Below are 288358 nucleotides of genomic sequence, written 5' to 3'. Positions count from 1 at the left end.
GACATCTGGTTACTTTTGTCACTTCAGGCTAGAGGCAAGCCACTGGTTCTTTTTACACAGGAGGACAGATTACGTAAGGTTGTGACCCACTCAAGGTCGTCTCAAGCTGGCACACGTCAGTTCTGTCAGCCTTGGGAAATGAGCTATGGGACTGACTAACACAGGCTCATGCTGTTCTCCTTGAGAGTCTGAACGATTGTCTCAGAATGTTTGTGTAGTAAGAACCACTCTTATACCCTGTCCATAGCACCTGTCCACAGGGATACCATCTTATGTCCTCTCCATTACAAAGGCACCCAGCTCCCTGAAGGGCCCTAGAATACTCTTGTCCACCCTCTCTGCTCTTGAAGTACTACACCAGCTCCATGACCCAGAGGCCTTATTCCTGTTTGTCCTTTCTGTTCTTCGAAGAGCTAGGAGGGCTCTTGGGCTGGATTACTAGAAACATTTGTATTTGGACAAGAGTTGGTAGCAGATTCAGAAGAAAGTGTGAGCGTGTAGCATATATACATACGCACACGTGGACGGCATGAACACAGAGAGAACTGCTTGTGAGGAAGGAGGGGAGCAGCAAGAAGAGTGGGGGAAGGGAGTGTTACAAGGAGCGGGGCCACATGTTTATCCCTGCCGCCCAGCTAGCTTAGCCCCCGAAATAACCACACAGAAACTGTATTAATTTAAACACTGCCTAGCCCATTAGCTCTAACTTCTTATTGGCTAATTTTTACATCTTAATTTAACCCATCTCCATTAATCTGTGCATCACCACGTGACTGTGGCTTACTGGCAAGATTCTAACCAGTGTCCATCTCAGGCAGAAAATCCATGGTGTCTCTCACTCTGCCCTTCTTCCCAGCATCCAGTTCTGTCTTCTCTGCCTACCTAAGTTCTGCCCTATCAGGCCCAAAGCAGTTTCTTTATTCATTAACCAATGACAACAACACATGAACAGAAGAACCTCCTACACCAAGGGAGGACGGGGAGGGTAGTGGGGGATGAACATGAGCGAACATGACCGAACAATGATATATATGTTAAAAAGTCATAATGAAACCCTGTATTCCTTTTTACCTTAACAAAAAATATTAATTTAAAGAAGAAGGGAAAGATAGCCAGGGCCTCTCAGTCCCAACTTGGGGCTACTGGAAGATTAGGAACGGAGTTGCTTTTTAATTTGAATAGTGTGTGTGTGTGTGTGTGTGTGTGTGTGTGTGTGTGTGTGTGAGAGAGAGAGAGAGAGAGAGAGAGAGAGAGAGAGAGAGAGAGTTGTATAAGTGTGTGTGAGTGTCAGAGAGTATGTGTGTATGAGTGTGTGTGAGAGAGTATGAGTGTGTGTTTGAGTGTGTGATACTAATGCTTTTCCAACCTCTGTAGCAGGTGAGAAAGTACAAGAAAGTTTTCCTTGCCCTCCTGGTGCACGGGCTGTATGACCCCGTGAGTTCTGACGTTATCCACGAGAGCATGAAGACTCTGACCATCATGCTGGGCAAGATCCAGGGCCAACGCCTGGGCTCCTTCTTCGTAGATATCACTCTTCAGACGAGGGCTCTATTGGATGATGTAAGTGAGAAGGGTAAGCATAAAATCCTGGGCTATAAAATTGCCCTGGGTTAGAAATGAGGATCCCAAGTCGTGGGTCTGCCTCTGCTGGGCCTTTAACCCCAGCAGAGGCAGAGGCAAGCCGAGCAGAGGCCGATCTCTGTGAGTTTGAGCTTTGCCTGGTCTACATAGTGAGTTTCAGGACAGCCAGGACTACATAAACAACAACAACAACAAAAATAAACAAACAAAAAAACCCTGTCTCAAAAAACAAAAACAAAAGGAAATGAGAACCTCAGGTAGTATGTTTCTTAAGAACAATGTCTGCATCACTCACAATTTATGAATCAATTTTATTGAGAGGAGTTATGGGTGGGGTTATGGAGAACATAAGACGTGCAGAACCCAGTCACTCCCTTTTGAAGGAAGTGAACATGTGCAGTCGTGATGACAACAGTGTTGATGGTGATGCCAGCCGGTGCTCAGTACTCCCTTCTCTGCAACAAGTTAGCATTTAGTGCGCCCTTCCTGTGTGTCAGTCACAGTGCCAGGCAGTTGCCATGGATACTTATGCAGTCCTTACAACAATCCTCTTAAGTGGGTGTGACAGTGATCTTTATTATAAAATGAGAAAATTGAGGCACAGAAAGATCAGGATCTGCACACAGTTCACTGAGGCAGCACACTCCCTGAATGCAGCCGACTGACTGCAGCTGCTGCCCTATTAGCCCCCAGATAAAATGCACCAACCAGGAAGGGCTCAGGTGCAACCTGTGGTCTCAAGTGAAGACTCTTGCATGGCCAACTTGCAGGCTGACAAACAGCCTGCTACTGTCTCTCTATCAAAGACAGCACCTGTCAGACATCCCTCAGACCTTTACTTAGCACAACCCAAAGCAACTTCCACCTGTCCCTGTCGCCTAAGTCCCAAGCTAAACAAGAGAAAAGGAGAGTCATGGAGCTCACAGAGCTCAGAACCTATATCAGAGTTACTGGCATGCTTGTCAACGTTCATCTTTCCTCCAAAAGAAGAGATGTTAGGATATTAGTGGAGATGGCCCATGCTGGCCCAGAACCCAATATATCGCACAGGCTGGCCTTGATCTCATGGCAGTCCTCCTGCCTCAGGTCCTGAGTGCTGAGGTTAGAGGCATGAGCCCTGTCTAGATGTTTGCTATTGAATGTAAACCTGTCTTGTCTGAGAAGGGGGTAGGAAGATGTGTACATTACCACCCTAGAATGTCAGCACAAGTCTTGAGAATGTGGCCTTAAATCCTTCTGGTGCTGTCTAAACTTCAGTTGATTTTTATTCAACTACTTTGTCTTTTCCTTTCTTTTCTTTTAAGATTTACTTATTTATTATGTATAGTGTTCTGCCTGTATGTATACCTGCATGCCAGAAGAGGGTGCCAGATCTCATAGTGTGAGTCACCACATAGTTGCTGGGACTTGAACTTACGACCTCTGGAAGAGCAGCCAGTGTTCTTAACCTCCGAGCCATCTCTTCAGCTCATCACCTACTTTTTAAACCCAGTTTACATGCCATTTTTTGGAGCAGAAACCTTGGTCATGTAGAAAAGGAAGGAAAAATCTTCTCATAGCACTGCCTATGGGCAGAATCTAGGCGAGAGTACACTGTCAATATGGCCTGCTTCATGCTGTGTTTGTTGGGACACATACCCCCACTAGACGATTGTCACACTCTTGGGAGACAGGTACCTGGCTTATACATTCCTGTACATAGTACCAGGGGATCATGGTACTCAATGAGTCACATATGCTAAAATATATTTTTGGATAGTTCACAAAATGATCAGTGCTGTCTCAGTCTTTGTGACCCAGTTCTAGATGTTTCTTTCCCTTTGGAGAGGGCCACTCTCTGTTCTCTCTGGTTTCCCTAGAACTTGGACAGGACTGTGAACTGCTGATACAAAAATCCATGTACCAGCAGGGTGGTGATGGCACACACCTTTGTTCCCAGCACTTGAGAGGCAGAGGCAGGTGAGACTCTGTGAATTCGAGGCCAGCCTGGTCTACAGAGCAAGTTCCATAACAGCTAGGACTGTTACACAGAGAAGCTTTGTCTTGATCAACCAAAACAAAACAAAAATCTGTGTACCAAGAAAGGAGGAGACTGGGCGCCTTCACTGGCTGCCTATCTCATGGTATGATGATGAACACATCCTGACAGTCTCTGAGCCTTGACATTCTTGCCTGAGAAGGCAGATGTGTGGAGCAAACAGTTTATGTGGGAGAGAAGAAGCGGATGGGCTCCCAAGGAAGAGCTAACTGTTGAGAGTAGAGGCAGGGAGAGCTGTGAGGGTGTGGGGGAAGAAACAAGATCTTTATTCCCTTGATCGGCAGGAGAGACTCAGACAGTAGGGAGAGGAGATATGGCTGAAATGATGGGAGGGAGGAAGGGGGAGACAGGAAGAGAAAAAAAGGAAGGGAAAGGAGGGAGACATGGGAAAGGGAGGAAAGGGGAAAGGAGAAAAAGAAATGAGAAATGAAAGGAGGAAATTTTTAGCTAACGGCATGGAAGCAGCTCCTAGACAGACTGAAAGGAAACCCAAGGTGCCTACCACCGCTGGCGTTTGTTCCCTGATGTCAGAAGGCACAGGGTCTTGAGTATGATGCCCCCATGTCTGTGCAACTCAGAGCAATGGTCGTGGTCTGTTCTGATGGAGGCCTGTTGACGGTGATCGGCTTTTTGTTGTTGATGGAAATTACAGGAGAACGACGGTGTGCGGTACTTGGCCTTTGTTCTGTTTGGGCAATTGGCTGCGTTTGCTGGGCGGAAATGGAAGAAATTTTTCACTGACCAGGTTAACCAGACACAAGATTCCCTCCTGACCCATTTACAGGACAAAAGTCCTCAGGTGGCCAAGGTGAGACAACCATTCTTTGCTCATTTTGTGAAATCTTTGCTGTCCATGGAGGGGGTAATGGCAGCTCTGCTAAGTGGAGAAGCCAGGCCCTGGAGTTCCTGCCGGTTAGAATGACCTGTATGGTATCTATGTAAAGCAAAGGGGCCTCCAGGGTGCAATCTCCCCTACTTCCGCTTTGACCTGTCTCTGCCCAATCCAACACCTGCTGGTGCTAGCAAGATAGGGAAGGCCAAGCCCCCAGGGATGACGTGCAGAGAGTTCTACAAATTCATCTTGGGGGAGGGGAGGAAGAGAGTGTGGATGAGTGTAATTGTGAGCAAGGCTGTCTGTGCACATGGCAGAGCGGTGTCCTCTCTGTGTGCCACAGAACGAGCCATGGCCATTCTATGAACAGAAATCCTTCAAGTTTCAAGCTCACAAATGACCTGAAAATTACGTTCCCAGCCTTGGTGGCTCTGACCTGAGATTGGCTACAGTTCTTTGGGATCACCTTCCCTGCCCAGAATGCTAGAATTCCCTAATAGTTTAGGCAATTGGATGACAATGTTATTTCCCTCAGGCTTGCAAAACGACTGTGCGAGCCTGTGTTCCGTATCTGAAACCCAGGAAAGAGCAGCTTTTCCAGAGTGAAGAAGATCAGCGGAACCCCAGACTTTCTCGGCAGCTGGTGAGTGGGTCAGGGAGGAGAGAGTTCTCCTGGGAGTCCCGCCCCTTCAGACACCGGAAGTGGCCCAGTGCAACAGGAAGTTGCCGCCTCCTACCTCCTAAAACAGCTCAGGCTGGTATGGCAGTTGCGAAGGATCCATAACGCGATGCAAAGGGCAGGATTCCTGGAAGATGACACAGTGTTACCGTTCACTCAGTTCTAGTCCTTGGCTGCTTCCACTCCTGCGGCTTCTCTGTTGTCCTGCCCGCAACCTCCCTCACATGTACCTTTTCTAATTTCTTCCAGAGCCATTATCATCCTGAGGTCCTGCTGTTCTTCTACGCCAATAAAATCCTCTAAGTCCAGAGCGGCAGAGAAAATGGCCCCATGTGAGTGCCTTGCTCCGGGCATCCCGTTCCCTCTGCTCTGTCTCACTGGGTACCTCTTTGACTCTGCTCATATGATAGTAACAAGAGAGGACATCAGAAAGCTACTGAGGGCAAAAACGATCTCCTGAAGTGTATCTCTGCACTCAAAGTAAAATTCTCCATTACTTTCACGGATCTCATTTCTTCCCTAAACAAACAAATTTGTTTAGAGGTATATGCTTCCTTTTCTAAATTGCGCGCTCGCGTGTGTGTGTGTGTATGTGTGTGTGTGTGTGTGTGTGTGTGTGTGTGTGTGTGTATGTATGTGTATGTGCCTGCACATAAATGTGCGTGATTGTAGAGGTGAGAACAACCTCAAATACTGTTCCTCAGGTATAGTCCACCTTTCCACTGAAACAGGGTCCTCAAACAGCCTGGAGCTTGCAGATTAGGCTAGCCTTGATGGCTGGTAAGCCCCCATTATAACTACACTCTGGTGAACCCAGCTTTTTTTTTTAATTCTCTCATATATTATGTCGCTCATATATTATATCTCAACCACAGTTTCCCCTTCATCCATTCTTCTCAGTCCCTTCCTCCACCTCCTCTCTTCCCAAGATCCACTACTCCTCTGTTGAGAGAGAGAGAGAGAGAGAGAGAAAGAGAGAATATGAATGAATGCAGGCCTCCCAGGAATTTCAACCAAACATAGCTTAACAAGTTACAATAAGCCCAGACACAAACTCTCATATCAAGACTGGATGAGGCAACGCAGTTGTAGGAAAAGGGTCCCAAAAGCCACAGGGGTTGAGAACACAGCCCACAGAACCAACCAAGCAGGGCTCATAGGGCCTCACAGACACTGAAGCTGCAAACACGGACCCTATGGGTCTGATAGGTCCTCTGCATATATGTTATGGTCGTGTAGCTTGGTGTTCTTGTGGGACTCTCAATAGTGGGAATGGGGGGTGGAGTGGGGGCATCTCTGACTCTTTTCCCAACTCTTATTTTATTTTTATTTATTTATTTTTTTAATAAGGGTTCTGGGGTCAAATTTAGGCACTTGTAACAACTGGGCCATCTCCCTGGCCCAAGAGACGCACACTTCCTTAAAGACATTTAATATGCCAGGTGTTCCAAAGCATCTTTCTCAGCTCCTCTCTGTCAGGTGTAACATGCATTGCTAATATGTAACTTCTGAGATTTTGGAGAGTAACTGCTATTATAAACATTCTTAAAATTGTTTTTGATGGTTTGTTCTTTGCTGTTGACATCTTTTCTTGTCCAGATACAGAAAGGTAGTTTGCAAAGTTTCTTCACTTTCTCATGATCTTAAAATGTCATTATCTTCAAGATTATCTTTAAAAAAACCAACAATAAAAAGAAATATTGCCAAAAATCCACAGGATGATGAAAACTTACAGAATAAAAAGAGTAACACTTATTGAGAGTGCTTACAACATATTGGGTACTGTGGTGTTTGAATGAGAATGGCCCCATAGGCTTATAGATTTGAATGCTTGGTTCCCAGTTAGTGGAACTGTTTGGGAAGGAAGGACTGGAGGATATGTCTTTGTTGGAGGAGGTATACCACTGAAGGTGAACTTTGGATTTCAAAAGCCCACGCCAGGTCCAGTGTCTCTTTTTCTGCCTATTGCTTGTGGGTGACGATGCGACATTCTCTACTGCTGCTCCAGCACCATGCCTATCTACTTCCTGCCAGGATGATCATGGACTAACCCTCTGAAACTGTAAGCAAGCCCCAAGCTAAATGCTTCTTTTCATAACAGCTGCCTTGGTTATGGTGTCTCTTCAGAGCAACAGAATAGTCTCTAATAAGACAGGCACTAATAACTTTTTGAAAGTATCATATACAACAACTGCATACAGCAGGTGCTAATATTTATTTATTGGAATGGGCACATGTCACGGTGTCTACGGGGAAATAGGAGGACAGCTTGAGGAGTCAATGCTCTCTTTCCACCATGGAGTTTCCAGGAGTCAAACTTAGGTGGTCAAACTTGGCAGCAAGCACCTTTGTGTGCTGAACCATCTCACTGGCCCCGAGAGAGGTGATATTATAGTTTTCATCACCTGGATGAGGAAACAGAGGAAATTAAGTAACTTGTACAAGATAAATAGTAGGACTAGGCCTTAGAGCCATGTGATCAGATTTCTGGAATAAGAACTCGATTCTCCATCGCATCATTAGCGGGTGGCTAGAAATCCAATGGTCACTTCCACCCTCTTCTGCTCAGGTCAGGGTCATTTCTGAAGTTTGCCTGCTGCTGAAAGCCTAGTTTTCAGCATGTGTGAGAGACTGGAGAGAAGGTGTGGACCAGACAAGCTACGGGAACAGACACCCAGCCACAGGAGAACTTTATCAGCGGGCCGAAGTTTAATTCTTCATTTTAGTTTTCTCTCTGGGGTTGTTCGTTTTACTCTGGTTTTTTTCTCTGTTCTGTTTTTTTTTAAATCTTGTTTTAATTTTATTTTTTTCTTCCCAGTTGTTATCCTTGTATATATTTTTTCAATATCTTTTTTCTTTTCGGATATCTTTTTTTTTCTATTTCTCTCTTGCTGGTTCCCTTCTATTTTTTCCAGATGTTTTTCTTCTACATCTTTCCTTCTCATTCTATCTCTTATGTTTTCCTTTATACCTCCTAAGACAAAGATTTCTATGCAAGAAAATGTTACCTCACAGCCACAAGTTACATAATCTCCAGAGACAAAGTGATTTCTTTTTTTTTTTTTTTTTGGTTTTTCGAGATAGGGTTTCTCTGTGGCTTTGGAGCCTGTCCTGGAACTAGCTCTGTAGACCAGGCTGGTCTCGAACTCACAGAGATCCGCCTGTCTCTGCCTCCCGAGTGCTGGGATTAAAGGCGTGCGCCACCACCGCCCGGCCAAAGTGATTTCTTTACACAGGAAGAAGAGACATTAAGATTGCAAGCCCCAAGTTTTTCTTAGAAGTTCACAAGTAGTCAAACATTTTTATTTATCCCAAAGCCATGATTCTTTTATAATTGATTAACAAAGTTTTAAGCAAGTTAAGTGTATTTCAGTCAGTTTTCTTCCTTTCTTTTTCTTTTTTCTTTTTTTCTTTTTTTGGTACTGGCAGGCAGCGGTGACGGTTTCAGTGTAATCAATTTCTATTCTTAATTTTACTCTAGAGAAACTATAGACAAGTGGTCAATTTGCCATCTATTTTCCTTTACACACAAAAGGGCCATTTAATTTCCTTTTACAACTTTGCTTTTTCAAGATGAAAACTGGGGTCTGTGATTAATTCTGTAAGTTATATGACCAAGGAACCAGCCCCAACCTTGTGTGTAGAGACATAATTGTTCTCTTCAGTTATCAGCCTGTTTTCCTACAGGCAGAATTCCTGTGGGTCTATAATGTGTGAAAATTCCTTGTTCTTATTTTTAATCCTCTTCAAATCTTATATCTAACAAATAATAAGGTGGATTTTTAGCTTATATTTGCCTCTTTTTTGTATCTCTTATTGGAGCAATTGTTAGAACAACAAAAATCATGTCCTTAGTCATCTTTATTAACTCTCCTAACCACCTGTGTCTTTTGGACTAACTCAGAAAGTCCAATAAAATCATAGCTATAATTAATCATCATTGCTCTTATAAAAATCATCTTCACTATAATTTGCAAGTAAATTACCCAGTGAGGTGTGGGATTAAAAAAAAAACCAATCACACTCTACTAGATACAGTAGGGTCCTTCCAAGTAGCAATCACACCATGCCAAACAGCAGGAACACGACAGCAGCAAACAGGAGGGAACTCAGCAGAAGCAAGGGGCATTCTGGGACAATCCACCCAGGGCTTCACCTCTCCACGATGCACCCAGAGTAGCTGTGCTAATCTCTGAGCTGTAAGCTCCATTGCTGACGTGGCCACCAGCACTCGCCTATCATTCCAAATCTATACTTACTTATTTGAACTAAATAATAGAATAATAAATAATAATTAGCAAAATATGCTTTTATTAATCATTATTGATTAATGTGCTGATGTTTTAGTGACCTATCCTTACTATCTGAAGGGTCTAATCACTCTTATAAGAATTATGTCCAGGTGCAGTGATGTGCATACTTCTAGTCCCGGCTGTTTGGAAGAATGAAGTGGAAAGATCACTTAATGGCATGAGTTCAAGACTAGCCTGGGCAGCATACTGTCTCCATCTCAAAACAAGTGTCTTTCAAGAATGCATTGCTTTGCTGCTTCTTCCTACCAATCAGGGTCACTCCTGGAATATCGTGTTCAGTTTGAGAACTGGAAAGATCAACAAGGATAGAGAACACAAGAGGTTATCAAAACACTGAGGGGTCTGAAGAGTCATTCTCAGAACTGGGAGATCAGTTTCTATATAGAGATGAGAGTGTTTAGGAGTGTCCTGGGAGAGAAAGAATGCGGGCAGAGATGGCAAAAGTCATAGTAGGTGCCAAGAAACAGTAGTATAGACAGAGGCTGCTCGCTCGTTTCCCCAGCTGCCCTGATCAGAAATAATCACACAGAAACTGTATTAATTACAATACTGTCTGACCAATAGCTTAAGCATATTTCTAGCTAGTTCTTACGTCTTAAATTAACCCCTTCCTATTATTTTATATTTACTTCAAAGCTTGTGGTTTACTGGTAAGGTTCTCAGGTATCTGTCTTCTTTAGCGGCTACATGGTGTCTCCCAGACTCCACCTACTCTCTCTGTATATCTCTGTTTAAATTTTCTGCCTAGTTTTACTCAGTTAAGCCATTGGCTGAAAGCAGCTTTTTTATTAACCAATGGTAATAAAACATATTAACAGCATATAGAGGGGAATTCCACATCATCTCCTCTTTTCTGTCTAATTACAAAGAAAGGTTTTAACTTTAACATAGTAAAATTACATATAACAAAACAATTATCAAGCAACAATTATAGTTACAATATTTATATCTACTTTATATTTTATCATAACTAAGGAAAACTGTAATTATAACATCTACTCTTCAACCCCATCAAAGACTCCAGAAGGATATAATATTACTTAAGTAAACAAGAAGTATATTGTAAAAAACTTCCAAAACTCTAGAATTGGCAGAGACATCTTGCTGCCTGGACAGTCTCCCAAAGTTCTTCTGTAACATTGGGGCATCCATATTCAGCCTACAGGCCCATAGTATCTGGCAGATTTTTTCATGAGGCAGGCAAAGACCATTCTGCCAATGGTGGCAGTTTGTCAGTCACTTTCTTCTGTGTACTGCAGAATGTCTGGCAGACTCTTTAATGAAGCAGGAACTTCTGAAGAACTGTCTTACCTTCTTTAGGCAATTTTAGCAATCATTTTTCTGTGGGTCCTGCATGTCCAGTTCATATAGCATACTATCAAGCAGTCCAGGCAAGAGTAGTTTCTTACTCAAATGACTAAGAGACTCCATAAGGAGCCTCTTCGATGCCCATCTTCCTCTTGAAGTAGATTGGTGCTGCCAGGAGCAGATGTGTCTCATTGCCATGATAAATCCTAAGTTCTTAATACATTTTAAGCACCATATTCCGAAGGTCTCTGAAAGATTTGAAGAATACCTATTTAACTGAAACATATATCTATATATCTAGAAAAACCTAACTAACAAGCTTGACTATTATAGATTAGACTATCTATTAACCTGTATTAGTTAATTATATGTTACATTTTTACTTTTTTAAAATTTTTCAATTTTGTTTTTTATTTTTTGAGACAAGGTTTCTCTGTAGCTTTGGAGACTGTCCCAGAACTAGCTCTTATAGACCAGGCTGGCCTCCAACTCACAAAGATCCACCTGCCTCTGCCTCCCAAGTGCTAGGATTAAAGGCATGTGCCACCACTGCCTGGCTATGCATTGCATTTTTAAATGAGCTGCACAAACACAATTCCTTAATCAAGAGCAGAAATATACATATAACAAAATTGGCCTTAAATTTGTGTCAAAAAACCAAGATCCATATTAATTTAAAGTATTCATCTCTAGCATATTCTTTTTTAATAGAATTTAACTGTGACCCTTACTCACGTACAATCAACCCCCTTTAAATGAAAACAATCATTTATAACCAATATTTGGGAATTTGGGCATAGTTCTCTCCAAACTGCTTTCTTTTTTTTGTTGGGTGAAGTATTTTTAGGGTTCATGAAGACCTTTCAGGGGTTTTGTTGCATCAAACCACAATAGCCTGGAAAGAATCCATAGGTTTCATCTTTTATGGAAACAAAACAAACCTCTTTTCCAAAGACCCAAATTTTGAAGTCAAGATACCTTTAAAGTATATATGTTGGTTTAGCTTAGCAGCCCCCAGAATAAAATATCTCTCTGTACTTTGCTCATTTACAGTCAAAAAATTCAAAGAAATCACAATAATGTACATAATCTCTGTGTGTATTCCATCTTCACATGACTTAGTTTTCTTACTCTTCTTTTACATGTTTAATATTTATTTTATTATCTTTACTCCTTTAATCGATGACTGTACTCTTTTATATTATAACTACCTATAATCTTTTTCCTTCCTCTCTCAATGCTATGTACATTTATCCAACACTGTGACCCATTTAGAGGTTTAGTTTTGTCTGAATCTGTCTCTATTGCATATCTGTAATTCTTTTCTGACAAGTAGCATTTTAAAATGGTAAACAGTGTGGTTGCAGCAGCCCTAAATGCTTGCTCAGCCTCTCTTGGCCTTTTAATATAGTGGAGATAGGTTCCTCGCCTCTTTGAGCCATTCTCACTGCCCCAACTCCAGGGATGCAGCAGATGCAGCAACTTGTAGCACGCTGTTGACAGACCTCATTTAAATGCTGGGCCTTGGGCCTCCAGAAAGAGCCAGAGGTCATTCTGCCAGCATGAACCAGGCAGCCTTTTTTTTTTTTTTTTAAGAATCCATGCAGAGTGGGGGGAGTGGGAGGGAAATGGGAGGTGGGGAGGCATGCAGCTTTTGCCACTAAAGCTGAGTCAGGAAACCCCTTAAAGGAGTCAAGATGCCTCTGCTTATTGTCTACAGAGTCCATCTGAAAAAAAAAATGTGGCTACCAAGAAGCTGCACTAAACTCTATTCTTTTCTGTCTAGAATTTCTTTTCAAGCACTTTCATGTTTTATGTGGATGTACTCTGCCCATGTTGGCATGCCAATTTGTAGACAAAGGCTGCTCATTTGTTTCCTGGCTGCCATGACCCGAAATAGTCACACAGAAACTGTATTAATTATATTAATTACAATACTGTTTGGCCAATAGCTTAAGTATATTTCTAGCTAGCTCTTACATCTTAAATTAACTCATTCCTATTATTTTATATTTTACCACGAGGTTCGTGGTTTACTGGTAAGATTCCCCGAGCATCTGTCTCCTTCAGCAGCTACATGGCCTCTTCATGACTCTGCCTACTCTCTGTGTACATCTCTGTTTGGATTTGCTGCCTGGTTTCACTCTGTTAAGCCACTGGCTGAAAGCAGCTTCTTTATTAACCAATGCAATAAAACATATTAACAGCACACAGAGGGGAGTCCCACATCACAGCAGGGCTTCCTCCTTCTAATCCTGTAGCTGGAAACAGTGACTTACATTGAACAGCATCTGAATGGTGAACTGTCCTCTTCCCCAGATACTGGATTGCTAAGCTAGACTTCCAGAGAGGGTTCGAATATGGTGCAGATCTGTTTAATGCTCTGCAAGTGGCATGAGAAACACCTGAGTTTTGGTGACGTTCAGAAACGGTGGCAGTAGGGCATGGCCCTAGCCTATGGAGCTGCATGCTCTGCGGTAGGAAAGACAATGAGACTAACGTCCCTCAGCTCATATTGGATGTTAAGTTTCTGTGACAGCCCATTGTTAGTATACCCACTGAATTCCCTTCCTCGTAGTCATGTACACTATGCCCATTCTAGAGGTCCCAGCAGCTTCCTTTTTTCCATTCTAGGGGGAGGCCAACCTCTGCATCCATCACATTACCACGAGTCCCCAAGATCACCTTAGGAGAGATGGGAACCCAACCTACAGCAATGTCTGAGACCCAGAACCAGGACCCAAGCTGGTTGGTCCATTCAGACTCCTGTTCTTTGAGCTCTCTTGAGTGACACCACAGGGAGACAAGGAGCCATCTCAATCAGGCTTGTGCCTGTCAGAGCTAAGAATGAGGAATCGAATGATTGACAGTTCCAGTCTTTCATGGTGGGGAATTTGCCATTCATTTTGCCAGTTCTGTGACTTTCACGTCAGAGATGCTCAGAAAATAAATGATGATCAGGGAGGGGAAAAAAAAATCATGGCTCATTCTAGAGAGAGCCCATTTCAACAAAGGAGGGTCATCACTCCCTTTATTACAGGGGTTCTCCAGGTTATCCCAAATGTCCCCTAGCTCACAAGAAGCCTATGACAGTTCCTTTTCACTGCCCACCTGACTGGGTTAGTGATCACCTAGAAAGCATACCCATGTGGAAGTATTTCCAGACAAGGCTAACTGAGAAAATTCAGTCAGTGTCGGGGATCCCATCCCCTGGACCGAGATCCCAGATGGAATAAAAATGGGGGAGGGGAGGAAGCCAGCTGGGCATCAGCTTTTGTCTTTTTGTTTCCTGGCTCCCGTGAGGTAAGCAGCCTCCCTGACAGGGCACGGATACCACCATGGTGTCGGCCTCACTCAGGCCCAAAATGGAAGCGTCCTATCTGAGAAGCCCCTGAAACTGTTCCTCCTTTGTTTGTCTCTGGTATTTTGTCACAGCTGAGGGAGGCACAACTAATGCAATGCCTATTGATTTGAGTGACAGCCTAAGGTTGTGTTTTGACGTTTCTTCCTTCTCTGCATTAGATACAGAGCAGCTAGAAAAATGAAGGGATATAGAATGCCAAGTTGCTATCACACTAAGTGCTACATAAACAGAGAGTTACGAGGAAATGGCGGTCCCTGCTTCAGGCTGGAAAGAAAGGACACTTTTGTGAGTTGGGTCATCTTTTTTCCCCTACAGTCCAGGCCATGAATTTTTTGTACATCAGGCCATGAATTCATATGGAATGAACTCCGGCAGCTCAGGCTCCTTCCCATTGGTCCTTACAAAGTGCACTCCTCTGGATGGAGTAGGCTGGAGCTTCAGCTGAACCCAGGTGCCCTTCTCTTTGGTTTACTTTGTCTTTTGGTCATTCTCCTTCACCCACTTCAGGAAGCTTAGAGTGCTTGATGTGCGCAAGCTGTACCTTAGTTCTCTTGGCAAGAGTCTTGTCTTTAACTTGCTTGTTTACAGGGATGCTGGGTGGCATTATAAACTCTTCCAGTTTTGCTGTGGTAACTTTTATGGGACATTCCTTTTTGAACAGTCCCTATGCCTTGATGTCCACAATATCACCCTTCTTGTAGATTTACATACGTGTGGCCAAAGGAACAACTCCATGTTCTTAAAAGGCCTACAGAGCATATAGCAAGTACCCCTCATCTTTCCCTTTGTGTGGTGAGTTATTGGAAGATGGCTGCCTTGGTTGTCCTAGAACTCGCCCTGTAGATCAGGCTGGCTTTGCACTCACAGAGATCTGCCTGCTCCTGCCTTCCAAGTGCTGGGATTAAAGGTGTGCACCACTGCCCGGCTGATATGGGTATTCTTAAAGAGAGTATGAGAGATTGCAAAGGAAGATGAGGACCTGATGGATGGATTTGTATGAATAGAAGCCTGTGGGACTCCAGGCAACAGAGTCACTAAAAAGAAGCCTCACACTTTATTAAAACCAGTGTAGTGTGTGTCAAAAGGCAGCATGGGCTGTGCCTTAGTTGGGGTTTCCTATTGCTGTGAAGAGGTTGGCTGCTTGGCTACGTTGGTTAAAGTGTGGATGCTATTACTGTGAAGAGACACTATGACCACAGCAACTCTTATAAAGAAACATTTAATTTGGGTGACTCACTTATAGTTTCAGAGGTTCAATCCATTATCATCGTGTCAAGGAGCATGGCTGTGTGAAGACAGATGTGCAAGCTTGGCTTTCAGGCAACAGGAAGTCAACTGAAACACTGGGTGGTATCTTGAGCATAGGATACCTCAAAGCCTGCCCCCAGAGGGACACATTTCCTCCAACAAGGCCATGCCCATTCCAACAAAGCCATACCTCCTAGTAGTGCCAGGAGATTATAAGATTATGGGTGTCAATTATATTCAAACCACCACAGGCTGTCGGGAATGACTAGGAACTAGTGATGTAAGATACATATCTGAGCTTTTATTCAGTGTCCAGATTTTCTAAAGTAAATATGTATTGCTTTTATAATCATAAAATTCTTGCAAAGATTTTACAATGAAAAGACAATGGCTGTCCATGGAAGTCATGCTGTGGATGCCTGGGATGGCCCTGGATGCCTAGCTCCTTCTATAACAGCTTGTTTTAACAAGTTGGTGACAAGAACCAATCAACGGCACACTTGGTCATGACAGAAAACTTGCAATCTATTCTCACTTTGTTGCTGACTCTGGAGCATTTCAGTTTAGTCATCGTTGAGCCTTTTCTTCCTGAATTTATGTGTCAGATGTTCTTAGAAAAACCTTGCATTCTAAAGCATGGTGTGGTAGTTTACACCTGAAATCTTAGTACTTGGGCAATAGAGGCTGGAGGACCAGGAGTTCAGGTCACCGTTGGACACACAGTGCCTTTGAGGCCTGTCTTGTCTACAAGAGACCTTGCCAGAGGAACAACAAAAAGCCCCAAACAAACCCTTGGGTTCTAGATGAAGCCATCACATCTCAATTCTCTGTGGAAAGATGATCTGATATGCAAAGTGAAGCACAAATCCCAAGGCAGACATTTAATATTCTCTGTAGTGTGTGCCAACCTGTGAGATCTCCCTTTGCTCTTCCTAAATCCCCTGTGTGGACGGCTTTGCTGTCTAGTTCCTGTTCCATCCATCACTCTTCAGACAGAGTGGATCTGGTGGGGTTGGGGACCTGGCTCTGTCACTTGCCCGCATGGCTATGGGGAAGTCAGCCATCTGTCACACCTCAGTTTTCTTGCCTGTTAAACACAGACAGTAACCGTCTCCTAGAGCAGCTGGGCATCAAAGATTTCATCAAGTAACACTGAGTGCTTGTTATATTTTCTAGTACGTGTGAAGAATTCCAAAATGGCCATTTTTGTCCCTAACTCTCATCCAGTTAGTCAGGCATTGTCTATTCCTGTCCTCAGAGAAGTCCATCGTATGCTTTTGGGACTGTGGACCCTGAAGCAAGAATATGGATTGGAACTGGCCGTCGAGGGTGCTTCACAAAGACAAGTGGAATTGGTTAAATCAAAAAATGTTGGCACCTTAACCATGCATGTACCAGCCACCTGATGGGTTTTACAATGTGTGTGTGTGTGTGTGTGTGTGCGCGCGCGCATATGCGTGTATGTGTTGTGTGTGCGTGTGTTTTGGGGGTATGTGTATTCACAGGTATGTGGTTGCACATGTGTCTGTGGTGGGTGGAGGAGGACAGAGGATAGCCTGGAGTGGTGACAACCTAGAAGCATCCACCCTGCTTATTGAGATGGATTCTCTCACTGGCCTGGAGCCCACCCAGAAGGCCAGGTACCACAGCCCAGTAGAGCCAGCTCCTGGGGTATGAGCAAGATCCACAGGGGAAAAAAACTCCACGGAACCATGAAATTCTGAGGGATTTCTGGGGGAAAGGAGCAGAAACATACGCTTTCTTGATGGTAACACTCTTTGTTCTCTCGTGGTGGATTCAGCCTTTCTGCCATTCTGCCGGTTTCTTCTGCTCTCTCTGCCCTACACAGCTTATAAAGACCCTCAAAATCTTGCAGGCATTCATCTGAAGGTCACATTCCATTTCTTAAGTAAATGATAAGAAACAGAGTCCTCTCGACAGTTCAAAGCAATAAATCCAGATTGTCATATAGCAAAAGGAACACTTTTTTTCAGTTAACTCCCTAGTTGGTGGATTGCAAACCACAGCTACAAAAGGAGAAGTCTTTTGGTTATCTCATCTATAGAGGGAGTCTTATAAAATAAACTATTAAGGAGACTAAGAGAAATAAAGAAATTGTGTGCTATATTCTATGCTTCTATGTGTAAAAACATTTTATATTAATTTTTTAAAATTTTATTTTACATACCAACCACAGTTTCCCCCTTCTCCTTTCCTCTCATTCCCTACTCCCACCCCCTTCCTACCCACCCCATCCACTTCTCAGAAAGGTTAAGGCCTCCCATGGGAATCAACAAAGCATGGCATATCAAGTTGAGGCAAGACCAAGCTTCAAGTCACCCCCTGCATCAAGGGTGAGCAAGGCGTCCCACCATAGGGAATAGGTTCCAAAGAGTCAGCTCATGTGCCTGGGACAGATCCTGGTCACCCTGCTAGGGGTCCCACAAACAGTCTGAGCTACACAACTGTACCCCCACATGCAGGGGGCCTAGTTCGGTCCCATGCAGGCTCCCTGGCTTTCAGTCTAGAGTCCTGTGCTTGGGTCATCTGATTTTTTTAAAAAACAATTTGTGGTTAGTGGTCAAAGGGCCAGCCTTTCTTGGACTGGAGACTGTTTATAAAGAGGAATGTTCCTCAGATAGTGCTGAGCCAGCTGAGAGGCCCTTTGTAGCAGAAACTGCTAAGCAGGGGCAGGGGGCAGGGGGCAGGGGGCAGGGGGCAGGGGGTAGGGGGCAGGGGGCAGGGGGCAGGGGCACTAGCGCAGTTGAGTTTGTAGGACACCCTCCAAAGCACAGTGACATTAAAAGCGTTTTAAGTCTTAAGATACATTTCTCTGTCCTGAGTGTAACCCTTGACCACAGAAAGGGGAGCTTGTTACTCTTTCTTGGGGCTGTGAAGTTGGTTTAGTTTTTGTGGTGCTGGTCAGTTAGAGAAATTTTACCCATGATCGATCTTGAACGAAGGCCAATGAGACTGAGGCTAAGAAGCAGTGCAAGGAGTTAACTACCTTTCCTGGCACTGCAATTAAGTTACTTCCTATTATTTACCTTGGCTCAACAAACCACACTGCTAGCTACATGTCCTTGTAAATAAGATTATGTTTTTCCGTGAGTAGTTTAATCTTAAGATGCATTAGCAGGAGACCTGGTCTGATCTTAAGCTACCTTAAAGTTTCATGCCAGTTGATAGTATACTGTTATCTTGGCAGCTGAGGAAATACAGCTGTTTTCTTTAGCTGCGCTCTAAGGCTCTTCTTCTTCTTCTTCTTCTTCTTCTTCTTCTTCTTCTTCTTCTTCTTCTTCTTCTTCTTCTTCTTCTTCTTCTTTTCTTATTTTTGAGACAGGGTTTCTCTGTAGCTTTGGTGCCTGTCCTGAAACTAGATCTTGTAGTAATATGAGTGGCGGGGCTCATATTACTACAAGATCTTGTAGACTAGGCTGGCCTCGAACTCACAAAGATCCATCTGCCTATGCCTCCCAAGTGCTGGGATTAAAGGCGTGTACCACCACTGCCTGGCCTTTTATTTTCTAATGCAATTATTTATTTATTTATTCATTCATTCATTTATTATGTATGCAGTGCTCTGTCGATATGTATCTCTGCAGGCCAGAATTGGGCAGCAGATATCATTACAGATGGTTGTGAGCCACCATGTGGTTGCTGGGAATTGAACTCAGGACCTCTGGAAGAGCAGCCAGTGCTCTTAACCTCTGAGCCATCTCTCCAGCCCTCTAATGCAATTCTTAATGGAAACTTATAACACCTGACTTGGGCAGCATCTCTCTGTATTTATTTATTTTTCATCAAAACTCAGTATAGGCTAACAATATTAATATTAATTGGACAATGCAACTAAAAAAGAGCTACCTTCTTGACAATCCACAGATAAAAATGCCTGGTAGATCAGGAATAGTGTTTATGAAAAGCATACACACATTGTATACAGGCTGTGGTGAATTCCCCATAGCTGACAGGGAAAGCACATATATAAAACAGTCAAAAGCAACAGATATTCTGCAGTCTGTAATATCTAGCAAGCTTTGCAAATACGACTTTCTCTCCATCAGAATTGAATATCAATTGTTATGTTCTGTTTTTATTTTCATGACTCCCAAAGCCAGGCTGACTGGCAGCTAAGCCTCAGGGGTCTACCTGTGTTTCCTCAGAATTAGGTCTACAATCATGTGTTGATGGAACCACCCTTTCTCTGGGGTTCTGAGGACTGGACTCAGGTCCTCACGCTTGTGTGACAGGCACTTACCCTCACCTCTGGTTCTGCCATTTTAGCAAACATCATAATCATGGCCGAATGATACTAACAAGTTGTTTATTCTCCCTGAGCCCTTGTTGCAGATCTGTGAATGCCTGCAGGAGGTGCAATGCCTTTCTGTGCTCCGGGGCTCTGTTCATTTTAACTTAGTATTTACAACGGCTCTGTCAATAATCCTATATTGTATCTTTGGGCGACGTCTTGTCAATCATTAACACCCCACCTTCCTTTGCACAGTGGTGGCTGCAGCCATGTTCCTTTCCTGCTAATGAGTTTCCTATAGCCGTGTGTAAATGTCAACCAGTTAATGGTTCGGTGTCTCCCTGCAAGAACAACATTCTTTTCAGGAATGTAGATCTGAGAGTTGGGATGTCATTTCCTACACCACACTCCTAGAGGCCACAGCAAAAATGGGGTGAGAGAAACCTAAGCTTTCCAGCCTGGCTGCTGGAACAGTAGAGACACAGCCACGTTCTCAGATGGGTGTCATTCATGCTAAAGGGCGCTATGGCCACAGGCATGGCTGTATGTTCTCACTCTCCACTCCCCATCCCCCATCCCCCACCCCCGACATGTGAGGCCCGATGTCAATTCTAGGTGTCTTCCTCTGTCAAGAGTTACCTTATATTCTGAGGGTCTCTCATTGAACCTCACTGTTTAGGCTAGTCTCAGCAGCCAGTGTGTCCTGCTCTCTGCTTCCCTAGTCCTGGGGTGACACAGACACACACGACACCCAGCAGCATGTGTGGTATCCGAGGACTGAACTCAGGTCCCCCTGCTTGTGCAGCAGACGCACTAACTGAGCCATCTTCCTAGCCACATCTAGGACAATTACTCTTCCAGAGCCTCATGCTTCCCCTCTGAAACACGAGGCGAGCCCCCACATAAGATTCGTCTGCTTAGATGAGAAAGTCTGTGCAAACTGTGCTCTCTCCTAGGTAGCTACTCATCACTGGAGTCTCTTTATCCAAGAAACCGAAAGGAAAGCACGAGAAACAGCCTTAGTGCAGATCCAAACTGAAAAGCCATAAATCTAACAGGAAGAAAAAAGCCAGGCATGGCGGCACACACCTTTAACTCCAGCAGGCTAGAGGCAGAAGCAAGTGTGGTCTACAGAGCGAGTTCTAGGACCACAGAGCTACACAGGGAGACCCTGCTTCACATCCTAAACCCACACAGATCTTACACGTACACATTGGGAGTGACAGGTTGTTTTACACAAAGTCGCTCTTCTGGCTGACAAATACCCTTTGCTCCTCAGGAATGGGATTGATGGGTAACTACCTACTTTGTGTAGTTTGGTTATATGCAGAGATGTTAGCACGAGAGGAAGAATAACACCAGGCTTCCCTGGGATAACTCCGACACCAGGGTCAAGTTTAACTCATAAATGATGATTAACGCCATTTGGAGACAAGAAAATGTGTAATATGCTTGGGTTAAAGTTTGACAGAGAGGCCTTTTGTTTACTATCCCTAAAAAAACCTAAGAGGAGACCGGTGGTGGTGGCGCATACCTTTGATCCCAGCACTTGGGAGGCAGAGGCAGGCGGATCTCTGTGAGTTCAAAGCCAGCCTGGTCTCCAAGAGCTAGTTCCAGGACAGGCTCCAAAGCTTCAGAGAAATCCTATCTTGAAAAACCAAAATCAAACAAACAAAAACTAAAACAAAACAAGAAACCTAAGAGGAATAAACCCACGGATCTTTGATTTTTCTGACCGGCATGAAAACCTACGCAATGGGCAGAGTGGTGGACTGAACTGATCAAAAGCCAGAGAGTTTATTTACAGCTCAAGCGAACAAACCTGATTTCCTAATAAAAAATACTACTTCTTACAGGAACAAACAGTGTCTTGTATTATACACATTTTGCATGTTTAGTTTAACTATTGTTTTTATGCATTGATTCCTCCTGTGATCTCTGAGTAAACACATTGGGACGAATCTATTATCACTGTGGCGATGCATACTCAGGTAAGGCTGTTTCATCTTGAAAGGCCTGTATGTTTATACCCGGACCCAGTGTTGACTAACTCAAGGAAGTAATGGCTGTTTTAGCCTTTGGGTTTTACAAGGCTTTTTAAAATTAAATCCAGTTTAGACTTGTTTATCAAAAACTTACATTCTGTCTGAGAAATCAAAGCCTGTAACATCTGGTTTTCCCAGCATGGACGTAAGACTGTTTCCAACAGGCTACGCAATTTCACTTCTTGGGCTGTAGAATGGGAGCTGGAAGGCTCAAGATGGGTCGCTGTTCTAAGGAGCATCTCCTCATGTCTTGTGTTTCTGAGTGTGAGGTTCTGAGCGTGAGGTTCTGAGCGTGAGGTTCTGAGCGTGAGGTGAGTGTGGCCAGTATCTAACAGCCCCTACAACGGCTGAATGGGGAGCCTGCTTCTTCCACTTGCAAAGCTCAAGGAGTTCATACTAATCTTTTAGCAAGTAGTGGCCGTCTGCATCTTCTGTGGGTAGACACAAAACAGTCTTTCAAAATAACCAGCCAATACCCTGGGGATATTGCTCAGTAATGGAGTCTTTACCTAGTATATGCTAGGCCCCGGGTTCAGTCCCCTACACCACAGTAATAGACAATAAGCGAACAACAAACCAATGAAAAGCCCCATGTCTTCTCTCTGGTTTGTTCTCTTTTCCCTTCCCCAGCTCTGCTGGTAGAACAACGGCACAGGGCACGAGAAGTGTGAGGTCCTGTAACAACGCTACAAGGGAAGGTCTGTCTGGGATGGAATGTCTCTGGCATCTGATGAGGGGGTGCAGGTAAATTCTTCCTATGAAAGCATGACTGAGTTCCTGGTACTCAAGGAAAAAAAAAGCTTGGTGTACCTGTACTCCAGTGCTGGGCAGGCTAAGAGAGAAGGATCGCTGGGGTGGTTGGCCAGTCCGTCTGGCTGCATCAGGGAGTTCTGGGTTCAGGGAGTGAGTGACCCTGTCTCAAAAATTAAAGGGGAAGCCAGGTGGTGGTGGCGCACGCCTGTAATTCCAGCACTCGGGAGGCAGAGGCAGGCGGATCTCTGTGAGTTCGAGACCAGCCTGGTCTACAAGAGCTAGTTCCAGGACAGGCTCCAAAAACCACAGAGAAACCCTGTCTCGAAAAACCAAAAAAAAAAAAAAAAAAAAAAATTAAAGGGGAGAGTATTAAAAGGAGACATCCAGTATTTATCTGTTTCTGGTTTTTCCATACACACAGAAACACATGCCACATGCCTACATGTTTGTGCACATGCTTATGCTCTGTGTGTGTGTGTGTGTGTGTGTGTGTGTGTGTGTGAGAGAGAGAGAGAGAGAGAGAGAGAGAGAGAGAGAGAGAGAGAGAGAAATGTTCACATATATGCACACATATTCTTTCTGTGAACAATTTAGCCAGGGATCTTCTCAGTCTTCTCTCTCTTCCCTTCTCTCTCCTACTTTCTGAGGTGCTTGCTTACAACTTGATAACTTAGTTCTAAAACCAAAAACCAAATACAAACGGCTAACAAGCAGATGCTGTTGGCCGACCTCTGTCAGCATCTCCAGTACCTGATACGGGAGGCATCCTGGTTGTCACACCCAACCTCCTACCCTCATCACTCCAGCCCTGACACTGGGCCAGGCCCCTTCCCCCAGCTTCTCTTTTCTGTATAACCCAGCTATTTTGGTTATGCTAGTCTCTTGATCTTCTGGCTCACCCCTGGCCTCTTAGCTCCTGGTTCCTGTCTCTCATCCCACCTACTTAGTGGCCTGGTTTACTTTGGACCGATGCCTCGGTGTGCTTGCCCTCACATCTACAGCAAACCTTTCTCTCAACCCATATCTAGGAGCAGTTTCGTTCTATAACTAACTTTTAGACTCTAGGGGTTTGGCCTCCTCTAATCCTTAAGTACATCTTGAGAATTTGGGGGCTTAGATCAAGCCCTTGGCATTCTTTCTTTCCATTTGAGAAGGTTCTCTATGTTAGGAATGCCTGCTTTTCTTAAAGGATCCCTGTTTGGAAACGCTGCCTGAAAGATCCGCTGACACAGCTGCGACTTCCCTACTGCTTTTCTTCGTCGGAAATTCCTTACAGCACAGGAGAGGGCTTCAGCCTGGCTGGCACTCTCTGCAGCCCCTTTGATCCTTTGAACAATAGACCAGGTGAAATAGCTCCTTGTGCAGGGAGCCCCGGGCCAGAGTTAGGGTGGAAGAAGCCCCACGTGACCCTGGTCTTCTTAGCTTTGATTCAACCAAGCTGGAACCAAAAATCAATTCCTCTGTATCCTATTTTGAGTGGACCCTGTTCTCTACGGCATCCCAAGAGAGAGAGTTGTTGGATCATTACCTGTGAGCAGTGACTGCAGCAGTTTGAATGTAATTAGCCCTCGTAAGCCCATAAGAAGTGGCACTAAATTGGTAGATGTGGCCTTGCTGAAGTAGGTGTGGCCTTGTTGACGGAAGTGTGCCGCGATGGCGGCAGGCTGGAGGTCTCTTGCTTAAGCTTCGCTCAGTGTCACGGTCCTTCCTGTTGCCTTCCAATCAGGATGAAGCCAGCACCATGTCTACCCGCACGCCACCATGTTCCCTGCCTTGATGATAATAGACTGAACCTCTGAGACAGTAAGCAAGCCAGCCTGATTAGATGTTTTCCTTTCTAAGAGTCGCCGTGGTCATGGTGTCTTTTCACCACCATAGAATCCCTAACTAAGACAGTGGGATATTGCAACCTGGGCTTCTAGTGTGTGCTTCTCATGCAGAAGCTACCAGACACATGTATCTGACTATTCATTTCTTTACATATGGCTGGTCAAAATGGACATGTCATGGCCAGAGGATGTTGCTTAACGGTAGGGAGCCTGCTCAGTAAGTGTGAAGGCCTTGGCTGAACCTTCAGCGTGGGGATGGGAGACAGGATCATAGGATACACCATGTATTTTAGTATCTGCTCTAAGAAATAAATCAAGATGGCAAAGAGGGAGGGAGTAAGGGGGAAAGAGGGCAGCGTTTGGTTATGTGTGGTAGCCCACCTACAACTCCAGCCCCTGAGAGGCAGAAGTAAGAGGACTCTGAGTTCCAGGTCAACCTGGCTTACATAGTGGGGCTGTTTGAACAGAGCAGAACAAAAATCAAAAGAATATCACTGAGAATATCCATGAGAATATGACTCAGTGACTAAATGCTTGCCGCACAGTTGGGATCCTCAGGACCCACATAAAAGTACCCATAAAGCCAGTCCTGGGGTGGGGGTGGGGGGTTGATGCAGAGATAGGCAGATCCTGAGGGTTCTCTGACCAGGCAGTCTAGCTGAAATGGCCAGTTCCAGGTTCAGTGAGAATCTCCAAACTAAAAACAAAAAAGTGTGGAACGGTAGAAGATGCCTGATACTGATCTCAGGTCTTCACGTGTCCACGCACAGGTGAACACACTCACAGACCCACACACGATAGGCACAGGTGTACACATATATCCTTAGTCCCAAAACCAAAGAGAACGCGAAGAGAAAAGGGAAAGATTTTTTCCTAAGTCGTGGGACACAAGGGAAAGGTTTTTCCTAAGTCATGGGATGTTCAGCATTCAACTGGGACAGTTGGTCAGCAGAGGGCAGCTGTAACAAGGAAGCAAGCAGGGACTGCATGGCACGGAGAGGGAAAAGGGGCAAGAAGGCTGGCAGGGGAGGCCATTGAAGAAGCGAGGAAGAACCCAAGTCCTTTCTTCTTCCAGGCCCTGGGGCAGCAGGCGCTCCTGGCATGGCTGGGGTACAGGAAGGGCAGGGAGTACTCATTCACAGTCTCTCAGCGTCCTGCTGCTGTGTGGAGCCCACTAGGTGTGCTCCGTCAAAGACAGGCTCCTCCCAGGGTCCCGGAGTCCTCCTCACGCTCCAGAGTGAGACCACAAGACAAAGTCTGTCCTTTCTCATAACCCTGTTCATAAACGGAATCATTCCAGAATCCAGATGATCACGGGGAATTGGACATCTCTACTGAAAATTAGAGCGTCCCCTCCAAGCCCCGTCCGTCTGCTGAAATCACAACAGAAACTCTACTGTTTCTACCAGGTGCAGAGGGCCCTCCAGGCCTCTGGGCCCCTGCAGCTGGGTTGGCGACAGTGTCACTGGCTGGAACCCTGTCAGGGAGAGAGCGTCCCATGGGCTTCCCGGCAGCCCCAGCCTGACTCGGTTACTTAGAAACCTCTCGGCGGTGGTGAAAAGGGCTTATTCTTCAACATTCTGGATGAAGCATCAGAGGCAGGGCATAGGAACCTGTGAATCTGGGCTGTGCAAAGTCCCCATCGTGTCTGAAGCCCAGCTCGGGTTGAAAGCAGTCCTTGACGCTCCCGGGGGAGGGGGTCTTGACAATTTACATGTCCAGCATGCACCACGGGCCTCCAAATTCAGACCGTTTTGGGTGAGTTTTAGGTGTCTTACAGTACTCCTCAAGGGCGGAAGATGCAAGTGAGAGAAGAGGAAGTGAGAGAGAGCAAAGAGCCCCTGTCTTCACAGCCAGGGCACCAGCCTCAGAAAGCCTCCAGACCTGCCCAGCATACACAGCCAGGAGGGTTGCCTGTCTAGCTTTGGTGGTCACAGACCAGCAAGTAGAATCAACGGTCGGCCTAGGTCAGAGGGATAAAGTCACAACCGTTTAGTGAGTGACCAGAGGAGGGCAGCAGCATTCCTGCCTTCTATCTTTGGATTCTCTCAATCCCAAAAGGTTTAGAATTCTCAGATAACCTTGGACTTCTCACAGCAAGAAAGGCAGGGGGCTGGTGTGTGTACGCACATGTGGTGACCAGAGGTCAACGCTGGATATCTTTTATTACTTGCCGTCATATTTTCTGGCTTAGGTCTCTCCCTGAACCTGGACAATTAAACCCAGGGGTCCTGTTGCCTCTGCCTCCCCAGCTCTGGAACTACGGGGTCCCACCACCGCACCTGGCCTTTCATGGGGGTGCTCGGGATCTGATTACAGACCCTCACACTTGCGTGTCAAGCACTTCACTGACTGTGATTTTGATTTGCATTCCCATTTAATGGTTTTGAGCATCTTTTGACTTGTTTCTTGGTCACTTGGTCATCTGTATATCTTCGTTAGAGATGTCTTTGCTCAAGTTATTTTATAGTCTTAAGTTGATGATAGCAAGTGGTTTTTGTTATTTAATTAGAAAAGTTATTTACATATTGTCACTCTAGACCCTTATCAGACATATGAATTGCATATTTTCTTCCATTCTGTGGGTTACTTTTTTCATTTTCATGAAATGCCTTTGAATGTGCAAAAGTTTTAAGTGTTGGCTAAATTCAGTTTATATATATATATTTTTTTACTTGAGTTTTTCTTATTTTTACTGCTAAAATGAAGGCTGTGAAACACGGATTTTTGGCTTTTCTTCCAAGACTTTCAGTTTTATTTCTTAAATTTTGACCTGTGAGGCACTTAAAGTTAACTTTTTTATAAATAGTTTTTATTACATTTGTTTGCTTGTGTGTGGGTGCACACAATGAGGTCAGAGGACAGCCTGGGGGCGTGGGGGCGGGGCCAGTCCTTCCCTTCCTCTGTGTGGGTTCTCCAAGGTGCCAGGCTTGGAGACAGGTACTTTCACCCACTGACCATCTGGCCAACCCCAGGTTAATGTTCGTATGTGGCGTGAGATGGGGGCTTTATGCTTTGTGTCATCCTCACATCACTTGCTGCAGACAATGTTTTCCTCAATGAGCTGTCTCAGTGCTTAATGGAAATCACCCACTCAGTGTACAACTTCGGGATTTTCAGTTGTCTCCAGGTCTTTTTGTCTTTTAATGTCATCTGAGCCACTTGAGGCAAAAGTGACTTCTTTGTCTCTTCTTTCTCTCCCTCTATGTGTGTCTGTGCATGTGGACATATGTGGACTCGTATGTAGAGACCAGAGGCCAGTCAAATATCATTCTTTGCTTTTTGAGACTAGCTCTCTTAGTAGCCTAGACTAGCTGAGTCTGATCTGAAGCCTCAGGATCTGTCTTTACCTCCCCAGCACTGGGTTACACACTCTTGGCACCATCCCTTGTGGACCTTGCCTGCTGGGGCGATAAGACTCTAAAGTTTTCTTTCTCACCACCGCACTGTGATTTAATTGAATCACCATGATAAAAAGTGTGTGTGTGTGTGTGTACACGCACATGCGGGCTTGTGTTGCAGTTTTCAGGCGATTGCTTGTCTTTATATGTGGAGGTCAGCAGTTGACGTCAGGTTATCTTCCTCAATGGCTTCTCCACTCTATGTCTTTGAGACAGGGTTTTACACTGACTTTGGAACTCACCACTTAAGACTTCTGGGCAGTGAGTCCTGGGAATCCTGTCTCTGTCCCCCAGGACCGGAAGTACAGATGTAACCACTGTAGGCACTGAGATCCAAACTCAGGGCTTCATGCTTGCATATCTAAGCACTTAACCCATGGAGAGGATTCTCCTACTCCTGCTCTACCTAGTGATGGAGGATTGCATAGACTTAATGCGTTAGAGATTCCTCACATGAGGAAGCCGGTTACTGAGCCTGACAGCGCTTGGTTGTTTGGTGTCACAAGTCCCTCTGGAAGAGGGCAGTAGAGAATGGAAACTGTTTACAACCCAGGAAGACAAATGGAAAACAAATTGCTTGCTAATCTGATTGACGCAAGGTCTCCAGAACGGCTGACCCTGTTCTGCGTGGAAGACATATTTCTTGGCATCATGCTCCAACTCAAAGCCAAAGGAAAAGAACTGTTCACAGATGTTTGCCCCCCTCCCCCAGAAGCATTGTTTACATATCTGAAACACAAAACTTCATAGCTTACATGTGTTTCGGGGTTTGTAAACTAGAACTTAAGACGATTGTAGAAAGTGAAAACCTGGCTCCTGCAAGGGACAGTGGGGTCATTTTCTATTGCTGTGTGACAAATTAGCACACATTTAGTAGCTTAAAGACATACTCATTTATCACTTCAGTCTTCCTGTAGGTCAGGAGCTCAGGCACAATGTAGCAAGGTCTGTGGCTCAGGGCCACAGGCAGTCCTGTGCAACCTGCGTCACCTCATCATCCAGAGACTAAGTGGGGAAGAATCCATTCCAAGCTCACCCAAGACATTTGCATGAACGGCATTACGCAAGCCTCAGGGTTTTGATTGCCAGAGGCCAACAGTATTATTGGTCCCCTTGAAATTCCTGGAAATTGCCTGCCATCCTCAGTTTCTTGACGTGGCTAGCACCTCTCTGTCACCATTACCTCTGCCATGACCACTTCTTTTGCCCAAACTCTAGGGGACTGAAAACCTGAGGAATGTTGGAGGAAAAGGATGGAGCTTGCATCCCAGCATGTTCTTGAGTTGTGTGTTCTCAGACAAATAACTGGAGGTCTCCTGCCTGCAATTTACTTATGTATAAAATGGGCCAATTGTCTTCACGTATTAATCAGGGTGTTTTCAACTGCAGATCAACGAGAAACAATGAAGAATCAAACCTTATTTTCATAGAGTACATCTGGAGATGGTACTTCAGGGACGGAAGCTATCAACGACTTTAAAGTCAGACATTTGTAGCGATGGTTTTATTTTGCTTCGTTCTCCCCACCCCAAGGTGTCGAATTTTTCTCTAGCTTCATGCCTTCCTGGTTGCAGTTTGGATCCAGCAACTCTTAGTGTTCTGCCCTTGCAGCAAACAGCATTGTAAGCAGTCAAAGATGACTAGGCTTGGTGCCTGCCTATTTCCTTCCCTTCCCAGCCTTTTTTATTTAATAAGGTTTAATGTTTTATAAATGATAAGCTGTGACCTGCTCTCTCTTTGTGTGTGTATGTGTGTGGCTTATACTGATTGCCTGTTTGTTTGCACTTTGCATGGGTGTGTACACGCGTGTGCTCATTCATGAGGAGGCCGACCAGTGATGTTGAGTGGCTTCTTTCATCATTCACTACTTTGTGTGTTAAGCTAAGGTCTCTGGTTCGAATCCAAAGCATGCCAGTTCTGCAAGTCTCGCCTTGCTGTCTCTGCCACCTACCTAAACACCGGGATTGCAAAGGCTGCCAGGCTTGCCTAGCATCGTATAGGCTTCTGCACCATGCCTTCCCTGCCATGGTAAATGTGGAGTCAAAAAATCCTCCCTTTTCTCTGCCAGGTAAATTTTGATCACAGTGATGTGAAAGCAGCTAATACACGTTGGTGTGATGAGCTTTGACCAGGTGAACTTTGATTCCCCCTGGCTCCACTACTCCATTCTGTTCCCCTCGTCCCGTCCACATTCCTAATAAAATCAGCCTTCTTGGTTTGCTAGTTTTCATCTGGAAATTTCTTATGGCAGCAGTGAAAGTGAACACTGAATGACCGCCTTAAGAAAGCCACATGTGATAGTACGTGCTTCTAATCCCACTGCAGGGGAGGCAAAGACAGGTGGAAATCCCTGAAGCATACTGGCCATCCTGCCTGGTCTACTTGATGACTTCCAAGCTGGTGTGTTGTGGAATATTATTTTAACTAGGCAAAGATGTGTTACTTTTGTTTATGCTGCAGAATCTGACTTTAACTGTGTAAAGGTGTGTTACTTTTGTTTATGCTGTGAGAGTTACTTTAACTGTGTAAAGGTGTGTTACCTTTGTTTATGCTGCATTTGTTTAATTATGTAAAGATGTGTTGCTTTCGGTTCACCTTGCCTGCCTAAGGCACCTGAGTGGTCTCATAAACAGCCTAACAGCCAATAGCTAGCCAGGAGAAAGGATAGGTGGGGCTGGGGGGGGGGGCAGAAAGTATAAATAGGAGTAGAACTGCAGGCTTGAGAAAGAGAAGAACAAGAGAAAGAGGAGGAGGAGGAGAACAAGGGAACGAGGGAACGAGGGAGACACCAGACACCGGGCCAGAAGTCAGGCAGTTGCCAGCTGGCAGACACCCCTGGAAGCAGTGAAAGAGAGAAGGTAAACACCCCCAAGGCAAGCCATAGATAAAGAGCAACAGGTTAATTATTTAAGTTAAAAGAACTAGCCAGGCCACAAGTCCATAACTAATATTAAGTCTCTGTGTCATGATTTGGGAGTGGGTTGGTGGCCCAAAAGAAAAAGCCTGGCACACTAGTGAGAGGCTTTGACTCAAAAAACAGAAAGGTGGATAGTTACTGAAGAATAACATTGAAGCTTGTCCTCTGGTCTCCCTGTGCACGTGAACACACACACACACACACACACACACACACACACTTTGTAGTATAATAAAAAATTAATCAGAACCCATGAGGTGACTCCCAGCCTGGTTATGGATGAGGTATGAGGTCATTCCACTTAAGAATGAGGTGATCCACATCAACTCAATCTAATCATGGAGCACTGTGTAAACTTGCTGATTGAAAGCAGCAGAACCTGGCTGATGACTGTAGACCGCAAGGAGAAATACCACCCTGATCCAGGTCCCTGATGTTAATAAACTGTACTCAGCCCTTGTGGAAAGGTGGGGTTAATCTGGGCCAGATGAGTGATGTCACTAAGTTAATTTTCCACTGGGATTTCTGGGAAAAATCAGCTCCCCATGTCAAATGGGACTCGGAGTTTTGATTTGAATAAACATTTTCTACTGTGAGCCTTCTCTCCCCAGGGCGAGCATTCTCCCCAGGAAACACTGCATTCACAGATAGTCAAGTTAAAATGAGGTCATCCGGGTGGGACGTAGTCTGTTATGAGCAGGAGGGGACGCATTTGGACACAAACATAGGTGAAGACCTGGAGACACATGGAGAGGCAACCGTGTGAAGCTGTAGGCCCAGGAAGGCTAAGGGTTGCCAGCTGCCCCAGAAGCCAGAGACTAGGAAGGATTCTCCTCAGGGTCCTACAGGGAGCAGGGCTGCTTTGACATCTTGATCTCAGACTTCTGACTGCTTGGAACTGCTTGAGAACTTGTTTCAGTTGTTTGAAGCCCCCCAGTTTAGAAGCTTTGTTATAGCAGCTCTTGTGCCCCCCCCCTTAAATCTGTGAACGGTTTGAATTGGGACTAGATTAAGAAGCAAATCAAATCTATATAGCATTATTACAGTGTAAAATCTTGGGGGAAGGGATTTGTGTGGATTAGCACGTGTCTCAGCCAAATACTTTGTACATGTTAGAACATCTGCATTCTCCTCAGAAAGCAGGGCCGGCCCACACTGTGTGGGCAGGTGGCTTGTTGTAATAAGGGTTCCCAAGCAGTGGAAGCAAGCAATAAAACAGGGTGCATAGTTGAGTTGGTTGCTGTGGTGAACATCTGAGGTTCCAGCTGATTTTGTGTCTTTGAAGAGTTGTGTGGAATGGGCCTCAGATTTTCGTTCATGAGAAACAGAAGAGGAGAGCCTATCTCCTGTGTCTCACCTGACTTCTCTTTCAGGATATCAAATCATTTTAACTTCTGGGCATGGATGAGTGTCGAGCACTTCCCAGAAGCCCTTTGCCTTGGTGCTGGGAAGCAAGCTGGGTCAAAAAGCAAATTGTTAAGGATGAGAGTCACTTTCAGCTGTCCAAAACTGGTCGCTGCAACTGTGGGTCAAATCCATAGCAAATCTCTCGTTCAGGGGACGGGAACACAGAGCCAAACCCTCTTCATCACAGAAGTGACAGACATTGCCGTCCTGGTATTGTTTGTTCAGGGTTTTAACTTTTGCTTGTTTCCAGCCATAGTTTAAAGCATCCCTGTTCTTATTCCTCAAGGTCTTGTACTTACTCAGAGGTTTTGATGCCCTGGCCATCTTAATCTCGGGGACTTCTTAAATTGAAATCAGCTCAGAACCCTGTAACTGGGCTTTGCTAGCCAGTGCTGCTGCGAATGGCTTTCTCTACTATAAACCAGTCTCTCTCTCTCTCTCTCTCTCTCTCTCTCTCTCTCTCTCTCTCTCTCTCTCTCTCTCTCTCTCTCTCTGTATATGAGAGTGTGAGAGAGAGAGAGAGAGCGAGAGAGAGAGCGCTTGGGCTCACAGTTAGAGATACTCATTAGTATACAATCTCATGGGATGAACATGCACAAAACAAGCGGAATACCGTGCATCACTTGTACAAGGAGAGCCCTAGGAAGCCAAGTATGGAGTAGCTGGCTACATGAGGCTGTGGGATTCTGGATGTCACTGTACCAGACATAAATCTTAGCTCTCTGTGCCTCTTCCCCTGCTCTTCCCATCTTCTTTTTCAATCAACCTTCTGGCTGTCCTTCCTCATGTCTCCTGAGGACATCTTCCCCCTTCCCCTAGGCCTAGCAAACTGGGCACAATCTTGGATCCTGATTGTGAAAAGCAGCTCTCTGCAGAGAATGACGGACAGCCTTCCAGCACTGTGGAGAGGGTGGACTGTCACGGGTTCGAGAGGCTAGTAACCTGGCCTCCAGAACAGTCGCTCCTTGCCCATCTCTGCCTAACTAGTCTGGTAGATAGAAACCTTCTAGAACCTATTAACCCAGCGGCCCACTGACTTCCACCAATCCCAAAGCTAAGAATGTCACCAGATCGTGTTTTGGGCTTAAACAAAAAACAAAAACCTTCCCCTCTCTTGCTGTACCTGTCTCTGTGCTGTCCCCGCCAATGTATTTTAAAGTTGCCTTGAGTTATAACATCCTTTGTACTGTAAAAATTTCCTGAAATTGCTTCCATGTTCCAACATGGAATTCAGGGTGATCCTAAATCTCTGTCCTCAGGCCTCTGTGGCCACTCAAAATAGCTCACAAACAAACTCTTATTTCCTTTAAGATGAGAGCTGTGCTTTTTTGAGCAGATAGCACATGCAAAGGTACTGATAACCCTACAGAGTGCTTTATTTTGTTAGTAGCTTAACGATACATCAGAGGGGAAAGGGCTGTTTCTTGGGTAAGCAGGCTGCACCTGGAGGTCAGTATCTGTGGGTGCAGCTGAGACCCACCTGACAGAAATGGATGGCGCTTGATGCTGATGTTAGCCCAGCCCCCACACACTCCTAGCCAAAAGTCAATTCCTGGGTTGCAGGCCCTGAATACAAATACTAGATCTACAGTCCTGATGGTCTGTGCATGTGAAAAGTTGTCATCTCCCTCCTCCCCCCCCAGCCCTGCCACTCCAGGCAAGGCAGAAGCAGGTGAAGCAAGGCTCAAGCAGGTGAAGCAAGGCTCTGTTGGGAAGGCAGAGAGGTGATTGATTTTGGCCTGCAGCCAGCACAAAAGGGTGTGAAAAGAGAAGGGAAAACAGAAATTACACCAAGCAGCTTGGAAGTTTCCCAGCAAGCGGCCCGAGGTGTTAACAGCCAGCGGCTCTCTGTTTTCTCTGTCGGGCTCTGCTCTGCCACGAGGCTGGAGTCCTGCCTTGAGATTTCAAAGCTGAGTAGTGTGCAGGTGCCCAGAGCAGGCTGAGCAGCTGGGGGGCTGCAGGACAATCACCCTCACAGCCAGGCTCCGTCCACAGAACTTCAGCTGCAGGGAGCCTAATCCTCCAGCCCTAGCAAGCCTCCCGCTTAAGTCAATAGACTTTCTTTCTAAAAAGCCAAGAACCCACCTCCTTCCCAGCAGGCACTCTGGCGAGGCCTGAGCTTGCTTGGATACCTGGTAGGGAGCATCCAGATGGGAGTTCATCTGCTTGAAGAGACAGAGCCCCTGACTCACTCTCTAAGGGAAGAAAGTCTTGATGCAGGAGGAGGAAGAGGGAGAGGCGGTGTGGCTAGGTTATGTCTGAGTGACCCTGCGAGGCACAGGAAAGGTTCTTCATTAAATCCCTTCAGCCATAACATTAGGTTCTTATGGCCTTTGAACCTCTCAGAGCATGAGCTGAAGAAAGGGGACAGGGTAGTTAGATGCCTCCCCTGGGGGCACAGTGAGGCTCCCTAGATAACTTCAGGAATCATTGGAGAAGAAATTGGCTATGGCTGAAAGTTAGGTAATATGTCAGCCAGCTGGCTGATACTGTAACAAGTATCTGAGATAATTAACTTACAGTTCTGGGGATTTCAGTCCATGATTAATTGACCTGATTCCTTTGGGGCCTGTGGCAAGGCAAGGGCTCCTGGCAGAGCACACGAATGGAGCAGAGCTTTTACTTCATGGAAAGGAAGGAAGGGGGAGGGAGCTGGGCTCCCAGAATCCCTTTAAAGGGTTAATTTCCCGTTGCCCTAAAACCCTCCCATGAAGGTCCTTCCCTTTCAGCGACCCTACCTCGCCTCCTAGAAGCACCTTTCTGGGGAGCAAGCCTTTACCATATGGATCTCTGAGGGACACAGGAAAGAGCCTGACTGTAGCAGCAAAGAGGAGGTGTTAGAGGAAATGCCACAGATAAACCTAGTAGGGTTTGTTTATACCAAAACCAATTCATGAACCAAAAAAGACTGAGAAGTAGGCTCTACACAGGAATAAATGGAAAGAGTGTGGAAGTACAGACATTTCTTCCTTGCCTACACTTTTGTCAAATGTCAGTCTGTATCGATGTTCGATGTTCGGAAGATCATTTAAGATCATGTATTGTTTCATTGTTACCCTCAGTTTGCTTACATAGGACCCTAAGGTGCTTGATGTTCCGCTTAGCAGCTTCCCAACTAAAAACTAACCAACCAAACAGCAACAGTTGCAGGATATTTGATTGTGCTGTGACATCCTGAGACTGTGTTAATAACATTAACTTTGACTTGGGAGACAGAGCCAGTGACTAGCTGACTGGAATGAGCCATAGAGAAGTCAGGAATACAGATAAGAGGATGTACAGGAAGGAGTAGGGAGGGACTTAGAGATTTCACGGTCTCTTTTTCCGTCTGGGAAATGTGGCGAAGACAGCTGGTCATTCCACTACTTCTTTGACCTATCAAACTTTTACCCCAATATCTGACTCCTGAGTCTTTATTGGTATTAGAACAATAAGATAAAAACAACAAAGTGAGGACCAAAGACACACTATCTGCTTTGCTCTTAATTCCTGGGCTATTCTAAGCCTGGGAACTAAAAGACCGACTTAAGACCGACTTAGATGAAGGTGCCAGACAGCTCCAGGGATTGCACTAGCTGAGGCAGGGAGGGAATGAAGAAAGGCCATAAACAAGGACTCACAGGCCGGGTTCAGGTGGACCAGGCTCTGTCCTGGAGAAGACACAGCACTTCAGAAGCTCAGGGTGTTTGTTAGATACAGTTGTTTATTATATAGACTTGATCAGGAGCAGAGCTGGTTATTGCACACAGCTGAGCAAGGAGATGGGGTTTATGGGACAGATGAATATGGAGGGGCAGTTTCAGCACAGAGGCAGTCTTCAGATGTAAACATCCAGGACAGAGAAAGCTAGGGTGGAGGTTGTTCTGCACAATCCATCAGAGTTCACACTCATACTAGAGGAAGGCTCTGCCCCTCCCATGAGTCCGAGGTGTTGGTGTCCTTGACATGGCTGTGCTCCTGTCAATGATAAACATTCACTCAGGACTTTATGCACATCTTACAGAAAAGCTTTTGTGGTTTTTGCTTTGCTTTTTGTCAGGCCAACCGAGAGCGGCGGTATCTGCAGAATGACTATCCTCTGAGCTGTAGTCCAGATGAGGAGCCGCTCTCAGGCATGGATTGGTCCCATCACCCATCCGTCTGTAGAATTAGTTTCCTGGCCAGAACTAGATTATCCTCTTTGGGAAGAGATGTGTGATTCTCTGTCCCAGAAAAAACAAAAACAAACAACACAGCGACAGCAAAAGAAAACAGCTTTTCTCCCGAAGGCCATCCTCTGGAAATTCACTTCTTCATTCTCAATCCAACTCAGCTCCTTGTTCTGAGATCTGTCATTGGTCCTTCCATGTTGTCACCATCTCTGTGCCCTAGAGGACTGTTATAGGTTCCCACATTTACTGCCCATGTCACCAAAACTTGTGTGGAGGTCATCACTTTCTGAGAAGGCTCTCAAGTTGAAGTGTGTTGTCCTTTTGAGGTGACCTAGTTGCATGGGATCTCCATGGAATTAACATGGTAGACAGAGGTTGAACATCCAGGGACAGACTGGACTTGGGGCGAGGCAGGAAAGAAGAGCTGATCTGTGCAGAGCTCAGATTGCTGCATTGGGAGGGACGTTGGCCACCCTTGGCAGAGTTGCAGCCTTGGCTGTCTGAGCCTGCTAGGTCTTTAAGGGATGCAATTTTATTCAGACAGTCCTGCAGACGTGAGCCAATATGCAGCCCTTCATGACTGTGAATTCCTCTTGACCTCATTTAGCAAACTAAGGGACAAGTTGCCTGAGTGCGGCCATGAATGCGGCCATGCATGCCCCTCCCCACCCCACATTAAATCAGGGACCGGACTTGACAGCAGCTCCTTCTACTTTTAGCGCCAGGCTGAAATTTCCTCTGCACGCCCAGGGTAGACAGCTCTCTTTATCAAGCCTAATAAATAAATCACAGACCCATGAGACTCGAACATAAAATATAATGTCTGGTACCACTGGCTAAAATAAATCACCAATACTCTGGTAAGTGGGTCATCTTGATGCTGTGCCTAGACTTAGGGACCTCCATGGTGGATTTCATTAAACTCGGATGAAGCAGAAGGATGTTGTTCAGGTTCAGAGCTTTGAGTGGAATCAAAGCAGCTGGGACAAAACATTAGCCAACAGGCCCCTTTGCACAGGGACATGGAGACATGAGCCTTGGCTGTCTGCTCTCCAGAGGTTTCAGGACAGCTCTGAAGATCAGCCCCTCCCACTACTTCTTACCCTCTGCCTTTGACAGACACTGTTGTATCTGTCTGATAAACACTATTTTTTGGTGGGGGGGGGGGATTTAGTGGTGTTTCAGGGAGCCCAGGTTTGACTAGCTGCACCCATATAGTGGTTTTGAACCCATCAATAACTCTAGTTCCAGGGGCATCAAACACAGACAAGGTACACAGTGAAGGCAGGTGGGTAGAGAAAGGCCTTAGTTTCTTCCTATTGTATGATCCAGCTTTAAGCCATGATGCCACGAATGGATTCATGGCATATAGCGGGGGGAGGGGAAGGGCGGGGCAAGGGTGATTTTAGAACCCTCCAGCAGGACCTGCCTAGTGTCCCTACTTTCTTCCCCTTCACTGAGCTACTCAGCCTTTGTTAAGTAGAAATAACAACAGGAAGTCAGGAGCGCAGGGCCTGACAGGGGCAGTTTTCCCTGGTAGTTCTCTTTTCTCTCCCAGAAAAGGATTTGGTTGAGGACTCAGCAGACATAGAGAATGAGCAAGACTTGGAGTTCAAGCAGAGGTTGGTTTTTGTTTTAATTCTGTTGGGATAATTTATTTTATGTGTACGAGCATCTGTGTGCATGCATATATGTGCATCACATGTGTGTCTAGTGCCTGCAGAGCTCAGAAGAGGGAGGGCATCAAATCTTTTGCAACTGGAGTTACAGTTATGAGTCACTATGTGGGTGCTGCAAACAGAACCTGGGTTCCCTGAAGTAGCAACACGTGCTATCAACTGGTAAACTATCTCTTCAAACCCTGACCTTGTTCTCGTGTGGGCTAATCAAGTAGTCATCTCACGAAATAACCTAGAGAGATGGGATATCTAGAAAGCCCCATGTTAAGGACAGCATGGTTGGAAGAGCATAATTGGTTGCAGAAAGGTGAGGTATAGCATGTGGCTGTCAACAGCTTTAACAAGAGCGCAGACATTCACTGTATACAGTGGTTGGAATAAGAAATGTCCTCTGTTCGCTCATATATTTGAACGCTTGGTCCCTAGTTGGTAGTGCTGTTGGGAAAGGTCAGGAAACCTTTGGTCTGCACTTGTTGGAGGAAGTATGTCACTAGGGGGTGGGCTTTGAAGTCATTGCTTCACTCCACTTCTGGCTTAATTCATTCTGCCATTAGCATGTGGTGGAGATGTGATCTCTCAGCTTCCTGCCCCAGCCACCTGCGACCATGACCTCCCTACCATTATGGACCCATCCCCCTGGACCCAAAAGCCAAAATAAACTCTCTTCTATGAGTTGTTTCTGGTCATGGGATTCTATTGCAGCAACAGAAAAGTGTCTAATATATCGTGTTTCAAAATTTTGCTCTTGGAATAAAAGGAATTTTTGCAAGTAACCTAGGCTTCAGTGGTGCAGAGGATGCAGAAGATAGGGAAGGAATCGGGAACTTGCAAATTATTAGCCCTGAGTTCACTGGGATGCCTTCAGATGCCAGTGAGAGAAACTGATGAAGGCTGGCTTTTATCATAAGGATATTTATTGTCGTCTTGACAAAAACGTGTATATGGGTGCTTCAAGGGCTGTCTCAGCAACATTTATGATGTCATGATTGACTTGGGCTCTTTCCATCTCTTCTCCATTCCCTTGGTCTCTTTTGTTTATCATCCTTTGGGTTTATGCCTCATGATCTCAAGAAGGTTGCTGCCAGTCAGGCACATCACATGTATTTAAACAAGAAAAGCGATGGTAAAAGCTTTTCTTCTGGTGAGGCCCTTTTAGTTTGAGTGTTGAAAAGTTTCTCAGGAAGCATCTTTATATCTAGCTAAGCTGGGTCACATGCTGTGAATTGCTCCCAAGAAAGCTGAGAAAACCACTTTTTGGCTTCTAAGAAGGGGAGAGAGGCAAGAGAGGGGTAAAAAACTTGGCTTTTGGACAGCCAACCACAGTTAATGTCCCTAGTCCCAAGGGCAAGCATCATGCTGTAGAAAACAGAACACACAAAGGCCTTGACTTCCTATGGGACCTTGCTTCTGTCTCTACCTCTGTAAACCTGGGTGAGGGGATCTTTACCTTCAACACCCCTAATTTTATTTTAAAGTTCTTTCAGGTGGTAAATGAGCTGTTCAGTGGTGTTTATTATTATTATTATTAATTATTTTGTTTTTTGAGACAAGGTCTCTTGTAGCTGTCTGTCTTGGAACTCACTGTGTAGACCAGGCTGGACTTGAACTCACAGAGGTCCACCTGACTTTGCCTCTTGAGTGCTAGGATTAAGGGCATAAGTCACCACTCCTGGCTCTGTGATAGCATTTTTAATTTAAAGAAACTTAGTTGGTAAAGGCAATTGCGGCTCTTCTTTATTGAGGGATAAACCCTGTCCACAGACTGATGGAAAGTGACTTGTAAGGGCTGCCTCCTGGCTCTAGTTTGAGTTCTTTCCCTGCGAGAACAATAGGCTCAAAAAAATTGAGGAAAAAGACCATTTGTCTGAGCTAGGCTGACAGCACTCCTCTTAAAATGGAGGCATCTCTGGCCCAGAAGGAGCTGTGGAGGAGGCTGTGCGTCTATCTTCTTTTGCCTGGCATTCATTGCCTCCCCAGGCAGCTTCCCCTGGTTCTTCCTTCCAGATGTAGGCCTCATAAAAATTTCTTAGAGCCCTGTCTAAAGTTTAGTTCATGTAACAACAAAGACTAACAAAGACTGGTCCTGCCCTTCCCGTACCCCAGAACACACATCTGAATCTATATCCCCAAACACAGAACTTAATTCATCAGTTTGGTCAGAAGTGAACCTAATCTGGCTACTTTATTGTGTGGCAGGGATGAACAATGCTAGTTAACACAACACAGTCCTGAATGCAGGACTCTTCCCTGTGTGGGTATGAGGGTGGTATACTCCAGGCAAAGGGTGTTTTAGACTGGGTAAAAACTCCAAAGGCTAGTGTCTTTGGGGTCAGTTTTTGTTTTTAGATGGGAAAATGATGCTCAGGTATTTGGTCTAATGTTCTAGTTATTGTGAGAATATTTTTGCAATGGGTTTGTATTTTGATTAGTGGACTTTAGGTCAACACTGGTTAGTTCCCTCTATCAAAGCTTACACAGAACACAGTAATGACTTCCTCCTGCCAGCAGAGGGCCTTCCTACACAATCCTCAACATTAGTGCTTCTGTGCTTCTAGCCTGCAGCACACCCTGGAGATGTAAGCTGTGCTAGCCTCCCAATTCCTTCAATTAAATAAGTCGAGATGTCCCAGCAGGGAGAGGCACAGGCGGGGCACAGGCCAGCCTGATGACCTGAATTCAGTCCGAAAAGAGAGAACCAACCCTGCAAGGCTGTCCTCTGACTTCCAGCCCCCATACCCAGGCTTCCCACACATATCCTATACATACAAACAAAACACACACTCTTATTAATTTTGTGTTCTTTCTCTGAGGAATTCTTGACCAATACAGCAGGGCAGGGTTTTACATTCTGTAACCCATCGTAGTCTCCACATCATTCAGGCCCAGACAAACTGACACATCAAATGAGCCAGTCACACCTGTGGGAGCCTGTTGGTGAGAGGTCACACTTTTCTGCCTTTTCCCCTTCCAGTCTTGGGCTATTGGCACTGTATGCACCTCTCTCCAGATCATCTGAGGGTTGGAGCTGGGATACCACTGTTGATGTGTCTGGGATACGTCATTGTCATTCAGAGATGAATGGCTGTTGACAGTCATCTCCTACCTTGCCTTGTCTTCAGGTGGCCGAAATGCAGAGTGTCACAGCTAGGAATCCCATTGGCCTAAAACCTTGAAGCCTTTCAGCTCTGGGATAGTTGGAGGCAATTGCTTCCCAAAGCATCCCATTATGCCCCAGGGGTAATAACCACGTTAACAGAATGAGCATAGGGTAGCTTGTAACCCATCAGCAGGTTGAGCTTTCATAAACAGGGCATGAGTTAATAAGAAAAGGAATCCCAGAATTGCTTTGCCTCAGCATGTGGGCTTTGTATTATTATATTTTAATAATGTAATATATGCTTAAAAGTATGTAGGCACATGGGACCAGACGGGATCACTAATAATTTAATGACATATTGCCTCTGCTTAGCTGTGTTTTCCATGTAAGGTAGAAGCCACATATAACTAAGGAATTGCAGGCCATGTCACTTTGCAGTAAAGGGTAACTCGGCAGGCATTGGTTGCTTGAAGCCTGCACTTTCCTAACCAAGTCTAGGATCTAGGAGGGCTGGTCTTGGGCTGAGTCCTGAGATAGCATCTGTGCCCTTGATTAGTTCTGTAATCTCCCAGGCCTGGGTATCAGGCTTGATCTTGGGAGGAAGCACCTGGAGATGAAGCAGCTAGGGCACTACGCGATCACATGACTGACCATGCCCCAAGAAGACTTAGATCCCAAGGCTCAGGTGGGGAACCTGGTAAATAATACACTATCACGGGGTAATTCTACATCGTTGCTGGGACTATTAACAAGTCTACAGGTGACTGTCCTAGGAGGGGACACCTAGAAGCTTGTTGCTAACTTCTCTATGTCATTGATGTGCCTTCTCCCTTGTGACTTCAGATCTGTATCTGCCCGCTATAACAAACCATAACCGCCAATGTTCCAACCTTTCTGAGCTCGTTAAGTCCTTAGAGTAAATCATTAAACCTAAGGGAGGTCTTGGGAGCTCCTAACACAGTCACTCAGCTAAGGGAGAGATAGCAAGAGAGGAACTATGTCATCAATAAGAAATCAATAATGTGGAGCCTCTGAGGGCTCACCATGGGGGAACTTTGCAGGTCTTCCATTTGAACCTCTGTTGCAGAATATTTGATCACACTGTGGGCCCGGAATTTATGTTAAATAAAACCTTGGGTCAGAAGGTGGAGTCAGCAACTATTGGCAGGAAGTAGCCTTAGAGAGTTAGAGGGAGCCCAGAAAACCGTTAGAGAAACACAGGAAGTAGTGAGGAGGGACTTGGAATTTGGCAATCGTTTTTGGCTTGGGATGGCGAAAGAGTTGCTCTCTTGCTAGGTTTCCAGCTAAGGAGGGTCAGCTGGTGACTTCTTTGCCTCTCTGATCTAGCAGGTTTTCATTCCGGTATCTGATTCTTGAGTCCTTATTGGTAGAATAGAACGAGAGAGACTGTTAGGAACTCATTTGGCTGCAGAGACAGGCAGGGTCAGTGGGATGCAGAAGTTTCTCGGCCTGAGCAGCGGGGGCAGTGATTGCGGCACCACAGTCTGAACCAGTAGATTGAGGTGCTGGACCAACAATAACACAGACCTCAGAGAGCTCATTTCCCATATCTACCTAGGCAAACTGTAGAATGGTTGGTGGCAGATCTTCTTCTCCGCTCTGACTCCCAAAGTGCCCAGTGTGGTACTCTGCAGCGCCGATGGTGCCGACCGCCCTGCACTTAGGAGTTTGGGCCTTGGTTGAATGGAGCCGGCACAGAGGCCCCAAAGGCTGCCATCCACTTTACCTGAAGGAGCCCATTCTGCAGTGTAGAGTTCTCCACAGCACAGGCTGAGGCTGGCTGCTGCTTCAGGTCACACGCTTGCGCATTCTTTCCCAGCTCCTTCTGCTTCTTGTATTTGCTGTCCTTAGACCATTTCCCATTATAACTCACTCGTCTCGGAACCGCATCTCTAGGACTGATTCGAAGGGCCAGCCTCGGCCAACGATAGCCACGTTCTCACTGGCCATTGAAATCTCCACCACCATGTCAACGGAGAGCAAAAACAGACCGCAACATCCTTCTCTCTAAATTTCTCAAAGCTCTGTCTCAGTTCTGTGTTCACGAGCTAAAGGGGGAGAACACAGACCAATTGTATCTACGTAGCAGCTCTGGGATGCGGGGGTGAAACACACTCTCATCTTCCGTACAGTCCTCTTTGCTATAGTCCGTGGCTACCTGTCTACAGCTGTCACAGAGCCTGAGCCAGGCTACTGTGGTGGTAAGGCCAACATGGTCCCGTGACAGGGACCTTAAAGCTGGTACCATTCCAATGCTGAGATGGCTTTTTGATTCAGAGTGGGAACAGCCAAGTCCTCCTAATGAACTGGAATTCAGTCCATAGTTTAGCTGAGTTGCTTGGCTAAGCCCGATGCCAAGGAAACCCATACCACAGGTGAGGTCTCTTGGCTGTATTCGGTTTTCTGACCTCAGATTGTACCTGGAGCCCTGCCATATTGTATTGCTATTTTTCCTGTACCATTGGATGCTAAGAGGCATCAAGATAGAGGGACATTCACCCACCACCCCGAAGCCTAAATGTCCAGCAAGAACACCCAGCTGTTTCATGTAAGCCGAGACCTCTGATATATAGACTCCATTGGCTTGACCCTAACACTTACCAACAGTGGCTTGGATTGCTGATCCCAGATTACTGAGACTATATTGATACTGATGATAGACTGGGTATGTTTAGGAAACCAGCAAAGAAAAGTCAGGATGCCATGGTGATTTTCACCTTTAGCACTCCGGATGTAGAGGCTTGTGTATCTCTCTGAGTTCCAGTCCACCAACAAAGCAAAAAGAAAAAAAAAAGCGAACTTCCTGGGGTAGCTCAGAGAGGCATACCATCATCAGCTTTCATCTCTATACTTTGTGTGTGTGATCTATGTTTTCATGTGGGTGAGTGCGGAATTCTATGTCTGTACATGGATGCCAAAGGTCAGTGTGGGGTGTCTTCCTCCATTTCTCCCCACTTAATTCTTTAGGACAGGATCTCTCACTAACTCCGGAGCTCATCTGTTCTGCTAGGCTGGCCGGCCAAAGATCTCTGGTCTCTGGGGCTCTGCCTATTTCTGTCTCCCATCCCAGTGGAGGGATTGTAGATGTATATGGTGTGCTTTGCCTTTTAGCTGGATGCTGAGGCTGGAACAAGGGTCCTCATGCTAACACAACAGGCTGAACCATCTCCCCAGCTCCTTCTGTTTCTGAAGTTCAGTTACAACTGCTTGTCTTGAGTTCAGTTTTTATTCTCGTAGGAAGGAAAGGAGAGATTTCAGACTCCCAGCCAGGGCAAGGAGTGCATCGCCAGCACAAGATGCTCTCTGCCTGTGTCCTGGACCTGCTGTGTGCTGACTCCCATTGTTGATCCCGTCGGCATTTGGCCCTCACCTTCCTGTGCATGCTCTGTTAGCTCCCACCTACCGGCACCTGTGGCCATTTGGGACCTGTTTAGATGCTCCACGGAGGCCAGAGTGACTGGGGTGGTGCTCTATCAAAGGTGAAGAGTCAGCAGTAAGTATCCTGAGATTGTCCTCTATTAAAAGGATGCGTGCGGACTCAGGTCACCCTAAGACCAATTTTTCAGCACCAAGGATATTTATTTGTCCCAGAGGGACAGAGGGCAGGGAATAAGGGACAAATACAGGAGATAGGGGACAGGGGAGAAAAGGAAGGAGGCAAGGGAGAGGGGACAGAGATATTTGTCCCAGAGAGACAAAGGACTGTCTCTGGAGAGAGAGGAGATAGATATGGCCCATATGCCTACCCATGGCAGTTTACAAAGGTAAAAAGAGCACACCCTGTGTTAGGAATGAGGTGCTTAATTTTAGTTGGGCATATTAATTAGGGCAGCTGCAAGGGGGATATTTGTTGCTGGACTGCAATACTCTGGTAGCTGGACCTTGGTAGTCAGCGTCAGGAGGAAGTAATCAAACAAGGGAATAGACCTCAGTGGCTACCTTTAGTAATGTAATCTAATTTTTTTTTTTTAACAAGATGGAGGGAATGGAAAGAAAGGCAAGGCCTACCAGAGCCATGTTTGCCATGCTCAGGCTGGCTAGAGTCCCTTCGGCTATTGAGCCAGGACTCTGTCTCCCAGAATTCCCCACACCTCTGAAAGACACAATGGCAGCTGCTTGGGGTAGGGACTTGAGCCCTCTGTTGGCTGCTTTCTCCTTTCTGTTGCTTTCCCATTACCCAGTCAGTGTTTACTGAGACCCCCCTCCCCCAATATCTGAAGGAAATCAGTCTATGCTTGTGCCCTAGTGTCTCTGTTCCCCGCCCGTCCCCACTTCCTCCCAGCTATACAGGCTCCAAGTTGGGCAGAAATTATCTGTAGAAGCAGCTAACAGCTTCTAAGATCAGTTGTCCTGGGACTCCAGGCAGCTAGAGGTGATGAGGTAAAGAGAGAGTGGCCTCTCACCGTGACCCTGGCCCTCAGCATTGTGTCCCATCTGCCGTTCCAATTATAATCCCATTACGTGTACCCAGATGGGCTGCTGGGACTACGTGGGTCCTTAAAAGAGTACGTGGACTCTAGTTCCAGCTCCGCCACTTCCTAACATGGGGCTTCGTCTCTAGGTTTCAATGTACTCTGCAAACTGAGGGGGTTGGAGTGGAGAACCTGTAAATCCCCATCTACGGCTACATCCGTATTTGTTAAAGAGTGATGGGGGCAGGTGGCGTGTCTTGAGCGGAGATGTTTGATACATACTCACAACCATAGTTATGAGGGGCTGTGTGACTCTCCCCACCTCTCCACCTGGAGCTTGGTGGCTCAAAAGAACCCCAACTTTCACACAAGCTTCCCAATTGCCTGTTTTAACCATTCCAGCTGAAAGTCTGACTTTGGTGCAGGAGAAACTTGGAAGCAATAACATTGATGCTAGAAAGGATTTCCTAACCAACTTGCTTAGAAAATACTAAGTTACATGAAGTAGAATTTAGCCCAAGGAGCGTGGCCTCCAATATAACTGGAAGATAGGTAATGTACTGGCCAGGGTGGGAGTGTGCGGCTAGTAAGCCACGACTGGAAGGTTGAGCAGCCCCCCAAGGCATCTTGTTCTAGGGCTCAGCGAACTTCTGCACAGGGTCAGATAAAGAATATCCGAGGCTTTCTGGCCATGCAGTTTCTATTGCAACTTCTCAGCTCTGCTGCTGAGGCATGGCAGGACAAGCTGTAGCTTTGATGAGGATGGAAGAGAGGGGGACACTTACTTGGGCACAGAACTTAAGCCAAAAAAAAAAAACCCCAAACCAACCAAATAATAAAACCCAAAACCTCAGTAACTAAGATAAATATTTTAATGTGGTTATTTCCCAAATGGAAAATTTTATTTAAAAAGCCTCCCCAAGATAAAATATCAAGAGTTCAAATATAAACTCAGAATATATCTGAATGCATGTGTGTAGCTATGTTTCAATAAAACCCTTTGGCGTGTAGGCAAGTTTGCTGTCTCATGTTATACAGTCCCCTAAGGACCTGTCAGGAAGTGTTAATCTTAGCATTGTGTGACTAGGTTTAATGTGAAATTTTCCTTTTGGGATCCTTTCCCCCCTTCTCTTTGGTGCTACTTGGGCTGTTCATCCCCCTCTGTTTTATATCCTGAAGCATTTTAGCTCAGGCTTCAAATTGGGCATAGAAGTTTCTCTACAAGAAAACTTTGACAAGGTTTCTGTCCTGACTGTGGGCTCTCTCTTCACTCCCACCATCTAGGGAGGGAGGGAGGGAGGGAGGGAGGGAGACATCCCTCATGCTGGCCTGAAGCTGTGCAGAACACCCAATCCCATACACAAACACTAAGGTGACAGTGGCTTCCATGACCAAGATAGTTACAAAAGTGACCAAGAGGGTCGGTGAAGTGAATGTACTCGACAGAGTGGATGATTTGAGTTCCAGTAGGGACACATAGAACTAGGCGAGCCTTCGGTGTGCTTCGTAATCGTGTGGAATGTAAGACTAATGAGTCGTTTATTTCTGGACTCTTCCAGTAACTACCTTCAGACGGCAGACTGTGAGCACTAAAGTAAAACAGCAGGGAAGAGGCACTGCTGAACAGTGGGCAGATGGTTTGGGAGAATCTGATGGCTGGGTCATAAGCCCGCTCATCTTGGCACAGGTGGGTTTCAATAGCAGTGTATGCTAACCCAAGAGCCTTCCTGAGAAGTCAAATTGGAACAAAAATTTAAAACCCAATGGTCTATTATTTATTGAGTAATGAATGAAGCTAGGGCTCAGACTTTGATACAGGTATTACAAAACAGTCAGCTTTAGAAGGATGCAACCTCAGGTACCTGTGAGGGGTGCGGCTCAGGTGGCTGTTGGAGACAGATTCTCTGCAGTTTCATGATGTTGAGACCTATGACAATCAGCCCCTATCAGAGGTTTGGAGTCGACACCAAGACAGCAGAAATCCACAGTATGGACACTAGGCCCCAGCGGTGAATTCTGGACTGTGTGTAGATTCTCTCCTTCCAGACCCTCACCCCCACCGCATCTCCATCCCTCGGAAACACTGGCCTTCACAGCACAGGGAGAAACCAAATGAGGTGCTCATGACTCAACCACAGTAAAGGACAGGCTCAGATAAGATGTCAATTAATGTGACAATTCATGGTGAATCTATGTTCATAAAAGTTTATTTGGCTCATCCTGATCAAGTTTAATAATATGTAACAGATTATTTTAAGAACATGAATAATTATAACAATTCTCCTGTCATGACAGTTCTCTGCGAACTCATGGTCAATCAGCAGCATGTCCCTTTACTCAAAAAGTAAAGCTTCCCTCTGAGGACAAATGGCACGTGAGGAGTGATATGCATTGCATTTTCTTAAAGGAAAAAAAAAAGCAAAACCTAAACACTTTATATTTACAAATTTTCCACTTAAAACTGGTCAGTGCGATTAACTCTGTTTTAAAATATAAGTTTCTAATGCCGTGTAGGGTTCAATATACAAATCATAGCTGGATTTAAGGTGCTGGGATATGAGGACGAATACATTCCAAAGAGATTGCTCGACAGACCAGCTAGACTTCCTGCGGGTATCTTTGGGATGCCGGCACGGGTAGGGGAGGATAGATACCAGCGGCAGAGTATTCAGGAACAGACTGGGAACTGTTGGTGTCCCCACCCCACGCTTCTGCAGAGGGCTTTGGACTCCAAGTGCATCTTACTCAAGCTGTGAGGACATGGTTACTTTGAATTCTTTGTCATGGGTTCTCCAGGTTGATAGCTGCCTCCTCAGGACATTGGGGTTGGTAAACCCCTTTAAACACCTAGTTTCTCTCTCTGTGTTTCTTGCCCCCAAGGTGACTAGCCCTCCAGTAACTCCCTTAGGAGTGCTCCTGGTTAGCCCTAAATGAATGCTCAGGTTCAAGGGCAACATTAATCAAGGCTGACGGGCCCTCTGTGGAACCTTCCCTCCTTACTCGTTTGTTTCTGTGGAAAACACCTTATTGCGCCTCCTACAAATGAGCAATCTGTGCGGAGAATATTTGGTTATGAAGCAGGTTTGGAGAGGAGCTGTGTACGTGGGTGTTGTGGGATGCTGGGAATTGGACAAGAGGGATTCTTGAAATCGCCATCTTCAAACTCATCCGTGTATGACATCCATTGGGGAGTGGGGGCTGGGCTGTGTCAGTGCATAGGGCATGCTGGAGGAGGTGGCACACACAGGTCTGGGAGGGGACAATTCACCCAGAGACCCTGACCCTCTCTGATCTGAAGCAACAACTTCAGCCGGTCTTGAGTTTGGGCAAATACAGGGATGTGGCGGGTGAGGGAGGACATTTAAGCACTTGGGGGAGTCATAAAAATGTCTGGCAGCTGGGAGAAAGAAAGTGGTTCTGATTCTAGTTTTCAAATACAGGAACATTGTTCTAACTTAAAAGAATGGATGGGACAGATGGAAAGGGACAGCTAGAAGCACTTGGGACCAAGTTTGCTGACCAAGCTAGAGTGACCCCAGTAGAGGAAGACATTATTCTGTGGTCAAATCCTGGTCCAGGGGGCAGGAGCCTGGGATTCAGACTTCACCCTGACAGTCAGTAGGCCTGTGGTCCTAACTCAGACACGGCTTCTCTGGGCCACGTGTCCATTTTGAGACTATGTGGGTCGCATGGCTTGGAATCTATGTCTGCAAGCTGCTTCTGCCCCCTTGACCTTGGTCGGGCTGTGGGCTGCTGTCCGACATCCCTTTCATCCCTGCATTCTGTCACTTATACAACACAGGCCTCCCACTTCGACCGGAAAGTGATAGCTCCCAGTCGGGCTCCATTCCAACCCGTTCCCAGAGGTTAAAGGCTAGTTATTAAGGCAGTTTAAGAAATGGACATTCTTCTCGCTCCCCGGATCCTCGGGTGTTCTGCTAACCCCAATGCAGCAGAGAGGGGCTGAAGGAAGGGCGAGGGGAGCAAGGAAGTAGTCCAGCTTTCTGGGAGGCATCTTGCTCTGGAAGTTCTCCCGCACCCCTGTGTGCTCACCACCTTTCTTTGGAGAAGGCTTCTGTCTGGACAAGGTCGCCAGGGTGCTCAGGGATGCACGCACCGTTGAGGTCTCCCAGTTTGTTTTCCGGTAGGTCCTCGGGTTTTGTGCAGAGCTTTAGGGCACGCGAGATGAACACATCTAAGTCGAACTGGGGACTAGCACCCCCATCGATGGGTGTTGGGTGTCCTGGGGGCGAGACAGAGAGGCGATGCTCCGGAGCATCAGGGGGAGGACTTGCACGCTCAGGGCCGCTTTGCGTGCTCTTGACCCACTGAGCAATCTCTAGGAAGAGGCTAGCCGGCTCATCCTCACGTGACACCGGGTCTGCTGCTACCGCAGCCATGGTGGGCGTGCTGGCTGCCTGCTTCCAGTGTGAGAGGTCCAGGATGAGCTTGGGCTCTGAGTAGTGGTGGGGCTTGTTGTCGCGCCACAGCAGCTTATCTAGGTAGGATGGGGACCCCACCTTGTAGTCGCAGGAGCGCCCATAGTCGGCCTCAAAGGCGCGCTCCATCGACGAGTGCGACTGTTCCAGGAAACGCTCGGAGCTGCTTTGCGAGTCTTTACGTGGGTCTACCTGAACATCCTCAGTCAGCGGCGCAGAGCCAGCGCGTGGGTCACGCTGCACCTCACTGGTATCCTGGCACCGGTCAGGCCTCCACTCCAGATCTGACGACAGGCTCACAGGGTACCTGCAAGGGTGCAATTGGAGATGCGTTGGTAGGCCCAGGCGGGACGGGGAGCCAAATTGCTTTATCCCTGACTGCCAGTGCATGGGGCCTGTGAGACTGCATTTCTAGCAGGCGCCCTGTTGCTGCTGATCCTTAGACCGCACTTTGAGGGGCAAGCCCTAACGGGTGCTTCCTAACCATGGATCAGATTTGAGTCGTAGAGGAAGATTGAAATAAGTACCAGGTATCCCTTGCTGCCCACTACTGAGGTTCTGGTTCAATAGGTCTAGATGGCCCTGCTTGGGCATATTTGTGAGACTCCCCCAGGGATTCTAAGATGTAGCCAGGGCTGATAACCTCTGCCATGATGGATCTGGACAGGTGCCCTGTAGCACCTTGTGTCCAAGCAGAGCAGATGGCGCCTGCAGAAAGATCACAGACACCATCAGGGGAGGCCAAAGATCCTTGGAATTCTGCCCTCCTATGGCTGCCCTGCAGCCAAGGAAGGTGCAATCAGATAGCCAAGAGCAAATGAAGGGCAGATGGGCGGGCAGGCGGCTGGCTGTCAGCTCTAGCTGGAACCTTTTCTTATGACAGGTGCTCGGGAAGGGAACACAGACAAGGTGGCAGCTCCTGGACAGCCATGCCCTGAGCCAGAGGCCTGGTGCTCACACAGCACAATTAGACCAGCCAAGGCCAGGCAGCTGCAGCCCGGAGACTATGGGGTACTCTGGCTGTAGCGGGAGAGGCAGGGGAAAGGCTTGAGTTGCCCACCTCCCAGGCATGGCTCTCAACTCAGCACTGCCCTCTCCCTGAACGGCCTTGAGATTTCAGGGTCCTTTAGGAGAAGAGCTGGGAATGCCAGCATTTTAACGGTACATTCTCTATTGCCATTGCAGCAATAGAGGACTTAGTGTTACTGCCACAGCCTTAAAGGGGAACAGTTAGCACACCACAAAGGTGAAGGCCACCGTAGCCGTGTCGTGGACTTGATCATCCTGGTTCCTTGTGCAGGTGTGACGGGGAAGGCTGGGAGCAAGAGTGTCCGGGTTGATACTATCCTGAATTGACAAGCAGTGACCTTAGTGGCCCTGCTATAGTCTTCCCTGGTGCCAATCCAACATTGTGTGCCCTGAATTCTGTGGCATAGACAGTGTGTGTGTGGGGACACGAGTCTAAGAACACAGTCTAGAGCAACCCCAGCATGAGGCTGGCAGAGGAGTCTATAAATTGCTATCTGCTGACAAGAAGAAGCTGGCAAACCTGCCCCAAATAACAGTGCCCTGCCCCCTCTTGGCGCCCCCTCAATTTGAAACCTATCATCTGTCAAATGACTAAAAAAGAGAAATTGCCTCTCTGTCACTTATGTAACAAGCTGTCACATTCCCATGGCAGCGAGGCACCCGGTTAGTCCCCTTGGAACTGATGCAGCTAAGCAAGCACCCTCTCCTCTGCCTTTCCTAAACTGAGCAGACATCAAGAGGGTGGTGTCCCAGTGCCTGATGGGAGAAATCCAGGCCAGGCCAGGAACTGCACTCGTACTACTCCCGCAAGGACGGTTTAAAAATCTGCTCTCTAATACTGACACCTGTCAAGGGTCCGTAAGCCAAGTGAAGCTTAGCAACAAAGCTCTTAGTAGTTTGGGGCACTGGTACAGTTTGGAGATGGCCCTGCATGGGTTTTCTGGGTAACAGGATGCCAGTGCCTTAACCTCTCGAAGCTGTGGCTTTCTCACGGGCAATAACCGTGGCACTGCCTCCTTCAGGGACACTTGCAGGTGTGAATGATGTGCAAAACGAGAAATGCTTTGTGACAGCGAATTCTGCACTCTTTTCTCTTGCTTTGCATGCTTTTTGTGGCCTTTCCAAGGGCAAAATCCTGCCTGACAATGGAGGTCAGGGGCAGAGTGGCTACCTCGCGTACTCTAGGAGAAAAACTCCAGTCTGTTGTTCAGGAAACACTACAGTAGACACACACCGACACCTGCCCAGTGTGCATGCACTGAGTCGTATGTTCAGTGGTCTTAGGGTATCAAGGAAAGCTGGGGGCTTTGGTCTGCAGACTGGAAGTCCCTGACTCATGGACAGCACCAAGCTGGCTACTCGCTGGGACTGTCTGGGGACAGGAGGTAGGCAGGGAGCTGAGCTGGGGAAAGGAAATGGAGGTCACGGAGGCAAAAGGGATGTGAGAGGAGATGGGGCATGGCCCTGGACACCAGCCCTGGACACACACCTGTCCCAGTTGGAGAGCTGGCTCTGGCTGGCAGCCATCAACACGATGTCATCAATCTCGTCTTCAATGCGGAAGGGGTGTTGTGAGGTGGGCTCATCCTCGGGGCATGAATAAGGGCTCATGTAGGGGTGCTGCAACCCCATCTCCGCTGTCAGGCGGTCCATGGGGTTAAAGGTTAGGATCTTCTCCAGAAAGTCAATGGCTGTAGGGAGCAAAGCCAGGCAGAAAGGTCATGTACCGCTCCTGTGTTAGCATGGTGGCAGGCCCTGGTACTTTTCAACTTTGTGTTTGCAGAAAGTAGTTCTTGGTTTTTGCAGCAGTACTAAAGGGAGGTGCGGCCGGGTAAGGTGACATGCTGAAGGTCTCACTGCTGGGGAGCAAGTTGAGGCCACAGTCTCAACACTGGACCACTCTAAACATAGGGGGCTATTCTTGAGACACACGTGCTCACTTCCACTGGGATCCCCCTGGAGACAGCTGGGGCAGCTCGGAGGAGTGGGAATCTAGAGTATTCAAACACTACTTGTTGACTGGGTTTGAGGACTTCTGGAGGAGGGGCAAGAGTCCATGGGAGAACATGCTGAATGTGGAGATGTACAGAGAGGGAGGGGCAGGAGCTCATGGGAGAAAGCCCTGATGGGAAATGGAGGTGTGTATGGCAGTTGTGTGTTTGTGTGTGTGCACGTGCCACGGCTCCTGTCTGAGGCCAGAGTTCTTTCCACAATATGTCACCCTTGGAATTCTCACCAAGACAGATGAATTAATATTCAAAATTACTCAGCACTCAGCCGTACCCTCCTGTGCCTGGCAGCCACCAGCCAGTGACTAGATGCAGGGGACTCTGAGGCGGGGGGCACAGATACCTAGGAAAGGAAGGTTATCTGCCAACCGGTATGGCCGTACTCTCAGCAGTTGACAGCTGTCTGGGATGTGCTGGCTGTTCAGCATCCTGCACCGTGGCTACTGTGCATCCCCCCTGAGTGGGACTGTGTCCCGTTTCATCTCAAGGCCTGGTTTAGGGACGTGTAGTGCTTCTCACCCCTGTCATTTCACTGGCTCCATTTGGGTCGTGTTCCAGCCCACACAGTGAAAAAGAGACAGAGCCGAGCCTGCGATACTCTTAAGGTTCCTCAGGCGGAACTCAAACCTGCCCCTCACTACTGTCCTGGACTTCTTTGCAGGAAACACCAGCAATGTAAACTCAATGACTTCAGAAGGTTACCAGCTTCCCAAGAGGATGCAGTGGTCTTGTATGACCCTGGCTGGAAGACCATTTAAGTACCAGAGACCCTCTGAACATTCCCTGACTGTAGACCTGGAAGAAATTCCACCTCAGATTGCTCAGGACTGTACAAATCCAGGCATGGGACAGCTCCAGACTGGCAAGTCTTTCCTCTCTGGGCTTCCCCTTAGTCCCATGTGTTGCCCATGGCCTTTAGGAAGGTGACAACGGTCCGCTGCCATCTGCCATCCTTCTAAAGAAAGGCAGGGAAGCTGGGAGGAGAGATCCCTAGCTCCAGGCTGCTCCCCTGATGGGCGAGATTGTCCTTGTTCCTCTCCATCCAGTGCCCGACATATCTGCCCCCTCTAACTTTACCCCTGGACTTAGCTCTGCTGTCTCTGATCCCTAAACCGGAGTTACCCCTCTGTTTTATTGGCCTTTGTTTTAAGATGATGGTTGTGCTCTCTCTACAAATCCCTTCTCGTGGCACCCCATTGGCCTGGATCAAGACTCTCCTGAGTGAGAATGGCTTGTGACTGGGGCCATTCTGGACTAATATGTCTCCCACTTTCAGCCCAACCCCCAGTCTCCACACCTACAGGAGTTTGTGCAGACTGCTGGCCTCTGTTGGATATGATTGCCCAGGGCAGCCTTGCACACTTTCTTTACCAAACTAGAGGCAACACTTGGCATCAGGTCCCAGCTCCCTGGCCTTTCACCTGTCATGCGATGGTCACTCAAGCTGCTGAGCAATGCTGTCATTTAGTTGGAATCTCTTTCCCTCTGGGGGTACAGCCAGGCAGATCCTTTGGCAGAGGGAACAAAGTTGAGGGCCACCATGGTTCCACTGGGCTTTTTCTCCCTCTGCCAGTTCAAGTCCATGATGCCCCATTATCTCAAGGCCAGAGGTCACTGGGGTTATCTTTGAAGACAAGAGGCAGACTGGGAAACACAGTGGACGGTGAAGTCATTAAGGCTTGAAGGGGCACTTGGTCAGCTCCAGGATCAAGTACGGACATAGAGAAGGTGGCCTGTGGAAGCCCATAGCATCTGGGCCCTTCTTCTCCTGATTGACCATGACATTCATCCATTGACTCCTCCACCTCCTCCAGTTCAGCTCCTTGATCTTTTCCAGCACCTGGTGGCTCTCTTTTGTCCCTCCAAACCCCTGGACTCAGCGGTCCCTAGGATGTGTTCCTTGACATTCATACTCAACTAGGAAGGGCTTCCTTGTCTTCTGAGGTTAGACTGCCTATGTCCCTTTGGATTCTCGTGCCTAATCCAATTTCCCAGCTTCAGGGGACTCTCATACATTGACTGGTTATGACAAGGAGCTTTGTCTTCTGTCAGGTGTTGACTTTGTCTGGAGGCAGCGTCCACCCCTCTCAAAGCCACATTGGTGAGGGGCTGCTGGGGGTGGCTGCTTGCAGACAGGAACGGACTGAGCAATGAAGTCAGATCTAGGATTCCTGGAGCTCAGGCACTGGCTCCATTTCCCACCTTTCTCAGGGGGATGAGGGTCACATGGTAAGTGGCAGCACTCGAAGAGGTGTCCGAGTACCTGAGTGACCTCGTAGAGCAAACCCATCATATCGGCCCAGACCACTTGCCATCACTTCACTCTGTTAACAGAACAATAAACTTCAAAACATTTCTTTTTCTCAATAAGAAATACATCTTACTCAAGCTGTTGGGATCTGGGATCCTTCATAAAATCGGCTGAGGTTGTATCCCACCTATATGTGAGACCCACTGATAATGTAGCACCCATGACCTACTGAGCAACTCTTGCACCATGGGCTTTGCTGAGCTCATGTTACCGCTCCTGTTAACTGCTACAACCACCCCACTGTGGTTTGGATTGGAACTGTCCCCCAAAGATGGGTGTTGAAGGCTTGGTCCCCAGAGCAGCGATAGTCAGAGGGAGGCCTTTGGGAAAGGAGGGCTCTGACCTTACCCGTGGATCCATCCATAAGTGCACTCATAACTATAGACTATTAGGAGAGCAAGCGAGGTCTGATTGGAGGAAGTGGGTTCCTGGGGTACACTCTTCAGGGGTGTGCCCTGTTGGTGGCACTTGCTCATCTGTGTGTGTGTACCACCTTCCCTTGATCCTGGTTCAAGATGATGACACCGTCAGTCACTGGGAACTGAGCATCCGTGTAGCCCTGAAGCTGAGAATGCACACATTCTCTGTACTCTGTCTAGCCTCAGGGGAGAGAAAACAGGGAAGCAGACACGAGAGGAGCATGGAAGCTGCCATGTGGCCAGAAAGCACAGGTTGATTGTGTTCTTTATCCAAGCGTTGCCACCTTATTCTTTTGAATTTCAGATATTTTCTGTTTTTCTTTTTAATATTTATATATTTCTTACTGGTTGTGAACCCATAATCCCCAAACCTAAACACCTAAGTGTTCTAAAATGGGAAACTTGTTGAGCTTGTAGCTAGGAAAAACACCAGTTGCCAAGGGGTGCTTGGTGTCTGAATCTCATGTTCTGCTCTTTGGATGGAGGCCCACACGTCATTGCCCCTGCCTCAAACGGTGAAGCCAGAGCTCAGCCTCTTGGCATGGTGCCCCGGTGCAGGCTTGGGTACCTACCTTCACTGTTGACATCGGGGAGCAGCTTGCGCAGTGGCCTCTTCACCTCCCAGGTGCTATTGACGAAGGACGGCATCACCTTGAGTAGCTCTTCCTTGTCTTCCTCCCGGACCACAGGGATGGTCTCTAGGATGAGCTGCATCTGTTCCAGCTCATGAGCCCCTGGGGAGGCAAACACCACATGGGTAAGTTGTTTCCCTGGACAGCTGTGTATGTGGACATTCCAGAGCAGCTCCAGTTGGCTAGAGAGGTAACACCGTGGGGCAGCAGGCAGCTCTTGGCTCAGAGCTGAGGGACTTGGGTTCTAATATGCCCTCTACCACTAAATTAGCTGTGTGGCCATTGCAGAATGCTTGCTGTCTTTGGTGGCTCTGATAAATATAAAAAGCAGGGATTTCTTCTGGTTGAACATGACACATCCCTCCAGGGCTCCTGTATTTGAATGCTCAGACCCCAGTGGGCAGTGTTGTGTTGGGAGATTGTGGGCTTTTGTGATCTAGGGCTTATTTCGTTGACACAGGCCACTAGGGGAAGACTTTGTGGTTTAGAGCCCTGCTTCTGACCTGAGCTCTCTGCTTCTTGTCCACCCCTGAGACACGATCAGCTGTGCAATAAGCTCCCACTGCCAGTGACTAGGCCACTTCAGCCACCAAGCCTTCCCTGTCGTGACACTAAGTCAGGACAGACCGCTGCTTCCTTGAGGTGTTTCTGCCAAGTGTTTTGTCATTCAGTCATCAGGGAAGTAAGGGGTACAGGCTTGTATTGTATCTACTTCTGTCTGAGGCTTGTCTCTTCCGCTAGCATCTGGCGTCTCATGTGATCTGAGTCAGCTGATGCTGAGGAGATGGGGAGCAGCCAGGCTACAGCTTTGCACACTCTCTCCTAGGCTGAGGAAGAAACAATGATAAGGCTAGAGAGAGCCTTAAGTTTCCACAGGAGGAGCCCATCCAGGAAAGTCTCAGGGAATAACTGTTGGCTCCAGAAGGCCCTCTGAGCACACTCCTTGTGTGGGCACAGGGCGGAAGGTGGCTTCTGCCAGGTCAGAAGGAGACATGGTTGGGTGGATAGAGACAGGCAGTGACTCACCCATTTGCTCATTCATTCAATAGTTATATACTGAGTGCTGTGGTGGTTTGAATGGGAATGGCCTCCGTAGTCCATCCTCTCAAGTTTGAATACTTAGTCACCAGGGAGTGGAACTGTTTTGGAAATGACTAGGAGGTGTGGCCTTGTTGGAGGTGTGTCACTGAGGGGTGGGCTTTGAGGTTCAAAAGCCCACACCAGGCCCAGTGTCTCTCTCCCTGCTGCCTGCAGATCAGGATGTTGGTCATGGACTCACCCTCTGACGCTGTAAGCAAGCCACAATTATTTGTTTTCTTTTGTTACATTGCCTTGGTCATGGTGTCTCTTCACAGCAATAGGATGCTAACTAGGCCAGGAGCCTGCTCTATGCCAGGCACCACGCTGAATGTGCAAGTTCTCCCTGCTGTAAGGCGGTTTTTCCTTCCTCTCAGCCTCAAGGCTCTTCTGATTCCTCTCTGCCAGGCTGGACCCTCATACTCATCCCTCCTGGAAAGGCCTCCCCGGCCACTCACTTGCACAGGAGCCCCCCTTTGTCCACTGGCTTCTGCAGAGTCCCAGTCTTCCACAGCTGATGGCTTGGGGAGTATCATACCTTAGTACTTCATCCAGCACTATGCCTATTCAAGGGCCCACAGCTTTGGGAAGTCCCTTAAAGAGAGGTCTTTTCTCCCTGTCCTGAGCTCAAAGAGAGTCAGCTAAGGGACTTTAGGAGGCTCTTGTGGGCTATTCTCTCTAGACGAGCACTTTAATCATTTTCTAGGGGACTAAAAGGTCAGCAATGATCAAGTCAAAGACAGATGCTGGTACTCTCTAACCCACTCCTCTCCCCTGTGACACAGAGACCAGTAACACACAGCCCTGAGCTGGGAGTCCTTTTTCTCCTTTGTGAGCCCCTGCTAGGAAGCTACTGTGTCCTACCTGAGGCAGCAAGTGGGGTCTCATGAACTATGCCGTGGAGAAAGGGCAGGAACCTGGGAGTCAGGCAGCCCTGGGGGCCCATCAACTCTTCCATCAACACCTTGGAGAAGTCGGATGACTTCTGACACTTACAATGTCTGGGAAAGAAACCCATCCTGTTGGCACACCAGGAGGTGCCAGCTCAGGCTAATGTATGGTAAGCCCTGGCTTTCACTGCTTCCTGGAGCTGGGGAACATGAATTTCTCAGAGAAGCCAAGGACATAAATCCACGTGGGAAACTGATGCTGTCATCATCCCTGGTGAGCTTTGGGGATAGATGTTACTTGAGGGAGGGACATTGACATTCTGAGTTTATTAAGGAGCCACTGGAAACCGGGAGCCGGGTGCTGCCACTGTGACCTCTCTCCCTTCTCTTCTGACGTGTCCTTGGGGTTAGAGACACTCTTACTAGCTGTTGGCTTTCCTACCTCCCTGGTAACGAAGCTCTGGATGTCACTGTCTGCTTGAGCATAGCCTTGGTTCTCCAACACTGTAGCCTGAGGGACCGGGGCTGGTTTAAAATTTCGAGAGCCAGCGAGAGCATCATTTTGTGCCAATAGGTGGGAAACGGGGGAGGTTGGAGGGATCTAAGATTGAGGAAACAACCTGAGAAGCAGGTCTTGAGACCTGGTCCAGAGAGGGAGGTAGAAGCTGGCAACCCAGGGACGAGTTAGAAGGAGCAGCGGACAGTTGGCTGCTAACCAGCACGACAGGATGAGGGTAAAATGGGTTCTCCTGAATTAAGAGCAGTCAGGCCTACGGTCTGGGTGTACAGAGCATCTATGCCCAATTTCTTCATGTACTCCACTGAGGTGGTGGTATCAGAACACAGCAAAATGGCTAGTTAATTGCAGAAGTCCTGTGCTCATAAGGCTAATTTGAGCTTTTATAATATTTTTGTATGAAATCATAATACTATGTCTACAAGAAGTATCATAAAAACCACGGAAGTATTTCAGCAAATGATTAGCATTTTGGGGGCTCAGGGAGTGTTTTGTACACGGTTTGAACAACACTGGGAAGGAAGCACGGGGCCTTGGTTAGTAACTTACCAGCGAAGAGCATTTTCCCTGTGAGCATCTCAGCTAGGATGCAGCCAGCTGCCCACATGTCGATGGCTTTTGTGTAGTTGTTGGGAGACAGGAGCAGTCGTGGAGAACGGTACCACTTTGTCACCAACCCTTCCGACAGATAACCCTAAAAAGATAAAGTCCTCTATGTTATCAGCCAGAGATCTGCCATCCCTCCCACCCTCTTGGTTTTCCTCACAGGGAGGATTGGAGCTCCTTCCAGAATCCCTCCTGCCCTTGTTCCTTTTCTCTTGACCATAGCTGTGGAACCTTATGAGAGGATTCTTCATCATAGAAGGGAGGGATCCAGGGTATCATTATTTTGGAATGAATGGCTTTCCACACCCCCTGATATAACCAAGTCTGTTCACACTGGTGCAGAGAAAAGTGAAGAGGAGCCATGCTCAAGTTCATTGCTGCCATCAACTAATGTTATAAAACATTGGAATTATATTTATCTGGTAGCTGAATCTGAGAAGTAGCCATAGATTTGAAATTGAGCCAGTGAAATTGGTACTGATGATGGGAATTAACACTGTCCCAACAGGTACCAGGCAGGTCCCTGATGAGAACAGGAAAGACCTTAAAGATACAGGCAAATGATAACACCCACCAAAACTGCCCTGAGTCACAGGGCAGCCAGGGCTTCTGTAGGACCAGGAGAGCCTGGGGATTCTACAGAGCTTAAGCAATGATTCTCAACCTTCCTAATGCTGTGGCCCTTTAATACAGTTCCTCATGTTGTGGTGACCTCCAACCATAAGATTATTTTCATTGCCACTTCATAACCATCATTGTGCTACTGTTATGAATCGCAATATAAATATTTTTGAGATACAGGTTTGCCCAAGGGTGTTATGACCCACACACATTGAGGATTAGATATTTTGGCTGATTTGGGTCACTGTTTATGATTTGTAGTCTGGGTTCAGTCCCAGTTGCACATGGTGACAACATTTGATGCACAGACAGGGAAATACATTTAGGCAACATAGAACTAGTCTTCTCTGTAATTCAGAAACTGGGCTGGACAGTGTAGCCAGATTGTCGGTGTGGATTTCCTGGAATGGTTTATCACTGAATGAAAATCCAAAGACTCATTTGTAGGTAAACGTTAGGACTAAGAGGACCATAGGAAATTCTGGGATTGGTCTTGCTATTTGCTGTGGCTCCCAGTTTGGCATCCAAATTTTTCTTTGTTCAGATATAAAGAGTATCACAGACTCAGGTTAAACCAGATGAAAAAATGAGGAAGCCCAGGTACCCAGGAGCTTTTGATGCATGAGTCTGACGCCTCTTCACTGGCAGAGCAAAGATGAAGAGTAGGCTCAAGACTGGAAAAATAAAGGGAGGGCTGAGGGGAGATGCTTGTGATATTGTCATGTGTAGATTTGGGGGTTTGCTCCTGGCTCCTACTTCCCTCCCCAAGTCAGGCCCTGGCAACTAGAATCCTTCACACCCAGGGCAGCTGATGGCAGCTCTAATTTTCTTGCATCTTTCTGTCTTGGAGTTGGTTATAAAGACATTCTCGGATCTATCCTTGTCCAATACCGACCATAAAGGCACCTCTCATTTTTGGGGGTTCTTGTTCTACAAACCAGAAATAAACAGGCTGCAAAGGGATCAGGAAGAACCTAGGTGCCCTGCTCACTCTGAGAGTTTTGTCTGACCTATTTCAATATTTTAATTTTTTTGGTCCAGTCACCTTTCTATACAATTGCATACATTTCAGTCGGGCTTGGTTAGGGAAGTCTCCATGAAGACAGACGGGGCAGGCTTTCCTTGAAGGTGGTGTGTCCAGAGAAAGCCTGGATGTCCCACACCTTTGCACCATATTTCACCTTATTGCAGCCCCTCATCTGTGTTCTTTGAACTTCAACCTGTGGACGTGTGTCCTTGCGTTCTGAACCAAATGAGCTGAATCCAGGGAGAGGTCATGGAAGCCTAGCTGCTGGGTCAAAACTTCCAGAGACAGGGACTTGGTACTGCTGTCTAAAGTTGGGACTTCCCAGTAGGATCTGATGCTATCGCCAGCTAGACAGCATCCAGGTTCAACTGACTTTAAGGACATTGTGGTTTTTTTTTTTTTTTTTTTTTGAGACAGGGTTTCTCTGTAGCTTTGGAGCCTGTCCTGGAACTAGCTCTTGTAGACCAGGCTGGTCTTGAACTCATAGATTTGCCTGCCTCTGCCTCCCGAGTGCTGGGATTAAAGGCATGCACTACTTCCTGGCTGACTTTGAGGACATTGTACTGGCTAGTTTATGTCAGCCTGATAGGCTAGAATCAGGAAAGATAGGAACCCCAACTGAGAAAATGCCTCCATAAGATTGGACTGCGGGGCAAGCCTGTAGAGAATTTTCCTAATTAGTGATTGATGTGGGAGGGCATTGTGGGCGGTGCTATCCCTGGGCTGGAGGTCCCGGGTTCTAAAAGAAAAGCAGGCTGAGCAAGCCACGGAAGCAAGTCGGTAAGCAGCACCCTCCATGGCCTCTGCGTCAGCTCCTGCCTCCAGGTTCCTGCTGTTTGAGTTCTTTTCCTGACATGAACTGTGATGTGGAAGGTATAAACCCTTTCCTCCCCACGTTGCTTTTGGTCATGGCGTTTCATCACAGCAATGGAAACCCTGAGTAGGATAGACATCTAGGCTGGTGGTCCTTGGAGAACTAGTTACTCGCTGGCTCCCTAATCACATGTCTTGGAGTCACAGAGGTGATCTCTTGGGGGTAGATAGGGAAAGGAAATGAGTGAGACTTCATTTCCCCTTCTGTCCTCAGGATGTCCTTTAGATGGCTAAAATATGCCCATCTTTGACCTCCATGCCTGACTTGCAGTGCCAGAAGCTGCTTCTCACTTTCCTCATATCCGCTGGCTGGATGGTCCTACCTGGATAAAACACCTGAGACAGAGTCATCTCTGAGCTCCTCGGTCTGTCACCCCACCCATCCCCAAGACCATCAGGTGACCCTCATGGGGAACATCTCTCATTTGTTTCACAAATGCTCCTTCCTTGCCCAGTCTCTGTGTATCTCCCTGGCAGCAACACTAAAGACTCTGAAGAACTGGCAAAAGGGATGAGCACCACCCTTGGGCGGTCTGAACCCTGTCTAATGAGAAGGTTCTGTGGGACTCATTGGCTCTTCTTTCCAAACACACTCAACCTCATGCTCGCTTCCACTTCCTACTTTCCAAGATGGGAGGGGAGGCTCTCTAGGGGTGATAGCGCTCATGGTTTGCCTCATTTTAAAAAGGAAGAGTGAGTATAATTATAGTAGTTTCACTTTTAAAAAGTCAGGTTGATTGAGATGTAATTTTTATAGAGGATAATTTGCCCTTTCCGTGTGTGGTTCTATGAGGTTCCCTTTCCCCTAACTTTTATTTTATAGGTTTATAGGTATGGGTGTTTTGCCTACATGTATGTAGGAGCTCACATTTGTGCAGTGTCCTGAGGGACCAGAAGAGGACATAGGATCTCCTGGACTTTTACAAAGAGTTAGAAAGGGTTGCAAGCCACCATGTAGGTACTGGGAATTGAACCTGGATCCTCTGGAAGGATAGCCAGTGATCTGAACCACTGAGCCGTCTCTTTAGCCCCCTTCTGTGAGTTGTGTCAAGGGAGCCTCTACTGTCCTGGTCTTGGTATTTCATAGCTCAGTTATCCCCAACAATTCCATCACATCTCCTTTTGGTCATTTCTAGCCCCAAGCATTGGCAACCATTGTTTTCTGTTCCCCTGAATTTTTGTATTTTTCAACTTTGTTTGTTGACAAAGTCTTACCATTGAAGCCTTCTATGAAGGCTGGCCTTGAACCCCTGTTCTTATTTTTTATTTATATGTGCACAACTTTTTGCCTGCATGTGTATTTATGTGCACTGAGTAAAAGCCTATTGCTCTTGAAAATTAGAAGAAGGCATAGACTCCCCAAGAACTGGAGTTTCAGTTGTGAGCCACCTGTTGGGAACCGAATCCACATTCTCTTAACCTACTCAACCGCCCCAGCCTCCAACTCTTGAATCTGCGGCCTCTGCTTTCCGAGTGCTGATATTACAAGCATGCTTCATGCACCAGCCGTCTCCTGGACTTACTTCAAACACGATACCATAGAAGTGAAACCAGTTTGTGGCCTTTTGAGTCTGACTCTCTGCACTTAGAACAGGACACCTTGCCGTGTGTACAATAGCTTCCTGTAATTCTATAAATCACAGGGACAAGCCAAAGCGTTTGGAGCTCTTCACTTCCGGGTGGCTCGGTTACAGAGCAAGAATGGCTTGGTTCTCTTTCCTAGCCAGAGGGTGGGACTGACAGAGGTGGCTTGAGAGTTGTCACCAAGAAGTCGATAGGCAGGCTCAGATCGAATGTTCTGGAAGTAATCCACCTTACTGTAGAGCCTAAGGCTGGAGAAAACGGAGGACATAGAACTTCCTTCAGAAACACCTCCTCATTTACACGGCAAGACTGCTCACAGGCCACAGTTTTGAACTAGATTGTGATACAAGCTAAGACAGTTCTTTACTTTTCAAGGAAAACAACAACCCACTGGATTAGTGATAACCTCACTACAGTTATTTCCTTATGGATGCTGGCCCTCCAAGGTCTTTACAAAAAAAGATAAATAGGGGTGTACTGAGAAGCTAGAGGACACAGAGGACTTGGGAAGTCTGTGTGTATCCTAAGCTCTGTACCAAGAGAAGGCCTGGGACAAATAGGGGCTGAACACTGGGGCCAGGGAATCCTGGCTGGACAAACCCTAGTGACGTGATTGGAGGAAGCCTAGGGTGGAGTAGTTCATGACATCATACTGATGCTTTGAATCCAAAAGAGGAGTGATGGTTGAGTAGGCTGGAGTGACATTCAGAATTTCCTAGGAAAAGAAAACCTACAACTATCTAGGCACGGGGCTTGATTTGTCAGCAGGAGGGCTCATACATCAGTGAGAGGGAGGCCCTCCACTGGCCTCTCTGTGCTGCCTGCGGCTCCATCAGTATGAAGCCTGTCATCAGGGCTCAGAGTTGTCATCTTGGGTGCAGGGGATGCGCCCTGAGAGGCAGCGCATGCATAGAGCACAATTCTGCAGGCAGGGGTCACAGGCAGGGATCTCCATAAGACTGTGAAGCATCGCTGCTCCGAGAAGATTAGCAGCCCCCAGGCTCAGGCAGTTCTCCCTGACCCCCTCGCGGTATACAGAGGGCAGGGCTGGTGATGCTTCAGATGGTCTCACCTGCTGCTCTCCCTTCCTTTGGTGGCCAAGAAGGACTCCAGAGGCACAATGGGGGAGCAGGGATGGTAGCTGGATACAGTCTGTCCCGCTGCAGCTGTTCCCACCAGGCTATTTTGCTGCCTTTTTGTATAGAATCCATAGAAGGTTTTGCTTTCAATGGCTTCAAAGTGTTTGGGAAGTGATCTAGCAGCAGCTGCCCTGCACAGAGTGTAACTGTGGCCCCGGTTGATCTAGACAGAAGGTATAATTAAAGCTCTGAGTGTTCCCTTCCCAGGGGGAGCAGGGGCAGCCCTCCCTGCTGCCTGTGTAGGGACTCAGAATAGTTTAGATCCATATTACTCTAGCAGCAGGGGCTGTCACTACCCCAGCAAGCTACACTGGGCAGGTGGGTACCAGGTCTGCCTGCCCGCCCACCCCTCCATGTCTCCCCTGCTCTAGCCTACCAAACCCTTTAATGGCTAGGTGGCCACTAATCCCTTCCAGGTGTGAGTGAGTAGGACTACCTTCTCCATGAATCAAACCTCAGTCCCCTCCACTGTGCGTGCGTGCCTGTGTGCATATGCACACGCACGTGCATGTTGGCAGGAAGGGTTGTTTCTCCTCCTGAGTGGATGTTTAATGTGGCCACCACTCCCAGGCCAGGATGTAAGGGGTTCAAATGGCTTCTCTTCCTGAGAAGTTTCCAGAATGCAATCTGGGAACCCAACATGGGCCATTTCCCAGGGGAAATATATAGAGTATCATGTGGTGAGAATGATGAAATATTAATATGAAAAGGATGACCAGGAAATCACCATGGTTACTATGGATATGGGACATATGCTGTGTCCAGCCTCAAGTCAGTGTTTTATAGAATCCTTCCCCAGCCTGTGTGTGTGTGTGTGTGTGTATAGGCAACGGTTGATGTCAGGTGTCTTCCTCTCTTGATTTTCATTTTGTTTTGTGAGACAGGTTTCTCAGTGAACCCAAAACTCACCAAGTGTGCTAGGCCAGCTGGCCACGAGACCCTTAAAGCACAGGACTGACTTAGAGATGCATGCTGCTATACCGGGCTCTTGACATGAGTGCTGGGCATCCGAACTCAGGTCTTCATACATGTCTAGCAGGCACTTTATCCACAGAGTCATCTCCCCAGCCACTCCCACCCCAGCCTTGGTTGTAACTCTTCTTGGAAGTGGAATAGCCTACCCAGGTCCTACCTGGTTGGTATCTATACACAGGGACTGCCCTGGAGACACGTGCCATCCAGGGGAGAGGCACAGGCAACAGTTAAACTGTACTTCAGGAGTGAAGGAGGCCAGAGAGTGCCCTGAACACACTTCCTTGAGAAGGGGGGGGTGGGCATACACATGTTCCCAGGAGATCTGGGAGGAGAAACTAGGTCAAACCCCAAGAGAAGTGTCACTTTCAGCCTCAGGGTTGAGGGTGGTGGCAATGGACTGTGGCGGATATGGATGTGGAGGAAATGTGATCCTTGCAGGGCTTGGGTTCACAGGAGCCATCCTTGTGGGCAGGCTGGGGAAATCAAAAGCCTGGCACAAAGGCAGAACAAGATGGGCACGTGTAGTCTACAGGACGCAGAGGGGTGACGTGAGAGCCACACTCAGACACTTAAGGCTGCCATCTGAGGAGCTGCTTGTCTCTGAGGTGCACAGGGGGGCTGGAGCTGAGTGTGACATCTGTGCTCTGGTAACACTCGCTAATGGCGATCCAGTTCCGTCAACTCGTGTTCTAACTGCTCTATATGGATCAACTCTCTCTGTGCTCACAATGCCATTTGAGGGTCAGGGCTCTCCTAACAGTCATCTCAGGAAGGACACAGGACCAGAAAGGACAAGTCACGTGGGTTGCACGTGGCAGAGCTAGGATTTAACACTGGCTTGTAATCTGCAGAGGAGCTCCATTGCCCCTTACATAAAAGACTGCAATGACAGTTCATGTGGGCACTGGGCTCTCAGGACAGGCACAGAATCCAAACACAGAACAGACAGCTTCAAGAAGGCGTGCACCAATACTGTGCCTTTAGTGAATGTCCTGAAGCAAGGCTCCTCAGACTCTGGGGTACACCCAAATCACCTGGAGGCCTTGATTGATTAAATGCAGATTCTATTTCTCAACTCTACAAGCTGATCCTGACGTCACCTGCCTCTGGGGTGGGGGGAGCCCTCTCTTGGGCTAGCAACTCTCTTAATACTTTGTCTTTAAAACAACAAAGTGTAACTTTGGGGTATCAGTTCTCTCCGACCATGTAGGTTCCAGAGATTGAATTCGGGTAACTAGACTAGACAGCGAGCAGCTAGACTCACTGATCGATCTTGCTTCTGCCTCTCCTCACCTCTGCTTCCTTTAAATGTATTTTTTAAATTTGTAGACAATTTCATATATATAAATATATATATTATTTTGTTCATTTTACTCCCTATTTCCCTCTCTCACCCCCTCTTCCTCTTCTTCCAAGTCTCCTCCCTTCATGTCTTCTTTTTAATGGCCCGCTGAGTTATAATCAGGGATGCTTGCATGAGCAAGTGTTGAGTTATTTATTGGAGCATAGACAATTTATTAACAGCCATATCACTGAAGAAAATGTCTCCCCTCTCAGCACCTTAACCAAAAGCGCGAGCCCCGCCCCCATATTTGTGAAAGGATGTTGATAGGCCCTATCTTGTGCAGATCTTGTTGTCTAGGTAACCCTGGCTGCAGTGAGTGAGTTTACGTGTGCCATGGTCAGGCCATATGCAGAAGACAGCATTTCACAGCACCCCTCCCCGCCCTCTGGTTCTTACATTCTCTGTGCCCCTTCTTTCGAAGTGCCCTTTGGCACTGGAAGAAGTGGAACAGAAGCATCATTTAGGCTGAGCACTCTCGTTGATCTCTAACCCTGAGCTGACTAGGAACCGATGACTAGCTTTGCTAACAGGCTAGGGGCACTTCCTCAACGCAGCAGCAGACGGACCCATTTCAGAGGTTAAGCCTTTGCTGTGGGGTCCTCATCGAAAGATCACTTAGAAGAGCAGCAGTCTCCCAGCACCCCTGCTTAGGCAGAAATCTGTGGCCTCCTTGTCCACAGCCTTCTCGTTCTGAAGGTGCGATTCGTGTTTGTGCTGGCAGTCATCTGAAGCATGCTAGAACCCTTCTGAACTAACAACACACGCACATTCCTGGGCAGGAATATATCTGCACAGATCTGAGCCAGTGTGCTAGAGAGACACTCACATCGGGTTTACTTGCTGCACTACTCACAATAGCCAGGACGCCAGCCTAGATGGAACCAGCCTAGATGGCCATCAGCAGGCAAACTAATAAAGACAACGTGATAGCCTCAGCCATAAAGAAGAATAAAATTAGGGCTGGAGAGACGGATCGGATAGTGAAGTGCTTGACGCGTGAGCATGAGGACATAACACCAGGACACGAGTTTAATTCCCAGAACCCACATGAAAACTGCAGCCACACAGCTGTATCCCCAGCACTGGGGAGGCTGGAGACAGGTGGATCCTCGGGGCTCAGGCCAGACAACCCAGCCTGCATGGTGACCTCCAGGCCAGTGAGAGACCCTGTCTCAAAAGCAAAAAACCAGAAAGCAGAGTGGGTGGTGCTTACGGAACAACATTGTTCTCTGGTTTCTGCTGGTGCAGCTCTCTTTATCTCGTGTACACACACACACACACACACACACACACACACACACTCACTCACTCACACGTATAGCACAAAAGCAACCATTTGAGGAGAGGTGGAAGCCCAACGAGGCAGAGGAGAGAGATGGGGGGCAGTGGGGGCTACCGTCTTGACAAGGAAAGCATCGTAGCTAGAGCGGGTTGGTCTGCGCTGGTGGGGGATGCACTGTGGTGGCATCTCATGTGGCAGCCATTGGAGATCAGAGCTGGACTGGATGCAGTGTCCTTTGCTGGCATTCTTTGCCTCTTGAGACAGGATCTCTTCCAGAACCTGGAGCTGGGTTAGTAGCCAGCTGGCCCCTGAGACCCTCCTCTCTGCCCCCACAGGGAGTGGAGGATGTCCTGAGTGAATGCGTGGTGCTGAGATGGGCCTGGCTGTGGCAAGGGCCCTAGCCTCCGTCCGTGGGAAATGGCAAAGCCTGCCACCATACTTTGGGTGAGGCCCAGAGGGGTCATGAAGCCTTCTGGTTCATGTGAATGTTAACAATGTATACAGAAAATGTGTCTGCCATAGCCCCCCTGCAGAGATTGCTCCCACTGTGGTTAGCTAAACCTGTATCCTTGGTCTAGCTGCTGGAACCTCCCAGGTTCTCTCTGCTAGCATCCTTTGAACTCTGCATTAGTCAACAGCTCCCCTGCCCTTTCTCTTCCTTTCTCGAGGGAGGGTCTTGCCATGTAGCCCAGGCTGGCCTGAGAGTGGATATTGTACTTACACACTCTCCAGCTGAGCCTGCTTCAATAGCAGTCTCTTAGGAGAGGGCGCCTGCTAGACCACAGCAATGAGTTTTTAATGAGCCAGGCTTCCAGAAAATGTCTCTCTTTAGGAAGAGCCAGGAACTGCCAGGCCATAAATAAATAATGTTTGTCTCACTGACTTTTAAGCGGAAATCTGTAGAGCAGGGACTCTCAAACCTACTGCAGGTTAAAAGTACCTGGGGAATTAAGAAAGTCCTGTTCTCCAGGCCACCAGCCACATCAACGACATCAGAGTCTCTGGGGTGAGATCCAGGCATCAATAATTGTTAAGCGTCCCCTGTGGACTCCAGCGTGCAGTCATATTTGAGAAGCGGGGTCTCTCTGAGAGATCTTGAGTTCACTGGCTTTGGGAAGGTAAGCAGCAATTTCATAGTCCCTAATTAGCGCCGTTTGCTATTTCTAGCTCCGCTCAGGATGAACCAAGTCCCTGACAGCGACACAGCTTTTCCACACAGCTGATCCTGGGGAAACCACAATCTAGAAAATAACTCATCAAACGGCAGCGAGGATTGAGAACTTCGGGTGCGCCAGGCACGGTGCCCAGCGTTGCTTTCTTATTGGTGTATTTCATTATCAAAGTGGCCCAAGGGAGTCTAGGGAGCTGAATGGTGTGGCCAAGGTCAAACTCAGCAATGATTTGCAGAGTGGAGACATGATGCCGGCAGGGAACAAAACAGAGTCCGTGTAATAGGAGTGTGCATTTTAGTAGGAAAGGCAGCTGAGCGGTCACACGTATAACATGTTCGTGGAGAGAAGTATGGGAAGGAAAACCAAAACCAAACATGGGAAGGACATGGGGCGAGTGGTCCGGGGCAGCAGCTAGCACAAGGGTACATCTGAGTACAGATCGGGTTATCATGAGCGGAAGTCTCACCTTTCTGCCGTCTTCTCCTAACTTAAAGGAGGCAGCAAGCTTGCTTTGCCCCCTCCCACCTGCCAGTCTTCGGCTCAGGCCCCTCACTGACACACAGTACTTAGGTTCTGGGAACATCTGGGGGGAGGAGGGAAGTCACGCTGACTGAGCATTTGCTCGGCACCGAAAGGATTTGACAGCAGCAGTTGACAGCTCATTTCCTGAGGATCCGCAGCACTCAAGAGGCTGAGGCAGGAGGATGATGAGTTTGAGGCTTGTTTAGGCTACATAAGTGCAATTTATAGCAGCCTGATCCCTCAGCTGTCAGTTTTACGGTAGGGGGAAAGCAGGTAGCGAGCCCTAAGGGTAGATTTTAGCTGTTTTAGCTCAGCTTCCCCAGTACGCCATCTACAGGGTGGTTGCTCACTTCGCCTTCGAGTGATGAAGCACAGACGTTAAGCTAAAGGAACGGTGGCTATGCCCCGATTGCCTGTTTGAAATTCTTGCTAAATGATAGTCCCAAACCAAAGTTAATGCCAGGAATTGACCACCAGTTAAAAGGGAGCTGTTCAGAAGCCAAAAACCCACAGGACACAGGCAGTGCTTCTGTTCAAGTGAGGGCCCTGCAATCTCGGCACTGCAGAGTGCTGTAGACTCCCATGTCGCTGGTCTGCGGCACTACAATGTTCCAGTTGAGTCCTCTAGGCTGCTGACCTGTCTTCAGTCAGCCCTGCTGCCAGACTCTGAATTTTACCAAACACCATCACCCCCAACTCAGAAAGACAGAAACTATCATTCCCAAAGCACTTTTGAGCAGCTAGAGCAATAAAGAGGACACATTGGCGGGTGCTGACCGTGGGCTGGCCACCGCTCTCAGCTCTCCCTGCTCTCTCTCGTCTCTCCATCTCTGCTGCCCTTGCTCTGCAGAGGAGGCAGCTGAGGTCACAGTAGCAACATCACAAGTCTCTCATTAACCGTAGTGCTGGAGGCTAGGGCAGAAACAGAAGGATTCCCAGAGCTCCCTGACCAGCTAGTGTAGCCAATCCGTGAGCCCCAGATTCAGAGTCCCTGTCTCAAAAAAATAAGGTGGAGCGAGATAGAAGACACTTGGTGTTAATGTACATGTATGCATGCTTGCATGCTCGCACACACACATGCATGCCCTAATCATCACCATCGTAAACAAACATGCCTCCCCAAACCCAGCCTTGTTTCGGGATATTTGTTTATACTGTGTGAAGAGGTGTCACTATGATTGGTTTAATAAAAAGGTGAACAGCCAATAGCTAGGCAGGAGAGGTTAGCTGGGACTTCCGGAAAGAGAGGAACCCGGGAATAAATCCAGCTGCAAAAGAGATGCCAGCGAGACACAGAGGGAAGTATATATGGAATGGAGGAGAGGCAGAGGGTCACGTGGCAGAACATAGATTAGGAGAAGCAGGTTAATTAAAGTTATAAAGGCTAGGTGGCAACAAGCCAAAGCTAAAAGTCATAACTCATAATTAATAATAGGTCTATGTGTCATTATTTGGGAGCTGGCTGTCCAAAGAAAGTCTAAGAGAAAGGGCCAGGTGGGACCAGGTTTGGGAATCTTTTAAAAATACCAAATTGTGAATATAAAATTAGGTATGAAAATGAATGTTTATTTTGAATCAAAGAAGAAATGGCAACAAATTACAGAAAAGTTGGCAGATACTGCAAATATCACAGAATTCATGAAAATCACATTTCCACTAATTAGCCGCTTGGCAAATGACAGGTAGCAAATGTGTGCACATAATTTTTAATTGTCTTTTCTATGGGAATTTTGTAATATAGTTTCCCACAGAATTTAAAGCAGCGCTTGGAAGATAATTGAAAAGATAATATGGTCTCTTCCTCCAGTATGGATGAGACTACAGTATGGTTGCGATTGAAGACACCTCTCAGGTTCAAAACTAGATACTGGTAGATCTTAGACATGTGCAGGACGATTATCAAATATGCGGTAAATATGAAATATCCTTTTGCCTATGAATTGTAAGATTTGGGGGCATTTTGGAGACTACTGACACCCACTTGTAGTCCCATGCTCTGAGTCACTGGGTTGGCCTTGTTCCTTTGTTCAATGACCTCAGCGAGTTGATTCAGTGTGTCACAGAGTATTGGAGGAGGAACTTAATTGGTTAAGTGTTGGCAGTAACTGTAGAGAGAGAGGTAACAGAAATCCGTGTAAACACATCCCACTAACTCAGCTAAATGGATTCCTAACTCTGCCTTGCCTTGGGCTCCAGCAAATGCCTGGCTTCGGGAATTCCTTCCAGTGTGGAAGGTAACTGTGTGTGGGTGTGTGGCCACAAGGTTAGCTTTCACAAACTCCATGGTGAGGAAAAGAGCGAGAGGAGTGGGCAGAGAGGACAGGGACGCTCTTGTGAGAATTTCTAAGCTAGGAAGGAATGTGAAGATGTATTCTAGAACTTTGAAGTCAGCCACAGGTTCCAGGGGCTTACATGTGGAGACAAATTATCTAGAGGTCTGATCACCTTGGAGAGTTTCCTCAGAGACTGAGGGGTGGGGGTGACTTCAGAGAAGCTGCCATAATTTTGAAAGGGAATTCCTCCCTCCTCACACCAGAAGGTTGGAGAGATTTTGGACACCAGAACATTCTCCCTGGTTATCCCCCACTTCCTCCTTGGTCCCTCTAGATTCCTTTATCAAGGGCCTAAACCCTGGCATCACTTTCAGAGAACAATGAGAATCACATTCTGCTCCCCCCCCCCCCCCCGAACAGGCAGAGTTCACTCTGCACCTTGCTCCTCCACCAGATGCAATGCGTCTGCAAGGACTTGGCTCCTCAAAAGAAGCCAGAACCAGGGAGCCAAAGACATGGAGCTGTGCTGGTCATTTGGGGGAGGGGATGGGACTAAGCGGGGGTGGGGGTGGTTGCAGGAGAGGATTCGTGTTTATGAGGCTCCTGCACTCTGGTCCTGACTCCTGGCACTGTGACGGTTCCAAAGGAGAATGGCAATCCGGGTTTCATGGTTAACCAACAGCACGGTCAAAGAGGTGGGCAGCCCATCCGTAATAGACACAGCTGGCGAGGAGGGCTGTCACTTACTCATTTTTACCCTCCACCTTTCTTTTCCTTTGGAGCCAAGGTCTGTCCCTGAACTGACTCAGTCAGGCTAGCTAGTCGGATGCCCCAGCATTTTTGTCTCTGCCTCTCTGGTGCCAAGACGGTAATAGTGTGCCACCATGCTTGGCTTTTTTGCACGGGTGCCAGACATCCAAACTCAGGACTTTATGCATGTGGGCTCATCAGGAACTTCATTAAACCAATTTCTCAACGCCCTGATTGAAAAAAAGTCAAAATTCCTTGCAAATCTTCGTAAATGCCCCTGCTTTGCTGGAGGCCTGACTCTCGGTTTACTGTGTAAAAGTTTTCGGCATGATTACTTTTCCCCCCTGGCAGGACTTGGCTCCCATCTCAATAGCGCATTGGCTATTCCCCTGCCAGATAGAAGGGTCCTCAGATGCTGCAAATCTGTGTTGAGAACACCTGCTTTGGCTCTGGGTTCAAATCCTGTGCCAGCAACTCGTTTTCTGGTGACTGACAGCAATGCTCTTAGTCTCTGGCCTGGGTCCCTCATGGGCACAGCAGACTGTAGTTCCTGTGTTGCTGGCTGCCATCAGGACTAGCGGGAAACAGATAGAAGCCCCCAGCCACTTCGGACTCCTTTCTCAGGTCTATTTTGATGGGTTCCTCTATTTTGCTTGTTATGTTGTATTCAAGCTTTTTGACCAGTCTCAACTACTGACCCTCTCTTCCCCTCTCCTCTCCCCAGGGACCCTTATCTCCATAGAGGTCATCCACCACCTTTGCTCTTTGCACATTGTAATTGCCCCTGCCTGGAAGGCAGCTTCCTCTCTGTGCTTACCTAAATCTTTAGAACCCATAAAGGTCACTTCAAGGGCCAGGTCCTCAGGGAGCTCACCACATAGGGGAAAATGGAATATCTACTGTATATGTGTGATGTTGACATTCCCACGAGCTCTCTGCCCACTTTGTCTGCTAGGACTGTAGTCTAGACTCTGTTTTAGGAGCTCACCTGCCCTGCATCGGACGGAGCAACAGACAATGGAAAGCGTGGCTGCTTGTCCTCAGTCTAAGCCCACTATGAAGTGTTTAACGTAGGCCTGTGTTGGGTGGAGAAGGCACAGGCTGAAAGAGCTGGCTCTGTTAGGAGAATGCCATCTAGAGGTGCACTAGAGGGCTCTCGGTGGGACACTGAGGGCCCAGAATCCCAGTGAAGGGGGGGTGCTTGTGATGTGAGGGAGGGGGACACGTTTGGCTCATGAAAGGGGTCACCAAGGACGCCAAGGACCCTGGGTAGTCTGAGTACCTGGGGTGGATGGTGAAGAAGTGAAAGTTTAACACTTGCCTGATGAGGGGTTCCTCGGAAAATGTGAGTCCTGAACACCAAACACACACTGCTCAGAGGTGGGAAGCCGTGTCCCTGCCACAACCAGGTGGCCTCACACAGACCCAGCATGCCAAGTACTATGCTTGAAAATGTCTGGAGGGAAGAGGATTGTACTTCAGGACAGAAGCTCCGGAGTCAATTTCAGATCACCATTCTCGAGGTCTCTAAGACTGGGAAAGTCTCAGCCATTTGAGGCCTCATTTTTCTCCTCTGTAAAATGGGCCTAATAACATGGGCCCTTCCTGTACTATTGGGAACCAGATGGAAAAAAAGGGTAAGGGACATTTGCATGTACGGGGGGCCATGACCATCACATCACAGCACAAATTCTCAACTGGCTTTTTTAAATGCACTGAACATAACTCATTACCTTCTGAAGGGGCAAGATTTGGAACATTGGCTAAAATCTAGATCTTAGTGCAGCTCTGGGAAACACTGTGGAGGAGCACGGGAGAAGGGCCCATAGTCTCTCTCTCCTGGGCCTGGCAACTCATCTGCTCCTCTGCTCTCTGTCTCCTTACCTGTCAGACAATCTGCTGCCATTTTTCTCTGCTCAGAGTGTCTCTGCTGGTCCCCATTGCTAGATGTGACAAGTGGATAATAAATGTATGTGTAAGCAGGGAACACTGGATGTAGACTGAAGAAACGTGCGAGAGAGAGAGAGAGAGAGAGAAAGGAAACATGATCTTTTTTTTTCTTGCATTCTATGTAATGGTTTACAGGTGTAGGAAGGCCAGAGGACAGCTTTGAAAAGTCAATTCTTCCTACTATGTGGGACCCTAACAAACTCGGTTTGTTAAGTCTGACAACAAACCACCTCTATGTTGTCACCCTGTGTAGAGTATTTTAACCTTTTCCTGCCTGGAGCTCCTGTCTCTACTCAGGAATATAAAACTTGGACTCCAGCCACCCCTTCAAAGAGTTCCTCTCCCGAGGAACCCCATAGGAGGATACTTGGTCAAGCTGGGATGGGCAGAAGCAGGTATTTTTGTCCCAAGTTCCCGAGGCCCAGCTTCTAGCTTATTTTCCTCCTTCAGTCTTCTTTCATGTGTCCCTTGGTCTTTCCCATCCAAAGTAAGATCTTGGAGGAGCTCTGGCTTACTGCCTACCCCCTCCAGGCATGGTACAGAGCACTCTGTTTAGCGCTGTAATCCTATATGGTTGATGCTGTTTGCCTTTGATAGGTTAGGAGAGGCAAGCCAGAGAAGGTTCACAGTCCATCCAACTGCATGGAGTTCCTAAGGAATGGAACTGGGGCATATATCCTCTCAGCTGCTTCGGCATTAAACTTCCAGGATCCTCCCCAGCAAAACCCAAGGAAATCCTCTCTTGTGTACAGTGGGCTGACCTGAAGGTCTTATATACATCACCAGGCCAAGGGCAGAGGGGGTCACAAGGGATGAGTGCGGCCCTGCGGGGATGTTCAGGTGAAATACTCACGATCTAGATTATAAAAGACAAGGGCTGTGGTTCCTACAGCAAGGACAAAAAGGTTTCTTGAAAAATACAGCCCCGCCTACTGGTAAATACCCAAGGGATCTTTCCCTTTCATAGCAAAAGTAAAAGTTACATTGTAAGTCCAAAATGTCAATGGCTGGCACTAGCCCCTCCCCTTTCTTGAAGTCTAGAGTAGGTTTTGGGAGTAGGTGTGTGTGGGGGTGGTGGAAATGAGAGAGGGGAGAGCAAGGTATGTTTGCAGGCACTAAGGTGGAGTGTTGGAAGATATGTCCCATCTGGAGAATGCATGTTTCAGGGAAGTTTGTCTCCATCTGCATGCTATCTGGGCACATGTAGACCTGACCTCATTGGGCCTTGTTCTATGGTCCCACAGCCCAGAATCTACAATCTCCACTGAACCTTGCTCCCGACTCTTCCAGACATCCAAGGTTCCTAAGGACCTATACATGCACACTGGGACTTCAGGGAAGTCTCACTTCCCAGAGCAGGTGAATCAAGAGGGCCCAAGCTGGATGGAGGGACACCTTGCAGTACAGGGGTATAGAGGGCACTGGTGGTCTGTTTGCAAAACCAGCTGTGGGTCTGTAACAAGAACAGGTGCCCCACATTTGGCAATGTGATTAAGTATAAACCATGTAGATCTAATCTGTTTAAGCCAGAGCCACATCTGAGAACAGCTATTGTTCAAAAGCATAATTTCGCAAAGAACAGATGGTAGGCAAAGCTTTGGTAGCCGTTCAGGGAGTGGGGCAAAGTTCTGGCCACACGAGGGTTAAGAAAAAAAGCCTTTGTCTCAAACCCCGTCACTCGAAATATCTTTCAAATGTCCTCATTCAATTTCCGGCCTTGGTACATAACACCCCAGGAACAGAATTTAATTTGCTATGACTGAACGGCTTCCTTCACTTGCCGGACTTTCTGAATTTTAGTTTATCATGGCGCAAGCCCACAGGTAGGAACAGGGAACCTTAAATTACATTTGGCAGCTTGGACTATGAAGGTTCAGACTAGAAACCAATTTGAAGTTAAAAGAGAAAATCCAACAATTCCTAAAGAGACTTGTTTTTGTTTTGCTGTTCCTTGCCGCCCTCCACAAAGCTGACTCTGCCATTACCTCAGGCAAGTTACATTTTGGAGTGTTAGGAGCTATGCAAGATGGCCACCATGTTGGCATCTCTCCATCTCCTTTTCTCCTCTTTCTCGTCCCCTCCCCTCATTTCCTTTTCTAGAAGTCTCTCTGGGTACATAGCTGAGTTCAGAGTTTTTACCTGGCTGTGACAGCCATGTATCTATGAAACAAGAGTTGATCAAGAGTCACTAGCATTATTTGTGGATGCTCTTGTTAGGGTTCTGACCTGCTGGGTCTCTGGCAGGACTCACTGGAGGCATCAGACACCTGTCACAGAGACAATGTTCTCTACAGAGCTTGGAGCCGAGGGTCACTGTCTGGAGCCGTGCTTAAGACGTGCTTTAGCCACACTTTTAAACCAGGCATCCTCCCTAAACATAGTCTGGGAGCGGGAAGCACACAGGACTGGCAGTGGCTTCCTGGTTAAGTGATGGGAGACTTTAGCCAATCACCATCTGTTTAGTGTGTGTCCCTCTGGGGCCACAGAAAAACAGATAAAATACCCATGTGCGCTTGTTTCTTCCTCTTTGTGTTCCTGCTCTTCTGAATGGCTGGAACCCTGGTTTTGTAAGTTTCCTTTCTTCTGTTTATTAAAGCTAAATATTATTTTAAGTTGGTTTGGTTAATTACAACTTCCGATCGGCCACGCCCCTTCAGTTAAGACACCATAAACTAAAGTAACAACAACAACAACAACAAAAAAAAAAAAAACCTGGGCTGGAGAGATGGCTCAGCGGTTAAGAGCGTTGCCTGCTCTTCCAAAGGTCCTGAGTTCAAATCCCAGCAACCACATGGTGGCTCACAACCATCTGTAATGAGGTCTGGTGCCCTCTTCTGACCTGCATAGAATATTGCATTAAAAATAAATAAATAAATGAATAAATAAATAAATAAATATTTTTAAAAAAACCAAGATGGATATTGCTGAAATGGAAACCTGTTTTCTTTTTCTGTTGCGATACTGAAGGTAAAATCCAGGACCTGAGCCTGCCAGGCCAGAGAGCTTTCCCACCAAGCTAGACACCCAGCCTAAAAACATTTACACTTTTGAGGACGGTATAAAGAAAGCGAAGCAACAAGCCCCAGAACTTGGACTTAGAATAAATGAAGCCTCTCCAAGTTCTAAATTAATATTAATAATATAACCCAATTAAAATAGGCAAAGATCTCTAGATACACAGAGACATGTAAAAGGCTTTTATGCACACCAAGGAGGCTCAGCACCGTCAACCATGGATGGATTCAAACCACAGTGAAATCCTACTCACACTTGCTGGAGGACTAGGGAAAAAATGAAGTTTGAGGTCATGGAGAGAACAAACCCCCTCACACCTTGTCTATGGGCTACAATGTTGCAATGGAGTCTGATAGGACAGTTCCTTAGCAGAAACACATGATTCAATGATGTCTCTCTATAAAACATGTCCATAGGAGAACGTGCACATGAGCGTCCACGCCGGTATTACTTATAATAGCCCCAAAAGAAAGAACCCAGATGTCTATCAATAGAGTTACGAGACAGCTCTGATATAGATTATTATTAGATAATAAAGACAAATGAAGCTCTCATATCTGCTTTACCACTGAATAAATCTGATGGCATTCTGCTGAATGCAAGAAGTTTGACCCAAAAGGTGAAAGGGTCATATATTATATGGCTAAGTGAAATATCCAGCAAGGTCGACTCTATGCATACAGAAACATGTGTGGCTACTTAGAGTAGGTGATGGGAACTTGGGGAAGGAGGTGGCAACCGGGGAACACAGTTATTTTGGGGGGCAATGAAATGTTCTAAAATAAATTCTAGCAATAGATACATGAGTAATTCTAAAAGTCATTCAATCATATGGGGAATAGTATACCATGTTTTAAAAAGTTTACAGACAAATCTGAAGCACAGTCCGACTGCAAGGAAGACCAGAACAGGTGGCTTTCTACCAACCTGCTATGTGCTGGAGCAGGGAGTGCTGGTTCCTCTGTGGGAAATCTATGTTTCCAGGGTCTGGGTCTCAGTAGGTTTCCAGTGGGGACAATGAAGCAGAGAAAGCAGTGTGACAGAACCTGAAGCCACTGCCCGCTCTGACCGGTCACAGCCGGTGTCCACTGCCCGCTCTGACTGGTCACTGCCAGTGTCCACTGCCTGCTCTCACTGGTTATTGCCGGTGTCTATTCTCATGATTTGGCCCAAAGCCTACTCATTATTAAAGACTTTGGCTACAATCCCACATGTAACCTTCAAACTAGAACCAGCCTTTAGCCAAACTGCAAAAGTGTTAACATTTAGGGCCTCCTGTTGTGGCCTCCTTTTGAGGGCCTCCCTATTCATAAACCTAGTACTTCATCAACCCGCTGCAACAAGTTCACCCCAAGGTGTTCTCGCTCATTCCCACCCTTCCGCATGCCTTTGTACCCTAGAAGAGAAACAAGGGCGACACCTCACCCCACTCCCAATTCACCACGAGTGGTAGAAAGTCCGGTGTCCAAGACTCAAGAGTCACAGCTAAGCAGCAGCCACTATCTGTCGGGTACTTTCCTGATGCCTGACAAGACTGAAGATTTCACACATCATCTGGTGTCTCCCTCAGTCCAGTAAGCGGACGGAGTCTGGGGATGGAGCCAGCCACAGGCAGGCTCATGGAGGTACCCACTAACACCTGCTTACTCTACCTGAGAGAGCTGCCCTGCTTCCTGCTTCCTGGCAGGGGTTGTGGGGGTGGGGAACCGGGAAACAGATGCTGAAGCAGAACGGCCACTCTGGGTGGGCGGGGAGGTAAGGCTTATACCAGTGAACATGGCTGAGGGTCAGTTTTCCCAGGCTCCTCTATTCTCTCTGGGTAACTGAAGGATTTGGATTAAACAGGTTTCCCCCCCCCCCCCCCCATAATGAATACAGTTTCAGTGAACTTACTTTTGTGTCAAATTTCCTGAACGCTCACTGGGAAAACTCATTCTCACGAAGCCATGCATAGTCTCACCCCTACGATTTGGGGAATTTTGAAACTATAACAAAAATACAAACATCAATTGCCACTAACATCTTGGAGTCTCTATTTGTAGTCTATTTTAAAAATTATTTTAAATTTTTGGGTTTTTAAAAATTATTTTAAATTTTTGGGTATGTGTCCGAGTGTACGTCATGTGCATACAGGGGCTGGGGTCCCCTGGAAAGTCAGCCAGTGCTCTTTAACTACCAACCCCTCTCTTCAGCTCCTGTAGCCTGTTTTTAATGTATATTTCTTATTTTTTCTCAGGTGCTATGATCATATCCCCTATACAGTTCTGTGTATTTGTATTTTGTTTTTGGTTTTTTCCAAGACAGGGTCTCCCTGTGTAGCCCTGGCTGTGCTGGAACTCACTCTGTAGACCAGGCTGGCTGCAAACTCACTGAGATCCACCTGCCTCTGTCTCCCAAGTGCTGAGATTTAAGGCATGTGCCTCCACTGCCTGGCCTGTGCACTGCTTTTTAAATTATGTGTGTGCACGTGGTGCCCACACCATGGGGCTCCTGTGGGAGATGTGTTCTCATCTCCCTTCACCTGGGCTTCAGGGAGCCAGCCCTGCTCCAACCGGGCAAGAAGTTTCCCGCTCTGGGCCACCTGGCTAGTCACTGTCTTACCTTTTAAGCTCATCACTATGTAAGGCTTTTCTCTGTGATTCTAAACACCTTTAACACCATTGAAAACAGTTGCATGACACACCATTGTGGGGATAAACATGATTTCTTGAAGTTTAGAGTTTTCACGTATCCATTTTTCTTAAAACAGTAATGTCGGCCAACACCCGTACTGTGCGTGTCTAGGGGCTAAAGTGTTGCAGACGGCCATGCAGCTTTATTCTGCTTCAGAGGGAGCTTAAATTGAACTGAGGTAGAACACAAGAGATCTGAGAACAGTGCCCCTGAGCCTCAATAAAGAGACTGTTCCTCCTCTAGCTACATCCTCTACATCTTTGTGGACAAGTTTTAAAAATGTGGGTTAAATGGCTAAATAATTATGTAAATGGGTACCTGGTTGTGTGGTTCACAGGCCAGAGGGGCCTGGTGGCCATGAGGCTGGGCCTTTGGCCTAATCTCTTTATGCACATTTTAATTAGCGGTGTAGGGGAAGTCCTAGGAGGCAGGTGAAGTCCTTAAATATATTATGAAGCTGTGAAGGACAGAGTTGGATGATAGAATAAAGATTCACAAAGATCTTTATGAGCCAAGAAGATAGAGCTCTATCAGGAGCAAACACAACCTGTGCTTGAGCTTAAAAGCAAACAAAAACCCAACCACATAAATTTAAAATAGAGAATATGGAACTAACAAATTAATTGGCCAACAGCCCACTGTGAGCCCTTAGGATGACACACTGGCAAAGAACCCACAGGAACAGGGGTGGGGTGTCATTTACAGAGCAGAGACTTCACCCTCACTCTGGGTGGATGAAATCACTTAGGGTCTATTCTTCATGGAACTTCAGAAAGGTTCTGACAGGAAGATGGGGGTCAACGAGAGGACAGGTAAGATGGTGTGGGCCCTGGGCAGAACAGTCAGCTGAAAATGACAGACAGTGGGCCAGGGACTGAACGTGTGTCCTCTGCTGGGCTTGGTAGTCAGACTGCCTGGGTGACTGTTGTGCCTCAGTGTCCCCATCTGCCGATAGTGCCTATTACAGACAATCTGAGGATGAGTCATTTAACACCAGCAAGCATCCAGTAACAAGAGACAGAGGGGCCCCAGACTGCAGGGCTGTGGAAGCGACAGGGCAGGGGAGGTTAAATAGTTAAAAAGCTGTCCTGAGGAATAGTTAAGCGTCATCCGGAGATGCTGGTACATGAGTCGACCAGCATTTCCTGAGCACGTTTTATGGGTCAGATACTATGCTAAATGCCAGAAAAATGGGCGTGAATGAGATGTGTCCTTAATCCAAGGGTCCCCTGGGGGATCTGGAAGAGGCAAACAGGCCACTCAAGAGTGTGGATAAGAGGAGGGGGCAAGGAGGGCGATTGACTGACTCTCCTGGAGAACTCGATGACTGGGGACATCTGAGACTCTGTAGGGGTGAATGGTAGTTTATGTGGGCGTGAGGGAACAGTGTGTGGGACCGGAGCTGTCATTGCTTATGGCATTTCCAGGGGGGCACAATGACAAGTTGGTGTTGTCACTCTGGGTGAGGTGGGGGACTGCAAATTGTGCTCGAGAAAAGCGCTGGTCTCCAACTCAGCTGTACGATCCTGATTTAGATGGGAGCCATTAAAGTCAGAGAAGGCACAGTTCCCACCCTCAGAACCTTCTGTTTTAGACCGCTGTCCCCAAAAGTCCAACACAGCAAAGGCTGAATAAAAAAGAGCATGTTTCAGCTGCTGACAGTTAGACAGCGGAGGAAAATCTTGAAAGTGGCCAGAGGGAAAAAAAGCACATGACATACAGGGGACTAGCAGCAGGAAGGAAAAACATCTCATCTTTTTGTAAAAACAGTGACAGAAAGCAGAGAGAGAGGGCGTTCTTAACGACGGACAAAAACATGTGAATCTTGAATCCAGAGAACATAAACTTTTAAAATGAGAGGAAAATAAAGACACTTTGTTCCAGTAATAAAGAACTTGCCACCCGCCAGCCTTGTACTCTATGGGATGCTTCTCAGCATCATTGGCAGGCTGAGTGTTCCCGGACTCTGAACCTTTTGAGCTTGTCATAGCAGCGGGGAGCCCAGATTGACAGGTGAGTGCCAGGTGGGTGTTCACAGAAGGGAGGTCAGAGGAGAGGAGCCATAGATTCCCCTGAACCATTTAGTCAGCTGTTTGCTCCCAAGGGACAATCCACCCCCAGGCATACTTGAGAAGCTGAACTTGGGTTTGAGGAGGCAGTAGCAATGTATAGACGCTGTGTACCATTTGAGCATGACCAAACAGCAGACTGGTTGGTAAGTAGCCGGTACCGAAAGCCTCTTTCTCTCTGGCTCAGCCAAAGGTGAATCCTGGCAAGCAAGGCAACCTCAGGACCTTACCTCAGGACTCTGAAGAGCTTAGTCCTGACTGATCACTGCTTGTGGTGGAGTAATTGTGAAATACCCCCTGGAGATCGGTGGGGTTGCTTTTGGAAGAGCCTGGGGGTAGTGGGCAGAGAAGGACACCACGAGGCTGAGGTACCTGTTCCCAGGACTTCTACAGTGAAGGGGAGCAAGGTGGCCCTGAGAGCCCAGAAAATTAGTTTTCCAAGTTTACCTGAGCGTCCAGACACTTACTCTTCAGGACAGCCTCGGTTCTAATCTCTTCAGTCATATTTTTCCTCTTTAAAAAGGAAATCCCATAGTCTTTTAAATACATCTTTTCAGCTCCACTGATTTGGAATAACATGTTTAATAGCTTAAGAAGAAAGTAACCTTCTCCACTGGCTGGTCCCTTAGCAAGATGTCTTTTTACATGTCCATTTTCCCATGGCCTCTGTGGGTGTCTCGGTCCCCCATGGTACCAGTATGATGGGCCCTAGTCCTTTGTGGGGTCCTGGGCGGGTCTTCCCCATCCTCTGCACTGTTTTCCCAGCAGAGACCATCTGGGATATAAGCAAGCACTGAGACCCCAAAGGGTGCTCTCCTAATTGCAACGATGCTCTTAAAGCCACAGATGAGACCATTCTTCCTCTGGGTCAGTTTCCAGAGTTTATGATGTAGGAAGGAAGACACTTTCTGGGTATCTTTTTGGGAAGATGGCAGAGGTCATCAAAGGCAGGTAGAACAGATAGGGGAGGAGGCAAAGTGACACTAAACCAGCACCATGAAGGCAGCCTTGGCTTCCAGTTCTCCCTGGCAGGGTTCCCAGGCTGCAGACTGTGCTTAGTCTCATGGGCTCCTCCGGGGCCACAAATGAACCACGGCCTTAAACAAACTACAGCAATCTGCCAAGCCTTCAAACACTCGTTCCTATCCAACTGTGAAACCAGCGTTTTGTTTTTCAAATAACATCTTTGAAGTAGTTTACACCAGAAGGAGAAGTGCGTGTTTTCCAAAAATCACCGTTCATATCTCCCAACTGTTAAAATCAAGCAGAAACATGCAGGGATCCTTTTGTTTAGGATTCCAGTTTGTGTAACTTTTGGTCAAATGGTACCATGGGGGAACAAGTGGTTTCCGAAGAAATGCAATTGAGGATCTCCAGAGCTGTGCTGTGTGTGCCTGCATCCTTCATCTGCTACAGGACCTTCCTAGGGCCGGTACCCACTCTGCTGGTCTATAGGAGATTCCAAAAGAAACACAATGTAGACAGTCCCACAGGCCAATCCAATGTAGACACCCCTGTGGGTCAACCCCACTGGTCAGCTCGATGTAGACAACCCCGCATGCTCAAAGCACCAGCCTAGCAGGAAGGGCACAGTTGCTTCAGAACCTGCCAAAATGGAAGACCTTTTGCTACCCAAATTCTCATGAGCCTGTTTCCTCCTCCTTTCTCACCTGGGCATTTCCCTCTGTACCCTATGGAAGCTGGGTCTGCAGGCGATCTTCAGAGGTCCCTGTGCAGGTTTGGAAGGCTCCAGGTGACCCCGTTCACTCTGACAATGAGGCTCTCAGTGAGTGGATAGATCATGCCTGCTTTCCAGGGAGTTGATAACATTTCCTAGAGTTTACCTAGGGTTCAATGAAGTCTTAAGCATTTTTTTTACCCCTTTGAGATCATTCATCTCCTTATCTGATAAATTCAAAGGAAAATACACTAAGATCACTCAGCTACTTCTTAACACAAATAACACAGAACTAATAATAAGGTCTGTAGGGGAAGTGAGCAGAAAGGGACTCAAAAATCAGGGATGGATATGCTCTCAGGAAGTGTCACAACTCTCTCAGAGCCACACTGACAAGAATGAGTCCATGCTTCAGCAGAAGTAAACTAGGTCTGGCTTCATCATGACATCTACCTGGGCAAGTAGCTCCGTGAGTGGCTTAGTCCCTAGAGCGTCTGAAAGAATGTTGACCCCCCCCCCCCGTCTTCAGCTGACAAATAAGAATCCTAGGAGAGAAGCAGATGGAAGCAGGGTATGGGGTGCACACCTGTAACATAGCACGTAGGAGGCTAAGCCAGGAGGATATGGAGTTTGAGGCCAGGGCAGGATACATCAGGAGTTTCAGGCCAAACCCAGCTGCTTACAGAGTAGCCCACAGCGAAAATGGAAGCTGCAGCGGAATGGAAATATATGAGAAGCGGGCTTATAAAACAAAACAGAATAACGCACAGTCACAAGCTATGCACAGAGGCTTGGAGTCACAAGGCTCTTCCCCTTTCATCGGTCTACCTGTAAAATGATAGGGACGGGCAGGATAGCCATGAAGCCTGCAGATGGATCTCTTATTCCAGGCATCGTCTAGGGAAGGAAAAGGAACTCTCAACCATGCAGTAAGCTGAATAATGACTGTCACGGTTTGAACCTGAAATGTCCCCTTAGAAGGTCATGTTCTGGGGGCTTTGGGTGGGTCTGTGTCATCTTTTAGGAGGTGGGGAAGGTGGGGCATGGCTGGCAGCAAGTCACTAGTTCTGATGGTTAGTTTGAATTGTCATTTTTGACCCAAACAAGGATCATCTAAGAAGAGAATCTCAATGCGGGGTTGTCTACATTGAGCTGACCAGTGGGGTTGACCCGCAGGGTTGTCTACATTGGATTGGCCTGTGGGACTGTCTACATTGTGTTTCTTTTGGAATCTCCTATAGACCAGCAGAGTGGGTACCTGCCCTAGGAAGGTCCTATAGCAGATGAAGGATGCAGGCGTGGAAGAGACACTGTCTACCCAGGATAAAGATGGAAGGGTGAAGACCAGACTGCTACACACTGCTAGGTGGATCATGCATAGCCACGAAGTCTCTAGCTGGACCACTCTGGTCCTGGACTGGATCAGTATATGGAAAAGGTAAGTCCAGGTAAGTAATGATCCTCTTCAAGAGACACAGTGTTCACAGAGCAGATGGCCTGGTGACACCCTTCTCCAAGGACACTGGCAAGCACAGGTGCACATGACAGGAACACACACATCTCAAGAGTGTGGAGTTCCTTTTCTGGGTTAGACTTTCCAACCATGGAGTCTATAAACACATTAGCTTCCTATCCATAAGGTCCTTCCCTCTGACCAGTAAAACAGGCAAAATCAACTGAGGCCCAGATCTCAGGAACCAGTAAGACTCCATTCTGAACAAGAAACATCCCCCCAATAGCATGGGACTCTGCCAGGGAGGGAACAGACCCAGACAAAAATGCCCACCAGGTAGAGTGGAAAGTGGTCAGTGCTAGAAGAGAAGAAGGACCTCAAAGGAAGTTCCCACCTAGAATCCAGTGTGCTTCAGGAAGAAGAACCCTCACTGTGTGTGAGAAGGCCCCAGTTCCTTGGGCTCCTCCCCTCCCAGGCCCTGGGAGCCTCATGCTGTGTTATAAAGTCACTTGTCTGGGTTGTCAAATGGCCCATTCGCCCTAAGTGCCTCACAGTATTATGAGGATTAAGTGAGAACTGATTTCAGTGCACAGTGGATAAATAAAAGCAGCAAGTACAAAGCCTTCCTCATCTTTGGAGGGAGAGGAGGGCAGCAAGCTAAGAACAGAAAATGAATAAGGGCAAATGGCTACAGTAGGTGGCGCCCGACTGACCCTGGGATACCAGCCAGGTCAATGTGAACACACACCAGGTTAGTGACTGGCTCCAGTTACTGTCTCTAGCCTCATATAGGCCACCCCCTCTCATTTAAGGAGATGAAATGAGAACACGTGAATTCCTCTGCATGGGGAGAATGAAAAGTCCCACCAGGAAGTGGCAGGAACATGGCAAGCAGAGTCATGTGACCCCCGTCCTTCTGCAGCCCCAGGCCCCTGCACTGTGCTTCATCTCAGTGTAGTTTTTACCAATTTTCAAGCAATTCTACATTGATGGGTATTTCTGATCCTTATCTACAAGTCAGAGACGCAGAGAGGACACTGCTCTGTCAAAAGTGAGGGAAACTGAGGTTCCAGGGGTGAGAGATTCTTGTCCAAAACAGTGCCATCAATAGGGAGCCCATCTCCTGAACTCCTCGCACCGTGGGGTGGTTCATACCATGCCGCATGCCAAGACTTGTTTCAACAATTGAGATTGATGGGAAATGCCTGCAATCCCAACACCAAGGAGGCCAAGACTGATTTGTAATTCAGGCTAGCCTGGGCTACAGAGCTGGACCCTGTTTCCAATAAAACAAAGCTGCCACTATGGCAAACCCTGACCCAAGGAGCCATCTTCCTGACAATCCGACCTCCTCTACTGACCTCCTCAGGCACCAGGCACACACATGGTACACAGACATATATGTAGGCAAACACCCATACACATGTATCCAAGATAGAAATGTAGATTCTCTGGATCCATTTCTGTGAGAAAACAACTATTCAGGGTTAAACCATTGGTTCAATGGCATGACATCATAGCCCCTGACAAGAAGGGAAGGGAACAAACGGCCTGTCGTATTGGGAAGACAGAGAAGGAAGTTACCTTTTGTTTCTTTGCCATGGGCTTCTCGCCTACAGACTTGGCTGTCAATCTCAACAGATGACAGGGCTGCGGGGATGAACGCAGAGGGCACGCACATGGTTAAGGTAGCAAAGGAACGTGTGGCATTGATAAGCCAGAGGGCAGTGAGATTTCTGTGGGGTCTGAAATTGGGGCAGGAGTCAAGTTCCAGCAGGTGCCGGTAAACAGGGAGTCGTGGCTCCTTTGCCTGCTACTCTTTCCTATTGCACAGAGAAGAGGAACAAGGAAGATCCTAGAGATAGAGCAAAACCATATCCAAGGTCAGAGTCACCCTCATCTTCCATGGCTACTCTCACCCTTGGCTATTAACATTTCACGGGGTACTTTACTTCCTGTGAGATGTTCTATTCTAATAAAAAAAAAATAAGTATAAAGATTTTGCTGGAAGACTGGATCTGTTTCAGGGTGACTGGTGACATGTTCAGGAGAAACTCCCAGGCATCTTACAGGGGCAACATGTCTGGCAGAGGAGAACAGGCCATTCCCGAAGATGCAGCGGGTCAGGAAGGAGGCCTGGGCTTTTGGAAACAAATGGTGGTGACGTGTGTCACTATCGGTGCGGCTGGGATGGTTCTGGGGTGCACCATGGGGGACTCTAACAGAATCATCCTCAAGCATGACTTGACTCCACAGAGGGAAGGACCCAAGAGGGCAGACATCAGCTCATCTGTAGTGAGCGCTAGTTTATCAGATTAGTGTCCCCCCCTCCACCCCTGCCACCCATTGCTCACTCTTCACTGACTGAGGAGACCGAGAATGGGCCAGCCCTGCTGAGAGGAGTAGGTAAGACAGACCAGAGCATAATGTTTTTAGCATGGAGAGTCTCCTGGGGTGTCCTGAGCAGCCAGTAATGGAAACGACACAATCATGCAAACGTTTCGGATCAGTGGATGCGATAGATAGAAAACAGTCACCAACCACACAGTATTAAAGCCACAGAGCTCCGGGCTAAAAGAAAGTTTAGACACTGTTGAGTCTGACCTTTCACACACACAGTCCAGAGTCACGTGGTGAAACCAAGGAGCTAGATCCCTCATACCCATCAACTTTTCAAGCCATGGATCTTTTCTTGCACCTTCCGTCTCCCTCCAGGCTAACATCAGTCTCCTGATTCTAAGGTAGAAAGGACAAATCCTCTAGAACACTGCGTGCATCCCTGAGGATCCCACAGGTCGCTGGGGGCAGCCTTTCCAGGCAGTCTTACCTTGTGCGAGTAATGCTGATCCACAATCCTTGCCAGCCCGAAATCCCCAATCTTGAGCACAAGGTCCTCTGTGCTGATGAAAATGTTGGCGGGCTTCAGGTCCCTGTGCAGCACATTAGCAGAGTGGATGTACTTGAGCCCACGCAGCAGCTGGTACATGAACAGCTTGGCATGCTCCTCGGTCAGCGTGCCCTGCTCCAGCAGCCGGGCCAGGTCAGTCTCCATGTACTCTTGGACAATGTAGGCCACGCTGTACTTGAAAAGCTCGCCCTGCAGATCGCTGCCCTTGGGTCCTAGTACCTCATACACCTTGACAATGTTGTCATGGTCCAGGCGCCGGATAATCTTGATCTCTCGGAGCGCATGCTTCATGCTTCGGGCATCGCTCAGAGCAATCTTCTTCACGGCTACCTTCCGGCAAGACCTGCTGTCCACAGCCGACAGCACCAGTCCGTTGACCCCAAAGCCTAGGGGTTGGAAGTCAACGAAGCGCCCTCCAAGGTCATACCCGTAGACACTGGCAATGCAGTCACCTTTCTCGGCCATCGTTGACTCAGTGCTCTGGGGCCTCTTGGGGGATGCGGGGACAGGCAGGACAGGCCAAGTTCCAGCGAGTTGTTTCCCCAGCACACCTCATTCTGTCAAACCTCACAACTGAGGGACGCTTTTGCTCCTGGTGAGGTCACTGCTGCCAGGGGACAGGAACAGCCGCAAGTCCTTGCTCACTGACGTGCTCAGCTGGATGCTGCAACTGTTCTTACCTGCACTGGGAGGGTTTGCCACCAACTCCTATGCTTCAAGAACCCTCTCAGATGCTTAAAATGGTTCATGCTTCTTCCGGATCTGGCATTATTAGAAGGGAAAGCCAGTGTCCTTATCTTCTATCTCCTTGGATCTCAGAGTAAAATATGCAGCAACTCTCTCCCTTTGAGTCCTCCTGTCTGGCTCAAATGCAGGAGCTGCTTGCTGAGCTGTGTTGCTTTCCTTAAGTGGGTCCAAAGCTTAATCGGATCACAGCCTCCCTCTGTGTTCTGAGCAGTAAGAGGGGATCCAGTTAATAGGTTCTAGAAGGTTCTGGGGGTTCCTTTCCATCGCTGCCAGGTTATCTTTCCCTGAGTTCCCTTTAGCGTCCCCAAACCCCAACCAGTTTGGTGAGTAAGAGCTGGGGAAAGCCGCTTTCTCACGAGCTCTGCAGCTACACCTGCTGCCCCAAGTCCAAAAAGAACTCAGCTGCCAGGCCAGGACCCTCTAAGAGGCTTCAGATGGGGGCGCATCTTCTTTCACCCACTCATCCATGCCACCTTGACTGAGACTGCTCCACCGGATGCAGTAGGACCGCAGGAATGCAGCAGCATCTCTCAGAGAGTGTCCCCTTCCCTGTCAAAGAAACAATGTTGGGTAAATTTCCACACTCTGGCTTCCAACACCTTCCCGCTTGCGTCTTTTGTTAACTAGCCCAAGTGTTATTTGATCTGTCCAGCCAGCTGAAACGCTGCTTGCTCAGGGGATTCCAGCTTTGCACTGCCCGGGCACCCCCATGCTGCTTGCAGCAGCGCCCTGGCAGAGGAGAAAGACGGGGTTGATTTGATAAGCCCATCAGGTGGAGGGCTTTTATGTCAGCGCCTGCTTCCCTCGGGCTAACATGTGCAGACTGGGGGTGGGAATCATCCCTTTTGACCTTTGCAAGATTCGTCTGTTATGCTTTCCAGACACATCAGCCCTAGCTGGGAAGGTTGAGAGTCAACAGGAACGAGTTACAGATGAAAATGAGGGCTCAATCTTGTTTTCCCACGAGGGTCCCTTCCTTATTTTGCAAATGCCTTTGAATACTTTAAGAGAAAAATTTGTCTCGGACTGAGATTTAATAGCCTTTGTATGCCTTCCTTCCCATGTAGGTGGTAGAAACACAGACAGAACTAAAAAACTAAAACCCTTCTGTCCCTCACAGAAAAGGGGCTGTTTGCCCAAAAGCCAATGCTATCTCAGGGCTGGCTTGCCATGCCAGCCCTGATCTTTTTATGACAGAAACACTAGGGACCGAAGCATCTGAGTGCTTAAAGCAGTTGGTCCCCTCTGACCTGACGATTCCCCTCTCATGGCTTTTAACTCAAATTGCAGGTATAGGAGATGAGGTGGTAGGTGAAAACTACCAATCCTAGCCAGGTCAACTCAGAACTCTGAAGTAAGGAACATAGTGGCTTCAAGAGTGTGACTTGAAGTTTCCCAACTGTACAAAGCTCATGGGTACACAAAGATAGGACTTTGTATGTGGCACAGAGGAAATCTAGCCAGTCTCAATTCTTAATTCCCGCCTCCTCTATGGAAGTCTCACACAGGGCAGAGTCCCACGTGAGGACACGTTCCCGTCCGAGCTCTGTACGACTCTACACATAACAATTGAAGTAAAACAGCTACGAGCATAATGCTCTGAAATTCTAGCGTGTGCACACTCACGCATGCATGTGTGTGCAGGTGTGTGTTTGGAGGTGTGGCATACAGACGAGCAGTCTAGTGGATAATCAGATCCCCACTGAGGAGCGTGCATGCGGGCACACGTCTGTGTTTGTGGATGCCAGAAGTTGAGCCCAGGCGCCTTCTTCAGTAACTACCCCACCTTCTTCTCCCAGGCACGGTCTTTGGCTAGAGTGTCCAGCCAGCAAGTCACAGTCACCCTCCTCTCTCTGGTCCCCCAGCTCTGGGGTTGCATACAGGCTTTTACATGGGTGCTGGGGAGCTGACAGTAGGCTCTCCTGCTCATGCCATCTCCCGAGTCGTGCCATTACCCCCTGCCCTGTGCGTCTGAGGATTTCTGAACAAGGACATTTGCCAAGGCTCTGGAACATAGTAAGGTGCTTAGTTCCACAGATGGCAGCAGCTATGGCTGCCTTCCGTTAGTTCTTCACACTTGGACGAGATGGAAGTCTTCTGACAGCCTGTCAAATTTACAGCGGTTCCCCTCTGAAGGTTTTATTGGGCCCAGAGGCAAAACAGTTATAGACTTAACAAAACTTCTGACTTGGGAACAGTCCGAGTGGACAAAGTCTCATCGTCCTGAGCTGCAGACAATACAGTCCTCCTTGGCTCATGTGACTAGGAGTCACCTTTATTGGGAAGGGCCAGGCTTCTAAGTATTCTACTGAGCAACTCCATTAGTGACTGACACCTGCCCCGCTGTTTCCCTAAATGCCAACAGTAAGGCCTCTGAGGCTGCTTCTGACCCAAATTCTCACTTCTCAGGTGACGGACTGGGCCTTGTGAGAGCTGGCTTAGTGGTGCCAGCAGAGACTGACACCTGGCTAAAGGAATACCCTCCATTGGTATTCAAATGCCTGAGCCACCTAGCCACACACAATGCCACGGTCTGGTCTGTGTGTAGTAAGTCTTCCTGGAGACCTAACTCAGGGAACCCCCCTCCATCCCAGAGAGAGAGAGAGAGAGAGAGAGAGAGAGAGAGAGAGAGAGAGAGAGAGAGAGAGAGATGGTTCTATTCCAATTCCAGCAGCCAGATGACGCCACCTGAGCTGGAACTTCTTGCAGATCCACATTTGGGCCTCATTCGGTCCCCAAGGGTACTGCAGAAAGAGCTAATTACGCCCCCCCCCAGGATAGATGCCCACACCTCCTCCTCTTTCCGTCTCCTGCTGGGTGGTGAACAGAGATTGGAATGGCCCCTCCGACTTCACAAACAACTCAAAGGAGGACTTGCTGGCAACTGGGGATGCAATGCAGATAATTCATGAATAATTAAGAAGGGCTTTGTTTCTCTTTAAATCCGTTCCTCTTCCTGCCCCGCTGTGTGTGTGTGGGGGGGGGAGGACTGTCTTCCTGTGTGTCCTGTTTCTTTTCCTGTGCTCTTCCCAACATGCTGTCAGCCACAGCACATAGGAGACATGTCACTGTGGGAACATCGTTTTCCTCCTGGATGTCTCAACAGACCCTTTTCATCCTCGCCTGGCTTCTCTGATTGTGCCTTTCAGATTTTTGTCCAGCACACTTCCTGGAGGGTAGGCTGCGTCTCCCTATGTGCTACGAGAGTACACAGCATGCTTACCACGAGTCTCCTTACCATGAGCCCGAACTGTGCAGACAAGTCCATGCCTGCACTTGACTCTACAAATACCTTCTCCGTATCATCTGCCACCCCAATATTGCCTCTCAGAATGTCAGCAGCCTATGCAGGAGGCCTTCATCCAAGCATTCCCACCCGAGTTTCCTGTCCCTCACCTCTTCTGAAACTGCTTCATTCTCCAGTTCCTCTGTAATATCTACTGCAAACCCACGGTCTGTCTCCAAGGCAGTTTGCTAGGAAACATCCTCTGTCCTCTTCTGGCATGATATGCCAAGAAGCAGGGCTAGTCACCCCCAGAGAGGGGCAGGCGGTACTTAAATGTGTCCCTGGAGAGGGGAGTAGGTTCAGCAGCAAAGACTGGTCATCTCTGTGAGTGGCAGCTCAGAGCTACTCAGAACCCCAGATATGATTTCAGACCAAAGGACTTGGCATTCACTGTACGAGACAGAAAGGTCAACCTATTCACCTGTGCTCAGATGACAGGCAGCAAGACGAAAGCATGTAGCTTCCCCAAGGGCAGCACAGGCTCCCACAGCTCCACAGCAAACACAGAGCAATAAACACAAATAAAAACCTCTAAGCCTAGGCCTCCTCACAGTAGAACCCCAGCTCTTGCCTGGTTTCTTGAGGGCAGATTCCCAGAAATCCAGTGAATTATTATTCTCTCCCTGTGCAGCCTTCTAACAGATGGAGGCAAACCAGAGATGAGGTGCTATGTGCCACCTGTCCCTCTCTGGGATTCCTGGGGCTCTGGTTTACAGACTGGCTTCGGAAGATCTAAATTTAGACTCACCCCTCTGCCCGCTCAGCGCCTCCCAAACCTTCTGCTGTTGGCTTCAGCAGGAAGCAGACACCTGGGAGGTGCTGACATTTCCCAGCTACTGATTCGTTCCTTCTCCCCAACACCCCCAAAACCTGTAGCCAATTCTCAGATGGGACTGAAGTTTCAGACAGGTAAAACCATTTATGCGACACTTAGACCTGACTGACCTCATGGTTCTTGAGTGGAGATCAGTAAGCCATTTCTACAAAGGACCAACATATCTTTGTGGCCAGACTACTGACTACTCACAGGGGTCCTGCCTGGCATCACCTCTAGCTAGCACCGGCCACCTACCAGGTCCCTAGTGCTTCCTCCATAGGAATAGAAGCCACATCTGGTTCAGCCATGGAGAAGCTGTCTCTACTCCAAGTTTGTAAGTCTCAATACTGTGGACATTTGGGTCCAGGTCATTGTCGGCAGGGTCCTCCTGGCACTGGCCTCTACCCACTACATGCCAGTGATACTCTGCAGGGCCTCCAAATACTGGCCATGGCATCGAGTCAGCTCCATTGAGCTGCTGGTCTGCTGGGAAGTTTCAGCAGAAGCAGGTTGGCATTAAGGGGTCATCCGGTACCCGACTCAGTGTCTCTCATAGGGCACCAGTCATACTTTCTGACTGGAGTCTCGTGAAGACTTGCTGCGTTAAAGTCGCTACCAGGCTCACCAATATGGTCTACATGGGTTCTCAAGGTCAGAACTCCCTCTTCGTTTTGTGGGGCAATTATTATTATTGTGTATGTGTGCATGCTATCACGTGACTGCTGGCACAATTGTACCACGGCACACGTGTGAAGGTCTGATGACTTTGTGGAGTCAGTTATTTCCTTCCACCTTCGTGTGAGGCCTGGAGATTGAACTCAGGATGTCAGATTTATAGAGCAAGTGCCTTTACCCACGGAGCCATCTCACCAGCCCTGCCCCTAAGGTTTAACCCGGGTCTGACCCACCACGTGCAAATGGCACTCCCTAGAGACAACCTCATACAGCCCCTAAAATCCTAGACCCAAAAAAATCTCAAACCCAAACCCAGTGAAAACCCTGAATCCAGAACTGTTGTGGCCTGATTCTCTGTGTGGGCAGAAATTGACACTGGGTGACCACAGGATCAACTCCTCAACAAAAAAGCTTTAAAGGAAAACTTTCCAGGGAGGGACCTGGGAAAAACCTTCCCCTGCAAGGAACAAGTGACCCCACCTCCTTTAGGGGGGTGCAGTTGTAGAGGAATCGATGCTGATGTAACTGACAGGGCAGCCCTCTGAGACAGTAAGGCTGGAGGACCAAGCCCAGCACACAGAAGCGGCAGGTGAGCAGCGGAGCTTGGTGACAGCCATGAGTAGCTGAGCCTCATCTATGGGTACCCAACTCCCACTTTCTTGTCAAGAGAGATGGTCAAGTCTATGAATCCACTCTAACTGCAGACCCTTAGTGTCCTTGGGGCTTGGCCACCACACCATTCGCCACGGGTTGCGGTCCCTTATCAAGTTTCCTAAGAAGATGCTCATGGGAATCCCAAAAAAGGAGATGATGCCCATTGTCCTCCTCTCTGAGTTAAGAATTAAGCAAGAGAGGGCTTAATAAAAGAGTCTGACAATGTGGACAGGCTTACTGGTAAGACTCCTTCCTAAGATGCCACCCCAGCGGGGTCCCTCAGCATGTGCTGGGATAGAGGTGCAGGGAACATAACCTGAGATAGCTTCAGGTGCCTCTCTCCAGCCCCCTCCCAAAAGAGGCCCAACGCAGGCTCAGTAGTGGGCGCATGGGCTGCCATTCACTTTTGCCATGTAAAGGGTCCTGCGATCAGAGGGTGCTGGGATGTGTTCTAGTCCTGAGAAAGGGTAACACTGACCCTAGATCTCCACGGGTACCACGGAAGGCTTGAGGTTTGGTACACTGAGCTGTGCTACTGATTGGTACATTTTTCTTGGGGAAATGAACCAACGGCCTTTATTCTTCTTCTGAATAGGTGAGGTGAATGGTTGTTTCCCTTCCCCCGAGATAAGACCTTTGCTGGGGAGAACTCACAGGTAGACTAGGATCCAGGAATCCTGGTTTCCAGCCCCCAAATTGACTCAATGGTGACATCCCAGAGTGGCCTAGGGATTGTTGCCTTCTTACCCAAACTGTCACGGGTAGATGCAATTGCTGGGAAGAGGAACCCTTCCCTCTGCTCTAGAAATGGCTGTCTGGCCTCTGAGTGGACCCCGGTGAGCGATTAGGCCGCCCAGGAAGAGCAGGGGCAGCCATGTGCATGCATTAGCTGGGTAGCTAGTGTCGATGGCGGGGAGTCAGCATCTCTGAAACTTAGTCCAGGGTGTCAATCAGGCAAGGCCCAAAAGAGTCTCATGTGTGTTTGCATCTCCTGTGGGAAAGGAAGGAAGTTTGATTAACCATGGGGGCTGGGTGGGGAAACTGAGGCTCAGAGAAGAGAAAGGACTCTCCCTAGATACTGTGTGAGTTTCTCTGAAGAGACACAGACACTTGGACATCTCTTCACTTCAGATAGGACATGGATGGCAGATCAAAATCTAACTGGTGAGCCAGAGGACAATTGCTGATTCAAGACAGGTTCATCACTAAAAAGACCACCCTAGCCTGGTGAGGGCACACAAAAGCTGTATCCCTAGAGCACCCTGCCAGGCGGCCCTCCACTTCCCCACCCCTCATCGGGTGCCACCCCTCATCGGGTGCTTGCTATTTATGTAACCCTGGAGAAGGCCCTCAAGACATTCAGGGCTTCCAAGTCTTAAGAGGGAATGCTTCAATTCGGAGGAAATAGCCCGAGGACACAAGGTCACTAGTGTGGCAGGACCCAGCTCCGCACAGCTGCCTGTCTGGACAGCAGTCCCCTTCAGTCACCCCTTAGCCTTTGGATGCCCATAACTGCCAGGATACTGGCCCCGACCCCACAGAGGATGTGTGGAGCTGGTGCCCAGCACTGCACCTGGCACCTGGCCAGGATCTGAGAGTCAGTTATCGTCCTATCATTTCAATCTGAGGAGAGCCAGGTAGATAAAGACTCTCTCCTCCCATTGGGTGTAACCAACACAGCAAATGACTCAGAGGTACGGACGGACGGACTTATGCTACACACATCCGCAGGATTCCACCCACTTACGAGTCCGGGTGATACGAGCCAGCGTGTGCGCCTAGTGTTAAAGGGGAACAACCAGGCAGAGAGAACAGAGACAGGAAGGGAGGGCTGGGATTGGGGGGAAAGACTATGGAACTATATACCTCCATACCCAGGGTAGCTGTCTCCCTTCCTGAATCACCCAACTGTCACTAGCACTTGGTGTATACCACAATCCCCCCTCTGCCGCACCCCGATACAGCCCTCATTACAGAAGATGCAGGAACCTTGACATAGTTAGCAGCGGCAGAATCCATGTGCTATAGCACTTAGATCGCACAGCCCTCCCTGGATCAGGACCTGGTCTCCCCCCACACGATGGAGTTAGTTAGCTGGGAAAATAGGATAGGACTGGCACCCAGGGAGAGCCTGCTGTTCCAGCTAGTACAGGGCAAAGTTTGGCCAACAGTGGGCAAGAAGACAACACATGGAACATTCTCTTCAGCTCTTCCTATCTACCTGTTCCAGGTGAAGAACTTGGGGAGTTGATGAGCCTGGAAAACCAGCCCAAGCCAGGTTCTGCTGTTTTGGTATAACCTGGAGCCCCCAAGCCAGGAAGGTTAGGTGAGTCAGGTAGGGCGAGGGGTAGCCTGGGAAAGGTCGTAGCCACCCCAGACTGTATAGCCTCTACTTCCAAGTCACCAGTACGATGGGATCGGGCAACCTGGAGCCTGAAGGAGAAGGCATAGAGGAGTGGGCTTCTGCACTGTGGCCAGAGCTGCCCCCAGAACATGAAGGCAGCAGGGTAACATGGTGGTATGCAGTCATAGAATAGTGAGAAGTCTCCTCCCCAGAACTGGGCATGTTCCACCTCCGGCAAGCTGAGTACAGTCTGCTCACTGGGGCATGCAGAGGAGACAGAGACTCGAGTGAGCTTCCAGCTGAGAGAGTTGCTTTCAGAGCCAGGGTTTATTTGACCCCTAAGAAAATAATTTTCTTTTTCCTAGCGACACGAATTGTTTCTGGTTCCGAAGCTGAAACGGTAAACTAGGATTTCAATGTGCGCAGACATAGAGGCTCCCATTCCCTTGGCTCCAGGGGAAAACCTCCCCTGCTCCTTTGAGTGGGCAGTGAAGGTGCCTGCGCCTAGACCAGTGGTTTTCAACGGTGCTAATGCTGCGGCCCTTTAATACAGTTCCGCCTGTGGCGGGGACCCTCAACCAGAAAATTACTTTTGTTACTATTTCATAACTGCAATTTTGCTACTGTTTTGAATCTTAATGTAAATACCTTTGGAGATGGAGGTTTGTCAAATTGGGTCGCGGCCCAGAAACACTAGCCTACGGTCTCTTCAGCTTAAAATTCTACCTCTTTCCACCTCTGCCCAAGGCCTGGCTGTGTGGCCCTTCATAGGGCTGTGACCCAGGGAGCCACAGGGCTGGGGTATCTTTCAATGTCGGGTCTGCTTATGCCACCTCTCGTCACCATGGCTGCCGTGAGGTAGAGAACCACTCGGCTCTGCTTCCTTGTAACAGAACACTAGGACCAACGGGGGCCTTCAATGAGCAGCTCTCTGTCATCTCCTGCTGCCCCTGTACCCTCTTCCTTTCTGCTTCATTTCCGAAGGAAGGGGAGAGTTCTTCTCACTCTCCAGCTGTGACTTTTTTTGCATATCTCTCTGTGACAGAGGTTCAAGCCTGAGCTCCCCAGGGGTCACAGCACCCACACCCCATCTCAGACGTGTATCTGTGCTCCCCTCAACCCTAACCTCTCTGAACTGCACGGCATGGCCTCACAAGTTAGAGCAATTGTCCTTAGTTACCACATTCCTAGAACATGAGCCACCACCCGTGTGTGACTCCGTGCTTGGGGTTGGTGTGCTTTGGGATTAGGGCTTCCTTCTTGTTCACAGTGCACACGCCTGTGACAGCTAGTCCACAGGTTTCTACTCCTCAGCAGGGTTTTCCTCCAATAGACTGAGAAGCTCAAGAAAACTGTAGTGGCTACTTGCCCCTAAGGTCCCCAGCTGAGTACGTCACCTGGCACACTAAAAGATGAACTCCATGAAAACGCAGGCAGGACTGGGGTTAGGTCCCGAGAATGGAAGGTGCTTGGAAGAAGGGCTCAGAGCAGTGACTTCTGGAGGAGCAGCTCTCAGAAGCTGTGATTTGCCAGGGGAGCCATGGACAAGCATAGGACAAGAGCAGGAAGCCTGAGTGGAGCAGGGTGAGGGAGCAGCTAGTGGCTGAGCAGAGATGCAGGGGCGGACTTAGAGATCACAAGAGGACAAGGCCTAGGAGCTGAGGTGGAAGAGTGGCCAATGGTGGGGTCCTGGGGAGCCTGGGGGAGGGGTCGCGGGGTATACAGGACTGTGGGTCCAGAGCACAGAACACGAGTGTCATGATCAGAAGAGATCGTTAGCGGTAGAATCCTGGAAACTGTGACCTAGAGAGCGGAGCCACCCTGTGAAGCTCCCTCTTTATCTTTTCTTCTCTGGCTATCGGGTCACATAGCGACCAAGTCGGGATGCTGAAGCCAGGTTGGTTCTAAGACTGAAGACAAACTCTCCCCTCAGACTCACTTTTTCTCCCTTCCTTCTTCAGGCGCAGCCCCAGCGCGAGACACCACACAGTTCACGAACCATTCTGAGGCAGCCCTCCTTACGGACTGTTCTGCTCAATTCTTCTGGAAGTCTCAGCTGCTGTAGACAGCTCTTTTATTGTTTGGTAACCCCACAGACAGCAATAAAAGTAAAATGAAAACACATTTGCAAAGCAACTTTCCACTGTCCAAAGCGCTTGCCCATAGTTCTACTTAATATTTAATATTTCCATGCAATATTCATGCAACATCCCCATGCTTCAGGCAGCGGGGATGCAGGTGCAAATAAAGCAGGCGCGATCCTTAGCCCCTAAGAAACCTCCAGTTCAGAGGTGGAGAGGCCGATGTGATACAAAGATCGGCGAGAGCGCAACCGTGACACACTTCTGATTGGAAGCCACACAATGCTGAGAGCGGAGGTGGCAAGAAGACCAATTACTTTGGCAAATAGTGGCAGACTGCCTGGAGAAGTGACATTTAAGTCAAGACTTGCAAAGTGAATCAGGGCTGAGCAGTGGAGGCATTGGGGGCAGGGTGTCAGTATCATGACCTCGAGAAGTGAAGACTGACATCGGAGGGAGAGAGAAGGCTGGTGGGACGGATTCTGAGAGCCATAGGTGGATAAATAAGGCCGGGGGAAGGCCAGCCTGGGTCAAGAAGCTGGTGGATCTGATTGAATCAATACTATTTGATTCTGCTTTAAGAGAACCTGAAGAAGAGGCATCAACCCCTTCTGCCATTTGAGCAGGAGGAGAGCTGAGAGCATCGGGAAGTCCGGGGAAAGAGGCCGCTGGAGGACCTGGGGATCCTCCTTGCACAAGCCTGCTCTCTGTGGTTTTGTCTCCATCTTACAGAGAACTGAGGCAGGCTGGTTGAGCGAGTTGCTCAAGTCTTTACCCTGCATAGGGGCAGAGCAGCTGCTGGTACTTAACTACAGGAACCTAACTTAGCTACTAAGTGAGTTGACGGCCCCAGCTTTGTAGGAGCACAAAGGTCCTTTGCTCCCACAGGTCACTAGGGAAACCAGGAATGTTAAACACACAGGGGCCTCTTCTCCATGGAGGAGATAAAAGACCTGCTGGTCTGCCCAGAAGACTGGGAGTGGATTTTGTTAATGACCTGGAGACCTTTTGGCTACCTGCGGAGGCAGACCTCACCCCAGAATGATCATCCCAGACTCTCTCTCCCTAGACAGTTACCCATCCTAAAGGGAGGATGTCACATGACCTGCTCACCTCTATGCTTTTGGTCAGACATAGATTAGATAGACAGACACTAGATTCTAGGCCTTTTAGCTATAGACCCTACCCTCATGGTCACGTGTACTTTGCAAAGGAGTTTCTACGTAGTCACACCTTTACTATACACCTGGAACTGGACTGATGGTTGCCTGGAAACCCTTTCCCAAATTGCCTTAAACATGTTGACAACGAACTGCCTGTCCTTAGAATCCCCAAAGTCTGATCCAGGTTGAGGACGCCAGTCTGCACCAGATTTTCACTCTTATCTCCTGAGGTTTGCTTCCCTGCATGTCACAAGAGTTTGGAACTCTTCTGATCCCTAGACAAGTATGACTTTGTTCCCAGATAGCTGTGCCATCAGTGTTTCCAATTTGGCAACCACCTTCCCTCCTCCCACCTTCATGCCCCTCCTACAAGATCAACTGACAGTAGTTCCCCTGTCTCTGGCAACATCCCCAGGTGTTGCTGTTACCAAGGCAACCATGTTAACCAGCCCACCATGGCCATTACTCAACACTATCTGATTCTGCCGCCTGCTTCTTCCCTCTTCACAACACATGGAAAGTTATCTAAAGTAAGGTCTCCCGTTCAATAAGCAGAAATTCCAAATCTTGGCATCAGTCCTTCTGGGCAGAAGCTCCAAAGGTGGAGATGTGGCACGGATGTGCAGGGCTGTGGCTGGCCGGGCATTGGTCCCCCTCCACACAGGGGTCTGACCAATATTAACTCTCAGCCGTGGAAGCCACTGGGGGGAAAATGATCACACAGCAAGAGATTTCCAGGCTTCAGAAAGGGAAGAGTCCAGAGTGCAGTGTGGTCAGTTGAAGCAGGGAATGATATCAGCTAGAATGAGGTTGTCAGCCCCTATCATTGCTTCCCTCCGACAAAGAGGCTCAGACTAGGGCCAACAAGACAGAGATGCTAAGATGCTATTTCCGTCCCCAGTACCGGCCTCTCTGGAGAAAAGCAGCATTGCCTTCCTCCTCACACTCATCTTCTATGAAGCCCAAGTGGAAGGCAGGAGACGTCCCTCAGAGTTGCCATGAGCAATATGGGATGGGAGGAGATTGAGGAAAAAAATTCAGCAGCTAGGGAGATGGTTCAGTCAGCAAGGTGCTTGCTGGGCAAGCCAGAGGAGCTAGGCTTGGGTTTCCTTGTAAGAAGCAGGGCGTAGTAGCACATACACGGAACTCTAGTGTGCAGAGGCAGAGATCCCTGCCTGTGGGAGGAGGATCCTGACTGTGTGTCTGTGGTAAGGCCAGCCAGCAGAAGACAGGACAGCAGTCATTCTGCAGGACCATCCATGCCATGTCTCGTAAGCCAGGAGAGACTGTTAGGAACCAAAACTAAACGTGTCTGAACCCAAGCTTCCCCCAGGTCAGCAGCTGTGACTTAAGCCAGGACCCAGGTAGGGTCCTTGGTTGTGCACCCTGCACCCAAAAGTCATTTCCTGGCTGGGCCTGCTGGGGCTCCTGGTTCAGTGGACCTGAGAATCTGCATCCCTAAGTTCTGCTGATCCAGGGACAGACTTTTAAAAACTGCTCATTGAGGGGGCTTAAAGCAGGAAGTGTGAGGGGATATGAGTGGGTTCAGACTCACTCCCCTTTTCCCAAGACATAAGTAACATTAAAGCAGGATTTGGTGGTACGGCTTCTGCTCAGTATGAATGAAGCCCTGGGCTCCATACCAGATATACAGATACACACACACACACACACACACACACACACACACACACACACACACAGAGAGAGAGAGAGAGAGAGAGAGAGAGAGAGAGAGAGAGAGAGAGAGAGATGCACATGCAAACACAATTCTTCCTTGTCTCAAAAATGAAAAGGCAGTTAGTGAGGTGACTAGGTACTGTGAACCTTTAGCTCTCCATGAAGGTTCAAGCTTGAGGCTGGTTACCAATGACCCCCATGGTCTCCTGGATGGTATTAACCACAGAGACCATCCAGGCTTGGACCACTATAGAGCCTGAGCTCAACTACCATATTCCCAGCTCAGCCAGATCCCACAGGCCAGATCTATGGCTCAGTGTTGATGAACTCCTGCTAAATAAAGATAATTACATGATAGGCATATGCTGTTTAGGGTGCTGCCCTGCGTTTATATCTGGGGGAGAAGCTACTCCCTGAAGAAACTTGGTTGCCTAGGTAGATTTCAACAGTTTCTCAGCATTTTATTTTACTTAGTATATCTGTGTGGTCATTATATAAAATAAGACACAGGAAGCCAGCAGAGCCCATACACCAGCCAAGTTTTTCTAAGCCAGTACTTTGTAGTTTAATTTAGAATGATCAATTGAGCAGTCACCCAAACCCTATTTCTTAAAATTCCCCGGGGTGGAATTCTTCGGCTTGGTGCTAAGTGCGTAGGCTGGCTCTCAGAGGCTTCAAGTAAATTTCCTCTTCTCGAATACAATAATATGTTGCTGCTGACAAGCAGAAGTCGCCATACAGTGAAGGAAACAATTAGCAAATTCATTAATTAGGATTCTACTTGCACTTCTTCCACAATGGTTACCATTTGTTTATTATAATTACAAATCTCCTGTCTTTTACTAAAACCACTAATGGTCTTCAGGACGTACTGTTATGTTTGCAGAGCCAAATATATTTTGTTTTGCACGAAGAAAAAGAATGTCTGTATAGTGTTACATCTGAAGGGGCCTCAGATGCTACAGTTGAACAGTTTAAAGTAACAGAATCTTATAGCAAGCCAACACACACACACACACACACACACACACACACACTACAACCGATACAATGGACGATGCCACTTAGTGTACTCACCTTTAGCCATTCAATTACACAATCAGCCAATGAGAACACTGAACCTTATTCTTAGGCAATAATTACCTAGATTATTTCTACACACTACTGAGAAACTCCTTAGGTTTCTAATAGCAGATTAGGTTATGACAGGTGTCATACCAATTTTCATTTTTCAAGAAAAAAGCAGTTCACATCAAAAATCTCTAGTTATTTTTAAGCTAAAAGAAACAGCAGCACAAACAACTGAGGACAGTTAAAAAAATCAAACAAGCGCATGATTGAAACTGAGAAGCTTGAGTGCTGTGTTTAAAGGCATACCATATAGTTTGCAAAGGTCAACTCTACTCTGTGTAACAGCATGGCACCTTTACATACGAGCTGCAGAGCACAGATCTTTATGAACCTCTTCACAGATGAGAAGTGGGTTCAGGGCAGGCAGAGAGGCCAGTCCAGATCCCAGTGGGGGTGGGTGACAGCGTGAAGAAAGCCCGTGTCTCCCGGTGAGAAGCCAGCCTGCACTGACTGCTCAAGGATTCAGAGCTACAGGGAGAAAACAAGAGGGGGAGAGGGCATGAGAAAGGAAGGGAGAAGAGAAAAAGGTAAAAAAGAGAGAGAATAGAGGGGGCATTCTGTTTGGAAAGAGATGCCATTGGGTCTTCGTGGGTCAGGAATGGGGGTGATGTGTGATTTTGAGTCATAAACAGGACTTCTCATTAAAAACCTCTCCAGGCCACACACAGACACGACAGACAGAGAGACACACACACAGAGTCAGATAAGAAATTTAGTAAATGCTGTGTATGGTGGCGAATGCCCCAGTGCTTTTAAGGGAGGAGCATCATGGACCCGAAGCTAGCCTGGGTTACATGGTGAGAGCCTTCCTCAAAAAAGTAATAGACGGAGCATTTGAACACGAGGTGTTCAGCCCTTCTCACTTTCCCCCACTCCCCACTTGACAAAACACCATGCCCCCAAAGCCACCGCAGGGACAGCCACAGAAAGGAGTCTTCTTAGAGCACAGACTGTGTATGAAAAGGGGAGACGACAGATTCCTGCCTTGGAACACAAGTAGGCTGGCTCAGGTTTAAAGGTTTCTGTTTCTCTGGTTCATTCCCATTGGCAGTCATGGAGCTTGGCAGAAGCCCTCAGGGAATTACTGCTTCCTTTCCGTCAAGGCTGCTCACTTTTACCCACAGGCTGGCCTGAGCTGCCTTCTCCATTCCTCAGGTTTCTGGAACAACCGGGTCATTTCAGGTCTGGGTGCCCAGATGGAGGAGGTAGCTCTGCCCTCCCTGCCTACCCGGAGACTTCACAGCATCCCCAGATTGTGCCCCGAGCAACAACCTCCCTTGTGTGGTCCATGGATGAGCAGAGGGTCTTGAGTCCTGGTTCCGCCTTCAGCCATAGCATCTGGGTAGACTGTTTGGCACCTCTAAGCCTCAGCTTCCATTTGGGAGAAAGGGAACCATGAAGCCAACTTCCAGGGTAGTGTAGAAAGTGAAGGTCATGTAGTAAGGGCTGTGTGTGGTGCGGGCATGTACAGGCACCCTGGCAATGGTAGCAGCTTATACTCCACGGAGCCAATATGCCACTCGTTTCTTGGTTCTTCCTTCCAGGACTGGCCTTCTCTGAAAAGGCCCCCCAGTGTGTCTCCACTGCTGCGGCTCTATGGTTATTGTGCTAAAGCAAACCAGGTCAGCAATGATCCCTTCTCCTGGTCTCTGGACTCCTGCATGGTTTCCATCTAACTGCTGAGACTTTGGGAAGGTGTCCCAGGAGGGAAAGTGAAGCCTAGCAGGGAACACAGAAACCTATGGGGTAGGGGCACAGCAGCATTTGGTGTCCCCAAGACACCTGCTTGTTGCTTTTTTTTTTTAAAGTGTTGATGTCTCCCTTAGCCAGCTAAGAAGGGAAAATCCATTTTTGAAAATCAAGCTAACATCCTTAGGTAAATATGTCATGCAAGTTTGAAGGGCTGCAATGTATCATAATATTTTTCTAAGACTTCAAGGCATCCAGTGTTAACTTGAGGACTGTAAACCATGCCATGAGCAATCTAAAATAAGGGCCTTTTTTTTTTCCACTCTAGAAATAGCTGCCAAACAGACAGATTCCATCCTATATCAGCCACACATTGCCCGCAGAGCCTCAAACTTCACCATTGCCCAAGAACAGAAGAATGGGGATGAAGTTAGAACTGGCAGCAGGACAGGACCCAAGATGCTCTTAAAACCGTGTAACATCCACTCGTCAGGGACTGAACTGAGTCTTTCAAGTCTCAGTCTAAACCCGTAGATTGTCTAAGTACCTAGATTGTGACTATATTTGAAAATAAGACCTTTAAAGAAATAATTAAGGTAAAGTGGGGTCATCAGTGAGATCCTGACCCAGCAGGATAACTGTCCTTACAAGAATAGACAATGCTACCAACAATGGGCAGAGTAAAGGGGTGGCCACAGGGGACCCAGAAAGACAAAAACCTATAAGTCAAGGTTAGGGCTGTGGAAGAAACTACCATTCATGGCTTGGAGCTGTGAGGAAATAAATATATTGCTCAGTTGCCCAGGCTGTGACATTCTGCTATTGTGGTCCTAGCTGACTCTACGCCTCAACGCAGGGCTTTCTCATTCTGCCTGTAGAGAACAGGTACTTAAAAGTAGCCACAAAGATAACTAGCAGAGTTAGACTTCTAACCTTTGACTTGGAATCCTAGTCTCTGAGTCATGAGTTACCTCGGTGAGGGTTTGCTTCTTCTAGCCCATCTCTGATATGAATATATTTTATTACCATTGTTTAATAAAGAAGCTGCTTTGGGCCTATAGCAGCACAGAATAGAGCAAGGCAGGAATTCCAAGCAGAGAGGCAGAGAGAGAGAGAGAGAGAGAGAGAGAGAGAGAGAGAGAGAGAGAGAGAGAGAGAGATGGGAGGAAGAAGGCAGAGCCAAGGAGACAGCATGTAGCTGCCCAAGGAGATAGATGCACTGGAACCTTACCAGTAAACCACAAGCCTCGTGGAAAAATACAAAATAATAGGAATGAATTAATTTAAGATGTAAGAGTTAGTTAGTAAGAATCCCGAGCTAATAGGCTGGGCAGCATTTTAATCAATACAGTTTCTGTTTGAGTATTTTGGGTCAGGGCAGCCGGGAAACGAACAATCAGCCAATGCCGACACATCTCCATTCCTTTCTGTCAATCACCGACTCTCTACCTGGGGGTCTATTGGCCATGGAGACTCAGGTAGGTAATTTCTTGCTCTCTTCCCTGTCTTCTATGTGATCTTTACAGCCTGCTTGCAGGAGCCCCTCTGTTTTCTCCACCTCCAGTGTCTGGGGATTCCACATATTGGTGTGGATCCCAGGCACCCTATTTCTTTCTGGAGGGCTCAAATCACCCTCCCCTTCTATCTCATCTCCATTTCTTTCTGCTACCCATGGACCCACAGAAGCCCTCTCTATCAATGACCCCAGAGCCATCTGATCCATAGAGGGCAACAGCAACCAAAGAATGGAATACCCACCCAACAAAGGCAAGACTAGATATCAACACCAAGAAACACCTCGAACGTCATAACTCCAGACACCTAGATCCCAATACAAAAGCACAGACATGACAGCCAAGACAAAATGCTTCTACAAAACCTTACCACTGTAGGCCCTGAGCAATGCAACATAGCAGAAGAACAACACAAGATATTGAAATAGCAATTATGAATATGTTTAAGGGCCCTAAAGAGACTATGAATGAAGTTAATGAAGCCTGTGAAAACACAGTTTCATGAAATAATGAAAATCAGTAAAGATACGAAAGTGCAGTTTAACAAAGAAGTAAAATCACTAAAGAAAACCCAAACTGAAATAAAAGTGGAAATATAATATTTAGGGTGCCAAATAAAAAGCTCAGAGGTAAGCCTCACCAACAGATTACAGGGCATGAAAGAGAGACTCTCAGGTGTTGAAGACAAGGTGGCCCAGTCAAGGAAAATGTTAAATCTAAAAAGATCTGGGCACAAAATATCCAGGAAAACTGGAACACCATGAAAAGACCAAATTTACGAACAGGCACAAAAAGCAACACATATTTCTTCAGCTGATAAACAGTTTCAACAAAGTGGCAGGATACAAAACTAACACACAAAGAAAATGGCAGACAGACTGAGAAAGAAAGCAAGAGAAAAATACCTTTCACAATAGTCTCAACACACACACACACACACACACACACACACACACACACACACACCCCTTGGGTTAACTCTAAGCAAGCAAGTGAAAGACTTAGATAAGAAAAACTAAGATTTTAAAGAAAGAAAGTGAAGAAGATATCAGAAGATGGAAAGATCTCTTATGCTCACAGATTAATAGGATTAAAACACTGAAAGTGATCATCCTAGCAAAAGTAATCTACAGATTCAATGCAATCCTGATCAAAATCCCAAAACAATTATTTATAGAAATTAAAAACCCAATTTCAACTTCATATGGAAACATGCAAAAATTCAAGATAGATTAAAAAATACTGACTAATAAAAGAACTGCTGGAGGTATCACCATCCCCAATTTCTAGATGTATTACAGAGCTATAAAAATAAACACATTGTGGTACTGGCATAAACAAACATATATACTGATAAATGGAATCAAACGGAGGACCCATGCATAAGTACTCATGCCTATGAACACCTGATTTTTGACAACAACGTAAAAAATACACATTGGAGGAAAGATAGTACCTTCAACAAGTAGTCCAACTGGATGTCTGCAAATAGAAAACTGAGAATGAATTTAGATCACATTTATCACCCTGCCCAAAACTCAACTCCAAATGGATCAAATATTATCAGCTTAAGACCAGGTATCCTGAACTTCATAGAAAGAAAGGGGGAATAGCCTTGAACTCACTGGCATAGACAAAGGCTTTCTAAACAGGCCATCAATAGCACAGGCACTAAAAACAGCTAATAAATGGGACTTCATGAAACTGAAAAGCTTCTATATCTCAGAGGACACCATTATTCTGATAAAGCAGCAGTCTACAGAATGGAAAGATATCTTTACCAATTAACAATCTGCTGGAAGAAACCCTAACCCTAACCTTCCAGCAGATGTTTCTAGATTATATAAAGGACTAAAAAACCTGAACATCAAGAAAACAAATAACTGAATTAAAAAGTGCAATACAGAATGAAGCAAAGAGATCTCAAAAGATAAATCAACAAATAGCTGAGAAACATTTAAAGAAATGTTCCACATCCCTAGATATCAAGGAAATGCAGGTTAAAATTACTCTGAGATTTCATCTTAGGCCAGTCAGAATGCCCACCATCAGTAACATAAATGATAGCGCATGCTGGTGAGGACACAGAGAAAGAGCAACACTTAGTCATTACTGGTAGTCATACAAACTTGTACAGTCACTATGGAAACCAGTGGGGTCGTTTCTCAGGAAACAACCTGGGAATTATCTATCTCAAGTTCCAGCTAGAAAAAAAAATTTATGCTGAGTGGCATAATCTCAGAGCAAAACAACAACAAAAAATCCCCACAAATACTGAATGTTTTCTCTTATATGTGAATGTTAGCTTTTAATTTGTCAATATGTGTGCTATAACCCAAGGAACCACAAAGGTTAGGGAATCTAGTAAGGGCCTGGGGAGAGGAGAAACTCCCAAGGAAGGGGAAATAGAACATATTGTTATGGAGACACAACAGGGAACTATTTAGATGGATTAAAAAGCAAGGGATACCGAAGAGACTGGTAAAGGAGGGAGTGGGGGACAGCTAACACTAAAGACCATTTGAAAAACCATATGAAAACTTACTTCTGTAGAAGCTTTCTAAAATCTATACATCTACGAAAGGAATCTAAATGGAGCCATCAAAGTAACAGGGGAGACAATGCCCCAACCAGACATCTTATGCCACCAAATAAAACCTCCAGTGCCTTGTTTTCTTTAAAAAATAATAATAATAACAACAACAATAATAAATTAAAAAAGAAAAAACCCTCCAGGGCCAGGAATGGGTTACATTTTATTGAGTGAGAGTGATTGGCCAAAAGGGCCTGATGGGGGAGAGTCTTCTGTTTTGTGTTAATTTCATTGGTTAAATAAAGAGACTGCCTTGGCCCTTTAATAGGACATAAAATTAGGTAGGCAGAGTAAACAGAACAGAATGCTGGGAGAAAGAAGCTGAATCAAGGAGTCACCATGATTCTCCTACCGGACACAGATGCAGGTTAAGATCTTCCCTGGTAAGACACCTCGTGGTGTTACAGGGATAATAAAAATGGGTTAGATTGATATGTAAGAGCTAGCCAATAAGAGGCTGGAACTAATGGGCCAGGCAGTGTTTAAAAGAATACAGTTTCCGTGTAATTATTTCAGGTATAAAGCTAGCTGTGCGGGCAGCTGGGTGGCGGGACACAGCCCCTCCGCTCCTAATTACAACAAGGGCCCTCTGGAAACTCGGAAGCATCAAAGGTTGTTGCCAAGGATACTGGTTGCTCTCCACAAACTGATGGTAAGACCCTATTGAAAACAACACTTGGAAATGTTGCAAAACTAGGAGTCATCAAGCTGGTTGCCCAACTAGAGGCTTCACCCCTACTCACTAACATTCATGGTACTGGAAGGTAGTTTGCACTTTACCAAAGGATAAACGTCACCCAGCTATCAACCCTACAACCTAAAACAGTGCAAGATAAACTTATACAATAGTGGCACAGATGTTATGGGGGCAACCCACCACTTTCTGATTGGACTTAAGGTTCACTCCGTAAGATGGAACCTATACCTGACACTGTTAAAGTAACTAAGAATAGACTAGGTTGGTCGTGGATTCTAGTAGAAAACTATTATTCTGCTAAGTGAGCATAGCAAAAAAATAACTCCTCATGACGTACTGCTTGCTATACCCACAGCTCAGCCATCATCTGAAAAGCTGCTTGTGGTAGTCGGGAATTAACACAGAGACCTACAACTGGACAGTGTGCAGAGTGAGACTTTAGAGCACTCTGTCCTAAATGGGATGTCTCCATCAGACCCCTTCTCCCCACGCATGAGGGATCTATGTGGAAGAGGAGGTGGAAAGTTGTAAGAACAAAGAAGAGGGATTGACTCCATGGACACAGTGTCTTCAAGGCACAGCAGGACGGACACACAGACACACTCACAGAGACTGCACAGGTTCTAGCCTGATGGGGTCCCGGCACTGAGAGGACAACGTGGATACAGCTCCCACCCTAAACAAGAAGCTGTGTGCAAGTGGTACCTACTGTCAAGGAAAATCTGTTCTGTCCACTGGAGTCCTACCGGGCATATGAGACACACTTCTGGGCAGGCACCATACCCAGGAGTGGTTGACCAACACAAAGCAAACTCAGTGGGAATTTTGTAGACTTTTTGTATCATTTTGCTTTGTTTGAACATTTTTTTTTGTCTTGGTCTTTTACATGTTTATTGTGAGTTTTGTGTGTGCGCAGGTGTGTTTATTGGGTTTTTGCTTTGTTTTGGTGTTTGCTTTTTGAGATATAGGAAAAACATAAAATTGGGTGGGTAGGAAAGTGGGAGGATCTTGGAGGAATTGGAAAAGGGATAAAACATGATCAAAATATATATCATATAGTGTAAAAAATATTAAAGAAGAGTGAGGGCTTAGAGACAGTGTACCTGGGTTTAAATCCTGGCACAGTTGCTTCTCCAGCTCTGAGGTTTAACTTCACTATGCTTGAGTTTCAACATCTAGTTTAAAAAGGCCAGAAATCTCTGCTTTGTTTGCTTAATGGGGGAATGAATAATTTTAAAGTGAACTGATAAAATATACATGAAATACTTGGTGCTTGGCTAAGTGATGTTTGAGAAATGTCAGCCAATCTGATCATTGCCATTATTATCCCTATTATCATTAATATTACTGAGGAATTCTCAACAACCTAGCCCAAGCATTTTATTCTACATATGATCAGGAAAGCAAGGCTCGGAGACAGAAGAAGGCTATAGAAGGTCATGAAAGCAAGAAATTGAGGTCTAGTCCAATTAATTTCTATGGTTTTAGGAAGATTCAGAGAAACAATGTCGAGAGGCAGGGTTTGATTTCCAGCGGATTTAAGACTAGGCAGAGGTGGAGTCGAGCTGACCAGGAGGCTACTGCAGAAGCCAGGAGACTCATCCACATCATGACTTACACCAGGCCAGGATGACGGAGAGACCGCAGACAGGAATATGTGAGTAGAGGCACCGAGTGTGACCCAGGTCTGAGATGGAAAGCTAAAATCTGAGAAGGAACAACTGCAGAAATGGCTCCAAGGCTAAAGGCATTTGTCCTGCAAGCCCGGAGACATGAGTTCGATTCCTGGAACCTACATAAAAGTGGAAAGAGAGAGCAGACTCGGAGGATTGTCCTCTGACTTCACATGCGCATGGCAGCATCCGTGCCCGTACCACACGCCATGCACATAGATGGTAATGATGATAAATAAAAATTAAACCAAAGGAAAAAAAATTCTTGTGAGAAAAATTAAAACACCCTTGAGGGCCAAAGTGACAAGAGGGAACATATACCTCAAAAACCCTAACTCGGCTTTGGGGAAGTTCTAGGAGATGAAGAAACATCAAAAGATTACCAGAGAAAAGCAGCTGATGGATGTAGGTATTAATAGATCTTTAGGAGGAAGCTAAAAATAGAGCCAAGCAGACATATCATGCAGGCTGTTTCAAATAACGGTGCCTCTAGAAAGCACATGGGACTCAGGAAGGAGAGGCAGCCCCCTCCCCCCTCATGTTCCCACAACCATTCAAGGAAGAGAGATAGGAGGAACTACCTGATCATACAGCGGCTAGGCTAGGACAATTTGGAGCAGTTAGGAAAGAACAATGAGTTGTCCAGCTGGCCACTATCTACTGAGCACCTACTTGGTGGCCCTGTTCTCTCTGTTTAGCACTAGGACAACCATGAGTGAAGTCAGCCACCACCTCTGCGTGTGCACTTCCTTGAGGTGGGCAGTGGGGGATTAGTCCAACAACCCAAATGGAAGGGGAACTACCGACCGAAGAGAACACTCGTAGAGACGAGAGCTCCACCAACTCAGGGTTCCATAAAATGAAGATTACCAGCAATTAACCAGGCAAGGAGAAATAAAAATATGGAGAAAATATTCTAGATAGGGGAAATAGGTGTACAAAGGCTCCAAGGATAGATGGAGACAGAATTCGGAGGTGTAAGAAAGCTAATAGAGGTAACGCAAAGACAAAGGGTATAGTGCATTAAGTCAGAGAAAGTAGAGTAGGAAACCATGGGGCAATGTGGACCAGACCACTGGGCCTTGTAGGTCACAGGGGCCTGGAGGCCTAACCTCAAGGTTATTGTTATTGTACAGTGTACCAGGGAACTCTGCGGACTAGCCCCTGTCACCTAGTACACCAGAACACAGCAGCCCACGGAGTCGTGTGGATCAGGAAAGAACAACATTTTAATGATTGGACCACATTTGAATTTTGAAGGGATGGCCTTGACCACAGAGCAGAGAACGGCTTGATTGCTATGGGATACACCCTGGTAGCCTCTCCCCATGCAGGAGCTGTTAAAGCAGTGTGGGCGACTGAAGATGGCATCTCGACTCGGGGGGCACTGATGGGGACTGGAAATAAATGCACCAGTGTACACAAGAGACATTCAGTGTGGGAAAATCCCCAGGGAGAGCGAAGGACCAGGCTGCTGCAGTTGGGTGGAGTAGGTAGAGACCAGGTGGGAATCCTGTTTCCAAGTCATACTCCTAGACGGATGGACTGCAAACACCCAGGTGAGGAAACTCGAAAGCGCCAAGCTCTGGGCTGGGTTTACAGTAGTGCTGTATGGTGGTGTTCACATTATGAGATAGGAGGCGCTGGCGGCTACACAGAAGGCCCTTGTGCCAAGCACTACGTGGAGCTCTGGAGAAACAGCGGTGGATAAAGCAGGTTGCTCGCCCTCAAATAGCTCATGCTTAATAGGGGCCGCTCTTTGGAGTCACCTGAGGAATTTGGCAAATAAAGTCTCCCATCCAGAGAGACACAGCTAATTGGCCCGGAGAGCTGACAGGGCATCAGGATAGTGAAAGCTCCCCTGGAGAGTCAGGGCTGAGAAGCAGGGTTCCCGGGTGTAAAGGACCTATCCTGGACTGTATCTAATCATACAGAAGGGAAGTCACAGATGAATCATATCTTGGGCCTTAAGAATTTACAGCAGAAATATTCAAGTACATGGGTACAATGGGAATAGTGTTATTTGGATATTAAACCAATATATCTTCATCCCTAGAAATTCCTGGTCCCTGAGTGTTCCCTGGCTTGCTAATTATGAGTGGAGCCTGGCTCACTAAGAGAATTCCTTCCAGATACATAGAAATTCCTCTTCTGCATCTGGCAGAGTTAACTATGGATAATAGGTAACCCCTCCTCTAGAAGAATTGATACCTCAAGAAGAGGTATTAGTCAAATGAAGGCTGGGTGTGACCCATGCCATTCATCAAGACATGACTTAAACGCTAAGGAATTTCAAAGAAATCTAAGCCTACCCCTGTCTGTCTGATCACCCGCCCAGTGTCCAGTTACCTTGTCCAAGTCACCACAAGGGACAAAGTCAGGTTTCTGGCTCCTAGAATGGACCTCACCTGTCCTTGACCCATTCTGACAGCACACATCTCTCAGTTTTCCTCAAGAGCAGAAGCCAAACAGAACACAGCGGGAAAACAACACACGTCCCAGGCAAGGGCTCCGCACCCTGTGCCAGGTGTTAGCACCCCACCCTCCTCGGGAACAGAGCCAAGCACTGTTCCGCACACTCTGATCTTCTCTGCCTCACAATCACAGTAGGTGCTAGCATTCATCAACATAATTAGAAAGACAGAAACAGTATCTAAAACACAGAAGACGGCACATCTATCTAAGAACAGCAATGACCTGGAAAAAACGAACACTGAACCTCATCCTCCACCCAATCCTGTTACCTTGCTTCCCTCTCCGCTCCCTCGGATTTTTCCTAATGCTCCGCCCACCTATAAACAAGCCCCCAACAGTGGGTCCCTAGATGTGGCTGGCTGTTTTCTTTATACCTTAGCTGTCTGAAACAAAATTCTTGATTCACATTTCCCCTGCGGTTATCAGAGGTAAGATCCAGTCCCCACAGCCCTGACCTTAATCTTTCTGAGGAGGCCATAGACGAAGATCAGACAGGGTTTCTAACCTGAGTAAGAGTTAAAGAACTTAACTTTATCCCTAGTGCGAAGCTGCTGAAGGTGCCTGAGCTGTAAAACCAAGGCGCTCCAGTGAGGCTAAAAGGCAGCTGCCTGTCCAAGGGGCTCGGGCTGGGGAGCTACTGAGCAGAAGGAACCTGACAAGAAGCCAGCCCTCAGTGTTGCTGATATCAGAGCATTCTCTGGGTCAACATCTGCTATGAGATCTATGTTTCCTGAAGCAGGACAAAAGACCTCATTGGACCCTTCTGCGGGACAGTCCAAAGATCAGGCTCTTTTAGCTAAGGCTGGGATGCCTGGGGAGGCATAAGCGTCCATTCTCAGAAAGCCACTGTTACTAAACAACAGGTCATGACAGATCATTAGCATTTTCCCCCACTAACGATTACCAAGCAAAGGGTTTCAGCATATCTCTAAGGAAACTCTAGATTCTAGAAGGGGCTGTTTCCTTCCATCCTCTTTCATATCATAAACCAAAATCTTTGCTCATTGGAGCAGAGATATTTGGGAGCACAGGGTGACATGGACACCCCCAGGTCTTCTTTACTCAGGGACCCAGATGTAGATCTATACCTCTGTTAGGACTTTCATTAAATTACTCCATCCAACCAACAGATAACCAAGGTCATCACCATAGTAATAATCATAAAGACCTACAAGACACTAGGAACTGTACTAGGCACTGTGGTCCATGGACAATCACCAAACTAGACTCAAAGTCTGCCCTTAGTGGATGATTAAAGAGAGACAGAATAGGACAGAAACGAAAGAGGGAAAAGGTTGAGGAAGTCCCAGAGGCAGAAGAGTTGCAGAAATGACCCAGGGGAAAAGATCAGAAAACATGTCTTGACAGGCAAGGGTGACATCTTAATTGCACCTTAGAATGCAGTCTATTAACAACCAGAAAAATCCTGAATCTAATAATTTGGAAATTAAGCAACAACAGCAAGAAGCATGTTGGTGTCTACCAATTGAAGAGGAAGAAGCGCAAGCGTCCGTTCCCCACAGATACCCTATGCAGCCCACTGCTGCCCAGGAATGTCTAGTGCGTGGGCGCTGAGCCCCTCTAGAAGCGCTTGAGCCATGCATGTGAAGTGACTGGAAAGCACACATGCTGGGCTCTGCTGCAGGATGGCTGGAATCTGCTCTCTCCTCCTTAGCATGAAAACCTTCCTCGGAATCAGATACTATCTAACACACACATACACATGCACATGCGCGCACACGCGCACACACACAAAGCTCTTCTTGCTGATGCGAGCTCTGTGGTATTCGTCTTCCTGGGCTAGGACTCCATCAGCAAGTGCATTTGATTTAAACACTTTCTCCACCCTTGGGCTCTGCACGCCTTCCTCGTTCCTCTCCCTGGGAAGGACGCTGTAAGTCAACAGCTCTCTGCTTTACTAGGACTTGTGGCCCAGCTGGAGATTTAGAAAGTAATAATTCAAGGGGTGTCAGAAGACAGAGTCCGGGTGTGTATGTAGCAAATAAAACATGCAAACACTGACACAAAACAGTATCGCAGAGGAAGCCCAGAGACCTCTTCTCGTAGGAAGCCTGGGACACTAGACGGGTTTGAATGTGTGCGGCACTTGGATGGAAACTCAGCTTCATTGTTTTTAAATCATTTATATAGCTGATCCCTGTTAGCTGTGGCGGTGAACAATGAATTAGGGAACGCTGGTACAGGAGACACGCTGCTTGCTCACACTAACACCAAAGCCCGAGACCACTTTGATAAGTCTCCTCCTTTTTCTGAATGCACCACACTGTTTCTCATTAACACTGATGGTTCAATATTGTGAGGTCGAAGGTGTGTGTAGGCCAGGGAGGTGCAGTAAAGAAACTGCCAATATGACCGCTCCCACGATATGGTTAAGGCTTTTATTGTAGATATGAGAGAAGAGCCAGAGGCATTTGGAAGATTCCAGAGCAGAGAGAGAAAGAAGTAAATTGAACACGGCTAGCAGGCTAGACATGGCCAGGGCCAGGAAATCAGAGTGGGAGAGAATAGTGGTGATATCGAGATAGCAAGAGATACAGAATAGAGAAATAAAGCAGGGAAATAGTGAAAATGGATATCTGGGGCAGAGGGGAAAACCTTGCTCTCAAGAGAGACCTAATGGGTACCTGGGAGGAGGGACTCTCGGGAGGTGGGAAGCCAGCAGGTGATGGTGGAGGTTTTGAGATGTACAATAGGTACTTGTGATCCTGGGGGAGCCTGGAGGCCAGCATGGACTTTGATCTATCTGTGGCCACAGTGTTTGTTTCTCCTGCCAGAGGTTAAAGGAAATGACTCCTGGAGATGACTCGGCCAGTAAAGATGTTGGCTAGATGCCTGGTGACCTGAGTTCAATTCCTAGGACCAGCATGGAAGGACCTCAGCCCAAACAGTCACACTCAACACAGTAAATTATTAAAAACAAGGCAATTAAAGAGGCCATCGAGCTCATGGTTCTGTAGTCTATGCCCAAGAATAAGACCTGAGAAGCTGCCCCTCGCCTCAGCTATGGAGCTCACAGGCCCAAGAGTCTAGCACCCACACACCCTGGAAGAAAGAGTCCTGGTGGCCCCAAGCTGTATTGAACCAAGGGGTGTGTGCCCGATGGCACTGACCATGGCATTCTTCTCTGGGCAGAAGACAGCCTGGTGATGGGAACAGGGGGCCTGCAGTCCACCTTGCTGGAAGGGCACAGCACAGCCCCGCCCTACCTAGACCTGTCATCCATCAAAGACACAAGCATGTTCAGGACGGCTCTCCAGCTAGACAGGACAATGTCAAAGAAAGCTGAGTCCACGTCCTTTACCACTCAGAAAAAGACACGCCTTCCCAAGAAGAGACAGGATCTGCAGGAGACCATGGACATGATGGAGTCGCAGACACTGCTGCTGACCCTGCTGTCTGTGAAGATGGAAAACAACCTGACTCTGCTGGAGGAGAAGGCTGAGAAGGCCTTGGTGGCCTTATGCCGTGAGAAGGAGCGTCTACAGCGGCGGGTGCTGGAGCTGCGGCTCCAGCTGCTGCTCCAGCAGAAACATCAGGAGCTGGCTACCATCCTGGATGCCCAGATGGAGGTGCTGGGCCCTCTCCAGGCTGTAGCAAAGCCCTTCAAGGAGCAATACAAGACACTGGCCACAGCCTTGGACACCACTCGACATGAGCTGCCCATGCAGGCCATCCACATGCAGGGAAGTGGGCAGGAACTCCTAGATGATCTGGAGCCGGCCCTAAAGACCACCCTGCAGCTCCTGGGCGAGCTGGGCATCTCCTCCCCGGACGCCAGCGCACAGGTGTCACGCCTGCTGGAGGAACTCAGGGACTTGATTATCAAGAAGGACCTAGAGCTCTACAGGATCTTCGGTCAGGTGCTGGAACTTTCCTCCCAGGCCAGCAAAGAGGCAGCCTTGATAAACCAGGAAGTCTGGGAAGAGGCCCAGGGCACCCTAACCTGTAGCCAGTGGTACTTCGGTCCAGACACCCTCGGGGGCCCACAGCCCCTCCCAGGACAGGACTAACCCCAGTGTAGGCCTCACCCCACTTTTCGGTTGTCTCCGTTCCCTCTGGGCCTTTACCTCAGATTGAAGGACGTTCCAGCCATGCAGTTTTCTGAAATTTTTGTGCATTTTTCTTTTTCTGCACTTTCCACTTGGGACATCAGCAGCATTTGTGGGTTTGGGTTTTGGTTTTTTGAGACCGAGTCTCCCTGTAGAGCCTGGCTGTTCTGGAACCGAGTGACTGTCGGGTGTGGTGGTACGTGCTTTTAATCTCAGCACTCCAAGGCCAGCCTGGTTTACTTTCAACCAGGAGTGACTTCCAAGACAGCCAGGGCTACACAGAGGAACCCTGTCTTGAAAACAAACTGATAATAAATTCTGATTGACGTGTGCTAAAAAAAAAAAAAAAAGGAAATGACTCCTTTCAATAGATGGAGACTGGTCTCATAAGTTCCCGAGGAACACTGGCTTTTACCTCATTGTCAGGAATCCTCTAGTCCAGTGAGCTCATTTCTGGATACATGTATGGACTGCCTTTTGAGTTTGGGGAAGCAGAGTTGCCTTTGAACCTGACAGTATTGACCTCACATAATTTCCGGCGAGCCCATGGCAGCCTTCCTGCATTCAGCAAGAGTTGATAGCGCTTCAGCACTGTGTTTAAGGCTGTTTCTGACTGTAAAATCAACAAAAAAAAAATAGCCCCCAAATGTAGCATTAAATAAATCACAAGGACACTTGGTCCAAGTAAGAGTCAAAGAAGGAAGGGAGAGCGTAGCCTGTCTGTTGGGTTGAGCAATGCGCATGTCAGGCCAACAATTGCACTCACCGGTCTGGATCTACCCATAAGTAACTGTGGACGGGCTGGGCGTGCTGCTCTGGGGACACAAGTCAAACTTGGCAGGCAAGAAAAGTGGCAGGCGTGGTGCTGCGGATTCTGCAGCCTTTGCACATCTTGGTCCAGAAGGGATAAAGGAGCCGCAGTAGAATCGCACGGAGGCTACAAAGTCAGGGAAGACGGACAGATGGGAAAAACCAAGGTAGAGCCCACAGAGGAGCCAGAAGCAGGTGGGGCTGTGTAAGGGTGCCTGCTGAAAGGAATAACAAGAGCAGCTGTGGGCAGGGAAGCTCGAGGTCTCGCCCACATTCTGCTGCCCCTGAATCCCCAGGATGACAGGGAGAGGTTGGTCTAGACAGAGAAACAACTTCACTGCCCCTACCCTCAGTATCCTCCTAAAACAGCAATCTGGGATCAAGGTACCTAAGGGGTGGGCTCGCCTGACTCCATCTTCCATCAAAACCAGAGAAGTCTGAAAGGTTCACCCTTGGTAATCTGGTGGCCTGTCCCTGACACTCACAGGCCTAAGGTGTCCAACAGTGGAGGGTGTGGTCGTTATACGGTGGTCGGTGGGTAAGAACCAGATGGAGGCGGAACTCTCGAGCCTGACTTGAGGCTGGCTGCTGTTGCCTCCATTCTAACCGCTCGGGAGCAGATTCTGTATATCCAACTTCTTAGGTAGGCGGTTAGGTGTAGGAAGGAGTGGTCAATAGGCCCCTCAAGACAAGACAGAAAGAACACTAGGTGGGGCAATCATTAGAGACAGACCAGTCTGGGACCCCTGAAATAGAGCATGAAGACGGCCGTGCTGTCTGGAGATGGGTCAGCCAAAGGAGCACCACAGTGCACTGCCATCTTGTCTCCTTTTAAATTTAGAGGCACTCAAACCCCTATAAATGTCCTTATTCCTTACACACCTACTTAGCAGACTGCATTCTGGGTAAAACGGGCTTCTGAGAAAAGCAACAAAGCAACTCTCCTTTCCTGGAAATGCCCAGGTAGTTGGTTTTTGTTTTTTTACTCTTTGTTCTTTGGGGGCCCACCACCCAGCTCCCACATAATCACGGAGGCTTATTCTTTCTCATGAGTGCCCAGCCTTAGCTTGGCTTGTTTCTAACCAGTTTTTCCTTAAATTATCCCATTTACCTTTTGCCTCTGGGCTTTTATCTTTCTCTAGTCTATGTATCTTTCTTTACTTCTTAGTCCACGGCTCGCTGGGTAGCTGGGTTGCTGGTCCCTGGTATCTGCTCTCTCCTTTTTCTCCTCAATCCTTTCTTCCCAGCTTTCTCCTATTTATTCTCTTTGCCTGCCAGTCCCGCCTATCCTTGCTCCTGCCTTGCTATTGGCTGTCAGCTCTTTATTAGACCAACCAGGTGTTTTAGACAGGCAAAGTAGCACAGCTTCACAGAGTTAAACAAAGAGAACATGAAGGAATGCAGCACATCTTTGCATCATTAAACCAATGTTCCACAGCACAAACAAATGGAACACATCTTCAACTAATATTCCACAACATGCCCAAGATGAAGGAGACAACAGAGGAAAGGGAAACAGAAGGAAAATGTGAGCCGCACATCTGCCAGGATCAGAGCCATCGTTGCTTAGCCCAGCCTGATCTTTTACTAAAAAGTGTGTCCTTGCTTTCTTGCTTGCTCTAATTAAACTCCTGGCTAGTTACTCTACCTCTGTCTCCCATATGAATTCTCTCTCCTCTTTGGGGAACACAAGAATCGAGACAATGCAGGAGTAAGGACCGGAGGAAACTCCAGATCTCCCTGTAACAAACACAGCATCCCTGCAAGCGTGAGTTAAAAGTCTCTGCCTTCCCCAGCATCCAGCTGGGCAGCATGTGGATCAGTGTGGGCCACTCGGCCCTCAAATCCTACTCTGCTGCTCCAAGGTCATCACCCATGCCCTCTCATCCCTGCACACACAAACTCAGGACCACACGTCACATGATACACTCCTATCATTGTCCTGAAATTCCCACTGATTCCTGAGCAATTGTACCCCAGTAAACAGGCACTGAGTGCCTCTGATTCCCCAATCTCCTCTACCATGAGTTGCTTTGGTGTTGGCTGGACTTGAGGACCGGGGACAAGTCCTTAGAAGAAGTAGCAACTACTTTGTTGAGAACTTTCCATCCTAAATGAACATGTACGTTTCTATTCTGGTGATGGAGCCAGCCAAGGCATGTAACTTAATCACGCTCTTGTTTGCTCAGTCTGGCTGCAAACTGTGTAAACTCCATCCTCCCAGGAGCTTTCTGCTGCCGGCTGGGAATTAGCCACACACGTCAAGCTCGTTACCTGATTCTCTCTGGGTTCTGCTCTTTGAATCTCCGGCCCTTGGTACGCTGCATCTCAGTTCTAAGCAAAGCCCTCTAGTGTATCTGTGAACTTAAGCACTTACCCTTGAGAAAGCGCAAACAAGAAACTCTAAGCTCACAGTGTCCCTACCCCCCTGCCCCCCAGGTATATGATAAGGCTTAAGTCTCTTGAAATCCTTTTCTAGGCTGTTTCCCACATTTCTGCTCCCAAGATCAATCTGGATAGAAAATGAGATGGAAAATAAAAATCAACGAATAACTACAGGTGCCAGAGCCTCAATTTATTAAACAAACATTGTGTTTGAACTACTTATCTGAGCTTGACATCATGGCCAAACAGATCTGAAATTGGCAGTTAGTCAGGAAAACTGGGGTATGAAAATGTCTAGTGCTGTTGAGAGATACAGAAAAGGCCACAGGAAGGGGCAAGGGGGAGGGGGAGGGGTTGGCAGGTTGGTTCCAGCCCCGCTGCTGTTACTAATCACAACCTGGAGCTGGGGTATATCCTCCTGTCCTCTGAGCCTCAGTTTCTTTCTCAAACATTTTCCAAAAAAATATTTGCTGAGAGTAAGATTCAGTAAGATCAAAAGCAGGTGTAGAAATTCACTGCTAAGCACCAGGTTGAACTCGAGTTTATGAGCAAAGGGGCCAAGACCATAATGGGGAAACCCATAGACAGCTGACCCAAGCAAGTGGGAACTCACTGACTCTGGACTGACAGCTGGGGAACCTGCATAAGACAGAACTAGGCCCTCTGAATGTGGGTGACAGTTGCGTGGCTTGGGCAGTTTGTGGGACCACTAGCAGTGGAACCAGTATTTATTCCTAGTGCATGAACTGGCTCTTTGGAGCCCATTCCCCATGGAGGGATACAGTGCTCAGTCTAGATACGGGTGGGGGTGGGGGGGCCTTGATCCTGTCTCAAATGCTGTGACAGACTTTGTTGACTCCCCATGGAAGGTCTCACCCTCTCTGAGGAGTGGATGGGGAGAAGGTGGGGGAGGACAGGGAATTGGCATTGGTATGTAAAATGAGATTGCTTTAGGAAAAAAAAAGATTCAGTATTACCATGGGTCCCCAAAGCACTTCCTGAAATCTTACAGCCTTACACCAAGGCTATAGGACAACGTGCTGTGCAGACTCCCAAGGCTGCAGACAGTCCGGGCCTGTTTGAGTTTAGCTGGTCCTTTGGGAACTGCCAGGACCCTGAAAAGATGTCAAGAGAACCCAGGCTCCCAGGGAGGTGAGATCAAAACGCAATGGAAAGAATTTCCACTCCCCACGGCCTGCCAGCCCTTGGCCTCCTAAAGCGATCAGATGCTGAGCTGCGCCTGGAAGCAGGGAGCATGGCAGAAATCCTCACGCTTCTAATTACTTCATGACTCCTACATATTTTGGCGATTGCTTGAAGGCTGTTTTATTAATTTGCAGATTTGCACTATTTTTTTTTCTTTTCCTCTCTGGCCAATTAGCTGAGCTAGCTGCAACTGGGCATGGGAAAAAGTAACCATGAAAACTAAGCCTCCTTCTGCCCTAGCCCCCAGTGTTTGGGAATCGTAACCGAGGGGAGCGGGGAGGGGAGCTGGTGGGACCTGGCTCCCTTTGCTCCCTCTGCTTTAAGACAAGGTCCCCAATTCCTCTTAGTCTGTCTAACATCAACACCCATACCCTCCAGGTCTGTGAGCTCAGGTCAGACTCAGCGTGTCAGGGAAAAGGCTATGGTTGGCAGACTTATCCACTCCATAAACTTTCTCCCATCCAGCCTGTATAAATTAGGAAAGGACCCTATAGGGCTGGATCTCCACTATGACCTGTAAATACCATTCAAAGAGAAGACCTTGTGAGACCCTGCAATTGTGTCGTTTCCCACACAGGATCTGCTTCAAGTTCTGGTGCTGATTAAGAATGAACACTGAGTCCCAGGCCTCTTTCTACCCACCTGTCACGAGATGGTGATACGCCATTGCAGGGCACATTGCTGAGTACTGAACACTGTAGAGTCCTAAATACTGTAAAGGGTTGATCACAGGCAGAGGACAATTGTAACCAGGTCACTTGGTCTGGAGATAACCCCCTTGGACTCTGCTTTCAAATGAGAAGGGTCTTGAGGCTGGGTGTTGGCAGGAAGTGAGGGAGATGGCTGAGATCTATCTTCAAGCCCAGGTCAAGTCTGAAATTGGTGGTGAGCAGTAGGGGAATGGTCTGTGGGCTCATGAGGCAACTGTGGATTATGTTTGTCAGCTACAGAAAGAGGTTTCAACAGAATCCAGCTAAGGAAACAGCAGGAGCTGGAATAGAGGCCAGGTGGAGGGGGCGGGAGGGAGAGAGGGAGAACCAAGAGCTGCAAGAGTAACTCCCTCTTTTAGTTACAAGTCAAATGAAAACAGCCATTTGTCTTGTAGATTGATGGGAGCCTGTGGGTAGCCAGGAGGTTTGGTTTCCCTGTGGAGCAGGCTCCTGGTAATTCACACCTACATGATGAATGCCCTTGTGCCATGTTAGTGAGGAGCCCACGGGTCCAGTCCTTCCAAATCACGTGGGGATCTGGAGGCACAAGGGAGGCAGTGATTTATTCTGAGAACTTAAAGAGAAAGCTGGAACCCCTCTGCCAGCACCTATGAACCTTGCCCAGTTTCCACCTCCCGAGGCAGAAGCTTAAAGATGGCATGGAGGAAAGGGAGGGGGAAGGGCACAAAGAGGGAAAAGTGGGCCCCTACAGTCTTGATGACACTCCCCACTCCATCTCACAAGGACACAAAAGGCCCGGAAGTCCACTCCATCCATCCAGTCCACCTCTCTTCTTGAACAAAAGCTTTGTGAAAAAGGCGGAATATTCATTTACACTGTGTGAATATGTCTCTGATTAGTTTAATAAAGAAGCTGGGACCCGAGTGATGGTTCAGAGGTTAAGGGCAATGGCTGCTTTTCAAGACGCCCTGAGTTCAATTCCTAGTATCCACGTGGTGACTCACAACCATCTGTAATGAGATCTGGTGCCGTCTTTTGGCCTGCAGGCAGGCAGAACACTGTATACATAATTAATTAAGTAATTAAAAAAATAAAGACACTGACTGGCCAATAGATGAACAGGATAAAGTTAGATGGGAGATCCAAACTGAGAATGCTGGGAGAAAGAAGGGCGGAGTCAGATGAGTCTTGAGCAGAAGCAGAAAGAAGCAAGATGAGCTTGCTGTACTGAGTAAAGGTACCAAGTCACAAGGCAAAGTGTAGATAAGAAATATGAGTTAATTTAAATGTAAGAGCTAGCTAGTAATAAGTCTGAGCTATTGGCCAAGCGTTTACAACTCATATTATGTTTCTGGGTGGTTATTTGGGAGCCACTGCTGGCACAGGAAAACTCTACCCACAGCACTTTCTCTAACCATTTGGTCCATAGCTTTCAGTGGCTTTATGCAGTATAAAAACAATTTTATACGTCAATTAGTTTGATTATTCTGGATAGTTCTGTGAAATTTTTGAGTTTACAAATTTATCATTAAAATTTCAGGATATGGACTGGAGAGAAAAGAGGGACTCAGTGGTTAAGAGCACTGACTGCTCTTCCAGAGAACATGGTTTCAATTCCCAACACCATAGTTATAATTCCAGTTCCAGGGGACCCAACACGCTCTTCTGCTCTCTGAAAGCATGAGGCATGCGCAAGGCACACAAACATGCATGTAAACAAAACACCCATAAATACATTTTTTCCAAAAATCTAAACATTTTAAAACATTTTTTTCCAGAAATTAAGTAAAAAGACTAAGTAAGTTTTCAGATTAAAATAAGAAAAATGAGGGGCTGGAGAGATGGCTCAGTGGTTAAGAGCATTGCCTGCTCTTCCAAAGGTCCTGAGTTCAATTCCCGGCAACCACATGGTGGCTCACAACCATCTGTAAAGAGGTCTGCAGGCATACACACAGACAGAATATTGTATACATAATAAATAAAATAAAATAAATATTTAAAAAAAAATAAGAAAAATGAAGCCAGGCTGGGAAGATGGCTTAGAAGATGGTTCAGTGTGCAGGAACACTTGCAGGACAAGCGTGAGGACTTGAGTTTGAATCCCCATTACCCATGGAGAAAGATGGACACAGCTATGCATGCTTGTAACCCCAGGACTGGGGGGTAGAGCATGAGGGGGAAGAGAGATAGATACTGAGAGCTCAACGGCCAGCCAGCCTCAATGAGACAGCATGCTTCTGGTTCAGGACAAGACAGCGTCTTAAATGAAGGACAAGGTCAGCAATAAAGGAAGATACCTGGTATCCTCTTCAGCCCCCTCCCATACACCACAAAAACATAAAAATATTTTTAAAAAGAGAATAATCTTAAAGTCCTTCCAATATTTCCTACAAATAATAGGCTTTAAAAAAAGAAAACAGGATCCTTCAGTACAAGCTGTACTGCAAAATTAAAGAAAAAAATATCTGTGACCATGGAGCCTGCTCGATCAAATGAGAAGCCTAGTGTCAGCATTGTGGGCTCCCCAACTTTCTCAGGTGTTGATTTCCTTTAAATAGTATGCTCTCCTAGAACCTTAAACTATTGGCAAGGTATAATTTGCTGTATAAATCTCTAGGAAGTCTTAATTTGACAGGTGCTTTTGTACTGAGCTTCCCTTTAGACAGGCAGCCCCCAAAGCCTGTGCGCGGGTATCCACACATTCACCAGATGCCAATTACATGCAGCTGTGCACTGGGCGGCACGGGGTGATGTTGGCAGGTGGAGACACCAGGGCCTATGTGTCGTGCCGCTTGTTCTCATCAACTTCCTGTCTCCACAACTTCAGAATAATGACCAAAGGCGGCCTCCCTCATTGAGTGCCAGAGCGGTAAGCCAGCAAATAGGTCTTTGCGTTGGTGGAACTTACACGCTAACAAGAACGCAGTCAGTGCTAAGTTACTAGAGATAAGACAGGAGGCATTAAGGGTCGGAGGTAACAGGCGGGGCAGGCTAAGCCTTACCTTCTCTTGGTCAAGAGATTATTTTAGGCTTCCTTGAAAAGATACAACTTGACTAAAACCTGAGAGGTAAGAATAAACCACCATTCGCCTGAGGGAAAGAAAGCTAAGGAAAACAGTAAGATCAAAAGCCCTAAGGCAGGACAGCGCTTGAAATATTCGGGTTATAAACTTGTGGAGATGAAGCCAGCACTCGGCAGATGAAGCACACACATAGACAGTGTGTCACCGGAAGGAATCCCAGCTCATCCCCAGGCGCCCTAGGAAGCCATGAATTGGTCCAAGTGAAAAAGCAATATGACCTGTGGGTTTACAAACCCCCTCTGAATAATCCCAGCAAGAAGATAAATGTCTTTGAAGCAAGGGTAAACACGGAGAGCAGTCAAGAGGCCACTAAGGTACCCAGGGTGGAGATAATGATAGTTCAGGTTTAAATGTCAGGAACAGGACAGCGTGTGGCGAGAAGCTGACCTGATGGGATTTGCTGGTAGAACTGCTATCATTTAGGACATTTAGGGACAAGCCCGGTTGGGAGGAGTCTTAGTTTGTAGAAAGTTTTGTACTAGTGAACAGTGTAAGACTGTGCAGCCCCTTACACTTCAAACCCTGAGCCCTGGTTGGCACATGTTCAGGCTCTGAATTATAACCCCCACCTGAACCTGAGTCTTCTGGGGACTTCCCTCACCCCTGACAATAAATGCAATAAACACCCATCCTGGTTAGCTTTTATTTCAACACGACCCATGCCAGAGTTGCTTGGGAAAGGGGAACCTCAAACACGGCACTTTCTCCATCAGATTGCCCTCCGGCACACCTGTGAAGCACTGCGGACATTGCTGGTTGATGTAGGAAGGCCCAACCCACTGTCAGGGCGGTGCTACCCCTGGGCAGGTGATCTGGGGGTGTGTAAGAAAGCTGGCTGATCAACCAGAGTGAGCAAGCCAGTCAGCAGTGTTCCTGCATGATCTCGGGGTCAGTTCTTGCCCCCAGGTTCCTATCTGGTTTCCCTCAACCACGGACTGTCACTTGTAAGTCAAATAAACCCTTTCCTCCCCAAGTCGGTTTTGGTCAGTGTGGTAGTTTAAATAAGAAAGGCCCCCATAGGCTCCGAGATTTGAATGCTTGGTCTTTGGCACAGCCCCAGATAAATGTTTTCCCTTCTTAGAGTTGCCATGGTCATGGTGTCTCTTCACAGCAACAGAAACACTAAGACAGTGCTGATCGTCATAGCAACAGTGAACACACCCCTTTCCAAACCCTAGCAGCTCTCAGACTGACAAACCATACCCAAAGTCTTGGTTGCTCCTGAAGGGCTGGCTTGCTATGCACCTAACCGTTCTCTAGTTAATAACTATCCATGTGTCCAATACTCCCAGGGCTCTGCTCTTGAAAACCGTACATCTTTGGGGGACAGTGTCTGATATAATGCCATTTATCTCACCTTAGATCATCGCTCTCTCCCCAGCAGCCAGGAACCAGCTTGGAAATGTACCTTTATAATTTGGTAGAGCTCCGTAGCCTTCCCAAATCTCAGTCTCCTCATCTGGGAAAGGGAGGTGGCAAAGCTGGCTGACAGCTGGGTGGAAGTCTGAACAGTGCCAAGCACAGGGCCTGGTGACAACAGACGCTGGACAAAAGAAAGCACGGCTTTTCTTCTGTAACTGTTTCCTAGGACGCTGTCCCCTGGCAAGTCAAGCAGCTAGAAGACTTCTCAGCTCAAAAGGACCAGAAATAAGACTAAATAATTATTCTATGAGATCTACCTATGTACATGGACTCTCCCAAAGATGGAAGGGAAACTTGAAAAATAGCTTGGCTGTTTTTATTGGTATGCTTTTTTCCCTTTAGGGTTATTTTAATGTCTATGTAACGGGTTTTTGTATAATTTTGTTTTTCTGAGACAGGGTCGTCTGTGCCCCCAGACTGGCCTTGAGCTCTCTATGTAGCCCAGGCTGTTCTAGAACCTCTGATTTCCCTGCTTCTACCCCCATGTGCTGGGGTTACAGGTATTTGGCACTATGTGCGGCTCATGTGGTATCATTTTTGATATGAATACAAGCACATGACATTCTTCATAGTGAGTTACACTGCACCACTTCCCGCCCCTAGTGAGAAGCAGTCAACATCAGTGATGCTAATGCTGGACCTTGACCCCCGATTGCCACCATGTGGATGTGGACCTGAATTTCTAATTTGGAAACCCAAGGATCTACATCTTAGGAAAGAAGTTTCTCTGGTAATGAAATGCCCCCCAAATCTGCAAGATCTAGAAGGTCCAAGTCCTGGCCTCGGCTCTGCCGCAGTCTTAGCCACTTTACTGCTGAAGCTCCAACTTGGTCGTTAAGGGTGAAGGGGTCAGGCATGTCTCCCATGGAGCAGCCATGCCAAAGAAGAAAAGCTGGCTGGAGCTCCTGGATTCCTGAGGAGAGCTAAATAATCTTTGGAACAAATAAATATTCAGCAAGTGATTGGGCCCAGGCATAGTGAAATGCATGCCTACTGTTGCCAACACAAATAATGAAGTTGCGCAGCCTGCATTTCCATGGGAGGCTAGCATCCAATTTCTGCTCCATGTCTGGTCCATGACATAGCCCAGCATCCCGGCTCATGCCAACCTGCCAGCCTAAGGTTGTGCCCACTCCTCCACTGGGCTACAGAGGGAACGGACTGCACGGGGGGGGGGGGGGGAGGCGAATTGCAAAGCAATTAGGCTTAGCTTCACTTAAAAGATGACAAGGTTAAAAGGAACCCACGACAGAGACCTAGCATGAGGTGGTTTCCACAGAGGGCATGTGTGTACACTTGCCATGTTGGGACAGGAAGGGTTACTGAGAGACAGGAAGAAAAGGGCATTTGGCAGCAATGATCGCTGGGAGCTGCTCTTCTCATTGGATGAGTCAAGGATTCAAGGATTTAAACTGAATTCTGAGTGCTGGGTAAACATCATAGTGACTCACAGCAAAACAAATCATGGCTGATCACTTTATTTTTTTCTCAGAAAGGGTCTCATAATTGCAGACTAGCTTGAAAGACCCTACAGACCCCCTCCTCAAAACCCGCAGCTAGCATGCTCCCGGGGGAACGTCCTGTTTGTTTTAAACAAATCTCCGGATCAGCAGCCAGCCTGCTCCCATAAGAACATCCCAGGTGCCTGAGAGAGCAGGAGATAGAGATAGGAAGACTGCAAGGCAAGATGTCAATAAGATAGGATGTCAACAAAGCAGGTTAGCTATAAGATAGGAACAGGATGACTGTTGCCAGGCATCCATGCTGAGAGAGGAAACCTTTCATGCCCCCCGCCGCATTCCGATAACCACGCTTTTGCTTCTGAAAACTTGCTTCTTGCTGACACCCATGCTGAGAGGGGAAACCATTCATGCCCCCGCCTCATTCCGGTCGATCAATAACCACGCTTTTGCTTCTGTAAACTTGCTTTTTGCTCTTCCCTATAAAAAGCCCGCCCTCCAGTTGGCAGGTGCGCAAGTCCTCCGAAAGACTTGCTGCCCGCAGGTACCTGTGTTTACTCAATAAACCTCTTGCTAATTGCATCCTGTGGCCTGGTCTCGGAGTGTCCTGGTTCTGGGGTCTTCATCAGAGAGGAAAGGTCCTCTCTGAGGGTCTTTCAAGCTAACATATTACAGATAGATAGATAGATAGATAGATAGATAGATAGATAGATAGATAGATAGATAGGAGTAATTGGCTGGGTCATGTTTGTTCAAGTTTATAGAAATTTGAGTCTTCTCAAGAGATCATTCAAATTTTTCTTTTTTTCTTTTTTGCAAGGGACATGGACTAATTAAAACGATACATTTGCCATTTCTCGGCTTCCACTCACTTCTTTGCATAAGTGCTATGTGACAACCTAATAAGTTTGGCTCCTAGAGAAACATGGTCCAGAAAGACAGGCACCCAGACCAGGGGTCTGAATTCCGTGGGGGCTGAGTGTGTACCATTCTGGCAGGCAGACAATACTCTTCAGGCCAGTCTTTGCTAACTCTGGGTGTAAGGATGGTCTTAGAGGCCTCAATGTGTCCCTTCCCACACCCATACCAGTCCATCCAGAGCATCTGTTCTTACCGGGGGAGCCACTCCTTGCTTATTCAATCCATTTTTCCAAAGATAGAAGTGGGTCCAGACATTACCTCAACACAGTGTCGCCACAATTTAAAAACACAAATACCTTCAATGCTAAGAAAATTTTAATAGAAACAAATTGAAAATGCATGTGTGTGACCAGCTTGCTCTATGCTACAGGAACGGTCACTGAAAAAGGTTAGAGCTACAATATATTAGGATAATGTGACCATAAGCAGTTATGCACCAGCTCCCTGAGAAAGCGTCACAGATCACAGGCAGGCAAAGGTCTCCAAGGGATACCAGAAATGAAGAGAAAGCCCTGGATGGTAACCTTGGAGACAAGGGGTGAGTTGCCACCACTTTCTTGGTAGTCCATGGAAGAAGGATCCAGTCAATGGAGGCTTGCTGTAGAAGATAGATAGGAGGCGTTCAGTAGACGCATACACATACGATTTTCCTGTTGTCTTAGTGAGGGTTTCTGTTGCTGTGATGAAACACCATGATCAAAGGGCAAGGTGAGGAGGAAAGGGTTTGTTTGGCTTACATTTCTACATGGCTGTCCATCACTGAAGGAAGTCAGGACAGGAGCTCAAACAGGGCAGGATCCTGGATCCAGAAGCTGATGTAGAGGCCATGGAGGGGAGTTTCTTACTGGCTTTTTCCCCATGGCTTGCTCAGCCTGGTTTCTTATAGATCCCAGGACCATCAGCCCGGGGATGGCACTAGCCACCATGGGCTGGGGTTTCCCCGTATTGATCACCAGTTGAGAATATGCCCTACAGCTAGATCTCATGGAGGCATTTGCTCAACTGAGGCTCCTTCCTCTGATGACTCTAGCTTATGTCAAGTTAACACACACATCGAAAGAAAAAGTTTTGGTGCAAAAGAAAGTTTTTCAAAAAAGTTGGAGCTTCCCTCCAAAGGAGCAGACTGATCTCGCAGAGCTTCCCATCACGGGATGTGTTCGAGAAGAAACAGGGATGACCTCTCCAGGAAGACATGGAGAAGATTGTGAGATTCTGTTAAACAGCCACAGGAATGGGATATAAGAGAGATGAAGTTGTTACGAGCCAGAGCCAAGATGTAACAAGAATGTTCTAGGGAGGATGTCAGGTCGTCCGACGATGGGAGGCCAGAAGACCTGTCACCCCTCTCCTCTGGCTTCTCATGGCATGGGACTGGCGCGTGAGAGAAGCCTCCTATGCTTGGAAACTCCTCCTAACTCCAGGCTCACGGGGGTCGGCACTGCAGCCCTGTGACTCTGTGAAGGACAGCAGGGCCACTTTCTGGAGAGGGTGACTAGGGCTATAAGCCGGAGCCTATCAAGGGTTTAACAAACTGGAATAAGCCAGGAAGGGCCTAAAGTCAGGGTTAATCAGTAGAAAGTCACTGGCAACAAAAGGCAAAACTGCAAGTTTTCCTGTGTCCTTCTCTAACTATCCAAAGGACTTCAAGTCTGCACCTTCTTCTCCTGCTGTATGCAACAGGAGCATGGAATCATTTTCCTCCTTAACTTAAAAACATATTAAAACGTAAGAACTTTCTTCTCAGCCAACTTCAAGTACTTTTTTTCTAAAATTCCATTTATATTAGGCTCAAAATCAGACAAAATCCATAGTCAGAAAGGGAAGACAGAGAGAACTTAGGAGGAGGAATGAAGTCTTCCACACCAGGACAGAACTTGCAGTCCTACATGGTACACAGTATTTACAGTTGTAAAAGTCATGCACGCCTTTAATCGCAGAACTCGAAAGGCAGGTGGATCTCTGGGAGTTCGAAGCCAGCCTGGTCTACAAGAGCTAGGTCCATGACAGCCAGAGCTACACAGAGAAACCCTGTCTTGAAAAACAAACAGACAAAAAGTCACCAAGCTGTACATATAAGGTTTGTGGACTTTTATTCACGTAACTGACTCTTCAATTTAGGCTGAGGAGAGTGCCTGAAGGCTCCAGCCCTTGCAGGCAAGAGAAACCAGTATTCTCACCAAGACAAGAGAGGTCAACTGATGGGGGAGTGTCATATATCAATCTGTTGATTTCATTGGCTAAGCAATAAAGAAAACTTCTAGGCCCATTGGATAGGCCCACCCTTAGGTGGGTGGAGTAAACAGAACAGAACGCTGGGAGGAAGAGGAAGTGAGGTCAGACTCCACAGCTCTCCTCTCAGGAGCAGACACCTCAGAGAGAGACGCCATGCCCAGCTCCCAGGCAGACGCACGTGATGAAGCTCCGACCCAGGATGGACTTAGGCTAGAATCTTCCTGGTAAGACCGGTGCTACACAGATGATAAGAAATGTGCTAGTCCAGGTGCGAGAGTTAGCCTAGAAGAGGCTAGATAGGAATGGGCCAGAGCAGTGTTTAAATGAATACAGTGTCTGTGTAATTATTTCGGGGCATAAGCTAGCCGGGCAGGGCAGGCGGCTGGGGTGTTTGGGGACGCAGCCCCGCCGCCCCATATTACTACACTGCGTCCCCAAACACCCCAGCCGCCTGCCCTGCCCGGCTAGCTTATGCCCCAAATAATTACACGGACACTGTATTCTTTTAAACACTGCTCTGGCCCATTTCTAATCATCTGTGTAGTGCCCCTAGGTGCGCTTACCGGGAAGATTCTAGCCTAAGTCCATCCTGGGTCGGAGCTTCATAGCGTGCGTCTTCCCTGGAGCAGGTAGCATGGCGTCTCTTCTGAGGCGTCTGCTCCGGAGAGGAGAGCTGCGGAGTCTGACCTCACTTCCTCTTCCTCCCGGCATTCTGTTCTGTTTACTCCACCCACCTAAGGGTGGGCCTATCCAATGGGCCTAGCAGTTTCTTTATTGCTTAGCCAATGAAATGAACAGATTGATATATGACACTCCCACATCACTTCCCCTTTTTCTGTTTAAACAAAAAAAGGAAGGCTTTAACCTTAACATAGCAAAATTACATATAACAAAAGTTATCAAGTAAAAATTACATCAGAAACATTTATACATATACAATATATATATCAATACAATATATGTCAATACATAAAAATGTTTTAAACAGACATAGAAACATGCATGCATACAATAGTCAATATAATTTAACTTTGTTTCAATATACAAGAATTGATACCAATATATTTGTCTAAAAGCAGTAACTCACAATTATAAATCTATAATCCCATCATTCCCTCTTTTTTTTTTTTCAAAATGATCCCTGAGCTTATAAAATTCCTCCCCCAACCTCCCAACCCCTAAATGATGTCCCTAAACCCAGGTGTGACCATCTTGAAGGGATCCAGCATCAGAATCTTCTTCAGCCGTTTGACTTGAGGTCCCCACATCTGGATGACGTGGGCAGGTGCCTCTAGAGCGATAGTACCATTTCCTCTGGGCCACTTTAATTTCCTCTGTAGAATTTCAAGATCAATGCTGTGTCATTAAATGGCTCCCAGGGGTTTCTTTGAAGCCAGGGGACAATGTTGCAGCAGCCAGAGAGGGGATGACAGATCTCTGAGGTGATTTCTGCAAGGTCACTCTGGCCTAGGCTTGGATAAGGAACCAAGAGGCTTCTTGCTAATAAGAGATCTCTGCTGCTCCCTTATTCACTAGAGGTAAAGGTGCACCTGGGCTTGCTCCCAAGGGAGAAGCTGTGTCTCCAGGCCAACTCACTGGAGACCCCTGCAGCAATGTGAACACCCCTCCTTGCCTGAACTAAAACTCCATCTGGACCTCTCCAATTTGACACAGTTCCTCATGGATACAACAGTTCTCTGCCTGTTGGGTTCATCTCTCTGTAAACGAAGGTTAGCTGGTTCATAGCCAGGCGGTCCCTCATCATATGTTGCTTCCTTATGGTCCCTGAGGCAGGGCTGGCTGCATCATCTGTGGTCACTGAATACCTAGTGACATGTATGTTATCAAAATTGGATCATCATAGAATTCAAACCCATAACAAGCACAATACACCCATAGCTATCCTCAGCACCGAACGAGTGTGGGGAAGAGACTGTTATTCCTCGAAATGCTCGCCACCAGACAGGAGGAGGAGAAAGGGTGGCCGGAGTTGGCAGTGTTTGTGACGGCTGCCCGAGCACACAGCCCTTGCACACCATCTGTCGAAGCTCACCACTCCACAAACAAAGAAACGGCAGCAGGAGGAGGCATCCGCTTGATGCTCTGCTCTGAGCCATCCCTTCTATTCTGTTTGTGGATGCTACACTAGAAACCTGCCACTCTGCAAACCATGGCTCCTCTGACAGCTGGCTCCCTATTGGTTTCTGCCAATAGGGGGACAGCATGAGCTACCGCACAGTAAGAGCTGGGCTCTTCAGACACCTCCTGCAATGCTCCTCGCCTTGACACTGGACTCAGTCCCAGCTCCTCATTTTCCCACCCTTCACCCCCAGCACCAGCTACCATTGCATTCCTTATCCCAATATCAGCCTCTGCGAAGAGCTGACCCTAATGTCGGAGGCTCAGAGTGGCCCTTCTCCTTTAACCAGGGACGGTACCCCTGATGAAGTCCCCTTTCCACGCTTTCTCCCTTTGTTCCTTCAGCTTTGAGGGTGGTGGCTGCTTCCTGGATCTGCCTCTCTGTGTCACTGCCAGGTCCTCTCGTGACGTTCATGTCTTTCCTGCCCTCCTTTAAACTCTCCATGAAATTAACTGGTGTGATGATGATGTTCTTCTAGCCACAATCCTGACTGGTACAGAAGAGGAGCGCTCTGCCTTAGCTCTCTGACCGCTGATGCTGATCTCAACCAGGGTCCAGCCTCCATGGTCCCAAATCTCACTTTCCGTCCACTACACTCAATACATTTACAGTCCAACATGACATACAAGAATGTAGTGACGTAGTAGTGTTTAAAGATAACGGTCTAGATCCAAACCTTGACTTCACCATTTACCAGCTATGTTATCTAAGACAAGCTAAATAACTCTCTGCCTTAGTTTCCCCATTTGTAAAATAAAGTTGGGAACAGAACCTATGTGGTGCATGAAGATAGGTTACCCCCAAACCAGAAGGATAATGAAGCAGCAGATGCAAAGAACCAGATGCTGGAGAGGTCTCTGCCCTCATGTACTCACCTAGAAGCAAGACATAGATTTACAAAGTGGACACACACATACACACACGCCCCTCTGTACCAGGGAGATCAAAGGTTAGCCACCAAAAATAACTTTGAACCCGTCTTGTTTTGAAGGTGACGCCTTGGGAATCCATGTGAACAAGTGTTCCTAGCTCAACTTCACCTGTCAGTAATTGCCTGCCTTTACCCAAAGTCTCAAAGTCACTTTCCTGAAAGTCCCCTGGTTTTTGCTGACTGTGCCACCTAAGCAGGACTCCGTGTTTTTCTCTGAGACCCACTCACATATACAGGAAGTACACATGTTCATAATTACTTGTTTTTCTCTTGATAATTTGCCTTTTGTAATTGGGGTCCCTTCCAACTTGTAGACCATGGGAGCTATGGTCAATACCTTTACACAGCCACAGGGCGCTGAAGGGCATGAACACGCACCAGGTGCATCTAACGGTACCTAGCTAGCATCCGTGTCCTTAGCAACAGCATGAACATCATGTAACTGTACCTAGCCAGCATCCATGTCCTTAGCAACAGCATGAACACGCACCAGGTGCATCTAACTGTACCTAGCTAGCATCCGTGTCCTTAGCAACAGCATGAACATCATGTAACTGTACCTAGCCAGCATCCATGTCCTTAGCAACAGCATGAACACGCACCAGGTGCATCTAACTGTACCTAGCCAGCATCCATGTCCTTAGCATCATTATTAACAGCAAGAAGCAATGCAGTGGGCTGGAGGGGCTGGAGAGATGGCTCAGAGGTTAAGAGCACTGGCTGCTCTTCCAGAGGACCAGAGTTCAATTCCCAGCAACTGCATGGTGGTTCACAACCAACTGTAATGAGATCTGGTGCCCTCTTCTGGCATGCAGGCATACATGGAGGCAGAATGTTGGATAGATAGTAAATAAATAAATCTAAAGAAGAAGAAGAAGAAGAAGAAGAAGAAGAAGAAGAAGAAGAAGAAGAAGAAGAAGAAGAAGAAGAAGAAGAAGAAGAAGAAGAAGGAGGAGAAGAAGCAATGCAGCATAGCCGAGAGGGCAGTTCACTGTGGGAATTCACCCACATGAACCTCACCTACCTGAGCCTGAGCCCACCCCCCATCCATAAGACATCTTGCATGGTATAGGACTAAGCATGATAAAGCACACAAACGTTCACTCAGTGCCACACGTGGGCTCGACGCCCTGGGGCCGGGTCAAGCTGTACTTACAGTCAGCTTCCAGGAACGACTTTCCAATAATCTGCAATACAGTGTTGTGAAATTAACAAAGACGTGAACCCATGAGGTGGAGGGAGGCGGGGAGTGAGCTCAGGTACTCTGCTATGATCCTGAGTGGCAACAGTTATTATTTTCAAATACCAAATAAATCTTGTTTCCCAGAAAGCCTGTCAAAGAGGGAAATAAAATCACTTATGTAATTCTCCTTTTTGATTAAGGAAAAGTATTATTTTATTGAAAAAAATCCATGATACTGCATCAGAAATTAATTAAAGGGGACTTTAAGTAAGGAATACCGAATAGCATGCTGGGCAGTATCTCGAATTACAAGAACTCATTGCGAAGCTTCTCATTGCACACATTATTATTAATAACAATAATCCCAACAGGGTTAGGCTGTTGCAGCCTGAAATTGCTAAATCACCAGCATCCCCCTCGAAGAGGACAGCCACAGCTTAGCCACTGACTCGACCAGCCAAGAAGGAAATCACACAATTTCCTCAAGATGGTTCCAGAAAGAATTTTCCCCCTTTCAAAGAAAGACAAGAACATGGTTGAGAATGGGAAGATAAGTCTTGGAGATGACTGGTGAGATTCACATCAGAGCATTTTCAAAGGCCCAGCAGTTCCAACATGATGTCCTCTCTAACGGCGCATGTTGGAACGGCCAGCTCAATCCATCCTTCGGGCCTTTCCACCTGCTGCCCCTCTCATCAGACCAGCGATCTTCCACCGTCAAGATCCTTCCTTCTCACCCTGCAACAACACACTGGACCGTACCAGAATAGCACCTGCAGCCAACGACAGCAACACGGCAAAATAGAGCAAAGGATGAAAAAGCCAAGCAGGGTGTGCTGTGCCTGCCTGGTATCCCAGGACAGGGAAGGTAGAAGTGGGAGTATCGGGAGTTTAAGGTCATCCCCAGCTACACTAGTTCCAGGCCAGCCTGGACCACACAAGGCCCCATCTTGAAAAACCACACAGCAAGGGAAGGCCAACCCAAAGGCCCAGACTCAAGGCGGGATACACAGAAGGCAAGAGTTAGGAGACAGAGTTAGAATACACAAGCCTCGGTTCATCACCTTGACCATTTAGAAGATCATTTGCCTCTGGAAAAATGTCATTTTGTTTTTCTGGGAAATTGGATATGCTGCTATACAGTGTGTCAGCTTGTGTACACTGCTTTGTGTAGCAGTGCTTGAGAAGAACGATGGACCATGCTTATTTTCGCTCATGTTTCAGTCTAAAGTTAATCAACTCCATTGCTTTGAGCCTGAAATGAGGCAAAACATCATGGTAGCTGGTACATGTGGCAGAGGAGCTGCCCACCTTGTGGAAGCCAGGAAGCAAAGGATGTAGAAGGGGCAGGGAAAGACCTCCCTTTCCATCTGCCAGTTACCTACTTCTGCTGGCTAGGGCCCAGGCCCTAACAGTCCGCTCAGCTACTGGATTAACTGATGAGTTCATCCGTGGACCAACTTACTCACGATCCAATCACCCATCAGAGCTCCACCTTTGGACACTGCTGTCTCAAGGGCTCAGTCTTCAATGGACAGGGTTCCATAGACCATTTATATCCGAGTCACTTCATCCTCCACTTGCCGGAAGGAAGTACTGGAACCATGTCAGCAGAGCTCTCTAGGCGAGCATGAGAGACACAGGAGATGACGGCACCATGATGACAACTATCTAGAAAGAGGATCCTAAAGATGATCCCACATTCATCAGGGAGAGACGACAACCCCAGCACTGCCATAGCCGAACACACCAGGCCGATTTCTCCTCCACACAACAGGCATTGGCAGAGTCGTGGTTCAGACAGTCGCTTAGTCAATTCACAACTTGAATTGACTTTGATTCTACATAAGCCTCCAGGATCACAGCAGAGGTGGCAGATTGGACTCTCGGAAATTCTGTCCAAATGTGTCACCTCCCTTCACATGGGGAATCAGTGGCCAGCAAGACTGGATAGCCTAGCTGTCAATCAAGTATCTGGGGCATGGCTATGCCTACTGTGTATTCACATCTGTGTCTGTTTCTGTCCTTTCATAGCCAAGCTGGCTTCTTGCCAGAGTCCTTCAAGAGAGTCTGACGACCATTTCCCCTTGCAGCTCGTGGCCCCTGTTTATTATCTTTCCCTTGTCTAAGTACAAGAAGACCTAGAAGAGCTGGGACAAATGCATTTGTAGGAAAGAGGAGCTTGGAACAGAGGCATCCTGGAGTTCAGGCCCTGCTAGGATAGGTCTCTGTCCTTGTCTCCACCTCCTGCTGGGACGGTCTGGGAGAAACAACTCCAGTCCCAATGATTGATCCCAAATAAGAATAATTCACGTCTAAACTGACGCCCAAGGAGATCAAAGAGCAGTTGCTTCCGAAGAAGTAGCCCTGAAGAAGTCGCGACCACGTGAGCAGGGCAGCAGTGTCCCAGGTACAATGGAGATACCAGTCCTACTGCCTGCTTTGGTTTAGCTGCCATGGCAAAGGGCTGCCTCCAGGAAAGTGGTAAAACCTGTGTTTCCCCAAGGCCCCAGGCAGGGGATTGGGTCCATGGTATTTTTTCTTTAGAGCAGTGCTACATATTCCTAGGAACCCTCCCTCTGATGGTTTTCCCTACGAATATCAACACATATCTGTATGTGTTGCTTGTATTGGTTGATGAGTAAAGAAGTTGTTTGGGCCTTTGGCAGTGCAGAACAGAGCAAGGTGGGAATTCCAAGCAGAGATAGAGGAGAAAAAAAGGCAGAGTCAGAGAGATGCCATGTAACTGCAGAAGGAAAAGACACCAGACACCAGCCAGACCTTACCGGTAAGTCACAGCCTGGTGGTGATTCACAGATTAATAGAAATGGGTTAATTTAAGATGTAAGAGTTAGCTAACATATGCATAAGCTATTGGCTGAACAGTGTTGTGGTTTCTATGTAATTATTTGGGTCTGGACAGCGGAGAAACAGACGATCAGTCTCTGCCTACAAAGGCTAAACTTGTTTTCCATGTCGGCTCCGTCTCCATTTGGTCATTCACCATCTCTGACCATCAATTTCCTCCCACCTTGTAGGACTGATAGCATCTGAGCTAAGTATCTCTCTGCACACAGTCTAGAGTGAGAGGTCAGGAAGAGGCAGCAGTTACAGCGGCTTTGTCAGTGTGAGATCAGCAACCTCCTGGCCCTCTCCCCATCCAAAAGGAAAGAAGCCCAGTAACCGAAGCACTCGCCTCTTGCTTAACGCTAGCTCCTTAGGCCTTCAAATCTCTCATCTCTCAACCAATGTATCTATTAGTCTCAAGACAGGTTGGAGACAAAATCACACCCTAGGGTCTGGCAGGGTGGGAGATTCTGCCCCGGGTCATTCTCCTCAAGGTAGTCATTCCTGAGTGGCCACTGAACACAACAAAGACCTGCGACAGGTCCAGCCCAAAGCAAAATAGTCCATAGGCCTTTCCCCCTGTACAAAAATATGTCTGCTCCATACTTAGCAAAACAACCACAGAAAGGGCCTCTGGGGCAAGAGGAAAGGAAGTTAAAAATAGAGCTCAGGCAAGAGCTACTTTAGCAACCAGTGTCTGTCCCTGGGTCGGATTCATCATCCAACAAGCTCCGTGTGTACTCATGTGGGGAGGGGAGTGGGGGGACCCCGGAACTTAGCAAGAGGACACTCGGGAGCTGTTAATCTAATAGAGCAAGGTTTGCACTTAGAGATTTGTGGGTGTTTTACAATTAACTGTCTCAGTCATGTGTAGCAATGCCTCATTTGTCCAGTTGGATCCGGGAACTGTGGGTATGTTCAATACATTGCTTTAACAGCTAACAGGACTATGATTAATTACTTCCAGCACCAAAACATTAACATTCACCACTCCGCTGGGAACGTGCAGGCCTACCACTCGCTTTCTGGCCTCATTAAACAAAGCACACTAGAAGCCATTTTGTCACCTCCCCAGCTCAGTGCCACCATTACAAACATCAACTACTACCCCGGGTGTTAGGACAATGACATTATTTGAGTTATCAAGATATGGGGACACGTTATCTCTAACTGAATGATCCCATAATTTATTAAGTTCTATCTGAATCTGACAGCTTTTATTATTTCCCTTCACTCTTGGCAGTCTACTTCCTATTACTGGGCATGTCTGCCTCAAATTCCTTCTCATTGGCTCTCTTTAAGTGTGATGATTCATCTTTTGCCAGTTTGACTGGATTAAGACTCACCTAGGGAACCGAAGCACACTTCTGGGTTTATCTGTGAGGGTGTTTTCAGAGGAGTAACTGGAGGGGGAGACCCACACTGAATGTAGGAGGCGCCTTCCCAAGAGCGGAGGTTGGATGGAATAAATGGGAAGAAGCCAGGAGCTGTAGTGTTTCCCCGTTGTTTCTTGGCCTTCCAAAATGTAAGCAGCCTGAGCCTCATGCTCCCGCTGCAATGCACCAAGCTGTGTATGATTCCTTCCCAGCCATGATGGGGGAACCCCCTGAAACAGTGAGCCAAGGTACAACTTCCCTCTCTATGGTTGCTCCTGTCAGCCATTTTGTCACAGCAGGAAGAAAAACAATTAATGAACTAAGCCAAGAACTCGGGAGGCAAATTAATCTCATTAGAAATCTATGCACATAGAAGAAAAACAAGCTCCAGGTGGAAGGATCCCACAGAGCAAAGGAGAACATTAATACAAAGCCTTGTGACACCTGACTTGGGTAATAGAAGGCTGTTACAGGATAAAAGGAATGAATATTTACTAGTACTAATTACTAGTATGACAAGATGCCAGGCAGTGGTCTGAACTCTGCATATGCAAACTAGCTTTCCCACAACAGACCACAACGAGATTCTATTATAATCACGTCACAGGTACACAGTGAGGCATAGAGAAGTCAAGGTTGACCAGATGGAGCTATCATGGAAAATCAGGCTGTAGAGAAATGACAGTGTGGTGGTTTGGGAACAGGCACAGTTCCTGCAGGAGCCACAAGAATGTGTGTGTGTGTGTGTGTGTGTGTGTGTGTGTGTGTGTGTGTGTGTGTTATACACAGAGGAGACGTAGGAGGAAGGCAGAGTATAAGCAAGAAACTGACATGAAGCTTCTTAATACAGAGTCCCCTCTTTGGGGTGGCAGCAGGGAGAGGGGAAAGGAGGGGATTCCTTGGCATTGTGCCTGACAGCTCAGGGACTCCGATGCAGGGGAATGAGCCAGCTTAAGTGGAGGTCTGAAAAGGTCAATAACTCCCTGCCCCATCAGACCTCTTAAGAACAGAACCAGGAATGGGGACAGACCTGTCTGCTGCCAGCCAAATCAGCCTGGCAGGGTGTTCTGTAATGTGCCACAGCGCTGGCTTAGCTGAGAAAGTGGGAGATAGATTCAAGCAGGATGTAGATGAAATACAACCAGAAGGTTAATATTTATTAGCATGCTTGGTACACACAGAATCACACAAGCAGGCATGATGGTGTCACTTTGTCTTGACAGCTTCTTCTTAGGATGAGGTAAATCTTTCCCACAGGTTCCAAACAAGCCCCTCTCATGGCTTCTTTGGGGTGAGGTGTGCCTTCCTCAGGTCATGATGAGCTGAAGTTCTTAACTAACTGGATCCAACTCTGAGTTCATGTTGGGGTAGTAGGAACTCCCCCTAAGATGCCTGGTTGGGGAGGGGGAAAGGCACCTGAGTAAATTGACATTCCGTTGCACAGACCACCAGACATGGCTGCTGTAAAGGCAGCTAACCTCAATGGGACACGAAGGTGCAAACCATAGCGGAGGGAAATAGGCTAATACACAAAGTGTACCAAATACAAAGTTCTTCAGAATTCAGGATCATCTCGAAAACAACAACTCCTAAGGAGACCCTGTTTTGAAAATGCAGATATCACTTAATTATATATCATAATCGGCTTGGCACCCCTTAGAGGAAAGTGCTCCATTTAGAGGCTTTAATACAATAAACGGATTAAAATCCATGGCTACTTTTGCAAACATCTCTCTAAAAGACTTAGGATAGCGTTCCACAGGCAAGCAGAAAGCACGCGATAAATGTGCTTGTGTGAGATCCCTTGTGGTGGGTTCTGCTGATAAGATCAGTAGAAATACAATCAGAGACGCGGACTCCTTGGGTAAGCACATACTGCTGTGTTTAGTTCCACAAATCTCAGCTTAGAGGTCAAGTAGAGACGGGCGAGCTCTTTTGAAAACCGTTCTCTTTACAGCTCAGTGAAATGAGAATTAGCAAGATTCTGTACGATTTCTAATGAGGATTAATTCGGTGATACTCTCAAAGAACAGAGCAGACGATAAGTACAGTGCGGGACTGAACTGTCTTGTGGGTGGGCCAATTATTAATTCTGCTCAAAACATATCCATCCAAATAATACTCTGCTTCAGGAAGTCTGGGGTGTGCTTGACTTAGGGACATGGTTTCAAAGAACAGAGAAGGGTAAGAATAGTCAATGGGGAGGAGCTGGACAGGGTCCATGACACCGTCACGTAGATATCATGACCACTTGATATATGACACAACAAGGAGCCACCTTGGTGGAAGTCCCAATGGATCCTGAGACCCAGTGAGAGACACTGGACACTAGACTGGCTCCTGAAAACGGGGGATGGCCTCTGTGAAAAATGTGGAGAAAGCCGAACACAGTGGGACTTGATGTCAGCCCAAGAAAGAGAAAGGCACGAAGGGAAAGTGAACGCAAAATTTATGCATGAACTGAAAGCCACATAACGTTGAGTTTAGTTTTGGATCTTCCCAAAAACACAGCAATGACTCATTTTTAGGTCTCGTCTTAAAAGTTTGGAAAAGGATTTCAGTGAGAGGTAGGCAAGGCTCCTGGTGGACAGGAGACTCGGGAATGAGTTACTTAATGTGAGTAAAAGCAGAGGCGGATTGACCAAGGTCACCAGCGAGGAGCAGCCAGGGGACACTAAAGAGAGCAGGGGGCCACGATCTGGCTTTCTGTCTTCTGTGAAGTAACTGACAGGTGGTCAGCAAGGCAGCACTGGTAAGAAGTCATCCAGAAAGCAGACTGTATGGAGTTTAGACCAGTGGTTCCCTACCTGTGGGGCTCGATCCCTCGGGGGCAGGGTGTTGGATGACCCTTTCACAGGGATCACCTAAGACCATTGGAAATACCAGGTATTTACATTATGATTGATAACAGTAGCAAAAAATCAGTTGTGAAGTAGCAACGAAAATAATTTCATGGTTGGGGGTCACCAAGACATGAGGAACTGTGTTAAAGGGTCGCAGCTCAGGAAGGTTGAGAACCACTGCTGTAAAGAAAGGGTCTAATTAGGCTCGCAGCAAGCACATCACCTTTCTAGTTGATCTTTTTTAATTATTTTTTTATTTTATTTTATATTCCAATCACACTTCTCCCTCCTATCCCTTCTAGTTGATCTTATGTTCCTTGGCAGATTTGGGAAACCAAAGCTGATCTAGAAAGACTCAACGGGATCTTAGTCTAGAAACAAACAGACAACAATAACAAAAACAAACAAATGAACCCAAACATCAGCAACAGGTGAACCTTGGTTTTTGAGGAAGGCACAGCACACGGAGAGCCGCTGGGAGGAGGCAATGCTTCCTGGATTCCAGTCGGGTGATCTGAGGAGCTGCCTTTGGAACAAGCTATCTCCAGCCCATGCTGCCCCCTTCCAGAGGACCCTCCAGTGGGTTTACGGAATGTACAGTGTGCCTAGAAAAGTTTAGTAAAGAAAACCTCCAGGATTCCCTTTATTAACACCAAAATACACCTTTTGTAGGAATGAGTGAAAACACTAGAACGTGTACAAGGAAAATTTCTGGAAAATATTCTATGTCCTCATTTGGAGTGGTGGTTTATGTGTGAATGCAAATAACTGCTCATTACATTAAAACACCTAAGTCTGCATAATATGAAAAGTATAGTAATGATAACATTTGAAATTGACATGTAATGGATGTCATCCGCATGGTTTGAATTTTCTACTCCTACTAATGTATTCTGAGACCACATGATGTTTCGTGGTTTGGGTGGCTTTATGATTCTTGTGCCATTTATTAAAGTTGTGGGTGGGAATAACAGCCAAGCTTCTTTTCTTTCGGGCCTCGGTCTAACTTTCCCACACAGATGTAGCTTTTAGAAGCGCATCTCATGCCTGGGGTTTGCGGCTGCTGCTTCAGTTCTGTGGTCTGTGTATATGGAGAAAATGGAGAGGGCTGGACCCAGAAAGAGGCCACAGAGCTCCTGAGAGCTTCCCTAACACCTTCACAGACTGGAGCCCCAGGAAGAAGTCTACAAAGTGCCCTGGCTGTGGTGCTCCTTGGGAAGATGAGCTACGGTTGAACTATTATGTGTGGTAAACCAAAGACAGGATAGATCCCAGGTCAGTTAAAGCCAAAGTACCAGGCAGAAGATCATTCGGGAGCCAGGCAGAGTGTAGCACAGCAGTAAGACACCTATTCCAGCATTGGACCTACCAGGATTTGGATCCACCAGGATTTGGATCCAGCAACCCACCTACCCCTACACACACAGATACAGACACAGACACACAGACACACACAAACACAAACACACACACACACACACACACACAGGCAATACAATCTTGAACAAGTCCTTTATCTCACTGGACCTCAAGGTCAGTTCGCGGGGCTGACAGACACACCCAAGCTCACGGAGGTGGGAGGTGTCGTAAGAGGTAAACTGATGAACGTATTTGCAGCTCTAAAAGGGTTCTGGCACTTAGTTCTATTTGATGCGGAGCTGTTATTTTCCTTTCTGAAACGCCACTTTTGTTTATTCAAGTTCCATTTGTTCCTTCCAGAGCTGCACAAAGGCCTCCCGAATAAACAGGAGGTGTTTCCCGAAGGAGCAATTCACAGCTAAGGAGAGACACTCAGCTATCATCAGCTGCAACTTCAATCAAGAGCAAGTGTGTGATGATGACGTTCTAAACAATCGCAGGCCACTTTAAGACCAAAACGGTCATATTGTAAGACTCGCAACCCTTGGTGCCGGTGTATAGAATCATAGTATCTTCAATTTCGGCTGTAACCATCATTAGTACTTCTTAACATTTAGGTGCAATCTACACAGTTCTTAAGTGATTTAATAGGCTTTTGAACACTCCACCCACCCATAGGGCTATTACCCCAATGAAGAAATAAAATACGCTTACAAGGCTGCAGTGAAATACACCAATAATTTCACTCAGAAGATAGAGGCAGAAGGACTGCCACAAGTTCAGGGTCAGCCCAGGCTACATAATGAATGTTTCTATTGCTGTGAAGAGACACCATGACCACAGCAACTCTTACAAAGAAAACATTTCATTGTTGTGGCTCACTTAAAGTTCAAAGATTCAGTCCATTATCATCACGGCAGGGTGCAGGCAGATGTGGTGCTGGAGAAGGAGCTGAGAGCCCTTCATCTTATAGGGAACAGGAGGTGATATATTTTACTGGGTGTTATCTTGAGCATGTATGAGATCTCAAAGCTTGCCCCAACAAGGTCATACCCACTCCAACAAAACCACACATACTAATAGCGCCACTCACTGTGAGATTATGTTAGCCAATTACATTCAAACTATCGCATTCCACTCCCCATAAGCTAGTAACAATATCATAATGCAAAAGGCATTTAGTCCGACTTTAAAAGTCCCCGTAGTCTATTACAGTCTCAACAATGTTTAAAAGTCCAAAGTCTTTTCTGAGATTCGTGCACTGTCTTAACTGTAATCCCCTGTAAAGTCAATATCAAAAAGCTGATCACAAAATGCAGGGAAGGGTTCACAGTGAGGAAATGCTGGACCAAAGCAAGACCAGAAACCAGCTGGGCAGACTCCAGCTCTGCATCTCCATGTCTGATGTCAAAACATTCTTCAGATCTCCAACTCCTTCCAGCTTTGTTGACTACAACACACTTCTCTCTTGGGTTGGTTCCACTCCCTGTTAACAGCTCTCCTGGGCAGGATCCCATGACTCTCACATCTCCAACATCCTGGATCACCAAGGCAATCCAGGCTTCGACTTCATACAACGGTCTCCATTCAGGGACACCCCTGACACACGCCTGTCCTCAGTGGCTTTCCTTAGGCATGGAGGCAAATTCCATAGACCATTTCTTCTATCCTTAGCTTGAAAGATAGAACCATGTGGCCCAAGCTGCCAAGTTCTGATGCTTGCTGAGGCTAGAACATGGCCCCTCATTCAATTACATCTTCACCAGCTTTCTGGTTTTGATTGTTATCCTCACTGCCTAGACCAGGCTGGCCTCAAACTCAAAGATGCTCTAGCCTCTGCCTTCCAAGTGCTGGGATTAAGGTGTGCACCACCACACCTGTCTCTAAATTTTTCTTTAACTCCTTTCAGCTGTTGGAAACTTAGCTGAGTGGAATCTTGCCTTGAAGTTACCACTCCCATTTCTTAAACTGTTTATCTCTTTGAACACAGGGTTTAGCTACATCACACTTCCCGTTGCCTTCTGATCAAGATGTAGCCATATCTTCCTGCATGCTGCCATGCTCCCAGCCATGATGATAATGGACTGAACCTCTGAAACTCTAAGCCACCATCTCTATTAAATGTTTCTCTTTGTAAGAGTTGCCGTGGTCATGGTGTCTCTTCACAGCAACAGAAACTGTAAGACAGTGAAGCATGATCTTCAAAACCAAAAATAAACCCAGGAAGTAAAGAAAACACTTCCATTCCCTAGTATGTTTCCTCGTGTCTCAATCTGTCCCACTGACCCTCAAAGCAGCTCTATCACCATACAGCCATATTTTCTAGCCTTGAGCCTCACAGTGTAGTATATTCAGAAGGTATTCTTTCTCCCGAATGTTTGAATGCTGGTTTTGAGATGTTACGGCATCTGTGGGTATTTTTCACTGCTGACTATTATCCCATTTTCCACATCGTACCTCTGTGTGTTCAGTCACTCGTGCATCCTTGGGTTGATTCTAATCTGGGACTAAGCTGCCAGAAACATTCTTCAGCCAGTCATGATGTGCATGTGTCTTCACTCCTGTATATGTAGCTGAGTCAAGGCTAGACATGCTTAACTATATGAACTCCCAATACTTCCCTCAGATGACTGCATCTCTTTACACTCCCAACCGCAGGATGTTTTCAGCTTCTGTACCCTAGTGTGGCCAGTCTTTAGATATTCTAGTGGCTGTGCGTGATACCTCACTGTGGTCAAAATGTACACTTCTCTCATGAGAGAAGACACTAATTCCCCTAAGTGGCCATTAGTAAACCAAGTGTCTGCTCAAGTCATACATTCTTCTGGACTGACAATCTTTTCTTATCACTTTGTTAGAATTGTATAAATACTTTAAAATTGTATTATCTGCATGCATTATAAATATTTCTTTCTAATCTATTCAGTGCCTCTTTTTTAAATGCCAAGTTTTAAACTTGCATTTATTATTTATTTTATGTGCATTGATGTTTTGACTGTCTATATATCTGTGCATCACGTTAGTGAACTAAATAAAGATGGCTGTGAGCTGCCATGTAAGTGCTGGGATTAGAACCCAGGTCCTCTAGAAGCCAATGCTGTTAGCTGCTAAGCCATCACTCCAGGCCCCCTATTTATTTTCTTCATAGCATATCTCATGAGTGGAAATATCAGATGTCTACCAATTTCTGCTTGCCACTCTTTTGCTTGATGGTGCTTTGTGCCCCTAATTTCTTACTGATTCAGGATCTTAAAGGTAGTGTCGTATCCTAGAGAAGGTTTTGCTTTAGCTCTCACATCATGTCAGCGATGTTGCCTTTGGTACTCGGTGTAAGGTAGGGTTTGTTTGACTTACAGATACACATCTATTTCCCCTACCACCTTCTGATAAAAATCCTTTCCTAACTGGCTTCATGTCTTATCAAAAATCAATTGCATCTGTAAGGGGCTATTTCTAGACTCTCCGCTCGGCTCCATTGATCTATTTGTGTCTTTATTTGAGCATTACACTGTCTTTATTTCTGTAGATTCCTAGTAAATCTTGATAGAGATTGCGTGGGTACTGTGATTTTCTTTAAAAAAAAAAATTAGTGTCTTGGGTTTCCAGGGAAATATTAGACTTTCCCAGTCAATTTTCTCTAATTAGTCTGCCAGGGCTGTAAAAGGTTCAATGGGTATCCTGGTCCATTGGGGGTGCGGGGAGGATGGACGAGGCTCTCTCTGCTATACTAATGGCAGCAATCCCCAACCTCGGTCGGGGCTTGTGCTCAGCCTGGCCCTTGCTTGTCTTCACAATGACCCAGTTTCACACCACACATGGAGGACACCCTCTTTAGAAAATCCGAACAGAGCTGTCCAAGTGGATGCAAGTAATAATCATGGAAACTGTTTTCTCCAGAAGGAGCCGAACATAAATCTTAGTGTTCTTCCCCGGGGTTTTGAAGCGGGCACGGAGCCAGCAGGGATGGAAGCCATGACAGAAGAGAGATAGCGGGGAGAATTCAGGATCACCAGCCTGCGTAACGACGGAGGGAAGACATGACGGCTTGTCAGAAATACTTGAAGCGGCATGTCATGAGAAACTCTGCAGCAGAAAATTGTAATAGGTTAATGGTGATGATATAAAATGGGAGAGAAAAACGTATCTCATCAGAGAGGGCCACAAAGCTAGAGGTTAAGAGCACAACTGTGGGAAGAGGTCACCTAAATTCTAATCCCGGGTGTCACCTCTAGCTGTTTGACCTCGGGCAAGGCCCATAACCTCCCCAGGTCTCCATTCATTGCTTTGTGAAATAGGGACATATGGTATATGGGATGTGTAGCTGTAGTTACAAGGGGCTTACACCAGTGTCAGGTACATGGTGGGGTTCTAAATAGATAGGTCAAAAGTTCAGAAATGGTATAGAAATCGTGTAAGCTTTGCTCTACAACTGTCCTAAAATGTCTGAAGTACCATCTACTGAGAAAGTGGCAGGCAGACAGTAGCTGGGTAGCTGGACTCCACCCCTCTATGCCTCTCTCCTGTCTTCAGTTCTAAGGTACAATGATGCTAGGTCAAACCCTTGGAACTTAGGAACAGAGTAAGAGGCAAAGGTAGCCTTCCCTCCACCTGTTGATATTCCCTTTTTTTCTATTACACCCACGCACCACTGCACAGGAACAAACAGTTTCAGTGGAGGAAGAAACCTAAATCGGTGAGTGTGTGTTCAGTCACACAGCTTGACAGGAAGAGAAAGATGCCAAGCAGAGGACTTCAGATCAGTTGGCTAACGTGAGTTAGCTGTGTCTGCTGTCTGAGGGCCGGGGTCTCAGAGTCTCTTATGGAAATCAAAGAACAGGGTGAGTGGTAATGTCCTCCTCCTGCCTCAAAGAGAGTGGGTATTGCAGCCCTCATCCCCACCCTGGTATTTCTCCTCTGGCTCTCCACTTCATCAGTTCCCATTGGTCTGAAGAGTCAGTCATGTCCCCCAAGTACTTCTTGCCAAGAAGGAAGAAAACACAAGTTCCCAAAAGTTATTTGGCATATCCTTGAACCATGATCTGGGCTTCATTATCTCGTCTCACCCATGAACCTCTAGAGCTCCTCCAAGTTCATTTAATATTCACATCAGGCTGAGGCTACAAGCCTTCAAAACACTTCAGAAGACGCCGTTTCTGTCTTTCCTCTGTATTCATATGTAAGGGGCTATTTCCAGACTCTCCATTCTCCATTCCTCCAACCACCTTCTATCACACTGCTCTACTTGAAAATAAGCTGCTTAATTAACTTCTCAGGCCGTCATAGTCTTTTTGGTCGTTAAAACTGTGCATGCTACGAACAAGGTGGCTGTATTTGTAGTGTTTGCAGCAGTCTGAGCCCACCCTTGTTCCCCTTCACAGAGGCGACTCCTCCCAGCATTAAGAGGTGTTTTTGCTAGCTATGATCCCTCCTGGCCCTGCCATCCTCTTACAGAGGAGAAAAGCCCTGTGAGCTCAGGACTAAGGAGCACACAGAGAACCAGAGGTCCAAGCACTACCCTGGAACCACCTGCCTCCGCTACCAGTATGTGACCAGGGCTGTTAGCATCATCTTCCTGAGCCTCTTTCTTCCTCTGGAAGAGGCAAAACATGGTGAAATAGTCGCGGTCACGTTCACTGTACATCAACTTGGGACACACAGAACCAATGCCACAGGCAGACAACAGTGCACGCAACACACCTAGCAGCCCTGAAATACACTGAACAAACACAAGGCTTGATCTGTGCAGCTGGCCCCCTGGCTATGCAGGACAAATAAACTAACAACAGGGCGTGCTCCAAAGTAACCCAGCTCTGCACCGTCACAGATGGCATCCTCAGCAATTTTACGGGGCCCCAAATTTTACTAGGTGCTAAAAGAAACCTCTTTCATCAGTATGGTTACTGCCGAACGCTGCTGCTCAAAGTGTCTACATAAAGAGTTAAGGGGAAGTTGTAGCATCAAAAGGCCGGAGGCCCAGGTCAAGTCTCAGTGATAGTCTAGTGTCATCTAAGTCTGCCAGTGTCTCTGGTTCCTGGGATGTCACCAGTGAATAGGTTTTCTCTGAGAAAAAAATAAAGTCATGCATAAAAATAAACAGTTTGCGCCACGAATATCCAAAGCACCTTTTCCTAATGTTCAAGAGAAGGCAAAGGATCAGGCCAACCACTGTACGAGTATGAATCCGAATAACCGTTATCACATTTTAAAAGAGAAGCTTAGTCAAGGAAGATTTCGACCTCGAGAGTCCAGAAGCAGAGGCACAAAGCACACACTGTTTGTGCGGCTACCGCCCTGCACTAGTAACGGCTTGTTCGGCACTCATCTATCCCGACTGCCAACAACACGCTAAGTGCTATCCTCTTGACAGCTCCATGACTCAAGTCCAAAGGGCCATGAATGCGTCCCTGGCAAGCAGAACACATTGTCCCTGACTCCACACAGTTCACAGTAGAGCTTTGATAAGCCCCGTTGGCCAAAGAATCATTGATCCGTAGTTCAGCTTTTCCTGCATGGTATAACATTGTTATTCCACTCCGATGAGGTAGCTCTGTTTACCTTTCAGTTCTGATTTCATCCCAGCAGGAAGGCCCATTAGTTGCTGTTGAGAACGTGTCCTCATTAACTCGTGTGAGATGCTCTGTCCTGGACTCACAGGTCCACTGATGGAGCCTGCAATCATCCATTCCTGCCCAGCTCTGATGCAGGCCCACTGATGGAGCCTGAAACCATCCATTCCTGCCCAGCTCTGATGCAGGCCCACTGATGGAGCCTGAAACCATCCATTCCTGCCCAGCTCTGATCCAAACGGACAGATATGAAAGTGCTTCTTCTGCCACTGAGCAAGTGCTGTCCTGATTCTTCTCCTTACGAGACTGTGGTGGTTTGAAAGAGAACGGCCCCCAGGGGCTCATGTTTGAATACTTGGTCTCCAGTTGGTGGAACTGTTTGGGAGATGTGGCCTTGTTGGAGGTGTTCCACCGGAGGTGGGCTTTGAGTTTTCAAAAGCCCACACCTTTCCCAGTGAGTTTTTTCTCTGGTTTGTGCTCATGAATCAGATGTCAGGTCTCAGCACCATGCCTAGACACCATGCCTGCTGCCATGCCCCCTGCCATGATGCTCATGGACTCACCCTCTGAAAATATAAGCCCCACTAAACGCTTTTAGGAGTTGCCTTCATTATGGTGTTTTCTCACAGCAAGAGAAAAGTATCGAAGGCAGGTCCATCCTCCTAGGGCTTACATCCTCCTCCAAGGAAGACGTCCTCACCAGAGTTGGATAAGGACATACTCACTGTACTCCTTCAGCTGCCTCAAATAGCAAGGTGTTCCACCACTAACTGGACTTCAAGTTCACATCTTTGCATCTCAACCCCATGAAGTAGGCCACTGTTAAGCTAAGCATGGGTCTCACCCAAGAATGGCCTTTTCCTCCTCACAGCTGTGCGTTTCGCCCTCACCGTTGACACAGACGAAACTCAAACTGGAAGCAGGAAAAGGAGAGCACAGTGAAGGAGAGGACCCAGGCTGGCCTTTCTACTCCTAGACTGAGTTCTTCACGTCCCTGAATTTCAGCTTTCTGCAAGAGACCAATCAGACCGAATGGAACTGGCTAGGGGTCTGCCCACCACAGAAACAGCCCGTGTCTGCTCACCGAGACAGAGACATCTACTACCACGTACCGTCCAGACAGAAAGCAGATGGCTAAGCCCACCAAGCAAGCATGAGGTATTAGAAACATCAGGACAAGCAGGACGATGACAACAGGATGGCCAGTAAGATATCTGTGGAACTGGTATGAAAATTAAATGAAACTATACATGGGAAAAGAATAATAATACATTTATGCGCTTTTTATTTCTAAAAGAACCGGCTATGCTATAAATACACTGCCAGTGTGATTCTGCAGGTGAGCAGACAGCCACACAGAACAAGAGGCTCCAGCTGTGAATTCTCTGTTAATTGCAATCTGAACTCTTCTACCTGGTTATCTCGCGGCAACGGGAGCTACCAAAAAAAGCTTTCTTTTTTTTGGTAACGTTGCGGCTGAATGGATGGGTGGGAACTGAGCGGAAGAACAATGCAGCAGCCTCAGCAACTGGAGAAATGTAGATATGATCGAGGGTTCCGGACACACCCTTTGGGGTGAATGTGTGTGAGAGTTCAGCTTTGGGGGTTTTAAGACAGGTTTAAGACAGGGACTCTCAGTGTCATAAAACTTATCAAGTTGGCCCCTCTGGCTGCCCAATGGACCCAGGTATCTACCCATCTCTCCTCCCCAGCTCTGAAATTATGAATGTGTGCCACCACACTCAACCTTATTTATTTATTTATTGATTGATTGATTGATTTTCCGAGACAGGGTTTCTCTGTAGCTTTGAAACCTGTTCTGAAACTCACTCTGTAGACCTGTCTGGCCTCGAACTCACAGAGATAGATACACCTGCATCTCCCTGAAAGGTGTGTGCAGCCACCACCCAGCTCTTTTTTTTCAAACATCGGTTCTGAGGATTGTTTGCAAGGAATGTGGGTTCTGAGGACTGCTTGCAAGGAAAGCCCTTTACCCATGGGCAGCATCGTTCCAGCTCCCAAATGCATTTTTTTAATTGATTTTATTTAGCTATCCATTTTTAAACGCACCTTTATTGTGCATTTAGAGTTGATGTTTTTGTTTGTTTTTATATGACAGACTATTTTGTGTGTGTGTGTGTGACATTTCTCCATTTCCCCTTCTATCCATACATACCAATTAGAACTGAGTTTGAGTTAAATACAATAAGAAAATTTTAATCTTAAGACCATGATTCCTGAAGACAAGAGCAGTCCCTAAGAGGGGCCCAAGTAGGGATTTACACTGGCAACAGCCAGAGCCACACTCCAAGGTCATTCTTACACTATTTTAGCCTTGAAGTGAGCCTGCTGTTCCTGCTGTTTTGAAGGCCTCCTGCATACTTGGTGGACTTAACCATCTCTTTACACTTAAAGGGGGATATGATATAGATATAAATAATTTGCATTGGTATGGATTTTAAGGTCAATTTTATTATATGTATATGTATTTCTGATCTTAATTAAGGTATTGTGATTGTGTAGTTCATTTAAAATGTAATGTATAATAGAAAATATAGGTTGCTAATGGATAATCATCAATAATAGTCAAGTTTGTAGTCATACTAGTTAGATTTTCTAGATATATAGAGATATATTTCAGTTGGATAGGCATTCTTCATATCTTTCAAAGACTACAGAATATGGCATTTAAAATATTTTAATAACAGGGTTTTTCATGACAATGAGACACTCTGCTCCTGGCAGCACCAATCTACTTCTAGAGGAAGATGGGCATCAAAGAGGCTCCTTATGGAGTTTGATAGCCATTTGGGCAAGAAACTGCTCTTGCCTGGACTGATGCATAACTGGACATAAAGAACCCACAGAGAGAGGACTGCTAAACTTGCCTAAAGGTGAGATGGTCTTTCAGGGTTCCTGATCTATAAAAGAGTCTACTAGATATTCTACAGGACACAGCAAAAAGTGACTGAACTGTCTTTGAAATTTCCTGCTTCATGGAAGAGTCTGCTGGATACTATGGGCCTGTGGCCAAAGATGGATGCCCCAACGGTACAGAGAAACTTTGGGTGACTGTCCAGACAGTGACATGTCTCTGTCATTTCTAGAGTTTTAGACTTCTTGTTTGCTTAGGTAATATTATATCCTTCTGAAGTCTTTGATGGAGTTAAAAAATAAATAGATAGTTATAGTTTTCCTTAGTTATGATAAAAGATAAAATAGATATAAATATTGTAACTGTAATTCTTACTTGATAACTGTTTCGTTATATGTAATTTTACTATGTTAAAGTTAAAGCCTTTCTTTTTTGTTTAAACAGAAAAAGGGGAAATGATGGGGGAGAGTCTTCTGTTTTGTGTTAATTTCTTTGGTTAAATAAAGAGACTGCCTTGGCCCTTTAATAGGACATAAAATTAGGTAGGTGGAGTAAACAGAACAGAATGCTGGGAGAAAGAAGCTGAGTCAGGAGTCGCCATGATTCTTCCACTCCAGACAGATGCAGGTTAAGATCTTCCCTGGTAAGCCACCTCGTGGGCTACACAGATTATTAAAAATGAGTTAGATCAATATGTAAGAGCTAGCCAATAAGAGGCTGGAACTAATGGACCAGGCAGTGTTTAAAAGAATACAGTTTCCGTGTAATTATTTCGGGTATAAAGCTAGCCAGGTGGCGGGAAGCAGCCTGCTGCTCCTATTACAACATGGTACATGGTAGTAAATGTGTTCATCTTAGTGAGCAGACACGGGCTGCTCCTATGAGCTGTTCCTATGGCAGGCAGACTCCTAACAGGGCGGTCATGGAGCCCTCGCATGACTGGGTGAACACGCTGCCCCATGCACCAAGAGGAGGGTTTTATTCCCTTCCCTATGAATCCAGGCAGTAGAAGTGATGCTTCTTCTGAGATTTGAAACCACGTGTGTCTTAAGAGAATGGACGACTTCAGCTTCCTTCCGCAGATGCTAGCCTCTATGTAGGATGCTCAGCTACCTTGAGACGGCCTTGCTGAACAAGCTCAAGCTAGACCTAGACTGGGCACAAAAATAAGCGTGTATGCCTGTGACGAGAGCAAGACCCTATCTGAACCAGCCAGTGTCCAAGAGCAGCCAAATATAACCTTATGTGATAATACAGGGAGAAGAAGCAGCACCCAGCCAAGCATTGCCCAAATTGCAAAGTATGAGAAATAATAAATCATTGTTATTTTAAGCTACCCGGGAGTGGATAACTGACAAGGCAGACTTCATTTCACTTGGGAAGAATGATGTGAATGTTACCATGGACTATCTAGACAGAATTCCACTCCCCTCTGTACATTAGGTAGCTAAAATCACCCAGCTACAGCCTCCTGCTTCACTTGCTAACCCTCCATTTGACCTTCATCATGGGTTTCACCGGATGGGAGAGACTTGGCAAACCACACTCCAGCTCTGACTCGCCCTTCCAAACTTTGGACTAGGTACATGCTATAGTTTATCTCTTATAGGCCCTGCAAAGGCTGAGTTTCTGGTCTGTTGCTACATGAGGAGCGGGGTCTGCTGGAATGTCTTAGTCATGAGGGGCACCGCTCAAAGGAGACAGTAGGATCCCAATCCCTTCCCTTTCTTTTCTCTTTGGCATCGGGGTTGTGAGAGAAAAGCCTTGTCCTGCTGCTCACTTCCACCTTGAAGTGTTTGCTGTCCTGCCATGGGACCAAAACAATGGGATCGTTGGTCATGGATTGAAATGTCCAAAGCAGAAGAAGCTCCAGCTTCTAGAAAGGGTTACTAGAAAATCAAAATAGAAACCACAGGAAAGGCAAGTAAATGACTCAAATAATTTCACTATAGAAAGAAAGGTCTCTTAGGACGGCCGATGAACCAAGCTAAACCTTTCTTGTCCACTAGCTGTGCAGTGACGGAAGCAGGCTAGGAGCGCACCCGATGGCTGTGCTGTTCCACCAGGACTGGCACACAGAATCTCACCTGTGGTGGAGGGCTTGCCGAGCATGCTCCAGGCCCTGGATCTGACCCCAGCACTGAGAACAAAGGAATGGACATAGGTGACAGAAACGGAGGCCTTGAATTCTGGAGGCTGGGAGGAGACCAAGGTCTTGGAAGATATGGTCTCTGTCTATTAAGTTCTGTCACCAACAGGGTGGAAAAGGAACAAAGCCCCTTCAGGACTCTTTATAAGGGCACTGATCACATTGCTGAAGGCAGAGGCCTCAAGACCTCCCTTCCAAAGGGAACAACTCTCAATACTAGCTTCCTGGGAAGCAGATTTCAACACAGGACTTTTATTGAGATTATAATATAATTACACCATCCCCCACCCTTCCCTTTTCTCCCTCCAAACCCTCCCAGATGCCCCTGCTTGCTCTTTCAAACTCTGGTTGGTCTGCCACTCTCTAAAATGACCAGGCTGGCCTCAAACTCAGAGAACTGCCTGGCTCTACCTTCTGGGTGGGAGAACTAATGGCGTGAGCCGCCATATGCAGCTATGAGCACGGGAACTGTGGGGGACGCACTCACACGCAGCAATCTCGTCTACCTCTCTCTCAGCTGCAGTTTATCTATAGGCTTCTCACGGTGGTGGAGCTGACAGAAGACACACGCACACTTTGAAAAATATAATGCTCTACTTTTACCAGCCCTCGCTTCACTATTTTTTCCATATTGAAATTAAAAAAAAAAAAATTGTCCTCAAAAACACCCTGCAATTTGAGGGTATCACCACCAGATGGCAATGGCATGCAAATCAGAATCTCCGAAATCCTAAGTAACTACTCAATACTTTGTGTGTGTATGTGTGTCCTCAGGAATATATGGAGGTACTTGCCTGCAGTCAGAATACTTTGAGGATTTCCCCTTGATTTGTGGGAGAGAAATTCTTTATGTAGATAATGTAAGGAAAAAGGAAATAAAAGTATCCAAAACCAGCTAACCGCGTGAGCTTTCCACATCACGCTACATCTTCTGGACAGTTGCATAAGTAATTATTGCCCCATATTTACAGAGGGAGACCCCAGAGTTCAGATTGTCTTCCCCGCTGAAATTCACAGCCCGGTGTCTGAGGGATCTAAACAGCTCTCACCTCCACGGCACCAAGAACTTCCAGGCGCTTCTGATCTCCTCGGAGAGAAGGACATGACTTCCGTTTTGATTTTCTAGTAACCCCGCCTCTTACATTTCTTATAGGACTGCTAACTAGAGATAATTTGCTTCAAGAACGGCAGTTCGTGATTCCCATTGGCGGTCTTTTAGCTAAGCTGACCAACTCAAACCTGGCAGCTTTGACAAACCAGTATTGACCAGAAAGTGGCTGGGAAATGGTTTCTAATCTATTTTTTAAAGCCAGGAATTAGAATTTCAAAAAGCACTTGGAACACAAATACTGGTCCTTTATGAACAGACGGATATGAGCTTCCTCCGTTGCTGCAGGGGGAGGCCCTCAAAATATGTTTTCCATTCATGGTAAGGGTCTCTTCTAATATGGTTACATTCAATTCAGTGAGCCCCTTGTTGAGAAGACACAGCCCATGTACAAATGGACACTGGCTCAAAATGGCACCCAGGGCAGCGTCTGAGGAGGAAACACAGGCAAGAGCAGAGTTGGATTTCTGTCTACCATGGACAGCTGCCAGGCAGCGTTTGACTTGTGGGACAGTAAGATTCCCAGGGGTCAAAACACACTTAACCCTGCTATCACAGAGAACTAAGAAAGAAGAGAAGAGGGCACGAGGGGGCTAGAACCCCTACTCATCTCAACAGGGTACTTCCTGAAATACCCAGCAGGGCATTTCCTTGAAGATCAGGAACTAAGGGCAATTGTTATCAAGAGTCAGGGAGATGAACTGATGTTAACTCTAAGCCAGTTAGTTGTTCACAGTCCAAACCTAACCAGAATCAACAGGGAGCTTTTGAAAACACCGTTTAGCTAGACCTATGAAATACATCTGGGGCTGGTGCCAGGCAGCTATATTATCCCTCTGTGACCAGGAGTACATGCCAGATGGATCTAAAGCATAATTTGAGATTAAAACATGGTATCTCCTCTTCCTCCTTCTCCTCCTGCTCCTCCTCTCCCCACTTCTCCCCTACCCAACTCTCTGACCACTCAAATGCAAAACTAAAATAGAAAGCAAGAAAGCTTTTTATAAGAGAGACAATTGACATTCGACATTCTCGTCCATGGTATAAGGCTGGGGGTACAGTTCCTTGGAGAGGCGAATATGGGGTGAGGTTATTGACGTGCATTGCTTGTGTGATCAATATGTCTACTTAGTATTTCACATACAGGTCAATCTATAAGCATCACATAAGTCATTACCATCCACTCCTTTTGTTATCTGTGTAAGCTCTTGAGTTAAATGAACTCCATCAGTGATCATCGGAGATAAATATAGGACTGGATGGCTCCCATTGCCTAGTGCAATCAAGGTCTCCTGGTGTGGGAAGCAGAGGGACATCTCCATGAGGGCTTGTTGCTGGGTCTGCCATATGTACAAGAGCACAGGTGACTGTCAAAAGTTGGGGACAAAGTTTGTGAGTACAGGACAACACGAACCCATTCAGGATCTTACTCTCACCAGATCAAGGAATCTGCATTGCCCAGGTTATAAAAAGAGGGATATGTATTTAAATCATGAGCCATGCCACAGAGACTTGTTTCTTCAACTAGCTTCATATCGTGTAGCTTCCAGGGGTACATGAAGTGAGTGGGAAATGATTCGATCTCTGTCATATTCTCAGAACAATCCTGCAGGTGTGTGCTACTATTTAAAGGAGAAGAAAGAAAGGCACAGATTTTGGATGGATTCCCTGGACTATACAAGCAGCAGCCAAGAGGTGTTGTAAAGTAGCAAGCAGTACACAAATGCTTAGATGTGGTAAACTGTTGGGTTTTTCTCCTGGAACCTCTCCCCGCTGAACACCCAGCATCAGTCCTTTGGCAGAAACTGTAGCCACTGTGATGAACATAAAGCCACTCCTTCCCCAATATGCTAGCTGAGGTTTGTAAGACAAACATTCATGCTCCCAAATTTACCACTACAGAGAAAGAAGAAAGCTTTAGGTAGGTAAGAACTTGAGAAATCTGCTAGTCCAGGCTTCTCAAACTTTGTTTGCATCAAGACCCATTGCAGGGGTGGGGGGGGGGGGCTGGAGAGATGGCTCAGGGGTTAAGAGCATTGTCTGCTATTCCAAAGGTCCTGAGTTCAATTCCCAGCAACCACATGGTGGCTCACAACCATCTGTAATGAGGTTGGGTGCCCTCTTCTGGCCTGAAGGGATATATTGTATACTAAATAAATAAATATTTTTTTTTTAAAAAAAAGACCCATTGCAGGGATTAGATTATAGATTTGCGATCACTGTGTATGTGGGGGGTGGCTATGCACACTACTTTAAAAACTCCCAGGTATGGCTGCACAGGCTGAGAATGACTGGCCTGGGTTAGCCATTACCCAATGAAGGAATTCACTCCTTAGAGTTACAGATGAGCTGTTTTGGAAGCAGTGAAGTCATTACTCACAAGGTAGCCCAGTGCCTTCTTGGGTGCCGTGGGTGACCACAGCAGAAAGATTCACGCTCCGAAAGGTCATGGAGCATCTTCTACAACCAAAGAGCTTACAATCCAGAGCCACCAAACATCAAAATATATAGCATCTTCACAATCAACTAACCCAGTGAGTCACATCTGAGGAGTCAGGTCACGCAGACTGGATGGGTCAGAATTTCTGTGAGCATTTTCTTATGTTTCCCAAGTTATCCAAAAATGCCCCAGGATAAAGGATCACTGAGCACATCCCTATTCAACTCACAGGTAAGAAACCTAGAGCCCAATAGGAAGGAAGAGCTACAAACCACTCAACAGTTAAAACTAATTATTTGTTTGTTTGTTGAGACACGGTTTCTCTGTGAAACAGTCCTGGCTGCCCTGGAACTCTCTTTACCGAGCAGGCTGGCCTCAAACTCACGGCCACCTGACTCTGCCTCCTGAGTGTTGGGATTAAAAGCATGCGCCACCATTGCCCGGTTAAAACTAACTCTTCTTTAAGCTGCCCATTCTTCCTATTTCTGCAGAGTAGAGACGCAGTCAACACACAAGACCTTCCCAAGGATGGTGGTGATTAGGTGGTGCATGAAAAGTGTGTCATTGGCCTGCGAGATCTGCAAAGGCAAAGAACATGGAACATTCTTAGGTCCCCAAACTCCTAAAGGATATAATGCACTCTACTCGGTAACTGCTGTCAGACTAACTTTCTGTTATGTAACCCTGGGTCCTGACCCTTTTCCACATTTAACCCACAGGCACAGGGGATTGTCTGTGAGTCCCCCACATGAGAAATAAGTTCTTAGCAGAGGATGGCCTCAAGTATTCTGCTTGCTCATTTAGGCAGACCCAGGAGCCACACTTTCTGTAATGGTTTAAAATGTGTTGAAGGAGCTAGAGAGACAGCTCGGTGACTAAGATCACCTTGCTTCTAGAAGAGGACCTACATGGTAGCTCATGGCTGTCTGTAAATCCTGGGCCAGGAGGTCTGATGCTCTCTTCTTCTGGCCTCTGCAGACACCAGATACACACATGGTACACATATATACATGCTACACATACATACTTGCAGTCAAACTTCATGCACACAAAATAATAAATATTTTTAAATTAATGTGTTCACATTAAAAACTATATATCTTATTTTGTGTGTGTGTGTACCATCGTGCTGCACATAGGACTGTAAGATGATAACATGCAAGCGTTTGTTCTCTCCTTTTACCAAGTGGATCCTAGGGATCAAACTTAGGTGGCTGGGCTAGACTGTAAGTGCCTTTACCTGCTGAGCCATCATCTCTCCAGCCCCCAGCACTTGCTTCAGAAGGGTCAACAAAATTCCTCTTTTCTTTGAATGTGAATAGACTTAGACTCACCTCTAATGCATAGAAAGAAGGATGCCTTCCAGGTGGTGGTGGTGCACGTCTTTAATCCCAGCACTATGGAGACAGAGGTAGGTGGAACTCTGCAAGTTCAAGGCTAGTCTGGTCTACATAGTTAGTTCCAGGACAGCCAGAGCTAAACAAAGCCCCACATTGGGTGCCATTTGTAATCAGAGACTGCTCATTCATTTGCCAGCCACCCAGACCCAAATAATTACACAAAAACCATATTAATTATAACACTATTTGGCTAATGGCTTAGGCATATTTTTAGCTAGCTCTTATCTTAAATTAACCAATTTCTATTAATCTGTATATTGTCACTAGGCTGTGGCTTATCAGTGCTGGCATATTACTCCTTTCACAGCTACATGGCATCTCCTTGACAATGCCTACTTTCTCTTTATATCTCTGTTCAAATTTTCTGCCTGATTTTACTCTGCTAAACCACTGGCCAAAATAGCTTTATTCATTAGCCAATAAAAGCAATACATATACAAAAGAACATCCCACATCAAATGACAACATTCAGCCTGGGCCATAAAACACTCTCCAAATTCCCACTTGCACTCTCTTGCCCTAGGAAGACCCTACAGAGAGACCTATGTAGACATGAAGAAGTCTCCCTCCAACACCCATTTGAGTGACCTTAGAAGCAGATCCCCAGCCCAAGACAGCCTTCAGATGTCTGTGGCCATAGCCAATGTGTAACAAACATCTCATGACAGATGCTGACCCAGAATCACCCAACTAAGGTGCTGTCAAATTTCTAATCAGTAGGAACTAAACGTTGAAAAACAGAGCACTAGCTTTTGGGAACATTTAAATGATAAGGTCACAGCAACAGATATCTAACACAAGTAAAAACACTAGTGTACTTGAGGATGTGGTCCAGATGGAATGCCTGCATTGCTCACAGAATAAACATGAGACACTGCTTCAGTCAGTCCTGCTGGGTGAATCTAAGTGGAAAGGCCAGAAGCAGTGCTGGGTGAAAAATAGAAAGCAAGTGTATTCAGATACTGAATTGCCTTAAAGCTGAGAGAGATTTATACACACAGTTACATGACAGCTATTGCAGGAAGCAAGGGAGGGCTGTGGGGGAAATTCCACAACAGGCTCAAGTTTGTCCCTGCCCTAACAAAGCACCCAAGAAGACAAGATTTCTGCAACTGACATAATTTGGAGAAAAAGACAATGGAAGTCTAATGCTATTTCACAGAGCTGGGATGACAGCAGACAAGGAGGGGAGAACCAAATGCCCCAAGACAGACTCCTGTGACAGTACACACTGTGCAATGACCTTCATTTGGAACCAAGCAGCAAATGAAATCAGGAGATACATTACCTTTGCCAGTCAAAAATGAACGAAAGTCTTCAGAAGACATGTGACCAAAGAGCTTTAGGAACATGGTCCACATGGTCCCAAAGAGTCCCGAGTGGTCAGTAGCAAACTGTCTGGGTTCCACTCCTAGTATTCAGATCATACCTCTTGCCCAGGGCAGACATGGACAGGTGTGATGTCCACTCTCCTAGCCCTTCCAGTCTGGGACATGCCCCAGCTCTCCTCCTGCAAGCCACAGTGACTTTGGTGACCGGAAGCAGCAAAGCCACCTTAGCAAAGGTTGACTTAGAAATCTTGATGCTGATGCTGACAAGGAACAATCTATGTGTCTTAATCAGGGTTCCTATTGCTGTGAAGAGACACCATGACCATGGCAACTCTTACAAAGGAAAACATATAATTGGGGTGGCTTACATTTTCAGATATTTTGTGCATTATCATCATGGTGTGACATGGTGGCGTGCAGGTAGACATGGTGCTGGAGAAGGAGCCAGATGTCCTGCACATGGGGTTTGAAAGCAATAGAAAGTCGTAGTATCTTGAGCAAAGGAGACCTCAAAGCCCGCTCCAACAAGGCCACACCCACTCCAACAAAGCCACACCTCCTAATAGTACCACCCCCTTCGGAGGTGGGTTTCTTTCTAACCACCACACTATGCCGTATGACTCCTGCTGACACCATGTCCTCTTCCAGAAGCCTTCCCAGATCTTCCAAGAGAGCACAGGAGGACTCCATGGTGTGAGGGAAGAAGGGTGCCACAGAAGAGGTAGCGCCCGAAGGGATCCTTGTTAGACAGTCTGGGTGCTGATGAGACCTATCAGAATCGATTTTCTTAAGAGCCATTTGTTGGAGATGTATCAATTACTGTGTGATGAAGAGCCCTCAGAAGAAGCCACAAATCAATTTTTTATTACCAGACGGAAGCAAGAAGCACCACAGGTGAAATCCGTCGCTGCTGATTTCTTTTCAGACGGGATACATGAGAGCTTACCCCCAGCTGTGTACACCTGTCTCCATCCAACTGTTCGCCCACTGCAACCCACATCTCGGTTTCCATGGTGCACATCTGGTTTACAACTATGAAGTTGCAGCTGGATCTTCCTTGCTCTGCACCGGCTCTGTGGCTAGGGTACTAGGAACCGGAGAGACTGCCCTGTCTAAAACTGAAAGGGAATGGGTTGGGAGGAAAGGAAATGTGGCCAGCAGCAGGTGACAGGGCTTTTTATCTGTCTCAAGGTCAGCCAAGGGGGTAATGTGACCCTAGCTAATGCCAGAAAAAACTCAAGAGTTCTCCACCAATACACAAAGGACTAAGAGTGTTCCTGTCCAACCTCAGCTAGGCTAAGGATGTAAGATAGCCTTAGTCCCTTTTAAACAGCCCTCACAAGGCTGCATTTTTGTGTCTCAACTGCTCCAAAGTTTCCCTAACCTTCAGAGTCATTTCATGTCCCTTGGAAACCAGTCTCTGTATTAAGAGAACCAGCATGGTCAGAGTCTTCAAGTCTGAACTACGGGGCAGAGGCAGAGGGTGACGCAAGGACAAGAGGATGGAAAGGTCATGTCCCTGGTGGCCTCCTCACTCTCAGAGGGCCTCCTGGAAATGTTGCCTGTGTATATTACAGGTGCATGTTCATTCTAGTCCATTTTCCAACCTGCAGACAGTGCACTGACAAGACCAGGTGCTCCCTCACCTGCCTCCGCATAGACCACTCCCGCTTGACTTCAGATTGGCCCAAGCTCCTCCCCAGAAGGACAGGCTTCTGACAGCAACTGCTGCTTGTCCCCCCAGCACTGAGCCCTGATTGTGTCCTCATGCCACATTTGCCTCTCTTGTCTTCTCTTTGCTGCCCCTGGGATACTGCCCAGTGGTCCCCTAGCAAACTCCTGGGCATCTTCAGCTTCCCCCAGAAGCCCCCTCTAAGGCACATTCCCTCTGCCTATGAAGCATGCATATCCCACGAAAGCTCCAGATGCTCCCCTGCAGAACACCAAGGATGGCTCTGTGACTCTCTCTGTATTGGCCAGTCATCCAGCCCTACCCCAGTACCGCAGCAAGGCTTGTACAACAACTAGCAGGTAATAGATCTCTGTAATACAAAAAAAGAAAAAGAAAAAAAAAAACCTATGATCAATTTTCTTGGCTGAGAGGTCACTTCCAATTCCCATCTCAGCATCTTTTTTTTTTTTTTTTTTTTTTTTTTTTTTTTTGGTTTTTCGAGACAGGGTTTCTCTGTGGCTTTGGTTCCTGTCCTGGAACTAGCTCTTATAGACCAGGCTGGTCTCGAACTCACAGAGATCCGCCTGCCTCTGCCTCCTGAGTGCTGGGATTAAAGGCATGCGCCACCGCCGCCCGGCCCCCCATCTCAGCATCTTTTGACCTTTTCCTAAACCATACCTCTTCCTTCCTCCCCCTTGTAGCAGCAGCAGTGTGAGCATCTTCCAGGAAGGTGTTAGAGATGCGTATTCTTGCCCGCCCCCCCTCCACCTGCTGGATCAGAAGCTCTGGGAATCCCCCAGGGCTGTAATTTAACAAGCCCTCCAGATGACTGGATTGAAGAGCCCCTGCCTAAGGTGTTAGAAACCATGAGAAGAGATGGTATTGCACTTAGCAAGGGGCTCCTGTCCCAAGCCAACTGAGCCCTCTGTTGCAGAAAGTATCCTTACTGACCGCACAGGGATCAGAATTGGATATACTCCTTCCCTTCCCCCTGAACTAAACAAGAATCGCCTAGAAACAAAAGGAAACCAGGCCACATAGGTGCTCTGGCTCCAGGGACCTCTGAGCTCTGGGAAGCTGGAAGGGTCTAGGCAGAAACGAATTGTCCTGGACAGGGTTCACCCAAGGCTAAGTCAGGGCTAACATGCTTCTTTTTCGCAGATGCCAGTTTCTGGCCACGTGACCATGAAGAACAATGTTCGACAACATCAGAAGTGTGACGGGCAGTTGGGACACACCCACCACAGCAGAGATAATGGAGCAGTAACTAGGAGGATCTCGGCTGTCTGTCTGTCCATTTCAGCTCAAAGTTCAGTGAATGGCTGTGGCTAACAAGGCTACTGCTATGAGCTGAATGCATTAGGTTTTATACCTACTCGCCACCACAGCATAAGACAGCCAGCCCCGTGGAAATAAAGAAGCAGGTACATTTCATATAAATCCTTCTACCTCCATGTCATGCGTCATCGCCACCTTTGAGCGCCTCCTATGCACAAGGCAATCTTGGGTGTCACAATCTCATCTGCACGGAAGAACAATCCAAGGATCTTAGAAGACATCCTAACACCCAGACCACTCAACCACTGGCGTGGGGACCCAGAACACAGAGAATCCAGCTAGACCTGCTCTGGAAATGTCCTTCTGGTGGGCTAGTTTTCCCGGGGCTGGATGGATCTACACTGGTTTCAGGAGGAGAAAAGTCATTTAGTCTTTCTCATCAGTGGACCCCGTGTGCTACAATACCGACCTGCAGGGTAGGATGTGCCCACTGGTACAATAGTGGCCTGACTGTTCTGGGAGCAATCAATAATTTCTTATCTAATCAGAGGCCTTAATCCACAGAAGGGAATCCATGCCTGGTACTGCAAACTGATTAAAAAAAAAAAAAAAAAAAGGCTGAGTCATAGACACCAGGGGGCGGGGGGGGAGAGCATCCACTACTGTTGTTTTGCTAAATGGACGTGTTGTCAAATTGCCTTCTAAATGTGTGTGTGTGTGTGTGTGTGTGTGTGTGTGTGTGTGGTTTATACTGGTAAGATTGGTGATGCTCTCAACCTTGGTCAGAAAGGCTTCTTTCTAGCAACGGGCAGTGCGCTGTTAAAGAGTCAGGATTAGTCAAAGTGCTGAGAGTGACTACCGAGTGCCCAGGTCTAAGGGAACCTCCTTCACATCCAGTCCCAAAGCTCGGCAAACGCTTCGAAGAGGGAAGGGAAAGAACGGACCAGAGTGGTCTGCTGTGACACACTGTCCTGGGGGCATGCCACGGTCACTGTAACTCAGAAACTCATAGCAGTCATGTGACCTGCAGATCCAGGATGTCAGAGTCTCAGCATGCGTGGGGGTAGTGTTCATGAAGTCCCAACGGCTGCTGAGGGAGAGGGAGTCATTGCTCCTCAGTGGTATAATAGTCACTGTTACCTTTCCCATGTTCCAAACACACAAAACACAAAAACTCAAGACATGAAAACAGGGAGGGAATTACTGAGTGGAAGAAGAGATCCAGGTGGAGCAGGAGCAGAAAACACAGAGAAATGAGGGGTGAACATGAGCCACATATATGATATATAAGAATATTGGAGCCAGATGTGATGACTGAGACATAATAAGAGCACTTGGGAGAGTGAGGCAAGAGGATCCCTGTGAGTTCAAGGCCAACCTCGTCTACATAGTGAGTTTGAAACCAGTCTGGGCCATAGAGTGAGACTCTCCAAACAATGAAATCCTAGAAAAATAAGCTTAATACAGCCCCTCGTTTCGGAGACTTCCTCTTCCCAGTTGGGGTTTTCATTATTTTGACCTGTTTCTTGCCAGCATGGATCCATGAAACCCTGAGGACCATGACAATTGTTCCCCACAGCTGTTACAGCAAGAGAGGAAGTCTCCTGGGCAGGAAGTCAGCAGAACTGGACTCCACATACTATACCACCTCTTCTTCCCTGTGGAGTCTTGGACAAGTTCCGTGATCTCCAGTTACTCAGTTATGAAACGAGCAAGGCAATTCTCTCAAAGAGTTCCTCCAGCTCAGATATCATGTGACTTGAATGTTCCTGGGTACAATGGCATTAGCCTTGTAGAAATGGTGCCATTTCTAGCTTTGGGAAGAGTTCCTTGAGTGTCCAATCCCCTGAGTGCACATAATTTACCAGACACAATAAGCCTATGGAGGAGGAGAGGGTGCCTATGCTTATGACATTAGTGAGAACAATTCGAACTTCTAACTATGGATTCATGCAGGGGGGAAAAAAAAAACCCGGACATAGCAGCAGGAAACCAGAGAGAAAGCATGGAGTGTTCTTTTGTTTTGGTTTGTTTTGGTTTAAAACAAATGTCCAGAATAAAGTTGTTTCTACTGGGGACAAAAGAGCATTGAACCAAAAACCAAACATGGATTCTGGTCCTGGGCTACCAGGTGGTGACCATGGCATCTAAGACAAGAAAGACACTCATCTTAGCCAACTTTAAGTGTTCCAACCTGGGAACGGGGAATCATCACAGAATTAGCCCAGGACACAGGACAGTCCTGGAAGACTGACACGCTTTATAAAAGGCTCCATTGCGGGAACTACACCAAACCAAGGCAGATGTATGTGACTCATACTACTGTATGTTTTGGTAGACTTGGAACTAACTTATAAAAACACAGTTTCCAACGAGAAAGTCTAGAGATTGAGCACAGGACGGGATCTTACATTCCTCTTTTCTTTAACATCTCAACTTTTGCCATTACTTTCTCAATGGATAAATATATTGACTTAATTTAAAAATCAAATTGTATGAAGGCTGGGAATATAACTCAGTATTAGACCAGTTATCTAGCCTATATAAGGTGCTGGTCTCCAACTCTCCCAAAAGTAAGCAAAAAAATTATATATTTTCATATATATATATATATATATATATATATATATATATATATATATTAGATCAGTTATCTAGCCTGTATAAGGTGCTGGGTTTTTGGCAGGTCTCCAACTCTCCCAAAAGTAAGCAAAAAATTATATATATTTCATATATATATATATGAAAATATAAAATAAAAAATCCTTTCCCTCAATCTTACTTTACCACAACTAACAATGTCTCCTCCCAATAAAGCCTGCCTATTTGTTCTACATAAGCACAGGTCTCTGCACTGGCCCCTGGGTCTGCAACTCTCTCTATTTTTTCTAGATATCTATTACTAGAGAGGAAATATCCTTTTTCAAATCACCTAAGTGTGAGGCAATGTAGTTTTAGATTACTGAAATCTGACATTACTTCTAGTGGTGATAATTAAATAATAAGGCCACTATAATTTCTTGTCGACCAGAAAGGTAGAAAGAAAGACAAGGAATTTGTGCTTAGGGAGGAGGACAAGCCCGGACGGAGGCGTGGGGCAAATTCTAAATGTTGTTTGTTGGGTGGCACAACTAGAAACACACTTAGTGGGTGACAGGCTTTGAGTGTGGGGTCTCAGGCCATGTACCTGCTGGTGGATAAACTGGAGAGAGAAGCCCACGGTGTGTCCCTGCCTGCTGTGACACTAATCTATCTGAAGTTCATGCTCAGTGGCTTCTGCAGAGGAAAGCGGGTCTGGGGTTTTGCATGAGAGAGTTCTTTTGGCTTCAAACTAAAATCACTAAGTAAGCTAAAAGCATCAGCATCGCCACTGTGAACTTGCGCACAGGCTCTCCTCCACCAAGAGACCCAACACAATTAACAAGGTCCCAAGCGTCAAGCTTCTTTTATCTTCAATCTCCAGATCTTAAAAAAAGGAAAATATAGAAAAGCAGAAACATAGTCAGGCTACAACAGGCTCACAACTATTTTCATCTGCGGTGTGAAAGCCCCCGCCTCACTCTGTGGCCCTAGGTCTTTCTGTTTGCCATTTGGATGGTACATATTTCAAGAACCTTATTGTACCGCAGACAGATGGGCCGTCAAAGCCATCCGAGTCCTTGGCCACAGGTAATGAAATACAAAATTCCCAAAAAGTTTACATCCTCCTTCCTCCAATCAGGAGACTCAGCAGGTATTCCACCCCTGAGACCTATTTCTTAGCTCTTCTTGCGAAATGACCCACCACCATCGTCTTCCTCGGTTTCCCATTCTATAAAGATCATGGCGGGTTCTGGACTTCTGTCCCTTCTGTCCTGTCGAGAGCACTAGGGCAGTTCTGAGTCCTCTGGAAAGTTCTGGGCACTCCCAGCACTGCCTGGAACCAATGCCTGGGTCTCTACACTACATCACTTGCATCACTGTGTCAGCTGCCTAGGACTTTCACAGACATAGCTATCGAAATGGTAGCACATGCATCTCCTATTAGCAAACAAAAGAGTCTCAAGGTGGCTGGGGGAAAAAACAAATCCAAATAAGCAGAGTATGTGACAAAAATAAAAAATAGGGTCACGCTGATGAATTTCAAGTAACTTTACCTCCTTAAAAAAGAAAAGTGAGAGCCGGGCGGTGCTGGCACACGCCTTTAATCCCAGCACTCGGGAGGTAGAGGCAGGCGGATCTCTGTGAGTTCGAGACCAGCCTGGTCTACAAGAGCTAGTTCCAGGACAGGCTCCAAAACCACAGAGAAACCCTGTCTTGAAAAACCAAAAAAAATAAAAAAAAAAAAGAAAGAAAAGTGAGTTCAAGAGCTCAGGCTACTGGGAAAGAAGCTGGAGCGTGTGCTTAGAGTAAATCACATTGAAAGAAACGAATCTCTTCCTTTCAGGCTGAGGGGTGACGGTTCATGAATTCTTTCTTCAAATATTTTGTACGTTTTTCAAATTTTCTTCATTGTATATATTTGCTATATACAGTACATAAGGACATTTTCAGACACGTATATGCTGTGTGTTGAGCCTAATCCCCTGTCTTTCCCCCCTACTGTCTCCCCATTTGCCCTAGATATCAGGTTGCTATTTCCATACCATATGTACATGCAGAATTGTGTGTATCTATACAAAAATCTAGGACATAAATTCTTATAACTGGTAGGAGTGTCCAGTGATTCTGCCTCCAAAAATGGAAGGGCACATTTTTCCCAGACAACAGAATAATAAGCTTCTTCACAACTAATTGATTATTTCTTCCAATGGGAGCAGTTGCAGACCAGAACTACACAGGAGTGGAATGACAGATCTGTTTCAGGGACAGTTGTTAAAGCCTAATTAATCGGTGGATTTCTGTTTCTAGAAAGATGACAGATAATTAAATGTATTCTTTCCCAGTGTGAAATACTATCAAATTAAAGTATCAGCTAGATCAATCATTGTGGAATATGCAAAAATAATCCATGGTATGGAGTAGTCTCAAAACCGTTGGTGGAGATACACCCCACCCTAGTTAGGATCGTTCCTGCTGGGCTGAATTCTGATGCTCACAACCTTCCATTTACCTCCTGGCTACGGACCTGAAGCACAGGGAGGAGAGCAAAGAAACAATCAAATATTTTCTGATGCAGGAATCCAGAGGGAAGGGACTCAAAAAAAAAAAAAAACATAACTAGAGTCTCCTTCCTCCCTCTAGAAAGCCAACAGAGGTTCTGGGGGCCAACAGGACTTCCCAGCACCTTGTTCCTTTGCCCAACCAATACATGAATCTCAACATAAATTTCTCTGGTTTCATAAATGCTACTGAAGTATTTATCCTGTAAGATTGAAAAAGAATGGCTGCTAACCTTGAGACTGCAGTTGAGTGAATGGCTTCTGAAGATGAGGAAAATCACCTAAAGTTCCAAAACCTACAGGGAAACCCTGTCTCAAAAGAGAGAGAGAGAGAGAGAGAGAGAGAGAGAGAGAGAGAGAGAGAGAGAGAGAAGGAGGGAGGGAGGGAGGGGGAGACAGGAAGGAAGGAAGGAAGGAAGGAAGGAAGGAAGGAAGGAAGGAAGGAAGGAAGGGGAAGGAGGGAAGGGGAAGGGAAGGGAAGAAGAAAGAATTCAGAATCAAGCCTTCAAGATGGCTCAAGAGGTTAAGGCTTGCCACCAACCCTAGAAAACTGAGTTCCATCTTCAGCGTTAACCCCTCTCTGCTATGCTTAGTCTATGCATTAGTAGCGGTAAAAGAACTCTCTAGTGGCTGGCCTCTCTGCTTCTCTGATCTTCAGCATTAACCCCTGTATCTGACTCTGGGTTTTTATTATTAAGACCAACTAGAATGTCTTTGTGCTACAGTATTCAGCACACATTCAAGGATAACCAACCAAACAAGGAAACATGGCAACATAAACACAAGCCAGCAAGAAAATCAGAACATGCAACAGTGAGGAAGAGCAAGTGCTTAGGTATTACAAAGGGAAAATTCCCAGACACAGGATACAGAACATCTATGCCTAGCATAGGGATAAAACCAAGGAGCCAGTGGTGCAGACCTGTAACCCTGAACCTTGGGAGGAGAGGTAGGAAGATCAGCGCTAAACTGGAGGTCAGCCTGGGTTTCCAGCAAGGCCTGTCTCAAAAACAACAACAACAACAAAAATTACAAGGGAAGTAGAAACTATGTAAAGCAAGACTATGATGTTGAGAAAGAACGAGAACTCTACAAAAGAAATTCAGTGATTAGACTGAAAATGCAAAGAGATAGATTCCACCCAGATTAGATATAGCTAAAGAAACACGCTGGGACTTGGAAGACACAACTATTGCAGAATACAGCATGGAAGAATTAAAAAAAAAAAAAACAGGGGTAGGGGTGGGTGGAAAACACAGGAAGTAGTATGAGAGAAGGCACAGTAAACTTAGGATGGCAAATTGACTTTGTACCACAAAAATTCTCCCATAAATAAGCAATCAAATTTGGAGAAAGTTGATAATATCCCCCAGCCTAATTTCCCTTCCAGCCCGCAGACACAATCAAGACAGGTCACACGCTGGCAATGGAACAGTGGTAAAGAACTATGACGGAAAGTGTGCATGAGTGTGTGACGTGGGAAGTCCTTGGATATGTGTTGCTTTTGTTGGTTGATGAATAAAGCTGTTTCAGTCAATGGCTTAGCAGAGTAAAGCGAAGTGGGAATCTGAGCAGAGATACAGAGAAAAAGAAGGCAGAGTCAGGTCAGGAGCCAGCCAGCCACTGAGGAAACAAGACATGTAGAAAATGAGGTAATGCCACATCCACGTGGCAATACATAGAAATGGGTTAATTTAAGATATAAGAGCTAGCTAGGAATATGCCTGAGCCTATTATAATTAATATAGTTTCTGTGTGATTATTTGGGTCTGGGCAGCCAGGAAACGAAAGTACGGTTTCTGTTTACAAGTGTGGGTATTGATCTCTCTGTCTGCCACTTTCCACTTGACAGGCTGATGTAGGGATGAAGAATTGGTGGCTGTGAAGCTCAGCAAAGGTTAACTGTATGGCGGTCTTCACAAAGCTCTCCCTCTCCTCCCCCTCATACACACACCCTCCAAGTTTGCTTCAGTAATTCACAGGCAGCTCCACCACTGCGAATAAACACAACACTTGAGATTCTGGCACCACCGCGGACCATTAAGATTGGACACAATCTTAAACCAGGCAGTGATGGTGCACACCTTTAATCCCAGCACTCAGGAGGCAGAGGCGGGTGGGTCTCTTGTAGGCCAGCATGGTCTACAGGAGCTAATTCTAGGACAGGCACTAAAGTTAACAGAGAAACCCAGTCTCAAAAAAACAATAAATAGGGGGCTGGGGAGATGGCTCAGAGGTTAAGAGCATTGCCTGCTCTTCCAAAGGTCCTGAGTTCAATTCCCAGTAACCACATGGTGGCTCACAACCATCTGTAATGGGGTCTAGTGCCCTCTTCTGGCCTGCAGGCATACGCACAGACAGAATATTGTATAAATAATAAGTATATATTAGATAAAACAATAAATAATAAAAATTTAAAAATGGATCCAATCTTTCATAAAATTCCCATTTTACCTGTGAAATCAGAGGCACACTGCACTGGTTTTTTTTCTTTTGAGATCTGGCTTATACACAGGTGTTGATGGTCTTTTGTTGTTTGTTTTTAATCACAAAACCAGCTAGAAAAGGAACTCACCAAAAGAAAAGACAAACAGGAAAAAAAATTTATAGAAAAAAATGCTTAGCTATTCAGTAACTAAAATGCAAACGACATCAACAAAATTATTAATTTTATCAATCAAATATAGAAACAGTGAGTATCATGCATTCTCGGTAGTGTGAAGAAATTTCACTGCTAACAGCAAGAGTGAAAGCTAGCACACCACTTTCAGAAAGACATTTATTTAATCACACCCTTGGCTAAGTAACTTCGCTATCTGGGAATATATCATAGGGAAAAGCCAGTAATATAAGTTGTCGAAAGAGTATAGGCACAATGACCCATTGGCTAGAACTTGGAGGGAAATTTAATATTTACTAATAGCAAAGGGTTGGGATACATTGAGGAGCCTGCAAATATTGAATTACCCATTCATTAAAAATTACATTGACCAAGAGTTTGAAATGTAAGTATCATTTGTTCCTAGTATTAACTGAAAAAAATTAAAATTATACATATAATATAGTCTCAATTTTATTTTATTTTTGTTTTTTTGAGACAGGTTTTCTCTGTGTAGCCCTAGCTGTCCTAGAACTATCACTGTAGACCAGGCTGGCCTCGAACTCACAGAGATCCACCTGCCTCTAACTCCCGTGTGCTGGAATTAAAGGTGTGTGCTACCACTGCCCGGCTCAATTTTATTTTAAAATGAGATAGGGAAACAATTTTTTAAAAAAGAAAAATGAATGGGGTCAAAGAAGTGCACAGATAGATTTGTTTATTTTTGATACTCATGAATATGTATTACTTTCCTAAGCAGAAACATAAATGTTATCATTCTCTGTAAAGAGATCTTAAAACAAGCTAAAATAAGTTCTATAAAATAATTCCATTCCCTCAACCCAACTGTTGGAGTTCCCCCTTGGTTGTTTACAGAACTGGGTGTGTGTACACACACATCTGGCACCAATGTAATTAGTTTGAATCTCTGAGTCGCTTTCTCAGAATGAGATGCCCTAGAAATGAGGCAAGTGATTAAATCCTTTTCCTGCCTCCTCCCTCTCCACCAACAAACTCTGGCAACCAAGAAGATTGAAGAGTATCCCAGCAGCGCTGAGCGTCTGAGAGACTGGCAAACTCCTGGCTGCCAGCCCCAGCCTCCTGATGGTCCTCTCTGTAACCCTGGGAAGCCATCTAACTGCTCGCTGCCTTGGTTTCCCCACTTACATGATGGGCAAGGAAGGCTGCTCAGGAGACCCTTGAATCTCTTTCAGTTCTATTTTCTGTGAATGAGTTAAAAAAAAAAAAACTCAATAGATCCCAACTCTTTAGGATAGTCATATAAAGAGTCAGTTTAAAAATAAAATATCATTTTCAGATGCCCCTATAATAGCAAATCTTCTTGCTTTTTGTTGTTGTTGTTAATCTAGACTTTGATACATTGACTTTAGATTAACCTCACACAGAGCCAGGGGTATTTTCATAATGAAACTAGATTGCTCTCAACTAAGGCAAAAAGATTAATTAACTTACTGGAGAATTAATTAAAATCTAAAATATAGTTTTTAGTGGTTTATTATTTAGCTTACGAGTACTTAAATTGCCTGTGCATCACCAACAACCACTACCCCCAAAATAAGAGAGTAAATGCTTCCCTCTTGGTCTGTCTGAATGCACGAAAAAGTCTCAGTCTAAGCTTGGGGACTCCAAGAGAGAAATCTAAATCAATGAACTCTTACTTAAACTTCTCAGTGACCCTTCCATGACCTGAAGACAGGCTTCATTTGCTTTCTGAAGCAGTGCGTTGGACACTGTCCCACCTTCCGAGGCACAAAAGTAACTTCTATCACTGCAGCTCGGCTGAACTTAAACTACCCTTGCCCTCTTTCTATCCTGCAGTGATACTGCTCATGCTGATGCTGGAGATACGTCAAGCTCTTGGTTTGGAGGAGAGATATCAGCAGAAGCACAGGTCATCCTTGGAACACACAGTCCTATGCAGATCTTTCTATGATTTAAGACAACACCCTGAGAGACTCCTCTAGGCTTCTACTGGTCACACACAAAGCAAGGTTTTAATATCCTGTTCATGCATCCATCCATCACTCCTCAAGCCCTGTCAAGACGGCTTTACCAGGAAGGAAACCGAAACTTGAATTCACGGCACCCTCACGGTACCCTACTTGACTGTCAGAGGTCCTGTCCGAGGCTTGATCATTTTGCATCTCCAAATTACGTAAGCAAATTCCTGCAGAACTCAACTCATACCACCACTTCCCTGCCCTGGTGTCGCCCACCAGCTCCTGCCCAAGCAGCAGGTTCAGATGCTCCTGCGGGGTGTGCTTACTGCCCACGATGGTTCTGCTACCCACACTTCTGGTAGGTAAGTTATTGTTACACTAAAGAGAAGAATCTGAGAAGGAAGAGTTGCCTCAAAAATGAACTTAACAAGATGATGATGGGGATTCCAGCACCTGTGCTGACAGAGAATGTTAATTCTAACCTGAAATTATTTATATAGAAAGTTCTACAAAGTTAATTATACATTTATTAAGTCACTCTTATGGAAAAGAATCAAATGACAATAAATAAAGTCTCTCTGGGATAATCATGTTACAGCATGATACATAATATCCCGCTAGAGCATGATACATAATATCCAGTGTTATATAGAACAATCATCCTCAGACAGGAGTAACTTTTCTCCCAGGGCACATTTGTTGATATCTGGAGATACTTGGGGCTGTCACCATTTAGAAAGGGTGGCTTTATAGGCTACCAGCATCCAATGGGTAGAAGCCATGGACATAACTAAACACTAGACAAGGTATTTCTATAAGGACAGCTGTCCTCATTCCTTTGACAAGGAAACACAAAGTCCAAGAACCATGGTTTAGAATCTGTCTTGAAGTAATGGGCATGTGTGTGGGGAGATGCAGACTCCCACTGCAAAATAACCAATCTATAGACCTTGCGGGAGAGCCTGTGAAGGCCAAGTTGTTGACAGGTGCAACCACCACACGATTAAAAATACTGAAGCCTCTGAGGGGAAAATGGAAATTATACTCCAAAGAGAAGGAGGCGAGCATGGTGGAACGTGCCTGCACTACCAGCACCCCAGGAGCTCAGAAAGGAAAATTTGAACTTTGAGATCAGTGAGCCTAGGCTACACAGCAAGACCCTATGCAAAAAAAAGATTGAGGTCTCCAGAGGTATATGGATCATGGGACAGCTAGGACCTTGGACTGTGTCACCATTTCAGGAGTACCAAGAAGGTGCCTCACCTAACCAGTTACTTCTGACACCTGGCATCCGCACCATAGAGGCAGCTTTTCACTCTTCAATGAGGTTTAAAAAACAAGGACCCCCAGACGACATAACAGTGACCTACGTTCGCATTCAAGACAAATAGACTGCGAGCAGATTGCCTTCCCCTGAGACCAGGTTTCACAGAGTGCAAGGCCTTCCTGGAGCAGCTGGAAAGGATGAAGAGAACAAGGGACCCTGAGGAGGGAGGGAAAGGGTGAAGAAGTGGACAGCAGCAGAAGACACTGCGGTGTCACCTACTCCACAGACTGTCTGCAGTTGCATGCAGGGAAGGACAGATGCAGAGAAAAAGAAGACGCATTCTTGGCCTGGAGGAAGATTACAGTCAAGCTCAGCTCAGGTGAAAGCACTCCAGGAATGCGTGAAAGAATGGGGGGTGGGGGTGCTCAAGATTGACCCGCTGCTGGGACAGCTAGGGGATCTCACAGTACCACAAAACTTAATGATGCTCCCATTATGTCAACAGTCCAACACTCTGCAAACCTCCCAGGCAGCTCCTCTCTAGCAAACTAGTAGAAAGCCCTCCAGGTGAAAATCTAGCCCCTTCTAAGGGCTCCGAAAGATGTCCCGTTCTTCCTGACACCTTTGCTGTCATTTCCCTCCAATGGACTCTTATTTTGTCTTGTAATGGCACCTTATGTTTTCTCTAGAGATTCCTGCTCTTGGTCTCCTTTGATTTTTCTTTCCCTTTGCTCCTTAGCCAGCATAGAACCTGCGAGCCCATTTTCTATGAAGATTTTCTAACACATCTGCTTCCAGAAAAGACTCCGGGGGGGGGAGGGGGTTAAATTCATAACAAAAATAATGCCATGGAGTTTTAAAAGAACTTAACATGGAATCAGAAATCATTTTAAGAAGAAAAAGTTCATTGTATCAAGAAGCTGGGATCACACAGTTACCAGAAACTGTTGGAAGTCAACGTCAAGAGATAAACACACAGAACAAATGGAAATTCTCCATTTCTGATCAAAGAAAAGCCACAATTCTAAGGGTTTCTTTTGGTTTTTGTTTGGTTGGGTTTTTTTGTTTTGTTTTGTTACGCTCCTGTTTTGGCTTTCCTGTCTTGATGCCCAAACTGCAATTTTATAAGTTTATCTTTTATGAACTGTGTCAAGTACTTCAAGACAAGGACGATGATTTGATTGTATTTTCTGATTGCAGCTCTGACATAGAAGTATTTGGATAGCTACCATTGTATTGGGGCTCTATAATAATTTTCTGGCCAGTTTGCATAAAAATCTGGGGCTACGTCTTCAAATCTCTCAACAGGTCTGTCTGAGCATTTGTAAGGACACTCCCTTGGCCCTGGTACCAGGCTGAAGTAAGTTCACCCCTTATTGTCCTTCCTTCTTGAGTTGGTTGTGTCCCCACCATCTGTCTGTCTCCCCTGTTCTGCACCCCTCCACCCCGCCCCCACCCAGTCTGTCTTTCTGCCTTCAACACAGATTCCCTTTAAAGCACGCGGGTTTGGCCACATTAAACTTTGTTTCATTCCCTGTTACAATCAGCACATTTTTTTTCTTTTCATTATTCTGCCTCCTTCCAGTGGAACCAACCCTCAAACATTCAAGCCTAAGTTGTCTGAAGCGTAGATTCAAGCTCTTTTCAAACCACACCATAATCTATAAAGTTAAAATGCAGTTTTCTCTGGAAGCTGAAGACCCATTACACTCTCCCCTTCTTGTCTCTATGCACACACACCCCCTCCGCGCGTGCCCTGCTAGTACACTTGGCACACATTTAGCCAAAAATGTCCTTCCCATATTAAGTTCTCCGTAAATAAGGATTACGATAACGGGGTCCTAATAGTTTCCTCAAACATCAGAGATATTCAAACAAGAACCTGTCAAACTGAAAACGGCATGACACACCCATTTTGCACGTAGTAGGTACTCAATAAGCATCTTGGAAATTAAGCTAATCTTAAAATCTTAAAACAGCTGCCTTGCACACAGTAGGCCTCCAGTAAAAGGCTACGAAATTGAATACCAGCCAACACTCTTTCTTAGAGAACCTGGCAGAGATGACATTAATCAAAACCACGGCGGCACAGATCCATGAATGGAAATGCACGTCTCGAGGTAGCGCTTTTCAGAGTGCAGGAGGAGCGCGTGACAAGCGCAGCCAAGGCAGGCATCGCGCCCTTTTAGAACGCTATACCCACCTCCGCTCCAGGGTATCGATGCGCGATCAGAATCTAGGGGCTGGAAAGCGCCTTTCCAATGATTGTCACTTCAGGGCAGCACCTGTAACTCTCTCCACAACCCCTCATTGGGTAACCACCCACCCGGGTTTCTCTGAGGACTCCGGAGTAGGAGACAGAGAACAAAAGCAAAAGCCCGCCGGGCTTCCGATTCTTTTCTGATGGAGATCAAGCCGGCCCGCGGTAGCCGGAGCCGGCCGGACAGAGCAGTGATGTCAGCCCCCAGCCGCTGCCCGCACTGCCAGCCCTCCCCAGCAGTTGCGGGCTCCAAGCAGCCGGGTCCTCTCCCGCCCCGGGCCACCGACCCGCAGAGGGGACGCTTCTTTTGGGTGCGGCCATGCAAAACGCTAGGCTGCCGGTTGAACAGGGAAATAAGCTGGAGGATAGGCTAACAGGGAACTGAACCAGACCCCCAAACCACGACCGGAATCAGAACTCTAGAACCGCCCCACTGCGACCCCGAATGCGCGCTGTCCCCAAGGGGTGGGGTCCCTTCGTGGCGCCCAGCCCCCGACCACAGGTCCTCTTCCCTAGCACACACCCATGGGGGAACCAAGCCGCAACCTTCTCACCCAAACTGGGGACCCAGGGACAGCACCCGCGCGCGGTGCGCAGAGGAAGAGGTCACCGAAAGGCGGCCGGGTGGGTCCCGCCGGAGATCGCGGGCCGGCGCTCAGAAAGTCGCGAGTTGGGTGACTGATCGGCCTTGAGGGGGATCACGGGTCAGGTGAGGCTGAGATGCAGAGTGAGCCTGGAAGTCCGGTCCTTGCTGTCCCCAGCTCTCGGAACCCCTACGGAACTCCGGAAGGCGCGGGGAGACGGAGAAGAAAGAGGGCGAGCAGGGAGTCACTCACCGAAGCAGATGGAGCGCGGCGGCCCTTTGTCTGCGGCCGCGGCGCCGGCGCTCTCGGCCCGGTTGCTCCAGCCCAGTCGCGGACGAGCTTCAGCCGGCTCCCCGACAGTCCGGATCGGGCTCTGGCCCGGCCCCCACCGTGCTGCCCCCGCCGCGGCTCCGCCTCCAGCCCCGCCCCTTCCCTGGCCCGCGGCCCCCACCTGCTGCGGTAGGGGGCGGGGGGGGGGGGAATAGAGAACCCCAGGGAACCGCACTGGGGACCATCCATCTGGAACCCAAACCAAGAGGCAGCCTCACCTGAACAGCCCGGCTCCTGCACCTCCTGCGTGGAGCCTGGTCCCGGGGCAGCCTGGCCCTCCCGCCGGGCACCTGCTCTCCAGGGCCCCTGTCGCTCTAGAAGCCGGTCCTCACTCCAGCAGGGTTGGGGGTCCCCTCAAGGCCCTGTCCCGGAGGAAGAGATGGCGGGAACTGGAGCTCTCTCTGAGCTCCGGCAGGAGCCTGATCTTTTCTCCTAGTCAGCCCTCTCTACAGTAACTGCTGACTGCTGAGACCGAGGGCGGAGAGAAAGAGCCGGCTGGAACTGGACCGCTCCAGGCAGGGGGAGACCCGTGTGGGCGGGAGCCAGCCTCTGGCCGAGGGTCGAGGGTAGGCTGTTGGAGCTCAGGTCACTAGCTGGCCTTGGAGGTGCTGCCGGTTGCCTGGACTGTGCATCAATCCTAGTTCGTGAAGTCCAAGTAAAACTCACAGACAGGTAGCCAGAGAAAAACCTGAGAAGCCTTCAGACCCCAAACTTTGGTGGTGACTGGTATTTGAGCTGTCTTTCAGCAAGTAGATGCGTCACTGAATGCCTGCGTCCCTTTAAAATGGGAAGCTGCTTTCCTAAGCAGGGAAAAAAATGCGATGAACTAAATATTGTATAATGAGGTCACCAGTGGCTTTAGCTGCCCGTGAGCCCTCCCTCCTCCCAACCAAAGCTCTCAGAGTGGGGGCTGCACTAGAACATTTCTCGGAGTCTGCTGTATCATGTGTTTATTTCTGCCTCATCCTGACTGGGAGAGACGTACAATTTCAGGTGCTTAATAAGGAACTCAGTAACTGTTGAAAAATTATGTTCGGGTTGTATAACTGCACTAAGGGTAAAACGGGTAAAAACATAAAACTCAAAAACTGTTGGGTTGCACTGGAAGCTGGAGCAATTATTTAGCTCAGTAGTGGTCCTAAAAGGGTAACAGGTGGTAGCTGTAATTACTGTGCAGATATAATTGCCGTTAATCATATGTGCGTAGGTAGCCAGCCAATAGGTTAGAGACAGTAGTTATCTGAACTTGCATTAACCTAAAAGAGAAGGCGAAGATAAAGATGGTGTCCCTCTGTAGTCAGACAATTCAATGTGCCTTCCCTAGAGCACATTTTAACGTCCTACTTACTTAATTTTCATTACAAATAAGTATTATCAATTCAGCAAGTATGAATAAATATGAAGTGTTCTGTGTTGATGTATTCCTTTTTATAACATCTCTTCTAGGAAGGAAGAAAAAGAGGCCTCAAGATGGGTGTGTTTTATGCAAAAGAGACAGAAGGGCAAATGTCCCACAAAGTAAATTCCCCAGTGTCAGATGAGGGTCTGGTGAGCGGGAATGGAGAGGGGGACCCAGGACAACAGGAAGTCTCTGAGTCTCTCTTCTCTGCCTTTTAGCTCAGCGTCTGGGGTCTGAAAACCGTTTTCGTGGCAACAGTGTTCTTGCCCATGTGAGTAATTTATCTCTTCCATTTGGCAACTGGGGAAATGTAATTTTCCCCATGTGATGAGCGTGAGGGAATAGCTCATGCATAGCAAGCAGCCCTCCTCCAAACCGTGGGATGAGAGACTATGAAATATGCATTTGAGTATCAGGGTCCTCTGCTGCACGAGGCCAGGAGACCGAATAAGAACCAGGGTTGTCTACCTGGGCTCCCTCCACCCAGCTTGCTGTGTGGAGTCTTTCTCCTGTGGGAGCTGCTCTTGGAAACACTCCTAAGAGGAGACTCCTAGAGAAAGAGCTGGAGGAAGTAGGTGTTGATCACCGAGAGTAACTGCCAGAAGGAAAGTCAGGGTGTTTCTCTAGGTCATTCCGTCACATGCCCCACTGCCCTCCGGGGTAGCCCTGGAGGATATGGGAACAGGAAAATACCCTGCCTGCCAGATTCATCCCAGGGTGGTCACTTTGTCTCAGGTTGAGGTGGTGAGGAAAACCAAACCCTCCAGACTACACAACAGTTTCCTCGTCTCCATGCCTTCTGCTCCAAGGAGGAGTTGGTAACACTGAGGAACAATGCCTTGGCTTGTGGCCTTTCCCCCAGGGATGAGGACTGGTCGGGTTTGAGAAACCTACTGAAGCTTGACTATAGTGGCGGAGCCCTCGGCAAAGGCAGAAAAAGCAAACCTCTGTCCTTTTGCAAAGAAGTCTGGTAATATCTCTCTCTTCCTCTTCCTCCCCCCTCCATCTCTGTCTTCCCTGCACCTTTTCCTTCTTCCCCTTTCCTGTTTCTTGTTCTTCTCCTTTGAGTCTCTCCTCTCTCTGTTTTTCCTCCCTGCTGTATCTGAAGCAAGTGCCACTTGTGAAACACACACACACATACACACACACACACACACACACACACACACACACACACACATGCACAGAGTTCAGGCTTATCCGTGAAAATGAGACAGATCCAAGGGATCATTACGGCCTCAGTCAGGCCTACAAATCAGAGGCCACGCCCTCTTCACGTCAGGCCATGCTAGAAACACCTTTGTTCCATGGCACAGATGAAACCCAAGATGCAGGTGCAGCCCTGGGGGCAGGAAGCAGCAGGCTCCCTGGGTTGTGTCACTCTAACTGTGGGATGCTGATTTGAAGCCTTCCGGTTCACCAGAATTACCTAGGAAAGTCTCTCGTACTAAGAAAATGTGACTACAGGGGCCCATTTACCAATGTCTGTCTATTTCACTCTGCCTTCCCACCTGTTACAATGAACAATCTGCCGTTGCTCTGGGCTGGGGTTGTGAGTCCGGTAGAGGGCAAGCTGAGGGTGGAGGCATCCTCGGGTAATAAACAAATACATCTGTCGCTGCTGTGTCTGAATCATACGCTCTTGTGGACACGATCTCATCCCCTCATTCACTGAAAAACATCTTTCTACAAAAAGTTCTTCCCTCTCCCTCTGTAGGGTTTTTTTCTCACAGCTGGACTACACACAGCAGCATTCAAAAATAGTTTAAGGGTTGGCAAGATGGCTCGGCGGGTAGAGGCCTTGCTGCCAAGCCTAGTAGCCTGCTTTGATCCCTGGAACCTACACAGTAGGAGGAGAAAACTGGCTCCAGGAAGTTGTCCTCTGACCTGCCTGCCCCTCCACCCCCAGTAAATAAATGTAATAAAGAATTGTAATGGTTTAATGTTATCAGCCATTCAAAAGTAAATCCCAGAACCAGAGAGGCAGAGGCAGGAAGATCAAGACTTCAAGGCCATTGGTTGTATAAGGAGTTTGAGGCCAAGTGAGACCCTGTATAAAAAGAAAACAAATAAATACCAAATCCAAAGTAGAACAAAAACTCCCCGCTGACTTTTTTTTGTTTCCGTCTCCCTCACAATAAAAACTTCATTCCCTTTTTAGCCCGCTTCTGTTATCTGACTATAGGATAGCCAGCGGCCTGTGTTTTTAAACCCAATGACCCCTGTCCAACTTGAAGTATGGTTCGTCATTCCTTTCTGTTGCACGCGGTTTCTAGTTGGTCTTTTCTTGCTTGCTCTAATGACTTAGCTGTTTCTCCTTGTCTACCCTGTGCCTGGGGGCTTTTTACCTTTCTTACACCTGTATATCTTACTTTCACTGCTTCTCTACGTCTGTCTGTCTGTCTGTCTAGTTGGCGTCTGACTTCTTTGCCCCAAGCATGTCTCTTCTTCTCTCCTCCTCGTGTTCTTCTCTGGAGCCTAGATTTCTCCTATCTCTCTGCCCGCCAGCCGCACCTGTCCTTTCTCCTGTTCAGCTCCTCATTAGACCAATCAGGCTCCTCAGACAGGCGAGGTGAAGCAAATGCAACCATCTTTTCCTAATAAAACAAAAGGAACACGCCTTTGCCTAGTTAAAATAATATTCCTCAACAAAGTCCAGTTTTAGGCTGTGGTGAGACTGTAGTTCTCCTGGTGGCCATTTTGTCACACATGGTGTGTGACTAGGACGGCAAAAGCCAGGCACCATCTGGACACCGAAGTATTTGTTAAAACCTGAGCTACCCTGGGCCTGAGGTGGAGAGCATCCACAGACCAGGCAGCCTCGGGTTAGCCTGGAATAACCCTTTATGAGGGAAGGCCCACAGAGGCATTTGTGACAAACGAGAGAACCAGACCTAATGGGACAGGGAGTGCAGGTGGCAGGAGACTGGCTCAGACCGACCAGAGCATAAGGAGAAACGGCCCTGTCCTTGGGGAGGGAAATGGGTCTTCTCTACTGGAAACTAACCTGGAGTTTGAAACTTCTCAGCCTGGGGTCAGAGGGTGGGTTTCCTCAGCTCCAGCTCTCTGGGTTTTTACTCTACTTTAGCAGGATTTCTACCTTCCTTCTCTACTTTATTTTATTTTTAATTGTTGTTCTCCTTTGTCTTGCCTGCCCACACACTTGTTCTTCCATTTGGGGTCAACGTTCTTTGTTTTCCTTTCTTGACGTATTCCCTTGCTATCATCGTCTCTGCATTTACTGGCATAGATTCACTTTGCCTTAATTTTTAAAAGACAATCTTATATTTGTATTTGTATTGCTCTAATTCTGATTTTAAACTTTTTCATTATTAAAAAAAAATCTTCGCTGTCCCCCTCCCCCCAGTCTCTCTCTGGTCTCCTCATTTTTCTTAACGTTTTTCCTACTCTTTCTGTCTCCTTCCTTTATCTCACTTATTTACTATTTTCACCCTAATTAACTGTGAGCTTTAGTACATTTTCTACAGTGGTTTTGCCACTTTTAGTTCTCTGGTCACTGATAACACATTACTGAGCTGTAATTGATTTTTGGTTTTTGAACATTTCTACCTGTAGTGTGGTCTTGTGCTGACAGTGGTCTAACAGTTTGTTTTCCCTTGGCTGAGTGGTAGTGGAAGCTCAGCTTTCAAGGGCAGGCTGTCAGTATGAACCCCACCACCGCCAACAACCCACCAGAAGAGGCATCCAAAGCCACACACGTGCAAATCTCAACACAAAATGCAAGCAGTGTGGAAAAGCAAGGCGACTCCCCAGGCAAGCATAGCTCACAGATACAAGAAAAATGGAAAGACAAGAGAAGGTAGTCCTGGTGATAGGGGAGAGTATGGGTCGACAAAGGGATGCATAGGACATGAAAGCGGGAAAGAATCTGAAGGAAGAGGCTACAAAGGGAGAGGAACGAGGGCAAAGGGAAACAAAGGGATGAATGTCACAGTGGTACCTGTGGTGCTTCCCATGAGAATGACCCCAGAGGCTCATATGTCTGAAGGCTTGGTCTGCAGATGGTGGAGCTGTTTGGGAAGGATTAGGAGGTGAGGTGTGGACTTGTTGGAGGAGGTGTGTCACTGGCTTTGAGGTTTCAAAAGACTCCCATCATTCCTACTGTTCCTTCTCGGCCTCCTGCTTTCAGATCAAGCCGTGAGGTCTCAGCAGTTCCTGCTGGCACTTTTGCAGGGCTTTCATGGACTGTAACCCTCTGAAACCACAAGCCCGATTCAGTTCTTTCTCTTAAACTGCCTTCAGCATGGTGTTTCATCACATTAGAAAAGGAAGTAAGACAGTGTCTAGGCCAGGCCTAGGTGGCACAAACCTTTAACCCCAGCACTCAAGAGGCAGAGGCAGGCAGATGAATGCTTATTTCAGGCATCAGTAAGGGACGGGGGTGGGGGAGGTGAGATAAATGAGCATGATCATAAAATTCAGGAACTCTGGGATTCATATAAGAGAGCAAACTTGGAATCCATGGATACAAGAAGGAACAAAGACATACATTAAAATCCTAAACCTAGAGATAGATGTTTAAAAACCAGAAATGTTCAGAACCCCAAACCACCCCAAATTGACATAATCATAGAAGAATCTCTCTGTTATATAAGACAAAAAGATGTTTAAAAAGTTACAAAGCAACAAAACAATGTTAAAAGTTTTAAGCAAAGATCAGGCATGGTAGTGCAGACCTTTAAATCATAGTACTCGGAAGGAATAGATTGGCAGATCCCTGTGAAGTCAAGGTCTTTTGACGTACAGAATGAGTTCCAAGCCAGCCAGGAATGCATAGTGAGGCCCTGTCTCAAAAGGACAAACAGTTTTAAGAGAAAATATAAGATCATTTACAAAGGCAAAGCATCAGAATAATATCAGAACTGTCATTAGCCGCTTTCAAAGCCAGAGAGTACTGAATGGCATCTTCCAGGCCTTGACAGTAACTGCCAACCAAGACTGCTACACCACAAAGCTATCTTTTTTTTTATTAAATTTATTTATTTATTAAAGATTTCTGTCTCTTCCCCGCCACTGCCTCCCATTTCCCTCCCCCTTCCCCAATCAAGTCCCCGTCCTTCCTCAGCCCGAAGAGAAATCAGGGTTCCCTGCCCTGTGGGAAGTCCAAGGAACCCCACCTCCATCCAGGTCTAGTAAGGTGAGCATCCAAACTGCCTAGGCTCCCACAAAGCCAGTACGTGCAGTAGGATCAGAAACCCATTGCCATTGTTCTTGAGTTCTCAGTAGTCCTCATTGTCCGCTATGTTCAGCGAGTCCGGTTTTATCCCAGACTTTTTCAGACCCAGGCCAGCTGGCCTTGGTGAGTTCCCGATAGAACATCCCCATTGTCTCATTGTGTGGGTGCACCCCTTGTGGTCCTGAGTTCCTTGCTTGTGCTCTCTCTCCTTCTGCTCCTGATTTGGACCTTGAGATTTCTGTCCGGTGCTCCAATGTGGGTCTCTGTCTCTGTCTCCTTTCATCGCCTGATGAAGGTTAATATTCAGGAGGATGCCTATATGTTTTTCTTTGGTTTCTCCTTATTTAGCTTCTCTAGGGTCACTTATTATAGGCTCAATGTCCTGTGTTTATGGCTAGAAACCAAATATGAGTGAGTACATCCCATGCTCCTCTTTTTGGGTCTGGCTTACCTCACTCAGGATAGGTTGTGGAGAAAGGGGTGCACTCATCCATTGCTGGTGGGAATGCAAACTTGTGCAACCACTTTGGAAAGCAGTGTGGTGGTTTCTCAGGAAATTCGGGATCAACTTACCCTTGGACCCAGCAATACCACTCTTGGGAATATACCCAAGAGAGGCCTTATCATACAACAAAAGTATATGCTCTACTATGTTCATAGCAGCATTGTGTGTAATAGCAAGAACCTGGAAACAACCTAGATGCCCTTCAATGGGAGAATGGATGAAGAAAGTATGGAATATATACATATTAGAGTACTACTCAGCAGTAAAAAAAAAAAAAGAGCTTCTTGAATTTTGCATGCAAATGGATGGAAATAGAAAACACAAAGCTATCTTTTAAAGTTGTTGGAGAGATAAAGACATTTCAAACCAAGAACAAACTAAGGGAGGCCATAACTACTGAGCCAGTAGATATTCAGAGGGATGCTCTACACACGGAGAAGACAGACAGTCTCCACTCCAAAGAGTACAGGGGAGAATAACTTTCACAAGAGCAAGGCTGAGCAAAGGAGGGCAGAGAGGAACCCAACACCCTAAAAAAATAAGCCTGAAATCCCCTAACAGTGGAAGGGAGAGGGTGAAGAACCAACAAGAACCCAATCAATCAGATGAATAACCACAAAATTATAGAAATTAGTAGACATCTTTCAGTAACACCCTTAAAGATAAATGGCTTTGGCTTGCCAATAATAACACAAGACAAAAAAAAAAAAACAAAAAAAAGCAAACAGGCTTGGATAACTGAATTTTGAAAAATAAACAAAGCAACAAACCTACATCCAATTCTCTCTTGTCTCCAAGAAACATACCTCACTAGTAAAGACATCTGCAGACTAAGCATCAGTGATGGAAAACAAAACCAAGCTGGTGCTAAGACATCATAAACTATTCTGATATCTGATAGTGTCAGTTTAAGAGGAAATTTTATAGCTATGAGTACTTAGAAAGATTTGAAATAAACAACCCCACAGTACACTTCAAGATCTGAGACAAACAAGAACAATCCAAACTCAAAAGAAGCAGGTGGTGGCGAGACATAATAAATATCAGGGAAGAAATTAGCGGCAATGGAAGCTAATAGAACAATACATAAAATCAATCAAATAGTAGCTTTTTAGAAAATCAATAACGTTGCTAAGTCTGTAGTCAAACTAAATAGAAGAGGAACGATTCAAATTCATAAAGTGAGAGGTGAAAAAGAAGTTGCTATAGATTCCAGTTAAATCCAGAGAATAATCAGGGAATATGCTAAAAAATTATATTCCAAAAATCCTGGAAAAGCTAGAAGAAATAGATAAATTCCCAGACACACGTGACCTAATGAAATTAAATTAGGACAGTAGTGACAACTTCAACATATCCAAAGCAATCAGTGAGATTGAAGTAGCAATTTAAAAAAAAAAATCAGGGCTGGAGGATCCACTGACAACTTTTACAAAAACTAAAAGCTCCTGAAACCAGTCCATAAACTAGAAAAGGAAGGAACACATCCCACAAAATCAGCAAGACTCCAATCCTAAAACTAGATAAGATAACCTGGTGGCATAATCCCAGCACTCGGGAGGCAGAGGCAGGTGGATCTCTGTGAGTTTAAAGCCAGCCTTGTCTAGAGAGCAAATTCCAGGGCAGCCAGGGCTACACAGAGACACCCTGTCTCAGAATAACCACCTCCCAAAAAATTCTCAATATACATTTTGCAAACCTATTTCAAGAGCACATTAAGAAAACTGTGTACTTTGACCAAAGAGGTTTCCTTCCAGTAATGCAGGATTGGTTCAAGATAAGCAAACTTCTAAGTGTAATTCAGCACATAAATAGACTTGAGGTCAGATACCATATGATCATCTCACTTGAGACAGAAAATGTATTCAATAAACATTAACGTCTGTCATGATAAAAAGCCCTGAGGAAACCAAGAGCAGAAGGAATACACATCAACGCAATAAAGGCTTTATATAACAAACCTATAGACATTCTTTCTACTGGATGGAAACACTGAGAGCATTTCTCTAAAGTGTGCAGTGAGATAAGGGAATACACTTTCTGTGTTCTCGTCCATGATAGTGCTCCAAGTATTTGTTAGTCAGACGCGTAAGACAAGAGAAAGAAATAAAACAAATAAGAAAGAAATCAAATCATATATTTAATATACAGTGTTTATTTCAAACTGTTGGTAGAGTGGTGTAAAGACCCTTATACTGTACTTAAGGCAGTTAATTCTGAACTCAGAAGCCCACTTCTGTCATAAAATAGGAACAACCACAGACATTAAACCTGGAAAAAACCACGATGCTAAGGAGTGGACCTTCAACACTGTTAAAGAATATGGGAATGAAAGTATATAGGGAGACGCATGCAAATCAGTTGTACCCAAGTTCCTCACAGTTCTCAAGTCTGTGCTGCGAACAATGTCTGGTTAAAATTTTGAATAAGTTGGAACACAGAGAATTGAAAACTTCCCAGATCTTCCTGGGACACGCAGGAGAAAGGCAATAGGTCCCGGTTTGTTCCAAGCTTGTGTGGCCTACCTGACATGCAGTTGTGGATCTGGAATGTCTGTGTGTTTACATCAGTGAAAGTCAAAGGTCACCTATAGGTTATGAGTCACTAGAGAATACCAACCAGTTTCAGATCACTGAACTTCATTTTTTATTCTTCTTTAAAACTTTAATATTTAGTACCCTCTATGAAATTCTACATTTTTAAAAGGCAGAAATGTATTTTTGGCTGGCTACTAGGGGTTGGTTTCCAATTAGGAACACTGGGCACTGTTGCCAGCTCTAGAGAGTCACTTTCACGCTGCTTCACTGTGTACAAATAGAGTAGATCTCTCCCCTGCATGCTGAGTGTGGCTCACCTCAAATCCTTCAGCACTCGGTCGAATGAACAGCAAAGAATATTGGAATAACCATGTCATGCTATAGCCGTTGCTAATAAATGCAACACTTTTTAAAATAAAAGAAAAACAACATAAATGAATGCATGTGCTATTAGGCACTCCTAAGAGACGATGGCTAGAAACTCCAGAAAGAATAAATTCAAAAGTGGATTTGAAAAGAATAAAATCTGCACAAAGCTGATTCAGAAGAAACCCTTACGATATCATCAATGAAAACGGTTAGAGAAGTATAGATAATCATTCTGAAAATTAGCAAAGAAAATTGAGCCCAATTAAGTACGAAGACTTTGGAGCCATTGTCTTCACTCATTCATTCATTTTGAGGCAGGGTCTCACCCTGCTACCTAGGCTGGTTTGAATTCCTGAGGCCTGAGTGGCCCTCGTCCCCTGGGCTCCTGAACTGTTGGGACTACAGGTGCACGTTGTCAGCGGTGGCCCTGGTTTTGTTGTTTTTCTTCTGGTGTTTTTCTAGGTTTTGTAAATTCTATCTTTTATTTTTGAGATTACAACATGTCCCCTTCCCTTTCCTCCTCCCAAGCCCTCCCATCTACTTCTTGCTTTCTTTCAAACCCGTGGGCTCTGTCCACTTATTGTTCTGATGGGAGCTCAATGGTCTCTGGGATTCCTCTTAAGTTTATCCTTACACAGATGCTCGGCGCTGTTTCCCCTATGTAAGTTTACTTTTCTGTTGTCACAGCAACCAATGTTGAAGTATATTTATTTTGGTCCTGGTTTGATATAGCATAGGCCATCATGGCAGAAGGCATGGCATTTGAAGTGACTGGGTCCACGCAGCAAGAGTGTGAGGTAGCTTGTGCCTACCTAGACAGATGAGGACATGGAAGGCTCAGTCAGTTCTGGGGTAGCCATAACCCTCTAGCGTTGCCCCCTTTGCCTTACATCTGACAGCTACGTCAGACACAGCAATGCCACCAGCTGGGGACCAGATATTCAAACGCATGCGTCTAGGGACATGTGGTTATTCAAACCACTACACTCTACCAGGTCTCTAGAGAGTATATCTATGCAATGAAGTAGCATCTTCCAGGGCTACTTGTCACCAGAGTCACTCAGTGAAATCAGTATCTTGTCCCTTCCAATCGCTGTGGACTCGGTGAAAGTTCCCTCACGTGTTGGAGGCAAGTTCACCCAGGTAACAAATACCTAGATCTGACTTTAGTGTTCCCATGGTTCCCAAGGAAAGGGCAACACACCTCAACCTGCCAGCTCACCAAGACTTTCTTGACGAGCTTAGCCCAACCAAATGTTTTGCCTTTCAATAAGATCTCACCAAAACCCTTAAGGACATGGCCCTAGTTAGTCCAGATCCTCCCCCAACCCTGCCTCTCAAACCACAGATCATAACTCACTTACAAAATCAGTGAGGAAAATTACATTCCTGAAATAATGAGATGGAATAGAGCGTATCAGAGTTCACTGTAATAAGATCATCATTGAATGACATTGTACTACCCAATACATAAGAGGTTGGGGTGGGGTATAGGCATTCTCATGGGGCTAGCGTTGTGTGCTTTTTTTAGTTATGGTCCTGACCTGAAAGTGTTGAGTACCTCCTGCTTCTCTATGTCAGCTCTGCAGAAACGCAGACATCCTGAGATCCGGCTTTTCTCTTTTGCCTCATTTTTTTTGTCTTCAGGTCGGTTTCGTTCATCTATTGACCTGTTAAACTATGCTGTTCCTCTCCTACAAACAATTCCATGTTATTAGAATGTATTTGAGTCTCTTCCCTACTAAAGGAGCCCAGCTTATATTTTTTCCACAGGCTCATTCTTCAGCGTCCTTTGGTTTGCTGGATAGCCCGTATCTATGAGGACATATGTTTCATTCATTTCATTCTTAAATCCCCAAAACCATCATTAAGCATGCATTATCATCTAGACGCCTAAACAGACCTTATGCTGACCTACTGTTGCCCAGTATCTAGGGGGTCTACAAATGATCTAATACCTATCAATAATTAAGTGCTTAGAATGATGCTTTGTATTTATTATTTATACCTTGATGGTTACAACCAACTAGGCAAAGACTGTCAGTTGTGTGATGATCTTTTGTTTTGTTTGGAGACAGGATCCCCCTGTGTAGTCCAGGCTGAGCTTGGATTTGTGATATTGTTCCTTCAATACTCCCCACCCCAGTACTGGGATTAGATCATTCACGGACATGCCTGACTCTTGCCTAACTTTTAAAAGTTGGTCCCTGTTATCTTCTGTTCTGCTCTGTCCCTCTCTACCTGGACGTCGGTGCTGCCATTGTCCCAGACTTACTAAGCATCGATGTGGATTTGATAAATATGGAAGGCAGTTTCTTACCATCTCTAGAAATGCTCAGTAAATGTGAATTGGATCACTATCGCCAACTCCCCATTCTCACAGCCAGATAAGAAATATGTGGCCTTGTCTGCCCGTGATTGTTGCTATTTTTTTTGTTGTTGTTTATATGAACTAAGAAAGCCTCAGAGATATTTAAGAATTTTTTTCTATGCACACTGAAATAAGTTTTGCTTGAAAAATTAAAAGGAAATTGATTTTGGCTTAGTGGAGACAGACGTTTTTAAATGACTGCAGAGTCAGGAATAAACTGTAGTTTCTGTGACCCCATCCCACAGCCAAGCAGGCCTCCAACGAGGCATGAGGAATTTACCAATGATGGCATTTCTTATGATTAATCCGGCTTGAACAAGTAATTTTCATGGGAAAAAAAATTGTAGCTGAGTGGATGAAATACAAATGTGTTTCTAATATTAAACAAATACACACAGACACATGCAGGCCTCCAGTGAAAACATAATCAATTCCAGTCAGTTCATGTGGGTAAGTCAGTGAACTATCAAAAATCAGAACACACGTTCCACTCAAGAACAGAACCACCTAAAATCTCTTAGGAAGCACTGTGTCTTGGAGGAAAATAGTCCCCCAAATGGGAGTCCACACGATGGCTCTGTTTTTTGGTAGTTAGTTTGTTTTTTGATTGGTTTTTTTGAGACAGGATTTCTCTGTGTAACAGCCTTGGCTGTCCTGGAATTCACTTTGTAGACCAGGCTGCCCTCGAACTCACAGAGACCTGCCTGCCTCTGCCTCCTAAGTGCTGGGATTAAACGTGTGCACCACCACCGCCCGGCATCCATGGCTTGTTTTCACACAGTGCTCATCAGTGACTGTGTCTTGCTACTTATCAGCTGGTAGACTTGTGTTGAGATTCCCCAAGGAAGTGTGCTACTACCCAGATGTCCTCTCCATGGAGAAGCCCGAATCAGGAAACCACTGCAGAAAAACAGCCACTTTTATTAGGAACATTCAGAAGCTAAGCCAGGTCACTAATGATGGTCTCTCTGTATACAATGACAGTGGGACTAATCTATGAATTGTGAATCCCTTTCTTTGGTTTGGTTTGGTTTTCTGGGAGGAAATCTGTTTGCGGTTATTAGAGCCACAGCTGGCTCTACTGTTGATTACAGAAGAACCGTGAGACACTTTGCAGTATGGAAAAAACATATGCAGCTAAAAAGCTCTCTCGACGGCTTTGCTGCATCAGTGTGGTTTAGCACATCCCCTGCATCGTATTAAATGAACAGAGCTCCTGGTGAATCCTGGTGAAACTGAAGCTGGCTGCCATCTGTTCTTGTCAGGTGTGGCTGATGGTTAACAGGCTTCCCTCCAGAGAGCTGCCTTCCCCAACTCCAGGAGCACCTGGCTAACAAAACCAACACAGTCTCCATCTTTGTCTTTGCCGTCATCCAATTAGAATGTGCACACAGTCTGTGATGAGGCTGATGTGAAAGTCACTTAGGAAATTCCGCTGATGAGGACCAAGCAAGGTGGTGTCCTCAAGGAGTCTCGGAGATGCTCAGTGCTGACCACAAAGCAGACATCGAGGGCTCTATTTTATGGAGCATCTTTCCGGGTAAGGTTCACTTATGATAACAGTACCTAGACCAGGGATGGAGTTGCAGGATTTGAACTGTTAGCAGTGTGGCAGGTGTGAATCTGTTTGTGACTCATGTTTTCAGGGAGCAAGTCACATGGGAGGAGGGCAAAAGAATGAGTCTATAATTACGAGTTGCAGCCAGTGCAGAGCTGTTCTCTCCTCTACCCCTTCGTTTCCCTGCTAACACTGACTTCTTCGTGTAGAAAGTTGAGGTCTCTTGATCTGAGAAGGTGCATGTTTTCCAGACCCCTAGGGAATGAACTTGAAGCCTGATGAACTCACCTCCAGCTAATCAAATGTAAGAACTCTGCTACAGAGCTCTTTCCTACAGAAAACGTACACAAAGAGGGGGGGGGGTGTTGCATGCATCCTTTTTTGGATATAGATATGATGCCAGGGCTACACCAGCTACAGTGTGACCTTGGGACCTGCATGAATGAGGACAAGAAAGTCTCAGGGATGCTGGCCCTTGCTTCAGTGAGCTGCTAAGCCAATTTCAGTAGCTATGTGTCATCTTCTCATATGTAAGAAAAAGCCTTCCTGATTCACTTATCTCCGCGAGTAGGGTTTCCCGTCACTGGCAGCCCACATCATCCCCTTGTCTCAAAAGATGAGGTCAAGGTCTGGGAAGTGGGACATGAAAGACAAAGATGCAAAAGTCCAAGAAGCAGAGCATTGAGGAAGAGAGAAAATGTTGTCAAGGAGTCAAGTACGGGCAGGCCAGCAAGAGGGCTCAGCAGATGACAGCCAGGTAACCTGAGCTGATCCCTAGAATCCACGGTGGAAAGAAAGAACCACAGACTCCCTGTGATCTCCGCACTTGCACTGTGGCATGCATACACCCACACTCACACACACACACACACTCACACACTCACACACATACACACTCAAATACACACTCTCACATATATACATACTCACATACACATACTCTCTCACATACACACTCAAATATACACACATTCATATACATGCTCAAATGCACACACACACTCACATACACACACTCAAATTCACGCACACTTGCTCACATACACACCCAAACACACACACACATACACGTTCACACACACTCGTGCACACATTCACATACACACACTCACATACACACTTGAACACACGTATACATGCTCGTACACACACATACACACTCACACACATTCACTCACACACATACATCAAACACACAGACACAATTAAATATATATTTAAAAATTTTAAGATAAGACTGGAAAAGTTTCCTGACAATTTTCAAGTAAGAGATTAAATATGAGAGCCATTTTATTTTATTTTCCTTTTTTATTGGTATATATTAGTGGTACAAAATAATGGGTTTCATTGTGGCATCTCCACGTGTATCATCTACTTTGCTCACATGTCTCCTATTCCCTACTCTTACCCACCCCATCCCCTTCCTCTTTCCTAATTGTTCCTTTCTATGTTCTTACCCTCTCCCCCCAAACCCCACATATGAGGAAAACATGTCGAGCTTGTATTTCTGAGTCTCTAGTTTTAATTATTTTACTACATAAGAACCATTTTAAAGCGGCTGAGGGGGCAACAGGTAGACAGACTGTACTGGATAGACGAGCACAGACTCCTCCAGCATCAACTGTTCTTTCTAGAAGCCTTGAAAGAGCATGTGTCATACAGTCCAGTGTGCGAGCATGTTTCTCATGGAGTCTGGTGTGCTAGCATGTGTCATACAGGCCAGTGTTCTAGCATGTTTCTCATGCAGTCTGGTGTTCTAGCATGTTTCTCATGCAGTCCAGTGTGCGAGCATGTTTCTCATGCAGTCCAGTGTGTTAACATGTTGCTCAGATTCTGCACCCAGGGATTACATATCCAAGGATCTACTCAGCAGAAATAATTACTAACAAAGACACTGACAAAGATTTAGGTACACAAATGATAATTGCTTCTTTATAATTTAACAATTTATAATTTATTGTTAAATTTATAATTTAACAATTGCTAATTTATAATTTAACAATTGTGGCAGCAATAAAAACATGACGCCATAACAAACTGTTGAATAAGTTATGGAAAATCTTTGTGATGGAATCTTGCTCCTGCCAAGCTACATGATAATTGAGTTTTCTTAATGGCATGGAGTAATGTTTATAATGGGTCAAATAAAAACAAACAGACTATAAAAAATCATTATAAATTTGTGACATATAATGCATATTATTTATATTTGAAGGAAAAGTTAAGAAAGAAATGTACCGACTATATAAGGGAGCCTCGTAAATCTTGCATTTTCCTTTGTTTCAAAATTAGCCTTCACCATTTTTATGATTATGATAAGTTTTAAGATGACATTTGTTATGAAGAGAAAGAAACAGAATAATGGCTACAGAAGCCAGGCATACTGCAGCACATCTGTGTCCCAGATCTCAGAGGTGGAGGCAAGAGGACTGTCATGAGTTTGAGGTCAGGCTGGGGTTCAGAGTGAGTTCTGGGCAACTAGAGAGTAAACCTCTGACATAGCTTTGGAGTGGGCACTGGAGGTGTAAACCTGAAAAAATGACAAGTATTTTTAATTTCTAAAAACACAATCTATAAAACAACAAGCAACCACGAATCTTGGAAGCAAATCTGATATCTAATCATGAGTATACTGTTTTCTTTTGTCTGTATATTTGGGATATTTTCTTTCCTGGGCCATGTTTTTCTTCTGTGCAAAGATAAAAAGGAGAAATGTGGAATAATTTAGCCAATGGGAGCTGACACAGCCCTTGCAGACTGAAGCTCTTTTACACAATTGGCAGGAGGAGCCGACAATACTTCTCCCTGAGAATAGATAGTAATATATATATATACATGTACATATGCATACATAATATATGCATAATGATGGGCAATTAACTCCCACCTACTCAGATCACACGTGTTGCATCAGGACAGGATAGTTGGGATAGAAGTGTCCAGATGATGGCTCATGTAGCATCTGTGGAAGCCTTGAGTATGAAAGAGGCTGGTCTCAGCAGATGGTCAGCTGGTGTGGGAGGTCCTTCTGTCTGTATGTTGCTTTTATTGGTTAATGAATAAAGAACTACTTTGAGCCTAGGTGGGGAAAACTAGACTGTATGCTGGGAGGAAGAAGGACAGACTTGATTGCCCCTGCAAAGGGTTTGAAGTGCCTCTAACTAGGCTGCTCCTGTGTCCACCTGTGTGGAGCATAAGACACCGTGTGTCTTTGGGCTGATGTATCTGCTCTACTAATCCCACAGGCCTAGTAGCTACTGAGTTGAGAACACCAGGAATGCATAAAGAGGCTGTGGTTGGCCAGAAGACCAGGAGGAGGGGATGGGGTAGGAAAGATTGACAAAACACCTGGGCAGTATTTTCGAAGGGGGTTGGTAGAAGGATGTTGATGTGGGAGACTTGAAAAGGTTTCCTTACTTGCAAACCCAGTAGATTGGAAAAAAAAATTGAAAACTTGAAAGCAAGCAATGATGAACATGGCTGTCTCCTTCCCTATGAGTCAGACTTATGGCTCCCAGGAGTTAGGAAACAGGCATCTCAACATGGAGAGGTGCTGATTTAGGTGCCGTTGACAATTATTCAAAGAGAATATAATACGTTTGAGTTTGACACAGACCTCTGCTTACCTTCCTGCGACAACACAGGCACCTTATCATTCTCAGATATCAAGTTGGTTCTACTCAGCCCCTGGGGAGTTCAGATAAGTGCAGCAGAGGTGTCTCCCCGTTTATTCTGTCTTGGCAATTGATGGGAAGGGTAAGACAACACTTGAGATGAGGCACAACTCAGGGGTCAGTCGGGCAAAGCATTTCTGCTGATGGTGGGAGGGATGCCTAGCTTCTGCTGCCAGAATCTTCATGGATGACAACTAGGGAGACAGCCACCACCTGTTCAAACAGTGGCGGAGACGCCTCCAGAGGACATCTGATCATCTGCACTGTGAACCCGATTTCCATGTGACTTTCGAGCATGTTACCTAAAGCCTCTGTTTTTAACTACTGATGTGAAATGTACGCAAATTCCCTTTTTTTGGCAAGGCTGCAGGAAAAGTTTCTCCTAGATGGCTCGATGCGCATGGCTTCTTCCTCCTAAGTGGGCATCTCCATGTCACCTACATCTGCACCTAATGGATTTCCTGTTCCTTCTTTTCACCACACCCACCAAACCTTGCCTGTCCATTTAGATTTTTGTTTCTGGGTTTCACACTGGCCATTTCCAAGCACTGCTGATCCTAATAGTCTGCCATTCTTTCAGGCAAAGACTTAGGTAAGGTGTTGTGAAAATGGTAGAAGTAAGAATTGTACAATTCTTTATGAAAATAGCAAGAGAGGGAGCTGGCAAGAGTAAACAAGCTCCTTTCTCCAGGACCTCATGCTGGTGATAATGGCCTTAATCTATTCATGTAAGCACAGGGCTTATGGACTTATCACCTCTTAAAGGTCCCAAGTCTTTTGTTTGTTTGTTTTTGTTTTTTGAGACAGGGTTTATCTGTAGTTTTGGAGCCTGTCCTGGAACTTGCTCTGTAGACCAGGCTGGCCTCAAACTCACAGAGATTCCTGCTCTGCTTCCTGAGTGCTGGGATTAAAGGCATGCACCACCACCCCCTGGACCAGTCCCAACTCTTAACATGGTCACTTTGGGGAATAACACAAACCATAGAAGGGGAATGGGAAGAAAGGAAACAGAAATGCGAATCACATTGCTGACAGGAATGGAAATTGATGCGGTTCACTATGGGGAAAAGAAACTTGGCCATTATTAAAAAAAATTCAAACAGAATGAGCCATATGACCCAGACATTCCACGCCTAGGATTGTTCCCAAGAGAACTGAAAACAGGCGCTCAAGCCATTGCTTGTGAATGTTCATATTAGCGTTGATTACAAAAGCCAACTGCGAAACAACTCAATACATGACTGAATGAATAAAATGTGTCTTATACTCATGAGCGGTTATTAAAACTTAAAAAGAATGAAGCATAAATACATGCTACAATATGGATGGGCCTTGAAAACATAACATGCCATCAAGATATGCATATCATGATTCCATTTTCACAAGTCTCAATAGTCCCACACAGACAGAAAGTAGATGCCCGGGTGTGAGCAGAAGAAACGGGAAGGGAAGGGATTATTCACTGAGCAAGCGGTTTCTTTCAGAAGTGCTGGAATTGTTCTAGAATTAGACAGGGATGAGAGCAGAACATCCTGTAGGTACTGGGAACTGCTCTACCAAACACTTGAAAAACGATGAGCTTTATTTTACACGACTTATTTTTAAAAGGATGTGATAAAATGGATTTTTTTGGGAGACAGAGTCTTACTATGTAGCCAAGGCTGGTTTTAACTGGCAGCCATTCTCCTGTCTCAGCCTCCCAGAATGGTGAGATTACAACATGTATCACACACCTAGCTCAGCAAAATGGATTTTAAAGAAGAATTCTGTGACTTTGCCGTCATAATTTAATATAGTCCTTTACATCTATGAGCAATCCCTCTTTTGCCTTTAAACATATGCTTCATTTTAGGAACCAGAGTTGTTATATAGGCTGGCCTGTGACTGGCTGTTTTCCAGATGACTTTTGCAAGGGTCCTGAGACATTGTCACCAGAAGGTGCATGGTGATGCCCAGCAACCTTCAAATGTAGCAGTCCCCAAACACAGGCCTGCTTCTCTCCATACTTGATCTCTTCCGGAACCCTTCCAGCAGCAAAGGGAGTTCTGCAGCGGTGTCAGCTCTCTCCTCGTCTGTGAGGTTAACCCCCATGTCTAGATAGCTGACCTCTCAGTTGGCTTGGTGTCTATTCATGTTTCTTCAACACCACAGACACCTTATGGTACACCTTCACTGTTGAGCTCTAAAGACTGCCTTCACCACGTGTCCTCTTTGTAAGTGTTACAGCTCTTGGGAAAGGTATCCTGTCAGATGGGAGCCAAGGGATACCACAAAGTCACACCACACAACAAACCCCGCACGAGCTTTATTGGGAAAGGCACAAGAGGATGACTTCCTCTGCTTGGGTGAGGTGCAGCAAAGAACTGAGCAGACTTTATATAGGGTTTCTTGGTTGTAGGGTGCAGAGCTTTCCAGGGTGGGGATTGGTGGGGTTCCAAGTCTTGAGCTTGTGACAAGCTCAGGGGTTGGTGGGATTTCAAGGCCAGGAACTGAGTTTAGGCTTTTTACTCTGGAGGGTGGAGCTTGGCTGCCTGCATCTGGACTGGCTGGATTTGGATATTAGAGTGTTCTGGGGTGGGGCCTGGCCACTCCCACGTTTTGAGGGGTTTACGCTCTTAACCCTTTACAGCCCGTTTTCCATTCTCTATTCATTTAATATTTTTAAACAAAAATCTAATCATTCCTATTATAAAATCTAATTATTTTACAAAAGAAAATTGTGTATATTTGTGTACATAAATGTGTATGCATGAAGGCCAGAGGCAGACTAGACATCTTCCTTGATCCATCTCCACTTTCTCTTCTGAGATAAAATCTTTCACTGGACTGGGTACTCCCTGATCAGCTAGATCAGGGATCAGGGAGTTGCTGGTTGTCCTATCTCTAGTTCCCGCTGCACTTGGGTTAAAGATGCTGCTAATTTTTATGTGGGTGCTGGCTACCCTGACTCAGGTCCTCATGTTTGTGTGGCTAGCACTTTACCAACTCCTACACACACACACATGCTCACACACACACACACACATGCTCACACACACACATGCATGCACACACATACATGCTCACACACACACACACACACACGCACGCACGCACGCACGCACGCAGCACTTAAAGCTCATAATCCTCTGTGGCCCTTGACCACAGAATAAAATTCTCAGGTATGCACAGTCTCCAAGGCCTTGAGTGACCTTGTTCTTGTCCATCTTCCCAGTTTCTGCGCCAAATTGCTTCTCATCGGCATAGAAGAAAGGTTATTCTTGTTTCTTGTTTATCCACTCAAACACCTGTGCCCTTTTGTCTTTTGGTGCCGCCCTTACTTTGTCTCCATCTGTACCGGCCGATCCTAATCGCTTCTACAGCTAAGATGGAATGTCACTCTCTGCAGGACGCTTTCCTGTTCCTGCGACTCCTCTTTTATGGTACATCTTCCTGTCATCATTTACAGTGGGTGATAAATCACTAAATGCCTGAACTCCTCCACAGAAATGTAAGGCCCACAGTGCTGCAGTCCAGTGTCATTCCCCGTGCCACATACATGGTTAATATGAATTTGTGAGCTTGAAATTATGGACTATGATGGGTCCCGCAGATAACACCATGGGAATCATGACACCCAGGTAGCAGGGAACTGGCAGCCTGCCAGAGAAAGGAGGCTGAGAAGCCTTATCAAAGGAGCTGGGTGGAGTGATGGGAGCAGTCACGATGCAGACCTGCAAGGAACTCTAGCCGGAGCCAGCATAGCATACTTTAGATCCCAGGCAAACTCACACAGCCCTCGGCCCCTCCCTTCCACGCCGTTACAACACACACAGCATTGCCAGGACTGTGGAATTCAGGGAGTGGATTATCCTCTCCCTCCACCTCAGTCTTGCAGGCTCTTTGGTACATTTAGGGTCTTTGGGGGGGGGGGTTAGGCTACCAGGTGTTCCAAGTCACCATCTTTTCTAGGGGACAGATAAAATTAAGTTCTTTTTTTAAATTTATTTATTTATTAAAGATTTCTGTCTCTTCCCTGCCACCGCCTCCCATTTCCTTCCCCCCTCCTCCAATCAAGTCCCCCTCCCTCGTACATATTAAAATTAAGTTCTTGAAATTTCCATAGCTAGAGCATGGTGAGGGGGGAACGGAGAAAGTGATGGACCTTCATCACCATCTGACATTGCAAGGAGAGGCAGCTAATGATCAGATCTCGGGCTAGAAAGCTAGCTTGGTGGTTAGAGCACTAGCTGCTCTTTGCAGAGGCCCTGGGTTCAATTCCAGCACCCACATGATGGCTTATAGCAATGCTTCTCAACCTTTCTAACACTGCGACTCTTTAATACAGTTCTTTATGTTGTTGTGGCCCCCAATCATAAAATAATTATATTGCTACTTTGTAACTGTAATTTTGCTACTGTTACTAATTGTAAACAACTAATATGTGGAACATCTGACACATGACCATAGAGGATTCACAGCCAACAGGTTGAGAAAACCGCTACCTTACACTCCCCCATAACTCCAGTTCCAGGGAATCTGACCCATTCCTCTGACTGTCCTGGGTACTGCACACACATGGCTCACATTCATACATGCAGGTAAAATACTCAGACACATAAAATATTTAATAAACACTGATCAGCCTGTTCATCCTGCCAGTGCTAAGTCCTTGGTAACCAGTTTCCTAGATACTGGTGTGCCAGAGGATGCTTCTGTCCTGCCGCTGGCTTTATTACCAAAGGTCTGTGTGGTTTTTTTTTTTTTTTTTTTGCTTCAGTGGGTGCCGTGGCAGAGAAAGAGCAGCAGCAATCCTGATATATCCTAACCAAGGAAGTTAGTCAGGTTTTATCAGCTCTTGGGCTTCTTAAAAGTCAGACTCATGAGTATTTCTTATAGAAAACAAGTACCTTAAGAGGCACTACAGAATGGGTTCCATGAGGTGCTATGGCAGAGGCGCACGCATGCTGGGAACAAAAGTGAACAGCTAGACTCTTCATTGCTTTCATTTTCCCACCCAGGAGGCAAGGCCAGCTGAAGGCACCAGTGAAGAGAACATGATGGGGGATAAGATGGTCCTAGCACATGAGCCTTCCAGTGCGGATAGGCTGCAACCTGGAGAAATGAGCAGATCACGAAAGAGATAGGTGAGCCCATGCCACGCTTCAGGACCTCAGAGAAAGGGAGCTGTTCTCCGGAAACTAGAAACAGGCTGGGTTGGGTGTCAATTCAGAGTTCAGAGTTTGTATATGTGGTTGGTTATATGCGAGCAAATATGGGCATAGGTTGTGAAATTAGAAAAGTGCCATGGAGAAGGAAGGAGGAGACGTCTTGAGAAAGCAGAGTGGAGACGATAATAGAACACACTTACACACACACACATACATACACACGCACACACATGCACACACACATACACAGACATACACACATACACACATATACAAACATATACACATATACACACATGTACAAACATACACACATATACACACATACACACGCACACATGCATACATACACATGCATGCACAGGCATACACACAAAAACATACACACGCATACACATACACAGACATACACACATATACACACATACACACATACACACACACACGAGATATGAAAACAAAAAGGAGAATACTGGGGGAGGGGAGAAGGTGGGGCCGTGAAGATGGGAGGGAATAATGGGAAAGAGGATCAACCCAGGGGCTATGTATAAAAATGTCAGTAAAACTTATTTTTTAAGCTAGCATATATTTAAAAAAATGGGTTTGCTCATAAAAAGATAAATAGTCCTCAAATTCTGCCTTGATCCTGCTTCTGTTCCCAAACTGCCATCACAGAATTTAGCTGTCCTTGCATGTAACCCGTTCTTTTCTTTATTTCCCTAAGGATAAGATTTAATAAAGTTAAGCAGTGATAAATATGAGGTTCCTATATTTTGGTTCAAGAGAGGAGACCAGCTGTGTATCAAAAAAGCAAGGAAGACGCGGTTTAGCTGACAGTGGCACTTTGAACCCTTCCAGAGTTAATCATTTGCCTCACTCGAGAGGATCCACGCAGCAAGGCCTCGTGCCGGATGATGATGTCAATATTATAAGACCTCTGTTCCCTTCTGATCTGAGTCTATTAATTTTATTATCAGCATCAAGGACTCTGTGATTTGATCTTAAGTCACATACAGACTAAGTGTTTCCCCAAAGAGCTTTTGAAAGTGATTTCCTTTCTCAAGGTCAGGGCAGCAGGCTCTCTTGTCTTGTGCATTTGCCATCCAAAGGCTGGATCAAAGTTAACACAGCCAAGAATACCAGAGTAAACAACAGGGAGAAATCGCTGCTGTGGCAGCCCCTGGAGCAGCAGCGCTCCTGGGGGATTTCATCTGATCGTCGTCTGTGTGCAAGCCAGAGCTAAACCTGGTGAGTATCTGCAGTTGACTGATGGGGGACTGAAATAAGATGAGGGGTGCAAAGCCCCCCCAACTTCTCGGTTTCGGGACTGAGCCTAGAAGCAAGGAGAAACTTCAATTTCAGTTCTCTATGCACCATTGTGTCCTGTTTGGCTGTGCACAAAATATAAAGTTGAGAATCACTTTGCAGGCTAGGGAGGCAGTCTCATCAGGGAAGGGCTTGCTGGCAAGAACAAGGACCTAAGTCAGTGACTCTCACCCTATGAGTCCAGACCCTTTTGGGGAATTGGATGACCCTTTCATAGTGGTCCCGTAAGACCGTCGGAAAACACAGATTTTATATTACAATTCGTAACAGTATCAAAATTACAATTATGAAGTAACAACAAAAATATTTCATAGTTGGGAGTCACCTCAACATGAGGACTTGTATTAAAGAGTCTCACTGTTAGGAAGGCGGAGAACTACTGCCCCAAGTGGATCTTCAGCGCCCACGTAAAGGGCCACGCACCCTTCTCTCGGGCTCTTTCCTTCTGTTTGTTTGTCATGTCCAACTCTGATGTGAAAGTTTTTACTTCATCATACTATATATTATTATTATTATCTCTTAGAAGCCTGTTCATTTATAATGAGAGACAGAAAGGGAGGAGGTCCAGATGGGAGGGGAGGTGGGGAGGAACTGAGAGGAGTAGATAGAGGGGAAAACCATATTCAGGATATAATATGGGAGAAAGAATCTATTTTCAATAAAAGGGGGAAAGGGAAGCCAGGCACCATAGGAAGCACCTTTAATCCCAATGTGGGGGAAGAGACGGGGTGGAGAAGAAGAGGAAGAAGAAGAAGAAGAAGAAGAAGAAGAAGAAGAAGAAGAGGAGGAGGAGGAGGAGGAGGAGGAGGAGGAGGAGGAGGAGGAGGAGGAGGAGGAGGAGGAGGAGGAGGAGGAGGAGGACGAGGACGAGGACGAGGAGGACGAGGACGAAGACGAGGAGGGAGAGGGGGAGGAGGAGGAGGAGGAGGGAGAGGGGGAGGAGGAGGAGGAGGAGGAGGAGGAGGAGGAGGAGGAGGAGGAGGAGGAGGAGGACGAGGACGAGGAGGACGAGGACGAAGACGAGGAGGGAGAGGGGGAGGAGGAGGAGGAGGAGGGAGAGGGGGAGGAGGAGGAGGAGGAGGAGGAGGAGGAGTCATATGAGAAGGAACCATTCTCCTGTACTGGTTCAATAATTCAACAGCTGGCAAGCTACTGACATTTAGCAACTGCTAACTTTTTAGAAGAGTTGGTTATGAGTGAACCTCTGCCTCATCCTGGGACAAGACATAGAAGTAACCTAAGTCTGAAAGGCCCTCCCAGGAGTCAGAAGCTCAGTCTGCATCTCTGTGTGGTCCTGAGCTGATGACCTGAGCCAGGGGAGGACAGAGGAGTCAGCACAAGGCGGGGCTGGGACTGGACTAAAATGTTCAGACTCTACCTCAGTTCAACTCAAGGGGAGTACTTGGAAAATTTTGTGTGTTTGTTTCCATGGTTTGGATTGATCAAGACAGGACCTCATGCATCTGCTGGACAAGCATTCTGCTGCTGAGCTATATTTCCCACAACTGCTGCCACTCTACATAAAATTTTCAATCTAATATTGCAGATACCTATGTCAAGGTGTGGAGCAATTGCTCAGGTTTCTGGACTGATTTCTAAAAAAGATGTGTGTGTGTGTGTGTGTGTGTGTGTGTGTGTGTGTGTGTGTGTGCTCTGTCTGTCTGTCTGTGGCTGTGTGTAGGTGCCCATAAAGGCCATACTAAGGCACGGAACTCCAAAGTTGGAGCCACCTAATGTGGGTGATGGGAATTGAACTCGGGTCCTCTGGAAGAGCACTACTGCTAGCACTTAACACAGAGCCATCTTGTCAGCCCAGAACTGACTGCTGTGTGTGCCTCGAATACAGCAGATCCTCCATGCCTGACTTGCCTTCCAGGCACCTTCATCCCCTGGTCCTCTTCTGTCTGCTTCTTAAAGTCATTTGGGGTTTAAGCCCTTTGTTCCTTCCTTCACCAACACCTCCCTGGTCTGTGATTTTTTTACTATATCCGGCAATGCCGCATTCCATTTTCCCTGTGCAGAATTTGCAAACTAAACCTCAACTTTGCTTCTCCTCACCATCCTCTTAGGACTGCAGCTCTCAGAGCATGCTCTCCTGGCCGGCACCGTTGGCTTATTCTGGGAACATATCAGAAATAACAATTCTCAGGCCCCATGCCAGACCCCAACCAGAAATCAGCACTTAACGAAGTCCCTTGGGTGATCCTGATGCCCACTAAGTTTCGAGACACACTGATTTGGAGGCATGGGGTGCCAGGAACAGCATTGCCCTTTACCAATCTCCTGTTCTTTGAAAGCCAGGCCACAGCCAGCTCCTTGCAGCTTTTCTGCTACTTCCTTTGACCACACGTTTCTGGCACTTTTGCTGGATGAAGCTCAGCTCTGCCTTGTCTTCCTTGTTCATGTGTGTTTGCCATCCTGGGTCTTATTGACAAAACTACCTGCTTAGATCATGGAACTCCTATGGAAAAACCTAATGATCTACACCTGCTCCCAGAACTCGGGGCATGGGAGGGGCTTTTCCTGTGTCACATCCTGACCCCATATGCACTGTGGGCTTTCTTGCAGCCAGAGGCTACTGTCTGTTCTTGGGTCTCCTACGGAGTCTACTGGGGGTTCTTGCTCTGCATCCCCTGACTTATCCTCCTTTCCCCAGGGAGATGTCTGTTGCTCACTTGCATATCCAGGCCTTGGCAAGAAGGCCATCTTCCTATCCATAGAATATCCTGATTCTGCTACAGGCCGCTTCTCAGCACGGTACTGATGCTATATAACTTGTGCCAGATGACTCGACTCATGGGAGACAGAGCAGGACCCAAATCCACACTCCTCCTACTTGAACAGACTTGAGTGGATACTTAGCAAAGGGGGAGATATCACTCTACTTGCTCAGCTCATCCTTTTATCGTATGATTTGAATCTCACGATGCTTCCAGGAGGCTCCCATGTTAAAGACTTATCGCCGAATGGTATGCATTTGAGGAGTTAGATGGTGAGGGATCTAACTTCATAGTTTAAACTATCAGTGAGTTCACAGCTGAATGGACAGACAGAAAGGGGGGACGAAATTGGCTGCTGGAGACGTAACTGAAGGATATATCTTGTTCCTGGCCTCTCGTCTCTCTGCTTCCAGGATGTTACGATGTAGCCGCTTCCTTTCACTGTGCCCTTCTGCTGTAAAGATTCATTACAAGAGACTGGCTTCTTATCTCACACACTTCTTTCTGTACCAGAATATCCCTTGACGTGTGATAGTAGGCTGCCGTGGACCACTGATGCTCTGGGCAGGCACCCAGCCGTAATTCAGATCTGAGCTCTGCCACTTGGAGCTGTTGGCTTTAACTCCTAAGCACCTCCCCTATTTGAAAGATGAATATAAATCAGCCATCTGATTTATAGGGTGATTTTTTGAGGATCAAATAAAATCATGTGGAGATGGTCTCTAAACTCTGAAGTATTCATTACTTCCTGAGACAACTCCATCAAGTTTGTTGCCATGGGATCCTACTTCCAGCTGTGTGCTCTTTGCTTCCTTAATCAGCAAAAAGAGAAGCTACTTCTTTAAGAGATTCGAGAGCCAGCAGACACTCACAGGAGCAAGGAACTCCATCAGTCAGGGGTCTTGGCTCCCAGCAAGAGAAACCAACTGGGACAAATTTCAGTGGAAAGTGTTTCCTGAGGTTCAGAGAAACCACAAGAGATTAGAGGTCAAGGCCTGGCAAAGGAGCCATAGAAACTAGACAAGGATGCAAGGCCAGCTGTCTGCTTGTGGCTGGTATAACAAGCAATAAACACAGGCACGTGACTGTTAGTGTTAATCTAGACTCACCTAGAAGAGCCTCTGCACATACCTGTGGGGAGGCAGGTACCTTGGGTACATCGAGGTGGGAAGACCTGCCTACCGTGGGTGCCAGACTGGATAAAATAGAGAAGAGCCGGGCACTAGCCAGTGTGCATGCATTCATCACTCTGTTTCCTGATTATGAATGCAGTGGAACCAGTTCCTTCAGGCTCCTGCTGTGTTGACCTCCCCATCATGGCGGATGCACCTTGAACTGTGAGCCAAAATATGCCCTTTGTCTCTTACATTGCGTTTGTTCAAAGTGTTTTATAAGAGCAACAGCAAAAGAAAAAGAAAAAGCTAAGACACCTTGAATTCAGGAAAGTACTTGAGACTTTTAGAAGCAAACAGCTTTGAGTTGTGAGCCCAGCTGGTAGATGTGTGAATGTGCTGGCCAGGGAAAGGAAGGACCTGGGGCCTGCGGGGGACGTCTGCTTCAGGGTGAGGGTTGGATATCTTTAGTGCTTTGAAGAGAACTAACCAGAAGGTCAAAACCATAAGGACCCCCTAGAGGAACTGAGCTACCTTTCTCCAAAAGCGTTTATATTTTGGAGACTTGTGTGTGTGTGTGTGTGTGTGTGTGTGTGTGTGTGTGTGTGTGTGTTAGTTCGGAGGACAGAAGGAAGCAGAGTGTGGCGGAGTGGCTCTGTATTCCTGTTCCAAGACAGCCTGAGCTACACAAGACTCTGTCTCAAAAATAACCTAACACTGAGAAGCTGGAGAGACCCAGCAGCAGCTGAGGGCACCTGTTGCTCTTACAGAGGACCCGGGTTCGGTTCCCAACATCTGTACGTGGTTTACAACCATTTAAATCTCTAGTTTCAGGGACTCTGACACCCTCTTCTGACCCCATGGGCACTAGGCATGCACATGGCGCACATAAATACTTGTGGATACAACACTCAGAAATAACAAATAAAATCAATAAATCTAAAAAAAAACCTGTTTTTAAAAAACAATAAAATGAATGGGAGAGTTTGAGAGCAGACATCTCCGCAGGTCTCCAAGTCGGACACACAAGTTATGACACATAAGTCACCTCCATGAACCCCTTGACGGCTGGTCATAGACAGCTGAGGCCAAACCACAGGGAACATTGCTGGGAAGTACCTCTTGGGGCCATGATTGATGGGTGCCTTAGCCTCTCTCTTCTAGGACAGTTTATTCTTACAGATCAGTTTGGTCAACTGTGTTCTCTTACATAATGGGCGGTCCCTTCCCAGGCCAGTATCTGACCATCCCCACGAAAGCTCTTAGATGCAGCAGCAGAGAAGCCTGGGACCAAGCCAGCCTCTCCTTTACTGCACATCAATGGCTTCATTTATTCGTAATCGCTCACAGTTCTCCATTCCTGGCCTCTCCTGGGCTCTACTTCCTCTCCAAGGGTTCACAGGCCAGTGAGAGGCCGAGAGAGGAAACAAGAACCTTACAGTCAACTGCAGCCTTAAAGGAGGCAATGCTAATTTCTGTCCCCTAACTTTTTAGCTGAAAGGTGAAATTGGCTTTTTTACTATTGCACTGTGTGAGATGAGGTGCCATTCTGGGAGGGCTGTGAGGCTGCCAGCTAAGCTACATTTATGGAAACATTTCCTTTTGTGTGACGCTCCTAGCTATATGGAACTCCGCCTTCAGGCAAGCTAGAAATGAGCTCCCGGGGACTCATAAGCATTGAACAGGGCTGACTCTTGCCTCTGCTGCTGGGTGATAGAGGGTTCCTCTGCCCACTCCACCCCTTCTTCGTTATTCTCTGCTGTGTATATTTTTTTTTTATTAAGCTTTCTTCATGGAATTATACCATGGCCACCTGAATTTCCCAGAAAAGACTCTTCTTTCCCTGGGACTCTCAGATTCCTTGGTACAGAGATATAATTTGTTTTTTTTTAAAATAGCATTTTACTCCAATGATTTTAGAATTATGTTATTAGGTAAAGGATAAATAGTCATGACATGTATATATTGCTACATGCAAAGCAGGAGATGGTCTCATCAGAAATGCTTCTCAACCTTGGAGCTCAGAGCTGGGCAAGGGCCAGTGGAGAGGGGAAAAGAGACGAGAAGTATGGCCTTAAAAGCTTGGGTTCCTGCAGGAGCCAAGAGAGGTATAACAATGAGGGGACTGTTCCCATGGGCAGGGACCAGGCATCTCACAGAAAGGGGGAGCAACAGGAGTGGGCTGCACCCAGGAGTCCCCAGCTTCGCGGTGGAAATAGGGCACTGAGTTCCCACCAGTGCGATTGAACAAAGCCCTTAAAATTTCAAGTATTGACTTGAATAATCTCAACAAAATGTCTCATTCAGTTGCAATTAGCCACATAATTGGACAGCTATGTTTGGAGGAAAAAGTCAAAAGGTATGAAATGGCCCCAGAACATTCCCACTGCGGTGTATTTTTAAGGTTGTTCACAGAACTGTCCATGTGGGTCCCTCTTCTGCTTTCTCTAGCCATTCTTAGCTAAATTCACCTCATTATTGTCTTATTCATTGCTGTGGCCCAATCTCATTGATCTCCACTCAGCAAACTTATTCGGAATGGTTTAGTCCAAAAATTCTCTAGCGCTGGAAGATGGCTCTGTTAGTAAAACGCTTGCTGGGCAAGCATGAGAAGCCGGAGTTTGGATCCCCAAAACCCCACATAAAAAGCTGGGTGCTATGAAATATATGCTTATATCTCCAGTCCTGGAGACGCGTGGATCCTGGAGCTAGCTGGCTGGCCAGTTTAGCCAAATTGTTATTAGCATCAGCAAGAAAACCTATCTCAAAACAAGGTAAAGAATAATTGAGAAGGAAACACATGTACACAAGCAGGCACAATGCACATATGAACATGTACATACACACCTAAGATATACACCCAATGATAAAGAATAATAATAAAAATGTCTCTGGTAACACAGAAAATGTGTTTTTCCTATGACTGGGACACGCGATCAAGCACAAAGCTCTTTGTTTCCATAGGCTAGTTCAGGAACTCATGGGATAAATATGGCAGCATCAAACAAATCTGTGCTTCTCCAAGGTGGCTCCTGGAACAGCATCCAGGAGCTTGTTAGGAATGCATCTTCTAAGTCCCACCCAAACCCCCACATCTGAAACCTAGGTGGGACCCATTCATCCCTGTTTTAACAACCCTGCTAAGTGATCACATATACTCTGAGACTAATCTGAAGATACCCTACTAATCCCCTGCTGCCCGACACTGCTTTGATATTGAGGAAAGCCCATAGTGGACTGCTGTTCCCTAAAGAGGGGGTGGTAGGGAAACTGACCGTATAGGAGATTTCCCAGAATTTTGTTTTTAAAACATTTACAAGTTAGATATATTTTTCTGTGCTGAGGATCAAACTCGCGCATGCTGGGCAAGTGCTGTATCACTGAAATGCCCTCTAAGACCGATTTTCTTAAAGGGGGACCTCAACGATGTGTCAGACAAGCTTTGGAAGTCAGCCACCCCCTCATCTTAAACCGAGTAGCTGTGGGACCCCAGACAACTCACAGGTCTCTTTGTTGATGAGTTCTCGCATCTGTGCAAGCTGGGACATAGAATGGAACTGTCAGCGTTTCTTATTATAACAACCTATGAGCCTTTTTTTTCCTTTTGAATATAGGATTGCCAGGTTTAGTAAGTAAAAATATGTGCTGCTTTTCGAAAAAATATTCTCAAATTTCAACATTCAAATTGAGTTTCAAGTGAGCAAGTAATTTCAGTGTGCATATACATATTTCATACATATAATATATGTATATGTTATACATATATTCTGTAAGAATAAGCTGGGCATGGTGGTGCACACTTGGGAGGCAGAGGCAGGTGGACCCATGTGAGTTTTCCATGGTGAATTTCAGAGGGCTACATAATAAGCCCTTGTCTCAAAATGACTACTACTGATCATAAAAATAATAAAGGTAAGTTTACAAGGGACATATATATGTGAAAATATTATTGTTTATCTGACATTCAAATTTCCGTTGACTTATATGCGTTAAACTTTGCATTTTTATTTGAATGTGAACTTTAATCAGAGACTGCCTCATTGGGGAGCCCTTGCCGCTAAGGGCCGCAGTCACTGGGAGGGACAGCAGAGGCAGCACTGGGTTGGGTCATAAAGGAACCAGGACTCTGATTCTGACTTAATCTGAGGCTGAGTCACTTCCTCTCATTAGGACCAGTTTTATTATCTGTGCAATGAGGGTATTGGACCAAATTATCTTTAAGTGTCTGTGCTATTTTTGGCTTTTGTTCTCCTCTTTGATTCCGTGAAAAGCATTTCACTCTTTTTCTCCCCTATTGTTTAATTTGTGGGGGAAAATGGGGGTTAATGATGTGAATTTAGAGGGATACATTTTATTGAGCTGTGAGCTGACCTCCTTGAAAGCTGTCTTGGCATCAAAAAGTGGCTTTGGTAGAATAATGAACCCTGTCTTTTATTTTCTTATTTTTTAAAGATTTATTTATTATGTATACAACATTCTGCCTCGATGTATGCCCGCACACCAGAGGGGGGCGCCAGATGTCAGTACAGATGGTTGTGAGCCACCATGTGGTTGCTGGGAATTGAACTCAGGACCTCTGAAAGAGCAGCCAGTGCTCTTAACCTCTGAGCCATCTCTCCAGCCCAAACCCTGTCTTTTATACATCTGCTCCTACAAACCTCAGATTTAGTTACTACAGCTCATGACACTGTCATGGTTTGCATGAGAATTGTCTCCTCTAGGCTCTGGTATTTGAAAACTTGGTAGCCAGTTGGTGCTGCTGTTTGGGAGATTATGGGGAGATGAGGCTTTATTGGAGGAAGTACGTCACTCCCCAGGTTTTGATAGTGAATAACTGTCTTAGGATTACTATGGTTGTGATGAAAAACCGTGAGCAAAAGCAAGCAGAAGGAAAAGGGTTCATTTGCCTTACACTCCCACATCACTGTTCATCATTAGAAGAACTCAAGCAGAGGAAGAATCTAGAGATAGGAGCTGATGCAGAGGCCGCTGAGGAATGCTGGTTACTGATCTTCTCCTCATGGCTTCCTCTGCTGGTTTTCTTATAGAACCCAGGGTGAGCAGATCAAGGAAGGCACCACCCACAATGGACTGGACTCTCCCACATCAATCACAAATGAAAAAAAAATGCCTTACAGGCTTACCCATAGACCTATTTCACTGAGGCATTTTCCCAATTGAGGCTCTCTTTCTCCTCTCCAGTGACTCCAGCTCACGTCAACGTGACATAAAACTAGCTAGCACAATAGCTTTTCCTGACTTCTGGTGCATTCTCTCTGCCTCATGTTCATGGTTGAAGATGTGATTCTCTGCTTCCTACTCTGGCCGCCATTCCTGCCTGCTGTCACCGTGATGGAGTCTAAATCCTCCGGAATAATAAACCAAAACAAACTCTTTCTTCTGTAAGTTTCTTTCGGTCATGGCATTTTATCACAGGAACAAAAAAAAAGTAACCAATACAGATAGCTACAACAATGGTGCGTTGACCAGCCCTACAGACAAAGCTCTTCATGTGAACTTGATTTTCCCTTAGAAAAGAATTTCTAAAAGTGCAGCTAGCTGCAGGGATAGAAGTGAAGGCTCTTATCTGTTCCGCCACCAACAACACTCTCCCTACCGTCCAAGAAGACCAACAGGGGTCTTTACTAGCCGTACCCTAAGTCACATGTGGCTAGCTTGGGAAGGTATTGCTAAGCCAGCTCAAGCACCCGTCTTCTTCAGGGCTCTTGCCCATCAGAGCTCTAGAACAATTTCTGTCGGATAATCCTTCTGTGCATTCGTCACTTGAATTGGTTTAATAAATAGCTGACTGGTTGGTAGCCAGGCAGGAATTATAGGTAGTGCAACCAAACTAAAGATGCTGGGATGAAGAAGAGCAGAGTCAAGGAGACACCAGCAGATGTAGCAGAAGCAGGATGTGTAGAAAATGAGGTAACAAGCCATGAGCTACATGACAAAGCACAAATAAGAAATCTGGGTTAATTTAAATGTAAGAGTTAGCTAGTGACAAGCTTGAGCTATTGGCCGAGCACTTAAAATTACTATTAGGTTTCTGAGTGGTTTCTTGGAAACACTGCCGCCACAGAAAAACTCTGCCTACGAACAACAGCCAAAACAGACTCTACTGAGAAGGCTTCTTTTGGCTCCAGTGGGAACAGCTGGCATTCCTTTGGCCATGTATGGAAGGCCTCATTAGCCAGCATAAGTTCAAAGTTGTCAGTCCAATTATTTTTTAATATAGGTACTTCATTCAATCCAGCAAGAATACTAGAGTTCCAACTTTGGGATAAAGTCCCCTTCTCATGGTGAGAAACTGGGGTCTCCTTGCCTTGGCTCCTTTGGGTCTTTTCCTCCTTCAGGCACCATGTGAAGGAAGAGGCGCTGGGGCAAGGTGATATTTTCTACAGCTGGGCTCCATAGACAAATGCACAATCCCACGTGTCAGACAAAAGGATTTTAAGGCTATTCATATTTTTGCCAAGTTCTGTAATGAGCATCTATTATTTTATAAAAAGAAAAAAGTTACCCCCATTTTTTAAAAAAAAGCCTTATAATTATTCCCAACTGTTCACTTTACTCAGCTATATATTTTTAGAGTAACCCAATATAATCCATTACTCTCCAACTGGCCTGCTTTGTAGAAGAGCTCAGATCTATAATGAATAATTGAGCCTTTATACAATAGGAGGAAAAATCTATAAATTCGTCTTAGTTGGTGTTGTTAGGAGGGAAGCTGAGGAGGAAGGTATGTCTAAGGAAAGAACGGGATCTAGGAGAAAAGTGAACAGGAGTGGAGTTCTCTCTCCTGGGATGAGTGAGTAGCCGCAGCTGTCCTGCAAAGGGCCAAGACAAGAGCCCCGAGGAGCCTTAAGACATGAAGGCATGCTGGAACATTAAGAGTTCTCTGGGAAACCAGACACACACCTTTAGTCCAAGCACTGGGGAAACAGAGGTAGGTACATCTCTATGAGCCTGGTCTAAATAGCAAATTCTAGGCTATTTGGGATTCTGACTCAGATAGATAGATAGGTAGATAGATAGATAGATAGATAGATAGATAGATAGATAGATAGATAGATAGATGATATATAAAAAGGGGTCAGAATGGTGGCCTGTGCCTGTAATCCCAGTGCGTAGGAGATGGTAGGATGACTAGGAGTCACCTTCAGATACATATAGAATTTGAGACAGCCTGGGGTATGTGACTTCCTGTCTAAAAAAACTAAAACTGAAACAAAAACAAAAACAAAACAAACAAACAAAAAACTGCTTGGGCACTGGAGAGATGGCCCACCAGTTAAGAGCATGTGTGGTTCTTCCATAGGAACGGAGCTTGCTCTGAAATTGACATCTTGCTGTGCCTTCCTCCATGACCATGCAGAGCTGTGCCCCAGTTACTTAAGACTGATAAATATTTACATCGTCGAGACCTTCAGGTTTCTTCCCTGGAACAAAGAGGATTCATCAAGAGTGATGACAGCAGGGAGAGTAACCCCAGGGTGTGAGCCAGTAGGGGAGCTGGAAGACATCCCTGGGTAAGGTGGTTTGGCCGCTTGGCCAACACCCCATAGTCCTGAGGCTGTTTCACTAAGGTTGACCCTCTTCTAAAGACTTCATTCTTGGCTTTCAGAAGTATTTTTGGAGCCCATCAAGAGCCTCAGGGAAGTAACAGTTGACGTAACTTTGGCCAAAGTTCTGTACAGAGTTTGTCCATGGGAGAGACGCTGGATCTTGGCCAGCTTGAACACATGAAGGAAACCTAGCCAAAACGGTTTAAAGGGGTTTGCAGTTTTGCGCTTGTTTAGACTGTTGCCAGATCACCCACTAAGAAAGAACATTCAGGGGCCAGGGACTTGTTTCTCAGGAGCACACCTAAACCCTATTTCTTTATCCTCCCTGTCCGAGCATCATCAGCATGACTGTTGATTCTTTGTGGTTTACTTTTGCCTTTGTTTGGTTTTAGTTTGGGTTTTGAGACAGGATTTTGCTATGTTGCCCAGGCTGTCTCCACATTGGTGGCCATGCCTTAGCCTCATAAGATTATAGGTTTGTGTCTTCCTGTCCAGGGATGATGGTTAACTCTATGTTGAGGCAGATGATCGTTGAGCCTCCTCAGCTGTCCTCAAACTCACTACATACCTTAGTGAGACCTTGAACTTCTGATCCTCTTGCCCCCATCTCCTGAATGCTGGAATTTATCATGTGCCACCACACTAGAATCAATCCTAGAACTTTGTTCATACGTGGCACAAGCTTTACCAGCAGGGATACACTCCCAGTCACCCCCTGTACCTCTTACTTATGCAGTGTTGCGATCAGAATAAGATTGTTAATGTAAGTTACCCCTTTAATCTTCTTGAGTGAGGGCAATGGGACAGACAAGGAAATCAAGGGCTCGGAGTGTCTCTGTGAGTTGAGAGGCAGAGCCAAGGACTCCAGACTTCCGATCTGGAGCTCTCCGGCCTTGTCTGAGATGGCTCAAATTCACTTCATCCAGCTCTCTTGATGTAAGGATGAGAAACACCAGCCATAGATAACGTGGGTTTTAAACAGTGCCTCACCCAAGAAATAAATAATAAGGTAAATGAAAGCAGTGGGTACCCACCTTCTTGATTACAAAACTCAGACAAAGCACTAGTCAGAGATAATGCTGGGAAGAGATTTGCTACCTGCAGCAGGTGAGGGAAGTGCGGGGCTTTTGAGAGCAATTGCCCTCACCCAGCAAAGGGAAGGTGAATGAGCATTCCTTTTGTAATCTGTTAGCATAGCAGACCAGTAGCTTCCACCAATCCCAAAGCGAAGGATGTCATCAGATAGCATCTGAGGCCTATGGAAAGATTCTGCTATCTTGCCACAACCTCCCTAATGTACCCGCCAGTCTATTTTTAAATTGCCTTGATTGATAGCATTCTTTGTTCTGTTATTATAGAACTTTATGAAGTCACTTCTATGGGGTGGAGGAACATGGAACTTGGGGGTGCCTAGTTCAGTGTTGCCTGGGTTATGGTCACTAAATTTGGCTCCAGAATAAACTATTCCCTTTGAAACAAGAACTATGTTTTCTTTTATCAAGAGAATAATCAGGATTGTATTCAGAATATATATAGTGCATATATGTGTGTATGTATATATACATATATATACACATATACATATATATATATATGCACAGAGGAAAGAATCTCAGGGGCAGGCACAATCCTGAACATACTTAGTTAAGGAGTATGTTCCTGAGTTCAGTTTAAGATCATAGTGCAAGAAGGAAAGATGAAGCAGTCTGCATGATGACTCCACAGGTAAAGGCGCTTGCTGCGTAAACCTCTTGAGCTGAATCCTCTGGCCTTCACACGCGTGTGAGAGCATGAACAACTACCATGAGCATGACTCAACGCCCCCCCCCGCCCCAACCTCACAGTAACAGTTGTTATTTAAAGAAGGAAAGAGGATGGAGGTTGAAAATAACTCAGTTGGTAGAGTATCATGCATGAAGCCTTGGGGTTCAGTCCCCAGCACCACATACAACAGAGCACAGTGGCGCGTGCCTGCATTCCTGCACTCAAGAGGTAGAAGAAAGAGTTCAAAGTCATCCTCACCTACATAGCAAGTTCAATGCCAGTCTAGGTTATGTGAGACTTTGTCAAAAGAAGATGGTGGTGGAGGAGGGAGGAGGAGGGAAGAAAAACAGAGAGATGGTAATGTTTTAAGACATGCTTAACTCAAAGAGCGCGTGTTTGACAGGTTAAAATGGAACATTGGGCGGCATGCTCAGCACAAAGACAAGAACACCTCTGGGTATCTCAGTTTTCTCCAAGATAGTTTTAGCCATTTAAACAAGAAAGGACAGTGGAGGTGTGTTACAGTAGGAGTCTGGCCCCAGGGGAGCCTTTCTTGCTGAGACGACCAATAACAGAAAAGAATCAGAAGTCATTAGCCGCTTTCATATAAAGATAACTGAAATGATTATAATTATCTGGCTTCAAAGGAAACAGATCAAAGGGCTGCTGAAGGGAACTTGGCTTTCCTTTCAACCTCAGAAGCCAGACGTCACAGCGAGGTGTGGAGGCACACAACTGTAGTCCCCGCTGGATGGACATGGACTGTGAGAACTGATAAATCCAGGAGTTCAAGACCAGCCTGGGAAATACAGTGAGAACTCAACCCATTGTTACCTCCTAGACGGTCGGGTGGTGTTTAGGGAAAGCGCAGATGGTAAGTTCCCTTGGTTCCTTTTCAACTGAGGAAACCCTGCCTCCTAAGACATTGGCTCAAATACCCGCACCACAGATTGCAGGGCATTTAAGGTCTTTCTTCAAATTTTGGCTTAATCCCAAAGACTTGGGTTGTCATAGTGACCAAGGTTCTAATTTCTATCCTCTGAAAACTAACTTAGATTCCTGAACTTTCCCTTAACTCCCTACTGGATCCATACACCATGATAGGGAGGCTGCACCTGATTGATTTTCTGCGCCCTCTACCAGGAAAGCAGCAAAACTAAACTCTGATCAAAAAGGCCTTTGTTGTTACAGCAACGCTTAGGGGAAAAAAAGTATTTGTATTCAACTCCTAATTTTCTTTTTTCGTTTCTTCCTGGTTTTTTTTTTGTTTGTTTGTTTTTTTGACATGGTCTCTTGTAGCCCAGGCTGGTTTTGAACTCACTAGTCATCTGAGGATGACGTTGATTGAGCTTCTGAGTCTTCTGTCTCCATCTCAGGAGTGCTAGCAGGAAACCAGTTATTAAATTGCATATTGCCCTCCCTTTTCTAATGGCCACTGCGCCACTGGCCATTGCCCTGACCAGACGCCCACAGGAATGGTGCTCCAGTCTCGGAACAACTAGCTTACTTCCTCCATTTCCTCCAGTGCTTTTTCTTGCCTCAACCCGACGCCTGCGAGACTGTCCCTAGAAGTTCTGAATTCTCTGTTATTTATAAGCACCCTTCCTTTGACTTGTGCTGGAGAGTTTTATGTCAACTTGACACAAGCTGGAGTCACCCGAGAGGAGGGAACCTCAGTTAAGAAAATGCCTCCATAAGATCTGGCCGCAGACAGACCTGTGGGCCATTTTCTAAATTAGTGATCCGTGCGGGAGGGTCCTTTCCTTCCCAGTGTGCTTTGGTCTTAGTGTTTCATCACGGCAACAGAAACTCTAACTAGGACAGCCCTTTCCCACACCTAGGCCTTAACTGAGCACCGGGTCATACACAAAACCTCCATAGTGGCCAGTGGCTACGCAAAGCTCACTAGCACATTACACAGAAGGTTCTTCTAGTTCCTGAAGGCTATTGTGATTGTTTTTTCCTCATTATTTTTCCTCATGTTTACTATACAGTTCTCCCTCGGAGTAGGCAGGCAGTGGCTTCCAGGATACCTCTCCACTTCTTCATGTACCAATATCCACTAGTGCACAAGCCCCTTATATAAAATGGCCTAGGAGTTGCATACCTATGGATATCCTTCCGTCTATTTAAAGTCATATCTAAACTGCTTAAAATAGCCAACACGGCACCAATGTTATGTAAATAGCTATAATTCTGCATTAAAGAACAAGAGCAAGAAAACCGTCTGCAACGTGCTCACTGCACATGCAATTCCATTTTCGGGTATTTTCTATCCAACATTGGCTAAATTCACAGAGACAAAACCCATGGACACAGAGGTGGCTATATTATATTGTCAAAGTGTCAAGAAGTTCTAGTAGGTAGAAAATTGGAAAGTAACAATTTCTCTGACACCGCTGCTGTGGTCAGGCTCACCAATGACCCCTGGGGATTTGGCTCATGGAGGACGCTTCCAGACACTGCACTTGGGTTCACTGGCCATCATTTCAACATGACTTCCATAGTCTTACTTGTTATAGGGCCTGCATGGAGGACGAAGGAGTAGATAGATGGTGGTGGGAAGTGAGGGTCTTTCTCTTTCTTGAGGCAAATGGATCTCAACATGTAATGACCCCTCCCCGCCCCCATACTAACAAGGACTATATAGCAGAGCTCTCTGGAGGAATAGAAGCGGTGGGATAAGGATATCGTTAAAGAGGATGGAGTAGACTGGTTGAGAAGCCCACCAATGGCTCTCTGTACACTGGGAAGCTGAGAACTTGGAAGCTGCTCAGCCTGCAAGGCTGGGATGCCTCAGTAGTACCAATCTTGCATGGAAGGCCTGGAATATTCCTGGAGAGTCCATGTTCAAGGGCCAAGGCACCTGGGTTCCAATGGCAGCAAAGGACAGTGGCAACAAGGTAGCTTCGTCACCAGAAAACAGCAAAGACAGGACAGGCGAGAGAGCTGCCTTCCTTTCTCTCTGACCTCCCAGTATCTGGACCACATGCAAGAAGGTGCTGCCCACCAGGGGAATCTTGCCTCCCTATTTCTTCTTGGAAATATCTCACAGACCTGCCCAGTGAAGTGTTTTAGTTGCCAGATCCAATCAAGTTAATAAGATTACCATGACAGACACTCGCCAAGAGTTAACTTAGTTAACTGTGTAGCGAGAGGGTGTGTGTAAGACAAGTTCAATCCAGTGAAAAACTGAACAGCGCATCTCCAAATCATACAAGATGCTTCTCTTTTTACCTCTTCATGGTGATCTGAAAATTTCAGCTGGTTTGCTTCGTTTATACCTGAATTCTGAAAGTGTCTGAATACGAACAAGAGAAAAAGAAAAATCCATTAAGAAAGAAAATGCGAGAAAAAAATCAAGGAGACTTAAACACCTAGCTTGAGACTTTGAAAAAGTTTCTTATGCTTGTACCAAGAACTTATTTCTATATGATATTTGAGGCGCTGAGGGAAGCTGTAATTTGAGAGCACACTCATTCGGTCCAGTCTCTTTTCTCTATGTACATAACAAGCTGGGTAGCAAAACCAGTCAACCTTGCCACCTTCAACATCTTGGATTGGCTTTGTCAGAAAAAGCAGAACCCTTCCCTGTGCTTGTGGTCATTAGGACTGTAGCTAACGTGTCTGAGTGTTAGACACAAATGCAATGATTTATTATTTTTTCTTCCACTTTGGTTTGGTTTTGGCCTTAGTCTTTTGTGGCAGGTCTCATATAGCCCCAGACAGTTTGCTATGTGCTTAGACTGGCCTTGAACTCCTGATCCTTCTGCCTCTACCTTCCAAGAGCCATCAACTTTGTATTATAGAAAAATTCTAATGTTCACAGAAGTAAAGCCCCCCCGGCACTGTCCCCTGTATAAAAATATCAGTTTCGGTAATTCTTTGTTCACGCATTCTCCCCCTCCCCATTTATCATGGACTGGAGTCATCACTTTAAAGCCATTAAAAAAGCATGCGTTCCTAAAAGTTGAGAACTTTTAAAAGACCCCCAATAAACTACATCGCAACCAAGGAACTTGACAGCAGTTCCTCAGTGTCTTCTACTAATCCATGCTGAAGTCTCTCTGGTTGTCCAGCAGTGCCTTTCAGCACTGGTGTAGACTCCTCAGGATCCAGACAAGGAGTATTCATCTTGTCATTACGCCTTGTCTTGTTGAACCCATGGCTATCCCTTCTCTGTGTATGCCCTTTTATAACTTACATATGCGTATATATATACATATATATCTTATATATAATATATTATATTTGACTTTCATATTCCTATTAATAACTACTTTTGGTTTGTTTGTTTGTTTTACTTCATGATTTTTAAACCTGTTTTATATTATGAAAATTAATTTTTGCTTTTTCTATGTGTCACAATTATTTCTTCCCTTATATGTGAAAGTCTTTCAACATCATGACATTTTTTTCTTATAAAGTTTAGAGTTTTATATCATATTAAAGGAAGAATTCCCTAGTCCAAAGTTAAGGTTTAAAAAACCCCATTCACATCTCATTCTATTTTTCACAGGAAGAATTTTATTGTTACATCGTAAATACATCTGAAAACGATTCTACTGTAGAAAATAAAGTAGACATCTAATTTTAACTGTAATTGATTAATTCATCTTCCCTCTGATTACACAAAATGATACCTTATTAAATTCTATTTTAATGTAATAAAGATATATCCATACTTATTAAGTTTACCACCCACAGATCCTCAGAGGAAGGAAAAAGAACTAACAAAGGAAATCCTCCATCAAGAACCCAGAAAGAGGGGCTCGAGAGACGGAGAAGCAGGGAACAGTGCAAGGCACAACCAGCCCTGGAAACCTGACTTCTGGGAACCCTAGAGAAAATCAACTTCTGAAGGTGTCCTCTGACCTCCACATGCAAGCTGTAGGGTCACACACACACACCCCACAATAAATAAATAAGTGTAATTTTTAAAGCATACCCAAAAGAAGTGAATAAACAGATAGTATAATCACATACAAATAAACATTGCAAGCATGCCTATAAAATCTAATTTTTGATACAGAGTCTCACTCTATAGCCCTTGGTGGCCTGGAGCTCAGAGCTCTGCCCGCCTCTGCCTCCTGAGTACTGGGATTAAAGGTGTGCATCACTTTATTCAGTTATAAAATAATTATTTAAAAAAATGTAGGACTAACAGACAGAGGCCCATCTCCAGTGGATCACACAGATCTTCCCCTCCAGACTTCTTCCCCCAACTCATGGCTTCATCCCAGCCCCCGCAACAGGCACTCCCTGGAACCCCCAGGCCACTCTGACCAGGAAGCAGGTAGGCTCACTGGACCTCGTTCTTCCCCTCTCCTCCATCTCTCCGAGTCCATTTCCCAGTCTCATCCACAGCTCTGCAGCAGACCGTCTACAGTGACCCTTTCTCACTTTCTGCCCCCATTCCCAGGAGGCTAGCAGATCCTGGTGGAAAACCATACTTCCTTCCCTCCTGTCGACTCCCCCCAACCCCTTTAGCCCATCCACATTTGTGTGTCAACTCCCAATACCTAGAGCACAGTGGCCACAGCTGTCAGGATTCCAGAAGAATCTCCTACTAGACAACATACAGTTACCACACTCTCCCAAAAACCAGGGAGGAAACAGAACCAAGGAACAAAAACACCCAGCAAAGAAAGACCAGAAATCAGCACCTAGAATTTCAGTCTTCTCAAACCCAGATGCCCAGATATCAGCATAAAAAAATTTAGGCATCTGAACAGAAACCTCAGAGGCAAGCTTCAAGAACAGAATATACAAGATGGAAGAGAAAATCTCAGACATGAAAGACATGAAGAAATGGTTACCTTAGCCAAAGAAAATGTTAAATCTAAAAAATCTTCTGGCTCAAAACAACCAGGAAATCTGGGACACCTGTGAAAAGTCCAAATCTAAGAATAATAGGAATGAAGAAAGGAAAAGACGGGTCAAAGGCACAGAGAGTATTTTCAACAAAATCATAGAAGAAAACTATACAGAATTCCAAATGCACTGAACCAGAAAAGAAAGTCCCTTGGCACATGATAACCAAAATAATCAATATACAGATCACAGAAAGAATATTAAAAGCTTCAAGGAAAAAAGACCAAGGAATATATACAGGCAGAGACCTGTTAGAATTATACTTCACTTCTCAATGGAGTCTCTAAAATCCAGAAGGACTTGGAAAAGTGACCTGTAGATGCTAAGAGACCCCTGAGGCCAGACCAGACTACTACAGCAAAACACTCAATCACCATAGATGGAGAAAATAAAGCATTCCGTGATACAAACAAACAAACAAACAAATTTAAACAGTATCCATTTACAAATTCAACCTACAGAAAGGGCTAGAGCAGTTAGATTCCAATCTAAAATGTTAACCACACACAAGAAAACACAAGGAATAAATAACCCCAGACCAGCAAATTAAAAGAGGACACACACACACACACATACACACACACACACAAAGCCACCACCACCAGAAGAACAGCAACAAAACAACAGGAATCAGCAAACACTGCTCACTGATAACCTCTCGACTTCAATGGCCTCAATTCCCCAGTGAAAAGGCACAGTTTAACCGAACAAATACAAAGGACAGAAAAAGATATTCTAAGCAAATATACCTAAAAGCAAGCTGGTGTATCTACTTTAATCTAACAAAATATATTTCAAACCAAAGCTAATCAGAAGAGATAAAGAAAGGCACTACATATTCAAAGAAAAAAATCTACCAAGAGGACATTGCAATTCCCAACATCTATGCACCAAACACAAGGGCACCCGAGTCTGTAAAAGAAACACTAGTAAAGTTTAAATCACATATTGACCCTCACACACTGACAGTGAGAATCATCAATATTAGACTCTTGCCAATAGACAGGTCATCTAGACAAAAACTAAGCAGAAATGCTGGAGCTAATGATGTCGTAAACCAAGTGATCCAAACTTGTACAGCCACTTTAGAAATCAGTATGGTGTTTTCTCAGAAAATTAGGAAACAATCTATCTTAAGAACCAGCAATCCCACTTTTGGGTATATACTCAAAGGATACTCAATCGTGCCACAAGGACATGTGCTCAACTCTGTTCCTAGCAGCATTATTCGTATTAGTCAGAACCTAGAAACAACCTAGATGTCCCTCAATTGAAGAATGGATAAAGAAAATGTGGTACATTTACACAATGGAATACTATTCAGTGGTTAAAATATAAGGACATCTTTAAATTTGCAAGCAAATGGATGAATCTAGAAACAAAACATATTGAGTCAGGTAACTTGGACCCAGAAAGACAAATATAATATGTATTCACTCATAAGTGGCTTTTAGACACAAAGCAAACTAAAACCAGACTACAGCCCACAATTCCAGAAAACCTAGACAACAAAGAGGACCCTAAGAGAGACATACATGAATCCACATAAGAAGGCAAAAAAGGCAAGATCTCCTGAGTAAATTGGAAGCATTGGAGTCATAGAAGAGAGTAGAAGGGGAGAGGGGAGTGGAGAAAAATATATAATGCAATAAAAACAATTAAAAAAATCTCAGCCCCTCCAAATGACCCTAATAGATGTTTACAGAACATTCTACCCAAATGCGATTGAACATGCCTTCTTCTCAGCACTTCATGCAACTTCCTCCAAAATTGACCACACATTGGGATACAAAGCAAGTGTCAACAGATACAAGAAAATTGAAATAACCCCCTGCATCCTCTGTGACCATCACAAACTAAAGCTGAACATCAACAACAAAAACAACAGAAAGCCTACCAATACATGGATACTAAGCTACTCACCACTGAATGAAAAATGAGTCAAGACAGATAATAAGAAAGAAATTAAAGACTTTCTAGAGTTGAAGGAAAATGAATGCACAACATACCCAAAATTATGGGACACAATGAAAGCCATTCTAAGAAGAAAGTCCTTAGCACTAAGTGCCTACATAAAACAAACAAAAAAACAAAACCGGAGAGATCTCATGCTAACAACTGAACAGCATACCTGAAAACAGTAGAAAAAAGGAAGAAGAAATCACACCCAAAAGGAGTATAGTGCAAAAAATATCAAACTCAGGGACGAAATAAAAAAATAGAAATGAACAAACAAGAACAGTACAAAAAAAATGAATAAAACAAAGAGTTGGTTCTTTGAGAAAGTTAGTAAGATTGACAAACACCTACGCAAATTAACCAAGGGCAGATAGAATATTCAAATTAATAAAATTAGAAATGAAAAGGGGGACATAACAACAGATACTGAGGAAATCCAGGGAATTATGAGTACATACTTTAAATACCTGTAATCCACAAACTTGGAAAACTGAAAAGAAATGGATAGCTTTCTTTTATATACATATAATGGATATGTATACAATTCAAATCAAGATCAGATAAGCAATTAAACAGACCTACAACCCCTAGTGAAATAGAAGCATCATTAAAAGTCTTCCAAGCACAGACTTAAGTTTGACTTCTCAGGGAAGGCCTTAACCTAAGGAGTGGATGGAGAGGGTGGGAAGGGGGAGAAACCAGAGGAGAGGAGGGAGGGGGAACTGGAATTGGTATGAAATAAATAAATTTTAAGAAAAAGTCTCCCAACCAAAAGAAGCTCAGGGTCAAATGGTTTCAGGGAAGAATGCTACCAGACTTTCAAAGAAGAGTTAATGCCAACACTTCTCAAACTATTCTACAAAATAGAGACAAAAGGGCCATTTCCCAATTCATTTTACAAAGTTACCTGATATCTAAACCACATGAGGACTCAGGAAAGAAAGAATTACAGACCATTTGCCTTTCAAACATAAATAGTAAAATACTCAATAAAATACTTGCAAACTAAATCCAAGAACACATTAAAAAGATCATCCACTACAATCAAGCAGGCTTCATCCCAGTTATACATGGATGGTCTAACATATGTTAATTCTTAAATGTAATCTATCATGTAAACAGATTGAAAGAAAAAAACCACATGATCATCTCATTAGCCGCAGAAGAGTCCTATGACAAAATCCAAAACCCCTTCATGACAAAAGTCCTGGAGAGACTGAGAATACAAGGAACAATAGTCAACATAATAACGGCAACCGTTTATTTTTTTATTTTTTATAACTAAGTCGCTTTTATTTTATTTTAATGTCTCATTTTTTCCATTCAAATTATTTTTCCATTCAAATATTTACACTTCCTTCCCTCCTTCCAATCCCCTACCGCTCCCCCACACCCTCTTCCTCCCTGCTTGAGAGAGGACAGGGAACCCTGCCCTGTGAGAAGTTCAAGGCCCTTCCCCCTACATCCAGGCCTAGGGAGCTGTGCATCCATATAGACTAGGGTCCCAAAAAGCCAGAACACGCAGTAAATACAAGTCCCAGTGCCTTTATCAATGGCTTCTCAGTCAACCCCCATTGTCAGCCAGGGTCAGAGAGTCCGGTTTGATCAAGACCAGTTTGATCACATGCTCGTTCAGACCCGGTCCAGCTGGATTTGGTGAGCTCCCATTAGAACAGGCACACTGTCTCAAGGCAACAGTTCATTTACAGCAAACCTATAGCCAACACCAACTTAAATGGAAAGAAACTCAAAGTAACTCCACTAAAATCAGGAAGAAGACAAGGTGGTCCACTCTCCTCACACCTATTCAAGATAGTTGCCTGAAGACCAGAGGCAAAGCTAAAGCCACTAGAGGTCAGGCGATGGTGACACACACCTTTAATCCCAGGATTTGGGAAACAGAGTCAGAAGAATCTCTGTGATTACAAGGCCACCCTGGGCTACACAAGATCAATGCAGAAATAAATTCAGGTGGTGGTGGCCTACACCTTTAATCCCAGTCCTAGGGAGTCATACACCCTTAATCCCAACACTAGAGGGAATAGAAAATGAGAGGAGAGAGAGGCTATCTTAGTTTTAAGTTGCGCAGCCTTGGTAGAGGTAAGACTTCTCTAGTGGCTTGGCTGTTTTGCTTTTCTGGTTTTCAGGTTGAACCCCAATTTTTGTCTCTGAGTTTTTATTATTCGTGTTACAACTATGGAACTCAGTGTGGCAGTTTCTCAGGAGAATGGGAATTGATTTACCTGAAGATCCAGCTATAGCACTCAGGTATATAGCCAAAGGCTGCTATATTTTACCCTAGAGATACTTGATCAGACATGCTTGTTGCTGCTCTATTTGTAATATCCAGAAATTGAAAACAACCTAGACGTCCCCTCAACAGAAGAATGGTTAAAGAAAAATGTGGCACATTGACACAATGAAGTATTATTACTCAGCCATTAAAGATAATGAAGTCATGAAATTTGCACTTAAATGGATGGAACTAGAAAAATTTATCTCAAGTGAGGTATCCCAGACCCAGAATGACGTAGTATGTATTCACTTATATGCAGATATTAGCTGTTACGTCAATAACCAAGTTACAATGCATAGAAACACAGAGGTTAGGGACTAGGGGAGACAGAGAGATCTCTGTCAGAAAGGAAAGTAGAATAGATAGTTATAGATGGATGGGGGGTGATGGAACTGGAGGAATAAGTGGGGAGACGGAAGGGAGAGGAAAAGAATAAGGAAAGAGACAACTAACATTAAGGGCCAGTAGAGGAGTGGTATGGGAGCCTAAGAGAGTAGAAGTTTCCTAAAATATCTACATATATGAAGGTGATCTGAATGAAAGCATCAAATAATGAGGGAGACAGAGCCCCATCTGGCAATTTCTTGTCACCAAAAATGCTTCCAGCACCAGGATTGGGTTACATCTAATTAAACTGTTGGCCAAAGGGGTTCCATGGTAATCTTCAAAAAACCCCGGCTAAGCCAGGCGGTGGTGGCGCACGCCTTTAATCCCAGCACTTGGGAGGCAGAGGCAGGCGGATCTCTGTGAGTTCGAGACCAGCCTGGTCTACAAGAGCTAGTTCCAGGACAGGCTCCAAAACCACAGAGAAACCCTGTCTTGAAAAAACCAAAAAAAAAAAACCAAAAAAACAAAACAAAAAAAAACCCGGCTATTGCCAAGACTATGGATTTCTCTCTACAAACTGATGGCAATGCCCCTATGCTGAAATCAACACCTACAGAACTCACTGAACATGGAGAAGTTGCATTGGCTCCCACATAGAGCCTTCACCCTTACTTTCTTTGGCACAGGAAGGTACTCAGCGCACTTCCAAAAGATAAAAATAAATACCTACATGACCACAAATCCACTGATCTATAATAATCTCCTGCCTGCAAGATATACTAGGGCAATGGTGGCACAAAGCCAATGGGAATAACCAACCAATAACTGATTTGGTATAAGGACCACTCCAGGAGATGGAACCCACACTTGACACTGCTTGGGTGAACAAGAACCTGAGACTAGTTAGATCAAGAACCTAGAACAAAACCAAATACTAATGCTCTAAAAGAACAAACAACAACAACAAAAACCACCATAGCAATAAAATTATTCCTAATGACATTCTGCTATACTCAGATCAGGGCCTTGGTTAACCATCATCAGAGATGCTTCCTCCTGTAGCAGATAAAATCAAACACAGAGACCCACAGCCAGATCTTGTGCAAGAGTGAGAGACTTTGGAACACTCAGTCCTAAATGGGATATCTCCATCAAATTCTTAGAGCTCAAGGAAGCAGAAAGGGTTTAAAAGCCAGAATGGTTATAGGATACCGAGGAAACAAGAGCCTTTAAATCAGCATGAGCAAAGCTCAAATGAAGTCACAAACTGAGGAAGCATGCCTAGGGCCTGCATGGGTTTGCATGGGTCTGCACCAGGTTCTCTGCATTTAAATATGGCTTCCAGTTGAGTGTTTTTATAGGATTCTTGAGTGTGCAAACAAGTGGGTCTCTGATTCTTGTGCTTTCTTTTTGGCTCTTTTCCTGTTTGTTTGTTTTATTCAATCCCAATGTGTTTATTTGTATTTTGTCTTACTGTATCTTACTATTTAGAAAAAAAACTGGAGGACTTCACAGTGAGCTACATAATGGGAAAATTCCCCAATCTCTTATATAATATAGATAAAAATTAAATATATAAAAATGCACCCATCAGAAAATAAAAATAACAAGATTGGGTCCAGGCATGGTGGCACACACTCATAATCCAATGTTCACATGACTGAGTGGGAGGATAGCTGGGCTCAGGGCCAGCTTGTACTATGTAGTAAAATGTGAGCTTTGGCTCTAGAGTGAGATCCTCTCTCCAAAATCAAAACTATAATCAAAACAAAACAAAAATGCAATAAGAAGAAGAAACACCAAACAAAGAAACTTCAGGTTACTGCCAGGGCATCATCCTATTTCCAACGTTCCATTCTGGGGTCATCATGTCCCTTACGCTCTATTTGATCAGCACCCCTGCTTTCTACAGAATGACTACAGCAACTTGGATGCTAATTTGTCAAGTAATGCATCCCATTCTTTCTAGTCTTATAGTTATTTGTGTATAATATATTATTCTTTAATAAACAAAAGCAACAAAAAATGGCATCTAAACTCTGAATGATAACAATATGAGAATATATAAGATTTCAGACAGCAGGAGAACCATGAAAAGTAAAAACATACCAATGTTCTTATAAATATTTGTTCTAGACATTTTGTTCATTTGTTTGTGGGAGTGCCAAGGATAGAACCCAGGGCCTTGCATATGGTGGGTAACCTCTGTGCTTCTGATACATCCTGTACAGCTGTTTTGTCTCTATGATTGCAGTACTGAAGGGACAACTTAAGGGAAGAAAGGTTTATTTTGGTTCATGGTTTTGGAGAGTTTTGGTCCCTTATGGCAGGGAGGCATGGTGAACCAGCTGAGTCCTGGTAGTGGGAATGTGTGGTAGAGGCAGACAGGAAACTGAGACAGAAAATGACAGGGCATGACTGAGTATAACTTTCAAAGGCCCTGCCCTAGAAATCGACTTCACCTAGTTAGGCCCCTCCTCCTAAAGGCTCGGTCGCCTTCCCACCTGGGGAACAAGTGTTCAAATGTGTGCCTACGGGAGGCACTTCAGAATCAAGCCATAGCATGTGCCAGCTCTAGATTTTTGATAATATACAGTGTTCATGTGACAACTTAAACATAACTATAGTTTCTATGAGTTAAAATAAAAATGTCTGACACTATCAAGAATTGGGAATGATATGGAAGAATCAGAATACCAGATACTTGGGGTAGAGCCTATGTTACTCATCCACTTTGAAAAACAGCTTGGGGGCCAGGTAGATTGGCACTTGACTTTAATCCCAACACTTAGGAGGCAGAGGCAGGTGGATTTCTATGAGTGTCAAGAAAGACCCTGTGCCAACTCCCTCCTTCCCAAGAAAAGAAAAGAAAAAATCAACTTGGTCTACTCACACTGAAGATTTCCAGGTTGTGGCCCAGCCCTGTGTGTCCTGAGGGCCTGTGCGTACATCATTCTGTTTAGATTTACCTCACAGACATACAAACAACACCATTTATTGAGGTTGACCAATTCAGCGCTTGGATTTGTTTATTATAAAAACTGGGGCAGTGGCTGCCTCTGGGGAGAGGAGGGAAGGCTGTGATTGTCGACGTGTACAATCAATGTGAAGTAAATACTGTCAAGCAAATCCTCAGACTCCACCATCCACACCATAAATAGAGCACCGCCTGTAACTGGCCCCGTCTTCTCCTTCCTAATTAGAGACATAGGAAGAATTCCAGTAATGTCACAAAGTGTAAGAATTACACTCATTGACTAAAATGCTTATCAATTGAGAGAGACTCGGCAACTTTGCACCACTGCTTCTTCCTGGGCAATCATGAATTCTACCTTCCCTTTAATGAACTAATTCTACCTTCCCTTTAATGGGCTAATTCTACCTTCCGTTTAATAGGCCAATTCTACCTTCCCTTTAATGTACCAATTCTACCTTCCTTTTAATGGACCAATTCTACCTTCCTTTTAATGGAGCAATTCTACCTTCCCTTTAATGCACCAATTCTACCTTCCCTTTCATGCACCAATTCTACCTTCCCTTTAATGCACCAATTCTACCTTCCCTTTAATGGACCAATTCTACCTTCCCTTTAATGCCTAATTCTACCTTCCCTTTCATGCACCAATTCTACCTTCCTTTTAATCACATTTTCCTTTACGCTTTCCCATTGAATTTTAAAGGCTTCTGGATTTTTAATCATTCTTATGGACTTATTTGTCCTGTGTTTGATTTCCATTTACTTGTTTTGTTGTTTTGGAAGGTTTGGGGGGTTTTCATGATTTTGTTGAGACAGAGTTGTGTTATGTAGCTCAGTCTGGTCTGGAACTCAGTATCCTCCTGCCTTAGTTTTCCAAGCACTGGTCGCTTCTCCCCCTCCAAATGCACAGGAGACATAATTGACTTTTTATTCTTACAACATTTCAAGCTTTTACCTTTCCTCTGTAATTCTGACCTGCTTGCTTTACTCATGTATGTATCTCCATGCAAACCCCTGGAACAGAATGATGATGGGGCAGACTAAAAGCAGAGTTCAGAGTGTGAGGAAAAGGGCCTTCTTACAAGGGCATATGCCTATTAGTCAACAGTATTTAGTAATATTGAGTATCTGTAACCTCAACCGCATCTCTACAGGGACAGCCTTTCTGCACCTTATCTTCAACAGCATCTTCAGTTTCTGACTAGAGTAGCACATGACTGGAATCCCAGCTCTTGGCTGAGGCAGGAGAATCACCAGGAAGTTGAATGCCAGCCTGGGCTACACAGTGACTGACTTTCAGGCCAGCCCAGACCCCATATCGAAAAACCAAAATCAAATAACAGGAACAATTTTAACATGCCCTTCTCAAACCCAAGTGAAGTACAGCTGTCAGGTTCTCTTGAATTTGTCGCTAAGTAAATATCGCTGGGTGGGGTGGAGGAGAGGAAATAAAATTGTAGTTGGCTGGATTTATTCCCAGTGAAGGTGTGCTGGCTTGTTGGGTTCCTTTGTTGGCTTGCTTTTGTTATTTAAAGAAAGGTTCTTGCTCTGTTGCCCTGGCTGACCTGGAGATCCCCCTGCCTCAGCATCCTCTGTGAAAACACTGTGGGAATGAAGGCACGACAGGCAGGCTGCACCTACTCAGGGTCATTGCCGTCTACGTTGTCACCATCATCTGCTAAACAATTGGGTCTACTGAGGTGCATGGGATATGACACTTGTCACCAATATCCTTCAGGATTGACTGAACTAGATTCATGTCACAGCAGGCCACTTCTTGGTTCCAGCTGCTCAGCCCCAAAATAATCACACAGAAACCATATTATTTAAATCACTGCTTGGCCCATTAGCTCTAACTTCTTATTGGCTAACTCTTACATCTTAATTTAACCCTTCTCCATTAATCTTTTTTGGTCTACCAGTAAAGTTTCAGCACATCTGTCTACAGCAGTTCCATGGCTTCTCCCTGACTCCGCCCTTCTTTCTCCCAACATTGTTTAGTTTTCCCCATCTAACTAAGTTGCTATGGGACAGTGGTCTTTTATCCTGTCACTTGTATTATTTTTAATAAAATGCTGATTGGCCAGTAGCCAGGCAGGAAGTATAGGCAGAGCAGCGAGAATTCTGGGAAGAGGGAAGTTTCAGTCTGCAGTCATGACCTAGATGCAGAGGATGCAAGATGTGGCTGCCTTGCCAAAGGAGGTACCATAACACAGACAAGAATTATGGATGAATATAAGTTATAAGAGTTAATAAGGAGCCTGAGATACACAGACTCAATGCAATGCCATCAAAATCCCAGTAAAATTCTTTACAGACCTCGAAAGAACGGAACTCAACTTCATATGGAAAAGGAAAAAACCCAGGATAGCCAAAACAATCCTGTACAATAAAAGAACCTCTGGAGGCATCACAACCCCTGACTTCAAACTCTACTACAGAGCTACAGTTCTGAAAACAGCCTGGTATTGGCATAAGAACAGACAGGAGGACCAATGGAACTGAATAGAAGACCCAGATATCAATCCACACATCTTCTAACACCTAATTTTTGACAAAGAAACAAAAAATATCAAATGGAAAAAAAAGAAAGCATATTTAACAAGTGGTGCTGGCATAACTGGATTTCAACACATAAAAGAATGAAAATAGACCAATATCTATCACCATGAACAAAACTCAAGTCCAAATGGATCAAAGACCTCAACATAAAGCCAGCCACACTGAACCTTATAGAAGAGAAAGTGGGAAATACACTTGAGCACATTGGCACAGGAGACTGCTTCCTAAATATAACTCCAGCAGCACAGACACTGAGGGGAACAATCAATGGGACCTCCTGAAACTGAAAAGCTTCTGTAAAGCAAAGGACACGATCAACAAGACAAAACAACAGCCTATAGAATGGGAAAAAAATCTTCACTAACCCCACATCAGGCAGATGTCTGATCTACAAAACATATAAAGAACTCAAGAAATTGTTCACCAAAAGAACACATAATCCAAAACAACAACAACAAAAACGGAGTACAGACCTAAACAGAGAACTCTCAACAAAGGAAGCTAAAATGGCTGCGGTAACCCAGACACAGAAAGGCAATTATCACATGAACTCACTCATAGGTGGTTTTTAAACATAAAGCAAAGAAAACCAGCCTACAAACTACAATCCCAGAACTTAGACAACAATGAGGACCCTAAGAGAGACTTATATAGATCTAATCCACATGGGAAGTAGAAAAAGACAAGATCTTCTGAGTAAATTGAGAGCATGGGGAACTTGGGGGAGGGTTGAAGTGGGAGAAGAGAGGCAGGGAGGGGAGCAGAGAAAAATGTAGAGCTCAATAAAAATCAATTAAAAAAATCACACTCAATGATAAAAATCAGATGAATGTATATGTAAAGTGTTCAACAATAAAAGCCTACCAATTTAGGAAAAAAGAAAAAAAAAGCCTGAGATACTAGGGCAATCAATTTATAATTAATGTAGACCTCTGTGTGATTTCTTTGGAAATTAACAACTGCGGGAACTGGACAGAAAAGAAAATTCAATCAACACTAAGTTCTACCCTATCACAGGCTCAAGACAATTTCTTTATTAACCATTGGTATTCACAGCATACGGAAGGGAATCCCACATCAGATTCAGGTCTCGTTCCTAACTCCCCATCCCTATGCTTGAGTCTAAGGTGTTTGCCACATGCAACTAAACTGCCTGGGATATAACTCAGCTGAGAGACTTAGGACTGTCCGTGACTCACCTGTCTTGCGTCATACACACCAGTGTATTGTTTGTATTGTTTTTCTTTCTTTCTGACTGCTCCAAGTCCTTGTTTTTAAAAGAAATATCAGGGAGAAGAGGATGTGATGTCTTATTTTTATCATCTGCTCATATTCCATCACCCACCTTAAGTAACTGAATACGTTGACAGACAGGGAAGGATTTGCAATCTCCCTATATTTGTGGCGTTTTTACTTCCTCCAAATTTCACCAGGCTAGCCCTGCTATTTGTCTTCCATAACCAAGAGAGAATGTGGTGTGTGTATGTCTGTGTGTGTGCATGTATGTGAATACCACCACTTTCTGAGCATCTTCAACTTGTATCCCATTTTGGCTTCACAGACTTTTGAGCTTGGTCTCACTGGCCTGATAACAGGGGTGGGGTCCCCACTTTGAATGACTCTTCTCCAGCGCTCTTTTCATGTTGGTCACTAGTGGGACAGGAGGTGGACCAAACACTTTCGCATTAACCTCCCACAAGAACAGCTTGTTCTTAAAATTTTGAAGCCAAGAAACTTTGAATAGGATCTGTTTAGAGGGCCCGGGATGTTGTGTTTTTGTGAATTCAAGTGGAGCAACTCTTATTCAGTCAGAACCAAAATCCTGTCTGGCTTTATTTGCATCACATTGCTGGCACGAACAGCCTGCTGATGAAAAGAAAAGTGCCTGTGTGAAGGGCTGGGAATAAAAACAGCAGGCAGAAGAGAAAAGGAAAAATAAGGTTGAAAGGGGAAAAGGGAAAGAGGAAAGGGGTAAGGGGGTAAGTGGAGGAGGGGAGGGGGAATAACCTTAGTTGAAGAGAATTCTCATTGAAAGTTGCCCTCAACTGTGTCCAACTTAATTTAAGCCTACTTTAACGGTGTGGACCTTGGGCCACAGAGACCCTAATTTGCTTAGTAGTACCCAGTAGTTACTAACTCCCAATCCACACCCATTTCTCTTCCCTTTATCCCTCCCCTTCATTCGTTAAAAACAAAAACAGAAACACCGTAGTGGTTTGAATAAGAAATGGCTCCCATTGGCTCACACATTCGAACACCTGGTCATCAGTTGGTGGCCCTGTTTATGGAAGTTATGGAACCTTTGGGAGGTGGAGCTATGCTAAGGGAAGTATGTCACTGGGGGTGGGCTTTCAAGTTTTATAGCCTCAACCCATTTATTGTTCTGTCTTTGCTTCCCGTGTGTGGATGAAGATGTGATCGGCGAGCTTCCTGCTTCCACTGCCATGGCATGTCATCACCAGGATGGAGCCGATCCTTCTGGAATCATACGCTAAAATAAACCCTTTCTATAGCTGTCTTTTCATGGTATTTTATTCCTACAGAAAAGTAGCAATACACACTTGTTAACTTTTGACTGGGTTTAGTGAGGCCAGAAAGAACTGCTTCCCAGAGAAGTTCAGCGGAAAGGTTTGGTGAATTTGGAAGAGGAGGGAGAAACTATAAGCATCTGACTCCTCTGAAAACCAAACTCTGTGGTAGAAGAAATAAGTCCTTCAGAGCAGGCTCAAGGCTCCCTAAAGGTAGGCCGAGTCCTAAGCCACACTGCCACACTGTGTGACCTATCCTTCCCTGCAGATGTGCTGGGATTTTCAGAAGGGAAAAAGGTAGAGCTAAGCCAGATCTGGTGACACAGGCCTACCCACAGTCTCGGTTATTTGGAGGGCTAAGTTGCAAATCCAACGTCATCCAGGGCAACTTAATGAAATCTTGCCTCAAAATTAAAAGTAAAAAGAATCAGGGATATAGTTCAAGTCTGAGTTCTCTCCTGACATGTATGAGGCCCTAGGAACAACCCCCAGTACTACAAAAATAAATACTCAATGTACACATCTGTGCATAGTGAACCAGGCAAGGTTTTCCTTTCTAATTGTCTAACATGATGCTAAGGTGCACATGGGTCAGCGTCAAATATTTATAGTCACCTAAAACATGAGTTACTTGAGGATTTCTGACTCTTTCACCAATATTCCATTTTCTGTACCATATGACGTGCTGGAGGGGGAAGGGTACTATACACACACACACACACACACACACACACACATTTTCTCTCTCTCTCTCTCTCTCTCTCTCCTTCCTTGCTCTGGAGATATTGCAGGCATCTCTGACAAGCATTTGGAAGCTAGCAAATTAGTACAGCATATCTTGGGACCAGCTGACGTATTTGAGGGGATGACTAATCTATAGAGCAGAAGTTATGGTAGTACGTTTAGGGGCAGAGATTTATTTTTGATAACCACTCCTGGAGACATTCTATATATGAATGGAAGTGAAAGACACGGGGCATAAGCATTGCTACTGGAGGGCTTAGAAGCCAGATATAGCCAGGAAAGACTGGGTTGGAGAATTCTGTTCAGAATGTGGCATAGTTGTAGTGGCTTACAGACAAATATGAAACAGAACAGACACTAGAGGAAGCATCAGAGGACTTCCTTTGAGAGTACCAGGCAACAGCACGCTGCACAGGGAAATCAGAGCTCTTGGGAAGAGGCCCAGCTGTGGCTGCAGTGGTAAGACACTGCCCTCAAGTGGCTCATGGACTGGGAGCCTCCATGACCTGGTCCACACCAGTGATAAACAATAATTTGGGGTATATTAAAAAAAACTGGCAGTCCTAAAGAAGGGTTCAGTCACTAAACAGATTCATGTGTTAATGTTGGCTTCTTGTTTTCTACCCTAACTCCATCTTCCTCCTGGATACCTGGATTCCAGCTGCCCAGACCACGTTGCCATGCCCCAATGACATAGATGCCAGAACCAACCACCCACCTAACAGAAGCCCTAGATTTGTAAATGATTTTTAAAATTTGTACATAGTAGCCATGTTGACCAATGGTGACCCTTCCCCTTAGAATTCCTTTAGGAAGTTTCTGCTCCAAGTGTCATGGCCCAGGAAGTATCAGTTACAACAGAGCAAAACCAGGACTGACATGAAATGGAGATGTCGGACTTCCTAACATTGTTCCTGTGTAATATGGTTTGGAGAAAGTAAGTGTGTGGGGGAAATGAAGGGATTCTTCTTGGTGACTAACCTAGTTTTGAGCTAATTTATAAAGACAAACTGTCCCTATCCAGGGACAAGCTCTCGGTTGACAACTCTGAGGGAAGACATTATGTTCTGCCTCTCTCTGGAAAGTCTGGAGGGAAAGCCTGAGTGGTTTGGGAGTAGGGCTGCTGCTGAATTTCTTCTTCGGCAAGGTTTATCAATAAACACATCAATTAGAACCTTTACCAACTCCCCCTAGATGATAATTCTAGAATTAAATACAATCAATTTGAGTTCTCCTCTGTGTCACAGCTTGAGTGGGATCAGAAATCTGGATGAGATAGAAGATCATGATATGAAGAAAAATTAATATTCGTTAAGCATCTGTTAAATACAGAATGCCCTGCTGTTATGATCTCTGTGGAAGGTGTGGTGTGGGGCTTGACTTTCTACCCTTCTGTTCCCTGCATAGTGTTATAAAGGTGTGGGTGTAAATAAGCTCTCAGGAAGTGAAGGAGTACTCAGAAACAGCACCCCTCACTGATCCAAGTACAAACCCTGAGATGGAGCACAGACTCAGGGAGAAGCCTCTTGGTTTTTCTCGGCCATCTATGGTGGCCCATCAGTCACTTTTCTGGTTGCTGGGACCTCATGCCTGACATAAACAATGCAAAGGAGGGAGGATTTAACTTGGCTCACAGTTTCAGTCCAATGTGGCAGGAGGCCTTGGTGGAGCAGACTGGCTTGCACTTTGGCAGAGAGGAAGGAGAGAGGCTGTGGGGCTGGGCTGGGGTGGGGCGGAGGGATGGGGGAGGACAGAGAACGCCTATGCTAACTGACCTTCTCCCTTTTCCTCATTTATTCTCTCTGCACTCCCAATTTATGGAATGGCACCACACACACTCAGGGAAGATCTCCCTTAGTCCTCTCTGGAATCACTGGATGCACTAGGACGAGCTTTGTTGAATGCCTAGGCACCTGCCAGTCCAATTAAGTAGACAACCGAGGTCAATTATCACAAGTTGACCCCTTGTCAACCTGATAGCAAAATCACTTCCTTAAACCATAACATGCAGCTCCCTGTGGGCAGCCTGACTCGGAATGCAGTTCACAGTAGAGATGCAGGGGCACAGTATGTGAGGTAGGAATTGAAAAGAGAAAGTTTCTCAGGTCACCTGCATTTAATCAATAAGCATAGGGCGTGAATGGAGAAGAGGTGTGTGTATGTGGCGGGAGGGGTAGTAAGTTAGCAGGCTACAGGCCTTAAAGAACAAAACTGTGCCCCATGCCTGAATGTACTTGACTCTTCATCATGGCCGCCTAGGTACACCTGCATCCTGCTTACAGCCCCAACCAATTCAGAAGCAACAACGACTCCATCTACCTTCTTATTTCAAAGTGCCTCTCATCCACAGTCTGTGTGTGTGTGTGTTCAATGTAAACAACTTATGCCTTCCTTCCTTTAATTTTCCTTAAACAACAAAACCAGTCACTGCTCTTAATCTGATCCGATAAACATTTTTCCTAGTGCTACCTAGACTTGCTGCTGTCAGTTGCAAGCACTTGTCCTTGGACCTGGTCCCCTGTTATGGCCAACATCTTTACAGCTCAGGAAACACTTTTCAGGGACCTTTTGGTCTCAAGAGTTTTGCTCTAACAGGTCTCTCCTAGACAACTTCTTTCACTGAAACATAAAATAAAACTAGAGAAGTAGCTGTCTGGCCTAAAGTCCCAGCCCTTCCCAGTGAATCAGCCACATTGTATCAGTACCTCCTGTTGTATGAGGACTTGAAGATGCAGTCAGATGTTGACACAGGTCTTGTTACTAGGATCTTGCCCTGGCCTCCCATGGCCTCCCAGTCTTGTAATCTCCACCAAATCAACTCAGATGATGCAGAGTGTGGTGTAGAAGCCAGGCAGAATTTATCAGAGAACAGTACGAGGTGAAAACAGGCAATGGCCAAAGGAAACACTATTGAGGGATGAGAGCGAACCACAGCCACTGAGCACAGAGCATGCTCTTAGGGCTGGAGTAGACTAGCCTGAGAGACTGTTATGGAGGAAAACACAAGGCATGGATAGGAAATGGCCAGAGATACCACTGAATCTACTTAAAATTTAGGTACATTTCATATTATTTCTTGAAGTTTCGGGGAACAGTTTCCTAGAAGACTTTTTCTACCCAGATAATTGACAGGTCCTCCAATTGGATACTATCTTAGGATCTTTGGGGCACTTTACAATGTCATGTTATGTAGCTATTTTTTCTAAATTAAAACATTGCCTCATTAAGGCTCTGGAAGTAGGGCCTGGAGAGACAGTTCAGTGGTTGAGAACACTTGTTGCTCTTGTAGAGGACCTGGGTTTAGTTCCCAGCACCTACATGATGGCTCCAGGAACTACATATATACAGACAAAAACATTCCATACACAAAAAATAAATCTAAAAAACACAAATTCCAAAAGTAAGCAAAACATACAAAGTTAGGGAAGTAAACAAAACTCACAAGTCTCAGAAAGTTCCTGAAGCTTACAAGATTCTCAAGGGCTCTCCCCAAAGTTATGTAAGTAGTAATATTTGTTGGGAAAGGAGACTCTCTAACCAGCTAGGCCTTAAAGTCATATGGAAAGTTCCAGAGATACAACTTTTATGTGTTGTTACTTATACTGGTGTGGGTGATACAGCTACCTTTGAAACATCCATGTTCTTGTAAATAACCCTCATTCATATTCATATAAGTAATTCCAATAAATTCCCTGGTTCATTAAACTATATTTAGGTAGAATAATTTCTTTGGTCGCTGGTTCCCTATCTGAAGTGAATAGATTCTTTTAATAGCTCCCTGAAAAAGTCACACCCTATATGTCTCTACCCAGGGCCAGAGACAGAACTCAAATCTGACTCTTCTGACCAGTAGAGCCCTGAAGTTTCTGCACCTAGTTTTATAAGCTGCTGATGATGAGGGGAAAGACCCATTACTAATCATCTTCAAGCCTACAGGATGAGCTATCTAGCAATGCCCTGTAAGAGTAGAGACCCTAAAATACTTTATGAAATGAGTAGTGGATTGATTTAACTACTTCAATATGAAATAGGTCATAGAAGGATTTAGAGTTTCTACCCTTGTTGATATGCCAGCCTTAGTGGACTCTCAAGGAGATTCAGATGGATGCAGTGAGATTGTCACAGGACCTTCTAAGGGATCAAGTGGAAAAGAGGAGATAAAATTAAGACAGCAATTAAATACAAAGTCCAAGGAGGTATATGATCCTTAGCAAAGTTAAAACAGGCATAACCCATTTCTACTATGAAAATCTGGAACCCCAACATCAAAGTTACTTACCAAAAGTGATGGTGGTATCTGACATGGCTTGAATCTGCTCTTGTACAGCATGTGAAGAAGACAAAAGGTTAACGGGATAATCAGGAAAGCACTTAATCTTGTTCAAATAATATCCTCTGGCACCAGAGATGGAAAAATGGAAACTCTATCACTATCCCAATGGGGGAAAATTGAGTTTGGTAATTGCTGTAGTTTGGATTACTATTGCTGTAATGATGACCATGATAACTCTTATGAAGGAAAGCAATTAACTGGAACTGACACACTGTTCAGAAGTTTAGTCCATTCTTGCCAAGGCAGAAAGCATGACAGCACACAGGCAGACGTGGTACTGCACAGGTAGCTAAGAGTTCTATATCTGGATCTGCTGCAGGCAGCAAGAAGAAGAAGACACTGAGCCCAGCTGGCTTGGGCATTCAAAACCCCAAAGTCTACCCGCAGTGACACACTTCCTCCAACAAAGTCACACCTACAATTAACAAGTAATGCCACTCCCCAACGACCAAGCATTCAAATATATGAGTCTATGAATAGGAAGTCATTCCTTTTCAAACACCACAGGAATGATGCAACATACGTAGGTTAGCAGGATGATCTAGTTTTCATATGGTATAGAAAGGCAGAAACAGGGCCAGTGAGATGCTCAGTGGGGAAAGGAACTTGCCCATGAGACTGACAACCTGAGCTCAATCCTTCAGACCCACATGCAGAAGCAGAGAATGGACTCCTACAAGCTGTCCTCTGGAATCCTGGGGAATTTGTTTTAGGTGTGTGAGTGTACACATGCGCGTACACACACATACATATCCAATAAATAATAAACCATAAAATAATAAAAAATTGATGCAAGCAGAAACCAAGCCTGAGTAGTAAGGCACAGCTTTTTAGCAAAGGAGCAAACAGGAATGATTTGGTTGTCTGCTCTTTGAACAGCTGTACACTGACTTTCGCAGAGGCTCGTTATGAGAGGATTCAGGAGGCTTTCCTTTCTAACTTTTAACTGGGGAGTGAAGATCAAGCTGCCAGTTTCTGGGGCCTGGGTATTTGGTTGTTCTTCCAGTTGAAAAAGTGATTTATCATAATCTTCTAATGACTTGGGAAGTCTCTACAAAACATATTCTTTGATGGCCTGTTGGGGGTCACTGAATTTAGAGGCAAATGCACTTCAAGATTGGGCTTTAAAATCCACGAACAGGTCTGAAATTAGAAAAGGGCACCCATGAGACACCTCGAAAGGGCTTATGCCCGTGGTTGAATGAAGACCTATAGAAAATCTAGATAAAGCATTGGAATGTAGCCTCTAAGGAAGATAAGAGGAAGCTTTGCAATGGAGAGCCTTATGGTGTGGTCGGCATGTTCCACATTTCCACAGACTGAAGATTTCAAGAGTAGTGAAGATAGATAATATCTTCACTAACCAGGGGTTTAGCTACAGGCTGAGTGATCTGGGAAGCAAATGAAGAGCCGTTATCACCTTGAAAAGATCTTGGGAGGCCTAATGAAAAAGAAAATCTAAAAGGCTGCACTGCAGTGTTACAGGGGCACTGACAGAGCTGAAAGTCCACAAATGAGAAGTTTGCTGACTGGGGTAGAAGTCCTGCCTGGGCTTGGGGCCAGAGAAAATATTTTTTATGGTTAGTAAGAGCTTAAGAGTCCTTTAATCTGATTATAGCTGGGTGACTGTGATTATCCTACCTGGCATAGCCAGTAACCCACACTGGGGGTTAGAGGAGGGCCTGGGAGGCCTGATTCATTGTTTTCCTCAAATTAAAGACTAGTCTAGTTCTGTTTTGTGGTTGGTTTGTTTGTTTTTTTAAATCATTTTCATTCATTGACTATACTTAATTGTTAGGTGTTTAAGTATCACGTAGGTGACCCAAAATTATTCCCTTTCTTTTCTTATTAGGAGTTACTTTTATGACCTTAGGATGAAACCCTCCCTTTCTTTAGTTTGGCCCCTATTGGTGGTACCATCTGTTGGGACAGGTGCAGGTAGTGCTAGCCCTGTGGTGTCCCATGAAAGACTGAAGACATTTCCCACTGCAACGAGCCTCCTTTTGTTTCAAAATGTGTGCTTGTTACAACCCAAACTTTGGAGTCCCCATCACCTCTCTATTCATCTGGAGCTGTAGGGTCATCTAGCCATGTCCCATCATCCCCGGGGACCTGGCTGATCTGGGGAAGAGGCCAAAATGTCAGCTGTATTCTTAGCTTCCTTTTCCATAATGGCTTTGACCTACAAGTAAGGTCAGGTACACCTGTCTGGAAGAGTTAATAGTGGTTTAAAATTTAGTGTAAACTTACATAAAGCTTGACAAAGGCGAGTTTTAAATGAATCTGGGACTTCTTGAGCCTTAATTCCTCTAGCAGTTCAAAGACTGACAAAGTCAATAGAAAATATGAGCAATTATCATCATAAAATAGTCTCTTTTCTCTAGTTTTAATGAGCAAATTAACATTTTAAGGAAGTCTAAGTGTTATAAGCAAGATTGGGCAACAGTTATACACAGTATCTTAAATATTGGACTTGCAAACTTTTAATAATGTTTAATTATAGTCAATTTGACTACACTTATACCACCTTTCTTCAAGCTTCAACTTCCACAAAATTTCTTGTGACATACTTTAACCTTTTGGTTTTTCCTTAATCATCTTCTATTCCCGTCTTAAATAATAGTTTAAGACAAAACTCATTTATCATACAAAACCCTTTTTATCAAGAAGTATTTCCTTTGACATTGATCTCTTTCTCCACACTTGGGACTTTCTGTCTTATTTCCTATCATAAAACTCTTAAAAGTCTAGACCACAGTTGATCACATTCTGACTTTATCAAACATAGTTAGCTGGAGGATGATATTAAAGGCTGTAAGTTATAGTCAGATCTCTCTAACATATGACAAATTATCTGCTTATATTATGAATCCAAGTTAAGTCTGCTTTTACAGTTTGGTAATCAAATTTATTCCAGTCTGGAAGGATATATACAAGAGATAAATCAACTAGAATGGAAGCGTGGTCACCATCTAGAAAAGAGCAAAATCACTAGTGAGTTTGGGAATCATGAACAGCACGTCGGCCTGATTCCAGAGTGTCCCCGATCAGGTGTGACTAAGTTCCATAATCTGCCTAGAATCTGGGTGCAGCAGGCTTTATTCAATGCCAGAGTTACTTGGTCAGCAGGGACTCAATGTGTATTTCATGCTGTCATTCCCTTGGCTGGCAAAGATCAAGTTTCACTTCTTTTTGTTTGTTTGTTTTTGTGCTCAGCAAAAATATGACTGTCTCTCTGAAGATACAGAATGGATTTCTTTCCTATAAAGATCTACAGAGACCAGGTGAGTTACAGTTTATGGGAGGCAGAATCTTGCCTGGAGGGTGTAATATGGCAATATTATGGCTGCTCAGAGCCAGCTGTGCTGGGGGTGGGACTTCGTGGTAGCCTAGGTCCCTTTGAATCAATCATGTCCCTATAAGTAACCCAATAAACTCATTGATTCTCCAAGCTGGACTCAAATGGAACCTTTTCTTGGGTCTGTTGGTGCCTTTGCTCCCCAGAGTGAACACGCAGCCCTCTAAGTCTCAGGAAAAGTCATAAAACAGATACAATGACTTAGTGTTCAATTGCTGTGAAGAGACACTATGATGTGGCAACTATTACAAAAGAAGCATTTAATTGGGGACTTTCTTAGAGTTTTTTTGGGGGGGACGGGTTTAGGTCCATGTTATTATGGTGGAAAACAGACAGAATGGCTCCGGAGCAGTAGCTGAGAGTTTTACATCCTGATCTGCAGGTAGGAGGTGGGGAGGGAGGCAGAGACTAGGCCCGCTATAGACTTTTGAAACCTCAAAGCCCACTCCCAGTAACACGCCTCTTCCAGCAAGGCCACATCCACTTCCAACAAGGCCATGACTCCCAATCCTTCCCAAAACGTTCCGCTAAACTGCTGACCAATGATTCGAACAGATGAGCCTATGGGGCCGTTCTCATTCAAACCTCCACGTAAAATAAACTAACAAAACTCACTCTAGGAGAAACTGGAATTCAGAATAGATCGAAGATAAAAAATCAAGTCAGATATAGTGGCATACATCCGTAATCACATTTCTTTGGCTCTCGAGGCAGGAGGATTCTGACCGTAAAGCCAACCTGGACTACAGAGACTTTGTCTCAAAAAAAAAAAAAGTACTAAATAAAATAACTACCCAAGATGAAAAGCATGGCTTCATGGCAAAACTCTACCAGATACCTAAGAATGGCCATCAAGTGTTCATAAATTGTTTCAAAACCTAGAAGAGGAGGGAACATTTCTTGTTGGAAACCGTGTGGCTTAGTTTTGGATCAGTACATGAGTGCTTGTCCAGCAGGTCTCCATGAGGCAAAGCCCAAGAAGACAGTCTCACTCAGCAAGGTCCCAGTGAACTTCAGGACAGCACAGAATACTGCTGGGACTGTGCGCCTGCATGGTCTCTTCTGTCTCTTAATGTTGCTGATTCTCTTAGTGATTTTTAGGGTAACTTTGTCAGTCATGCATGGAACAGATATGATCATTCCCAGAAACCCCATTTTTTTCTAAATAGTCCCCCCTAAAATTTTCTAGGAATTGGTGCTTCTCAGGTCTCTTATCTGGAAATATCAGCTGGGATCTGATCTGATTCAGGACTGACTGGATCCAAGGCAGTGAGAGTTAACGCACATTTGAAGAAGTACAGGCTAACCGTATGCAGGCAGCTTGTGGCAGATCACCCCTATTTTTGTAAATATGCTTTGTTAGGTTTTGAATGATATTGTTGTTCTCGAAAAAAATGGGTATCTATGTTTATCATTTTTTAGCTTTGTAAAGACAGGATGTACCTGGCTCAATATTTGGCCAAACTAGGGGGGGGGGGGGAGTGTTTTTGGTTTAAAATATGTTTTGATGTAAAAGTTGGGGGAAAAATATTTGACATATTTGCTTTTGCCAGAGGTTAATGTTAGAGGGTGGGAAAACCTAATTGTTAATATGGAAAAACATGCTTGTTTTTGAAGTATAAATAAAGACAGCTTTAGCTACTTAGGGCTGGCCACATGTGTGAAACTCATCTGGTAGTTGGACAGTTCTCAATTCTTCTTCTATCAACGCCCCCTTCTGTCTCAGGGCCTGAACCGAAGCTGCAGCAGGACCATGACAATTTCTCAATTCAGTCTATGAAACTAGAATTACTTTGACTCCCAATCAAGACAAAGATAATTTTCAAATGATACAGATTCATATCTCTAATGAACATATAATTAAAAATTAACACAAATTTAGTCTGACAATATATGAGAGGAATTGCAACAAAGAAGAAAGAAATTTTCACCTTGGAAATCACAAACCATTACTAAAATAAAACCTTAATTAGTTTAAAAGAACCCTCCACTCTGGAGTGGTGCTGCCAAGATAGAAAGACTTCACATTGAACCGTTCAGTCTTCACCATCCCTGTCAGAGTCTAAGATGACTGCTTTGTAGAAACTCAAAAACTGGTTCCAAATTCCATAGGCAATGCAAGGTACACAAAAATAACAAAAACAGCTTTGAAAATGAATACATTAGAAGTCACATGTCCAGACTTTAAATTTTACCATAAAGTCACAGTAGCCCTGATAGTATAGTAATGGCTTAAAGGTTGAACACAATTTAAAGTCCAGAAATGAAGCCATGTGTCTCTGGTCATCTGAATCAGTAAGAGGGCTGAAGCTATTCAATGGGGAAAAGGAATCTTTTACATGACAGCCCTGGAGCAGCTGGAGAGACAGGGTCACACAGGAAAGAATTCATTTGGACCCTTACATGATAAAGCAGACATTATCACCCCTGTGTAAGTCAGAAGTTAACTAATTTAGACCCAGGCTCACAACACATTCAGTATCGGCATTCAAATATAGATCTCTCTGGTGGTAAAGAACATTTCAGCTTTTATACTCAGTGCTAAGCAACCTTCTCTTTCTTCCCAGTATGAAAGTTAATTTAGGAAAGATTAGCATGTTTACTTTTTTTCCCCCACCAAGAAAAATCTAAAACTGGCTTTACTGAATCACAGAGAGGGAAGAATGTGTGCGCCTGCCATTGATATCGCCAACTTCACTGAACAGAAGATTGTCAATAAGAAAAGCACCCAGCTTTCCATTACTAAAACACTAAAATCCACATGTGCAAAAGTTCAGCAGACAGTGGTGCTCTAATCTGTCATGCTTGCACTCAGAGTACACTTTAAGGGAGGCTCAGGACTTCCAGCCCATTCTGAAGGGCAAACTTTGGCATTGTCAGGTAGAGAGATTGTCCCATAGCAACACCAGGATTCCATGGTGACCCCAGAGCAACTGCAGACCCAAGCTGAAGTGGCCTCATTTGATTCGGGGCAACATCTGCTTAATCAACCAACTTTGATTGCACGTGAAGGAAGACTAAGATAATGTTCATTTAGGCAATAACTATATGGTGTGGGAAGTCCTTCTGTATATGTGTTGCTTTTATTGATTAATGAATAAAGCTGTTTCAACCAGTGGCTTAGCAGAATAGAGCAAAGTGGGAATTCCAAGCAGATAGAGGAGGGAAGAAGAAAAGAGTCAGGGAGACCATGCAGCCGCTGCAGGAGACAGATGCTGGACGCTAGACAGAATCTTACCGGTAGGCCACAACCACACGACGATACACAGATTAATAGAAATGGATTAATTTAAGATGTAAGAACTAGCTGTAAATACACAAACTATTGGCCAAACAGTATTGTAATTAATACAGTTTCTGTGTGATTATTTCGGGTCTGGACAGCCGGGAAACGAAACAGCAGCCTCCGCATACAACTATATGTGCTTATCTCTTATGCTAACAAATGTGGAGAGTGGTAACTCCAGATGGGGTGCAAAGTCCTATAGTGTCATCAAGAGCCGGAATAAGAAGAACCGTGCTTCTAATCGTTATAGCCTCACCTGCATTACAAAGCCCCACTTACCTGAATGGTACTAAAACCGAGCTCCTGGTGGGGCCAGCCCTTCAGGCACTCAAACCAGGACCTCATGAACCTCACCAAAAGCTGCACCAATAATCCTGAGCTTGTTTGCTGCCAGTTCGGTCTGATCTGGTCACTTTGCGTGGCACCCGAGCCTCTCAACCTTCCTTGGCCATCTCTGCCATTATGCAGGCCCCCTTGTATCCCACATCCTCTTTTTCCCTAATGTGCTCTGCACCGTGTTTGTAAACAGATTCTTTCAAAATGTAAGCACAGGGACTAGAGTTGTGTCTCAGTGGGTAAAGGCACTTACTACCATGACCAATAACCTGAGTTTGATCCCTGGAAGGGGATTCCCTATAGTGTCATTTTAATCTGTATTTTAATAATTAAAGCTTGCCTCAGAGAGTAAAACAGTTGCACTGATCAGCCATACAGACAAGGCAGAAGTAACACACACCTTTAATCCCAATAGCCACACTAGTTTGCCATATAAACTGGGTGGAGGTACATGCCTTTAATCCCAACTCTAGAGAGGAATATAAGACAGGAGGAGTCAGCTCTCACACACAGTCTCATTCTGAGATTCCTGGAGGTAGGATCACCCTTTTGGACGGAGGTAAAGGTAAGAGTCAATGGCTGGCTGTTGATGCCAGTATATTTTCCTTGTATCTTCTATAGGAATGACTAACTATTCAGGAGAGGGAGTTCATCCCTCAGACCCTCCTTCCCTTGCTTTCTTTCCTAATCCTGTCCTCCAGGCTCTTACATAGGCTGTATCATGTGCTTCTCCTCTATTAGAAACTAGCTCTATGCTTGCTCATCTGCAGAGTGCTGGAACCTACAAGGGCATAGTGATTGCAAATCAATAAATGCTAAGGAATCCTTAAATAGGACTTTGAGGTCGATAAACTGGCTGAGGGAGACTTTTCCCCCATGAAAGATGCATGCATTGCTTTTATTTAACTTATTTATTAGGATTTGGTTTCTCAAGACAAGGTTTCTCTGTGTAGCCCTGGCTATCCTGGAACTCATTTGGTAGACCAGGCTGGACTCAAACTCAGAGATCCACTTGCTTCTGCCTCCCAAGTGCTGTGATTAAAGGCATGTGCTACCACCACCCAGAATGTGCTGCTTTTAAAGACAGTCTGAAGACCACTGGGTGCATCCCTTTCCAGTCCCCCCCAGTGCCTCCAGGACCTTCTCCCAGCCAGGAGTTGAGCTTCTGGGGGGGGGGGGGTTGATTGAGCTGTCCGAGACCCAGAAGGAAAACAAAAATCAAAACCCTAAAGAGGCAGGTTCTTAAATTAAACTGAAATGCTGTCCCACTGCGCACCACCCTCCAAAGGCTGTCCCTGCACACCACCCTCCAAAGGCTGTCCCTTGGGCCCTTATTAAAATGCAGCTCCACATAAGGACAAAAAGCCTCTAGCACTTGAAGGGAAAGAAGGCCCTTTTGGGCCAGATTGAACAAAACAACCCAGTTCCATCCCCTCTGCTTCAGGCAAAGGTGCTGAGAAGAGAACCCTGGTAGGCCTCAGGTGTTGCAGGGGTGGGTGCTTCTACAAATAAAACTCAGACTCAGTGAGAGAATTCGTTTTCCTTCTTCCAAAGTCTCTATCTCTTTTAGGTTTTGCCCACTTACACGCTTGGTTTATTGGTTAAAAGCCAAGTTTAGTAAGGCTGACAGGACTTCAGATTTGCCTCATGAGATTTAAGTAGGGTCCTTATAAATCTATTACCACCAGAAACAATGACAGGGATAGTTCAAAAACACCTCTTCCCTTCCAGTCCACAGCCCCAACCCTCTCCCACAGCCCCAACCCTCTCCCACAGCCCTGCTGCCCCAGAAGGCAGGAGGAAATGAAGGCAGCTTTCCTCAGGGGTTAACAGGAAATGAATCCTGCCCTTGCTCTCCAGTTCTGCTTTTTCTAGCAGCTGCCTGCTGAGAGACATGAGTAGCACTTATAAGTTTGTGCTGAATGCTGTGGGAAGGAAATATGCTCCCATGGAAAACTGTTCCTAGACTCCAAAGGACATCGTGAGTTATGAGATTCTAATCCTGTGGAAGCGGTTTTACTTTTTGGTAAACTGTAGGTAATTGATGGCGATGGAAAATAATTCTTGTCTTAGGTGGGAGGACCAAGTTGCCAGCAAATTCCACCCCGTCTAGAAGTTTAATTGGCATTCCTGACCTACCATGGAAGACGCTAACTCCACCTCTGTTTGTGTATCCAACATTCCTTCACTCCTATTTTTTAAAAAAAATTAAGACTTCTTCTTTGAACTGGTTGTGACATCTGGTTCCCTCACTGACTTGTGAATCAACAACGATCTTTAATATATGTTCTGTTCCTATCTTCAGAAGGATCATGACAAACTTTTTTTTTTTTAAAAAAAAATCTGTTTTTGTTACTGGATCTGTTAAGATCAGAGTCTGGGCCCTGACAGCCCTATTAAGCTAGGTTTAGCCACTTGACTTCATAGGTCTATTAGAATACAATTAATAGTGAAGAGCAAAAAAAAAAAAAAAGGTATTTATTCAATGTGGTCACATTGGAAAGAGTAATAAAGAAGTCCAGTGACCCCAAGTCCATGTTTGGGGCCCTAACAAAAGTTCAGGCCTAAGCAAAAGGACAAGGGAAATGCTTAACTGATGGTCTATGTAGTCTTATCTGTCATCATTGCCTGAGTTCCAGTCTCTCCAGTAAGGTGGTCAGATAAGTTATCAAAATGTGTGCAATCTTCTCCAGAAAAAGTTCTTCTCGGATGAGTACCAGAGTGAAGCCTTTTCTTTCTCCCACCCTGAGAATCTTGGAGAAATGTCATGGAGCCCATTATTACAATAGTCTGAAAGCTAAGGGAAGGAAACAAATGCCTCTATAGAATTCTAATCTTCATTCTTGCCAGGAACATGCAGCATCCTAATATTCAATATGTACACACCTTTATGGCCATGCATGCATACATGTGTCTTTAGCAGGTACTTGGAACAACTTCTGCTATGGTTCCTCATTTGGGTCAACAAGATGACCTAGCAAGATAAAAGTGTGACATCCACCCTCATTTTGTTGTTTCTGTCTCATTTACTACTGGTCATGTAGGGATGCTAATTCCTCAATGTATGTGTGTCTGAAACTGTCTAAACAGTTCCTAGCTAGCCTATCCCGGCACCCTTCAAGGCTGATGGCACAAAGATGGGAGTAGCTATAGCACGTGACTGCTCAGTGGTCCAAGCCATTTACCAGATGTCCCTCCAAAAGTGCTCTTTAGGATCCCCAGTCTTTGTCCTAAAGCTTCAGTCACCTGAGATTTCAGGAGCAACGAACCCATGATGAGATCACACTCATCTTATCAAGTGGGAGCTTTTACTCCAGGATAGAAACAGAGACTGTCCCACTATGAGCTGGTACCACCGTCCCATGGCAAGTGGATGTCCCTGCAGGTGATAAGGATGCACCCAGAATCATCTTCTGGAAGGAGGGAGACAATGGCCAATGAGGTCATTATTTGACTGAAGTTGCTTAATTATGTACACTTCTTGCTCCCTGTCCCAATTCTTTTATTCAGAACTACAGCTTACATAACAAAGAGCAACTGTAAATTCGACCACATCAAGACCATAACTCAGACATGAATTTAAAGAACCCCATGATAGATTATCATGCAGAGAAAATTCTTTTTATAGCAAAAAAAGAAAAAAGTCAACCATATTTTATTTGTTTCATGTTTTCCTTTTCCCTTTTCTTCAGTATTGCTTTCAAAATATGTTTTGGGCTTTAAATGAGAGAGTTTCTGGATGGTGAAGAAAGGAGATTAATGGCCTTGGGCTGGGGGACAATGACAAGGGTACCATGCTGAGCTGTGTGCTGTGAATTTACATGGTCAGGGCAGAAGAGGAAAGATTGACAGCCAGAGGCTATGAATCATAAAACACAGGTTTTTCAGAGTGATGCTTATTTTAGCCCCAGTGTTTTATTCAGCTCAGTGGACACTTTTAAAAATCAAAATTAATTTATTCAAGTACATGATACTTAAAACCACAAAAACAAAGACAACATGAAGTCTTCTCTTAGTCTCTTCCCCAAACATGGACAATGTGACTGGTTTTGCACTGTCTTTTGTTGCCTTTCTTGTTGAAATGACAGGAAATTCACTTAAAAATGTATCTTAGAAATCATGTATATCAGCGCCTAAATGAACTTCATTCTTTTAAAAAAATTAAAATTATATTTATTTACTTACATGCATGTGCTGGATAATTTTATGTCAGCTTGACTCAGGCTAGAGTCTTCTGGGAGAAGGGAAACCCAACTGAGAAAATGCCTCCATAAGATCAGGTTGTAGGCAAGCCTACAAAGTATTTTCTTAGTTAGTGAAGGATGAGGGAGGACCAAGCCCATTGGGTGGTAACATCCCTGGATTGGTGGCCCTGGGTTCTATAAGAAAGCAGGCCGAGGAAGTCGAGAGGAACAAACCAGTAAGCAGCACCCCTCTGCGGCCTCTGCATCAGCTTCTGCCTTCAGGTTCCTGCCCTGCTTCAGTTCCCATCCTGACTTCAGTGATGAACAGTGATACGGAAGTGTAAGCCAAATGAACCCCTTTCTACCTAGGTTTCTATGGTGATGGCGGTTCATCACAGCAATAGCAATAGTGTCTGGTGCTGTGTGTCACAGTGCACGTAGGAATTGTGGGAGTCAGTTCTCCTCTTCTACCGTGTGGGTCTCAGGAGTTAAACTCAGGTTTTCAGATTTGGTGACAATTGCCTTTGTCCACTGAGCCATCTTTCTGGCTCTAGCTTTCATTCTTTATCATGAATTCAGTCCTATGAATATACTATAATTTGATGAACTCATTATCGACTAGTTTCCGACTGTTTGCTACTGTTTACTGTGTTTTGTACATATGCAGTGCACCTTAGCCCTGATTGCTATGCATTTCTATAGAATAGATTTCTAAAATTGCTATTTCTAGGTCACTGTGTTTTCAAAATGCTAATGTGTGTATGTATATGTGTATACATATGCTTAATGGTTTTAATTTAATGGAAATGGTTTTAATTAAATTGTTATTACTTTCTAAATGGAATGACTTTACTTTTATTTCAATAAAGACATTTAAACCTTTAGTTTTCATGTGTAGAATGTGATCATGGTGACAACAGCAATAAATTGGCAGCCACCATAGGTCACTGTTCTTTATACGCTGTGAACTAGTGAACCAGGCGCAAAGGTGGAAACGGGCCTCTGACTCACGTATTGTTATTCCGTCATCTTAGTCAGGCCATTTTGCTGCTGGGCTCCAATTTCTCCACATGCAAACATACGGCCTTGTGTTTCTTGAATAACAATAGTGTCCTGGATTTCATTAATGGTCTATACAAAGTATGCAGAGTATAAGGGCTTAGCTCAGAATTCATGCAGGACAGTGAAACTGGTAATTATAAAATGAAAACAAGTGTACCTCAGTTATCTGAGGCCAACATGGCCAGCCTAGACAGGTGCTATGCATGGCTAGTTTGCATCCTATTCTGTAGGAATTAATGCAAAAATATACTCATGCTTCAACAGTGTCAAGGGTTCAGGAAACCACCCTTTTATTGCAAGCAATAAGTATTCCCTTCCCGGAAGAAGACAATGCCTCATTTCTCAAGCTTGCAGCACTGTACACATAAATGCTGAAAATGAACTGGCCCTGCATCATAGCCTCAAGAGCAGAAAAGACCCATGGAGACTGGTCTCCAAGCAGTGATGTCTAGCTGAGTTGAGTGAGGAAAGCTATTCTTAGAACTGTATACAACTGTGTCTGCACAAATGTAGCTGTGCATTTAGGATCCTTACCAAGAATGTCATGACCCTCTGGGTGGCAGGGGAGCAGGTGATCTTTAAATTTTCTCCAACTTTCTATGTTTATTGCTTGAATTTGTGTCGCCAAGAATTTATCATATTTTCACACAAAAATCAGGCTATTCTTTAAGAAACATCTTTATAGGATCACAGTGCAGAGTGAATTCCAAGGTGCATTCTCACCCAGGAACATAAGTTAATAAAACCCAGAAGCAAACCAAAGAAACGAGGTTAGATATCCATCAGAAATGTGGGAATGGGGGTGACCAGAAAGTTAGGAGCTGACACATTTGCCAGTCATTATAACAAATACAGGAACAGTCGAGGCCACGATCAAACTTATTTTGACATTTGGGAAGCCAGAATTCATGGTACAAATCCCAGAATAACCAGGTGGCTGCAGACGGTGGCTCTGACATCATCTTCATTAACAGTCTCTTTGAATCAGCAAATGGAAATTAAGCAGAGAGAGAGAACAAAAACAGAGGGTTCCCCTACTATGTCAGCATCTTTCTATAGCTCTGGGATGAAGAAATCAGTATCAGCCTGTAATGGCACAGCTTGTAAGGATACACGGTTCAACATGAGCCATGAGATGTGAGCCAGAAGCATTATAATTCTGACCATATTTTTAAAGAGAATTTGTTGTAATGTCTGATGAGGTGAAATAGAATCAAGTTTCTTAACAGAGAAGAAACTGGAACTGTAATGATTTTGGTGAGTAGTGATCAACTTTACCCACTTTGAAAATGGTGGGTTTTTAAAGTCAGTAATATTATCTGTTGGCTCTTTAGGGTTGTCCCTAACTGTGAAAATTGGTCATATAAAGTTACCAGGTGACTCAAGCCCAGCCTTGTTTTAGAAAGTGGTTGCTGCTAAAACCCAGCACAGGTAGATTCGGTAATGCAGGGGTTAATGCAATCAGCATCTGCTCTCCTTGCTCTCTTGCCAGAAGCAGCAGCAACAGCAGCAGCAGCAGCAGCAGCAGCGGAGGGGTGCGGGGAGCAGGGGACAGGGGATAGCACAATTAGCAAAGGGCTTGTGTCAAGCAAGAGGACCTGAGCTCAGATCCCCACCATCCACACAAGAACTGGGCACGTGTCTGTAATCCTAGCTCTGGAAGGGACAGAGATGGAGCTTGCTGACCAGATTGTCTAGCTACTCAGTGAGAGACCCTGTCTATAATTAAATAAAACAAATAAGAGGAAGGTAGAGATTGATGGAGGAACACACTTGGGTATTGACTTTTGCCCCCAGGTACCTCAAACACAAATGCACCAGGAAGTTGGTTGTGGTGAGCTGGAAGGAATATGAGAACAGCAGAAGGCAGCATCTTCCCTTATAGGGAAAATTGTCCTGGACGAGGGTCAGAAGCCTGGACCAAGCTCTCACTCTCATTAACCAGCTGAAACTTTGATGAGCCAGAGTGCCCCCTCCCTTAAGTGATCTGAAGGGTGGCCGGAAAAGTCAGTGCATGATCCTAAAGGGGTCTGAATGTGGAATCCAAGAATGAAGATTGGTAATCTACAGCCCATAGGCCCCCAATCTATAGCCTGTGGGCCCCCAATCTACAGTCCACAGTCTACAGCCCATGGGCCCCCAAATACAGCCTGTGGGTCCCCAATCTACAGCCAGTAGATCACCAATCTACAGCCCGTGGCCCCCCAATCTACAGCCCGTGGGCCCCCAATCTATAGCCCATAGACCCCCAATCTACAACATATAGGCCCCCAATCTACAGCCTGTGGACCTTCAATCTACAGCCCATGAGCCCCCATTCACCTTCACCCGCCTGTTTCTGTGAGAGTTTTACGGGAACACTGCCACACCCCATACAGTCACATACGATTTCATTCTACAATTGCAAAGCTGAATCGTTGCTATGGAGACCAAATGGCTCCCAAAGCTGGAAATACTTAACGACTGGCCCTTTTCAGAAAAACGTTGGTACACTAGGCTAGAACACTGACTCCCTTGATCCCCAACTCCCCACAGTTTCTCATCACAAGTCTGAGCAGTGAGAGAATGAACAGTTGTTAAAAACAGCTGCATCATGAGGCCACATGGGATGAGCGCTCTCCTGTAGCATAGAGCGAGCTAGGCAACTGCTTTCTGCAGGAAGCCCCGCCCTTAGGGGCCTCACAGAGCAAAGTGGGTACCTGCCTGCAATGCTGAGCAAGCCTCACTTATTATTGATGCTCCTACAGGGCAGAAGTAGGAGCAGCTGGATGCTGTGGTCAGGGCAAGGAAGCCTCCGTAGCCACTCCGTAATGGGGGAATCTTCATGAAAAACATCTCCAGATTTGAGGAAATCCACTCATGCTGTTGTGGCTGAAGGACCCTAGGAAAATCCTGTTGCATTTATGAAAATAAGACACTTCCATAAAGACAAGCTACACTGTTGCTAAAGAAAGATTTTTTTTATCCAGTTTCTGGGGTGTGACAGTTGGGTGGGGCCCTGAGATTTAGCCAGGATCAATCCTTTCCAGGCAGAGACTGAAAAGTTTCTGCACCCCAATAAGCCTCTCTGCCGAAGAAGTCCAAATCAGACTAAATCAAACCAAATTTTTAAAAGCCCAGGTTTAATGAATAAAACCCTCCCGGATGTCTTTCCAGCCTCCCCACTCCCGCAAGGAGATGGGAAAGGAAGACCAATAAACCACGTGTCTGTTTTCTGGGGGCGGGTACAGTTTAAATACCCTGTGGGAGTGGTCTTGAGCATCTCTGAGGGAGGGGTCATCATTTGGCGGGCTTTCTGAGATGCAGAAGGGTTTGGAGAGAAAGAAATGGAGGAGGGGATTTAGGGTGGAGCTGCCACCCAAACATTTCAGACTCTTTGGGTGTATGGATGCCAGTGGCTGGGGTGAAGCTTCAACCAGAACAGAGACCAGATAGCAGAGCCCAGGCAAGGAAGAGTGATCGGTTCAGGGTCACCAGTTGGTTAAGGACAGAGACAGACTCAAGTCTAGATCTCTCTTGAGTCGCTGTGTCTACTCATTCATGTCATCATCAGTCACTTGTGAGATATCTGTTAGGGACCACAGACTGCGGTGACTGCTGTAGTCAAACAAACAAGCAAACAAAAATCCACAGGCTCCTGTTTGTTGTATGAAGGCCGCTTGCTTGTTTCTGGCTGCCCAGAACCAAAATAATCACACAGAAACTGTATCAATTACAACACTGCTTGGCCTATTAGCTTGTGCATATTTCTAGCTCACTCTTATCTCTTAAATTTACTCATTTCTATTCTTTTATATTTTACTCTGAGATTCGTAGCCTACTGGCAAGGTTCCAGCTAGCAGCTTGCGTCTTTCCCTTCTGGCAGCTGCATGGCTTCTCCCTGGCTCAGCCTCCTTTCTCCCAGTATTCAGTTTAGTTTTCCCTGCCTAACTCTGTTCTGCCCTGCTCTAGGCTCAAAGCAATTTCTGTATTAATTAACCAATAAAAGCAACACATATACAGAAGAACTTCCCACACCACCTGTTTTCCTGGACCTTTCAGCTAACAGCTAGATCTCAGAACACAGGGATGGGTATAACAACATACACTTGACCACTGTGATAAGTGAGATACTGGAAAACAAGGTACAATAATAGAGACAACAGGGAAAATCTATTCGTCATGTTTCATGGATTCTTGGCTTCTGTTTTTAATGCTCTGACATTTCTAATACTAAGATTCAATATAAATTAATAATATAAGATTCAACTTAATAGTAGCTGGAGCTTAAAATAGTAAATAGTCTTTCTGCTTTTGTAGCTGAACCTAGAATAATGGTGTGTGTAGGGCTGGAGTGATGGCTTAGTGCTTAAATGTGCTTACTGTTCCTGCAGAGGACCTGGGTTCAGTTCCCAGCATCCATATGGTTCCAGGGGCCCTGATGCCCTGCCTTATTCTTGCCTCCATGAGTACCAGGCACACAAGTAGTTGACACACACATAGATGCAAGCAAAACACTCTCACACATAAAATAAAACCTTTAACAATAACAATAACGGTGCATCTACTAGCTGGTAGCCTCTTAGACTTAATAATATAGACTAGATAAGACAGTCAGGGAAGGCAGTTGTTTCTTCAAGCCAAATCCTGAAGCCTGAGAAGGAAAGAACATTTTGTAGACAACCCCAAAGGCAACAAGGAACCAGCAGTCACTGGGAACCTGAGTGGGAGTTATTGTGGTAGGAATGAGCAACTCCTTCCTGAGACCCCCTCCTGAGAGTGCCTAGAAATGCCTCAGGGCACCAGATTTTCAGGGTGTTTGTTCATTTGCTTTGCTGTGCTAGAGAGAAAACCCCAGGCATTCCAAACACTGGGTATTCTACCATAGAGTTAGCACTCCTGCCTAGAGGTTTCAAGGCTATAATTTGGAAGCTAGATTTCAATAATAGAGAGGCAAATAACTTGCTAATGTGTACAGGTTCTTTTAACGGAAAGGAAATATGAAACATGTACTATTCAGTTACAGGGCTAGATCAGAACCAGAGTTAACAGTAATCAGAGAGTGATTGTAGCAAGAGCAAGAGATGGTTTGTATTAAGGGGGAGCAATGAGGGTAGGGAAGAAAGAGTTGAATTTCGAGATGCTTAGTGCCCCATACAGGACCCTTTCTCGAAGCCTGATTACGAGAGATGATGTAGTGAGGGGGAGGGGAGAAGAAGTCAAAGAACAAAAGCCAAGTTAGCTTGATTTTCCACAGTTAGCTCCTGTGGAGATATTTTGTGCTCTCCTTAAGTCCTTCCCAAGCTGTGCACCTATGGAACAGACAGGGAGCATCACCTTTCTTCTTCCTTCAGTTCTATTCTCCTAGCTCCGCCTCTTTCCTGCTCATATTATTAGCCACTGCTTACAAAAATGGTGATAAGGAGCCGGGCGGTGGTGGCGCACGCCGCAGAGGCAGGCGGATCTCTGTGAGTTCGAGGCCAGCCTGGTCTACAAGAGCTAGTTCCAGGACAGGAACCAAAAAGCTACAGAGAAACCCTGTCTCGAAAATCCAAAAAAAAAAAAAAAAAAAAAAAAAAAAAAAAATGGTGATAAGAAGGGGGAGCTATGCATAATACCCTTCCCCTCAGGCTCTGCATATTTCACTTCTACCTCAGCGTGGCCTTGGCTGAACAGATAGAGGGGAAATCCTGGATTGCTGGAGTCCACCAAACCCAGGTCCTTTCCCATCACAAGCCCCACAGAGGCTTCCAGCAGTTATGAGAATGTGAAGAGGAAGCGATCCGTTCCTACTCAGGCTCTGCAACCCCAGAATGGTCCACAGTTGGGGCTCAATGTGTGGGTAACTTGGGCTCCGCTCCTGAAGTGTCCACTTCCCTCCAACCTTTCTCCAGTTTTCCCCCAACTAGCCTGTATCGTCTGCTGTGAAGTCACCAGAAGAAACCTCTCAGAGCGGCAGAGCCGTCAGCACCCTCCACCACGTGGCAGTGGCCCAACCCACTGCCTGCTGCCTCCCCGGGGATTTCAAGGCTGTGGGCGTCGAGGAGTTTAAGTTTGGATGATGACACGGGGACCACGTGGATGTTCCTGGTGGTGAGTGTGCGTGCTGCTCACCCACTCCTGCTACCTCCTGGCACGGCAGCCAGTCCCAGGAGACTCTGTGGGCCCACCCAAGTCGATAGAGTACCACCTCCTCCTGCCTGCTCATTCTACTGCACCTGGCTTGCCTCGCCATCATCTGGCACTCGAGGGACCACAGCCAGTGACATGGTGATAAATCTGGCGTGCACCCTTGTTTGCTGTCTCCAAAATTATCTGCTCCTGTGTGTTTTGAATTCCTCTGGTGTTTGTCGTCCTCTCTGAGCATTTGTTGAGCGTTTGCCGAACGTTTGCCTAGGATGCCTGTGGTGTCAGGTGCATTTCACAGCTCCTTGGCATCTCTCTCCAGACACAAAACTCCAGGAGGCCAAAGCCACCGTCAGCTGCCAGGCTCTCTCCTTCAGAGTGCTGCACCCAGGTTAAATTAGGAGAAGAGAGATCTTTACTTCAACTGGCTGGCCCAAGACTTGATTTAAGTCTTCAAAGATTTCAGAGCTGCCAGGGCACAAAACCTCGCCATAATTCACACCTTTGAACTGTGGTTTAGGAAAGTTTGGCCTTGAGACAACCAAGTAAAAGGGAAAAAGACAGAAATCAAGAACAGCAGCCCCAGTGCCAGATAGAGCCCCAGGCCCGCCAAATGTCCAGACTCAAGAATTGTGATGAAGTGGGTACTATCCTGGATAGAACTGACACCCAAAGGGAAGGAGATGGTTGCCTCATGTCCAGTACTAGTGTGTAAATCATTGTTACTAATGTGGCCAGAATGTTCCACCTGACAAGAATCTCTGACCTGCATACAAGGGATGGATCACATGCAGCCAAGGATAGTTATGAATGCCGTCCAAGACAAAATTGTAAACTTACTTAGAACACTCTGTGGGTTGCTTGTTACTTTTCTTTCAGTTAGTTTTTTTTTTTTTTATGGGAGAAGGGTAAGTTGATTGCATGGCTCTCAAGTGTTAACTTTGTTCATGTTGCAAGGTCAAAAGATAAACACAGTTGTGTAGACAGAAGTTTCTGTCCTACCCAGTCTCCCAGCCATTCAGTCCCAATGAAACACACAGAGGTTTATATTAATTGTCAACTGTTTGGCCTATTAGCTCAGGCTTCTTATTTACTAGCTCTTACAACTTAAATTAACCCATAATTCTTATCTAAATTTAGCCATGTGGCTTGGTAACTCTTCTCAGTGAGGCTTTCTCATCTTGCTTCCTCTGCCTTTGCTGATGACTGACTCTGCTTTTCCTCTTCCCAGAATTCTCCTAGTCTGGTTGCCCCCCGTATACTTCCTGCCTGGCTACTGGCCAACCAAGTTTTATTAAAGCAATACAAGTGACAAATCTTTACAGTGTACAAAAGTATTATTCCACAGAACACCTTGTTACTTTTAATGATGACAGACCCTTTTAAAGGTTACTCAATGAATGTGTGGTAGCACATGCCTCTAATCTCAGCAGCGGGGAGATGGGAGCAGGTGGATCAAGATTTCAGGTTCAGCCTTGGCTACATGAGTTCAAGTCCACTCAAGATTACATGAGAACTTGTTTTTGTTTTAAAAACTAAAGATTCAACACAGCTGTTCCAGTCCTGGGCATTTACACACACACACAAAATCCAAGTCAGTATGTAAGAGATACAATGTGGTGAGAAATACTTGCTCATTGATGTTGACTATAGTACAATGTATAATAGCAAAGATATGGAACCAGCCTAGATGCTCATCAATGGTTGAATGATAGTGAAAATGGAATATATATATATATATATATATATATATATATATATATATATATACAGCCATAAAGAAGTGTGAAATTATATCGTTTTCAAGAAAATGCATGAAACTGGAGGTCATTCTGTTAAGTAAAATAAGCAAGACTCAGAAAAATAAATATCATATTTTCTTTCATAAAAAAAACAAAAGAAATAAATAAAAGGTAAATAAAATAAACATATGAATATTCTCCAATTATTGCCTTATTACAGGATAGACTATAATCTGGAATGCAGGAGTCTTTGGACATATGTAACCTTCTATGTCTCTGGCCCTGTGTGTCAGCATTTCTCCAAATGCTCCCTAACACATCCATTTCAGGAGAAAGAAATTGGTTTGAAACACTCCCACTGCTACTCCCAGTCCTAGCAAACACTAATGTTAAAATATTCTACTTTTAGTTCATTTCAAAAATTCAACTGCTACCTAAAGCTATATGTTTATATCTGTACTGCGTGCCTCTTGCTGTCAGCTGTGGGAGTATAGATTAATAAGTGTTGTAGCCTTCATATTTATGCCTCTCTAAAATTGATTTGCTGTAATTTTTAGCCCCAGGGTGACAACACTAAGTGGCAGGGCCTTCGAGACAATGCTTAATCTCATTAACTTGGTTGGCTTGAGATGCACCCAGAAGATCAGTAACTCACACCCATGCATGCCTATGAGAGCATTTCCAGAGGTGGTAAAGAGAAGAGTCCATTTATTTGCATGTGGGCAGCACCGTCCAAGTTGGGGAAGCACACAGAATAAAACAAAGTCTGCTGGTGTCTGTGTTTTCTCTGCTTCTTGGCTACATGTGAACCACCTTGCCCTAACACACCCTTTCCACCATGACAGAATGAATCCTCTGGAAACATAAACCATGCTAAATCCTACCCGCATTGTTTTCTGTTGGGTATTTTGCCACAGAGATAAGAAGTCTGGCTAATATAGGAAGTCATCAAATCATAAGGGCAAGAACCTCATGAACAGGGCCAGTCACCTTATGAAAGATGAATGAGAGAAACTCCTTGTCCATTCTAACATGTGTGCACACACCAAAGTCAACATTTATGAACCATATCAGGTCCTCACAGGTCACCAGATCTGCCTGTGACTTGATCTTAGATTGTCCAGCCTTTCTAGACATGAGAAAAACATTTTCATTCTTTATTTTCATTGTCATGAAAAGCCCTAAGTTATTAAAACATTTAAAATGCCATATTCTGTAGTCTTTGAAAGATATGAAGAATGCCTATCTAACTGAAATATATCTCTATATATCTAGAAAATCTAACTAACATGACTACAAACTTGATTATTATCAATGATTATCCATAAACAACCTATATTTCCTAATTATACATTACATTTTTAAATGAACTACACAATACCTTAATCAAGATCAGAAATACATATACTTATAACAAAATTGACCTTAAATTTCTATCAATAAGGCAAAATTTATGCTAATGTAAATTATTCATATCTATATTATATCCCCCTTTAAATGTAAAAGAACATTTATAAACAATATTTGGGAATATGGGTACAGTTATTTCTCTCCAAACTGCTTCGTGTTGTATGGGGGCACTGGTAATCAGGTCTTTCATGGTGTATCCTGTTCGCTAGGTTCATCTCAGTCACCAGCTGAGTGAAGTAATTTTTGAAGGTGTTCATGATGACCTTTCAGGAGGGCATGTTCTATCATACCATATTAGCCTAGAAGCAATCCACAGGGTCTCAACTTCTGTGAAAACAAAAGAAGAACCTCTTTTCCAAAGCATCATATCCTTAGACCCAAATTTAGGAGACATGATACCTTTGAAGCATATATGCTGGTTTAGTTTAATGAAATGTTTTTTTTGTACTTAGCTCCTTCAAAGTCAAAAAATAAAAAAAACACAATAAACATAATCCAGACTCTCTGTGAATTTTCCATTTTTTATGTGGCTTATTTCTCTTTACTTCTTTTAATCTATAACTATCTGTACTCTGTCTCTTTAAAGACTTTACCCTTTTTTTAAAGCATTAACTTTATTCTCTATATTCTTTTTCTTCTTTCTCCAAAGCCTACATATGTCTATCTAACACTATGACACACATTTAGAGGTCTTTTATGTCTGAATCTGTCCTATTGCATTGTCTTTAATTCTCTACTGTCTTGAAGAGCTTGCAAAATGCTAAGCTCTTAAGAATCTAAGCTGTGACAATCCCAGGTCAAATACAGGTACTGCCTGCTTGCCCTGCCCAGTCCAACATGGTGGAGCCGCTGGTGCCTCTGAGCCATGGCACACAATGTCCCCCTTTTAGGCACAAGTGAGTCTAGTTGCCATCAAACAAATCATAGCACTTTACTCCAAATGCTCTCTCCCAAAAGAGTCAGAGGTCACAATGGCAGCACAGACCAGAAAGCCGGTTTTTTTTTTAAACTGCCACTTTTTTTGTGGCTACTGAGTGAGGAAATTCTCTCTACAGCACCCCACCAGTAAACAGCAAAAAGCTGTGTTAAACTCTCTCTATATTAGTGTCTAGAATTCCTTTTCAAGCCCTCTCAGGTTTTTAAGTGGATTTAGTCCATCATGTTGGGCACAACTCTGTAGTGAGAGGAGGGGGCCGAGTCCCACCACCTTGCTAGCTTAGCCCCTGAAATAACCACACAGAAATTACATTAATTTAATTGCTGCCTGGCCCATTATTTCTAGCCTCTTATTGGTTAACTCTCACATCTTGATTTAATCCATTTCTAATAATCTGTGTTCACCACGAGGTCCTGGCTTACCGGGAAAGATTCAGCATGTCTGACCTGGTGGCTGGCTCCTTGGTGGCTCTCCCTTCCTGCCTTCCTCCTCCCAGAATTCTGTTCTGTCTACTCCGCCCACCTAAGGGCTGCCCTATCAAAAGGCCAAGGCAGTTTTCTTTATTCAACCAATGAAAACCACACATGGAAAGAAGATCCTCTTACACCAATTCATTTTAGTTTTTCCCACCTCGCTCTACTTTACCCTATCAGGCCAAGCCAGTTTCTTTATTAACCAATGGTATTTGCAGCACATAGAGGTGAATCTCATATCACCTCCCCTTTTCTGTTCAAATAAAAAGGAACGCTTTAACTTTAACATAGTAAAATTACATTTAACAAAACAGGTATCAAGTAAGAATTATAGTTACAATATTTGTATCTACTTTATCTTTTATCATAACTAAGGAAAACTATAATTATAACTACCTTTTCTTCAACTCCATCAAAGACCAGAAGGATATAATATTATCTAAGTAAACAGGAAGTGCATTGTAAGCAATTTTCAAAACTCTAGAATTGACAGAGACATCTTGCTTTCTGGACAGTCACCCAAAGTTCTTCTGTATTGTTGGAGCATCCATCTTCAGCCTACAAGCCCATATTATCTGGCAAACTTTTCCACGAAGCAGGAAATCAAAGACAGTTCTGCCTATATTGGCAGTTTGTCAGTCACTTTTTCTGTGTCCTGCAGAATGTCTGGCAGACCCTTTCATGAAGCAGGAACCCCAAAGGACCATCTTACCTTTAGGCAAGTTCAGCAGTCATTTCTCTGTGGGTTCAGCATGTCCAGTTCATACAGCATAGCATCAAGCAGTCCAGGCAAGAACAGTTTCTTACCCAAATGGCTAGCAAACTCCAAAGGAGCCTCTTTATTGCCCATCATCCTCTTGAAGTAGATTGGTGCTGCCAGGAGCAGATGTGTCTCACTGTCATGAAAAATCTTAACTTCTTGGAACATTTTAAATGTCATATTCTGAAGGTCTCTGAAAGATTTGAAGAATACCTATCTAACTGAAATATATTTCTATGTATCTAGAAAACCTAACTAACATGACTATAGTCTTGACTATTTAGATGATTATCTATTAACCTATATTTCTTAATTATACATTACATTTTTAAATGAACTGCATAATTACAATACCTTAATCAAGAACAGAAATATACATCAATAGACCAAGATCCATACCAATGCAAATTATTCATTTCTAAATCATATCCCCCTTTAAATGTAAACAAACATTTATAAACAATATTTGGAATTTTGGGTCTAGTTCTCTCTAAACTACTTTCTGATATTTATTGAGCGAAGTATTTTTGGGGGTGTTCATGGTGACCTTCCAGGGGTTTTGGCCCATCAAACAATATTATCCTGGAATAAATCCACAGGTTCTCATCCTCTGTGGAAACAAAAGTAGAACCTCTTTTCCAAAGCAACAAATCCTTAGACCTAAATTTGGAAGTCAATATACCTTTAAAGTATATATGTTTGTTACTTAGCTCCTTCACAGTCAAAAAATTCAAAGAAAATATAATATACATAATCCAGATTCTCTGTGAATATTTCATCTTTTGTGGTTTTTTATTTCTTTAATCTATAACTGCCTATACTCTGGCTCTTTAAGGATTTTGCTTTATTAAACAATTTTTTTTCTTTTTATAACTCTCTATACTCTTTTTCTTCTCTCTCCCAAGCCTACATACATTTATTCAATACTGTGACCCATTTAGAGGTCTATATCTGTCTGAATCTGTCTTTATTGTGTGTCTGTAATTATTTTCTGTCCATGAGCACTTCATTTATTTATTTATTTATTTATTTATTTATTTATTTATTTATTTTTGGTTTTTTTGAGACAGGGTTTCTCTGTGGCTTTGGAGCCTGTCCTGGAACTAGCTCTGTAGACCGGGCTGGTCTTGAACTCACAGAGATCCGCCTGCCTCTGCCTCCTGAGTGCTGGGATTAAAGGCGTGCGCCACCATCGCCCTGCCCATGAGCACTTCTTAAATGCTAAGCACTTAAGAACCTAAGCAGCAGCATTGCTAAGGGGAAATATGGCCCTGCCTGCTTACTCTGCCCAGTCCAGCATGGTGAAGCTATTCATTACCTCTGAGAACCATGTACATTGTCCCATTTTCAGGTACACAGCAGGTCTAAGTTGCCATTAAGCAAGTTGTAGCAGTCTTCTCACAAACCCCATTTAAATGCTCGGTCTCCTGAAAGAGCCAGAGTTCATGCTGGCAGCACAGCCCAGGCCCAGCAAGCCACTGTTTCAAAACAGCATGGCTTTTTTTTTTTTTTGCTACTGTTGAGTCAGGAAAACCTCTCTTAAAGGAGCCATGATGTTCAGCCTTGCTTAACTTTGTTTTTGTTGTTGTTGTTGTTGTTTTGTTTTTTGCTAAGAATTCTTTCCCAAATTCTCTTATGTTGGTGCCAATTTTGTAATAGGAGGCTTTTTGTTCATTTCACAGCTGCCCAAACTTCCAAAATAATTACACAGAAACTGTATTAATTAAATAACTGCTTTATTAATCAATGGTATTTACAGAATACAGAGGGAATCCCACATCAGGCTACCATTGTTGGACTAGCTGGACCATACTCTGTAAGCCACTCTAATATCGTGTGTATACACACACACATACACCCATGAACTAAACTGCCAGTGAAGGAATGAATTTGCCAGTAAGAGCAATGGCAAACAGGCAAAGAGCAAACAAGCTTCTTTCTTCCATGTTCATTATATAGGCTGCCAGCAGAAGATGTGACCCAGATTAAAGGTGGCTCTTCCCACACAAATATATATATATATGTGGGGGTGTGTGGGGGTGTGTGTGGGTGTGTAATGATATATAATATAGATATATATCCCTTATTGCCTCTCTGGTTACTGAAGCCTCTCCTCAGAGCTCAGAGAGTATTGAATGCCCATGGTGCGAACTATTTTACAAACTTATGGAGACAAATATATTTGATTATCCTGATTTACCAATTATGAGAGACAACACAACAGATTTGGTGACTGTGTGTATAAAACTTTTGACAGGGAGAGGAAAAGGAAATGATGATGCTGGATGGCTGTTCCTAGCTTCTCTGGAGAAGCCGACAAAGGAAAAGAACAAGCTCCATGATAAAAATTAACCAACTTCTGAAATGACCCATGCAAGATAGGTCAACCATATTGATTAAGCCAATTAATAGTTTGAGTTCTTTATTAATGGTTCTGTTTCTCTAGAGAACCCTGACTGATTCAGTTTCCTCAGAATAAATTTCTAGAAGTAATCTCAAACCCGGTCAATCAGACTGTCCCTCCAGAACTAATCAATCCAACTGACATAGTCTGCCATGTGAGAAAGTCAGTCTTCTCATATGATGGGTTGTTTTTGCTTTTTTGCCAATGATTGAAAACAAAAAAACAAAAAAAAATCACTCGTTTTGATTTTCAATTTAAAAATCATTGGTATGGTTGGCTATCTTTTCCCTTCAGTTTTGGTTTTTTTCTATGATGGATTTCCTCCTCTCCTCAGTTTCCTGTCCTGCTCCATTTTCATTAGCTTCCTAATAAGAAAAACTATGTGCGTTAGGGAAATTGTCTTTGACCTCAAGTGTTTAAAATTTGAAATTGTGCTTTTCTTTGCCTCAACGTCACCTCATCCAGCAATGAGCCGTAGACAGAAAGCTTCTAATAACTTGCTCAGTGGTAAAAACTATTTCTGTTAAGCCTTAAAGCTTGAACCTGCATTGCCCAATCGAATTGAAATATGCTGATTCAAATTTAAAAAAAAAAAATCAAGTACCTTGTCTCAGTGTAGGGATTAGTAATTTTATTCTATATGGTAATTTTAAAATTGAATTATTACAGCCAAATATGGTCAACTTGAAGATGTCCTGTGGCTTCTTGCAAATTCAGCACAACCACAGGGTCATGTTTCCTGATCCAGAACCCCCTGTCATCCTGAGGTCAACATTTTCACCAGAGCTGGGTGAGAGGGGCTCCAACTCGAAGCCTGTACTTTTGAAAACTCATACATCACAAACTCACAGTCAGAAATGTGTGCCTTGGCCACAACCCTTGGATCCCAGCCTCACATGTTCCTTCAGCCTGAGAGGTGTAGGAGTACAGCTTTCAAGGCACAAAGATTTGTTAGTGAAGTTATAACTCTAAAATGTGTGTTTATACAGGCACATGAGCCTCTACTGCAACCTTGCTCTAGGCTCCAAAGACATCAGTGGGTGGGGCTAAGGGAGTCGGTGCCTTTTGGGTCATTTCTAGAAGGGCTTTGCACTTCTAAAGTATGTTGCTTGGAAGCAACCGGAAATGTTAGCCAGGTAGCTTCCTAAGGATACAGTCTGACATCTATCCTTGCCACCTGCATGCTGTGTGACCTAGGACAAGTCATTTCGTGTCTCAGAGCTCAGAAACTGTGAAATGAGAACAATGTCAGCCTTTTTGTTTGGTTATAAAAATGGCCTAAGAATGGCCATGCAGGGTTTAGCACAGCTGAGTGCTCTGCAAACACTGAAGGAAAGGATTCTGTGGTTCTGCTCCTGTGATTGCTACTCCCACTCTCTGCTCTAGCCACCCATATGTAAAGGCTTTTAGAATGCTAAGCACCCTGGCACTAATCCTATTGTTCTCCCATTGAAGAGGATCACGGAATGCTAACTAAAGACCTCTCAGAGAGGAGGCTCCCAGGTGTCCCAGGGACTCCCACCATCCATTTGGCAATGTGCCTAAGACCCAGATCTTTGGAACCATTAAAAACAGATAATTCAAAGTGAATCTAGAGTCCCCCCACCACCAAAACTCCTGCAGAATGACCAGGGAGACCTCAGGTTGGTGAGTCGAGGCACCACAGTTTTGAGAGAACTGAAGTTTTAGACATGTCATGAATCTGGGCTTACCACGTATTCTCAGCTGAGAGGAAAGGAGTGTCTTCACTCACAAGGATTTGAAATTTTATACCAAGAGTCCATCTGCCTCACTGCCCGCAAGTGGCTCATGATGCCTTGAACTAAAAATTTCTAAGTGAAAACAGTCTTTTTGTCTTCAGTGCTCAGCAGCTGCAGAATAACACACTGTGTGATGATGGAGGTGGTGAAAACGATGATGGTAACCGTGGTTCTGACAATGGTGATAGCTATGGTAACCGTGTTCTGACAATGGTGATAGCTATGGTAACCGTGGTTCTGACAATGGTGATAGCTATGGTAACCGTGGTTCTGACAATGGTGATAGCTATGGTAACCGTGGTTCTGACAATGGTGATAGCTATGGTAACCGTGGTTCTGACAATGGTGATAGCTATGGTAACCGTGGTTCTGACAATGGTGATAGCTATGGTAACCGAGGTTCTGACAATGGTGATAGCTATGGTAACTGTGGTTATGACAATGGTGATAGCTATGGTAACTGTGGTTCTGACAATGGTGATAGCTATGGTAACCGTGGTTCTGACAATGGTGATAGCTATGGTAACCGTGGTTCTGACAATGGTGAAAACAATGATGGTAACCATGGTTCTGACAATGGTGATAGCTATGGTAACCGTGGTTCTGACAATGGTGATAGCTGTGGTAACCGTGGTTCTGACAATGGTGATAGCTATGGTAACCGTGGTTCTGACAATGGTGATAGCTATGGTAACCGTGGTTCTGACAATGGTGATAGCTATGGTAACTGTGGTTGTGACAATGGTGATAGCTATGGTAACCGTGGTTATGACAATGGTGATAACGATGATGGTAACCATGGTCATGATTATGGTGATGATGATGGTAACCATGGTCATGATAATGGTGACAGCTATGGTAATTGTGGTTATGACAATGGTGATGATGATAACTGGTTATGACAATAGTGATAACTATGGTAACTGTGGTTATGACCATGGTGATGATGGTAACTGTGGTTATGACAATGGTGACAGCCATGGTAACTGTAGTTCTGGCAATGGTGATAGTAATAAAAACAGGGTACGATATTTGAAGTTTGGGACCTACTGTGTGGAAGATGTTTAAATAATTATTATGACAAATAATGTTTTTGCTTTGTTTGGGCCAGGTTCTCCTTCTGTAGTTGAAGCTGGTCTAGAACTCACTGTGTAACCCAGCCTCAGAGTAATCCTCTCATCTCAGTCCCTAAAGTGATAAGATGACAGGTATAAGCCACCATGTCTGATTGTTACTAAGGTTATCACAGATGAAAACAGGTTGAAGATGGGAATGCAGAAGCTTTCTGACTTTCCCTTCACTGATAAGTAGGTCTTCTTTATATTTATTTCCCTTTTTTATATAACAAGAAGTAGTTAGCAGCTGATTTCTCCCCGGTAATATACTCCATGTCCTTCTCCCATCTTCCTGAAGGAGTCATTTTTTTTTCTTCACCGATAAGGCTACATGATTTTTGAGATATTAAACGAGAGAGAAATCTCTACAATTAAAGTCATGCAAGGGAAAGATGGCTCTGAATTTTATGTAATCTCGTAATGGAAGACGCACCATTTCACATTTCCTCCAGCTTCGCGGTCTGTTTGCTACTCATTTGTTCAGCATCTGAACCAGCTCACAAATGTTCGGCCTGGCTCTAAATAAAGCAAGCATGGGACCTTGGCCTACAGAACACCTAATCCCCTCTTGGCAAAGACTGTGACCTACTCAAAATGGTGAGAGAGCAGAGTCTACCTGGTGTGATCCTTCCCAACTCAGCATGGCCCTGCAGCGCAAAGGACTCTGGGAAAACAAAGGCCCTAGCTAAGGAGCTCCCAAGGAATTTGGTAAGAAGTCTGAAGTCTCCCTTAAAGATGACAGCTTCTACTTTTATAGATAACAGTGTATTTGAGGAGAAAAAAAAAACTCTGGAAGGAAAAAAAATGACACATTTCCTGTGATGGGGAGCATTCTATTATATATAAATGTTCAAAGCTTTTAAAAGGCTAAGGAAATATAATGAGCATATCAAAGTTTCTCTGCAAGAGAAAAAAACATCCCTCTTTGAAGACTGGTGCTAGAAAGAGACTGGGAGATGGGATGAGCTGACACAGACCCTAACGGGATTTCTAAAATGGAATAAGTGGGAGGCTGGCAGAGCTGGATTATGCCACTAGCACATTATGTGGGCTGTGGGCACGTTGCCCCATCTCCCTAGACTTCTGTCTAGGCACTGCACAGCAGCAGCGGGCCTTCGGCAACGTCCCCATCCGTCTCTTCAACCTTGGGAGTGGTCTATTGATTGTAATCACTCAAGAGAATGCAGTGAATTTTTGCCATTTTAATTAAAACGTCGCCAGTTTGGAAGTGATTTCATAAGAAACCTGGGACTCGGGGGTCCATACTGACTAACACAGATCAGGATTTTTCAATATTCATTGTCAAATTATACTTTGTTTTTCATCCTTTGGTAGCTGGAGAGATGTACTGGAGACATTGATTTCTCAATATTTCTTAACTCTCAGTTGTCTTTAGTGTTTGACACACCTCTGAGCATTGATAAGATAGCGTACTCTCTTTTCTAGACAAGGCAGTGATTCTCAACCTGTGGGTCACAACCTCTTTGGGGGGTCCCATATCAGACATTCTGCCTATCATATGTTTGCATTATGATTCATAACTGTAACAAAATTACAGCAACAAAATTAGCAACAAATAATTTTATGATTCGGGTCACAGCAACATAAGGAACTGTATTAAAAGATCTCAACATTAGGGAGGTTGAAACCATTGATTTTAGGTATACTAGTTCAGCCAAAAAAACCCAATTCTTCAGGCACCTGCTAGATGCCACTAACCAAGCCACCATATCATAGTTTATTCTGAGTGTGGCCTTTCAGACCAACACATTCTGTTTCGAATCAACAAGCTTCAGATGTCAAGTCTCAGAACACTAATTATGGGTGTTCCTGACTGCTTCTCTGCTTTAGATAAAAAGCTATGCTTCACATCATGGCTCCAGAGCCTAGGAAACCTCAAGGGCAGGAGCAGACTTAATTTAGGAAATAGCAGTGATGTCACTGGGGGGGCGTTCCTAAGTAGCAGTGATGTCACTGGGGGTGTTTCCTTAGGGTTGTGACTTGCCAAGCCCAAATGTGGATGAACAAGAAATATATTTGGTTACTGTTCCCTGTTACAGCTGAGTTTATACTAAAGTAGTGACCTAGGATGAGGTCCCTAGATAACCTCTGATGTGGGAGTGTCATATATCAATCTGTTGATTTCTTTGGCTAAGCAATAAAGAAACTGCTAGGCCCATTGGATAGGCCCACCCTTAGGTGGGTGGAGTGAACAGAGCAGAGCGCTGGGAGGAAGAGGAAGTGAGGTCAGACTCCACAGCTCTCCTCTCCGGAGCAGACGCTTCAGAGAGACGTCATGCTACCTGCTCCAGGGAAGACGCACACCATGCCCCAGCTCCGACCCAGGATGGACTTAGGCTAGAATCTTCCTGGTAAGTGCACCTAGGGGCGCTACACAGATGATTAGAAATGGGCTAAATTAATATGTGAGAGTTAGCCTAGAAGAGGCTAGATAGAGCTAAGGGCCAAGCAGTGTTTAAATGAATACAGTGTCTGTGTAATTATTTCGGGGCATAAGCTAGCTGGGCAGGGCAGGTGGCTGGGGTGTTTGGGGACGCAGCCCTGCCGCCGCCCCATATTACTACAAACCTCAGCTGGGGTGGTCACCAGAAACACCAAGCAGTAAGAGAGTGGGCACTTTCAGCCCCGTTGATTGACCTTAGAAGGGAAAGAGAGTTGCCTGGAGATCGAGTACCATAAATACTGTGGGAAATTGGGGAGTTTCTGCTACACAGTGATGTTTACCTTGTCCTACGCAGCTTGCCATTCACAGAAATGACAAGCGTCACAAATAAGAAAATCTATTGGCAAGCCAAATGTGAAGAAGACAAGCCGCAAACTTCTCCAAGGGGACACTCACACCGTAAACAGGATGGTCTGAGGTGTGGGGACAGGTAATAAAAGATGGGTTAAGGTGCAGTGATTGGGAATCAAATTTCATCTATTTTCATAGTAAGGCAGGATTAGAAAGGAAATGTCGAGGGATATGAAAACAGAAAAGCCACCCCCCTCACCTTCTTCATCTGGATTGCAGCTCTCGCTGGTTGAGAAGCAAGAATAATTTAGCAAACAACAAAACCTTTTAAAATTATGTTTGGAGTGTGTATGCGCACACTTGTGTGCCGTGATGTCCATGTGGGGGTCAGAGAGCACTTCAGGAGGCTTGATTGTCTTCTTCCGTTAAGTCACCCTCCTGAAAATCAACAATCATTTCACCACCAACTAACCAAAGGTCTGAAAGGGGCCGCTTATGCAGAGACAATTCTCCTTTTCCTGAGAGACATCTCAGACAAGAGTATTTAAATAGCTAATAAGTCATGCTTAACATCAAAGCATGTGTCTTGAGCTGGCAAGGCAGCTTCATGGATTGTTTCTCAACCCGTGGGTCATGACCCCTTTGTAGGGTCAAACAACCCTTTTACAGGGGTCATTTAAGACTATTGGAAAACACAAATGTTTTCTTTATAATTTATAAAGGTAGCAAAATTACAGCTATGAAGTAGCAACTAAATCATTTTATGGTTGGGGGTCACCACAACATGAGGGACTGTATTAAAGGGTCGCAGTGTTAGGAAGGTTGAGAGTCACTAACTTAGTGGGTGAAGGCCAAGCCTCATGACCTCAGTTTGATCCCTGGACCCGTACAGTGAAAGAAGAGAACGGACTCCAGCCAGGACTTCCGCTCTCCACACTTGTATCATTCCGTGTGCAAAATAACACATGTAAAGAAAAATCAAAACATACAACCAGACATGCCTCAAAACACGGGACTTTTGATTTTGACTTTATCAGTATTCTCTGTGCATCCATAGCCTGAATGACCTCTGTGAGTTTTAGGTGTATTAGTACGTGTGTATGTATGGATTTGTGTCATGCGTGCGTGCAAATGCAGGTATGCCAGGCCACATTGTGAACACAGAGGTCGGAGGACGATTTTCAGTTGTCATTCTCTCCTTGTACAACCTGAGAGCTGAACTCAGGTTGGCAGACTTGTGTAACAGGTGCCTATACCCCCGAACCACCTCACTGCCCTGAAAGGAAAAAAAAAAATACTAGAGACACAAGGAAACCATCTTATATCTTTCCTAGTTTTAAACTTCACTTAATTTTTTTTATTATAGAGTTAGAGTATATCCTTTAATGGCATAACTTCAGAAGCCACAAAAGTTCATACATGTAATTATTATTAAAGCATTTGTTTCTTTGCTCCTACTCTCTCCTTTCTTTCTCTCCTTCTGTTCTTCGCTTTCTGTCCTTTCCTTCCCTTTCTCTCTCTCCTTCTCTGTCTCTCTCTTCCTGTCCCTTTTTCTCTCTCCTCCTCTTACTCTCTCCAACTCTCTCCCCCTTTCTTTATCTCCCTCTTTCTTTCTCTCTTTCCTTCCTTCCTTCCTTTCTTTCTCCTCCTCCCTCCCTCCCTTCCATTCTTTAAGACAGTCTCATTATACAGCCCTCACTAGTCTGAGTGACTCTCAAGTTACATACCTAAAGGAAGGTCCGGCCTTTTAAGCATTGCTTGGAGATGTAGTTTACAGTAAGGGTAAATAAAAGTCAAAGACTTTTTTTGTAAATAAAATTGTAAGATAGACTTATGAGATGCTATGTTCAGGTTTAAGAAAAGGAAAAGGAGTGCTAGAAGCCCAGGCTACACATCTCCAAGTGCCCCATACCTGGGAAGAGAGAACTGAAAGAGGCCAGGATTAAGCGATCCCACAAAGGGTTTCCAGCCATGGGATCCAGTGGATAAAGGTGGGAAGATGTGCTGTGCCAACAACAAACCCTTCCTCAGCTGTGCTGTGTGCTGGACTCCCCTGTGTTTTGATGTTGGTGTTTTGTTCCATTTGAATACTTCTAGCTGAATGGAGGCAGGGCTGTTAAGTCTCAGTAGAAGGTTCCATATCTTTGTCCTGACAGGATAGGCAGAACATCCAGTGTGTGATGATGGCCTTGTCCTTCATCTTCTCTAATAGTCGACTGTCACTAATTGGTGCTTCTTATCTTGGAGCTGCCAAGTGCCAATGCTAAGATTTTTCTGGTTGTTATGAATTAAGCAAAATGTGGAAATGACCACAGTGTCTTTGTTCTGGGTAAGGGTTTGGTGTATTCACATTGGTCACTGTGGCTTGCAGCCAGACTCCCTGGCTGCCCTCTTGCCAAGGCTCTTTCTGCCACTAACAGCTGGCACAATTGGGGCTGCAAAGGGGACCTCTTAGCTGTAGTTGAAGCCATGTGGCATGCCGTGCTTAAGAGACCTAACTGCCTGTGTGTGCTCATGAAGCATGCATACGCTGTGACCTTTGGTGGAAGAATTCTCTACTAAAGGAGCTACTCCCTGCTCCTGGCCCGGCCCTGGGCTTTGTGGAACAATCCACCCAGCCAGGCTACTCCTGGTTGGCTAAAGCCACACCTGTGACAAGGTGACTGTTATCTGAACTTTTGAGATCCCATCATTTTCTAGTCCAGGCTTCAGAGAGCACTCTGTAAAATCAAACGGGTGTCACATTTGGCTTTGCGACCCTCTTTCCTGGGCCATCTATGCAGAATGCATGGGCTGGAATTAATGAGCCCCAAAGAACACTTGATCCAACGTGCAGGATTGATGGGGTTGAAATTGGCCTCGCTGTTTCCAGAGCTCCTTCCACTCCGGCCTGCAGCCTCGGGGATATTTTCCCCCTACAGTGATCAGACAACCTAACAGTGGGCATTGCAGCAGGAGCTGCACCTGGCACAAATTCACTGGTGGACTTGAAGGCAGCGAGTCCACAGCCCACTCTGCTGGAGTAAAGGGGGCTTGTTGGCTACTCTGGATTGTGTTCTTACAAAGTAGGAATGCTGAGTCTTATACTCTAGGAAGAATTAGTCTTAAAAGGCACCTTCTCGAAGAACCCACCAAGGGGGAAAACAGAAACAAAAACGAGAAGGCTGCTACAAATCATTCAGTTCTGTTCTTTATTGCCTCAGATAGTTTCTGAGTTCGCCTTTTTCTCTGCCCCAACCCTAGCCAATACCCCAACCCACATGCTCACTGGCTCACGCTGATTGCTGTTATAAACCCTAGGACAGAAACAAATAAAAAAGGGAAACAAAGGCGCCTCATCCCACAGACCAAAAACCTTGAGCGCAGCTGAGCACTGTGGTGCACACCTGCAGTTCCAGGGACTCAAAGAGCAGAGGCAAGACCATCGTTTGAGCCCAGAACTAGAAACCAGCCAGGGCAGCATGATGAGAACCAAAACCTCAAAACAAAACCACAGAGAGAGAGAGAGAGAGAGAGAGAGAGAGAGAGAGAGAGAGAGAGAGAGAATTTACTTGCTCCCTTTACTAAAGAACATTTAATTCCATGATGATTGCTGTACAAGTCAAAATTTCTCATTGTCTGGGATTATCAGACTCTCCACTGGGGAAAAGACATACCCATTTTCATCCTAAAGTATCCCCACAGAGCCCAGCATGACAGGCTCTACAGCTGGAGAATTCCCATCAGCCCTTGCTGCCTTAAGACAATGCAGATGAAGCAGATTAGGAATAACCTCATCTCCCAGGGTCTTTAGGCAGTCACCTGCTCATGGAGCCTTTGGACGTACACTAGTAGATATGTCCAAACCCTTCATTCAAGGACCATTCTCCTTTATTAAGTTGTCAGAGATCAGCTCACCTCATGCTGACCCAAATTATGCTACCAAAAGACATAGATTTAAAAAGAAGCTTAAAATTGCAATATAGAGCTTTGCTGGGAATTTAAAAGAATGTGTTTATTTAGAGACAAAGTCTTGCTATATATAACAGGCTTCAAGTGCCCAGAGATCCACCTGTTTCTGCCTTCAAAGTGATGGGGCTAAAGGTGTGTCCACCACACCTGACTTATTTTTAATTATCTGTATGTGTACGCCTCAATGTAGGTATTTTCAACAAAGTGCAGGTTCCATGGAGCACTTGATCCCCCAGAGCTGAAGATACAGGCTGCTGTGAGCTATCTGACTTGGGTGATGGAAACCAAACTCAGATCCTCTGCAAAAGCAGGAACCACTTTTGACGGCTGAGCCATCTCTCCAGACTCTGGAGCTTTCCAAAGAGCAAGTACTTATCTTAGAGCCAGTAGCTGTTCTAGATATGGAACTTACTATTAAAACATAGGATCTTAATCCAGGATTTATTTTCTTGGTCCTTCATGACGCGCCCGTTTCTATAAATAACGTTTTATTTCAAGTGTGGTCCTATCCACTCACTGATATATTATACATGGCTACTATACAGCTTGCATCACAACCAAAATTGATGATTGAAAGAAAGATCATAGTATCTACAAACCCTGAAATGTGTACTATCTGACTGTTGCCATCTCCTGTCCTGAAACACTGGCTTTGAACTCGGGTTTGCCCTGCATGTGGAAGGATCACGTGGGTTTTCATGAGCTGCCACTCCTAGAACCACCAGTGGGTGACTAGAGAAAATCCTGCACGCTCCTTCCATGTGCAAGCAAACCTGAGTTCAAATCCAGTGTCTCCCGGACTCAGATCTGAGAAGTGCGCATCTGTGTCTGCCACAGCATTCACAACCAGCATCAGCTAAGCTATAAAAGCATTGACATAGATACGTAGCTTGTCATGCCCTTCTCTCTTGAGTCCTTGTTTGGGGGAAGGGATTTGTTACGTTTTACTTCCTGATGACTCGTCAACCTCTATGACCAGTATTCAGCACTGTCATTTTTCATTTAATATGTTTGCTGAATAAATGATTGTGCCATGGAGAAAAAAAAAACATTGACAAAAATAAAAGGGGCTTTCATGGGCACTAGACCTGAACATCCCAAGAGTTCTCATTCTCTTTCTGTCTCCCTGTCTGTCTTTGTCTCTCTGTCTGTCTCTCTGTGTGTCTCTTTGTGTCTCTCTGTGTGTCTGTGTCTTTATGTCTCTGTGTCCCTCTGTGTCTCTCTTGTGTATCACTGTCTCTGTGTCTCTCTGTGTGTCTCTTTGTCTCTGCTTCTCTATCTCTGTGTACCTCTTTGTCTCTCCGTCTCCTCTCCCATCTCTGCCTCTCTCTTTGCCTCTCTCTTATCTCTCTCTCCTCATTTCTGTTTCTCTTCTCATTTCTGTCTCTTTCATCATCTGTCTCTCTAGTCCTTATCTGCCTGTCTCTCTCTGTCTCTGTGTGTCTCTGTATCTCTCTCACAGTCTCATTCTGTGTTTGACTTTCTGTCTCTCCATCCCTGTCTCTCCATCCATCCCTCTTCCTGTCCATCTCTGTCCTGCCATCTTCCTGTCTTTCTGTCAGTCTGAACATCTGTCTCTGTCTGTCTCTCTTTGTTAATCTCTCCCAGTCTTTCTCTGTCTCTGTCTGCCTCTCCCCTTTCTGCCTCTCTTTCTGTCTGTCTCTCCCTCCATTCCTCCTGCCCGTACATCTCTGTCCCTCCATCCTGTCTGTCTCTCTATCCATCCATCCGTCTCTCCATCTGTGTCTCTCCATCTGTGTCTCTCTGTCTGTCTCTCCCTGTGTCTGTGTCTCTCCCTGTGTCTCTGTCTCTCGTTCTGGATCTCTTTCTCTCTCTCTCCACTTCCTCAGAAGAACTCTGAAAATAAGCCCTGAAGTTCTGGTAACTTTCTGCTTACCTCTTTAGCCTCATCACTCCTGCCTTTGATGTCTACGTTTGACACCTGACCTGTGATAAGGCCAGTATCTGGATACAGGTCCCCCTTTGGGGAATTGCACAGCTAGGAATTCCTGAGAGCAGTAGAGACTTCCTCCCCTTACTGAGACTGAAAACTCCCATGACATCCCTTGCATCTAACATATACGCATGTGATCTCTGCTTCAGCCACCAGACTCTTAGAGCTTGTGATGCAGAAAAAACAGAACATGATAAAATCCATTGAGACGAGAATGGAGATAATATGTCTCACAGCCTGTCTCTGAAGATGCTAAGGGCAGAAGCTAAGACAAACATAGCCTCAGATAAACAGAGGAGACATCAGCAGGCCCAGGTAAAGAGGCTGTGGCCCCTGAAAGTAGCACTTGAGGCCTCTTCTACAGTAGGATTTGAATGCTGCTCCTGATCATATTTCTTCTGCTTTTCTGAAGAACTTGGGAACTGCTCAATGTTCCTGACTTAGTTAGGGTTTCTATTGCTGTGATGAACACCATGACTGAAAAGCAAGGAAAGGGTTTATTCTGCTTATGTTTTCACATTACAGTTCTTCATCACAGGAAGTCAGGGCAGGAACTCAAACAGGGCAGGAACCTGGAAGCAGGAACTGATGCAGATGCCATGGAGGGTGTTGCTCAATGGCTTGCTCAGCCTGCTTTCTTATAGAACCCAAGACCACCATCTCAGGGATGGTCCCATCCACAAAATGCCGGGCCTTTCCCTATCAATCACTAACTAAGAAAATACCATATAGGCTTGCATATGACAAGATCTTATGCAGGCATTTTCTTAATTGAGGTTTTCTCCTTTCAAATAACTCCAGCTTGTATCAAGCTGACATAAAAGGAGCCAGCACAATAGACTCCTTGTTAGCTTGACACACAAACACAACACTGTTAAGCCACACATAACCTTTCTTGTTCTGTCCCAAGATTACACATTAATAAACATTACAATGTAAACCTTCCAAAGTTTTAAAAGACCCACAGTCTTTAAATATTCAAAAACTCCGTCTCTTTAAAATAGGCGATATTTTTTAAAATTCAAAGTCTCCCAACTGTAGGCTCCTGTAAAATCAAATACTTTCTTACTTCAAGAGGGAAGAACCAGAGAACAGTCACAATCAAAAGCAAAACCAAACTTCCCAAAGTGTAAATAACTCAACATGCAATGTCTGGGATTCACTCACCATCTTCTGAGCTCCTCCAAGGGGCTTACTTAGGTCACGGCTCCAGCTCTGTCCTCTGCAGCACATACGGCTCATTTTCCAGACCCAGCTGGCTCCACCCCGCACCTGCTGCTGATCTTGGTGGCCATCCTAAGGTACTGCCATTTCTAAACTGCTGGAGTCTTCTGCTGCAACCACTGATAACCTCTCCTAGGATCTCTTCATGGTGCCAAGCCTCAACTTCTCTGCATGACCCTTCCCATCCTGGGCCTTCAACTGCTACTGAAGCTGCACCCTCACCAACGGTCTCTCCTAGCCTCACAGTGCCAAGCCTCAGCTGCTCTCCATGACCCCCTTCATGCCTTCAAAACCAGCACCACCTGGACAACTTTTATACTACGAAGTTCAGTTGCCAGCACAAGGAACAACCTGAGCCACCTCTGAAACACAGCTTCTGCATGCTCTCAGGAAACACAGATTTCACGTCAAGGATTTTGGTCTCTTCTTAGTGATTGCTAATTTCTCAGCTCCAGCGGAGCAGCATCAAGTATCCCAGCAAAGCAAAGGCTTCACCTCAGTCTGGGGTCTTGTTTATCACAGCTGATTCTTCGGCCCCAGCTAACCAGAACCACAGCACCTTAATCCAAAAGAACAAATGGCCCAGATAGAGTCTTTAAACTTCCCTCTGAAACTTCACAAGCCAGGCCTCCATCTTCTTCACTGCTCCCAACATTCTTACCTTCCAAGTTCCTACAGAAGAGCTCACCAAGCGTTAAACTCTCAATGACTTTTCTTGCATATAATTCGAAAGTCCTTCCACAATCCTCCCAAAAACAACATGGTCAGGTCTGTCATAGCAACACCCCACAATCCTGGTACCAATGTCTGTCTTAGGGTTTCTGCTGCTGTGATAAAACATTGTGATCAAAGAGCAAGCTGGGGAGGAAAGGGTTTGTTCAGCTTACACTTTCTTCACTGGTCATCATTGGAGGAAGTCAGGGCAGGAACCCAGAGCTGATGCAGAGGCCATGGAGGTGAGCTGCTTACTGGTTTGCTCCTCGTGGCTTGCTCAGCCTGCTTTCTTATAGAAGCCAGAACTGCCAACCAGGGACGGCACCACCCACAATGTACTGGGCCTTCCCCATCAATCACTAATTAAGAAAACGCCTTACAATCAGATCTGACGGAGGTGTTTACTGAGTTGCGGTTTCCTCCTTTCAAATAGCTGTAGCTTGTGTCAGGTTGACATAATTATACCCAGCACAGTCCCCTGATAAGTTATTTTTTAAAAATTTCCATAACAGACACATTTTTGCCTAAGGATAAATCAATCTCTCTCTCTCTCTCTCTCTCTCTCTCTCTCTCTCTCTCTCTCCACGCATGCTAATTTAAGACTGTAAACAGAGCTCACCGGCACAGTACTTGCCTGATATGCATGAGACCCTGAATTTAATCTCCAGCACACAAGCAGAAGAAAAAAATCTAATTTATCAATTGTTCTAGATGTAGTTCAAAGGAGTAGACCTTTGTGGTGATAGTGTGAGTCTGAATTTAATTATTTTGCGATGGATGAAATCAGTAAAATTCGGCAAAATTATACATTATGGTATCCATTATACTGTTAGATAGTGTCAGTATTATATGAAACAAAGTGTTTATTAGGGTAGGGTTTGGGTCATTAAATGATACCTAACATAAAACAGTTATCAAAAGTAAAGTTATTCAAGGTTCACGTAGTAAGATGGAGTGGTTCTCTTCTTTTCCTTTTGTGGTGTTGACAATGGAATCCAGGACCTCACACACAGAAGGCAAGTACGCCATCACCAAGCTAGGCTTCTGTTCTGAAGTGGTTGCTTTTTTCTCTTTCCATCTTGCATGTGTATGTGGTATGCATGCATGTGCATGTGTATGTATGTGTTTGAGTACGTGTGTGTGTGTGTGTGTGTGTTGACAGAGTTTTCTATCCTGCCTGGTCCTGCAGTCATTCAATCCCAAAGAAACACACAGAGGTCTACATTAATCATAAACTGGTTGGCCTATTAACTCAGGCTTCTTATTAACTCTTTCTTACATCTTAAATTAGCCCATAATTTTTATCTGTGTTAGCCATGTGGCTTGGTATCTTTATCAGTAAGGCGTTCTCATCTTGTTTCCTCTGCATCTGGGTGACAACTGCAGACTGCATCTTCCCCCTTCCCAGAATTCTCCTGTTCTCATTACTACGCCTCTACTTCCTGCCTAGTCACCCCACCTATACTTCCTGCCTGGCTACTGGCCAATCAGCATTTTATTAAAATACAAGTAACAGGGTATAAACCATTGTCCCACAACATGTGTGCATGTATATGTGTGTGCATAGCTTGACAGCAGGTTTACTCTCCAATTAATTAATTAATTTTTATTTTAAACTATTTTCAAATATATTTTTTATCATGAGCTTTCCCCTTCCCCAGATCCTCCCTGGTCCTCCCCACATCCTTATACACCCAACTTCATATTCGAAACAAAAAAGAAAAAAAAACACCAAATCATAACAACAAAAAAAGAAATTACATACATCCATTCTTTCATTCATTCATTGTTGGGTAAAAGTTTGGGCATCAGTTAGAAGCAGTGAAGATCTGGGTACAATGAAAAGATCCAAAGGCATTTGCCAGGCTGTACTGTGCTATCATAACAGAATATCACAGGGAATACAATCTGCAATGAACAGGAACTTACGTAGCTTACGGTCTGGAGCCCATGAAATGCAAGCCTGTGTATCACGCTATGTAGAAGATGTGTCTTGCAGCAGATATAAAGGTAAGAGCAAGAAGGGAAAATAGCTGAACTTAACCTTCTACCAGGAACCCACTCCCCCAGGAGCTCCCCCTCTGCTGTAAAAATGGCATTAATTCATGTGGGCAGGCCAAACTGCCTCTTAAATTCTCACCTCTTAACAGTGCTGTCAGGTTCATTGAGAATTCAGTTTCCAACACATGAACTCTGGGACGTGTTCAAGCTCTAGCACTTTGCAAACTCAGCAGGAGGAACCGTTCCTTCTCCTCCCAATGAAGCTACCCCTAACTTGCTGTCGGGGCCCCACAAGTCATAGTTGAGACCAAGTGAGCTGATTCTGCTTGTGACTTAACCACGTTCTGGGCTAGTGACTGGGCTGTCTCAAGAAGACAAGCTCAGGAGGGATGTACACACCAAAGAAGAAGCAAGACAGCACTCATTTTTTAGTTAATTTGTTTTTCTCTATAAATCTCAATGTTTTACTGTCAAGCCATGATTAGTATTAAAATTAAAAGCAAAAATTCCAAGTTAAGACTTAGCAAAAAGACTAGGTGCCCTGAAGGAAGTGAAATGGAACTAGGCAGTGGGCAGTATGACTTAATATGGGCGGGACAGGTTCTAGGAGAAGAGGGGGTGTGTTTAAGATATGAAGGGAATGGATTGGGAAAATTTTGACCTCAAGAGAGTACCTCTGTGAAGAAATGGTGGGATATGATTGCTAAGCCCCACTATGCGACTGAATCACCCCCTCCTTCCTCAGTCTTTCTTTCCACCATGCTGGACCAGATCCTGCTAACCAAGGCCATCTTCATCCAATGGGATCCTCTCCTCAGGAGAGTTCCCTGCACTCCTGGGACCTGCTTCCCAACTGTCTCCTCTTCCTTCAGTTGCTGCCATTTGGCTCCTCCAGTGATTCATCATTCTTCCGCTGAGTGTTCTTTCCAGCTTGCTGTTTCTTTTCAGTGTCTTCTCCGCTTTCCTAGAGAGGCTCTGCGTTTTGTACTATCTTTTCAGTCCTTAGCTTGAAGGTCATCTCTGAACTTGATTTAGCCACATTCCTTCCTTGGTTTTCAGGCTCCTGACTAGGATGTAAAAGGACAAAGTCAGGAAGGGATGGGCACAGCAAGAGACACACAAGAGAAGGCTCACTTCTGAAACCCGTTTGGAATATGGTGTAGAGTGGGAAAGGAACTTCATTTTGGAGGAGGCTGAACCTACTGGCATTTGTGTAGTGCAGGAACACGGCGGTCTGCATGCTGGCTGAGCAGGGTCTGCGTGCTGGCTGAGCAGGGTCTGCGCGCTGGCTGAGCAGGGTCTGCGCGCTGGCTGAGCAGGGTCTGCGCGCTGGCTGAGCAGCTGGAGGGGATTGCAGTCGTGGTTTCAATTAGGTGGCTGATATCTGGTCTTAGGGGTGGTCTAACACTAAGATATTTAATATTCAATGTCACAACTTCACTAGCTTGCCAAACCCAGGTTAGTGCTTCTTAAACTTTAATGTGCCCATGAGAGTATGAGAGTCTTATTAAAATTCTTAATTAGTAAGATCTGGGGTAGAGCCCGAGTATGTAGTTCTAGCAGGCACCCAGGTGATGCCAATATTCCTAGCTCTCACGAACAAGAAGCAGCAAAGAAATAAGAGATCCTATGCCTGTGCTGGGGCTGGGGGTGGGGCTAGGGGTGGGGTTGGGGTGGGGGTGGGGCTGAGGGTGGGGTGGGGCTGCGGCTGGAGCAGGGCTGAGGTAGGGTTGGGTTGGGGCTGGGGCAGGACTTGGGTGGGGATGGGGGCGGGGCTGGTGCTAGGGTGGGGCTTGGGGTACTTTCACCACGAACCTCCCACTTGGCTGTTGCCTATGCACACACAAATCCCAAAGACACTATTAATAAAAGTACTGCCTTTGGGGCTGGAGAGATGGCTCAGTGGTTAAGAGCACTGATTGCTCTTCTGGAGGACCTGGGTTCAACTCGCAGCACCCACATGCAGTTTACAACAGTCTGTAACTCCAGTTCCAGGGGTCCCAGCATCTATGGCAGAACACTAGTGCACAAAAAGGAGGGGGGGGGCATTCTCTGCTGGTTGAAGGTTCAGAGGAGAGAAACCAAAATGGAAATGAGATTCCCTGTGTCAGTGACAGGCCTGGGATTCCAGCTTGGATAACACCTGGACTCAGCCTTTCATTCCCAGAGGTAAGGTGGGCTGTTTACTGAATAGAACATGAGGGCACAGTAGCAGAATGGTTGACCTGCAGGGAACCTGGCTCTGGTCCTTGATCCCGAGCGCTTTAGAACTGAAATTGACGGCCAGTCCACTTACTTTCTTGATCAATAGAACAAATAGGCATTTCAGTCTTTTCTGGTGGCTGTTGTATGCTCAGTGTCCAGCATCCGCATGTCACAGATCAGTCGGCATCGACTAGGCACAAGCTAGACAGGATTAACCTGCATGTCACTACTGGACTTGGTCCCCAGGGATCGGAGCTTTAAAACATTTTCATTAATTTGCTGGCAGTTCCCTACAATGCATTTGGGTTCTATTCACCCTTCCTCCAACTCTTCCCACACCCACCCTCCCCACCCACCTAACTTCTCATTTTTTTTCTTTCTTTCCTTCCTCTAGTCCAGTTTGTATTTCCCATCCACGCTTGGGAACGGGGTCTGCCCTGAACCTGCCAGGGGTTGTGCCCTTAGAGAAAAACCTGTCTCTGCCTCCACAGACAGCTACTAAATGCCAATAGTTCCTCAGCTCGCGGTGGGATCTCACAGCTGACTTTCCCGGCGTCATGCTGAGACTGTCCGGGGTGAGCCTGTGAGGGTCTCGTGGATGCCGTCACAGTCACTACGCATAGATGTGCACCTGCCCTGTTTTGTCTAGGAAACACTGTTTTACTGAAGCTATCCACTACACAGTCTTTCTGCCTGTTAGATCCTTGAGCCTCAGCAGGAGGGGTTAATTTGTCCTTCTTAGGCCCAAGCACCCTCCAGTCTTTTATGCTCAGCACAGTGCCCTCTTTCTTTCTCTGCTAAAAATTCCAGGGCAACTCTGCCCCCAGAGCCTTCGCACATGCTCTCCCTCCGTCTTCCCTGAGAATATTTCCTTCTCACTTCCTTGAATGCCAGTGTCTAAACCTCTGGCAGAGAGAAGCGCGCCCCAGACATTTCTCGAACTTCCTCATGGTCTGCGCTCTTTCCCTGGACTCCCTTCCCTGATTTACAGCTAAACAGGGCAGGGATATTTTAAAGATTCCAAGAACATAGTTGATGGTACAAAATGAAGCCACTAAATTGTGAATAAATTTAGTCACTTTGAATCTTCCGCAACTGAAACGAAATTACCAAGCTGAAAAGACCTCTCAATTTTGTTCTACCTGAGGACAGACTCCAATTCTCTTGACGTTCCAGTCCCACAGGAGCTATTACTGATCCGGATACCGCCCCATAAATCGCGTGCCTGTGGGGCTCTAGAGCTCCTAAGGCGCCGTTTGGTTCTTAGCTTCGCTTGTGTAGCGTGGGCTTGTGTGCACTCTTTCCTGTCCCCCTCGCTGATAAATGTGTTCAGTTTTACTCCTTGTTCTTGCCCAAAGTACCAATTCGCAGCTGCTTGGGGATGGTTGATGTAACGATAAGCGACTGCACACATCGGGGAATGTGAGGCTTTACAAGCAAGGGTGACCCACGCGAGACATACAGGAGGACAAGCTCACACGGCGTGAATTTGGATGCTGGCGCAGCCCCGCTGCCCACGCACTCTTCCCTGCAGAGGTTGCCATGGCAGTGCTCCAACAGCCCGAAGGCACCTCCTGAAAGCCATTGTTCCTCCGAAATCCGGCACCTGCACGCTGTTTAAATGTCAGGGCCTTACTTGGCTGCTTGGTCACCATGGCCCCGCTGAACCGGAGGCCGCAGTAAAGACTTCAGGGGGCAACTTTCCTTTAGGGAGTGTTAATGTCCAAAATCTATCCATCCACTTGATCTTTTGTTATTCCAACTAGTAAAAGTTTAATTTATTTTTTAAATTTAAATCTGCACCTTTCTGCTTTCCATTTTGAAGGCAAAGAGGCAGAAAGTTTCTGTACCTTTGCAAGAAAGCGGACCAGGCCAAATGGTACTTTATGTAACTCATCTTAATTAAATTGCAAAAATGTTCAGCCCAGAATCCCCCAGAATCCAGCTGGCTCGTGGTGGTGAGCGGCTGCAGAGGCTTTCTCCCTCTCCCACAGAATCAGAGCAGTCCCCCGTTTTTCTGTCACAAAACCCAGACTCGTAACAGTCTGTAAATTATTCTTCCTGTCAGTGTAGGAGGCAGCTCAACAAAAGGAAGTCATTTATGCCATAAAGAAAGTTCAAACGGCCCTGAGATAAGTGTTGTGGGATGTTTGCAGGCGGTGCGAAGAGGTTTGCTGTGACTGGTGGAATAAGAAGCTGACCGGCCAATAGCTAAGCAGGAGAGATGGGCGGGACTTCCAGGCAGAGAGAGGAAGAGGCTCACGGTAGACACCATGCAGACTTGGAACGAGTTGGACACATTGAATGAGAGAGGTAAAAGCCATGTGGTAGAATATAGATTTTTAAAAATGCCTTAATTTAAGCTATTAGAGCTAGTGGGACAAGGCTAAGCTAAGACCAAGCTTTCATAATTAATAATAAATCTCTGTCTTTCTTTAGGAGCTGGAGGCCCAAAGGAAAGTCTGATTACAGATAAGGCTATCATAGACCCGTCCGTGTTCTCTATCTGGAAACATCAAGAACCTCACGTCCAGGAGTGGTTAACAGAGCCAAGCCATCCTGGTGAGGTTTGGACACCTCTAGTCTGTTCTGCTATCATTGGCAGTATTTATCTGAAGGACCAGGACTGCTGAACTGGGACCAGAAGCCTGCCGTTTGACCAGTTGAGTTCACCAGAACACTTGGCCCTTTGCTCTCTCTGGGGGAGGGAGGACGTTCCCACATAGGAGGGTACTCTGGCTCCACTGGCGAACTAGAGTCTTTCCCACTGAGCTAGACTTAGACTGTTGGGGAACACAGACACTAGTCAGAAGAATGGCTTGCAGGGGGGGGGGGGGGGGGGATGAAAACTGTACTCTCAACCCTGTAGACTCTGAGACAGGAGGATCGTGACCTCCAGGTCAGCCAGGGATCTAGAGAGATATACTGTCACAAACAGTAAATGAGAGTGACACTTGAGTGTCCTCTGTCCTTGAGCAGAGGTTGTATACTTGGTGATGGGCTGCTTTGGGCCAGAGGCATTCTGTTTCTTGGGATGCGAATCTCTTTATGGCTTTACTTTTATGGCACCAACCAGAGATTTCCACATTTTTCTTAGGCGGTGATTTATTAATTTTAGATACAGTAGAATCTGTGGTTCTAACTCAACATAATGGTGGCGTGATCTGACTTGGTGGGACAATGGAAAACAGAAAACAGCAAAAAGGGTGTAAGGCTGCGTGTGTGTGTGTGTGTGTGTGTGTGTGTGTGTATGACAAAAAAACTCTAATATATTAAAACAATGGTTCTCAACCTGTGGACCGTGAGCCCCACAGGAGTCTCATATCAGATATTCTGCATATCAGATATTTACATTATGATTCTCAATAGTAGCAAAATTACAATCATAAAGTAGCAATGAAATACCTTTATGGTTAGAGTCACCACAACGTGAGGGACTGTACTAAAGGGTCACAGCATTAGGAAGGTGGAGAACCTCTGTGTTAGAGAATAAGACCAAGGAAAAGGGATTTGCATGACAAATTAATGTTTCCGTGGCTGGGGACATAGATTGACTGGATTTACCTCACCTGAATGACTTGGTAGGCATTAGTTTGGTAGAGGGGAGAGGAAATCATTCCAGTAGGGTGAGCAGTAGTTTTAGGGTCCCCAAAGCTTCTCTTGGGTCCAGTGACTCACCTGCCTTACACTGCAGCGAAGCCATTGCCTTCATGGTCGCAGGCACAGACAGACACCAGCAGGGGATGTGTACACAAGGCAGAGTCCATGCAAAACCAGGCAAAGTTTCCGTTGTATGTTGTCACTGGGGTTGTCGGGAAGGAGGGGGCTTATTTCCTGTGTGGCGAACTCATCCACGCAAACTCCCCCAAGCCTTAGTGTCCAAGATGTCTGTGGTATTTGAATACAGAGGTATGGCTGACTCTCTGAGGCCCCCAATCTCCAGTGCCTTCTAGAAGCCCCCCCCAAAACTCTTACATAAATCACATCAGCATAACCATCAACATGGCTTACCCTAGGCATAGAAAACACCATTGCCAGAGGATATCCCAACACCTCAGTGTAGCACAACTAATGAAAACCCAGAG

The 288358-nt window shown here is 45.6% G+C and overlaps 2 protein-coding genes and 1 pseudogene across 9 annotated transcripts in view; 2 read left to right on the top strand and 1 right to left on the bottom strand.

Annotated features, from left to right (window-relative positions):
- Positions 1-5632, top strand: part of Mro (maestro) — a 19786-nt gene extending 14154 nt beyond the window's left edge. For 4 of the 7 annotated variants that reach the window (XM_075968322.1, XM_075968323.1, XM_075968327.1 and 1 more), the window contains 4 exons: positions 1375-1560; positions 4272-4427; positions 4987-5094; positions 5380-5632. In XM_075968322.1, the coding sequence (XP_075824437.1) occupies positions 1375-1560; positions 4272-4427; positions 4987-5094; positions 5380-5433 (504 nt within the window). In that variant the 3' untranslated portion in view covers positions 5434-5632. The remainder of the gene's footprint in view (positions 1-1374; positions 1561-4271; positions 4428-4986; positions 5095-5379) is intronic. The other 3 variants (XM_075968328.1, XM_075968329.1, XM_075968324.1) reach the window with 1 other exon arrangement.
- A 41884-nt stretch (positions 5633-47516) lies between these two features.
- On the bottom strand, positions 47517-180656 carry Mapk4 (mitogen-activated protein kinase 4). Of its 2 annotated transcripts, none has more exons than XM_075968321.1 (6): positions 179903-180656; positions 88485-89861; positions 59200-59344; positions 56107-56268; positions 52285-52486; positions 47517-50073 (listed from the first exon to the last, which is right to left on the bottom strand). In XM_075968321.1, exons 2-6 carry the CDS (start codon positions 89028-89030, stop codon positions 49377-49379), a joined length of 1752 nt encoding a protein of 583 aa, XP_075824436.1. In that variant the 5' UTR covers positions 89031-89861; positions 179903-180656; the 3' UTR covers positions 47517-49376. The 2 variants fall into 2 exon arrangements, with proteins under 2 accessions (XP_075824436.1, XP_075824435.1); XM_075968320.1 differs by lacking the exon at positions 179903-180656 and adding an exon at positions 179607-179736.
- LOC142848577 (HAUS augmin-like complex subunit 8 pseudogene) lies at positions 116944-117882 on the top strand (annotated as a pseudogene).
- Positions 180657-288358: the final 107702 nt, after the last annotated feature.

Source organism: Microtus pennsylvanicus, chromosome 4 (genome assembly GCF_037038515.1).
Source record: "Microtus pennsylvanicus isolate mMicPen1 chromosome 4, mMicPen1.hap1, whole genome shotgun sequence".
NCBI classification, from domain to species: domain Eukaryota; kingdom Metazoa; phylum Chordata; class Mammalia; order Rodentia; family Cricetidae; genus Microtus; species Microtus pennsylvanicus.
The sequence above is the reverse complement of the archived record's forward strand: the minus strand, read 5'-3'. Positions and strand labels throughout refer to the sequence as shown.

Excerpts from the sequence above, each read along its gene's own strand:
- Mapk4 (XM_075968321.1), bottom strand. The coding sequence starts at position 89,030 with ATGGCCGAGAAAGGTGACTGCATTGCCAGTGTCTACGGGTATGACCTT. Across the intron at positions 59,345-88,484 it reads ATCAGCATTACTCGCACAAG|GGTTATCTGTCGGAAGGGTT; the intron begins GTAAGACTGCCT and ends TTATCTTTTTAG. Across the intron at positions 52,487-56,106 it reads CCCCGATGTCAACAGTGAAG|CCATTGACTTTCTGGAGAAG; the intron begins GTAGGTACCCAA and ends TGCTCCCTACAG.